Genomic DNA, 288,358 nt, shown 5'->3' with positions numbered 1-288,358 from the left:
ATTCTTTTAATTGCATAAACGTGTTGCAGACTTTTCTTAAGTGAAACGGTAAAATTTACGAGCACATTCCTCTCGATAGCTAGGCATATAAAAAATTGAGAGAATATGAAAAAATCGAGGATTTAAAAGGTCATAAATCGAGTAACAAGTCATGACATGACATGATCTCAGGCGTCAGGTACTCGAGCATATCCGTTCTAGAAGATATCAGCACACTCAGCAATCAGTTCTCCAATCGCTAGAATGGTGCCAATACAGCTTCTTAATGTCTAGGTAAAATTAATGTTTTGCTTTACCCTTCAAAAAAAATGAAGTGCACTGACAACTCTTTCCCTTTCTAATACCTAGCCTGCTTGTTAGATGGATCGTATGATATGCTTACCTGAAAAGCTAAAAATGGCTAAAAGATAAGTCAGGGAAGGCTATAAAAATTCTTAAAACTGTTTTTTTATTCAATAACTAAAGTTTTACTATCAGTTACTCATCCAGTCTCCATGTCTCATTCTCCTCCTCCTCCTCCTTTTTCATCCACATCCTCCTCTTGAAGGCTAGCTTCTCTATAGCCGTATCCCGTGGTACCGCGAATGTATAATTTTAGTCAAACATCTTTTTATCACTTTAACTAATTCGCTCGTAGAAAGGTAAATGATTTCTTGAATGAAAGTCTAGAGAGGGTCCATAGAAGGAGAGAATAGTGGGAGGGTCTAGGATTGGTTCTGAATGGTCAAATAGTACCCTCTAAGGACATACTATAAGTGAGGAGCTGTAAGGCCTAATAAATTGGTGAACCTGACCTGGGTATAGTAACAGCTAGGACTTAATAAGTTGCCCTATCAAAATATTAATATTCCTGAAATTGATGTTAAATTGTTATTCTCCCCAATAGGGGAGACTATTAAAACTATACCCTTTCATTAGAGGATATTTTGTTATCCGCTGCATAGGTTTAGTTAAAGCCATGCAAAGTTATAATTCCATGCTCGATGGAAAGTTAATTCCTTGCACGATATCAGCAACTTATCACAATAGCTATCTACAATTTAACTAACGAGAAAAGGGGGGATTGCGGTAGCCACCTAGCGGCAATTACTGGTACTATCAATTAAATTGAACTAGTTCACCCGTGTGTGTAATTACGTAATATTAAAATACCATTAGCGCGAAAGAAGATTAAGGAAGGCAGTCACCTAGCGGTGACTACTGGAACTAGCAATTAACTCAACCTAGTTTATCTGTGTAGCAGAGTCGGAAATAGTTAGGCTACGTAAGGTAACTAACCATCGACTTCGAAGGGTGAAAAAACCTTCCCTCAACTAGGGCCCCGTAGGATAACTAACCAACGGTACCATAGGGTGAAAAATACCCCCTCCCTAACCAAACCCGGTCCCACTATAAGACCTTCCAACTGTGACATAGGGTGAAAAATACCCCCTACCTAACCAAACTCGGTCCCACTATAAGACCTTCCAACTGTGACATAGGGTGAAAAATACCCCCACCCTCCCTAACCAAACTCGATCCCACTATAAGACCCTTTCCTTCCTCATCCCCACCACTACCATACTAAGAGAGTCTTATCCCCACCCATCCCCCTTCCACACCACAAAACAGCTTCCCCCACTCCCTGTCATCGGAACCGCATAGCTGCTCTACTAATACCACAAACTTGTAAAATATGCTCAGTTAAAATCTTAACCTAATTATCATGTAATTTGTTTCTAGATCTTAATGTTTTATTGCAAAATAGTCAAGAATATTCAATACGAATTTAAATCTTAAAATATGACACTTGCTAATACATAAAAAGCATTTAAGAACGAAGCAATTTTTCGCGGTAATATAATCTTGTTACATTTCACACACGTTCCTTTTTAGCATTAGGGTTTTGGTAAGATAGCTGAAAGAATATTGGCTTTGGAAGAGGTATTAAACTCAGTTGAACGAGTAGAAGAACAGGTTGTTTTTAACAAATAATTAAATTTCAGAAAAGATTATTACCAGGACCTGCAAATAATAATCAATACTCCAATCAGTACATTTGAGGGCTATAGTGATAATAGGGTAGATTATTTCGAACAAAATATCCCATCTTTTCTAGAACTGGAGCCGTTATATTTTATATACAGATTGATTAGTTTGGCAATCTGCAAGTTCTCACATTACCTTTGGAAATGTAAGCCTAATATATATACAATTTTACTAATAAATAAATATTATTACATAGATAAAATTAGTTACAATTTATTTTTTAATAGAAAACACAAACTTTACATAAGATAATGCTCATTATTGCATTTTTTATTTCATTGCTATCCACAAATGGATAAACTTATACTCGAAATACTTTAATATTGTAATTAACATCTATTATTTATTTGATTTTTATTTTTATGACACTAACTTTGAAGGAAGTTAGCCACAAAACAAAATATTTTTTATTTTGTATCATTTTCTTAGTACTGTATCTCCAATAAAATATTATTTTAATATAATTATATATTTTATATAATTATATGGTACAATGTCATAACACCCATAATTTTTTTTTGTGCGCATTCAATCTACACATTTTTATGAAAGTGGTGTAGAAATATTTTGAGTTGGTAGTACTGCTCTGTCGTCGGAAAGTAACGTTATTCATGGTACTACAGACAGACAAAAATATAGTGTAAGGTGAAAGTGACAGCTCGAACATAAATTTTTAGGAATGGGTTATGTTATTTAAAAAGTTTCTTTCCGTTGGTTTTTTTTTAATTGAAGTAGTTAATACCTCAATGAAGCAGTTGATATAAGTGAAAAGTTATAAGTTAAAGTCTTTTGAGCTGTAATATGTTTTGACAATGACGTTTTCAAAATTGAAGTCTTCTTGATATCTTCAGATAAGTTTAAACTATTTAACAGCTACTAGTTAATTTATTTACTTGTAATATAAAAACAAGATTCTTTGTCAGTATATTTTGTATTATTTTTAGGTTAATGTTGAATAAAATAAGGTGTTATTATTGTCAGGTACATTTAATAGAAGAGTAATCGCAAATGTGCCACTTCTCAGCGATGAAGCAATGGGGAATATGATGGTAATCTCACCTAATTATATTGAATAGAGATTAGCCTTTATTTTATGTATTTAGTCTTCACTCCTACAAATCATCATGTAAGTAACTGTTTGCTAAACTATTTTCTAACATTATCTGTTATGTCTTCATATTTTATCAAATACGCGTTGAAGTCTGGCTTCAGCAAATATTTATTTTCTGTTTATAATTCATATGCATTATTGAATATAAATATCAACCTGGTAGCAGATCTTAAGGCTTTAGTTAATAAGCATCCATCCGCTATCAAAATATTTTTTAATGATTAATATAAGTAATATTATGCTTTAATTAATTTTCGTTTTAAGCCATATAGAATTTATTATATAATGGTAAGCAGATATGTCTTAAAATTTTACTTTGTTAACAAAGCTAAGCTCATGTAATGTTTACAGGCTAATAACGATCTAGTTGACTCAACGCGAAATACAGGAAAGTAGTTTATATATCGTACTACTTTATTAATGAAGTTCTGCGGTGCTAGCAATAAAAGTAAGTCTAACAAATATTTAATTTATTCATCAGAATGTTTCTGAACTTATAATAAAAGTAATTATTGCGTTACACTGGAAATATTATGAATGTGCCAACTTTAAGGTACCTTACTCATGATTGTAATATATTTTGTGATATATTATGCAAAATTTGTTAAGTAAGTAGAAAGTCCTTGTGGAAACCAAATCGTTCAATCTCTTTAGTTATTATTTTATTGTTAAATTAACTCCTTTACATATACAAGCGAATATATATATATATATATATATATATATATATATATATATATATTTTGAGCTACCTATGCTTTTATTTGACACTGCATTCTTTTGGTATCTATATAAAAATTAAAAAGTTAAAAATATATTCATTACTTTCATTAAAAAATATAATATGCGATTTACATTGATGACATTACATATTTTGTTGTTTACAATGTTTTATTAACTTTATTAATATACCATACTTCTCTTATAACAGTAAATATGCAAAAATGCTTAAAGAATAACCATTTATTTTTAAAATGCTAATCATAATATGATAGTAGTTCTATATTTTGTTAACATATTGGCTTTGAAGATTTTAGATTCATTATTGTGTTAAAAATGGAATATTTTTTTTATTCTATATATTCTTACAGCTAATCTACAGACATTTTTGAAGTACTATTTTAAAAAACATTTTATGAGATTTAAATGAAATCTCGTAAAACATTAATTAAAACTTATTTTTGGCATAGTATGGGTCTTTTTAAAAAAACTCTTTATTGCCTAAGCATTTTACATATTTCTATTTCTAACTAACAGAAAAAAAGTTTACTGAGTTTATCACTTTTGATATTATTATTATATTTTGTTTCTCTTTCTCGTTGCCATGGCAGCATTGCAAATAATTTTAATTTCTCGCATGTCAATTAAGACAATGTTAAAAATGTTTAAAATTAGGAAAGGTTTAGATTCAATTTATAGTGATGGTTTTAAATATCACATTAAAGATTCATATAAGAAGAAAAATGGAATTATAACAACGTAATAAATATTTTTATTTAATTAGCTTCATGAATTTAATCTTCTAATTAACCATAATTGCTCTTATCATTCTATAGTTAGCTCATAATTTAATTTTTCAGTTATTTAAAATGCACTGAAAGTACCTGTAATGGAAGCGCGAAGTTTATTAACACGAAAGATAATTTTCATCCCATACGAGCGCACAATCATGTTCAACATACTAATATTAAAGAAGAAGCTGTGTTTAGACAAGAAACGTACAATTTATCAAGATTACATCCAGATTTAACGTGCAAGCAAATTTATGATAAGTCTTCATTAATGTATGATACTTTATTTTTCATTTTTAATGTTTTCATAATTTTAATTCAATTCCAAAAGTAATTATTCATAGCAAAGTTTTATATTTTTATGAAAATCGTAATAATTTATTAACGCATAATATTAGAAATTAAATAACAATAGCTTAATTAAACTGATAAAAAATTGAATAAAAAGGTAAAGTAATTAGGCATTCAATACCAAACAATTTTTATTTAAAAAAAAAAAAAATTGTTAAGATTCATATATATATAAGTAGTAGCTTTAAACAAAGAGTCATTCATTATCTGAAATTTTGTTTCAGAAATCACGAAGAATCGCAAACCTTGCCATTCAAAAAACTGGAACGTTCCATTAAAAGGTGGAAAGATTCCACAAATTTAATAGTGCCGAAAACTATGGCACAATGCGAAGCTTTAGACTCGAATGCATGGAAACGTTTCTTAAAATTTGACGTTGGAAAAAACCAACATACTTTGAAGCATTTCGTTTCTCTTGATGATCAACATAAATTTGTTATATTTTATGATACCATTTTATGCAAAAAAATGATGAAAACCTCAATATTACATGTGGATGGTACTTTTGAAACAATTCCCAAATTGGACGATGCTTATCAATTAATAATCTTTATGGGTTATTATAAAACTAAGGTAAAATTAAAAGTATACTTTTCTTATGGTTTCTATTTTATGAGACGGCATAAATGAAAAAATATAAGTTCGTTAGCGTTACATTTTTAAAACTCATTCCAGCAGCTCTTTTACCAACGATATATAGTCCGGTGCAGCAAACGCTAGTGAAACGGGTATCTTTGCCATTTTTCATGCCTATATAGCACATATAAGGAAACGTAAACGTTTGCACGTTCCTGAAAGATCTCTGATATATGACAACTATAATTTTATATATTAGAGATGTTTCAAAGATGTACAAGTGACTGCAATTTTCTTAGATGTGCTATGTGGATGGCGCTCATCTGCTTTTTCTCTTTTGCTACAACCGGCAGGCACACTGATCACACACATATATAAGTATGTCTGGCTTTAATGAAGATGAGAATTCCAAGCCACCACCAATATGGGAGTATCTTAAAAATAATGTTATGAAAGTGGTAAGGGTATTTGGCTAGCTAGATTTTGCCGCAATTGATTATATAACGTGAAAGTTGCACAAGTTTCCAATCATTATTATATTGATTTACATCGGATCATAACCCAAATCTCGGAAAGATTTCTAACTTTACCTGTTTACTAGAGTCACAAATAGGGATTCTCTATTAGCGACTATAGTAAGCAACCAAAAGTATCAAATCATTTAAAATCCTGCCATATAGTTTGAATAAACTTGAAAAGTTAACAAACTAGATATATGTTGTGGAGCATTGCATAATAAATTATGTTTTCAATCTGTAAATAAGAAATAATTGGAAACTTATGTTACTTACATTTTTTAAGTTAGGAAAAAACGCTTTTAAAATTTCACGAGAAGCAATTCTCTCAGAATCCCTTTAACTACCTACTCGTAAAACCCCATCGTATTAAGATTTACAATAGTTGGAATTAAGAGAAATCAGTATAACGACGTTACAAAGCGAAATTTGCGCCAAACGAAACAGTCTCATTTCTTAACTGATTTTCATGTTTGTGGAATTTTGAGCTCGCAGGAAGATTATCTAGTGATCTACGTTGGCAGATTTAAAAAAAAAACGAAATGTGGAAAATCAGTCAACGAAGATCACTAGATAATCTTCTTACGTTTTCAAAAGGTCCAGAAACGTGAACATCGGTCAAGAAATGAGGCCGTTTCGTTTGGCGTAAATTTCGCTCTGTAATGTCCATATACGGATTCCCCTTATGTTCTTGATTCTAAGATCCTATATCTTCTTATTTTACTTTTCTACTATTTATATAATTGCACTAAAACTATAATAAAAAATCTTAGCTGTATAATGAAACTATATTTTAATTTGTATCTTAACAATCTCTGATAGACAATCACAATCGATTCAGTAATAGCAATTTTATAGAATTTACAAACCTTGTTGCTCCTATTAATAAGAATGTAAAAATTTTCTATTTACTATGATTATAATATTTACAAGGTACGTTTTCTTTTTATAGGCAGTACCGTTTATTTGGGCATTGACTGAAAATAAAACACAAAGCTTATATGAAAAATTATTTGAATTTATCAAATTAAAAGTTGCGAAAAGTTTAAAACCTACTATTATTGTCTGCGACTTTGAGAAAGGTTTACAAAATTCGCTGAAAGCTACTTTTCCAGAAGTAAATATAAAAGGATGTTATTTCCATTATGTCCACGTATGTATCTGTATCTTAATATCTACTTTTCCTTACTATATTAATTATCTATTTATTACACGAGATTTCTTGTTAACTTATGCAAAAGACAAGAAAGTCTATATAGACCGAATCAATTTAAGAATGAAATAGAAAGTTCATAAGGATTAAAAATTATATAATTTTACACTTCCTACAAGTATATGAGTATATATTTATTGTTTTTTTCTGTATGTTTTGAGTCTTCGCTTGGACAGTCTGAGAAATAGTAGGAATTTTCGATCGAAGTAGGAATTTGTAAATCCTTAAAAATTTTTCAAATAATAGCTAAATAAAGGGAATGTTTCAGATCTTTTTAAAAAATCTGTCGCTATATATTAATTTATCCGTTTGGTCTTAATTAACCAAAAACTTTTGTATAATAACAAAAGTGCATTTTTTATTTAATTCTTATTATTCACATACTGATAAAAAATTATACGTTTATAACATTTTATTAACCTTTACATGGTACACACGAGTCAAAATTATCCCAACATTAATTTAATTGTTATTAATATTACGTATAACTATCTCTTCGTTCGGAAATTTTTAAAAGTATTATAATTTCAACTCTACTTAAAAATCTTTTCTATTCTGAATTTAACATTTTGAAGAGCTCTTTAATATCTATTCAATTAGTTCAACTTAGTAATTATTCTTCCATGATCATTTATTTTGTCGGGGTCTACCAGAGCGAGCTTCAGTATGCCACCTATATTTTACTCAGATAGTGTACCACTTAAGGGTTAATCATTGTATATATTTGCTTAAATTATCTAAATTCTCATCCTCTTATAATGTTGCTCTTCTGAGATCTATATTAAAATAATAACTCCTCGCTTGAAACCAGTATATCCCATACTCCCTTGAATCGAATTACTTTTATAAAGCAGTCGTACATTTGGAGAAAACAGTTACCACTAAAATTATACTAATGAGGCACAGGTGTTTATAATTTTAATAATGATAAATTCTCTCGAATAACGGATGGGTTTTTTTTGGAAATAATCAATTTTTCAAAGCGTATGTGTTCTGTGTCAAAATAACGACTGTAAATCGTGACCTTTATTATTTATTAAACGAAACCTTAAAGCATGATCTTCCAATGACATTTCGTCCTCAGTCTCTTGAAAAACGTTCGTTTCTTTATTTATCCTTTAAGGTGTGCTTCGTCAAAAATAGGCCAGTTGAACTAACTCGCAATCAAGTGAGAAATTTTAAAAAGCCTTTTCCATAAGAGTTGTGTGACTTTAAATGGGACACAAAATACTATCATTGGTTTGAATTTACACTTAAATTGAAGATCATATGGAGCTTAATATAAGTTTTTTCAATCGAACTCTTAATTGATATTGCCTATTCTTGTAACTTTTCCCAAGAGTTTCTTAAGACCTTCTTATCATTTTTTATTATATTCAGTTATTTACGAGATATTCCGGTTTGATTTTATATACAGGAGTGGGTTTGTTTAAAATAGTATGCGTGACCGCTGCGCATACATACGCTCAATCGCTCACTTACGTATATAATGTCTTGGAAAACTCTGGAGATAAGCTATAAGATTATGCAATATAAGTATGATGTTTCATTTGCAAAATTCAAGACTGTTTTTACGGCACCTTTAAATTGGGTGTCAAAATCAAATGTACACAAGATACTACCTGGTGTTCACCTCAAAGTCACACAACTCTTATTAAAAACGTTTTTCTATTTCCTCACATGGTTGCGAGTTATTCAGATTTCCTATTTTAGATGAGACACCTTTCATTGTTTCAAATTTGCATAAAGAGTATATATAGTATATATATATATATATATACACACATGAACGACGGAGTTAACCCCCTCACAGGTATAACTTAGGACCTACATTACTTTTTCTTAAACCGCTCTAATAGTAGTTCTATGTGAAAAATATTACATTAAACATTTGTATTAATATATTTTATTTCTGCAATTACCACAAACACTATAAAATTGTTAAAGTATGTATGTTTTCATTAAGTGACTATCATCATAACTTTGTAACATGTAAATAATAAATAATTTTATATTTTCTATTTTCAGTATTAAACAATTTTTTTGTATATTCTTCTTCTTCTTCATATAGCATATACAGTACGTATAATGTTTCACTTGCATTTAGAAAACAATGTATTTAAAAACAAAATATGTAAAAAACTTTTAAAAATTATTTTTAAAGATTTATCAAGTATTTTTTTCAGTTCTACTTTGGGCGGAATGTCGAATGACAGTCGGTTTGAGTTTTTTAAAATAGAGCTCCTTATTTTTATTGCATATTCTTCTAATTTATATCATTCTTTCTGAAACTCCCTTTCTATTTCTTTATTTCATGCAGTTGTTTACAAGATATTTTAGTTTGAAATTGTTTGTAGGTGTGTGTATTACAGAAGTAGTGTGCTTCATCGCTACGCGTACAGGCGCATAGTCGTTCATCTGCAGAATTTAAATAAAAATATCTGCTTGTAATCGACGACATGAAATGTACAAATGAAAACAGGATTTTAAACTAATCTTGGAATAAGCGCCCAATAATGTGTAACAAAGAGTACGGAGTATGGAAATGTCTTGTTGTATGATCTACAATACGTATAACTTAATATTAAACTGATGAGAAAACTACATTATAGATTTTTAAAAATATTTTCACTATAAAAAGCATTGTTTGCAAAATGTTCGTAACTTTTTAGACGCTCTGTATAATTCGAAAGATGCAAATCTTTAAAATGTTATATTTGTGATATAGTTATTAGTGAATTGGTGCCCTTATTTTTTTAGTTCTTATAAAAAATATATTAATATTACAGGGTGTTAGAAAAAGGGCTAAAAGATTACATATTTTTCGAAAATTTAAAGATTTTAATACCGTTAAGAAGTCAAAAATAACTTTGTATATGCAAAAATTATACAACATTCCTCTTATGCCTGCTAATTTTATTAATCTTTCATTTAATATACTTGCAAAAGAAATTGAAGATGATAATGAAATAGCAGCAGATTTAAGGCCTTTATTAAATTATATGAGGAAATATTGGATTCGTAAAATAAATCCACAGGTTTTATCTGCCTATAATTCTAAAGTGAGAACAAATAACGTGATAGAACGTTATCACAGATATTTAAAAGAAGTCATGGGTCGTCATCCACCTTTCTGTAGATTTATTTGTAAGTATGTTTTAAAAAATGATATACATTCATTAATTTTTAATCTTTGAATTACGATGCAATAAGGAAAATATTTATTTTCTTCGTTTTTACACAAATTTAAATAAAGATTTATAATAAGGAACAACAATAATTATACACCGCCTGGGCTACCTAAGCATTTTCCTAAGATAAATATTTCCCATAATACAGGGAAATTGAAACGACCTGTAATTTAGAATAATAAAATTTAATTAGTTAGGTTCAAACTTAAAAAGAAAACAACCAATTTAAAAGATCGGAACATAAAATCATATACAAAGCCTGAATTTAAAACGATTTATAGCACGTATGCAAGAGGACATTGATCTCTAAATTAATCAAAGAATGCCCTCTCCCATATAAAGCTTTTTATTTTTGAAAATCTTGTTTATTTGCATTTAGAAAGATTTCTTATGTGTATGCACTTTAAGGCATGAAATTAACGGCTTCTGTATATTATTATTCAACTGCTGACTTTTATGTAAATTTAGAACCTTTTACAAGTAGCTTGATAGAAAGTCTTTAACAACATTCTATGATATGATGGAACTAAATTCAAAGATTGAATGTATTTTAATTTTATAATATATTTAAAGAAAATCAATTTAAAACGAAACTAAATATATTGGCATAATGATACTCAATCTAATTAATGTATTGCGCGCAAAAGTTTAATAACCGTCAAAACAATATCAAAATTTTTAAATGTTTTCAATCCTTCTTTGTACTAATTTGATTATTGGATTTAGTCCTACTCTCGTAAATATTTTTTCAACGCTTTTGGTCTGTATATCTTAAGGTTTTACGTCCCCCTATTTTTTACTCTGTCTATAGAATGAAAAAATTAAAAAACAAAAATACTGAGGTGACAAACCTTTTATTTCTTATTTTAATCATAAAAGGATTAACGAATACATATTTCTACATAATTTGTATTAAATTAATACAGCAACTTAATAAGAAAATAGTTTATTTTAGTCAGGACACAAACATTCCAGATTTACAGAAAAAAGGTTTAACGCCCGCGGCAAACTATACTGAATTTAAAGCTGGTTTACTTCTTAGATTTGTTAGGACCAACAATATTTTTACATTTACTTCACAGCTGAATAGTTATTGGTCTTCACAAATCTAGCGAGCAATCTGGCACGAAGTTCAGTATGGTGTGCTGTGAGCTTAAGACAGTTTTCTAGATTTCTATGTACTAACATAGGTTTTGTACTCAATGTCTCAATTATTACTAATAAGTTCGCAGTTATGTCACACATACTCCAATATTATTATAGAAAGCTATCAAATCACAATATATTCATACATGTAAAAATTGTCTATTTCAGCTAAATTGATGTACATAATAAGAATAATATTTATACAAGTAATTAATAGCCGAGGGCAAATTTTGAAATTTGTAAATAACAAAAACTTAAAGCTAAATAAATGGCTTAAAGTAAATTGGAAAAAATTAAGGAGTTCCAATCTATCAAATGGAAATAAAGAAATATCCACTTTTTTAACTCGTGCAGCATTTAATAACGAAACATGCATGAAGAAAATAAATAAAATTATAAATAATAAAGGTAATAATATAAAAAAAGTACTATATTATTATATTAAGCTACTGGTAGATAATAAACCAATGAAACAGTACAAGGGTATAAATGTATTTAATTTAATTACAAAGTAGAATAACCCTTTGTCTTTAAACCGGTCTTCTGTGTATGGGGTAAAATAAGTAAATAATTAATTTTCTACTAAATTGCTTCATTTATTTCATAACATGAGAAAATGTATCCTTCAAATATTTATTTATGATTGATACGCGAATTACACGACTCCGAACATTACAGTAAAATCTGTTCTAAATTTCTCGAGATTACTGACAGAGTTAAGATAGACGAGCACGAAAGATAGATTTACAGACTAACATTGCCGAAAAAAAGTTTAAACACGAGAAGTTAATATTTTTATTCTATTTCAGAACACTTGATGCAAATGGACTACGGAAACATAGTCAAATTATATAAAGATTGGTGATTTATATGAAAATAATAGCACACAACAATATACAATTCATGTTAATTTTCGTTATAACTAACTTATAATACAAAAATAAAATAAATTAATAATAATAAAAATATCTTAAAAATCAATTTATTTGAAAAGATAAGTATAATCGATGCATGACATAAAATTGAGAAAAGTTACAAAAAGTTTTCAGCGTATTTAAAAAATTGTAAATAATGAACCTACAGTAAAATAAATATTTCTCTTGAGCTGGAAAAACAATTAATATTGACATAAAACTTTACAAAATTCTAACTAGAGCAATTTTGATAATCAATGTAGCTGCGGAGTAAAATTTATTATCAGCTTATATAGAAAACATTAATTCTTGTTTTCTAATAATAATATGTATAAGCTGACATTTCAAATAACATAACCCATTCCTAAAAATTTATGTTCGAGCTGTCACTTTCACCTTACACTATATTTTTGTCTGTCTGTAGTACCATGAATAACGTCACTTTCCGACGGCAGAGCAGTACTACCAACTCAAAATATTTCTACACCACTTTCATAAAAATGTGTAGATTGGATGCGCACAAAAAAAAAATTATGGGTGTTATGACATTGTACCAATTATATTTCTTAACGAACAAATTAAATATAAAAGTAATTTTATATAGATTTTCTTATAATTGTACCCAATATTACTATAGATATTATAGATTTCCATTAGCGAAAAAATAAGTGTTCAAATTTTATTTTTTTTAATGGTATTATTAAACCATGCTTTTATATGTATTGCGGTTCTACGTTTGTTAAATGTTTTTCTGTTGTTCTCTAAAAGTTTTTCGCATTCTTGAACAGAAGGAAGAGTATTTTGAACTCTGTGGGATTTAAATGCATGTAATACTAACTGTTTCTCATCCTCGATCCACCGTACACGTTAACAGACTAATGCAAATAATAGAAAACGAAGTTATTACAATAAAGAATGCTGAAATCTGAATTATATCATGACAATTTTTTAATAATTTTTATTATTTCTAATGTAGGTACCTACGTTTTCTTTTACTTTTATCATTTTCATGGGAATAAACATCATTTTCTTCATCAGTGCTTATGCTGCTTTGCTCAAAGTCGTCATCAACTAAATATATTATATTTATTAGTGGTAACTATAAATAATTAAAGAACGAAAATTAATTTTTAAACAACGCGACAACAAAGCTTTTGGCATTATTTTTCGTATCTCTTGTAACGAAAATCCCCGTTACGAATACGAGATACCGAATACAAAGTATAAAAGCTACCGAACAATGGATATTATTAATCCCTACGTTACCGACTAGTGAGATAGGCTCACGAGTGGATTATAGCTAACGTCAAGGACAGACCCTGTTGACAGGCAGAGGCCCGGATGAAAAGACCGGCGCTCCAGTAAACGATGTCCAGGTTTCCCTGAGAAGTAAGGCAGGGCCTTGCCAAACAACCCAGGCAACCTGAGATAAGGAGAAGCAGCCTCGGGGTGTCCTAAAAAGAATGACCGTGTCTATAAGTCCCCACGAGGAGGGGAGATAGAACATCGAATCTGGCTTGAACGCTGGTTACGCGCTTCAAGCAGGCTGCGCGAATGTCGTACGCAAACTGCCATAACAGGCAGTCGGAACACGACCGTGGGACTGTGCTGATGTTTCCGTGCGTGCTGGTGTGCACGTGACGTAGCACTCAGCAGCAATTGGTCCGTTCGCGTACGTGAAGTGTGTGCTCTAGGACAGCCTGCACGTACGTCACGACTGGATACCGGCCAATGCATAGTGGGTTGTGCAGGGGCATAGTTACTAGTTAGCCCGTTGGAATGTATCCCGGTGCCCTCCGTAATCCCATAAGGTTGCGCTATGGCTGGACGGGCCGTGAACATTGCCTCCATGGTGGTCCGCTCCTGGCAAGCTCTATGCTTTGGCAAATGATACCGCATGTTTCCGCACTCCTCACCACCACCTGTGTGTGGGTGGTGAGGGATAGATATATGCTCCTCAGCAGATAGGTCTGCGAGGCTCGGACTTCCATAAGGAACCACCCCCCCCCCCTCTCTCCACGAACTAGCATTCTGAGAAACCCTGGCTACCGCTACCGTCTAAATGCATGGCCGCAGGGCCGTATAAGATGCATAGAGAATGGGGTTGAAAGACTCCAATGATACCGTAGGGTTTTTGGCCACCCAACTGACCAACTGGCGCCCTGATACCGATAAATAAGGACGGGCGAAGGTAATGAGAAAACCCGTAGTGTGAGTAGCCCCTCACACTGACGGGAATAACGTTACACTCTTTTCTCTTTGTTTTACGTAAAATCTTAGTTTTTTCTCCTTTATTATTTTCCTGCTTAATCAAACCAGACGCTGAAAATGATATAGAAAAAACAAAATGTTTTAATGAACAATAAGTTGATTTAATTAATAAAATTAAATAATTATATAATTAATCTTTACTTTATAAAATGTTTTTGGTTTAATATTTGGCTTTTAAAATCTCCTTACCTTTTCTCTTACGTGATACCTGTTTATTTCCACCCAATTTTTCTTTTTCCATAGAGCTTCGTACCACTTCATGAGAGCTTATCCTCTCTTGTTGACAGTCATCAATCGCTGAAATATAATTTAATGGTGATAAACTATAAAAGTAATATAATTTTCATTTATATACAGGGTTTGCTATTTTAAACCCCGCAGAGTGTAAATTAAAGATTATGTGTATCTCCGTAAGTATTAGAGATATCAAAACTTTGTGTTATACCTTTCTGAAACATTTTACTATAATCCCATTCAAAAAAATCTACAACAATTTCGGATATCTCTAATAGTAACGGAAATTTACGGCTTCTTACATATATGTACTGTGGTTTTATAACTTGCATACCCTGTGTAAATAATTGACAAAAATATGTATATTTTATTCAAACGCATAAATTTAATTAAAACATTTTATTCTAAATACCTGATACTTCGAGTGTAGAAGTTTCTGATGTGTCCTCCCAAATATTTGTTACTGCAGAAGAATTATCTTTTCCTTGTACTGACTCTAACAGCTGCGACATGTGTATAATTTCTCTTGTTGCCAAAGGTTGACGATAAATCTCCTTATGGATTTTCAGCGCATGACCTAGATAATTGGTCAAGTTTGAAACTTCCTCTTCTTTTAACTGTTTATTCGCAGCCCATGTTGCTATTTGTTTGCATAGTATTGTACCCCTTAATGTGTCTGGAGCATGGGCTCCACATTCAAGAGAAACTTTTCTTAGTATATCACAGGCAACTATTCGCCTATGAGATCTATTTTGATCTATTTGAGGAAGAGCAAAAAGATAATTATTAGTCTTACAAATAAGTGCTTCGTTCCTGTAACTGACCAATAGCTCTATATTTTCAACAAGTTCCATGGTAAGTAAATCGGTTACAGTACGATTAAGTTTTCCACGAATAGTGAATCTTCGGTAAATAGCCATAGCTTCTTTACATTTATGAGAAAGTGCATTATATTTTGTAGAAATTTCTTCAATATTAACTCCTTCAAGAGTATAAAAATCATTTAATTTAATTTTTGAAATTTCACCTTGACGACGGCTGTAAATAATAGCAGCTTTATAATGCAAGCTTCACTGAGTGTTATCCAGTCGTCGTATGAATACTTTTTTTTTAAGTTTGTAAAAGAAATCAATCGCTTCTTATGCAAATATTGCTGTAATTTATTAATATCAGTATTTGTCGGTAAATGAATTTTCTTTTGCCTTTAATTTGTAGCTTGTGCTTCAACCGCCTGTTTATTAATATTTTGAAAGTTCTGTACAACCAATTTTATAAATTTTTTTGTTCTGGTTTAGTTTTCTTTTTCCTCTCTTTCTATATACAAAGACTCCAGAAGGAGACCTATTTGTTTCAACATGGTGCCCACATGTAAGATATTCGTAGGGTTATGATACGTTTCATTATCAGCATCATAACCTGCCACTACTTTTACAGATTCATAACAATAGGAGAAATATTTTGGTCTGTATAAAGAACAAAATTCTGAAATCTCATTGCATTTCTCTTTAACAATATTCAAAAATCTTCCTAAAAGCCTTAACTTTGAACGAATCATAGACGGTTTTGAAATGAATACTTTTCTGTTCAATTATTGGCAAATAATATTAATAGCTCATCGTATCGTATTACATCCTTAACACTCTCATCGTGCATATAAGGTATAATATCCCTTCTAACTTTTTTGTTAGCGCTGGAGTGGATTTTTCAATCAACCATTCGACTTAAAATTCTGACGGATCTTTCTCTTTTCATAAAATTTACTGTACATTCGGCAAAATGGTGTCGGATATTGGAACGCATGTAAACACCCTTAGAGCTGGCATATGTTGTGTAATCATTTGGGCGTTTAAATATATTTTTATTTGGTAATCGGCAGACAATAAGTTCTCCACTGTTTACAGAAGGACTGACATTATGCTTATAATCTCCTTTTTTGCGTAACTCAGCAAAGAGTTTTTTCAGTTTAGGATTACTCTTTGGTAATTTGTTAATTTCAATCACTTCAGTTTCGGTTTTATGACAAGTCTCTAAGTGACGAGCAATTTTAATATATAGTTTGTTACAAAAAAAAACAGCAGTGCTTTTTTTTCCTCTCTCCACAATTTTTAATAAACTATCGTCAGGTGCGTTTGTAACCACATTATTCCAAATTCCGTTTACATGAAATTTTGTACCAGTCTGTATATCAATGTGTTCTTCATTATTTGAATTTGATCAAGAGACACGGTAGTGTCTCGACGGCAAGTACATAAATGTAGGTATAGACGTATCTATACCGCCGTCGAGGCACTACTGCATCTTATACAGCAAGTTTGGCCGTCTCAATTTGTCGCGGACTCCAGCGTTTAGTTCGTTTATTGCTGATCCGTATACACTAGATCCATCTCTCGCGACTTTTCGTAGTTATTCGTCACGTGATAGGAGCGGGGGGAGGGGACTTGGACGACAGGAGTGGAGGGATCGAGACATTCCATCTTGGATCTTCTTAGGGATCGAAACTAAAATTTTCTATTATAGCGATACTTCGTTTGAAATATATAGACCATTCAAAATACTATTGTTTTATTCTTGATTGATATTGTGTAAGTGAATTTATATTGTGAATTAAATATCCGAAGAATCCATCGAAAGTGAAGGATCGATTCAACAAATTCGATTGTAAAGGGTTTCCCACCGTGTTCGTGGGTTTTCTCCCTCAAATTGCTAAAGGTCAGTAAAGGGTTTTTGTCTACCTCGTTCGTAGAATTTTCCCTATATCTATAAAGTTTAATAAAGAAGATTCACGTTCACAAACAAATTCTGTTAAGCTATATGTTAATTTCAATCCTGATCCACGATACATCCATTCTCGATATCCTGAATCTGCAAAGTATCTCAAGTTTAACCCAAAGTAATTATAGAAGTAACACAATTTTTAAATCGATTTTTCTCCGTGAATAATACACTGTCATGATTCAAGTAAAGCTTTTCTTAAAATAGTTTTGAACAAGCTTTCATTTTAGCCCATGAACATCAAAATCGATTCACGCAATCCAGAGATATCATACTCAGTTAGCTATATATATATATCGAAAATTAAGATTCTTCTCGTTCGTCATATTCTCCAGCCAGAATGTATGTCTCGGGATGAAGTTGGCCGTTAAGAGGAAAATGACGTCATTTTTTCTCAGCGTTGCCAACCGGTTAAACTCAACGACAAAACCAGTGTTGTGAACTATCAAATAAAATCGATGTAATCGATATAATTAATCCGGCGACTACTGTTAACTGTCAATTGTAATGTGAGGTTATTTATATTTAATACAGTGAGGTTAATCATTGCTATGTTAGTGAATGTGTTAAATTTTCAAAATGACAAATGAATTCGAATAATAATGACATAAGGTGTCGACAAATATTAGATAAGTATAACAGTAGTGCAGCAATGCGGTTCCGATGACAGGGAGTGGGGGTAGCTGTTTTGTGGTGTGGAAGGGGGATGGGTGGGGATAAGACTCTCTTAGTATGGTAGTGATGGGAATGAGGAAGGAAAGGGTCTTATAGTGGGATCGAGTTTGGTTAGAGAGGGAGGGGGTATTTTTCACCCTATGTCACAATTCGAAGGTCTTATAGTGGGACCGAGTTTGATTAGGGAGGGGTATTTTTCACCCTATGTCACAGTTGGAAGGTCTTGTAGTGGGACCGAGTTTGGTTAGGGAGGGGGTATTTTTCACCCTATGGTACCGTTGGTTAGTTATCCTACAGGCACCCTAGTTGAGGGAAGGTTTTTTCACCCTTCGAAGCCGATGGTTAATTACCTTACGTAGCCTAACTATTTTCGACTCTGCTACACAGATAAACTAGCTTGAGTTAATTGCTAGTTGCAGTAGTCACCGCTAGGTGACTGCCTTCCTTTATCTTCTTTCGCGCTAATGGTATTTTAATATTACGTAATTACACACACGGGTGAACTAGATCAATTTAATTGATAGTACCAGTAATTGCCGCTAGGTGGCTACCGCAATCTCCCCTTTTCTCGTTAGTTAAATTGTAGATAGCTATTGTGATAAGTTGCTGATATCGTGCAAGGAATTAACTTTCCATCGAGCATGGAATTATAACTTTGCATGGTTTTAACTAAACCTATGCAGCGGATTACAAAATATCCTTTAAATAAAAAGGATACAATTTTAATAGTCTCCCCTATTGGGGAAAATAACAATTTTACATCAATTTCAGAAATATTAACATTTTTGCTAGGACAACTTATTTAGTCCTAGCTCTTACTACAACCCAGGTCAGGTTCACCCTTTGCATAGAGGCTCTCCATTGTATTAATATTTTAATAGGATAACTTATTAAGTCCTAGCTCTTACTAAACCTAGGTATCTTATAAAAGAGATTGTGCAGTTTCAAGATTTTCTCAGTTCAACGTGCTACTTCACTATGTCGATAAATAAATTCGGATCTGGTTTCAATACAGGTAAAGTGAGAAATTATTCCCATAATATTGACAATGATACGTTAAAGTTTGAGAAAAAAAGGAATGCATTTAATGCTAAGAAGAAAATAATTTCAAACTTAGAATGTGATGTTACTGATGAGACAAGTGCTGTGAATATGGCTGCTCTGTTACGTAATTCGATGACTGTACGTGATAGCTTAATGAGGGAATTGTTTGAATACAGTGAAAAGCTAACTCACTATTACCTAAAATGTAACCGCCTTGAGGAAAAAGTTACAATTCTGTTGAAAAAATCTGATGAAATTGATGAAAAAATTAATGATATTAGTGAAAGAATTAATCAATTGAATGATAAAGTCGATTATATTGAAAATAAATTGTATCGAAAAGTTGAGGCATTACGGAAAGATATGTATGGTAGATTGACAATTGTTGCAAATTATATCTCTAATGAGCACCAAAAAGAGGAAATCACGACTGCCAATGAGAAGAAAAGAGAAAATGATTGGAATTATGCTCTAAAGAAACTTATGTTACCGCCAGTGATTGATGAGCTAGTGTAAACATAATACGTAGTGGAATAGTCATTGGAAGTGAGGAGAAGAAACAATTGGTAGAAGAGTTGTATGTGCCTGCCAGATGGAATTTATTTATATATATACATAAATTTATACAAATATATAAAATGATTTTTTTTTTTTACAATTAAACTTATAATTAAACATATATACATAAAATTTATATATAAATGATAGAGAAACTTATATATATTTTATTCAATCATCTGAAACAGAGAAATTCAGTTAATATTTTACAAATTGCAAGCTTAACTCATGATACTTACATCTATTTGTTGCTGTACCCATCGTGCGAAAACGTTAACTTCTTGATACACACAATGTATCGGCTTCTTTTCACGATCGGTATACAATTTTCATGTAATTTACATGGAGTCTGATCAGGTTGAATGTGACGTATTAAATTGTCGAATTTCGGCCAGCCGAAATTTTCTAAGTTAGCATTTGGGATATCCAGATAATTTAATAAATCCCGTTCTATGTGCCCGCCTTTATACGCAATGATTGGATATTCACATTCATATACACTATTATTAACAAATTTGTATACATCCTCCTGGGTAATCTTCTCATATCCCGTGTTGCCATATCTAATTCCATGCACATTTTTGAAAACATAACTGACACTTTTTCTGTTTGAAATACTCAGACTTCTAAATGAATCACGGATGCGAAATGCTGCATAATATGTTTTCCCAGAAATTAAATTTTTAATTGCAATTTCCTTATAAATAAATTTCTTATTCACCATAACCCCATCAATATCAATGATATGGGTGATATATAGAAGATTAACCATTTTAAGTCGTATACTTGTAAAAGTGAAGAATAAAGTTATACTAAACTGTTTTCAACGGAGTACACGTTAAAGCAATACTGATGCCTGTCCTACGATTTCTTCGAGCTTTTAAGCACTGTTAAGGAGGTGTCAACAATTTTTTTAATCTACGGCAGGAAGATGCCTATACTACTCTTAGAAGAACGAAAACGTCATTGGCTCTAAGAGAGAATATTTTCTGCCCTATGCTACATGTAGTGGGCGGTAATTCTAAGATGCTTTAAGGGTTGACAAAACTTTTGTCCTACGGTGGAAAAATGACTGACCTGCCACTCTTGGAAGAACGGAAACGTCATTGGTCCTCAAGAAAATATTTATGACCTATGCTACGTATAGTGGGAGATAGTAGGAGGGATGAAGAACAATTAGCTTGAAGAGAGGGAGAAATTTTCATGAAACATGCATATTTAAATAGAATGATTTTAGTATAAAAAACATAGGCATAATGGCACCATCGTTCGTTGATTTTCAAGGATTCCGTTTGACGGATAAGTCATTTATAATCAAAGAATTTGCTGTTATACAAGAACAAAAAGTGTTACATATTTTATTTTCACCACCCTATTCATATTCGTGGATAAGTGAAGAGGAGCGAAAGCGGACAGAGTAAGTATATGAAAAAGAAAAAATATATATTATTTTTGTTTAATATAATGTTTTTTTTAGCTGGTTCTTTCTAAATTAGCACGGCTTAAATTGGACGGATGGCTACTCACCCTACTATAAATATAAAGATATTATAAGGAAGTATATCTATGATGATGAGGATGAGATTTTTGTGAAAGGAATTGAAAATACAAATTGGTTAAGAGATATTTGTGATTTAGAAATAACGAATGTAGATAATTTTATGTGGGGGGATTTTGATTTAGAAGTTAGCTTGCATAATTCAAATCTTCCAGCATGTTTGAATCATGAAGGTGTATGTGCCTTAAAAAATGTCTATTATATGAAATATATGTATGAGCAAAAATCTGGAATATATGTATAACTGAAAAACGCTTGCATCTATTTTCTAACATGTCATTACCTGTCCTCAATGTTCTCTTACCCCCTAAAGTGTTTCAGAGATCCTTTATCTGAAGAGAGCTCAGTTTCCCATCCACTTTTCCTCAGTTCCTAATTAGTCTTCTCGAAGAAAAGAACAAAAGATGTCTCTAGGAAATAGAGTTTTGAAAACGCAAGAAGAATATCGCGAGTGGATACGCGAGTGTCGTGAATATATTCATAAACTCAGAATCTCTAATCGCAACGCACCTATAGGCACGCTGCAGAAAATTTTTGCAGAAATTGCACAAATACAGTGTCTTCTACTTAGAGCAGCTAAGGATAAAAGTTATTGTTTGAATCATGCTCTCAAGAATCCTGACTTAGGAAATCAGCATAATTATCATGAGTGGGTACGCAAGTGTCGTGATTATATTCGAAGTTTAAGAGATGCTAATACATCTGCAGCTCCCGATACAGTACAAAAAAATCTGGCTGAAATAACCACTTTCCAACTTCTACTTCTGCATGCGGCAAAAAATATGAAATCAATTGGAGTGAGAAAGCTTATTTGGAAAGATCTCGAGTCTTCATTTAAATCTCGAATATGTAGCGGAATGGTTGTAAATTATAATTATATAGAACCACGTGATTTTCTAACAGGTGCAAAATACAGTACAGAATTGTCTAATATCAATATTCTCTAAAGATTTATCAATGTATCTATAAGCATGCATAAATGACTTTAGAACATTGTCTTCTTCCAAATGAAAAAGTACATTTCAAATTGAAGAACAATTTAAAATACATTGTATAACTGCATTAGCATAAGAAGAAATGTTATCATTTTGCTTTATCCCTCTTACATTCCAATCATTACCAAGTACTTCATCCATTTGTTCAATTTGACATTTCAATATTCCTTTCGATAAAGCCCACACTCTATCAGGAAATTTTCGATTTCGTATTTTTGAAATATTTATGGGTGCAAGATCTGGCCTATACTCTTTTCGTAATCGATTATATTCTAGTATAGCTGCTTCACTTGCTTTTATAGAAGCTGGATCATAGTTAATAATATGCAAACCTTCTAATGAAGTTACTCGTGAAAGAGCAACATAGGTTTGACCACAAGTAAATATTGAATTACCAACATCAACAATTGCATTTTTCAAACTTAAACCTTGACTTTTATGAATTGTCATACCGTAACTAAGGCTTATAGGAAACTGCTATCGTATTACGTATACTCTGTCCATTATTTCAAACTTTGCACTTAAACGTTCTATTGTATGTTCAACTCCATCAGATAAACGCACATTAATTGATTCCACATCTTTTTGATTATTGTCAATAGATCTTTTTACTGATACAACAGTAGCCATCGTACCATTAACAAGACCCAGGCTAACATCAATATTTCTTCTAATCATTATTTTAGCACCAATTTTAACTGTTATAACCCTTGCTAATCCAGCAGTTCTTGTGCTATCCTCATCCGTTTCATCGTTTTGTATTAATACTTGTTCAGTTTTTTTCCTTAAATATGAAGGACAATCTACGGAGTCCTTTGCAATAAGTTTTATTTCCTCAGAGGAAATATCTTTAAGCATTGTTGTATTTAGAAAATCACATTTTTCACAAGTAGCGAATAGACATACTGCATCAGTCGGTAATTGTGATATATAATCGCACAGCTCATATATTCTAACATTATAATCTGAATCATTTAATTTTATCATTCTTGATGCTAAAATTGCTGTGTCTTTATCAAGCACTATCCCTACACGAATTCTTGATAAAACATCTTTGTAGGAGAGGTCTCCCTTTTGTCTCATATTGATTCTCAACTCGTCATAAGTGAATAAAGCTGCCCATAGATCAGCTGTACCTATAGCTCCTATATGGTTTAATATCTTATCGTTTGACAATTTAATAAATGCAGGATCCTCATGAACAGGTGGAAGTTGCAATAGATCACCAAATAATAAAATATGTTTGTTACCAAACCATCCATCTTCGCAATCCTCTGTATTAAAAATTGCCGTTAATCTAAGATGTATATACATGAATATAATATTGGATATCATTGAGACTTCATCAATAATTATCAAAGTAACATTTTTCAATTCATTCCGAACAATTTTAAGAACTTGATCGGATAGATCCGAATATTTTGCAGTATGTCCATGCTCAACTGGTAATTGAAATAATCGATGAATCGTGAGACCATCAATATTGAAGGCAGCTATTCCAGTTGGAGCTGTAACGGCTGTATCTTTTCCTAATACTTGTTTGGTCCAACATCTTATAGTTTTTATAAGGAAACTTTTTCCAGTACCACCCTCACCACTGACGTACAGTCGAAGTATATTATTTTTTGACGTGAGGGCTTCAGTTACCTTATCAAATACTCGTTTTTGATCAGCATTCAGTTCTGATATCATTTGTGTAATATTAATGCTTTCATTTTGCTTATTTTCAAACTTCTTGGAAATCTTTCAAAGCACACATTGCTTCCACTGGTACGCATTCTATTTCATTTGATTCACATGCTTCTTCTTTTTTATCATCTTTCTCTATTTGTTGAGCAACTAATTGTTTTATATGATCCAAACCTTTTTGAATATCTTCAATACGCTCATGATACTCAAGTGCTTTGGTAAGCTTGGATTGTAAGGATAAAAATGCTTCTGCATATGTATCACGCCTATTCTTTAATTCACTAATATCTCTCCAATGTTTAAACAGTAATAGCAATGCATAGTAATACTTTTCAAGCTGGGTATGAACATTGTAATTAAAATGATTAATCAGTGCGGGTCGAGATCGTCTTTTTACAAATAATGATTTTCCAATTGGATAATATTCAGCTGTATCTCTTTTCGGTTCATATTTTATGATATCGTACCATTGAGCGAAATCATAAAGACACATAGATTCTAATTGTTTTGGCCTTATGGGATAATAATTATCGATTAAGGAAGGACAAAATATTTCGGTTGAATCATCATCTAAAGATTCAATTTCTTTACGTGTTTTAAGTTTCCTACTTCTAATTATATTTACATCGAGCCACTTGATAGTGGTATTTGGGTCCGTAAAATATAGTGGGATGCCTAAAAGGCTATCCGCAGCTTCAAGAGCTCCACATTCTCTGTGATTTAACATACGCATCCCAATATTTCACAGATTACTACGTAAGCTTTTCGTGGAATTAACAACATCAAATAAATCTGTAAAATTACTTTTCTCAGATTTTGACACATACTTGGTTGCATACCAAGTTAAAAGTGTAGATTTTTCTCCAACAAACTGAATGTCAATGTTTCCTTCCCAAGCTGTAAGAATAGCGGGATTATAATAATTGATAATAATTTCTTTTCCAGATCGTGGGAGGTCATACAATCTTTTTTTTGTATTCAATTTTTTCCTGCTAGAAATGGATATAGCAACATCCCTCATTTTTAAACTATTTGTTACAGGTCGTGAAAAACCAAATCTGCAAACTTTATTATGACTTGATTTATTTTTCTTATATCGTAAGCAATAATTGTTGTGCGTATGTCTTTGATGAGTATTTACACGTCTATACAATTCTGGAGAAACTGTTTTTAAAGGTAGGGGAAAGGGAGGCAAGATGGGACACTTAAAGAAATTTAGTGTTTGTAAACAAATTATTAAATTTTTTAATAAATTGAAATATATTTTCTTGCCAATTATATATGCTGAGACATTATATAAATTAACATAAAAAAAAAAAATTATCATATGAGAAAATTTGAATTTAAAAAATGATAATTTTGGTCCATTTTGTCTTTACATAAAGGTAAAATGGTACACCATCGAGAAACAATAAACCATTGTAAATAATTACTATTTAATGCACTTTTTACATTTAAATACACTATCAATATTTTCGCTTACACCAGCACAAGAACAGTGCGCCCATTGACAGCACATTTGACACTGTATCCAACCTTCTGTGGATTTGGAATATAATTTATTACTTCTTAAACTTAATGATCCAGAGCAAACTTTTTCAATAGCACATTTTAAATCTTGCTTTAACCAATTCTGTCTATCCGTCTTTCTTTTATATTTGCTTACCATCTAAGAAAATTAAATAATATTCTTTAATAAGAAATAACATATATCCTAAACATTAAATGAATCAGAAGGCAGAACAGTCCGTATGATCCATTTTGCCATATCCGTTTTGCCTTTTAAGTAATGCTCTCCAAAATTATATTCTATCTCTCTATGCTACATAAAAATAATTATATAAACTATGACATATGTTTTGTAGCTAATATATAATTGTATCATACCATTCACTTAATTATTTATTTATGATTTACTAAAAAAGTATAGACCATTTAGATTGTGGAAAATTAGATTAAACTATATAAGAACTAATTTACCGTATTATATTCAATGAAAATGTCCTTCGGCTTATGTTTATTCTCTGTCCGGTGCTACTTACTCACTAAACTCTTATTGTATTAAACGCTAATATATATTGAATATAAACATAGAAGTTATAACATTGAACCGTTCTGCCTGCTATGTCCGTTTTACCTCCCTTTCCCCTAATCTACATGTTATATATTTTAAAATAAAAGCTGAAACTTCTTGATTCGTAGATTTACCAATAATTGGAGCATCTTTTATCCAAATTAAGCAATGAATATGTTGTGTACCTCTTCCTTGATATTCACGTCGTATAAAGTAGTGAGTTACTTCTCCAATTGGATTATCTGGTGACGTGATAAATTTAATCATAGCATCAAATTTATTTTTTATAAATCTCGACACTGATACAGGATCAGAAGCAATTAGCTCATTTGCCGACATTTTTTCTGCCCTAGGATTATTTACATGACGGAGATATTCTGTCACATCCGTCCAGAGCCATTCACTAGGGCTAAGAGTGAGAAACCAAGTTGCAGGTCCGTAATGAAATATCATACATCTTAACATATTTCTAGGAATACTCCAATATTGCGCAGTGTTTCGTAATCTAGCAAATATAGTATTTAAATTTGTTTCAAGCTGCTCTTTATTCAATTTTTCTAAATAAGTAGCAGCTGTATATTTTTCACGGGGATTAGTAACATACATTTTATGAAAAATACCAGCATTTAATTGTCTTATATTGTTATCATGCAACAAGTAAAATAAATATTGTATATTTAGTCTAAATTGTGGATGTTTGGACATCAATCTCGAATTTATAAATTCAAAATTAGTTAATCGAACAGATCGATTTTCATGTTGACCATTTATACCATATGGATAAAGATCAGGAAAGCATTTCACATCCAAATCATGACTTCGACTATCTAGTGGACAATCTTGTACTTTCAACATTTGGTACAAAGTAGTAGATGTTTCATTGTTTCTCTTTTCGTACATAGGATAAATTGTGAATTGTTCATAATACGAAGCAGACTGCAACATTTTTGTTAACAGAGCCGGATTCTGGTTTTTATTTTCATTATTTTTATCTGGAAATTCATCTGAATCATCTAGATTATCTGGATTATCTAAATTTTTATAATACTTTAAATCATGAGACGAAAATTTGTCTGGATCGTCTGGATCATCAGGATCATCACAGTTATCGCTTTTAATTTGAAATTCGGTATCCTGTAAATCAGGAGTTGATAGCAATTTTCGAGGAGATTCTGGAATAATTATTTCCTCATATATTGGATTATTGTCTTTTAACCATAATGAGGCATTCCAAACCTTTTTTATATAAACCAAATTTTCCCATACTACTTTTGATTTGGTTGGAATTCCCCGTACCATAATATATAATTCGTGGTTTAAATTAATTGGATTTTTGGACGGACAAATTTTCTTTAAAGTTTCTTCAGTAGGCAGAAGTAAGTGAAACGTTCTACCTTTAACTTTTGGCACTATATGCTTAAATGGTAGCTTTTTATTCGCTACTGTTCCCATTTTGACAACTGTCTGAAATGCCTTTGCTCTTTGAATAAGTAATCGCTCATAATCATTTAAAAATTCGATTTCCTCAGGTACTTGGCGTACATCCAATTTGTTTAAGATACAAGTAGGGGGCATTATATTTTGTTTAAATTTTGTAGTACAATATATACAAATAAAACAGTTTTCATTTTTTTTTATATTTTATGTGATCCAATAAATTACTCCAAAATTTAGCGGAGTGATTTTTTTCAATAATTTAATCATTTTTCCCTGTTTCTCGAAACAAAGTTTTTCACAAGAAATACAGGGTAATTTAGGTAAATCCATAAATTTTTTTGTGAAAGCTTTAAAGGCTAATTGGTATATTGATTGTATGTCATCTTCAATCAAACATATTTCAGGAATACCTTGTTTATAAATATCAAGTGCATTTTTTGAGCTTCTTCCCCTATTTCATTAAGCTTAACGACAACATTTTTGTCGAAAGCATCATCTATTCGACGTATATTTTTATCCATATTCATTAAATCATAAATTAATCGTTTTATATATCTTATTTCAATGAAATGTGATGATAATATTTCAATGATAAGAAATTTAGATTTACAATTATTATAATCTATATAACAAATGTGTGGATGACCCAATTTTCCACCTTGTTCTTGATATTCATCTGTATTAAGCATTTGCGCATCTTATTGAAAAACTGACGTACATTTCTTAATGTACAGTTTAACAAATCTTGATAAAATCCTTTTAGAATATTAAACATCTTAAGATCTCTTATCTTACGTAAGGAACTGCACTCCCATATTTTTTTATTTTTATTTTTCTCATTTATTCCTATAAGTGGTAAAATATTCATAGCTTTACCGTCAATATTGATAACAATAGGATTTTTATCACTGTAAGGCAGATAAGCAGTTTCATAGAAATATGGTTCTGAAGAAGGAATATGCCTTGACTTACCACATAAGGCAATAGGAATATTTTCGACACTCTCATTCTCTTTTAATTCATTATATCGCGTTATTGATATTTCTGCTTTCTGCTTAGCTTGTTTTAAAACTTTCTGCATATGAGTAATATGAGTTTTCCTAATATACATACACCATTTGACTATACGCTGAGCCTGTAGTCTACATTCGGTTATTGACGGTATGCCGACATCTTTGGTAATATTTACAATATATTTTTCGACATTTTGTTTCATTTTAATGGTATTATTAGCAACAATAATATTTTTGTATTTAGAAACAATATTTGTAGCTGTATTTATATTTAATTTTGAATTAAATTGATCTTCCAATGATTTTCGCTTTTTTATAAAATCGAGTATGGCTTGTCTGTTTCTTTTATAATAATCTTTCTTTTTCGAAAGTATCTTATTCTTATATTTATGATAATATGTTTTGTGCTTAATCTTTTTTTCTGTAGAGTCTAACATGGCTTTTTTCTTTTTCTCACGATAACGTCTCTTTTTTAACAGTATTTTGTCCTTATGATTTTCATAATAACTTTTATGTTTTTTCGTTCTTTTTATTTTATGAATTGAATCATCAGAACTTTTATCGCTTACTTGCTCCTTGGAACGTTTTAACTGAATATTCTTTTTATTTGTATTTCTTATATTATCTGTCTTGTAATTTTGAGAGACATTAATTGCTGATACGTCAACCGACAATATATTATTCGATTTAAATTGTTTCTTATTAGATGTTTCTTGTTCTGTAAGATCTAGTATATTTTGTTTATTTTTGTGACAGCGATCTTTCTTTTTCAATAGTATTTCATCCTTATGTTTTTCATAATAATTTTTATTTTTTTTCATTCTTTTTATTTTAGGCGTCGAATCGTCAGAACTTTTATCGCTTATTTTCTCCTTTGGACGTTTTAATTGAATATTCGATTGATTTGTATTTTGCATATTTTCTTGGCTGTAATAAGCAGAGACAATAATTGCTGATGCATCAACCGATAATATATTATCTGATTTAAATTGATTTTTATCAGATTTTTCTTGCTGTGTGGAATCTAATATGAATTGTTTATTTGTCTTATAACGATTTTTTTTTTCGACAGTATTTTATCCTTATGTTTTTCGTAATAGACTTTATTTATATTTCTTTCTTTAGAAATTGATTCATTGAAAGTTTTATCACTTTCTTTATCCTTTGAATTATTTACCTGAATTGTTGAATCGTTAATAATTATAGCTCTCTTTGTTGGTAATACAGTATCATTATTGCTTTGGGTTCTTATTAATGCCTTTTTTGGATCTGCTAAATTTTGAACTTTTTGCAGTTGCTCAAAAGAAATAATATTAATTTTGTCATCGGGGCGTATAATAATTGGAAAATGTTACAGTTGATTTGTTTCAAATATATGAATCAAATGTTGACGCATAAATTTATGATCATACAATATCTGATCAGGTTCTTTTCCATATAAAAGCGATATAGCAAAGGCAATTGCAAATACTCCACAATTATTAGAGTTAGGCTGGTATTGCACTAACGGAAATTGAACCTTGTTTTTATAAAAATTATAAAATGGAAATAATTTTTCCAAAAATATTTTATGATGTTCATGTAGCTGTTTATAATTTAATGAATCATAAATAAAAATATCTTTACCATTATAAAATGAACATACCCAATTTCCATCTATATTTGTATTTAATTTTTGTGAACTATGAAGTATTTGAATATGTTTATTACCCAAAGATACCGGTTCTATTGTGCCGGGTAGCTGTATTCTCCACGTATTACGTGGCTTGTAATTAGAGCAAGCTTCTAAAAGCAATGCAAAATAATCCATATGTCCATCTGTCAACCATTCTCTTCTCCGAATAATATCAATCTCGTGAGAGGATAATTGGTGCAATGCCATTTTTCTATAATAAATAGAAAAAAATATGAAGGCCTTCAAACAACTACCGGAAGGAAGTGATATAATAGTGGGAACTGCCGTGGGTAGCGCTCAAATGAAATTCTGTTTTTTCAGAGCAGCTAATAATCTGGTCAATGCTGCTTTCAATGAGTATATAATACTTAAAATAGCAAAAAAAATACTTTTTTGGATAGGATGGGGGAATAGGAAATAGACCCAAATGCTTTCCTTAGGTAATCTGAAAAAAAGTATATATTTAACTCAGGGAAATTAAATACATTTAAAATTTTTGTAAATTATTTTTATTAAATATTTTTATATACAATTGATTTATATTATTTGTACTAAAATAATATTCCAACTAATAAAATTTTATTTTAATAACCACAAACTATTCGCAGTTTTAACGATAAAATTAGTGTAATGAAGAATATTAATGTTAAACAAAAAATTTGTTCTTTGTTATACTTAATTTCTGTTTTATTTGTATAAACATGGTATTCTAACTAATGAATTTCCTGATTTATAAGTTGAAAGAAAGAAAAAACCTAGCAAAAGTAGGACTCGAAATTTATACAAAACGTAATTAATGATCGGCATATATGGCGTCCGTCGATGCATTTAGAAACGGCCTTTTAGAGCACCTTACTATCAGTAACTCAAGACGGGAAAGAATGAGTTAGCATACATTTTTTATTTATAACTTTTTATTTTATTAGTCTAAAATGTATGCTAACTCACGCTTTCCATCTTAAGTACAGTTGAGCCCAATAATCTGGCGTCGTGGCGAGGGGAAGTTAGAATCACATGGGCGAGGAGATTTCTAGGGAGTTTGTCTGTAGCTGTCAAATGGCGCGATTAACCCTCAATTTTGTATCATCAACAAAAATAATATTTTCGGAAAACGATTGCGGAAAAGAGGAAAGGATTTTAATAAATAACAGAGAAGACAAATTATATCAGATGGGTATAAATTAATAAAAAAAAATGAAAATTATTGTGAATTTTTAAGAAAATATACTTTGTGGTTATTTTATTTCTGTTACAGGCAATATCCTATTCTTCATGAGTTTAAATCACAGGAAAGAAATACTTAAAGACCAATGAATGAAAAAGGACTGATTTATAAAGCATTTCTGTGTGGCCCAGTCATTTCTATATTTGTGACATAATGTTGTAATAACGAATGTGTCAGCGATTACTGTGTATACAAAAAAATTTTATTACAAAATAATAATAATGTATGATAATGTTTTTATTCCTATTATTATAAATTAAAGCTAGTTCAATTAAAATTTATTATTTTAATTTTTTCCTTAACCACACATAAATTCTATACGTACATTGTAATTACATACTCTTGTAGAATCTATCTTTAAGCTATCCTAACAAAATTGTAACTATTTTGAATCTACATGTCATAACTATTTGCTTCAATGATTTTTATTATTCAATGTGAGACAAATTGCGGAGAGGTTCTGCAAATTTCTTATGAGTCTATCACAGCCTTCGACATATTACCTTGTATGATATTTATATGGCTCCTTTGCACTATTTTCTTCTAGTCTATAACATAACAATAATTTTATTATCATTTTTAAATACACGCAGATAAGATGATTATGCTGATATGTAATTAATTTTATAAATATTGGAATGATTGTTAAACCATTGTCTTATTATATTTGAAAAATGGGCATTTGAATGATGCTATTTAAATTGGGCCTCTCTGCTGTGAGATATGCTCTCATAATACTTAGATAGATAAAGTTCCTTAAAAGTTATGTGTATAATACTGAGTTCATCTTATTTTTTAGCTTCAAGTAGTTTTCCAACAACGTGTTTGAATATACATTTTGAATATAGAATACTCTTCTTTCCTTACTCTTATTATAATGTTGTCAGGATTGATAGAAAGATATGTAAATCATCTGAATATGATAGGCTATAAACATGGCGACTGGATAAATTAAGTTTTTGGGATAGATAAGTTTCATGAACAAATAAGAATAATAAAATAAGTATTGCATATTGGGAATTGATATCCAAATATGTAGCTGGAAAATATAATTTGAAGATGAAAACAAGATGAACTCAGCAGTACATATGAACGTATTGGTCGACAATATCGTCTCAAATGGAAGGGAAAGATATCATGTGGATGAGGTGCGAAACATATTTAGGTACAATAAGTCCAGTGTCCATTCTTCAAATTTAATACAGTAATAGTTTACCAATCATCCTAATTATTATAAAAACAATTAGACAGCACAATAAGCATATCTGAGCATATTTGAAAATATCTAGAGAATTATTGGTATATGTGTTGAAAACTAGAAGGAACAATCAAGGCAAATAAATGTCATACGAGATGTGGAAACATGTGACTGATCAATAAGAAATTAGCAGAACCTCTATGCAATTTGTCTTACATTGATCGAATAATAAAAATCATTGCAACAAACAATTATGCTCTACAAATATTAAATTATGGTAATTTTATTAGTAATTTAAAGAATATATGACTAATATGAGAATATGCAATTACGTACTATGTGTATATAGAATTTGGATTAAGGAAAGAAATATAAATAATAGGTTAATTGAACTAGTTTTAATTTATAAAAGTAGCAATCAAAACATTATCGTATATCATTACTAATTTACAATAAAACTTGGTTGTATATACACCAATCGCTTACACATTCACTGTTATCAAGAGACACGGTAGTGTCTCGACGGCAAGTACATAAAAGTAGGTATAGACGGTAGTGATGCTCAAACTATATCGATACATCGATATATCGATATTTTTTCTTCGATATTTAGATATATTGTATCAATCTTTAGGTGTTCGATATGTTGGTGTATCGATACTGTGCGTAGCAATATTTCGCGGTAATTTTAATGGAGCTACTACTTAAAGTTAACCTTTCATTTCAGCATTATTAGCATTTTCTGTTATCATTTTATGATTGTATTATATTATATAATAACGCATATTCAATTTTTTATATATTATTCGCTTAATCTAAATAAGGTATAATACAAATATAATTCATGGAATTATTCATAAAAATACTAATATCCATTCCACAGTAATTTATTTTATTTTCATTAATTTTTCAGCAACCTTAAGATACATAAAATTTCGAATCTTTTGAAGTACCAGCTAATTCCTCTCATCAGTACGCAATTTTCCCATGTTTCCTACCATTATCACTTAATATTTATGTTAAATTTATTTTTTATTTGGTATAACTCTTATCATAAACAATGTACTTTTACAGTGCCACCGAAGAGCTTTGTATGGAAACACTTCATTAAAACCCCCACGGGAGGCAAATGCAAAATCTGTAATATGGATGTGAAAGGAAATAGTAATACGACTAATATGAAGTTTCATTTAAAAAGAGCCCATGCGGATTTAAATCTGTTGTTGGTGGATGGCGTGGATGCAGGTTTGACTTCTAATAAAACCAATGTATTACCAGGAAATATAAGAATGGTTTGTATTTACCGTATATTTTATATCTTATAATTTGCAATTGTATTCTATTTACTAGATTATTTTACTGTAGCCTAGAAGTGATAGTTGTGAGGAAGCCTGTGATGATCCCAATTACATTACTGATGAGGTAAATTTAACTAGATCTTTATCATCTTCGTCATTGGAAAGTGTAATTGTAAGTAAGCAGCCAAGGATTGATTATACTTTACTCAAGCAGAACTCTTATCAAGGTAAAATTGAAGTGGTAAAATCTTTAAACATGTAATTTAAATGTATGTTAAATATAAGAAACTTTTATTTGAAGCTGGCGGTCAAAAGGCAACACAGATAACAAATTGTTTGGTATATATGATTGCCAAAGACAACATGCCTTATCAGACTGTAGAGAAGATCGGATTTCAAACATTTGTTAAGACTCTATGTCCTTTATACAATATTCCTAGCAGGGCCACTATAACTAGACTTATTGAAGAGAAATACTTAAAACTATCAGAATCAATAAAACTGCAGTTGCATAAAACGGAAAATCTTTCGCTCACCACAGACATTTGGACGGATACATTAAATGTGAAAAGCTTTTTGGGATTAACATGCCATTATATTCATAATGATAAGCATAAATCAGTAGCTCTGGGAGTTACTGAATTAAATGATGCTCATACTTCTGATAACATACGAATTTGGCTATTAAGTGTGATAGATGAGTGGAAAATTTGTCTTAGTAGCATTGTTACGATTGTCTCAGATAATGGAGCAAATATTAAAAAAGCAATAAGAGATGGATTTGGAGCTAAGAAGCAACTTTCCTGTTTTGCTCACACGATAAATTTAATACCATCAAAAGTATTAGAAGATGGCCAGATAAACTACGTGTACAAAAAAGTGAAATCCATTATTACTTATATTAAGAAGTCAGTTATTGCTATGGATTCTTTACGCGCCATATCGAATTTAAAACTTATTCAGTCTGTTGACACCCGTTGGAATTCGGCTCACGATATGCTCGAAAAATTTGTAGAGCTATCTGATAAAATTGGAACAATACTATTAAAATTTCCTGCTGCTCCAAGTATGATCCACGCAAAAGAATTACAAACTTTAATAGAATTTATTGAACTCTTAAAGCCTTTTAAAGAAGCAACAAAAATTATATCAGGCGAATATTACCTAACAGCCAGTAAGGTCATACCAATTATTAGCACATTGCGAATAGCAATAAATAAATTAGAGCCTGCAACCGAAGAAGGGAATGAAATGAAACAACAGCTGCTAGAACAATTTTATTTCAGATTTAAAAATTTAGAAGAAGAAACTATTTTAGCATTTTGTACAGTTTTAGATCCTAGATTTAAACTAATTCATTTTACAGATGCAAAAGCTCGCTTCAATATCCAAAGCCAGTTAGAAACAGCTTTAAATAATGCAGTTTCAATTGCGGAAAATGATGAAACTTCTCCCACACCTCAGTTTAACAATAATAACTTCTGGGCCTATCATGAAACCTTGGTACACGAAATAAAATCAAAGGAGCCGAAAAATAAGTTAAATCAGATTTCAGATGAAATAAGGTTTTATCTTAATCAGCCACCTAGTCCAATGGATGCATGCCCAATAGATTATTGGAAGAATGACAATTCAATCTTAAATAAATTGGGTAGGAAATATTTAAGTGTAGTAGCATCTTCAGTTCCATGCGAAAGGCTATTTTCTAAGGCTGGAAGGATAGTTACCGAGAGCAGAAACCGTTTAAGCAGCGATCATTTGCAGCAACTATTGTTTTTGGGCTCTTTGTCTTTAGAAGATTGGATGCTATAACTCAAGAGGTGGGTATTTACTTTTAGTTTATATACTTACTTTATTTTGATAACAGCGATACTTATCATATACTATTTTCAGTTAAATAATCATACAAGGAGATGTAGAAGAAACACATATGCCACTACCACCTGGGCTACAAAAACTCTTATTATCAAACCAACTAGGAGATTACGGGTATCAACCTACAGTCTACAACATAATTCTTCACTACGTAGGAGTATATTTTTTGACGAGACAATGTAGAATCAAAGTTTTTAGGTTTATAGGTATCAAAGGCTATGTTAGTAAAATTAGTTCAGTCAGAAAAGATTAATGTACTATTAACTCAATTTACAATGGTTTACTTTGTGATATCTTTTGTATATGAAATATTAGCATGTTAGCATTCTTTTTAACCCGTTTCGTACGAAAACGCCAGTCTCGGTACACTCGTCTTTAAGAGATTGTAGGAAATGTTATAGCCATCAGAAAAAATTCAGGCATATATGATTTTATAGTTTGAAATTTGCCCTTTCTGATGGTAAAATCTAAATTGTCATAAAATATAGTTAACCATGAGAAAACTTTGTTTAAATGCAAAAAAACCATGATTTTTTCACTCTTTTTTTTTCATCGAGTTTTTGAAGATTTTTCTTTTGACCAATCGACTTGGAACCTTTTTAACCGGTGACATAAATGTACGAGGAAAAAGAATACATAATTCAACATTCGATTTTTTATTTCGGTATTCTCGTAATGGCGTCCAAACCGCAAAATTTTGGTCAATAGTTCATGAATTTTTTACACGAAAATTACGAACTTATCGGCAAAGTACCAAGAGGGAAAAAGTTCTTAAAATCATTAAAAAAATATATTAGAATTTTTTCGGCAAGTTTCGTTTAAATTTTTTTATTTACAAAGAGCAAAATTTTTGCAAAATCAAAAAATCGCTCAAAACGCTTCAAAAAAATCTACGGTTAACAGACGATTTAATAAGAAAATAATAAGAATAAGATGTTTTCAAAATTGGTAAGAGAATAAATGAGAATTTTTTTTGAAGCGTTTTAAGCGATTTTTCGATTTTGCAAAAATTTTGCTCTTTGTAAATAAAAAAATTTAAACGAAACCTGCTGAAAAAAATTCTAATATATTTTTTAAATAATTTTAAGAACTTTTTCCCTCTTGGTACTTTGCCGATAAGTTCGTAATTTTCGTGTAAAAAATTCATGAACTATTGACCAAAATTTTGCGGTTTGGACGCCATTACGAGAATACCGAAACAAAAAATCGAATGTTGAATTATGTATTCTTTTTCCTCGTACATTTATGCCACCGGTTAAAAAGGTTCCAAGTCGATTGGTCAAAAGAAAAATCTTCAAAAACTCGATGAAAAAAAAAGAGTGAAAAAATCATGGTTTTTTTTGCATTTAAACAAAGTTTTCTCATGGTTAACTATATTTTATGACAATTTAGATTTTACCATCAGAAAGGGCAAGTTTGAAACTATAAAATCATATATGTCTGAATTTTTTCTGATGGCTATAACATTTCCTACAATCTCTTAAAGACGAGTGTACCGAGTCTGGCGTTTTCGTACGAAACGGGTTAATATAAAATATATATAATTTAATGTTATCCAGTTTAAATATATGTAATTTCTTACATAGTGCAAATAAACAAAAAAAAAATGTTAAACTAAACTTTAGTTATGTAACATAAAATTCAAATCCCACCAGCGAACATTTTATTATTTTAAAAAGTAATTTGTTAATTAATTATTAAGTATATTAAAAATACAAACAACTTTACTTATTTATAATGAGCTAGCAATTACTTTTAAAAATAAAAAAAAATCTATGGTAGGATGCGATCCCTCGACCTCAAGATTATCAGCTTAAGCCTTTACAACTTAACCCATACTACGATACACAGATGCAATTATCTAAGAAGTTATATTTAAGTTGTTGCAAGGTTGGGGTTTTAAAATTAAATTAACGTTGAGAAGTAACAATTTATTTATTTATTAAATTGCTTATTTTATTTAATTTAACAATTTTGTAATATTATCGTAAACATACATATGTATATTGATAAAAATCAATTTACCAATAAATTTTTGTATCGATAAGATAAGTTTTCAATACGTCTGTCCTATCACAGTAAGCGAACGTACTGCAGATTGCACAAGATTAACATAGATATTTGCAATTATATGATGATGTTTACTAGGAATTAGTTGAAAATAAACGCTACAATTTATATACCTGTAAGAACGTGTTTACTTGTGTGTCAACGCTTAGCGCAACGAGCAAGAGTCTAGGCTTCAAATCGCGGGGCCCGAGTTAGACTCCCGTTATAGAAACTATTTTTTTTTTTAATGGTAAATAATCAGTTGATTTGAAAGCTTAAATCAACTTTAATCTTTACTATTAATGACAATTAAAATAAACAATTAAACTAAAGATCAATTTTAAAGAGCACTTGTTATTCAGAAGTAAACTTTATTTAAGGCATTTGTAAGTTAGTCGTACATAGGGATTAAAATTTGTGTTTCCTTTTATGCTTTTTAACACTCCTCCTAGCATAATAATCAAATAATTATTTAATTTTATTTCTAACTTTCAAAAACATGTTTAAGTTTGGCGCCCTCTCTTTTCTGTAAGACCTAACCTTCTTTGACTCTTTCTCTGAATAGTACGATATCGATACTTGATATTTGTCATATCGATACAACGAGTTCGATATCTTTATTGCATCGATAATTTATGTTATGATACGTATCGATACGAAATATCGATACAATTGGAAAATTTTGACATCACTAGATAGACGTGTCTATACCGCCGTCGAGGCACTACTGTATCTTATACAGCAAGTTTGGCTGTCTCAATTTTTAAATAGATTTCTCTCCGTAAATGGAACACTGTCATGATTTCAGTAAAACTTTTCTTGAAATGGTTTGGAACAAGCTTTTATTTGAGCCCATAAACATCAAAATTGGTTCACGCAATCCAGAGATCTCATAATCTGTTAGCTATATATATAACGAATTTAATTTCTTTCTGTCATCTTCTTCTCCAGCCAGAATGTATGTCTCGGGCTGAAGTTAATCGCTAAAGAAAATGACGTAATTTTTACAAACGCGACGTCTAAATAATCGATATAATCGATAACTAATATGGCGACTACTGTTAGCTGTCAATTGAATGTCAATTGAATTGTAAGGTTTACCGGTATAACCTTAATATTTTTATAAAAATGAATTGGCTGTAATGATAGTGTAATAACGTAATATAATCAAAACTACGGATAATTTAAGGGAAAAACATGAAGGAGCCAGCAAGATTATCAGTTAAGTCACATTGTATTCAAAAATATGTATAAAATTTAATGTTCGGTGGTACTTTGTGGGATTTTTTTTATTGCAGGTTATATAAAATATTCCTTATATGTATATTCCTTGTATGCAGCTCTGATTTGAAGTCTTACCAATGCCAAATGCTCTAACAATTCTTGGAAATATCCTGTTATTGAAGAATGTAGATTGAGGAAGATTGTAAATGAAACAGAGAAGGATGAGGTTGTTACGTTCACTCATAATCAAGACACATGGTATTGTCTCAACAGCAATTAACATAAACGTTTTTAAGTAAAGTAAGTGCATTGTAAAAAAAGTTTGTTTTATTAAAACAAAGTTATATATAAGGCACTATTTCATAGTTTGCAGTATGATGCCAAACCAGTGCCAAATAATATATCAAATCTTGGAAATACCCTGTTATTGGAGGATGCAGATTAAGGAAGATTTTAAATAAAACAAATAATGTAACAATTCTTGGAAATACCCTGTTATTGGAGAATGCAGATAAAGGAAGATTGTAAATGAAACAAATATCATATATGCGTACAAATATTTCAGACTAAATTATAGTAATGCTTGTTTGGAAAATATGAAGCATTCCGATGAACCTTCATTTACGTAGAGTACCAGTTGACTAGTGTTTGGATTTAAGCTAATTATACAATAATAGATGTTTACAAAAGACGCAAAGACACCCAAATATTACAGATCTTTAGTCTCAGGGAAGTTAAGTCACCAAGCACTAAAGAAAATGGAGATGGAGCAACATCAAATACTGGTAAGTAACTGAGATGCTTCATGTTTCTTCAAAAACTTATTTTCTTTGAAGATTGAGATTGTTAAATGATGAATTTGATTTTAGGTTTACTCGTAGTGTCATCATTTATTATTTTACAGTCACTGTGCAAGTGTATTATAGCAAATAGTAATACTTGTGCTTTGACTTAAATACATTTGGTACAATTGAATTAAATATCCTAGGAGGAAGGTTCGCATACATACTGGCTATTGGAGTTGAATCAACAATTGTGCTTTTCACTCCTGCATTCTGGTACTTGAAACAGGCAAAGATGAAAGCATTGAAAGATTGGCAAAGTAAGAATAAGCCAATATTCAGAAAAACGTCATCCATTGCACAGCCTTAATTTAAGGATGAGACTCATTGGATGAAATTCTGTAAAATTGAGTTAATAACTGTTGATTGTTTTCCTCTGTTACCTATACTAGTATTCTGCGCCAAAGGTAGTATACTGCAGGTCATTGGTATGGATGAAAAAATGAACGTTTATTCTCAATTGAAGCAAAGTCCAAAAATTAATGGTTTCCACTCCATATTTTGTAGCACCAGAAATCCGACCAGTTTTAAAAGTGCGTAGAAATTTGCGAAATGAACATCTGAGGACTCTGGCACAGGAAATGTTATAAGGACGACTCGCCAATGTATCTCCCATGCCACCTTTGTCAAGAGTTAGCAGCATAAATCTAACAATGATTGGTGTTAAAAAGAAACGTGGTATACAAAACGACAATGTCAGCTTTGATTATATGTTTAATTGTAGCTTATTCAAAGCTTTGCCAATTGGTTTTCCAGCCTTGCCCCAATATCATCTCAAGCAGTTGATGAAACTAGTGAAGTCTAGCAAGGTCAGATGGTGGTGGAAAGTCAAATGTCGGAAAGCAAATAAGATGCTTCATGTACCTTCAAATATTTATTTTCTTTGAGGAATTATAATTCTTAAATGATGAATTTGATTTCAGGCTTACTCATAGTGTTATCATTTAGTATTTTACAGTCACTGTGCAAGTGTATTATAGCAAACAGTAATACTTGTGCTTTGACTTAAATACTTTTGGTACAATTCAATTTAAAATCCAATGAGGACTTTTCGCACACATACTGACTATTGGAGTTGGATCAAAGATTATGCTTTTCGCTCCTGTATTCTGAGACTTGAAACAGGCAAATATAAAAAGTATTGAAAGATTGGCAAAGTAAGAATAAGCCAATTTTCAGAAAAACGTCGTCCATTGCTCAGCCACAATTTAAGTATGATTTTTATTGGATGAAATGATATAAAATCCAGTTAATAGCTGCTGATTGTTTTTCTCCATTACCTATGCAAGTATTCAAGACGAGAGGCAGTATACTGGTCATTGGTATGGATGAAAAAATGCACGTTTATTCTCAATGGAAAAAAAATCAGTCTAAAAATTAGTTGTTTCGACTGCATTTTGCAGCACCAGAAATCAGACCAGTTTCAAGTGTATAGAAATTTACGAAACGAAAATTTGAGGACTTTGGCACAGGAAATGTTATAAGGACGACTTGCCAATGTATCTCCCATGTCACCTTTGTCAAGTGTTAGCAGCATAAAGGTGACAATGATTGGTGCTAAAAAGGAACGGCGTATGCAAAACGACAATGCCAACTTCGATTATATGCTTCATTGTATCTTATTTGATGCTTTACGAATTGCTTTTCCAGTCTTGCCCCTGTATCACCTGAAGCAGCTGAGGGAGTTACTGAAGTTTGGCAAAGTTAGATGTTGGTAAAAAGTCAAATGTTGATAAACAGAAAATGTAAATTAATTAAAATATATACATTTTATTTCATTATTTTTATATGTTGAAAGTATGTTTATTGATTATGAAAAATTCCAGTCTTGCCCCTGTATCACCTGAAGCAGCTGAGGGAGTTACTGAAGTTTGGCAAAGTTAGATGTTGGTAACAAGTCAAATGTTCATAAACAGAAAATGTAAATTAATTAAAATATATACATTTTATTTCATTATTTTTATATGTTGAAAGTATGTTTATTGATTATGAAAAATTTAATCATACTTTTATTATGGTGAAACTGAAAACATTAAAAAATTAGCCTGAGCATTAATTATAAAGTTCATTTATGCAAAATACATTACAAATATCAATAAAATCAATGTGTTGACTGCGATATTTTTTCAATATAAATATATATATTTTTATTAGTTAAGCTCTGCTGTTTCAAAAAATGAGAAGGGTGGAAATTTTCTTTAAAATCTGTAGAAATTAAAAGAATAATTTAATTTTTTAAATATTATACTCTTACAAAACGTTATGAAATCCCACAAAAAACAGACTTCGCCTGTAAAAAAAGGCGGCAAGTACATAAACCATCTAGCATAAATGATATAGTAAAATTATCTAATTAAAAAAAGTAGTGAAATCCAAATATTAGGCAAGTATATTTTTTCACCTTAGCAAAAGTTAAATTTTCGAAAAAAAAAGGAACAAAAAAGTTACTTGCCGGGCCCGTAATATCCATGCACAGTGAGAAATAGAATCATATGTGGATCGGCTAACTTCACTCTGTATTTTAACATGACATTTGCTATACTACGCTATAGCTGAATCTCACACACGATTCAATTTCCCACTGTGCATGGACATTACGGGCCCGGCAAGTAACTTTTTTGTTCCTTTTTTTTGAAAATTTAACTTTTGCTAAGGTGAAAAAATATACTTGCCTAATATTTGGATTTCACTACTTTTTTTAATTAGATAATTTTACTATATTATTTATGCTAGATGGTTTATGTACTTGCCGCCTTTTTTTACAGGCGAAGTCTGTTTTTTGTGGGATAACATTATGTCTCAATTATTGAAATGACTGGGCTACACAGAAATGCTTTATAATTTAATGCTTTTTCATTTATTGATCTATAAGTACTTTTTTCCTTCATTGAAATTCATCAGAAAGAGGATTTCACCTGTAACAAAAATAAAATAATCAAAAAGTATATTTCCTTAAAAATTTACAATAATTTTCATGTTTTGTTATTAATTAATACACATCTGATATGTTTTTTCTTCTCTGTTATTTACTAAAATCCTTTCTTCTTTTCCGCAATCGTTTTCCGAAAATATTATTCTTGTTTACAATTCAAAAATGAAGGTTAACCGCGCCATTTGACAGCTAAGGACAAACTCCATTTTGCTACAGTTAAAATTCCCTAGATAAGGAGTCCTTAATCTAAGGAGCTCCTTAAGGACCGACTATGAATACGGTCGTAAGACTGAAGTTACCCCACTCACACTCCTTCACATTGTATATATTTTCTACGTTGCAAATTTTTCTCAACCAATCATATTTCTCCCGTCCTTTCGCGAAAATCCAATCCTCCTCCTTCTCCTCGTATGACGTTACATACTTTCTTATTACATCTTTATACTTGTAATAAGGTGAATGATCGTCGGTCCAATTGAATCCATGGCGATTAAAATAAAGCCAACTTTAAAAAAATAAAAATTATATACAGAACATTATATTTTTTATCGTTTAAAAAAATACTTACTCATTCTGTTCTCTCTCGAGATCGCTGAACCAAGCCTCCTGAAATGGTGGTGAAAATACATTGTGATACCCTTCATTATCACGCAACACCGCAAATTCTTTGACTATAAAACTTTTGTCGGTCAATACAAAACCTTGAAAATCAACGAATGTCGGTGTCATTATCGTCAGTCGCTAAATGCAATACTGAACGATCTTTTTTTTTGTCGCATTTAAGAAATTTCTTTTCCCCCTCCATCACGGGGAAAGATATGCTAAACATATAAAAATTCAATGTTTTTTTCCCCATTGTAATTGTTACCTATAGTTTAATCACAGTATAATACAATAGGAAAAAAATATCTTACGGAGATTATGCAGAGGGTATATCTTTCTTTGATTAGGAAAGAATGGACTCCTTATCAAATGTAACTTTATATTTTAAAGAAACGATAAAAATTCTTCCTCTCTAAGGAGATTGCTTGGGAGCTTCATTTCAGTTTTTTTCTTCGTCGAGAATAGCGTGAGCGCAACAATGCATAGAATAACTCACATAATGGATATAGAAGGTTTCTTAGTTTATAAGAAAGAACTTAAATATAAAGATATAGCTATAATTGATTTAAAAAGTAACCAAATTTCTTACGCGTCTTTTCGTTTGCGTGACACTATTAACAATCTTAGTGAGAAAGACAAAAAAACTGTGTGGTATTTGCTCAATATGGTGCATGGTATAAAATACAGTGATACGGGATTCGAGAAATACGAGCAGGAGGATGTTGAAGATTTTATTAGAAATTGCTTAACCTGCGAGAATCCCGTAGTAGCTTACAAGGGAGGGAATATTGAAAAAAATATATTGAATAGGATGAATGTGGAAAATATAAATTTAGAAGTGTATGGTTGTCCTAAGTTTAAGGATTTAATTAAATTATATGATGTTGAAAAAACACCGTGTAATTTACACGTTCGAGAGACGAACTTGGACAATGAACGTATCCACTGTCCATACGAGGAGGTGCCAGTTTTTGCCAAGTGGATAAAAGCAAATATGTGATTCTTTCAAACTCATAGGGGGAAAAAACTATTTAGAAAAATAAAGAGGAGAACACAAGTCCTCAAATCTTCATTCAATCTTATACCGTCGTCGGTACTGCACACAGGAAAAAAATGAGCTGCGAAAAGTGTAAATTAATCATGATTCAAGAGGATATTGTTCCTCTTTCACCCACTCTTCCAAGGAATTGACAGAGGAATACGTCAATCGTTACTTCGAAGAGTATGAACGAAAACTGCATCATTATTTGCATAAAAACTGTAAGTATTTATTTTTTAAATTTTCGTAATTATTGTTTGTTTGTTTTTTTTTTTTTTTTAAATAATGTGAAGAAAGACGAAGAGAAACAGACTGAGGAAAAAGATATTGAGTCAAAGGAGACGAAGAAGGAAGAAGATAAAGAGGATCAAAAAATAAAGGAGAAGGAAGAGGAGAAAAAAGTAGAGGAGCAAGAATGTAAGTATTTATTTTATCTTTTTTTACCTTTTCATAATTATTACCCGTTTGTATTTTTAAAATAAAGTGAAGAAAGACGAAGAGAAACAGACTGGGGAAGATATTGAGTCAAAGTAAACGAAGAAGTTAGAGGAGAAAATGTAGTGGAAAAGGAGGAGGACGAGGAGGAAAAAGATATTGCGTCAAAGCAGACTAAGAGAGAAGAAGAGGAACCACCACATTTCTTTTTCTTTTACTATTAAATTATTTTATCAAATAAATGGAAAAAATATCATTGTAAATTAACCTTTACTATTTCTTTTATCAAATAAATTGAAAAATATCATTGTAAATATACCTTTTACTAATTCATCTGGAGTTAACGGAAAGAAACCTAATACGTATTGAGAAATGGATATAAACTTCTCTCCGCATTGATAATGAGATGTAAACTTCATCTGAAGTGGAGAGAGAGAAAGCTAATATGTATTGATAAAGAGATGTAAACTTCATCTCAAGTGTAAAGAGAGAGAGAGAGAGAGAGAGAAGATTGGAATACGCAGAGGAGAGCACTCTTCACTTCAGTTTTCAGTGGGACATCATGAGCTCCTCAAGGCTAATAAATTTACCGGAGAAGAAAGTGACGTTAAAAGATTTAGAAAAGTATAATAAACCAGTGGCAATAGTGAGGCCATTTCGGTATAATGAAGAGCATCAGCATCAGCAGCAGCAGCAGCAGGCAGTGCGAAGAGGGTATCGCTTGATACCTGAACAGCAGCAGCAGCCACTGCGACTACCAAATTCGCTGCCCGTAGCCCTGCAGATGCTGCCTGCAACGGACCAACCTGCAGCGGAGCAATCTGCAGGGGAGCAACCTGCAGTCTCGCGTAGGCAGCAATTGTTATTACGTTTACGTAATATGCAGCCTATGTGAGCTTGTGGGTTGTGTGACAGACAGTCACCACCAAATCGGTAAAAGTTAATAAAAGTCAAAGACTAATAAAAAAATAATAAATATAAATAATAAATATAAATCATTTTTCTTTTTAATTATAGATGCTGTTGCTGTTTTTATTGGGAAGTCATCTGGAATGACCTGAAATATGCAGTCTACTCCATTGAAGTATACTCTCGTAACTCCTAACGTTTGGGACTTGTCTTGCGCAGAAAAGGCGACAAAGAGTTTGTTAAGTGGCTGGGATTCGATACGACGTACAGTTCCTGGTGCCTATATATATATATATATTAAACAAATCATCTGGAAGTCATATATTTAAATTTAAGAAGGATATTATAATAATAATGTAGGGTATATGTATAATAATTTTATTAATTTCGTTTGTTAACAAATTAATGCTATTTTCGTGTATCTTTCTACGCTAAAATAAAAATATTTTCTTAAATTATAAAATTATCTAATGTAGATCTGTTTTACCCTATTCGAAGCTCTGCCATGTTGTTTCGCATCAGTTTCGATAGATGGCGCGAGGGCATAATCATCTGGAAGCTAAACGATGGGATCGAAGCGCCGCCTACCGGCAAGGATTGCTTCGGGACACGGCTGACGGCATGAGCAATCTCCCGTTTCATCTCTGGTTTAGTTATTCCTCCTATAGGATCTGCCATTACCAACCGTAAAACTAGAAGTCCAAAATCCTTTTAGGAAAATTGTCGCCGTCCCTAAAATATATTTAACTATATAGGGTGCTTTCCAGTTAAGGTAACTAGCAACACTGTGTTACACTGTGGAACACTATCGAACACAGAGTGCTTTCCTTTTATTTGTGTCGTAGACACTGTAACGAAGTTCCCCGTTACGTATACGAGATACCGAATAAAGAACATAAAAGCTACCGAACAGTGGATATTATTAATCCCTACGTTACCGACTCGTGAGATAGGCTCACGAGTGGATTATAGCTAACGTCAAGGATAGACCCCGTTGACAGGCAGAGGCCCGGATGAAAAGACCGGCGCTCCAGTAAACGATGTCCAGGTTGTCCTGAGAAGTAAGGCAGGGCCATGCCAAACAACCCAGGCAACCTGAGATAAGGAGAAGCGGCCTCGGGGAGTCCTAAAACAATGACAGTGTCTATAAGTCCCCACGAGGAGGGGAAATAGAACATCGAGTCTGGCTTGAACGCTGGTTACGCGCGTCAAGCAGGCTGCGCGAATGTCGTGCGCAGACTGCCATAGCAGGCAGTCGGAACGCGACCATGGGACTGTGCTGATGTGCCCGTGCGTGCTGGTGAGCGCGTGACGCGGCACTCAGACATCCATGGGTCGGTTCGCGTACGTGAGGCGTGTGCTATAGGCCAGCCTGCACGTACGTCACGACTGGATACCGGCCAATGCATAGTGGGTTGTGCAGGGGCGTAGTTAGCCCGTTGGAATGTGTCCCGGTGCCCTCCGTAATCCCATAGGCTTGCGCTATGGCTGGACGGGCCGTGAACATTGCCTCCGTGGTGGTCCGCTCCTGGCAAAACGCTATGCTTTGGCAATTGATACCGCATGTTCCCGCACTCCTCACCACCACCTGTGTGTGGGTGGTGAGGGAGAAATGTATGCCCCTCAGCAGGCAGGTCTGCGAGGCTCGGACTTCCGTAAGGGACCCTCCCCTCTCTCCACGACCTAGCATACTGAGCGACCCTGGCTACCGCTACCGTCCATATGCATGGCCGCAGGGCCGTATAAGATGCATAGAGAATGGGGTCGAAGGACCCAATTGATAACGTAGGGTTGTTGGCCATCCAACTGACCAACTGGCGCCCTGATACCGATAGAAAAGGACGGGCGAAGGTAATGGGAAAACCCGTAGTGTGAGTGGCCCCTCGCACTGACGGGAATAACGTTACAACACAAATGAACACAGTCAAACTCAAGAAAAAGCTTAGTTGGACTGTGTCACACAGTGTGTAAGCAAGTCATACCACTTTAAAATCCAAAAAATTTTTATAGAAACTAGAAGGTTAGAAAAAAGTTGGTAGTATCAAACCTGTTAACTTTGAGTTTGAAGTCTGGCCGTCGGTAATATAAGGACGAAACGACGATTGAGGTAAGGAGAAGTAGAGCTTAATTAAATAAAATTTATTTAAAGCGCTATTTTAAAACAAAAAAAGAATTAAGACGATCTTGCCAAATTATCGTTGCAGCATTACGTCATAATAAGGTTATAATTGGAATTAACAGAAGGAAATTCAATGAAGAATATTTATATTTTTGCTTATTTCTTTTTTTGTAATTTTAATAATGATTCTTACCTTATATTTATTTTATACAGGCCAATTAAACATGAATAATTCAGAAGAATTAGAAAATTTAATACAGAAACCATACTGTTGTTATAGCAAACAGCATTTTGATAGCTTTGACTGCATACCAATGCATGATTGCTTTTTTGGAAAAGATGTTTTTATGAACAAAGTTGGTGAATTATATACTACCGAAGAAATGGAAAATAATGTACAAAAACCTGTGAAAGGAAGTAAGTTTACATTAATTTTATTAATTTCATGAATTTGATTAATAAAAGCAAATATTATTAACTATTTTAGATGCAGTCTGGATAAAAAATGCAACTTTAGCACTGCTGGCGTCATACGAAGCTAATATGAATGATTTGGATCACTCTAAAAAAAGAGGACAATTGTGGTCAAAAATAGCAATTGATCTTGTTCAATTAGGCTATGAGGTTTTGTATAAAATATAAAAATGTTTTTCAATTTAAATGAATAACTAATCATATAATTTCTTCTTTTTATTTAAAATATTATATAGTTTTCAAAAGATCAGGTGAGATGGAAGTTCAATGCATTAATGAAAACATACAAAGAATGCATTGATAATAATAGCCGATCAGGCAATGCACCGAAATACTGTATGTTCTTCGAAGAGATGGATCAGATTTTTGGACCTAAAAATAGGGCATCCTCAAATAAAACATTTTCTTCAAATCTTAAAAGTAGTAAGCAGCTACCTTGTATCAAAAGAAATGTGAGTTTAGGCAGCGAAGATGAAAATAGAGGTATGGTATATGCTCATATTGCTGTTAGTATTGATTTTAAAATTATATATAAATATATGTTTTATAATATTGTTAAAATACAAATACGACATATGAAATTTATATTTTGTTTAGTAGATGAACCTGATGAAATTAATTCTGGTTGTTCGAATACAAGTTTGTCAATAAGCAATACATTATTAGAGAAATCAAGAATGTGTAACATTACTACTATTAATGAAATATATAGTACTTCATCCGCTACTAAAAAAGAAGAATCTATTTCAAAAAGTTTGCCTCGTGGACATAATATACCTAAAGGAACTGGATCAAATATCGCAAAGAAAAAATTACACCTACAAAATGAGTGGTTAAATTACTTAAAACGGGCAGAAGAAAGAATGACTGAGAATAAAAAACAGCATGAAGAACTTTTAAGCAGGAAGGATGAAGGAATGCAAATAAAAAAACAGTACATTGAATTGAAAAAAAGAGTAATTGAATTTAAAGAAAAACATGAAAAAAGAAAGCTTCAAGAAAAAAATGGAAGACATAAAGATTTGGTAGAACTTGAAACTAAAAAGTGCAGATTGTTGTCAAGTTTCCTTTTATCGCAAGATGAAATGAACAAGGATTTAAAATAAGTGCTAGAGGATGGAGAAACCGATTGAAATGGAGTAACTTTTCCTAAAAACTTTAGTTACTTAAATAAGGCTGACTAAAAGTAAATCCTAGATATTTAAAAGTGATTACTATTTGGTTTAAATTCAGACTGATTAAGTTTAAGCATTAACATTAACATAAACTGTGTAATATTTTCATAAATGTAAGTATGTATACACCTTTAATGCTTTATATTTTATATCGATGAGATATGTTAAAATATTTTATATATAGATTTAAAAATATATTTTGTTAAGTGATAAGTAGTTATATAGGTTATGTCTGTTGCTGTTCGCTTATAAAATTTACTTCTTTGTTTTACTACGGATGCTGAATGTTAAAGTTGGATGAATTAAGTATATGATAAAGAAAGCTTATTAAAAATAAAGGAAAGTAAATACTAACATATTATATATAAACATTTTTATTTACTCTTTTGTTCAGATGAAAATAAACTTTCACAAAAACATTTAAAGTATAAAATTACATTTTATTGCGCAAACAATTCTCGAAATAAGTTCTCTCGACGACCGCATCGATTATTTTCATTTGTTGCACCGGCTTCGGCTGAAGCATTGTCCTCATTATAATTTATTTCAATATTGTTTAAGTCTTCATTGCTTGAAATGCAAATATTATGTAATACACAGGCAGCTATAGTTATATCTGTAACAAAATCAATGTCACTGTATTCACTAAAGAATTTTAATCGTCTAAAGCGTCCTTTTAAATATCCGAATGCTCGCTCCACTACCATACGCGTCGAAGATAACATATAGTTAAATTCTTGTTGATGCTGGGACAAGTGACCATTGTCTTTGAATGGGGGAACTAACCAGGATAAAGAAGGGTATGCTGCATCTCCAATAATAAATGTTTCATTTGGAAACAATAAAGATGTACTTTCTTCTGCTACATTGTATAAATTAGATCTTCTTAAGACCCGGGCGTCATGCAAAGTTTCTGCCTCTCCACAGTAAACGTATATAAACTTCATATCTGCGTCAACCACAGCCATTAAATTTATAGAAAAAAATTTTTTTCTATTACAATATTCATTACACCTTTCTTGTGGTCTTTTTATGGCTATGTATGTTGAGTCTATAGCTCCTATGACCTTCGGTATGCCTCTTTTTTGTTGAAAATTGTCAGAAATATGTGCTATTAGTTCATTTGTCTTAGGCCATGAAATTATCTCATTAGATTTTTCTACTAAAAACTTTGCAACGCGACGAACAACCCGGAATACAGATGAAATGGATATATTGAATCTATCTGCAAGTGTTCTCAGGGGTTCTGTGTTAGATATAAACCATAAAAATAGTAGGAAACTCAGTTTTGCAGAAATGTATTTTGGTCCAAATGAGTATGATGGAATTATATTAGAAGATTCCAAATCACCTGTAATAAAGATAATATTAACCTTATAACATTGTAAATATATATTTTGTTTGGTTTTATATGTATTGTTTACATTAGTAATAACCAATTCATGATTTTTCTTACTTATTATTTGCTGTACTATAGTGCGAGATAATCTAAAGTGTTTTTTGAACTCATTTTCAGTATAATTCTCTATTATATGAAGGTAACATTCAATGTGATTTCGTCTCTCAACCTCTATTAAAATTCGATACAAAGGAAATAAAATTTTCATTTCCTCTTCATTTTCATCTTCACAACTTATGTAGGTAGTATCACTTGATATACCCAGAGACGTATTATTGCTACTAGTATCTGAACTTGCTGATGTATCAAGCGTAGGCTTCAATAAGATTTTGAGTATATCCCTGTTATCCATTATTTTATAATAATCTGTAAAATTGTTGTATCAGTGAAATTACATTTTACAAAATTTATATGCTTATGGTTTAAATGCTTATTGACATTTATACTTAATGAAATTATTTTTCGATCATTTGTAAATCTTATTAAAATATAAAATATACCGATGCTATAAAAATCATTTTCTTCTTATCGTTTTTGGGATTCACCGCATAATAAAGAGAGTAAAAGCAGACGGGTAAAAGCCATTTATTACACAAACCAACATGCTACACTCTACAGTCTGCTGCAGCATCCATTGTACATAACACAATTGAGTTCAAAAATTAGTTCCAGTTAGCTGTGCGACTTGTGTGTGGTTGTGTCTCATAGTGTTACACAGTGTGTATATAGTTTTCAGAGGGTAACTGGAAAGCAGCCATAATCATTATAATAATCGTCCATAGTGTCAACGGTTCTACTTGCGGCCGTATTAATAGTCGGTCCTTAACGGGATCCCTCAAGCCCTCTGTAGCCAATATTACGGAACGAAAAACGAGGGAGAATTGTCCAGCGCTATTTTTCAACCGATTTCACTGTTTTTGGGCTTGTTGGAATCGTTAGGACTCGCACTTTGTCATAAATAAAGCCGTATTTTCCAAAAAACGTAAAAAAATAGAATTGTTTAAAAATTCGCATTAATATTATTTAAACGCAAAACAAATCGAAAAATCGGGCTTCTTTATGACGAGGTGCCAGACCTAACGATTCTAACAAGCCCAAAAACATTGAAATCGGTTGAGAAATAGAGCCGTACCATTGTCCCGCGTTTCTGAGGTGGATGAAAAGCAAAAATTTTTAGGAAGAAAGCTAGGCTTCCACCCCTCTCGCGGCTCACGCTAACGTGTTCCCCCACTCCAGCATCGAAACTTACTGCGAAACTTTCCTCATATTTACGCTATTCCCCTATCTGTAGCTATACACATATAAATACCGCTAAAATAATGTTGAGAACATTTCATTTCGCCAATATAATGAAATTGCTAAAAATGCAATTCTCATTTTGAAATAAAATTGTAGAAAAGGAGATTTCGTAATGCTTGAAATATAGGGCATACGGCGAAACGCGGGACAATGGTACAGTTGTATTTTTCAACAGAATTTGATGAGACTAGTAATAATTAAAGCCATTCTTCATGTAGATTGTCCTAAAGATCTCGCATTTTCGATAAAGCTTATAGTTTTTCAGCTATGAACGTTTAAAGTTGCACGACGCACAAATACATATTTCTTCTCTCGCGTAGATCAGCTGTTGCGCACGTCCATCTTCAATCGTTCATAACTGGAAAACTATAGGCTTTATCGAAAATGCAAGCTCTTTAAGACAATCTACATGAAGAATGGCTTTAGTTATGACTAGTCTCATCAAATTCTATTGGGAAATACGCCTGTACCATTGTCCCGCGTTTTGCCGTAATTTCACGTCTTCAAGCGTCACTGACTCGTTCATTCTGCAATTTATTTCGGAACAAATAAAGGTACGATTGCACATTGAAAAATTACATTAGAAGTTCTCGATAATGTACATGCTGCTATGAGTATTTCTTAATCTTATAAAGCTTGTCGTAGAAGGTGCAATGCAATAAATTTAGAAGGGCAATTTCGCGATTGAAAATAAGACTTACGTACATACATGGTAAACGCTATGTGTGTTTGTTTACAGTACACTCCACGAGTCACTAACACAGTCGCACCCGTATGTATGTATGTAGACCTACTATGCTGATTTACATACACTGGACAAGGCAACAAGCTGTAGAGGTGAGAGGGGAAGCCAACTTTATTTACTCCGAATACGCAACTTGTTACATTTTGCATTATAATGACCAAAAGAAGCGTTGCAAAATTATGAAACTATTATAAAAGCGTCTCCCCCTTTCACGCTCTATTCAATGATGCAACCCAAGTTGTTGGTGCATTTTTACTTTGCTCGGAATAAATAGCAGAATGAACGCGTCAGTGACGCTTGAAGACCTGCAATTACGGCAAAACGCGGGACAATGGTACAGGCGTATTTCTCAATAGAATTTGATGAAACTAGTCATAACTAAAGGCGTTCTTCATGTAGATTGTCCTAAAGAGCTTGCATTTTCGATAAAGCCTATAGTTTTCCAGTTATGAACTATTGAAGATGGACGTGCGCAACAGCTGATCTACGCGAGAGAAGAAATATGTATTTGTGCGTCGTGCAAATTTAAACGTTCATACCTGAAAAACTATAAGCTTTATCGAAAATGCGAGCTCTTTAGGACAATCTACATGAAGAATGGCTTTAATTATTACTAGTCTCATCAAATTCTGTTGAAAAATACGACTGTACCATTGTCCCGCGTTTCGCCGTATGCCCTATATTTCAAGCATTACGAAACCTCCTTTTCTACAATTTTATTTCAAAATGAGAATTGCATTTTTAGCAATTTCATTATATCGGCAAAATGAAATGTTCTCAACATTATTTTAGCGGTATTTATATGTGTATAGCTACAGATAGGGGAATAGCGTAAATATGAGGAAAGTTTCGCAGTAAGTTTCGATGCTGGAGTGGGGGAACACGTTAGCGTGAGCCGCGAGAGGGGTGGAAGCCTAGCTTTCTTCCTAAAAATTTTTGGTTTTCGTCCACCTCAAAAACGCGGGACAATGGTACGCCTCTATTTCTCAACCGATTTCAATGTTTTTAGGCTTGTTGGAATCGTTAGGTCTGGCACCTCGTCATAAAGAAGCCCGATTTTTCGATTTGTTTTGCGTTTAAATATTATTAATGCGAATTTTTAAACAATTTTATTTTTTTACGTTTTTTGGAAAATACGGCTTTATTTATGACAAAGTGCGAGTCCTAACGATTCCAACAAGCCCAAAAACATTGAAATCGGTTGAAAAATAGCGCTGGACAATTTTCCCTCGTTTTTCGTTCCGTAATGTTGGCTACAGAGGGCTTGAGGGATCCCGTTAAGGAGCTCCTTAGATTAAGGGCCGTTGTAAAGTGGAAAGCAGCATTCCCAACAAAAAAAAAATAAACCTGAAAAAGGTCAATTTGAGTTGGCAGCTCTGCGAAGTAGCTACGCTGCAAGTTCTGCTTGCTGATTACGGCTGATTTGTGCGATTAAGTAGTAAAAGATTTAGGTAAACACAAATTTGACAGATCAGCTCGGGGGTTATATTCAAATCTGTGTCAGATAAGTAAAAATTGATCATTATTTATAATACGCACTAAAACGCGATGCTTTGTGAATAATATCATTTGTTACAGGTACTTTAATTAAATTTGGTTGGTGCGCAAAGTTAATTTTAGGAGTATATGTAAAGAAAAATTGGTTGGCTAGCAGATTAGATACATGTAGAAATCTTGCTAAATTATTTTGTCCTAAACTAGTAAGTCCTACTGCTGTATTGCAGTTGGTGGAAAAAAGGCAATCCTTGCCTAGCTTATAATACACAAACCATCTTAGGCTCAGTTATTGAATTTACCAGATTGAGGAAAAAGGATGAGTCGGTAAGGTTCTGTTTGGTTTGTTTTTATTAAAATTATGAAAAGATGTTTCTTTAAATATTCAATTATTTTAGACAAAACTTACCAACATAATTCACAATATAGGTGGATGTATAACAAAATAGATAGAAGCTTAAATAACAAATCTTATTGCCAATTGTCTTGGCTGAGACAAGCACAGAAAAATCTGAATGCAGTAGGCAGAACTTAATGGAACTTTTAATAAAACTAGTATGAAGATTGGCTCGTATGCATTATTATTAATTTGTAAGTAAAACTTGGAAATTGGATGTATGTAGAACCATTTTTGTTAATTTTTAATGGATTAATTTGATTCTAAATTTTCACATGTAAATAATATTTCTTGAATGTACTAATAATCATATTCAAATATAATATATAAAATATCTCACTGCACAAGTCTCATATATAACTATATATTGGCAGTGTTAATGATAAAATGTTTTATAATAGAAAGCCTTAGAAATGCAGGTATAGTCACTTATTGCAAATTTCTCTGATATAAATTCAGTAATTCAATCAGGTGCTTTCCACCGAGAATTGGTTCTATTCGTTGTGTGCATTTTGAAAAGTTATATATGCTGCTATTTAACGTCTAAAAATATGCTAGTTTTTTTATTAGTATAAAAATGTTATTTCATTTATTTATTAATTAACAAAATGCTTTATTTAATAAAAGTTTATTGTAGATAAAAACTTTACAGTAATAACATACTATATAAATTTTAATTAAAATAAAAAGTAATTTGTTAGTTATTAATTGTAAAAGCGTGCTTTTTTAACATATATATGTATCATTAAAAACAAATAAAAGACTTGTTTAATAAACAGCTAATGAAAACTTAGAAAAAATATATAGTTACTAATTTCAGTAGAAAATGAAATTATTTATTTTATAATCTGAAAAAAATACATCTATTACTACATTTATGGATATATGAATACATGTATGTCCACTCTTATAATTACCTCTCTTTTCTCAGTCTTTTTAATTTTTCCTTCGATACTTCTATTTGCAGTAAGGTTTGCTGTTTTTGAATTTCTAATAATTTTATTTTTTTTTCCTCTTTTTCTATTTTTTTTATCAAATATAAATTATATAAGTCTTTAGATGGACTACCATCAGAACCTGCATTTTCCATAATTTGACGGAGGGGCAAACTTTTTATATTTTTTAATATGGCGGGCCCATCTCCACTACCCCAAGAGGATATATTACCATTATCTATAAATGTCTATAATTAAAAACACGCAGATATTAATATATCATGACGGTAACTGACAATAAATATATATAGAAACATTCATACTGTAAAAATATCCTGTGGATCATCCACTCTCTCCTCTTGTAAAGCTTGTTCCCTTAATATTTCGCCTACATTGGATATTGATGTTGTGGGTAAAATATCACTATCATTATTTTTCGGCCAAATTACACCCACAGCTGACTTCCCTATGAGGCAAGCAATTTTTTCTAAGAAAGGGTCATTTGCGGGCGCTTCTGACTTTCCACCGCCTAAATAGAAAACAAAACATTTTTGTGAATGAAATATATATTATTAGCAATAAAGATAAATATATATATATACCTGTTTTATACAGTTCATTTCTTGTAACTGCTTTATATCTTCTAGCTTGCAGCTTCATATTATTCCAAGTGGATTTAGGGCATATCTTCTCCCATTGTCCACCTATCTTTTCTTTAAGTTCGGCCCGAATTTTTTCCCAGGCCTTTTCTTTCTGGCCTACTGTATTACCATTCGTTTTTTTGTTTTCAATTATATGAAAATACTTTTCAATAATAAATAAAAATTTTTCCTTATTTTCAATTGAGTTATTCATCTAAGGAAAAAAAAATGTTTATGAATATATAGATAAAAAACATAATAATACAGTATTTGAAGTTACATTATTAAAGAAACATGATAATTAAATAGCAAATCATAATTTATTATTCTGATAAACTTGTTACGCAATTTATACTTACTTTATACAAATAAGTCTAGCTGATTCAGAAAACTACTAAAGGATAAAGGACGATCGGGACGATCAAAACACCGGCAATCACGTTATTGGTTGAAATAAAGCAGACGATACACTTTTACTCTTCGTACCAATAAATTCGACGCCTGTTGTCAACATTGTTATCCTTTGTTATACAGCCCATACAATGTCATTCAGTGCTAATGCAGTAATGTGCAACGAGTAGGCTTACAGTTCTTCTCTTCATTTTGTTCTGTTTCTGTAGATTAAATTGTATTTAAAATAAAGTGAAAGCATTATAGTTTCTATATCAACATTTAGAAGTAAGAGTAAATCAAGTTGTAGCTAAAATATATAACTAATCTTTAGAAATGGATGTATATAGAGAATCTGTAACCAGTGAACGTAATTGTTTACAGCGGAGATGCAATTATTTTGAATTACTCAACGAAAAACAGTTTAAATGTCGTTTTCGACTAAATAAATTACAATTTCAAGAAGTTTTGCAGCAGATTGAACCTATCCTCTCGAAGAGAAAACTGTACGTAATACAAAATATAAAGAGCTTATTTGTTAGGGGAGTATATCTTTTATTCTCAATATATAACGTGAAATTAATAATTTTCAGGAAAAATAATATTTTACCGGTTTTGCAGCTATTAATAGCTTTGAGATTTTACGCGACAGGATGTTTCCTTCAAGTAGTAGGTGATTTTGGTGGCGTTAGCACGAAATCTGCACAATTAATAGTGCATACAGTATCATCTGCAATCGCCAATTTATTTCATAAATATATTTCATTACCGAAAACTGACGAAGAAATTATGCAAACTACTAAAGATAATTTTTTGGTCTCAGGAATGATAAGAGTGATAGGTGCGATTGATTGTGTGCATATACGTATAAGATCATACGGTAATAAGTTTTTAACATAGATATAAAGCATTTTTTTACTGAAAAACTTTGCAGTTGATTAGTCTGAAAAATGAATTTGTAGAAAATGAATTGAAATAAAAAAAAGTTCTATGACGTTGAAGGATACATGAGATGATACCTATCTTTAAATTGTCTTTGGATAATAATTTTGAAAAACACATGAAAATCATCCTCATTTTTTAAACGGAATATCCTATATCTCTTTTTAAATATTCTTATAGTTTATTTCAAGGGCTTTCTAAAATGCTACGCGCGATTTTATCATTTCGTGCAGTAGCTTTTTACATATTTCAAATTGACATAGGATATGTGGAGTGACTGAAGTAATATGTGTGATGTATGTACACATGCTACACATACACAAACATGTCGCTACTGCATCTACGTATACATGAATATCGAAATAGCTAATGAATGATTGTATAAACTGATAAGATTGTAGCACTTTCTGAAGTCCTTATTCGGAGAATGTAAAAGAATTCGTACAAATTAATACATAGGGTATTCAATTAAAATAATGAAGGTGAAGTTCATGTCTTCAATAAGTGACCATCCACGGCGCAATTAGAATTATACTATTCGATTTTCTCCTCCATTTCATAAATCTTTAATTTTTTTCTTTAATATATGTTCCAATTCATTTATTTACAAAATAATCAATTGAAATGTTTATCGTAAACATTTGATTTATTAATTTGTATATATATATATATATATATATATATAGATAGGCAATTATTTGTTCCATCTTGATTATCTCTGTGTAGCTTAAAGTCAAATCAAAATGCTGCGAGGCAATATGTTACAGAGATTAGAAAGGGACGTATTTAGTATAGATATAGCATTTAAAATATTTGGTACATCCTGTATAATGTTAATAATAGATATAATAAAACATCATTTGTGATTTAATAACCTACTTATATTCTCTGCAGGAGGTGAGGACGCAGAGGTGTGGAGAAACCGTAAAGGCTTCTTTAGTATTAACGTGCAATGCGTGGTAAATAGCCATCTAGAAATAATGGATCTTGTCGTAAGATGGCCGGGATCTGCACATGACTCGACCATATTCTCTCACAGCAGATTAAAACATAGATTCGACCACTTTGAATGTGAAAATGGTCTTTTATTGGGAGATCGCGGCTACCGCAATGAGCGGTATTTAATGACCCCACTTGCTAACCCGAATACAACGGCAGAAGTCCTTTTTAATGAAGCGCACATTAGGACTCGTTGTATGGTAATATATATATATATATATATATAAGGTCTATTATAAATACCAAAAATTAATTTGTATCAAACTATATATAAACGAAAAATATATTTAATAATAATCTTGATTTAAAATTACAAATAGGCGTGAGTTTGGCTGATAATGTGCACAATCACACGTGTGCGTATCCCAGTAAATGCAAATGTACATACATATAAGAATATTTATACAATATATAATATTTTGTAAATATCTCATAATAATAATATTCTATAAACTTTTTGTTCTTACTGAGTATAAACACATATATGCTACAATAGTTATTCATTTATACTAATATTTTCAAATCAAATCATATATTAATTGATTTATATTCAATTAATAAAATGATAAATGAATATACAGGTTTCATCAGATAAAATGATCCAAATTATGGATATTAATTTTTTTAACTTCATAAATATACAAATGTCAATTTTCAATGTGTACATTTGAAATAAACATCTGCCTGTATATATGCTGCTATTTAATGTTACAGGTGGAGAGGTGCTTTGGCATTTGGGGGCGTATGTTCGCTGTTCTCACCATTGGATCACGCTTTCAAACACCAGAGCGAACAATTAATGTCATTTTGGCTACTGCTGTATTGTATAATATTACAAGGCGGGACAAAAAAGTAACAAAAAATGGTATGCAGAATTATCTGCAAATACCAGAGGTGTTTTCACCGGCCACAGAAGATGACCGCCAATATTTAATTCATAATTATTTTGAAAGGTTGGTACAAGGTTCATCCTTTCTATAGACTTTAATTTTTTGAAGTAATAGAATATATTGATCACACACTAAGATATTAATAAATCATTTTGACATTTATCATAATTAATTTTCTTATCCATAATATATTATTAAATAAAATAGTGTAATGGTTTAAAACACATTTCAAATGATATTTTTTTCAGATTATGGCAACTACAAAATATTTGAATCTCTGCCCCCAAGTATAATTAAAACCAGCAATTTAATTACTTCAACAATATATGAACACAATTTTAACTACAATAGATTTATGTTTTAAGAGACGTATGATATAAGTTACATTCTATTTATTTAACTCTTGTAACTGTAAATATTCCTTTAATTTAAAATTAAAAATATTATGAAGAAAGTTTCTAGAGTTATATAACTATTATTTTATATATAAATAACTACAATAATCATATCACAATTATTTAACAGTTTATTATGGCACGGAAATTGTTCCTTTCTGTAGCTATACTCCATTAGCACAAAAATGATTTTCAAACTATTTGAATTACACCAATTTGAAGACACGAAAGATCATTCTGTACTGACTTTGATTCAACAGTTTACACACAAGTTTTAAAGATTACCTGTGTAATTAGCCATGTGTGTAATACTTGCATTGGTATGATTTTGCATTTCTACAGTTTGGACAAAGCAAAAGAAGAATAAGTGGAATATAAACGAAGTTTGTATGTTTATATACATCCTTGGATGAAGGATAAATGCATCCAAAGTAGTATCTATAAAAATGAATATTTCTCATAAATCATTGTATATATTGTAATACTATGTTACATACGTATTAATCAAATATACTTATTGAAAACAGATGCGCGAACAAAAGAAATCAAATTCTTTCCTCACATCTTTGAGAGCTACTTCTTAAGGCATTGTAACAATAACAGCACTTGCTTTGCCAGCACATCTCATATACCTTAAGCTGGAATCACACGATGCTGGATCCGTGCTGGATCGGCTTGCTAGTTTCTGTACTGGCTGGCCAGCTAGAATTGAAGCTTGAAATTACGTCATTGCTGTTTACATTGCTAGTTAGTGTGCTTGATTTACATGATAGATTTCTTGCTATATTCTGTGCTGGCCCAAGAATCTAGAAGACAGAAAATTGCTACAATCATATTCAAAATCCGCAATCCAATAATTTAAAGGGTGTTGAGGCTTATTATAGGCTCCTGAGGCTGTTCATATTAGTATTTCTTTGGGATAAAAGTATTCTTTTGTTATTAGTAAGTACAATTTTATTCAATTTGATTAATATAGGATGCTGTATCATTTTGAAAATAAATCCTAAAGTTATTTAATAAATAATTTTTTTAATGAAATTAGATTTTAGATAACCTATAACAGTTTAGCTTTTTAAGTTTAAGTATAGTTTTTATACTTTTAACACTAAAATGTTTTCATTTATAGATATTATAAACAATATATAGTTGTTTAATGTTAAGGAAAGAAAAAACATAAAGCAGCATGGTGAATAAGTCAAAAGGAAAAAAATGGGAAAACGCGCAAGTTTTATCATTAATTGAAGCGTACAAAGAGGAACCATGTTTGTACGCAGTGACCAGCCCTAACTATCACAACAAGCATTTGAGGTCTGAAGCATTAAAAAGAATATGTGCTACTGTAGGAACTATAAGACCTGGAACAACAGAAACTGAATGCAGTATGAAATTCCATAACTTAAGGACGCAATTCCATATTGAAAATAATAAACTAAAGAATTCAATGAAGTCTGGAGTCGGTACTGAAGACGTATGTTTATGAATATATTACTATTATTATCACTTAACTTTAAATACACCATTATGTTTATGGATGTGGCATTTAAGACACACCAGAACATACAGATGCAAAATGATTTATATATCTTTAATTATAAGAGCTATTCAATTTTTGCATATGACCTTTTTGAAGTAAATAACAAGATGCTTCGAAAAGATCCTATACACAATTTGAATATCATTTACAGCTAAAAAGGTACAGGGATTTTGCATCTAGGTTCTGGGTTGTCTCAAGTGCCACACCCTGTATATTTACCGATATTTGCAGATATATCATCCAACATTATGGTATTTTAACGATATTAGATACTTAGAAGAATTTTATACGTCTCGAAAAAGCAGAAACTCTATAGAGAAGAATTCAGTAAATGTTACAAATAAGCAGGTAAATTATAAAAACTTTGTTAGTTAAAATGTCAAAAATTTATATATCAATACTCTTGCTCGAAAAGTTCAAATTATTTTGTATTTGTATTTTATTAGTTTTTTTGTTTTCATTAGAATAATCAATGTGTGGACTTTACACAACCATTACAAACTGAGGTGCCAGAAGAATATATGCACGAAGAATGGTTAGAAGCAGAATTTGTAGATGATCCTGTAATCATTGATCCTCAATCGTCTTCAACTGAATTAGATATTATTAATCCGTCAACCAGAAAGGAACATTCTGTGTCCATTGATAATTCTTCTCAATCATCAAGCAGCACCTCATTTCCTCATAGCCCAACATTGTCTGTTTCGTCGGAAGTCAGCTGTAGAACAAGAAAAAGGAAGAAAAAAGTAATTGAGACCTCAGAAATCGATTATACACAGGCTTTAGAGACAATAGCTGAATCGTTAAAAGCCCCTGTATTGATTAAATCAGCAGATACACTTAAAAGTAATGATTCCTGTTCGGTAGATCCTGTAGATTCATGTTTTCAATTTTTGGGAGCAATGCTGAAAACCTTTAAGAACATAAAATTGAAATTTGAGGTTATGAATAAATTAATTCAAACTGTGATGAATTCAAAGACTGAAGATGATTAAAAATAAGTTTTGTTTATTTCTTTTCTTAATATATGATAACTGTTTGCTCAATTACAGCTTAACACTTTTATATAATGTTATTACTTCATTTAATTTTATAAAAATTTAAAAGATGCATATATAATACAATATGATACTCTTATTAAAATCTGTGTTATAAATTAAATTAACCATTTCCATTCGTTATAGCATTGTATTGCCATGGAACTGCGCCAATCGTGTTAAAATATGTGGTAAATTTATCTCTTACATCTCTTGCTTCACCAGACGAATGATTTCCCCCTTGTCTACCAAGACTAATTAATATGCTGTTTAAAATTTCACAATTTTCCTGTCTGCAGTTTAAAGGCACATATGACTCTACCTTTTCCTCAATAAGTAAATTGTGTAGTAAAACACATGCATAACTTATTATCTCTACCTTTTCTACGGAAAGTAGAATTGGATTTAAAAGTATTCCGAATCTATTTACCAAAATACCAAAAGCATTTTCTACTACTCTTCTCGCTCTGCTTAGCCTATAATTAAAAATACGTTTCTCTGGAGATAAATTAGATTCAGGATATGGTTTCATTAAGTTTACATGTAAACCGAATGCATTATCAGCGACTATTACATAAGGTAACTTCATGTTAAAACCGGGCAATTTTTTTTCCTCTGGTAATTGTAAGGAATTATTTCTGAGCTTTAGCCCTAATGGACTTTGGCGAAACACTGATGAGTCGTGAAGACGACCATTTTTACCAATGTCTGCAAATATGAATTTATAACTCGCATCTACTAGTCCTAACAGTACAATGCTGTTTGTTCCTTTATAATTTCTATATCTCGAACCTTCGAAACGTGGAGGGCGGAAAGAAATATGTTTCCCATCTAAAGCACCTATACATAGAGGGAACTGCCATAAACTTTGAAATTTATCACTTATTACTTTCCAATCATCAGGTTGCTGTGGGAATGGTATCACCTTATTTTCCAGTACTTTTATTATTGCATTCAGCGTATCAGGAATAAGTTTTGACAGGGTATTGGGAGCTATTCTCGTGGAGAATGCAAGATCTTGGTAAGTGCTACCGGTTGCTAAAAATCGGAGGGTAACTCCTAAGCGCATTCGTGGAGAAATAGCCTGTCTCATTACGGTATCTTGTTTACAAATTAACGGAGTTATTTGAGTTAATAACCGTTCCATAGCTTCTTCTCCCATACGTATGTAATTTTGAAAAGCTTGTGGATCTTCCGGACTAAAATAAATTTATAAATGATAAAAACACTTATAATAAATAATAAAAGAAATAACTTTCAGATGCTGAACAAACCTGAGCTCTTTAAATAACATTGTAAGCACTCCATTGCCACTATTTCTTTTTTGTAACCAATGTCGACTCCATAAACGTCGCCTATTTTTATTTCGTTTTAATTTTTTAAGAATGAGTAAAATCAGATTTACGCATAAATTTCGACGTCTTGCTAAAATAGTATATATTTCCATATTTGAATAGAAAATGAGATAAAAACAGTGGTGGATATTCAGATGGCAGAAAGTCACTTTTCATCGACGCAGCAGCCAGCATATTTGCCATCAGATCAGTGTGCCCGTGTGAAGTCAAACTACCAACATAGCCAGCAAGACTTTCAGCTTGTTCATGAGCACGGCAACCAACAATAGATCAAGCAAGAGATTCAGCAAGGAATCCAGCATCGTGTGATTCCAGCTTTACTGTTGACAGGTGTTCATCTGATGTACTAAGAAGTGTATGCAATATATCAAACAATTTTAATAGCACCAATCAACTTCTGACAAAAATGTATACTTAACAGTGTATTTTTTTAGGATCATTCCAAATAACTGCAGCTCTTGAATTCTCAAGCACAAAGTCAATTGACATCAAGGATAAATTATCTTGCTATATAAACACAAGAGAGCAAATGTTTATTTTGTTGAAGATGTCGAACATCACCAACTGGCCTTCAGTTTCACTTCTCTTTATTCGTATATATGTCATAACTTGTTTAATATTGCATATAGATAATTTTAAGACACTGTCATCTGGATTACTCTACAATATATATTTCAAAATGCCTAAAAATCAAATTAATCCATTAAAAATTAACAAAAATGGTTCTACATACATCCAATTTCCAAGTTTTACTTACAAATTAATAATAATGCATACGAGCCAATCTTCATACTAGTTTTATTAAAAGTTCCATTAAGTTCTGCCTACTGCATTCAGATTTTTCTGTGCTTGTCTCAGCCAAGACAATTGGCAATAAGATTTGTTATTTAAGCTTCTATCTATTTTGTTATACATCCACCTATATTGTGAATTATGTTGGTAAGTTTTGTCTAAAATAATTGAATATTTAAAGAAACATCTTTTCATAATTTTAATAAAAACAAACCAAACAGAACCTTACCGACTCATCCTTTTTCCTCAATCTGGTAAATTCAATAACTGAGCCTAAGATGGTTTGTGTATTATAAGCTAGGCAAGGATTGCCTTTTTTCCACCAACTGCAATACAGCAGTAGGACTTACTAGTTTAGGACAAAATAATTTAGCAAGATTTCTACATGTATCTAATCTGCTAGCCAACCAATTTTTCTTTACATATACTCCTAAAATTAACTTTGCGCACCAACCAAATTTAATTAAAGTACCTGTAACAAATGATATTATTCACAAAGCATCGCGTTTTAGTGCGTATTATAAATAATGATCAATTTTTACTTATCTGACACAGATTTGAATATAACCCCCGAGCTGATCTGTCAAATTTGTGTTTACCTAAATCTTTTACTACTTAATCGCACAAATCAGCCGTAATCAGCAAGCAGAACTTGCAGCGTAGCTACTTCGCAGAGCTGCCAACTCAAATTGACCTTTTTCAGGTTTTTTTTTTTTGTTGGGAATGCTGCTTTCCACTTTACAACGGCCCTAAGGGTCAATTCGACCAAGTAGGCTTAACTTAAGTCTGACTTAACTAGTGGTACCAACGTGTGCAAAAATATAATATTTTTGAAGATATAAGTTGGCAACCATGGATTTTTAATTTTACTATTATCTTCACACTATTTGTGTATTTTTTAGAAGAGCGTTTGGCGGTTTACTTAAATTTTTGAAGAATTGTAAGTCAATTTTGAATATACCATACAAAATTATGTTTCTATTTTACATTTAATGTATTGTTAATACGTATTATAGTTTTCAGATATGGATAATCAATATTCAATAAGGAATGGTAAATATACAAATGATAAAAACATTACAATTAAGGTTACACATGTTTAAATTCCATTAACCTTATTTTCACCATATTTTCTGCTTTTAATTTTATAGAGGATATTATAGAATGGTTGCTTAGAGATGAAAGAAATGAAAATGAACAAAGAATTAACGGTCGAATAGAGTACCGAAGACCAAGAATCATCCAGCAAAGGATGAATTGGTTTAAGCTTTATGATGATACAAATTTTAGAAGAAGGTTCCATTTATCAAAAGATAATTTTATTATGATATTACAAAAAATCGAACAAAGATTAATTCATGGAACAGACAGGTGAATTAAAAGTTTTATAAGATTAAACATTAACAGGAGTAGCTTTTAATTTATTTTATGTAGCTGTAATGATATTATGTATATGTAAGTTTTATTATAAAATTTGTATCTTTTCAGAAATTATGCGATACCACCAGTTATTCAACTTCTTGTGGTTCTACGTTTTTACGCCACTGGTTCATTTTTCCTTTCTGTAGCTGACTACTGTGGAATTAGCGAAACTAGCGCACAGTTATTTGTCCACAAAGTATCAGAAGCAATTGCTTCTTTAAGTACAGAATTTATTAAATTCCCATCTAATTCTGATGAAATTTCTAAAATTCAACAAGGCAATTTTAACATTTCTGGGTTTATTCGCGTAATAGGTGCCATTGATTGTTTTCACGTTCGAATTAAATCTTTTGGTAAAAGAAATACTATTGTTTCTATAAATAATTATATACTTATATAATATAGGAGTAATATTAAACTAAACAGAATGTCTTTATTTTAATTTTAGGTGGAGAAAATAGCGAATTATTTCGTAACAGAAAAGGATACTTTTCAATAAATGTACAGGCAATTGTGAACTCGAGACTAGAATTCATAGATTTGGTTGCTCGTTGGCCCGGATCAACGCATGATTCTACCATATTCGACAATTCCAGAATTAAAGCGCAGTTTGAAAATAATATGTTTGGGAATGGATTATTATTAGGTGATTCCGGTTACCCTTGTTTGCCGTACTTATTAACACCGCTACAAAATCCGCAAAGGCCAGCGGAAGTTTTATATAATGAAGCACTTATATGGACACGTTGTATGGTTGAAAGATGCTTTGGAATATTTCAAAGAAGTTTCCCAGTACTGTCAATAGGATCACGTTTCCGAACACCGCAGAAAACGTTAACATTAATAATGGCTTGTGCCGTTTTACATAATGTATCCAGATTATCAGCAACAGTAGAGAATTATAATTCCGAGAGATATAATAATCTTATCAGAGACCTAGAGGAAAATCTACACACAAACGAGCGAACATATTTAATTGAAAATTATTTTCGAAAGTAAATACCATTCTCTTCTTTATTTTTCAGAATTCATGTATAATTAATTCGATTATTTAAAGTATTAAGCAAATTCTACATTAAATAATGTATCTTTCTTTCAGGCTTTTATAGAGATCCTGCATATAGATATAAAATTGTTAAATATAGGGTGTAATTTGGTCAATCTCATTGTTTTTGTATGCTTAACTGGGGATTTTAACAAAAAAAACAATATTAGTGGCCATCTTAAAAACAAATTTAGCTTTCTTCGGTTTACAAACATTTTATTTTTAATTTAAAAATTATTAATAATGTTTACTACATTCTGATACGACAGTAATGTAGTAATTAGTTTACTTTCATATCAGTCTTATTTATTAAACTTTGGAAATGTATTTAACATGAATAGACTTTAAGGTACATACATGCAGCTTTATATAACTATATAGATATTCTTTTTATAAAGTCTAACAATTTAAACTAAATAACAATTTTATTTAGAAATTATAATTTAATAATTTTTAAATTATTAAATATTATGACTAGTAAATTTATAACTTTCCGTTCTTAAATACAACATAGGCTTCATATTATAAACATTGTACTTGAAGTATATTATCAATACAAATTCAAAAATGATAAAACTAAATCAAAACATTATCACAAGTATCATCACATTTTTATATGAGAGGCAATATATCTTGAAAACATATACTGGATCTTAATTGCTTTTCTTTAATTGCTTTTCTAAAATTTCTACCTGTAAGATTTCTTTTCTTAGTTGCGTTTCAAGAATTTTTTTATCCAATTTTTCCTTTTCAATAAAGTGCTTCTTCATTAAATTTACTAGCTCCAATTTGCTTTTCATTAAAACTGTATATACATCCTGGTCATGATTTTGATGTTTCTTCTGTGAGCATACATTAGGAGCATTTGTTTTTTCTGTTGATTTATTAGCAGCAATATTTTTGGCCAATGGTTCACTTAATGGTGTTTGCAGCATTTCAGCATTCCAATGATCCCATCTTCTCACTTCTTCATTTTCAACCAAGTGCTGTAGATAATAAAAAATAGTTGTCTGTTATTGCAAATTAAAATATAAACAAAGTGCTTATATTGTTTTCTCATTTGTCAATAAAAAATCAATAAGACAAGGTGGCAAAATTTATAGGGTCTCTTTTACTAAACACTTTAATGAAGGAATTTATTTTAACTGTACATAAGTGAGTTACACAATTGATATTTAGGTTAAATAAGAAAGATAAAATTGATACTATATTTATTTTAATAGCTGAATAAAATCTGTAGTAAACTATACACAATAAAGAACTCACACTTATATGATTTCAATAAGTAGCATTTATGAGACTACTCCGAGTGAGCTGAGAAATTGTTTTTAATTATCATTCAATCTTTACTTCTAATCCTATTCTACATATTACTATTTAGAATGTCTTTCAATTTACCTCAAATACAGGATCAGGGTCATCTGGGTCATTATTTTCCTCATTTTCAGAGAATACATTATTTGGTGTGCTTTGACCATAATAGAAATCAGAGTCAAAAGGATTTATTAAACCATCGATAGATAATCCTATTATTTCATGTACCTTTTCCATCAATACATCCGGCTTCCTATTATAAGCTCCACCACCTAAAAATAGCTCACAGTTGGATAACATTAGTTAACTAATTAATTATAAAAAAGGCATGAGTACAACAATCACTTCTATTAACTCATTACCAGTCATATATGTGTTCCTTTTTAAATCTGCAAATTTTTTTCTGGCGGTAGCTTTTAGATTCTTCCATAACTTCTTTAACTTCTCTTGCGTTTCAATTTTGCAAGTTATTAAACTAAATTCTTTCTCAACTTCATTCCATGCCTTTCCTTTATCACTTAGTCCAAATTTATCCGTAGTTTTATTTTCTATAATGTTAGAATATTTTTTAATAATTTCTGTAAAGGCTATCTTTTCATCAGCGGTATAATTGGCATTTCTTACTGAATATGGATTAGTCATATCTAAAAACTATAATAAGAATCTATAATATATATAATATAAAATGGACATATAATTGTGTACAATATATTCAAAATTGACTTACAATTCTTCTAAAATTATTATAAAATTCAAAAATTTATGCCCACCGCAAACGCTCTTCTAAAAAATACACAAATGGTGTGAAGATAATAGTAAAATTAAAAATCCATGGTTGCCACCCTATATCTTCAAAAATATTAAAATCTTGCACACGTTGGTACCACTAGTTTAAGTTAACGGGATCCCTCACGCCTACTTTATCGACAGTTCAAGTCAATAAACAATTCGTTTAATAAAAGTCAAATGCGAAGCAAATTGAACAATCGGGCGTTTGTTGGACAATGTGCCAGTCCTAACGAGTCAAACAAACTTAAAAAGACTCAAATTAGTTGAAAAATAACGTTGTACCATTGTGCCGCGTTCTTGAAGAGAGGTTACTTTTGGTTATTTCCACTTCAAGAACGCGGGACAGTGGTATAGCGTTATTCTTCATCCGATTTGAGTTTTTTTAAGCTCGATTGACTCGCTAGAATTGGCACCTTGTCATAAAGAAGCCCGTTTTTGCAATTTGCTTCGCATTTTACTTTTATTAAACGAATTGTTTATTGAGTTGTACTGTCGGTAAAGCACGCGTGAGGGATCCCGTTAAGCCTACTTGGTCGAATTGACCCTAAGGACTCCTTATCTAGGGAATTTTAACTGTAGCAAAATGGAGTTAGTCCTTAGCTGTCAAATGGCGCGGTTAACCTTAATTTTTAATTGTAAACAAGAATAATATTTTCGGAAAACGATTGCGGAAAAGAAGAAAGGATTTTAGAAAATAACAGAGAAGAAAAAACATCAGATGAGTATTAATTAATAACAAAACATGAAAATTATTGTAAATTTTTAAGGAAATATACTTTTTGATTATTTTATTTTTGTTACAGATGAAATCCTGTTTCTGATGAGTTTCAATGAAGGAAAAAAGTACTTATAGATCAATAAATGAAAAGCATTAAATTATAAAGCATTTCTGTGTAGCCCAGTCATTTCAATAATTTAGACATAATGTTATAACAGTGAATGTGTAAACGATTGGTGTATATACAATCAAGTTTTATTGTAAATTGGTAATCATGTACGATAATGTTTTGATTGCTACTTTTATAAATTAGAACTAGTTCAATTAACCTATCATTTATATTTCTTTCCTTAATCCAAATTCTATATACACATAGTACGTAATTACATATTCTCATATTAGTCAGATATTCTTTAATTTACTAATAAAATTACCATAATTTTATATTTGTAGAGCATAACTGTTTGTTGCAATGATTTTTATTATTCGATCAATGTAAGACAAATTGCAAAGGGTTTCTGCAAATGGTTAATTGATCCACCACATCTTTCCACACATCTTGTATGACATCTATTTTCCTTGTTAATCCCTTTTTCAAGTTTTCAACATATACCAATCTTTTTGTGCTATTTTTATATACACACTTGGATATGGCTATTCTATTAACTAACTGATTTTATAAATATTAAGATGATTGGTAAACCATTGTTCTGTTAAATTTGAAAAATGGACACTTGAATATTGTGCTTATAATGTTTGGCACCTCTTCCATAGGATATCTTCTTTTTACATTTGAGAGGATGTTGTTCTCCAGTACATTTAAATGTACTGCTGAATGCTTCTTGTTTTTAGCTTCAAATAATTATCCAACTTCACATTTGGATATCCATCCTCAATATATGATACATATTTTGTTACTTCTATTTGTATGTGAAATTCATTTGTTCTAAAATCTTAATTTATCTTTTTACTAGATATATATTATATCATTTTCAAAGAATTGATATGTCTTTCTATCAATCCTAACAACATCATAATAGATGTAATGAAATAAGTATTCTATATTCAAAATGGATATCTATGCGTGTAGTGGGAAAACTATTTGAAGCTAAAAACAAGATGAACTCAGCAGTATACAAATACCTTTTAAAGAACTTTATTTTCACAAGTATTATGAGAACATATCTCGCAGAAAAGATGCCAAATTTTAATAGTATCATTCAAATGTCCATTTTACAAATTAAAGAAGATAATGGTTTAACAATCATTTCAACTATTATAAAAATAATTGAAGATCAGCAGTATTATCAGATCTGTGTATATGTATAAATGATTAGAAAATTAATGTTATATGTTATAGACTAGAAGAAAATAGTGCAACGGAGCCAAATAAATGTCACACAAGATGTGGAAGGATGTGGTGGATCAATAAAACATTAGCAGAAACCCTATGCAACTTGTCTTACATTGATCGAATAATAAAAATCATTGCAAGAAACAGTTATGCCCTATAAATATAAAATTGTAGTAATTTTGTTAGTAATTTAAAGAATATATGACTAATATGAGAATATGCAATTACGTACTATGTGTATATAGAATTTGGAATAAGGGAAGAAATATAAATAATAGGTTACTTGAACTAGTTTTAATTTATAAAAGTAGCAATCAAAACATTATCGTACATCATTACTAATTTACAATAAAACTTGGTTGTATATACACCAATCGCTTACACATTCACTGTTATAACATTATGTCACAATTATTGAAATGACTGGACTACACAGAAATGCTTTATAATTTAATGCTTTTTCATTTATTGATCTGTAAGTACTTTTTTCCTTAATTGAAACTCATCAGGAACAGAATTTCACCTGTAACAAAAATAAAATAATCACAAAGTATATTTCCTTAAAAATTTACAATAATTTTTATGTTTTGATATTAATTAATACTCATCTGATATGTTTTTTCTTCTCTGTTATTTACTAAAATCCTTTCTTCTATTCCGCAATCGTTTTCCGAAAATATTATTCTTGTTTACAATTAAAAATTAAGGTTAACCGCGCCATTTGACAGCTAAGGACAAACTCCATTTTGCTACAGTTAAAATTCCCTAGATATGGAGTCCTTAATCTAAGGAGCTCCTTAACGGGATCCCTTACGCCTTCTTTATCGACAGTTCAAGTCAATAAACAATTCGTTTAATAAAAGTAAAATGCGAAGCAAATTGCAAAAACGGGCTTCTTTATGACAAGGTGCCAATTCTAACGAGTCAATCGAGCTTAAAAAAACTCAAATCGGATAAAGAATAACGCTGTACCACTGTCCCGCGTTCTTGAAGTGGAAATAAGCAAAAGTAACCTCTCTTCAAGAATACGGCACAATGGTACAGCGTTATTTTTCAACTAATTTGAGTGTTTTTAAGTTCGTTTAACTCGTTAGGACTGGCACATTGTCCAACAAATGCCCGATTGTTCAATTAGCTTCGCATTTGACTTTTATTAAACGAATTGTTTATTGACTTGAACTGTCGATAAAAGTTGAGTTCGGAATTAAACTCTTTTCACTCCGACGGAGCTTTCCCTAGAATTCCCTATTCACTCCGTCTAGTAATTCTGTGTCCGGGAGCAAGTTAGAGAGTGAATAGGGAATATGGAAGAGCTGTGATAGCTAATTGCTATTCTATCCCCACTTCTAAAAGGAAAATAGGGGTAAGGATAAATAAGAAATATTGGCACTAATTGGGAGCCAAGGTTGCCAAGTCCGCCATCTTGAATAGTACTACGCTCTATAGTAAGTGAATTTTGATATAAGGAATGCAGACTGCACAAAGTATACTGCCAGCGGAAATACGTTAGTAGCCATCTTAAATGCAGAACGTAATATATCAAAAATTATATATATTATATTCACAGCCTGTCACCGTGAACGGCGTGAACGAAGACAAATGTTAGTATACGGAAAAATAAAGTGTAATAAAGAAATAAGGAGTAGTGACAGCTTTGATCTATCTGACAGCTGAAGTACTTATGGTATAAGTGAATAAATAAAATAAAAATGCTTTTCCTAAATTGATTTTTAATTTTGATAAAATGGTCAAATGTAGCCATTAATTAATTATATTTAGTAATAAATATACAGAAAATGCGTTTTATTATAACAAATGAGTTGAGGTAAAATAAACTCAATGTTTTTATATTAATCTGTTAACAAATGCATTTTTTTATTTATTATTGAGTCCAATAAATTAATGGTTATTAAAAAAAATTCCTTGTAATGAAAAAAAAAATGAAAAAATTTTAAACTTCACCAAGACTCGAACACGAGCCCACCGCATGACAAACGGCAACCTTACCGCTTGCGCTACAGCGCTCACTTGATGTACTAAGAGCAAAGCAGCCTTTTAAAGACTGACTACAATTCTTTCACTAACTCGTCATAAACGATCAAGAATTAGCTGCAATAATAAATACATTTATCTCCACAGCATTATTGCACTAAATTTATTATGTTTTTAATTTGAAGCATACATTTTACATGAAGATACGATACTTTAAGGGTGTTCATGCAATACTCTAAATACAAAACTATTCATATGCTCGTTTATCATAGTTATTCGACTACATATAACAAATATTATAATATTACTTAATTAATTTATGATAGTTGAGCATATGAATAGTTTTGTATATAGAGTACTGAATGGTTACCCTTAAATTATCATATCTTCATGCAAAATGTATGCCTCAAATTAAAAACAATAAATTTAGTACAATAATGCTATGTACATAAATGTATTTCTTATTACAGCTAATTCTTGATCATTTATGACGAATTAATAAAAGAATTGTAGTCAGTCTTTAAAAAGCCTGTTTTGCTCTTGGTACATCAAGTGAGCGCTGTAGCGCAAGCGGTAAGGTTGCCGTTTATCATGCGGTGGGCTTGTGTTCGAGTCTTGGTGAAGATTAAAATTTTTTCATTTTTTTTTTCATTACTAGGAACTTTTTTTTTAATAACCATTAACTTATTGGACTCAATAATAAATAAAAAAAGTGCATTTGTTAACAGATTAATATAAAAACATTGAGTTTATTTTACCTCAACTCATTTGTTATAATAAAACGCATTTTTTGTATTTATTACCAAATCTAATTAATTAATGGCTACATTTGACCATTTTATAAAATTTAAAAATCAATTTAGGAAAAGCATTTTTATTTTATTCATTCACTTATACCATAAGTACTTCAGCTGTCAGATAGATCAAAGCTGTCACTACTCCTTATTTCTTTATTACACTTTATTTTTCCGTATACTAACATTTGTCTTCGTTCACGCCGTTCACGGTGACAGGCTGAGAATATACTATATATAATTTTTGATATATTACGTTCTGCATTTAAGATGGCTACTAACGTATTTCCGCTGGCAGTATACTTTGTGCAGTCTGCATTCCTTATATCAAAATTCAGTTACTATAGAGCGTAGTACTATTCAAGATGGCGGACTTGGCAACCTGTCAGGCTGTCAGTTGTCACCGACAATCATCGCTGGGACAGAATCCCCAGCACAGAAATAGGCCGTGTTCCGTTATTGACTGTGAGTACTGAAAATCTATAGTTTATGTCACGCAAACTATAGATTACTAGTACTCAATAACGGAACAAGGCCATAGAGAATCGATGAAGGCCAGTGTACAATATACATACACTATTGCTCAATAATCTTGCGTCAGGCGAGGGGCAGTGGGGATAAGAGAGGCAAGGGGTTATCTAGGGAATTCTAGTGGACACCGTCAAATTTTTGATCGGCTATCCCTTTGACGCAAAAGAGCTGTCAAAAGCTAAATTAACCTGTATTTTGAAGAAATACAGAAACATAAATATTTTTAAAAAACAAATAAGAAGAAAGAAAGAAAGGATTTTAATAAATATATAAAGAAAAAATATCAGATGAGTATTAGTTAATAGGAAATGTTAAAGTAATTGTTAATTATTAAGAAAATATACTTTGTGGTTTTTTTATTTCTGTTACAGGTTAAATGCTGTTTCTGATGAGCTTAAATTACAGAAAAGAAATATATATAGACCAATAAATAAAAAAGGACTAATTTATGAAGCATTTCTGTGTGGACCAGTCATTTCAATAATTATGATGTAATGTTCTAATAGTGAATGTGTAAGCGTTTGGTGTATATACACAAAGAAATTTTATTATAAATTAATAATTATATATAATAATGTGTTGATTCTTATTACTATAAATTAAAGCTAGTTCAATTAAAATATTCTTTTTCTTTCCTCCTTATCTGAATTCTATACATACATAGTAATTACATATTCTCGTAGAATCTATTCTTTAAACTAATTAAATTGTAACTATTTGGAATGTGCAAGTCATAACTATTTGCTTCAATGATATTTATTATTCATTGTAAGAGAAATTGCATAGAGCCTCTGCAAATTTCTTATTAATATGTCACATCCTTCTACATATTATCTTTTATGACATTTATATGCCTCCTTTGCACTATTTTCTTCTAGTCTATAACATATAAAAATAATTTTACAATCATTAATTATTATACGCAGATCTGATGATTCTGCTGATCTCTAATTAATTTTATAAATATTGAAATCATTGATAAACCATTGTCTAGTTAAATTTGAAAAATAGGCATTTGAATGATGTTATTTAAATTTGGTATCTCTTTTGTGAGATATGTTTTCATAGTACTTGGGAAGATAAAGTTCTTTAGAAGGTATGTGTATACTAATGAGTTCATTTTGCTTTCAGCTTCAAATAGTTTTTCAACTACGTGTTTGGATATACATTTTGAATATAGAATATATTTATTTTGTTACTCCTATTATAATGTTGACAGAATTGGTAGTAAGATATATCAATCATCTGAAAATAATAGAATATATATATGGCGACTAGATAAATTAAGGATTTAAGACAGATAATTCTCAACAACAAATAGGAGTAACAAAATAAGTATTGTATATTAGGAATGGATATCCAAATATGTAGTTGGAAAATTATTTGAAGCTGAAAACAAGATTAACTCAGCAGTATACATGAATGTATTGGAGGACAATATCCTGTCAAATGTAAAGAAAAGATATCATGTAGACGAAGTACCAAACATTATATTTAAGTACAATAAATTAAGTGAAGTGTCTAGATTCTTCAAATTTAATAGAGCAATAGCTTACCTATCATCCTCACATTGATAGAATCAATTAGACAGCAGAATAAGCATACTTCAGCGTATTTGAAAATATCTAGAGAAATATTGGTATATGTTGAAAACTAGAAGAAGAAGGAACAATCAAGGCAAATAAATGTCACACAAGATGTGAAAGAATGTGACAGATCAATAAGAAATTTGAAGAGTCTCTATGCAATTTGTCTCGCATTGAATAATACAAATAATTGAAGCAAATAGTTATGACTTGCACATTTCAAATAGTTGCAATTTAATTAGTTTAAAGGATAGATTCTATGAGAATATCTAATTACTATGTATGTATAGAATTTGGATAAGGAAGAAAGAGAACGAGTATTTTAATTGAACTAGCTTTAATTTATAGTAATAGGAATCAACACATTATTATATATAATTATTAATTTATAATAGAATTTCTTTGTGTATATACACCAAACGCTTTCACAATCACTATTATAACATAATTAAACCATAATTATTGAAATAACTGGTCCACACAGAAATGCTTCATAAATTAGTCCTTTTTTATTCATTGGTCTATATATATTTCTTTGCTGTAATTTAAACTCATCAGAAACAGCATTTAACCTGTAACAGAAATAAAAAAACCACAAAGTATATTTTCTTAATAATTTATAATTACTTTAACATTTCCTATTAACTAATACTCATCTGATATTTTTTCTTTATATATTTATTAAAATCCTTTCTTTCTTTCTTCTTATTTGTTTTTTAAAAATATTTATGTTTCTGTATTTCTTCAAAATACAGGTTAATTTAGCTTTTGACAGCTCTTTTGCGTCAAAGGGATAGCCGATCAAAAATTTGACGGTGTCCACTAGAATTCCCTAGATAACCCCTTGCCTCTCTTATCCCCACTGCCCCTCGCCTGACGCAAGATTATTGAGCAATAGTGTACATAACCAAAGTAGCAAACAACCTTAAATCACATTTTAGATACGTGAATTTAAAGTTACGAAATGCCGCAAGGCAGGAGAAAAGCACCATTCAGTGGTAAAGCAAAAAAGCAACAAATGCAGGCTAAGAAACATAGAAAGGATCAATTTCTAAAAGGTTTTATTATTATTTGTTTTATAACATTTCTTAAGTTTATGAATAATAGCTTTCTTTGATAGGAAATCACAGCAGGATGGATGAGAATGGTGATGAGTCTAGTAATATAAGCAATGTGGCATTTGAAAGAAGTGTACAAAGAATTAATAAACAGCCAAAAGATAATTTCAGTAAGAGTAAGTATGTTTTGCAGTTTTATCAAGAAACAAAGGAGGAATTAATGGAGCGAAAAGAAGAAGCCAGAAAGGCTTTAAAGCCAATACCATTAGAGCAACAAGAAGTTTCCGATAATTACTTTCCACCTGAAATAGATATGCCTAAAAGGCCCCCATGGGATTTTACTATGTCTAAAGAACAATTAGATATAAGAGAGCAAAGATATTTTGCTGTAAGTAATTTTAAAAAATTGATTTCCTTAAGTGTAGTAGCTGAAGTTTTTATTTTTTATAGAAATACTTAAAGAATTTTGAAAATTTTAAAGGACTTAACTATTTTGAGTTAAATTTAGAAACTTGGAGACAATTGTGGAGAGTTCTTGAAATGTCTGATGTGCTATTGATCATTGTGGATATTAGATATTCTGTTTTAATGTTTCCTCCATATCTTTATTACTATATAACACATGAGCTGCAGAAGGACATGATTCTAATCTTAAACAAAATAGATTTGGTACCTTCAGCATTAGTAGTAGCCTGGAAAGACTATTTTTGTGTTAAGTATCCTAAGGTGCATATTTTAATGTTCACATCTTATCCAACATATAATTTACATGGAAATATGGGGGAATTAGAAGAGCTTAAATTGAGACGAAGGAAAGGAAAATTGAAAATGGCTGCAGAGGGAGCACAAAAATTATTGCAGGCATGTAAAAATATTGTTGGAGATAATGTGGACTTAAATTCTTGGCATGAAAAGATTCAAAATGAAATGAGTTCAGAATATGACATGGATGAGATTGAGAGAAAGGATAATATTAAAATGGAAAAGGAAGATACTACTTTTTTTAAACATGAGAAATATAAGAATGGAATTTTAACAATTGGGTGTATTGGTACACCCAATGTAGGAAAATCTTCACTAATAAATGCTTTAATGGGTAATTATGTCTTCATAAGTTATAAAATATAAATTAAACATATATTATGATAAATCTTTCTTTAAAAGGAAAAAAAGTGGTTAGTGTATCTCGAACACCAGGGCATACAAAACATTTCCAAACAATTTTTCTTACAAAGACTGTATGTCTTTGTGATTGTCCAGGACTTGTATTCCCTTCAACAGTCCCAAAACAATTTCAGATATTAATGGGATCCTTTCCAATTGCCCAAGTCAAAGAACCATATACAACTGTAAAATTTTTAGCAGAGAGGATAGATCTTATTAATTTATTGAAGATACAGCATCAAGATAATGATGATACTTGGTCAGCTATAGATATTTGTAATGGTTGGGCAGCCAAAAAGAATTTTATGACAGCCAGAACTGCCAGATTAGATACTTACAGAGCAGCTAACTCACTATTAAGAATGGCTTTAGAAGGAAAAATCTGCATATACGTTTACCCTCCACAATGGAGTATTTATATAGAGAAATGGCAACAACATCCTGATGTGGAAACAGTTAAATGGATTCAAGGAGGTAATAAGAATGACAAAGAAAATTTACAAGGACTTTATTCTACTTCAGAAGATGAAGAAGAGATAATGGAAGCTGGAGCTATAACGGTTTCAAAAGAAGAATCTAGTACTTCAGATTGTTCAAGCGAGGATTCTGATTTATCAACATTTTCTAATAAATTTAATGCATTATCCACAGAAACTTAACCAATATTAATATAAACTGAAGAGATAGTGCTTTAAACTTATTCATTGATTGATTATTTATTTCATTTTAGATATACTTAGTTTGTTTTTTTTTCAATGCAATGTGATTTATTTAATTATTACAAAATTGTGTGAACTGAAAATAGAAAAAGAGGGTAGTGCGAAAATTTGTTTTTCAGGCAACTGTTCTTTACCTATTATTAATCAAGTCTAATAAACACAAGAATCAGGAAAAAAAATTTAATTTTTAAATTTCCCTAAGTTTCAAATTTTATACCGGACTTTCAGATTAAGTTGTACTTACAATTGATTTGTGTTTAATTTTTGCTTGTATGTATGATACCTGATTTTTTTCGAAATAAATACTAGGTTTTTTTCAAACGTCGGTATATAGACAGGGTTGCGAATAATGCATCACTTTGTGAATTGTATTATGTTATTCATTATCCATTATTTTGAATGAATAATGCAGCTCAGTAGCCAGTGTTCCAAACCTAGTAACATTCTACGTATAGTTTCTATAGAAAACAGCGGGAAGGTGAAAGTGTTTGCCATTGGCTGCATTCAACGAACTCAACAGTTAAACGAGCGATCAGTGATTCCCTTATCTAATTGGCCTCAAATAAAAGTTTAACCAATCAAATAATAGAATCACTGATCGCTCACACAACTGTGGAGTCCGTTGAACGCAGCCAATTGCTATCATCACTTATTGGTTATGTATATCATTTGAAAAAATTAATCTGTCTTACAATTTATAAAAATGTCAGCAAAAATCTACCAACTGGAAATATAAGAAGATGACAATAATTTCGTTTATAAATTTTTAGTAACAAAAGATATTTACGATTTAGCATTTAGTGGTAAAAAAATAAAATAAAATTAATAATTTTCTTACCATTAAGTTATACTTTTTCTTTTTGGTTTACAGATCCTGCATATGCTAACGGCCGTATTCATAGTCGGTCCTTAACGGGATCCCTCATGCCTACTTTACCGACAGTGCAAGTCAATAAACAATTAAGTTAATATAATTCAAATGCGAAGCAAATTGAACAATCGGGCATTTGTAGGATAATGTGCCAGTCCTATAACGAGTCAAACGAACTTAAAAACACTCAAATTAGTTGAAAAATAACGCTGTACCATTGTGCCGCGTTCTTGAAGAGAGGTTACTTTTGGTTATTTCCACTTCAAGAACGCGGGACAGTGGTACAGCGTCATTCTTCATCCGATTTGAGTTTTTTTAAGCTGGATTGATTCGTTAGAATTGGCACCTTGTCATAAAGAAGCGCGTTTTTGCAATTTGTTTCGCATTTTACTTTTATTAAACGAATTGTTTATTGACTTGTACTGTCGGTAAAGCACGCGTGCGGGATCCCTCACGCCTACTTTAGTTGAGTTCGGAATTAAACTCTTTTCACTCCGACGGAGCTTTCCCTAGAATTCCCTATTCACTCCGTCTAGTAATTCTGTGTCCGGGAGCAAGTTAGAGAGTGAATAGGGAATATGGAAGAGCTGTGATAGCTAATTGCTATTCTATCCCCACTTCTAAAAGGAAAATAGGGGTAAGGATAAATAAGAAATATTGGCACTAATTGGGAGCTCCGTCTGACTAGTTTAAGCGGGAAAGAAGCAAAATTGACAAGTGTTGGTTTCATTATTTTGGAATTAAATTTCAAACGTTTGTTTATATAAATCTAAGGGCCTGATAAAGTAAGTGAAATAAAATTTAAAATAATACAATATCGTGTATAGTTAAAAAATTAATCTTTTATTTCTTTTTAACAGTTGTTATGAATAATGAATTTAGTTCGTGTAGACTCTACCAATTTTAATTTAATTTATTTTGATAAAATAAAAATGGATGTCCTACTGCAAGAAAAAAGTAGTGAGTAGTTTATAAAATTATATTAAAAATATATGGAGGGATAAAGTTGCTACTGGAATTTTTCATTTTTGCTGTACTACTAAATTATTGCAATTAATTGAAAGAAGACAGTTATCAAAATAAATTAAATTAAAATTGGTAGAGTCTACACGAACTATATTCATTATTCATAACAACTGTTAAAAAGAAATAAAAGATTAATTTTTTAACTATACACGATATTGTATTATTTTAAATTTTATTTCACTTACTTTATCAGGCCCTTAGATTTATATAAACAAACGTTTGAAATTTAATTCCAAAATAATGAAACCAACATTTGTCAATTTTGCTTCTTTCCCGCTTAAACTAGTCAGACGGAGCTCCCAATCAGTGCCAATATTTCTTATTTATCCTTACCCCTATTTTCCTTTTAGAAGTGGGGATAGAATAGCAATTAGCTATCACAGCTCTTCCATATTCCCTATTCACTCTCTAACTTGCTCCCGGACACAGAATTACTAGACGGAGTGAATAGGGAATTCTAGGGAAAGCTCCGTCGGAGTGAAAAGAGTTTAATTCCGAACTCAACTATTCAAGATGGCGGACTTGGCAACCTTGGCTGTAGCGCAGGCGGTAAGGTTGCCGTTTATCATGCGGTGGGCTCGTGTTCGAGCTTGGTGAAGATTAAAATTTTTTCATTTTTTGTTTCATTACAAAGAATTTTTTTTTTAATAACCGTTAACTTATTGGACTCAATAATAAATAAAAAAATGCATTTGTTAACAAATTAATATAAAAACATTGAGTTTATTTTACATCAACTCATTTGTTATAATAAAACGCATTTTTTGTATTTATTACTAAATATAATTAATTAATGGCTACATTTGACCATTTTATCAAAATTAAAAATCAATTTAGGAAAAGCATTTTTATTTTATTTATTCACTTATACCATAAGTACATCAGCTGTCAGATAGATCAAAGCTGTCACTACTCCTTATTTCTTTATTACACTTTATTTTTCTGTATACTAACATTTGTCTTCGTTCACGCCGTTCACGGTGACAGGCTGTGAATATAATGGACGTTTACGTTCATGATCCGATCCAGATCACGATCCAACCTAGCCGCAGGAATGCAACGTCGGAAAAAAAAATACTAGATGGATCAGAGGCTTCCGCGTGAGCTCGATCCGATCCGATCAGGAGATTCAGAGGGTTGGTGATCAGACTGATCAGACAGATTTGGCTCCTGCATTGGGGTATTACTGACGTACCAACAGCGAGCGGCATTGGTGTAATTGAAGTGACAATAACTATTATCCAAAATAATTTTAATTTAAAAAAATATAAAAAAGATAAGCTAATATTATAGAAAGCAATTATATTTAAAATGACATAAGCTTTCGGCATATTTCTGAAAATTCTTTTATATGGATATTGTACAAAGTGATAGAATTAATATTGATTTTTTTCTTTAGATTTATGAAATAGAATAATGAATAGAAGTTGACAATATAGCATGGGTATATTAATGCTATAGAATAAATAATATCTGAAAATATTTGTTTCTTTAATTACTATTTATATGTAACACATACCAGATCCATGTAAAAGTGTAGATTCTACTTGTTATAATAATAACTTAATTCTACATATATTGTAACGTTGCGTTCTCGCAACGTTACTATAGCTGCCATCTAGCGCTTTGCTAATCTCAAGCGCTAGATAGGCGGGTCGCGTACGAACTAGGGAGTTATCAACCGATAAGTATTGATCTAGGATCGATAACTTGTCGGCTCCCTAGTGCCGCGCGATGGGTGTAGCGGGGCAGCGGCGGGACAGGCGCAGGGCCTTACCTGCTTCCGCGGACTGCCCCGACACACGTAGTTTGGATGTCAAAGGTGACACTGATAGTGCCTCATAGTGCCCCGCCGCCGATATAGTGCGACCCCACCGACAGCCGCCACACAAAGCAGAAAAAATAAGAAGGTGCAGCGACTGCCAGGGAGCCGCGAACCCATATCGGACGACGGGACTCCCTAGCCCTTCGGGCCAGCCACCAAGGGCGAGAGCGATAGAAGGAGAGAGAGAGAGAGAGAGAGAGAGAGAGAGAGACGAGAGGAGAGCGAGATAGAGAGAGAGAGAGAGAAAAGAAGAGAGCCAGCCCTAGAAAGCTGAAGTAAGGGTGATTATTCGTTTTGTATCATAGTCCTGTGACGTCCCGGGGTGTGCTAGGGCTTTAGGGCTCGTAGCACCGAACGGTTTTATAGGGAACCGCTGGCCCGGCTCACCTGTCAAGGGTAAGCGGGCAACTTAGCGGAGTGGTCATTCCGTCGGACCTGTACATCGCGTCAGTGTGTGTGGAAGCGCGACTTAGTAAAAGTGTTCGCGATTACATCGACTCCGCGTGAGTTTGACCGTTGACAGGGACGTTCCCTTCAGTCATTTCAAGGCCGCGGACTTAGTATCATTATTGTGAGGACTCGCGACCTTAGGCTTACGGAAGTAAACACTCCGGGTCGTTGTTGTGTTTAAGTACGCGGGAACGGAGTGAGTGCGAATAACCGTCGCGGAACGCGCACGTGCGGAAAGAGGGACTTATCCGCGTAGCGCCGAGTAGTAGTTGACCTAGGGATCCGCCGGTGGCGCGCGAGTACCGCGCGACTCGGTTGGGCCCAGCGTTGCCAAGTGTAGTGTAATTACACCCACTACGTAGTGTCCATATCCTATAGCGTAGTGTCCTTTCGGACACTACGCTATAAGATGTGTAGCCTTTGGGATACTACGCTATAAGATATGTAGCATTTGAGATACTACGCTATAGGATGTGCAGTATTTCGGATACTACGCTATAAGATGTGTAGTACGACACTATGAGCGTTTCCGTTTTACAATCGGATTGAATGCGAATTGATTTAGCCGCAGGGGTGCAAACGAGACGAAAGATCCGATGAAAAGTTCCCTAGATTCTAATCCAAACCTTCCGATAACCATAATCGGATTTCGGATTCAGATTGAGGAAATGGTGGGGGGAGCTAGATTTGAATTTAGCTATTGAAAATTTATCGTGTTTTTAAATCAGAGCGGTGAGTAGTAATAATAGACATTCACTAAACGTAAGATGATAATAAATTTTTAATAAAGTTAGAATATGCGAGTAATAGCATAATTAAATAAGTGTAAAATTAACTAAATAAAAATTATAATATTTAGCTAAGAAAAATAAGACCTAAGTCGAATTTTCTATAATATCAGCACTAATATTATTTACTTCTTTTTAGATGGATCTGGCCAATAACCTTTCAAATATGGAGAGCATAAATTTTCAGCATTTTCATTGGAATATAAGTGCTACAAAACTCCTTTTACACGAAATAAGTGAGAAGAAATACATACTAAGTGAAAAAAATTGCTACCAAAAGCGTTTATGGCTAAGTATAGCTGAGAAATTAAAAAGCCACGGCTACAAAGTGAATTTTGAGCAATGCTGTACAAAGTGGAAAAATCTTAAACAAAAGTTTAAATATATTAAAGAAAAAAAAAGCCAAACAGGAGAGGGTAATAAAACATGGTTCTTTTATGAAACCATGCAAGGTTTATTGGAGCATTCACCAGAGATATCGCCAATTGCATTAGCTTCTAGTACTAGTGGATATAATTGTCAATTAAATAAAACTGATTCAAGAGATATAGGATGTTTACGTTCAGTGATCTGATCCGGGTTAGGGTTTACTACAGTCGCAGTAATACAACTTTCGAAAAAAACCCTAGATTAACCCGGATTTGGTGAGGAGGCTTCCGCGTGTGGATCTGATCGGGTCTGGGTTAAAGGGGTTAAGGTAGGACGTATTCCGACGTGATTGAAGTGTCAAAAACGGACAAGTGACCAATAGCAATAGGTTTTACCAACAAGTTAAAGGATTTCCATTTATTTGAACACTGCTTGCCATTAACTAAATATCCTTTTTTACCTAATTCTGCAGCAATTACCTCCCATAATTTTTTTTGACCAATATTTTTATTTTGTATTATATTTTTATTTTTCCTTATATGTTCCAACAACAATTTTGTGCTTCCAATTGTCCAGGAATATTTATTCAGATCTGTCAAAAAAAAGAAAGTATTAATTAAAATATTTCCTTTTAATAAAGTCTAATGAAATTAAGATTTAATAATTAATGCAAATACACTTTTTTCACTCCAATGTTTTGGGTTGTGCAGGAATTTAAAGTATAATTAATAAAACTGAATACTTTACTATTTTAGTATTCTGTACTACATTTAAACTTTACATACCTACATATCTATTGTGAGCGTAGTATTGATCCATCTTTATTTCTGAAAAAATTTAGTAATTAATTGCAAATATACAGAAAATTTATTGCCATTTAAATACAATAAAAATAAGATTAAGGTTATCATTTTAAATATAATTTAATTCTTCTTAATTTTTTATTTTTACCTGATGAAATTAAAAAACTACGTGATAAAATGTTAATAATAAAAGTTTATAACTAAGTTTACCTTTATTTGCTTATTGAAATTTTACCAATGCGGTTTTGAATTTCGATCGCGTCTGAGTACGTCCTACCTTAATCCCCTTTAACCCGGATCCGATCAGATCCATTCGCGGAAGCCTCCTCACTAGACTCGGATCCATCTAGAGTTTTTTCGAAAGTTGCAGCTCTGAAACTGGGTCTAACCCTAACCCGCATCAGATCACTGAACGTAAGCATCCATAATTGCAGAGATCATTGATTGTGAAGTGAGCCCTAGTAACACTATACCAAGTAAATGTCATTGCCAGTCCAAAAATATAGAACGTAGTGTGCGAAAAAGGCGATCAACAAATAATCAATCCTTATTAGAGAAAATTTATGCACAAAGGGAGAAATATCATATAGAAAACATGAGGATTAAGAAAGAAGTGTTATCGCTTTATAAAAAAAGTGCTGTAAGTAAGAACATCAACATAAATAATCAACCTTTTCATTGATAATGGTTATTTTTTTAAATAATTTTTGTTTTATATATTTTATTGCTCTTTAGAAAACAATAGAAGCTGAAGCCAATGAAGAAAAGTGAAACATTAAACATTTGGTTGAATATGAAATTAAGCGTTATAAAGTTTTAAAATTTTATTTACAAATATGGACATGTTTAAACTATTGTAAATATTTGTTTAGTCGTTACTGTGTATATTAATAGTTTACATGATGAAAGTTTCATAATTAGATTTATAATTAAGTGTTGCTTACTACAGATTACGTTTATTCCATAAATGATTTTATTATATTACAAAGATTAAAATAAATGTTTTAGTACTAAATGCATATACGGAAACCATTATTTCAACGCTAAAGCATAGATTGAAAACAAAGTATTCGATTTTTGCGTAAGACCTTTTCAAAGCCTTTTATCATTATTGGTATCCTTAATTGTTAGAGTAGGTAAAGATAAACATTTTCTTACATATATGTTTCGGAGTATCTTAAGTGAATATTGTTATCATATTTTTTTCAACCATTCAATTAATATAATGCTTAAACAATGATAAACTGGTTCTAGATATTACCAATAGGACCTGCAGGCATAAATTTAGAAACACACTTCCTAAAAACATGAAAGTTTCAACAAAACCATAAATTAACTTAAACTTTAACGATGAGTAATGCTAATAATAGTTAATAGTACTTAAAATGTAAGATAAGTTCTGCATTATACTCTGATTGTTATAATATATAACATTATTTTTATTAACCCTTTGCTAGTGCTCGAAGAATCAAAAGTAGAATAAGAAGATGATAGTAAATGAGATTTAAGAATCAATTTATCAAATTAGCAATTATCTCTCTTTTCTCCACTGCGTCTGAAAAAATATTATGTACTTCATTATGCAAGTCTCCATTATTATTTAAATCTACATCAAATGGATCATCCTCGTGATCAATGCATATATTATGTAAAATACAGCTAGCTAAAATTAGTAGTGGAATCATGTCGCTATTGTACATATACACGAAATGTAATTTTCTAAATCGACCTTTTAATACTCCAAAAGTCCTTTCGATAATTATCCTCGTTTTTGATAATTTTCTGTTATAGTTCATTTGTATTTGGTTTAAGTGCCCATTATCTTTATACGGAGTTAACAAATATGTCGATAATGGGTAAGCCGAATCACCAATTATGTGTGTATTTTGTGGAAAATATAGACCCACATTCCTATCAATTAATTGTTTGATTTCACTACGATTCCACACGCGACTATCGTGCACACTTCCACAAAATCCAGCAAAGACATCAATGAATTTCATTCGATGGTTACAAATACCTTGCAGCACCATAGAATAAAAACCTTTTCTATTAATGTAACTATTTGGATTATCACTTGGAGCACTGATTGGAATATGACATCCATCTATTGCCCCAACTACTCCAGGAAAATTATCAATTGCCATGAATTTATATTGATTCCGAAAAATTTGCTGCTGTTCTGGCCATTTAATATATTCTTTAACATGGTTTTGTAAAACAAAAGCCACATTAAAAACGCAATCCCATAGCGTGGCTTTGCTTACACCAAACCGGTCAGCAACAGATCTGCATTACAGAAAAATACAGGTAACCCTACTATATATTTGTAGACTTTCTTTATGTTTAAGAAAATAATTAATATGATGATAGCATTGTATCATTTATTAATTTACCTATAAACCTCTTGATTCCCCAAAACCCAGAGAGTCATTGCGAGTTGTTTATCAGGATTTACTTTAGGGTGTCCAGTCCTGCTTACTATACATAGCCCAATTTTCTCCAAAACAGTTTCAAAAGTGGTTCTGAATAAACGAAAGTGAGACTTGAAATCTATACAAATATATAGTAACATTTTAGTTATACAATACAATTTTAAATATATTTTAAATATAATTAAAGGAAAATTTTATTCCGATATCACCTGTTAACGAATAGTTTAATGCTATGTTGGTATAAAATTCCTCAATCCGTAAATGATTTTCCCTGTCATATGTCATAATGTCTTCAATAACTTCTTCGTCATCATCAAATATTGTAGTCCATGTGTGTAAATGATCCATGCTCTAAAATAAGTATTTAAATGTTATGTAAAAAAATATAATTTTAAATAATACTTCTTAATCATTAAGAATTGTTTTTATACATCTGTAATTAAACTTAGTAAATGGTTACGGCCTCTAAAAGCATACTTCACTAAAAGTAAGTTGAAAATCAATTTTTTGGTAATTGGTTCTGTTAAGAATTAATTTTTTTCTAGATCAATATTTTTACTCAAAGAATGAATTGTGTGTCAAATATTCAGAATAAATTTTATGATAAATTTCTAAATATTATAGGATATACATTATGCTATTACGTATATTCTCACTATTAGAAATTTATTATCATTTTACGTTTAGTGAATGTCTATTATTTCTACTCACCGCTTTAATTTAAAAACACGACAAATTTTCAATAGCTGAATTCAAATCTAGCTACCCCCACCAATTCCTCAATCTGAATCCGAAATCCGATTATGGTTATCGGAAGGTTTGGATTAGAGTCTAGGGAACTTTTCGTCAGATCTTTCGTCTCGTTTGCACCCCTGCGGCTAAATCAATTCGCATCCAATCCGATTGCAAAACGGAAACGCTCTATAATTTCTGTTAGTATATTAGTTTTCTATAGTGTAGTAATAGTCTTACGAACAATACTTCGTAATACTTCTATCTTCCTCGTGTATTTTGACAGTTTATCTAGAATTGTTTGTTATTATTGAACTTTGTAAAGAATATTGAAGTGAAAATTGTTCTGATAATGCATTTATATGCATATATAATTACCTAGTAAATTGAAAATTAAATAAATTTTTAAATATCGTGTTGGTCATTATTAAATAAATAATTTTATTCTTTTATTTTATCCCGAGGATGAATGATCCCTTATAATAATGTTGTAAAAAGTTTATCCTTTTTATAATTTTTAAGAATTTTAAAAAGTATGAAAATTTATTACTCTTGTATAATAAATAGTTGTTTTTCTTGTTTATATGAATTTTATTGAAATTAAATGTCTTTATTTATGTGAAAATGATCGTTGTGGAGATTATAAATTTATGTAAATGTCAACTGAGTTCTTTTTCCTGTAAATTATTATTAAGGGGTGATACTCCTGTAAAACGTTGTTTTTTAAAGAATTTTTATTACAAGAAGAGTAAAATATTTATTGATTCGCCGTAAAGTGCATGTTAATTAATATTAAAGTTAAACGTTGCTGATTCACCCAATGCTGATGCCAATGAATAATCCATCGTTATGGATATTTACAACTCCGCATAAAGAAATTCTATAAGTAATTTGTAAAAACAAACCTAAGTTCAGCATAGAATTAGTGGGCTCCGGAACGATTTATTTACATAATAATTGTTTGTTAACAGCTACTGATTTTATGTTGGAAACAGTACAAACCTATAAAATAAGCAAGTGAAGGAATTATATTCCAAGCCATAAATTTTCTCTTAATACAATTGATCCCAAAAACAGCATAAATGCAGCGGACACCAACAAGATACCTCGATTCCACACTATACTAAGTAAACTCAACGAACAGATAATACCCTCAGCGCCCAGCTCAAGGACCTCGAGAAGGACCTAGATAAAAAGGTCAAGGGAGAGGTCACTACCTGTTTCCTATCAATTTATTTTATACTATTCAACATTGTAAAATAACTCTACGAGGACAGAATAAATTTAGTTGTACCAATGTGATTGAATTTGCTTATCGCAGTGTAAACCCATAACAATATAGTGAAATTTAACAAAAAAAAGCCTAAAAATTAAAATTTGAGGTTGTTTTGAACAGAAATGTCGTTTTTTTTATAAACAAAAGGAGAAAAAATTTATTTATAATGGTTTTTTTAATGAAGTTTGAGGTATACTTTGCTTATTGCTGAGGCCAATAAGTTAAAAAATGTATTTGCAAAATTTCCAGTAAATTGGACAAATAATTTTTTATTTGCATTTCACGACGCGAAAAATTAAACGTTTTGAGAAAAACGCGTTTAAAGTTTTTGGACTTAAAAGTTCTGTTTACTAACACTTTTATGAATTTCATCCTTATCAAAGTTTAATCTGTTTGCCGTACATGTACATATATGTATTGAATAATATTCAAATAGCAAATTATGTATAAAGCTTATTAGGCCAAACAAGGCATAAGACAAAACTGCGAACTCGTTTTCTTATTTCATCTCATATATGCATTTTGAGAGTATAGCTTCGATAGATTTGTAAAGATTCTTAAATTATTTTTTTTCACTTGAAACTTTGGGAATATATTCTTCACATGTTAAAGAATCTTTTTACGATAAAAAATTGTTAACAAACAATTTGTAAATTACTCTTCCACCTTAATAATAGTCATACTTCTTTAAATAAAGTATCTATATATACAGGAATAACGAAAAGTGTGGAATGTTACATGCTGCCTCACTCTCCAGTATCACCATATATGAGCTAGACGAAATAAAAAATAAAGCAATGATATTTGAATATCAGGTAGACATTGAACTTAACTTATTGATATAACTATATTAAAACATAGATTTTAAATAGAATATACATTGGAGTAAACATTCCTATCCTGGGTGCAAAGAGAGCATCCCTATACCTTCTCTACCTGAATTATCGCTTATAGAGCAATAAACCAAGAACTATCTATACAATTTACCCTTTTCAGACATCTTTTTTTACATACGAGGAAATCCATCTGCGGTGCAAATAAGCCACCCGGGAGTTTCTCTTTTTTTATGACTATCTACGAAAACCCATCCTGCGATGCAAACATCCTGCTATCGCCAACTTTGTTTTTGGGAAAAATCTTCCTGTGACGTAAAAGAAGTACTTCCCGTCCAGAAAAAATATCCTTAGCCTTCCCTACTCGGTGTACCAAAAATTTCCTCAGCAAAGGAACAACATTCGCTAAACTGAAGATCTGATTGGTCCACAGGGTGGACGATGGACCCCTTCATTTTCTTCTCAAGGAGGGATAATTCATTAAAAGCCCTCGTTAGCCATTAGGCAATGTCTTTTTGTCTGTTTCGTCTTTGATCTTGTTTTTTAAGTTTTTGCTCTAAGCATATCAGCGAAAATCGATAATTATTTTAAATTAATTTCTTCATTTACTGATTTCTTTGGTGAAGTTTAGTGTAATTGTGTGAAAACATTTCTAAAAATAGTAAAAGTGATAAATAAAGCAAAATATAAGCTTTAAATTAAACTACATCATTCAACTACCATCTTCATTCCAATTACGTTTAGTGACACAGACGGTATCTCGAATATACAAATCATCAATAATAAAAATCTCTTTGTAATCCAAAGAAATACGGTTTATGGTTTAATCCCCAGATTAAAACGAGCTGTAGCGGTAAAGCAAAGTATCGTAAAACCGTCCTTTGTTCGAATTAAATAAGTGTTCGATTAGTGGATTATCAATAACATCTGTGAAATACATTTGAAGCATATATCAGTAAAATAGGGGTAAGTTTGTTACATAAAATCTCTCTTCGTCGCTTCTACTAACATTCTTTAATTTTTAAATTTGTAACAATTTCGTTGATATTTCTTTAAAGTATTTTGATAATGGAAGCTGAGCAAGAATTTTCAGTAAATGCCCTGTCTGAAAGCAGGGGTCAAACGTATTGAAAGATTTGGGAAACGGATCCTGCTTTGAAAGATTGGCTTCAGCCTCACGCTTCCAACAAGAAAGCATTATGCTCTATGTGCGAATCTTCCATTTCGGCGCACTATCATACATTACGAAAACACACTCGAAGTAAGAAACATTTGGATTTGATGAGGCGTACAAGTAGCACAAATAGTTTGGACACCGTGGAAACTGCTTTAGAAATTCAAAAAAAATTAACAAGAATTGAATTAATTTTGACAGGATTCTTTGCAGAACATAACATAGCGTATCGTATAGTAGATCATCTAATACCTCTATTAAAACATTGTTTTCAGGATGTAGATGTTTGCAAAATGTTACGTTTGGGAAGAACAAAATTAACCGCGATGACAGGTGTAATAGCATCTTCGTATAATAATAAATTATGTATTACTTTACAAAAACGCAAATTCAGTATAATGACAGACGAAAGTACAGACGTCTCCAATGTTAAAGTAATTTGCATTATTGTTAGATTTTTCGATGCAGAAATACAACGTATTCGTTGCGCCTTATGGGATTTAATTGAAATTTATAGAGATGAAGATAGCAATGAAACAGCAGAAAATTTATATAACAATATTATTAATTCATTCACTGTTTGCAACATTCCTTTAGAAAATATAACCGGATTTGGTTGAGATGGATGCAATAGTATGATGGGTTCACATAATTCAGTAGCGTCTAGATTTAGAAATGATTGTCCTAATATTACTATTTTGAAGTGCATATGTCATACTGCACATTGATGTGCGAATTATGCTTGTAAAACATTATCACGTGAATGTGAAGATTTAGGGCGCAATATTTATAATTTTTTTAAACTTAGTAGTAAGCGGCAACACCAATTTAAGGAATTTCACATTTTGTTGGATGCTGAAGTGCATAAAATGTTATATAGTGCTCAAACGCGATGGCTTTCATTAAAAGCAGTTGTAGGTCGAATTTTAGAGCAATGGGAGCCTCTTCAAATGTATTTCACACAGTTGTGGGAAGAACAGCATTTACCAGCAGCAGAGATAATTTACTCATCCATAACTCATCCATTCGTGAAATGTTATTATTTGTTCTTAAAATGGGTATTACCAAAATTTACAAAATTTAATTGACTATTTCAGTCTGAAAAAGTTATTATTCCATTACTTTACAATCAAGCAGCAGCATTATTTAAAGATATTCTAATTTGTTATATGGACAATAGCTATGTTCTCAGCACGAATGTGAAGGACATAGATCCTGATAACGAGCTTCATTTTCTACCAATAAATGAAATTTATTTAGGTTTAAAGGTAAATACCGAATTGCAGAAACCCGAGATAATACAACAAGCGGAACATGTACAGAATTTTCGTCTGAATACGTTTAATTTTTTAAAAGAAGCAAGCAAAGAGTTATAAAAACGTTTTGATTTTAATGATTTACGTTTGAGAGATTTGGAATGTTTTATTCCTCACAAATCTATTGATCCCCAATTTCATGTAACGGTACCAACATTAACTTCTATTTTTGAAATGTTTCCTCGTAATTTAGATTCTTCCTGTTTCACCAGGCAATCAGTAGATGATGAATGGCGTCTACTACCTTTCGCACAGCTACCACTCGACATTACAAATGAAAAGTTAATAGATGTTTTTTGGGTTAAATTATTAAATTATGATGATATTATGGACCTACAAAAGTACACGAATTTATCTCAATTTGTTTTAAACTTGCTTTGCTTACCTCATTCAAACGCTGAGTGCGAACGACTTTTTAGTAAAGTTAATTTAACGAAAACGAAAAACAGGAACAAAATGAAGACAACTACATTAAAAAATAATTTGACTGCGTGGGAATGTGTTAAGAATAGTGGTACTTGTAAATTATTTGAACCATCCGCAGATATGATAGATCATTGCAATCAAAGCATGTACATTTTAATACATCAAATACAGATAATGAAAATGAAGGTGTTTCCGATGAAGATTCAGAATACTTTATGCTGATGTAACGCCCGTTTCTCAAAATTGCGTAATTTACTGATATTACAATTATTATCTTAAATTTAAAAAGAATATATAAATTTGTAACTTAATCTATAGTTTTTATTTGAATCTTCGATATTTGAAAATTCTTTAAATTTGTAAAAAAGTTATATGCTTTTAAATAAATAATGTTTATTCTTACAATGTTTTTCTTCATCTCATTTTCATTGCATAAAAATAATATTTTATTTATAAATATATAAAAACAAATAGCTAGATTTCATACAAAAATTATTAATATTATGAAGCACTGTTGAAAATTTAATCAAGATCGGTTGAATAATTTTTAAATGAGAGCTTATGTTACTTCCTAAACTTTGAAAAACTATACATCATATTATTATTTTATTGAGTTTCTGTTATATGCATCATCATATTAATGACGAAAATAGCAGCTAATACAGCCAACGAAGCTAGCGAAGACGCCAAAGACCGATCCTGTTAAAATGGAATTTCAGCTTATCAAAGTCTTAACAAAGATAAATTTTTCTCGATTGAAACTTCCATAAAAGACATTACTCTTCATCCTAAGTAATTAATAATATGATTTTATGTGTACTCAGTTAATTGGCATACGATTTTCGGCACAAATCATCAGTTTTGCAGGTACGGTAATCGAAATCTTTTAATTTGCAAGTGACTTTTCATGATTGGTCAACGTCCTTCCAAATTGACCAATCATATTTAGTCATTCATTCTCGAACGCATCTTAGGTATACTTCCAGTTGAAACTACAGTTTGTAGTCTAGACACTTGCTATACCACGTAGAGTAGTATATTTTGTTCTCGTCACTTACTATGCAGCGTAGTGTAATTCAAAATGGCGGACTTGGCAACGCTGGTTGGGCCGCCGCGGACGCCGACTAGTGGCTCGAGCGCGACGCTAGCTAGTACGTCATCGGGACTTCAGCCGCGTTCACACCACTTAGGCCGCGTCCACCCGTAGGACCTAGCGTAACTCACCAAGACCGTGTACCGCGAAACGGAGATTGTATTGAGCATTTCTTTTATAATAAAGAGAATTTAACCGAGATTAGCGAGTTATTGTATTAACACCCCATCCCCAATAGTCGCGTACGAGGGTTAGAACCCCCTCTGTATACATAAATATTCGGGTATTAATAAAAGTACTTCGAAGGCGCCCGGGTCTTGTAGGAAGTCGCCTATTGGGACGTGAACGCGATCGGTGAGGGATCACTCCTCCCTCCCCTTCTATACTATTCCCACGGATAGCCAGTAGCGTCACAATATGTTTAATGTATGATAAAAAAATAAATAGCATTTATAATACTTGAAACGATAGTATAAGCTTTGCTAATACTATGTGTCAAATAAAAAATTACCCACTTTATACATTTTAGTAATAATTACAAATTTATTATTATTTGGAAAGCTTATAAAATTTCTTTCTGAAGTCATATTTGAGCAGTGTCTCCTCTTCACAATTGCCTTATCAAGAATAAGTATAATTAGTGGAATCAATTGTTCAAGGCATATTATACATGTAAAGGGAATACGCCTGAGGTAAAACCTTTTACGAAGACATAATAGTACATTTTCTTATTTCTGGTAGCTCATATAGCCATATCACCTCTTCGTAAAAGGTTTTACCCCATGCGTAGTCCTTTACATGTGTAATATGCCTTCAACAATTCGTTTCACTAATTATGCTTATTCTTGATAAGGTACTTGTGAAGAGGAGACACTGCTCAAATATGACTTCAGAAAGAAATATTATAAGCTTTCCAAATAATGAAAAATTTTAAATTATTACTAAAATGTATAAAGTGGGTAATTTTTTATTTGACACATAGTATTAGCAAAGTCTATACTGTCGTTTCAAGTATTATAAATGCAATTTATTTTTTTATCATACGTTAAACACATATATATACAATTAAGTTATTATAACAAGTAAAATCTACACTTTTACATGGATCTGATATGTGTTACATATAAATAGTAATTAAAAAAACAAATATTTTCAAATATTATTTATTCTATATCATTAATATACCTATGCTATATTGTCAACTTCTATTCATTATTCTATTTCATAAATCTAAAGAAAAAAATCAATATTAATTCTATCACTTTGTACAATATCTATATCAAAGAATTTTCAAAAATATGCGTTAAGCTTATGTCATTTTAAATATAATTGCTTTCTATAATATCAGCTTATCTTTTTTATATATTTTTAAATTAAATTTATTTTGGATAATAGTTATTGTCACTTCAATTACACCAATGCCGCTCGCTGTTGGTACGTCAGTAATACCCCAATGCAGGAGCCAAATCTGTCTGATCTGTCTGATCACCAACCCTCTGAATCTCCTGATCGGATCGGATCGTGCTCACGCGGAAGCCTCTGATCCATCTAGTAATTTTTTTTCCGACGTTGCATTCCTGCAGTTAGGTTGGATCGTGATCTGGATCGGAACATGAACGTAAACGTCCATTTATATAATTTTTGATATATTACGTTCTGCATTTAAGATGGCTACTGATGTATTTCCGCTGGCAGTATACTTTGTGCAGTCTGCATTCCTTATATCAAAATTCACTTACTATAGAGCGTAGTACTATTCAAGATGGCGGACTTGGCAACCTTGCTTTGGACTGCTTTGGACCACTTTGGACCAGCTGTCTACTACGCGAGTTGTTGAACTTCTTAATAAGTTTATTGGCTTGACAATTCTTCACATTTTTGTGCATATTTCACAATTTTTTATTGGTTGTCCAGATTGTCCTACAAATATCTAGAGTGACACGACTGACACCAACTGACACCGTGTAAACCAGGATAAACCATGCTTCAATTTGTTAATCGTAAATAATAGCCAACAATTGGTAAAACACTGAAAAATGGTCTCTATTATAAAAAACCAGCTACTGAAACATTTGTCAAGGTATGAATTTTTTTAATGATCGAATGTAAGAAACGAGAACTAAGTATGTCATTGAAAAATGAACCGTTCCTGTATTAAACAAAAAAATTGTATAATTTGTATCTTTCATAATAAAATTTGACTGTATGTGATTTTAGTAGAAACTACTTTTGAAATCTTTATCAAATTTTTAAAAACCATTGTCTCAACTGATCACTTTTCTACAATTCTCTTTTATCCTTTTACAGTTGTAATCATTGTTAAATGTGGTACTAATTACAATATTGACAAATAGTTTGAGTTATTTTCCATAACAGAATAGACGCTCGTTTCTGTTAAATCTTATCTTTGTTTTTTTGATGCGCAGTAAAGTACTGCCTACTTTCTATTTTTATACAAATCTTTACGACATATGTTTGTTTTTTTAGATTTACAAAGAATCTGTCAGCTGATAAAATTAATTTAAGTACATTCAAAGGTGAAGGTGAATTAACAAATTTAGAACTCAATGAGATAGTTTTAACAGATTTAATGGAACTGCCATCATGGTTAAGGTTGACAAGTGCTTGGTGCAACAAGGTTACATTTCGTATACAATGGACAAAGCTGAAAAGTGTCCCAATATTTTTAGTAAGGATTCCTTTATACTTAAGATTTATAAAAAATTCTCTGATACAAATTTATCATGTAGATAATATTACACTTTGTATTTTAACAGAGTTTGGATGAAGTCCATATAGAAGTTGAAACATGTGAAGATTTGAGAAGCATGTCTTCCTCTCAAGGTTTATCTTCTTATACAGGTCCTGGCAAGTACTCTTTTATACATAAGGTTATAGATGGGATAACAGTTACTGTAAACACAGTGTCAATCACATTCAAAAGCCCAGCTTTTGTAGCTTCAGTTCAGGTATTTATTAAATTTAAAATCCTTTAAATAATAACTAATAATTATTTCAATAATTTCAATCATATACTTTGTTTATACAGATAAACCGTATTGTAGTAGCATCAAAATCACCATCATGGCAACGCTGTGATTTAAGGACAACTAGAATAAAAGATCCAGACCGAGGACAGTTACTTATTTTTAAAGAATTAGAATGGCAGACTGTTAGGATAGAAGCACAAAGTACTAAAGACAAGGATCTTACTCCATTAAGATTGCTTACAAATCAAGCTCATTGTCGAATAACCATAAAAAAAAGATTATCAGGTATGTAAGATTTAAATATAAGAGTAAAATAAAAATGATTTCAACTTCTTATTATAATTACAGACTGTTTTGTAATGGGTTCAAAACTTGTTCTAATTTTGGATGATCTTTTATGGGTCTTGACAGACTCTCAGTTAAAAGCTGCATTACATTTTCTAGATTCATTAGGTGGATTAATTGAGAAAGCAACCATTTTAGAAAGAATGACAAAAGCTGCAAGAAAACTTGAGGTTTATGCTCAAAATATACATAATTTTATTTTTGATATAATGATATTAAAAATTATAATTATAATTTACACCTCACACATTAGGTTTTACCAGAATATCAAGCCCAGATTTCACAACAAACTAGAGGAAAAACTCAATATCAAAGTACAATCTCCAAATGGTTTTCAAGATATGATGTGGTAGAAACTTCTTATCATTTCCTTTGTCAAAGAATAGATTTACACTTGTGTGATGATGCTGGAAGTAAGGCAAAATAATTATTATATTTATCAGCGAACAGTTAAATGACTAATGTTGTAATTAATTTAATTTAACAGTTGGACGATCACTGCATCCCGAACTTAAAGATGGAGGAGCATTACAAATTTCGCTTGTTAAATTCCAAATAGATTATTATCCTTATCATTTGGCAATGGCTGATAGAAAACATTGGGCAAAATATAAGGAAAACGCTACTCCCCACAATCAATGGCTTCAACAATCATTGAGCTCTTTTAGAAGTCAGTTCATGGATTTAATTGATTCTGGGAGATCTCAGCATTCTCCACTAACAAGAACTCAAGCACATTCTCCTAGTAAATAATCACTATTGTAGTTTAATATAACCTTTTATAAGTAATATTTTCTTAATTTTATTTTTTAATATATTCAAAGGTAATAATACAAAAGGCTTTGGAGAAAATCTAGACAAAAATGGACAAATACAGAACTCCAATACAGGAACAACTGATCCCAAAAAATCTCAAACTCCCAGTGGAAATCTTGTAAAAACTTATGTTCTTGAACAGCTGGCAAAATTGATGATAACCTGCATTATAATTAGAATCAATGATTTCACTCTTTATAAAGTTACGACAACATCTCGAAATCCAATACCTAAAGAATTCATTACATCTTCAACTACATTTCCAGGTAATTTAATTACCTATTGTAATTAGCCAATTGTATGTTGTGCTGTATGTTTTAAGTCTATTAAAAATTTGAATTGACAATTACATATAGGTCAAACAAGGAAGAAGCATACTCCAGGTATAATAAAAATATCTTGTAGTGTGCTTGTGCGGTATTATCAACATTCCTTTATAATTCTTGGTCCTTCATGATAGTATTTTTTAATTTATGTGTAGAGCTATTGCAAAAAGACTGTACCAAGAAATATATAAGTTTGTATTACCCAGATTGTTATTGCGCATATGTTACCATTGCCAATTACACATTGTTATAGCTTATGTTTACCTAAAATCATTCATGTTAGAAATAAAATACTGAATAGTGCACGTATAAATATCTTGCTAGGGACAAGTTTTTAATTATTTTATTTATGTTTAGGTGACAGAGATCATCTCCATGCTGAATTTACCTATTATTATTATCCTGGGGATATTAAATTTCCATGTAAGAGATTGTCCATACTTTTTTAATTCATTTAAATTTTATTGGTCTAATAATTATATTTATGTTCAGTACCTCCACCAAAATTCTATGTGCAACTAAATCCAGTTCAGATCAATTTTGATCTTTGCTCATGTTTGTGGTTCAATTCTTTTGCACTGAATCTTCATCAATCTTTTGCCAAGAAGAGTAGAGATATGAGCCAAATGATGTATTTTGATGTTAAAATAGAAGCCATTCTACCGAGAGTTAGTGGAAACCAAATTGAAAATTTTTTACATATATTTAATTACACATTTCGATTAATTGACGATTTTTAGGTGGTATTTGAATGTCAGCAAGAATATCCTAATCAGAAGGACAGACCCAAGTCTTTGCATCTTCAGACATCTAGAGCTTCTATCACAAATGTCAGATCGATTGAACAATCTACCAGAGCTGATCTGGCCAAATGCTTAAATGCTTTACAAATGGGAGAAATGTTTTTTGGAGCTGAGTTTCCCAGCAATCCTAATGATTATAATGTTGTTACTGATAAATTTTTACAACACTGTTCAGGTATATGTTTTAATAATTAGTTGTCATGTTTTGTAAACTAACATAACTAATTTTTCTACTTATATTTTGAGGTACCGATAACATTCGATCCATTCCTCCTAATTTTAGTAGCAATTCAGTGAATGAATTGACTCGACAATTAAATCGGGAACTTCTTTGGACAGAAGCAAAAGATGTTTGGTGTTGCAATTTCGAACCTGTATGGGGTGATTTTTATGGTGCGCGAGCAGTTGGACAAAATCGTCCGGTACCATTCTTTGACGCTTTTCCATTAACTTTATGGTGTCACATAAATTTGAACACAAGGAATGAGGACATCGTGAAGACGGCGGATATTCATGGCCTTGCCCATATAAGCAATTTAGTTAGTGTACAAATAAATCACTATCAATTCTTGTTTCTACTTCGATTATCAGAAGTTATTTCCGAATTGGCAACCTATTTGTCGATTGACTCAAACAAGATACTAAAGGTTGATTCGGGCGGTTCATTAGTGATTGGAGCATTAATACCACAAGTCGAAGTAACATTTGTAATGCCATCGCTAACCCCTGGAAAAGAGAATTCAAGTGGAGATTTGGAGTCTGTCGTACCTGATACTTCTAGCATAGTTGACGACTTCGCTGGAGCTTCAATGATTTGGCAAAGTAGTACTTGTAGCGCTAGAACAGATTTTGGCACAAAGAGAGCGGTTACCAGTGCGGAAATATTGACACCTCAGAGTGCCGAATGGACCATCATGTCAGAATTCTCTCATGTGGTTACTACTAGCCAGCCAGTTGTAACTTTTAAACAAAATGGACTAAATCAACATGAACAGAGCAGGCCTGTACATTTTGGTATGCGTGAAAAGACGCAGAGTTTAGATGAAGAAAATATTTTAAGGTTCACCAGTGATACTGCAACTAAACAGAGCAAGACTGATAGCAGCTCTAATGCACCTTTTATCCCAAACAACTTTAATGTTGGCTTATCTTCCATGAAGAAAGGCTTTAGTAATTTGATGACATCTATTGATTCTGCTTTGAAAGCATCCCCCGAAGATGGAAGTAGCGACACAATTTCTGTGAGAAGCGATATTAGCTCGGACAGTGAGAATTATCTCTTAGGAAGCTTACAAGATCAAGAAAAGATAGATTCTATTTTTAGTGTCGATAACTCGATGAAGATAACAGCTGTGGAAGAAGCTAGTGAGGTAATCGAAGAAACTCCAGACACGCAAAGTGAAAAATCTTCTGATAGCGTTTGTAGGAGAAAAGATATAGTGAGCTTTGATCTGTTTAAAGAATTAATGAAGGGGTAAGATCACTCCAGAATTTAAGAAATTAAATGATATTTGTACATTTCTTGAAGAAAAGCCAAATGTGATATCGGACTAAATAAAACAGTACTCTGCTATAAAGAGTCTGTTTTAACAGAGCCCGCTATTAGTGGTACTCTGCGAAATCGAATCGTTCCGAAATGTCAAACGAAATTAAATAGGTCTAAGTCAGCTGGTGGACAAGATTTTTACTCGTTGCGTGGCTTACCTGCTATATCACCGAGTCCGAAACAATAAACAGAGGGCAATAAACCGACCGAAAATGACTAACCTTTATATACCTGTACTCAAATGATTAATCAAAAATTCTAATTTTAATATTATCAATTAAACATGATTAAAACTTTTATCAATACATTGCTTTTATTTTTAAGATGAGAACGAGCCCAAACACGAGGCTAATCGGACGATTATTTCTGTATTAGATTTATCTTACAGTTCTCAAATTATATAATTCTAATAAAACTTTTCTGTTGAGTAATTTAGATAAGAATTTAAAGTGTTTATACATATCTTTTAATTATATATTTAAATGAAAAAAATATTTATTCATCATTTAATAATATTTTTGTACATAATTTATTTTTCGTTCTTAAAGGTTGAAAGATTCCTACTTTCTTAGACATCGTATTAACTTTGATAATTGTTAATCGATCCTTTCTGCTATTTTGTTTCATATATATTTCAATTTACTAAGTAACAGATATGCAACATAAAATAGTTTCATTAGAATTTAATAAAATATGAACTACAGAATACACCTAATACAGTAATAATCGTCCGATTAGCCTCATGTTTAGCCTCATGTTTAGCCTCATTCTCATCTTAAAAATAAAAGCAATGCATTGATAAGTGTGTTAATAATGTTTAATTAATAATATTAAAATTAGAATTTTTGATTGATCATTCGAGTACACGTATATAAGGGTTAGTCATTTTCGGTCGGTTTATTGCCCTCTGTTTATTGTTTCGGACTCGGTTGTATAGCAGGTAAGCCGCGCAACGAGGAAAAATCTTGTCCACCAGCTAACTTAGGCCTATTTAACTTCGTTTGACATTTCGGAACGATTCGATTTCCCAGAGTGTACTAACGCTTCTGTACATACGAAATTATCTCAAATTTGTACGCAGTAGCGCTGGTTACGCTAATAACATGCTCGATGAACATACTTAAATTATTCTAGGGCGTTCAATTTAGGGATACGCTAGACAAATTTAAATAGTTGAGGGAATTATAAGAAATAATTATGTCCTTATAAAAGTTTTAGATTTCGCATCGATGAAATGTTTATTAAGGATTAAGCATTGCTTAGTTTCCGAGGCATTTTATTAGTTAAATGTAGCATACTTTTCAACCAATAGAAAGAATCGGATCAAAGAATTTTTAATCCTTAATAACTTTTAAATAAAAGTTAAATCTAATAATTTTTTATAAATTATTTCTTCTAAAACTCACTTTTCTATTTATATTTTACAGCCTGGTAGTTTTAGATTTGTAAACTAGTATTTGAATTTTAGTTGAACAACTTTTCAAAAACTCTTTTTTAAAAAATTTGGGAAAATAGGCATTCTTGTTATATTAACTTGAAATTGATTGGTTCGATATTACCAGAGTTGGATGGTTACTAATGTTGGAAAATGTGGCTGTAGAAAAACGTTTAAAGTTGGTTCTTTATTCAATATAAAAAAGTAATGTTTAATATACCTTCACAAGCAGAAATACAACATCCAACTAAAAAGATAATTTGGCAAAGGTATCATGTCACAATTTTTTTACCACTTTATTTAAAAGATTTAACCCTCGGTTAAAAGAAATCCTTTATTTTCGTTATCTCCTGAAAGTTTTTTGATGTCAAATGTGTTATATCACGTGTGAGATATGCACATAGTATTTACTGCTTAAAATGGCCTAGAGTTTGTACGTAGAAAAACGTTTTTAAACGTGTAACAAATATTAAAGTTATATTTTGCCAAGAACCTCTCTTAATTGAAATAGTAAGAAGATATTTTGAAAAGAAAAGATTCCATGCATACATTTAATATATCTTACAGGTATAGAGAGAATCATTTTTTTGTATGTTTTTATGCTTTGGAGCATTTAAGGTGGCTACGTCGTTCTGTATCTACTGCAATAGCCCAACATGTCTTAAATGCAAAATAAACAAAGGTTTCGCATATAATTGAATAAATACTGATGAAACACCAAATAATAATCTAAGCACAATATAAAATAAGTTATTTCACGTTTATTTTATATTCGGATACTATTTTATTATCTGAACTTTTTTACATTCTTTCTAACTTTAATTTTTCCCATAAAAAAGTTTAATTTTTCATTCGATTTAATTTTTAGAGTAGCCATTTTAATCGTTAAAATATATTTAACAAATTCACCAATCCTAATTGTTATTATCTACGGACATCTACAAAAAACAAGGATTATCTTTTCGCATTTCACTCATCACAATTTTATTATAAACAGAAAAAAGTAGATTTGGAAGTCCATTAAACATTATTTTAAGAAATCGAATTGGCGAATAAGTAGAGTATATTTTAATGATTAAATTAATTCTACAAAAAATAAAAAGCAAATGAAAAATAAAAAAATTCTATGGAAAAAATTGAGTTTAAAAAGATGAAAAAATGCAAGCAATAAAATGGCATCCGAAGCAAAGATAAACATGAAATATTAATTTCTTACATTGTGCTTAGACTCTCATTTTGCATTTCAACATTATTTATTCAAAAATATATCAAATCTTCGTTTATTTAATATTTATATCATATCTGACTAATACAGTAGATACAGCGCGACGAAGCTACCTTAAGCGGTGTACCCTGTATATTATGCAAAACATTAATGATGCTTTACAGAAATTTTGAAAATATGACATTAATACCTTTATCTATTTATATATTCAATTCAGGCTTGTGCGTTCGCATTGTCATGCTACAATACACATTTTAAGCCGGAATACAGGCAAATGGATATTTGAAAATACTGGAGTGTTGTTATCCCTTCAATTAAATAATCTCTAAAGATTAAATATTTACTGTATTTTATTTATATAGATTTCTACGATAACATTTAAATTATCCAAAGTAGAATTCATTCAGCAATCATCAGGATATGCGTCGTCTATTAAAATTCAAATTTCTACTGTAGGAAACGAAGAATGTTCATCCATTCCATGGGATGAATTTCAAGTAAGTAAAGTTTCATGTTTTCATGAATCATCTGCTATATATTCAAACAATTTTGCTCTTTCAAATATAATTAATTTAGCAATACTATCACAGATTCATAAAATTGTTTGGTATAAAGGATTGTTTTGCTGAAACTTTTTGAAAGTGAATTTATGGATTAAAATTTTTTGTAATTTTTCCTTACTTTTTTTTTAAAGCTAAAGTTTGGAAAAATATATTTGCACCGATGATGATTATTTTCTTTTATTGCAGCCAAATTGTACAAATAGGCAACGTTTTATAATATTTCTGTATAAAGTTTAAAACGATAGTTAAACGAATTTATTTCGCTGCATACATGTACAAAGGCTGAATGAAATAAAAAATTATTTATAAAATTGTAAAATACTTTGGAATGACGATAAAGCCATGCTTGCCAGTCTACTCATATCGAAGGATCAACCGGATCAGAGATAAAAAGAAACCGATCAAATTCTTCATAGTTTTGTATTATAACATCTCTATTAGCTATAAGGAAGAAATCTTTCGTTTTATTAATTTTTTTGTTTCATAAATATTAAGCCCCAAATTTTTTCGTTTACAGTATAAAGCAAGATAAGGATAAAAACGTCATTATGATATATCACAATCATAACTTTCTAGTTAACGAGAAGGCGTATACCGATATTACAGAGCGGTTCCACCTAAAATTTTTATTTTCAAAATAAAAGGGTATTTCAAAACAGATTTCAATTTTTGCAACGGCTTTTGAGTCCTCAGAGAACCATCATTTAAATAAAAGAAAGTATTTCTCCGTTAAAATACAAATAAAAATATTAGAAACAAAATAATTGTTATATTATAATAATAAAAACGTAATTGCGAAAACGGGCTTCTTTATTCAAAAGAGTCTCCTTCAACAATTGTAAATAGTCCAAAAACACTTCGATTCATTCTGAAATAAAGCCAAACTTTGAGAATTAGTAATTTGTATAAAATTCCATACCGTAACAATGAGACTAAACATGAAAAGTTATTCTATTTTCTACAAACTAGATAGCTCTAGTGGAATACCATAAGTGTAACGGAGAGAGAGATAGAGAGAGATAGAGATAGATAGAGATAGAGATAGAGAGAGAGAGAGAGAGAGAGAGAGAGAGAGAGAGAGAGAGAGAGTAACAAAAATGTGCATTCAAACAATTTACAATCTTTGAAGGAGACTCTTTTAAATAAAGAAGCCCGTTTTCGCAATTACGTCTTTATTATTATAATATAACAATTATTTTGTTTCTAATATTTTTATTTGTATTTTAACGGAGAAATACTTTCTTTTATTTAAATGATGGTTCTCTGAGGACTCAAAAGCTGTTGCAAAAATTGAAATCTGTTTTGAAAAACTCTTTTATTTTTAAAACTAAGATTTCAGATGGAAACGCTCTGTAATATCGGTATTGACCTTGCTCTTAAGACATTAATTTACAAAAATCTTCAAAAATCTACTTTTAGGGCCGCGTTTATAAACCGAATTAAGCTCGAATTTCGGCTGAATAATTAACTGGTTACACAACCCTAGCCCTCGAAAATATAGGTAAGAAAATAAAAATTTTATTCGATGCAGTTATTAAATACAGTGTATGTCTCAAAACTGATAGTTAATCCTTTAACGTTTAAATTTATACATTTTATACATCATTTCCAGCGCTATAGGGAAGCAAGAAATGGCAGTAGGAAAAAGTCCTCCACTAACATTTACTATGTATTTTGAACTGCTCTTTCTAATCATGTACTGTAAATTATTCGCAAATGCCATGCAAAAAAATACGAGGCTCTTTATACCGAAAAACACGGAAAATCACCTCTTTCTTATATTAACCATTCTTCTTCACGCTGAAAAACTTTAAAATTGACATTGACAGATATAAAATTTATGGCAAGGATATTCAAGCTTTCGACATTGACAGGTATAAAACTCATGGCAAGGATATTCAAGCTTTCAGATTAAATGTTTCCCACCGCCTAAAAATTCAAGATGGCTCTTCAAAAATATCAACGAAAGCGTTGAATGTTTTCCACAACAATTTCCATATAAAAATTATTCAAATACGCATTATATGTATTATGAAATACGTGAATATTACATTACATATATTGAAAAGCTATGTAGTACAAAAATATTGTGTAATTTTAAAATTACGACATGCTGGAGACTGCAAAGTCACCATATATGACTCAGATTTGAATCTTTTTCCTATTTCACTATGAAATCAGGCTATTGAAAGCATTGTGTTTTTGGTCGGCTAAATGACGTAATTTTTTCATCAAATATTGTTGCAATATTTACGTGTCTCTTAATTTGTATAATGGGTTTTTGAACAATTTTAATAACGTAATTTTTGTGCAAAACATTTGTTGACACATTCGACGCCATATTTGATGCCCCATCCTGAATTTTCTGTCGGGGAAATAATTTAGTTTCAAAGCTTGAATATCTTTGCCGCGATTTTTATGCCTCACAATGCTAACCTTAAAGCTTTGCAGCGTCAAAAAAAATGTTTCAATACAAAAAAGAGGCGATTCTCATGTTTTTCGGTGTAAAAAGGCTCATGTTTTTTTTGCTTGGAATTTGCGGGTTACGGTTGGAAAGAGAAGTTGAAAATACATAGGATATGATACCGGAGAAATTTTTTCTACTGTAATTTCTTACTTTCATTTAGCGCTAAATATTATGCATAAAATGTATACATTTGAGCGTTAAAGGGTGAAGTCGGAAGCCTTTGATAAAAGGGCCAATTTTGTGAAGAAAACTGAACTATTTTTTAATATTTGTCAATATTTTTTGAATTATATAAATAGGTATACAGGGGTTTTCTCTCATGGCGAATGTAGGATTCGATTTTATTGACTATAGCACTTTCTAGTATCACATTTATTGATATCTTATAAAGCGCCAAATTTCTATCATTCTGGTTCAGTAATATTCATTGTGTATTATAGGTATCATTTTCACTTTATTAAGCACGATCGAAGCACTGAATATTAAATTAAACAAATTATAAAATATTGAAGTGCTATATACACAGTCCAGTGACATGAAGTCAGCTACTGTACTCCGCTGTTAAAGAAAAACTCTGTTTAGACAGCGGGTCTGAATAAGTTGTTATGCTGTTCAGTAAATATTAATAATATTAGAAAAACAATTGTTTAAGAGGTTTATTTACAGAATCAGCCCTTTTAACTTAACGTTACTGGCTTGAGTACGACATCGGAGAGACCATGTATACATATATAAAAATTTCGTATATTAAATATATATGCATTAAGTTTTTATGGAAAATTAAAAACAAGCAATAAAAAGCATTTTTAGAATGTATATTAAAAAGCTGATGGTGCATATCTCAAGATTTCTTTGACCAAGTTAAAGAACATTTACATCACATATTCTCTTTATGAGATTATTTAAGATGTATGTATAGGATTTTTGATTGAATACTGCGTCCTCTTTTGTTAAAAATGATTAAAATTTGAAAATGTTTTCTCAAACAGCTGTCATTATTACAAGTTTTTAACTCCGTTATGCTACATCTTAGATAATCGTACAAAGAATATATGATTTAAATTTCATAAACATCGGCTAAGTTGGTCTTGTGCTATCGATAGTACATACAACACCATTTATAAGAATTTCCAAGAAAGAATCCTACTGATGGCTCGTACGTCTGCTATTTTTAAACGTTTTATACTGGTTTTTTTAAACTGTTAAAAAAATTCAATTTATGTATAAAATAAAATTGTTTATAACATACAGATTGATTCTCTAACGGCGGCATGTAGGAGATTCGTGTTAGTTGATTGTAGCACTCGGAATGATGAAATCCGAGAAAGCTGATTCGTTAGTATTGTGTAGTGTCAACTTATAAAATAGGTCATTACCAATAGTTGGCTACGAAAAATCAGACCCATCCGCCATTTTGGTGTGTAAAGTTTTTACATGCTAATCGCAGCAGAAAGAGGTGTAAAATGGAGAAATGTCAAAAAGGTAAGGTCACTAAAGTAAAAATTGAAAATAATGAAGGGAAAGTATGAAAATTCATACTTTCCCTTCATTATTTTCAATTTTTACTTTAGTGACCTTACCTTTTTGACATTTCTCCATTTTAGACCTCTTTCTGCTGCGATTAGCATGTAAAAACTTTACACACCAAAATGGCGGATGGGTCTGATTTTTCGTAGTCAACTATTGGTAATGACCTATTTTATAAGTTGATACCACACAATACTAACGAATCAGCCTTCTCCGATCTCATTATTCCGAGTGCTACAATTAACTAACACAAATCTCTCTTATATGCCGCCGTTAGAGGATCACCCTGTACCCATACTTAATGGAGCTACGTCAAATAATACATTTGTTTTCTTACCTATTTCTGAAGTCCAGGACAGTGTTAATTGTTAATGGGATACTTTAAGAGAATGAATTGAACATCAAAAAAGCACTTCCAAATTATCTTCTACAATTTTTGGAAATTTGACTATTTTTATAGAGACCAAATTGATTCGTATTGGCCTGCTTAATTGACGTAAAGGCTTATTTTTTGGATTAAACAAAAATCGGTAATTAATAATTATATTTTATTTCCCATCAATAACCTCGAAAAAGGGGGCCTTTACAACGCTGTTCTAAACATCAAGAAGTAATTTGAGACCAAGAAGAAACAAATATTCCCATAAATGCATATTTTTGGGAAAAAACCATAATAGCACAACAAAGAGAAATTTGCATCAAATTTCTAAAATTATAGAAGATAATTTGGAAGTGCTTTTCCGACGCTCAATGCATCCCATGAATGTAGGACCTCACCTCTACGGCCATAAAGCCAAAGCTAACATTGCGATTTTTGGTTAAAAATGAATATATTGATTGAGAAACGAATTTGTGCAAGTTATATAGCATACAATTTTAAATATTATGCAGAGTGTATCAGCAATGATGCTTTTAATTTTAACCACATATTTTTGAGCATAAACTAATTCGAAAAGTCATGTACAATTAATACCGTAAAAGCATCATTGCTGAGATAAATCAATTTTAAACTGATAAATCAGGGCTTCGATTCAACGGAAAATTTACTTTACTCTCACTTTCGTTGACACTTCCCTTTCGATAAACAAAAGAAGCTCGTACTTCACCGTTCCATATTGCCACACGCACACATGTGAAACTATACCAATTGTAAACATTACCTCCTGACGTCCTAAATACCTAATCCAGGCGCTGTATGATATTTATTTTCTGCCTATTTTTTAAAAAATCCTCGAAAACGCCCATTTACTTAAAAATTTTGTGCATGGATAATGATACGCCGTTATTTGTAGATTAATTTTCAAGTCGTTTTATCTTTTCGATGATACGACATATGAACTGCTCCAAGGTAGTGAAAAAATAAGTATTATATTTAAAAAGCGATTATAAGAATTTTTTTAAAATCCTACCGTTTTATCAGATAGATCAGTTTGCTGTGTATGATTGGAAGATTAAAATGAATCTAAAATAGATTTTCAAGTAAAGCCACAGTCTTCACTGGAAATTTCAACCTCAGTGAAGAGTTTAAGAGATTCCTTTAAGAATAAATAAACCTTTTTTTATTTTATGAAAGGACAATCCACGAAATTAAGAATAATTTTTTCTTCATGCCGTAGATTGTTCATAGTTTTTGCCTTTTTGCCTAATACTTTTTACATAGTGTCTGCCTAAATGGACTTACCAGTAACACTAGCCAATTGCTAAACTGGATTCTCGTTTATAGTGACTAGAAGTTGATATGGTCACCAAAATGAAATATTTTACAATTCATCAAACAAATTGTAATAAACTAAAGTGTAAAACATAAGTATTTACTAACTTATCTGAAATCTTCTCTTACCTAAGAGCGTGCAAAGACTATGAATAATAATCTACAGCATTAACAAAAAATTATTCTTAATTTCTTATCTTGTCCTTTCATAAAATGAAAAAAGGCTTATTTATTTTTAAAGGGATCCTTCGGTCTCTCCATTTATTACGTCAAAATTTCGAGACAAAACTATGGCTTTACTTGAAAAACAATTTTTGAGTCAGTTTGTTCCTCCAATGATGCAGCAAACTGCTCTATCTGATAAAACGGTAAGATTTTTAAAAAATTTCTTATAATCGCTTTTTTAATATAATACTTATTTTTTGACTATTTTGGAGCAGTTCATATGTCGCATCATCGAAAAGATAAAACGACTTGAAAATTAATCTACAAATAACAGCGTATCATTACCCACACACAAAATTTTTAAGTAAATTGGCGTGTTCGAGGATCTTTTTAAAAATAGGCAGAAAATAAATATCATACAGCGCCTGGATTAGGTATTTAGGACGTCAGGAGGTAATGTTTATAATTGGTATAGTTTCACATGTGTGCGTGTGGCAATTGGGAACTGACAGATTGGAATATGACATCTGGTGGTAGAAATCAGAACTATTTTAAGCATGCTATTAATGGTATTATTGATACCTATTACTGATTATTAGATTTGATTAATATTATAAAAAATAAGAAATTATGGAAGTAGGAATTATTTTAGCACGTGAGAAATAAAAAACTAGGCTGTATTGTGCAGTAAACATGTGCTAAAGTAATTCCACGAAGGATTTAACCTTTACACACCATTCTTTTCCTAAAGCTGGCCATCATTTGGTTACCATTACTAATTTTTTTGTCTCAGATTATCACCCACCCATGATATTATTTCAATTAAGTTTAAATACATTTTTAAACATACGTCTATATGTATTTCTTTATTATAATGCATGCTTCTTTCCGCCATATTTGCCCCCTCTCTTCTCCCATGTCAGATCCCAATACGGAACGGTGAACTACGAGCTTCTTTTGTTTATCGAAAGGGAAGTGTCAACGAAAGTGAGAGTAAAGTAATTTTTCCGTTGAATTAAAGCCCTGATTTATCAGTTTAATATTTATTTATCTCAATAATAATGCTTTTACGGATGTTATAGTATAGGACTTTTCTACTTAGTTTATCTTCAAGAATGTGTTTTTTAAATTAAAAATATCATTGCTAATACACCCGTATAACATTGCTTTCCAGTCCTTTTGTATAATAAAATAGCAACTCATGGGTCAATCATGAGATTGCTTTTTGTGCGCGCCAGACGATCTACATTATTGCATTACGACTAAAAGAAACTTTTCATTCGAGTTACTTGCAATTGAAGCCGAGTATTCTCTGCAACATTTCGGCAGCATAGATTATGGAACCAAGATATTTTTACCTAAGTGTATTTTCGCACAAGGGTATTATGACCCAAAAGGATTTTGTCCCGAAAAATAACTATGTTCAGATCACTGAACACCGAGATTATAATGTTACCGATGATTATCCACAATTGTTAGTTCTAACTAGCCACTAAGTAGATAGTGCAGTTCGCATGAATGGAGTATGTAACTATTGGGTACGGCATTAATAGTCCTGATTATTTCGCAAAGTATGCATTTTAGGGAAAAATGTGTTTATTGATCTTTTAAAAAGTAGTTTTACAAATCTATTAGATGGTATCAATAAATTAACCTTAAAACGAGTTTGCAAAATCATATAAAGGGAACATTAAATTTTTCAAATGAGAGCGCTCATTGTTTATTACACATTCCTAAAGCTTATTTCAAGAAGCTTTTTAAATTACTATTTGCGTTCATAATTTCTTGAAACCATCGACCAGACATTTGGATACGAAATTTGAATAAAGCAAACGAATATCTATATATAAGTAATTATATGTACGAACGGGTATCGCGTATACCATACTTATTGAAACACACATCTACACACACTATTCCATATTGAAATATCTCGTGAAACAGCAAATTAATTTGTACATTCTCGTAGTGTACTAAAAAGCTCTTTATCTTTAACATTTTTTCTTATAAGAAAGTTAAAAAATTGATTAAAGAGGCAAAACTTTTTAGTACACTACGAGAATGTACTAATTAATTTGCTGTCTCTCGAGATATTTCAATATGCAATAGCGCGTGTAGATGTGTTTCAATAAGTATGGTATACTCGATACCTGGTCGTACATATACTAAATTATAGGTTTTCGCTTATTTTATTCAAATTTCGTATCCAAATATCTCGTCGATGGCTTCGTGAAATTATGAACGCAAATAATAATTTAAAAAGCTTTTTAATATAAGCTTTAGGAATGTGTAATAAACAAAGGGCGCTCTCATTTGAAAAATTTAATGTTCCCTTTATATGATTTTGCAAACTCGTTTTAAGGTTAATTTAATGATACCATCTGATAGATTTGTAAAATTAATTTTAAAAGATCAATAAACACATTTTTTTCCTAAAATACATACTTTGCGAAATAATCAGGACTATTATTGCCGTACCCAATAGTTACATATTCCATTCATGTGAACTGCACTATTTGCCTAGCACCTAGTTACAACTAACAGAATTGCGAGTAGTCGTCGGTAACATTGACGGGAAGGTCTACACCGACATTACAGAACGGTTCCACCTCAAATATTAGTTTTCAAATAACAGCGTTGTTTATGGACCGATTTTCAAATTTGCGGTAGTTTTGTATCCGGTAAAATAGCAGCTTTGGGATAAAATAAAGAAATATTGAAAAATAACACAAAAAAATATATATGAAGACTAATTAATAGATATTAAAATTTAATTAAACAATAATTTAAAGATTTCGCTGCTTTATCCCAAAGGCGTTACTTTGCTGATTCCAAAAAGCACGCAAAATCGAAAATCGGTTCACAAATAACGCTGTAGTTTGAAAACTAGTAGTTTAGATTCAAATTTGTCCAAAGAGACGTAATGTCGGTAAAACAGAACACTTTTTCCAATATTATTTTTAGCCAAAAGAGGGCACTGTAAATTCACAATTTTGTAAAGAAAAGCATTCAAAACAAAATACGGCTTCCTAGATTTATTATTACATACACTATTTAACAATGCTGAAACTGATGCTTCACAAGGAGAGCGATGCCTCGTTCATTACACATAAAGCTAAAACCACAACAAAGACGCTCGGACTGATGATTTAGATGCAAAAAAATGGATGAATCTATCAGAGCGACGTTTGTAAAAGGATAAACGTACTGATTTCTGCTTCTTATTTTTCTAGCAAAAAAACTCAAATACATTCAACGATGTAAGAAAATATAATGATAAAGATCAAAGTATAGATGCTGTTGTATAGATATTAACCTATAACATTTTTTGCGAGTTTTCAATGCTCAACTGAAGACAGAAATAGTACACCGCATGCCATATTACGTCTGCCCTTCTGCAGTCAACGCTCTTTTCGATTAAAACATTTTTTGCAGCAAAACTATTAGTCCGATCGAGATCATCTTTATTTTAGCTGAAAATATGGTTACCTGGCAACCTCTCATATTTTTTTCATATTTTTCTCATCAAAAATGAGCCGGTACTATCGAAATTAGAGCAACGTTGTTTTGCCCCACCCCGCTTTCCCCTCCTACAAACGTGTACGGGCAGCGCGAAGCTGAGCTTCTTGGCTATTTTGCTTGGTATGAGGTAAGGGGAATGCTCCGTTCGCTACCGGGCGAGACGGATGGAGACGCGAGGGGAATGCAAGTTTCGGAAAACGAATTTTCGTGCTACGGGCTTATCTTTAAAGGAAAAAAGCTGAAAATATTAGACATGTTCCTCTTTAGATCGGACTATGGGATAAAAAAAAGGTTTTTTCGATCCGATCAATTGTTTGGCTGCAAAAAATGTTTTAATCCAAAACTTGCATTCCCCTTACCTCATACCGCGCAATAGCCTAGAAGCTCAGCTTCACGCTGTCCGTATACGCTTGTTGGAGGGGAAAGCGGGGTGGGGCAAAACAACGTTGCTCTAATTTCGATAGTACCGGCTCATTTTTGATGAGAAAAATATGAGAGGTTCCCAGATAACCATACTTTCAGCTAAAATAAAGATGATCTCGATCGGACTAATAGTTTTGCTGCAAAAAATGTTTTAATCGAAAAGAGCGTTGACTGCAGAAGAGCAGACGTAATATGGCATGCGGTGTACTCTTTCTGTCTTCAGTTGAGCATTGAAAACTCGCAAAAAATGTTATAGGTTAATATCTATACAACAGCATCTATACTTTGATCTTTATCATTATATTTTCTTATATCGTTGAATGTATTTGAGTTTTTTTGCTAGAAAAATAGGAAGCAGAAATCAGTACGTTTATCCTTTTCCAAACGTCGCTCTGATAGATTCATCCATTTTTTGCATCTAAATTATTAGTCCGAGCGTTTTTGTTGTGGTTTTAGTTCAATGTGTAATGAACGAGGCATCGCTTTCCTTGTGAAGCATCAGTTTCATCATTCTTAAATAATGTACAGGGTCTTTTCCTAACAGCGGAGCATAGGAGATTCGTGTTAGTTGACTATAGCACTCGGAATGATGGAATCTGAGAGCGCTGATTTGTCAATATTGCGTAGTACCAACATATAATAGGCCGTTACCAATAGTTGGATACGAAAAATGAGATTCATCCGCCATTTTGGTGTGGAGAAATGTTTACATGCTGATCGTAGCAGAAAGAAGTGTAAAATGGAAAAATGTCAAATGTTGTCGTTACTAAAGTAAAAATTGAATACTTTGAATGAAAATGAAGAATATTCGTACTTTTCATTCATTATTTTCAATTTTTACTTTAGTAACCTTACCATTTGACATTTCTCCATTTTACACCTCTTTCTGCTAGGATTAGCATGTAAACATTTCTCCACACCAATATGGCGGATGAATCTCATTTTTTGTATCCAACTATTGGTAACGGCTTATTATCTGTTGGTACTACGTAATAATGACCAATCAGCGCTCTCAGATTCGATCATTCCGAGTGCTATAGTCAACTAACACGAATCTCCTATGCTCCGCTGTTAGGAAAAGACCCTGTATGTAATAATAATTCTAGGAAGCCGTATTTTGTTTTGAATGCTTTTCTTTACAAAATTGTGAATTTACAGTGCCCTCTTTTGGGTAAAAATAATATTGGAACAAGTGTTCTGTTTTACCGACATTACGTCTCTTTGGACAAATTTGAATCTAAATGACTAGTTTTCAAACTACAACGTTATTTGTGAACCGATTTTCGATTTTGCGGCCATTTTGGAATCAGCAAAGTAAAGCCTTTGGGATAAAACAGCGAAATCTTTAAATTATTGTTTAATTAAATTTTAATATCTATTAATTAGTATTCATATATTCTTTTTTTTTGTTATTTTTATATATATTTCTTTATTTTATCCCAAAGCTGCTATTTTACCCAATACAAAACTACCGCAAATTTGAAAATCGGTCCATAAACAACGCTGTTATTTGAAAACTAAGATTTGAGGTGGAACCGCTCTGTAATGTCGGTGTAGACCTTCCCGTTAAGGGTGAGGTTCACCAAGCCCGGCTTGGGGCTATTTGGATTAAACTCGTACAGCTCATGTAACGGAAACTATACTACTTTAGCCCAAAAGTATACCATATTAGCCCGGCTAGCCCTCAAGCCGGACTTGGTGAACCTAACCCTAAAGGCCCGAATTTATAAACGAAACTTAAGCTTAGCACGGTCTTAGCTAAGGTCAGTTGTCTCGCTTTAACCTTCAATAGAGTGCTAAGCTCGGTCTTCATCTTAAGTAATTTCTAAGCTAAAATTCGAGCGTGTTTAGTTTATAAATTCGAGCCATAATCTCGGCGTTTAGTGATCTGAACATAGCTGTTTTTCGGGTAAAAATCTTTTTGGGTTATAATAGGTGCTTTCCTTTTACATCAAAACTCAGTTAAATCTCAGTTATACGACTCACTTGAGTACAGTTTATGTTACTTAAATTGTATACAAATGAGTCGATCAGACTTACTTTAGGAGTAAAAGGAAAGCAACTAATATCCTTGTGCCAAAAATATATTTGTTGGGCAAAAATACCTTGTTTGTGCTATATCCCTACTACTAATATTTTCTATTAGGTGTTATAAAATAGAATGCGACACTACCGAACAAATCATAAACTAATAGTAATGGGAGATCGGATGATATATTTTGTATTTTCATTTTTTTACAATTTCTAAAATTATAAAATATTCCAGAAAAATGTAAAGAATGAAGTTTTTAACTCACAATCGATAATCGATAGTTACGAGAAAATGTTGTGTAAGTCTAGGCTCTTCTGATTTGATATTTAAAATATTTATTATATGCATCATCCGACCAGCCATATTTGATTCTCGACACTAGCGCCACTCTTGACATAGTGGTACTTTTCATTGCCAATTTTGTAACGTGAGGATTTTTAACAATATTTATTTCCCTTGAAATGGCGATAGTTTGAATAGAAAAAAAGTATTGATTTGACTATAAAAAGTTGTCTTTTATTGAGAATTCAAAGAAAAGTAGAAAATATTTCTAAAAGCCCTTATATCACACGGTAGAGAATGTTGCCGAAAATGCTCAGTGTTAAAATTTCAAGTAAATCGAGCGAAAACTTTTTGAGTTGTAATGCAGCAATTTAGACCGTCTTGTAAAAAGCATTCTCATGATTGACTCACGTCACGATTCGCCATTTTATTGTTCAATTAGAATGAAGAACAATGTTATGCAATATGACCTACAAATCCGTTTTTCAATCAATCTATCCATTTTAAGCCAAAACAGTAGTATATTCGCGTAATGTTTTGGAAAGCTTTGAGATGGGTTAAATATACTAAATATTTAATAACAAAAACATAGGTTTTTTCCTGTTTTTAAAATGGAAGGCAACTTCTGTAAGATCTTCAGTACTCTGCTCTAGGTTAATCTAGAGATATCGTCCTGTAGATTTATAAAGATACTATTTAGATGTACACGTTAAACATTTGTTTTGAAAAAACTCGACTGTCTCAAAATTTACCGAACCTTATATATTTTGTAATATATTTAGATACTTCGTTCGATGTTATTTCTGTGTTAAATTTTGTGGGCAAAATAATTTTGATCAACTTTCGAAAAAAAGTTGTCGAAGATATTTGTATAATTATGACAAGTAGAGGTAACTTAGTGAGAGTAGTAAGATAACAATTTGAGAGAAATGATTTCTAATAATTATGCTAACCGAGATTTGATAGTACACAATTTAAAAGTTTTGAGAGTATTTTTATTTTTCTCTCTGGTTAGAACCTTTAAATACTTCTATGACTGATCTTCATGATTATATATTATACAAATTATTTTATGAATAATAAGAGTAAAATATCTTATTCTCAGAATTACTATTTAAAGTGGCATATGAAGAGTATGCGAATGACATTCTACGTCATACTACTTTTTGTTGAAATATTATTTATATCATATAAATTATTATAACTAACTATTAATGTATATTCATTCAAATATTTGTCTCTTAACTTTTTTTGCATGCCTCTCCTGCGTCTCTCCTTCTCTTGTGAATGTTTTTATGTGGCACTTGTGGCAGGTCAAGAGAAAGGTATTGGCTAAACATTCATAACTCTACTTATTTTAGAAGACCTTGGAAATGCATGGTACTACTCGTAACGCTTACTTTCAGAATTCAATTATTTTTTTTTTGTACTTTGCTTTTTTATTTTATTGGAGAAAAAGAGGAAAGAGGAAAAGAATAACAGATTTAATATTGCTTTATTCAATATCCAGCTTTTTGCTCTAGCTATTGCATCCTGCTTGGTTTATATGCTTCCATTGTGATTTTAAAACTTATCAAATGAGCTTTAAATCTAATAATCTAGTTAGTGGTTATAACAATAAAAATTATGTGTAGTGATTTTAGATATATATTTAGAACTTTACTATTATCCATTTAATTTATTGATCAATTGGTAAAATGACCTGCCCTTTTCCTGCAGATTGTTTTCACTGGTAAGAAATAATCCATGAAGGAAAGTGCTTCTGAATTTTCTGTTATAAAAATACTTTTATATAAATATATTAGCCCCGCGTAGCTGCTCTATTTTACTTGCAAATTATTAATACAAGTGATTTTTATTTTGATAGAATAAATTCAGTTCTCGCTCAAGAGGATGGCTGGAGTTGCCTTCGGATTCTGATTGCAGATCTCGAATAAAGCTTCGCTTAGATCATGGGCTGAAGAATAAGGAAATTTCTCGTCGTCTTTCCGAAGCCAGCCAAAATGCAAACGGTGGTAACAAAGAAAGCAAACGATCGTCCTTCGATCACGACATTGACCTTAGCGATAAGAAAGGTGTCTTAAATTTGTACGAAGATAACTTTGAAGCAAAAGTGGTGGACGTTGACATGTCATTGACAATGAGCTCTGTATCTGGACTTATTGATTTGGTGGAGGATGAAATTGTACCAAAGCCCATACCTTTGAAGGTAAATTTATTTAGCATGGATCTTATAACGCTTCAGTGATTTATTTTAAATTGTCCTGTGCTTCTTTGCCATCATTGCCTATTACAGATAAATCTAGAAAACATATCGTTACGATTGATCGAAGATCGTCCGCCAACCAATATAACTTCGCCAGGTCCCACACCTATAGACTTGTGCATTTCCACGCTAAAAATTATACGAGACGCTGATGGCGTTTGTCATATTAAACCATATGGTAAGTATAATATTTTATGTCCAAATGCTCTAAGCTATATTTTTTTATTTTTTTACCACTTGTAATCATTTAATAGTTTTTGCTTTGTGGACAAATATTGACAAATGACTAAATAACCATTTGAATAAAGAGTAGCCACGCGTTGTAGGGGAAATTAATTTTTTTTTATACAGCTCTTTAGCACAAGTGGCAGTATTTTTATAAGTAATTTATTTTCTACGTCGTTCAACTGTCCCGTCAATTCAGAAGGCATTTCTAATGTGAGCATATGTGCACTTAATTAGAAAATTAGAGTTAGATTTTCTGGTTTCGACAGAAATTCATAAACGATAATTGAAATGTTCAGTTTGCACATAGATGTGCATGAGTGACATAAGAAATCAATTTTATTTGTCTTATTTTTCTACTTGATCCATTGATAAATCTGAAACTACTATTCCTTGTATTCATATAATTAATTGTTTTACCCTAATATACTGAATTCTTTTAAACATACGTAACGTGTACAGACATGGGATTTTTAGACATACTTTAACATACAATTTGAAAATGGTCATATGACCGAATATCATGAATTTATACAGTAATTTTATTCGATGAATATCAAATTGAAATTGTTACACCACCCTGGAACTCGAAAATATAGGTAAAAGAAACAATCGTTTTGTATGATGCAATTATTAAATAATTGTAATAATTTCTATTTTATACATGCAAATTAGAAACATTCGCAATTTTTTTTACTCTACATCCCACTTGTCTAATTTTTTACTTTTATTTCTAAAATGATATTCTTGCAACGTCAAGCTTGTAAAATTTTTTTAGAGATTGCGCAACGATCATTTGGGTTTTTCATAAGATTATCACAGAGAATTTTTCTTTTAAGTGGTTGTGGTATATATCAAACAATTTTCCACAGAATATATTCTGTTGCAAGCTGGCAAATAGCTAATTACACATTTGTTTAGAATATCTCATTATTCATTTTCAGCAAAAAGCAGCATAGTATAGTCAACGTAATGATTTTACATGATTTTCGATGCTTTAGAATTACCATATTAAAAAAAACTAAGATAACTTAAAATAAAAATATCTCTTAAGGGGATGCATTGAGCGACTCAAACCCTTATTCAAGTTTATCATCCAAACTGTTAGGAATGTGTACTTTTTTGTAGAGATTAAATTTATTCTTTTGACTGTACTGAACCGCGCTAAAAACTCGGTTTCTCAAAATTATAAAAAAAAATTTCATAAAAATTATAAATACTTGTAATTTTGTTGGTCATAACAATATTCAAAATTAAGCCTTGTAGCGCGCTAAAGAAAAGTTCTATGACTAATTTGAAACCAAGAAGAAACAAATATACCTAAAAATATGGAAGATTTTTTTGTAAATTAGCTATTGAAAGACAAGTTTTACACTGTTTTACCGACGGAGAAGTTTCACAGTGCGTTAGACAAGGACAGGCCTATTACTATTAGCTCTCTCGCTTTAGAAGGGATACCCACTCTCTTCCCACCATTCCCCGCTAAACAAACCAACTCTCCTACACACAGCAAGATAGCTGGCTAACGCTGCCTGTCGGTGTGATTCCGTAGCGCAATGCAAGAATAAATCATTATTTCTAAGTTCTAGGGTTAGGTTTTCAAAAAACCGACCTTTTACCGCCCTTCCATATCATTTCAAGAGGCTACAGTAAAATTTTCAAAGTATTTTGTCATCTACAAGTCTCAAAAAACTTGAATTAGTTGACGAAAGCGTGACTCGTAGCAGCCGACGGTGATCGCTAAGTTGTGTAGCGCATCAGCGTCGGCTGCTACGAGTCACGCTTTCGTCGACTAATTCCAGTTTTTTGAGACTTGTAGATGACAAAATACTTTGAAAATTTTACTGTAGCCTCTTGAAATGATATGGAAGGGCGGTAAAAGGTCGGTTTTGTTAAAACCTAACCCTAAAACTTAGAAATAATGATTTATTCTTGCATTGCGCTACGGAATCACACCGACAGGCAGCGTTAGCCAGCTATCTTGCTGTGTATAGGAGAGTTGGTTTGTTTAGCGGGGAATGGTGGGAAGACAGTGGGTACCCCTTCTAAAGCGAGAGAGCTAATAATAATAGGCCTGTCCTTGTCTAACGCACTGTGAAACTTCTCCGTCGGTAAAACAGTGTAAAACTTGTCTTTCAATAGCTAATTTAGTTTTTCAAAAAAATCTTCCACATTTGTAGGTATGTTTGTTTCTTCTTGGTTTCAAATTACTCATAGAACTTTTCTTTAGCGCGCTACAAGGCCTAATTTTGAATGTTGTTATGACCAACAAAATTACAAGTTTTTATAATTTTTATGAAATTTTTTTATATAATTTTAAGAAACCGAGTTTGTAGCGCGCTTCAGTACAGTCAACAGAGTAAATTTAATCTTTACAAAAAACTTTATATTCCTAATAGTTTGGAAGATAAACTTGAATGAGTGTTTGAGTCGCTCAATGCATCCCCTTAATCTGTTTTCATTTTAAGTTTTTGTTTAATTTTTTTTTTAATATAATAATTTAAGCACGAAAAATAATGTAAATTCATTACATTGACTATATCGTGTTGCTTTTTGCTAAAAATGAATAATGTGAGATATTATAAACAAATGTGTAATTGAACTATCTACCAACTTGCATCAGAACATACAGTGTACACAATTATTTGATATACCAAAACCTAATTAATCAAAAATTGTCTGTGTTAATCTTATGGGAAAACCTAATAGTCTTTGCGTGACCTTTAAAAAAACCGTATATAACCTCTACTTTACGAGAAAATCATTTTAAAGATAAATGTAATATTTTAAGCAAGTAAAAGGTCAATTTTAAAAAAAAAATTAAGACGATCTAGCGAACATTAAACTTTTATGAAAAATTTAAAAAAAACGAATAAACAAAATTTTTGAATGGTAGGAATATAAGCCTTCGAGTAATTAATATTTTAGAAGTAATGGTGTATAAGATATTTCAAGAATTACTAAACCCTTATTTTTATGAAATTTAAATCATATATTCTTTATAACATTATTATCTCGGACTCAGAATAGGATTGTTTTTATTAGATGCTTCACTCATTTTTGACAAATTATTAAAACACAAGATTTTTATATGATTTAAAGCCCCTTTTTCATAAACACACGGATGTCATTTTTGTCTTAATACTTAACCCATTAAGGCCTACGGAGACACTTTATTCACCACTTTTTCAAAGCTTTTTAAACGGTATAGATTTGGGTCTAAAAATTTTTTCGACACATGAAATTTATAGATTTTGAATCGCTCTTTCCAATGGTTATATAAAAAAGTAGATAAGGTTATATTTTTTAATACTCAAAATTGAGGTTTACGTGTGAAAAACACAAAGAACATTTTTTTGTTTCACTTCAATTTTCATCTACTTTCCTTTGTGCAATTAGCTCTTAAAATCCCCGAAAAAAGTATCCTCGGTATCTTAATTGTAAAATAACGTATTGAAAAATTTAAGTATATGTTTTGGATGATCCAAAATGGCATCCGAAATGAAAAATTATACCTAAAAACTGTCGGGTGCTTTAACTAAAAAACTAATAGCTCTAGGAAAAAATATGCAAAAATTTAAAGTTCTTAAAAATCATTAGAGCGAATACGTTGAATTTTTTTAGACGTTTTTAAATTTTTCCTAATATCGATTTTTTTAAAAATTTCTAAAAATTTTCTAAAAATTTCACAAAAATACTAACAAGATTATCATTTTCTTTTATGAATTCTAAGAATTTTTCATTAATAACAACTTTTTCTAAACGTTAATATTGTTGAGTAAAAAAAAGTGTAAAATGAAAATTTTTACTTTTTAAAATTTATTAACTCGAGAATATTAGCTTTTAAGAAAATTTATTATCTATAAATAATATTTAGAATTAATTAAAGGAAACAATAGAATTTTGTCAGAAATTTTGTGAAATTTTTAGAAATTTAACAAAATAATCGGTATTAGGAAATATTTAAAAATGTCTTAAAAAAATTCAACGTATTCGCTCTAATGATTTTTAAGAACTTTAAATTTTGGCGTATTTTTTCCTAGAGCTATTAGTTTTTTAGTTAAAGCACCCAAAAGTTTCTAGGTACAATTTTTCATTTCGGATGCCATTTTGGATCATCCAAAACATATACTTAAATTTTTCAATACGTTATTTTACAATTAAGATACCGAGGATACTTTTTTCTGGGATTTTAAGAGCTAATTGCACAAAGGAAAGCAGATGAAAATTGAAGTGAAACAAAAAAATGTTTTTTGTGTTTTTCACACGTAAACCTCAATTTTGAGTATTAAAAAATATAACCTTATCTACTTTTTTATATAACCATTAGAAAGAGCGATTAAAAATCTATAAATTTCACGCGTCGAAAAAATTTTCAGACCCAAATCTATACCATCTAAAAAGCTTTGAAAAAATGGTGAATAAAGTGTCTCCGTGGGCTTTAATGGGTTAAATGGCGCATTTGGGTAAAAGTGTCTCCAACATTAATTTACGTTTTACCTTTATCATTCATAATATCTTCTGTTTCGGGATTTTATGCAAGTATTTAAAATTCAACTTTGATCTAAAAAACTATTCCACGCCCAATTTTCAATTTTCAAGAGCACTCGAGAATTTTTCTCAGTTAATTCAAGTTAGTATTTCTTCTTTGACTATGACTTACTTTCCTCAGGGCCTACGATGATCCTAGTGTTTCACCAACGTTTTACTCAGATAGTATACGTACAACGTAAGGATTAAATCCTTTTTGATATATCTTACATAATCTTACAAAAATATATGATGTAAGTTTCGCCAATATTGCTTCAGTGGATCCTCAAATATCTGTTACACTATCGCAGGAAGGATTTCTAAATATGGCCCTACTGATGGCTCGTATCCCTACTATTTTTAATTATTTTTGAAATTGCAATGCATATGTGTAAAATACAAAATTTTTGTATATTTTAATTGTTACCTGAAACAGAATATTTACTTTCTACCTGCGTTTCTTAGCAACAGGGTGGTGTAACCCTTTAAATAATTTTAAATAGTTTATTATTTAAAAATAAAAGAAAAACAAATTAAAGGTTATACTTTTGAGTAGTTTTACATTAAATGTTTTATATGAAACAAAAACTTGCAAATTTTAGAAATATTTGTAAATTACTATATATTACCATGAAATAAATATTTGCAGTAACCGTGGACCCTCGTGAATTCGTAATAGCAGAGCCACAAAGCACTCTTAGAGATCCTAAGGAGCCAGAGAGTGACCTGGAATTGAATGCTTTAAGACAATCCAACAAGCAATTAAAAATAGAAAACGAGGAGCTTCGAAGAAGGCTTGGAAATTTTGAGAGACTATCCGAGGAAAATTTGAAATTATTGCGGCATAAGGAAGAATGGGACAGGTTGAAAACGAGCTTGAATGCTGCCAAGGAAGACATTTCCATCTTGGTGGACGAGAAAAAAGCTTTGCAGCAAATAATTGCAGAGATGCAAAATCAAATATCGGAGAATGAGGCTGGAAGTAGTAGCAGAGCATCCTGGTCAATGAAAAGATAGCACACTGGTTGCTTTGACTGCTCCAAATGTTGCAGCTCCCATAAATCCTAATAGTTTAAAAACACAAACCCATATTTTTTCTTCGCTTAAAGCATAATAGCAAACTGTGTTCCTCATTTTTTATATGAGTAATTGTGCCACTGCAATTCAATATTTTAATTATTATTTTTTTCTTGGTAGATATCTCGTAATGATCTGTGACGAATTTAATATATAAAATTCTGAATTATAAATTTGATTCGTGTTTTAGTCTCTATAATTTCAATAGTTTATTCGTCGAGTTGTGCTAGAAACTGCCGTGTAGATCTTTTATAAATTAACACGTGACGTACTGATAAACTTTATAGAGAAAGTACACGTGTACCTTTGTGAAAAAGTATAGTTTCCTACTATAATATATAATTGAGTATAGTTGAGGCGATAAATAGTTGCAATATTAATCTATAACATTTAGCATTTTCATTGTTCAGATAGATCTAAATAACAAATATAATACACAGTTGCTATAGAAGCATTAAGAAATATTATTCTAAATTGTGTATACGCAACAACGTATTGATTTGTTGGTGGTATCTCGAATGGGGCTTCGTATTGCCAAATATTCTATTTTCGTCGGGTGCGTGATATACACAGCCATGACTATATTGTCGGCTGAAAGATTCGCATTATCCCCAAATTGTCATAATCCATATGTCAAAATATACTATTATATATTTCCTTAAGCAGAGTTCAATATATTTGTAATTGTTAATTACAAAAGAATATGATGGTTGACAATGTTTTTCCAAGTTTTGTGTGTTTTAAAATAATAGAAAGCTTAGAGCTGCAGGGGGTACTGTATTGCACTATTTTTAAAGCCGTGAGCGCTGATATTGTTTAAAGTATCTTTAGATTTTTGCTACCATCTGGCGAATATACACGACTCGAGAGAGGTGGAATTGAACACTATTTGTATAAAATTAATGCATATGTATATTGGATTGCGCTAATGTAATTTTTTTATTGAAAAAATGAATTTTATATTAGCATTTAGTGTGCACATAGGGTGACTGTGTCTCCAAAATTATTTAGTGAAATCACACTTGTTTCAATCGACTTTTAGTCAATGCGCATTTTTCAATAACAGATTTGTTTAATCTCATTTGACTTTAAGTTGAATAAATTTATCATGAAAAACTTTTCTAATATTTTCTCAAAAAACATACAATTACGAATATATTGTTAGATGAAAAAGTCGTGTGGGCTCAATTGACCCTGTGTGCACCAAATGATTCGCGTCAGAGGTATTCGCAGTAAGGGTTAAATATAATTTATATTTGCTAATTCAATGCACTCTAGTACTATGTAGCATCAATTGTTTGTAGCTATTTTTTTGATTCTACACATATAATATGTAGTCTGCAAAAAGAAAGTAATTAATGAAATTTATAGAGGTGTTTACGTTAATTCGACTCAGGGCATAAACGTAAAAATACGTTTATCTCAATAACTATAAGGAATATCAATTTAACGCATGTGACATTTTCTAATCTTCTTAGTGTTTAAATCCATTAAGGAATTATGCTAAAAATGAATATTTCTTCTAATTAGAGAAACAAATAAATTTTTACTTTTCAGCTCTAGGTAAAATTAAATTTAACACCTTTTATATGTAGTTTTCACTGTCTCTATTTCAGGTTATTCGTTTTATTAGGTAAAAGTTACTAATTATCGACTCATAATATAGGTTGTTTGCTGTAAATGGAACAGGACAAAAATTGATTGGTAATATACAGTGCTTCCTAAAAGTTATACTAACTAAATATCTCTGAAAAATAATTTACTTTAGAAACATTCTAGAGTACTTACTTTTTCTTCTCAAAAAATCTACCTAAAGGAGGTATCAACTTGACCTCGAGCATAGCATTGAAGGTTACAGGAAGGTCAACAGTTCTTTTTTTTAATAAAAGCCTCTTTTTTATTACGTTTTTTTATAGTTTATTTCACAAAAGCTTTTAAAAAACTGTCAATTTATCATTTCATTCAATTGTTCCTTACATATATCATTTTCAAATTATATATGGTTTATGTATTTGGCTTAAGTATAGTACGAGAACGCTATGAATAACATTCATAGTCGGTTACTTATTTATGATTTCAAAACGAAATATCTAGTGAATGACTGGTTAAAACAACAAGCTTCTTATTAATAAGAAAAATGTTGATCTTCTTATGACACCTTCAATATTATGCTCAAGGCCAAGCCCACACCGCTTGATACATTTCTTTTAGAAAAAAAAAATAAAGTACTGTACAATTTTTTTCTAAAGTCAATTCAACATATTTAGGTGGTCTAGGCCTTTTGAGAAGTATTGAAATATAACTTTCATAACATGATAAAAATGATCAATCTGATAGATATATTTCAAATAATCCTGTACGAAGTTACACCTAATTTCTTCATGTTTTAAGGAGGTTCAGGGATTTTATGTAAACTATACTAATCAGAGATGCTTTAATGAAAAGCAACAAAATTCTATTATATAATTGAATATTTAACAATGAAATATTCAATAACAAGATTAAATTAATAGAAAACAAAATATTTCATTAATATATTGGTGCACAATGTAATGACCTCGACTTTTTTGTCTTTTTTTGTAACCAGTTTTTGCTACTAGAAAGATGTTTTCGATTAATTGTGAAAATCAAGAAACTATTTTAATTGTACGAGTATACTGCATAAGTTTACTGTTACAAAATTTTCTTTATTTTCAAATATATATATATATGTATATGTCTATATTTTGATAATCAATTATTCAAAATACTAAAGAAGTTAACTTTTATTTCATTCTCTCTCTTGGAAATTAATTGTATAATTGAAAATAGAAAACTTATGGAGTATACTTACACAATTAACCTTTGGAGAGCCGGGATTTAAGGTGACATATGATCCTTAGAAAATGGATTAAAAAAATACTTGATACCATGGGTTGATTGCATTGAAAAGCCGATTAACAATTGAGCCAATATATATATTAGCTTTCCGGACCTCTGCAGGTTAAAATGACAACAAAAAAATTAAAATTAATCTAAACATATAAGTTTTTAGCGATGAAATTTGAATGTAAAAAAGACGAAAAATCTAATTCATCAAATTACTTTGGATGCCAATATACCAATACATTTTTTTATTCTATTGATTATGATCTATTTTTGAATGTTTAATTCTTAAATACTGAATTATATCAGAGATTATTGTTTCTTTCAATTTTAAATAATGTCCAACTAGTAAAGTCTACGCGAGAGTTTATACGAAACTCCTGTGAACCTTATTAATGATCCCATTGTAGATGCTGTAGATAAATCGGATTGAAATTAGACGTAAATCAAAAATCTTTATTTTTCAACAAAATTTTTATTAATTTATTATCTATATAAATATTATGTACATTGTAGCATATTAAAAATGACTATTTTTATTTTAACAAAATCAATTCCAGTTCTAAAAATGGATTGCTGGCCAGTCCGTGATATTATAAATGCCTGCTAAATTTTTCTAGAGATTTATAAACTCATTTTGTTAGAACATATATTTTATTTTGATAATAGGATGTTAAATTAATTTATATATAGCAATATACATAAAACAATATAACGCTTCTATTCAGCCTTAGAAATGGGTACATTCACTTTGAACATATCAAATAGCCCTTATTTCGCAGACTTTGCTTAGAATTAACTCAATTTATGGGAGTAAAATATATGTATAAAATTTGCATAATCATATGATAATTAAACTATAAAACAATTTTCGAAAGTGCATTATGTGGAGCAGTTTAAATATTGACACAGTGATATTATAATAATTAAAATATCTTCCCATTTTATTATATTGTAATATAATGTATTAATTTGTGCTTTTAATATGAATTTTTCCATTTTTTTCTATTTGGTTACTGATATTATAAGTTTTGTTTATGAAAAAAGGTTGTGACTGATTTATCATTAAACATTGTAATTGTTATAAGTTTTTAATGAGTTAATTTTTCTTTTCCTTTTTGTAAAAATATTTTAAACAATGTTGTACTAATTGTAGGGACTTTTTTTATAAGCATCAGTGGCAATGTAATTGTATGGCAAATGCAGACATTTCGTAGATCGAATTTTTACATTAAAGACAGCTGTATATAATTGTGTTGTCTTAATGGTTCAATCAGCCATAATCTACGAAATGTATTGGAATTTATATGTTGCTAAACTATTACAAATTTATCTGTAATATTTATGAAAATATTCCTATATTATAAATCCCAAAATTATGTGGAGGAGATCGATTATTGTTATAAATTACATATTGTAAACAAGAAAATCACTATTATACCTATATAAGCATATGTAATTTCAGCTTGATTTATACAGTGTGTTGTTGTCAGACTGTTACAACCATTAAGAAATATAAAAGCACACTTACATTGAGCATATGTGTTTTTACTTCCATAAAGTTCAGAAAACATTAAAAAAAATATGTTACAATCAATTTCATCACAAAATATGTTAGAAACACCAATAGAAATATTCAACAATGATGTTCAATTATCAGAATAAATATTTTATGATATATGCGATTCTATAAGTCCATTGACTTAAGAGATGTTAAGAGATGAAACAATAAATGAAAACTATTTCATTGTTGTATTTTTTAAACAGATTTCTACATATAACCCTTGCAACTATATAAGTTATATATTAAAGGATATTCCACAGATCTTTGCACATATGTACATTGAATTTTCTCATACTTGAATTTTGTAAAAAAAAGTAAACATGTCATTAATAACATTTAATTTGTAAACATACCGACTATAGGTCTGTTTTCGTTGCCTATATTTTTTATACACTTTCTACAGTTTATCATATTTCTGTCTTCATTCATCCTTTGCACTTAACGGGATCCCTCACGCCTACTTTATCGACAGTTCAAGTCAATAAACAATTAGTTTAATAAAATTCAAATGCGAAGCAAATTGAACAATCGGGCGTTTGTTGGACAAGGTGCCAATTCTAACGAGTCAATCGAGCTTAAAAAAACTCAAATCGGATGAAGAATAACGCTGTACCACTGTCCCGCGTTCTTGAAGTGGAAATAACCAAAAGTAACCTCTCTTCAAGAACGCGGCACAATGGTACAGCGTTATTTTTCAACTAATTTGAGTGTTTTTAAGTTCGTTTGACTCGTTAGGACTGGCACATTGTCCAACAAACACCCGATTGTTCAATTTGCTTCGCATTTGAATTTTATTAAACTAATTGCTTATTGACTTTAACTATCGATAAAGTAGGCGTGAGGGATCCCATTAAACGAATTGTTTATTGACTTGTACTGTCGATAAAGTAGGCGTGAGGGATCCCGTTAAACGAATTGTTTATTAACTTGTACTGTCGGTAAAGCACGCGTGAGGGATCCCGTTAAGTGGGAACCGTAAATAGTAAATCAAATGTAAAAAGTATAGGCAAAAAGACAGACATATCCGGATTCACTGGCCCGGGCGTCCCGGGCGGGCACACGGGGCAGTGCGGACTGGTGCGGAACTGCGGACTGCCGACTGCTGAGTGCCGACTGCCGGGCACAGGCCAAAGGGGTCAAAGAAAGGTGCGCGATTTTTAAACAACTTACTCATTTATGGAAATATATATTTGCAGATTCTATTTAAGTATTCTGTCATTCTGAAAACTTCTTTCTCTTTACATATGTAACTCCATGTTTAAATTTAAATAATTAATTTTCTGTTAATATGATCAAACTATTATTGTTGGTACATCAGAACATTTAATTGAAAGCAATTAATTGTAATTATAACTGCATTAGGTATGTTCGGTAAAATCACGAATCATCGTATTAATAAAGTTAAATTGATCGAATAGCAACCAGCAAGAGATATCCTGTGCTATCCTGCAGTCTTGTTTCAACTTTCGATACACAATTTCGACAAACTCCAATATATAAATTAAATAAGTTAAGTAAATTAGACAAACGGATAAAAATAAAACAGCAAGATTGCTGAAATTCTTATTTTGATAAAAATGCAATGAGGCATTAAACCTAAATGCCCGAAAGTTATCTTGAAAACTGTGAGACAAATAAAAAACGAGCAATGTGAGTAACATGAATATAAGGATAATATGAGTGGCCGAAAGTGATGGATCATTATCAAATGGTAAAAACCAGGAATCATTTTTCATCTATTCCTGTTTGTGATCTTCGAATATTCTTTAATCTTTTATTTAATTTTACCAACTGATAAGATCGATCATTTTAAAACCCTTTCAATTTCAAATGCTAATGCATAACCTGCTTTAACCTACAAATGATTCATTAATTCTTATCACACTTCAAAATTATCCACATAGAATTATAGCGAAGCTTCAAACTGTTTTTTTAATGCAATTTATTCGAATATTGAATATTGCTTAACCTAATTAAGTTGATAAAAGGCAATCTTTTTAATATGCGTATATTATTAAAACGCTCGATTTAAAGAATCATATTTTTAGGCCGCAAAAAGTGTTTCACAAAAATAGAACATGCTTCCAACATTCCCAGTGATATAGATATGAAAAATTAAAACAAAAATGGTTAGTGTAATTTATATGTTACTTTCTGTACATATTTATCTGTTCGTTTCATTTTACACCTATCCCTCAAAGCATTTTGTATAAATTGTTTCTGTGAAAAGTATTATACACATTTACTATGTACCACTATAATCTGTTTCAAATTTAATTTAGGCAAGCTGGTCAAAAAAACGACGAGTTGGAGAAATGGTCGATTTAGCATCAAAAAAGTCAATTGATATCTGGAAAAATATGTTCTGTTGGGGAAGTACGGTACATGGTGAGCTGGGATTGGGAGGAATCGAGGCAGAAAATATTTTTTTGCCTCGTGAAGTAGACTTTATACATGCAACTGAAGTTGTACAAAGTAAAGATAAAGAATTTTTATATTACAACCTGTTTGCAAATTATGTCTGAAAAAAAATAATATATGTTTCTTTAAAAAGTTGCATGTGGAGAGAATTACACTGTAGTTATAACTCAAAATGGACAAGTATATTCTTGTGGTAATAACGATTATGGTCAGCTTGGACATGATAAATCTACAAAGAGACTGCGTAAGTATTGTTAAAAAATTTATTTTAAGAAATCTTAATTAATGCAACATAATTTCTTCTGCAGAATTAATTCCTGGCTTAGATGCATTCGTATTTAGAAAAGTAGCTTGTGGTTCGTCCCATACATTAGCCGTGAATGAATGGGGTCAACTTTTTACATGGGGTTCGAATGGAGAAGGACAATTAGGTAATTAGTAATACATAATCTTATTAATAACTGTTAGTTTTTGTATTTTTGTTTTAAACTGCAGGTTTAAATTCAAGCATTGCATTTGAGCGTTCTCCACGTATGGTAAAAGCTGTAGGCACTAGTGTAATTGTACAAATAGCATGTGGATTTCAACATACTCTTGCCTTAACTAATAATGGAGAATTATATGCATGGGGTTCAAACTCTGAAGGACAGCTAGGGTTAGGTGGCAGCAATAAAAAGGAACTAAAACCTAAATTAGTTTATAGCTTAGCAGCAGTTCCTATTGCATTTATAGCTTGTGGAGGATATCATAGTATAGTAGTCACAAAATCAGGTAAACATCCTTGAAATTACAAATATTCCAATTTTAAATAAATCATTTCTTTACATTAAATTGTTACATTTTACTTGCTTAGGTGCAGTATTTGGATGGGGGAAAAATAATTTTGGGCAATTGGGATTAAATGACAATCAAAAAAGAGCTTTACCATGTCAGTTAAGAACTTTAAGAAATGCCAAAGTTAGTTATGTAGCATGTGGAGAAGAATTTTCTGTATTTTTGACCATGGTAATTATCTTGTTAATCTTAATGTGTATAAACACTGACCACAATCCAATTACTTACTAGGATGGTGGTGTATTTACTTGTGGAGCAGGAATGTATGGACAGTTAGGACATGGAAATAAAAATAATGAAATTTTACCACGACAAGTAATGGAACTTATGGGTAGTACCGTTACACAGGTAGGAAAATTAATAATTGAACCATATTAAATCAATAATTACAGCATGAAAATTAATTGTCACATATTTACAGATATCATGTGGAAGGAGGCACACATTGGCACTAGTTTCATCTCGCGGAAGAATTTATGCATGGGGATTGGGAGGAGCGGGACAATTAGGAAATGATATGACAAGAAGCGTAACAACACCTCAAGTCGTCCTAGGACCTTGGGTATCAGCTAATAGCTTACCTATAGTTGATCGTGATCAATTAGATATTATTGTTAAACACATTTTCTCTGGAGGGGATCACTGTTTCGCTACTGTCATGCATCGAAGCGTAAGCTTCATTTATTTAATTTTATAATATATCATTAACATAGAATGATAAGAAATTATATTTTACAGGAAAACATAGACCCTGATGATTGCAGAATATTGCCGACATCTTCGCAAATTCTTTCAATAAATAAAGAAGAAGTAGCAACTTGCCAAAGAGTTCCGTTTGGCTCATCAGTGGATCATGAACTTATGACATATTTAGAAACTGTATTTAGAAGTCAAGCTTGTCTAAATGCATCGTTTTTAAGCAATAATGACAGTCATTTTGGTTGTTCAAGTAAAAATCATGGTATCGATCTTGAACAGGCCGCAAAACTTTTTGGAATTATATCTGAATTGGACAATGTGACGATTCAAGAATTGGTACGGGAATATCGTAAATCATTTCTCCTTACATCATGGAATATAAAATTTCATTCTGCAGATATCTACCTGTATAGTGGAAAATTTAATACCATCCCTTGTTCAATCACCACCAGACGTTGAATCGTTAAGGGTGTACTTAACGTTACCTTTATATCATGGCTTTGCAAATCCACTAAATTATAATTCCATACATAAGCCCTTTTGCAAAGCTGTATTAGGCTTGAAACCAGAAGCTCTTAAAGTTATTAGTAGGTGGTGGGGGCAAACACCATCAAGCTATTTTGAAAGATTAATAAGAATCAATAAATCTGTAGCTGTTCATTTTATAAAACAAATTAAAGAGAAGGTAATTTATTGATAATTTCTATTTTCCTACACAAACAATCAAACACAAATTTTATGTACATTTTAGGAGGTATGGGATTCGACTCTTCAAATAATATTAGATATGCTACGATTACTAAATAAATTAAATCATACAATCAATGGAAATATTAAAGTACCTTATGAAACCTTTCACATAACAGAGCTAATGGACTGTGTAGACATTAAAGCTGATTATTTTAAATGGTTGACTGAAAAAGAGCACTTTACTGTATGTATTTGTTCGACATAAATTAAACATGATTATTATATTTAAAAAACATTCTTTACTTTCCAGCACAAGATGTATTTTTGCGATTATCCGTTTATATTTAACACTCACGTGAAGACAACCTTATTGGAGACAGATCAAGCTATTCAAGTAAGATTAATGCTCAATTTAACTATACAGAATGATTTTTTAAAAAGTATCCGCTCTAAGCAAATTGAGGATAATAATAAGTATGGAATTGTTCAAAAAACATCCTAAAATAGAATCATGAATTTAGAAGTAATAGTACTTACCTTTTGACTTTTTAACTGGAAAATACAATTTTTTATTAAATTTTCCTGTAGTCTAACTCAAAAACTTTATAAAATTGTATAAATTTATCATTTCAAACAGTAGTTTATTGGATATTTAAATTGGAAAGTATTTTCATAGTGGTTGTGCATACCACTTCAGCAAAATCACATTTATACAAGGTATATCAGCGATGATGCTTTTAATTTTAACAACATTCGTGAGCATAAGCTATGTCAAAAAGCCATGTTCCATTAATACCGTAAAAGCATCATTGCTGAGATAAATCAATTTTAAACTGATAAATCAGGGTTTCGATTCAACGGAAAAATGCCTTTACTGTTATTTTCGTTGACACTTCCCTTTCGATAACAATACAAGTTCGTACTTCTCCAGCGTACCGAATTGCTACACGCACACATGAAACTATACCAATTATAAATGTTACCTCGTAACGTCCTACATTCCTGATCCAGGTGCTGTGTGAAATTTATTTTCTGCCTATTTTTAAAAGGATCTTCGAAAGCGCCTATTCAGGGGAATCTGTATATCGACATTACAGAGCGAAATCTTGCGCCAAACGAAACGGCCTCATTTCTTAACCGATTTTAACGTTTATTCACCTTTTTGAAAACGCCAGAAGATTATCTAGCGATCTTCGTTGGCCGATTTTTCAAAAAATGAAAAACTAAAAAAAAAGTGAAATTTAAAAAATCGGCCAACGAAGATCGGTAGATAATCTTTTGGCGTTTCCAAAAAGGTGCATAAACGTTAAAATCGGTTAAGAAATGAGGCCGTTTCGTTTGGCGCAAGATTTCGCTCTGTAATGTTGATATATAGATTCTCCTTAAGTTGAAAATTCTAGGCAATAATACGGCTTTATTTGTATATTAATTTCAAAAGCCGTTTGATCTTTTCGGTGATGTGCCGTATGAACTATTTTCTAATAAGGTAGTCAAAAAATAAGTATTATATTAAAAAAGCGATTATAAGAAATTTTTTGAAAATCTTACCGCTTTATCAGATAAAGCAGTTTGCTGTGCATGATTGGAAGATTAAATTGAATCTAAAATAGATTTTCAAGTAAAGCCATAGTCTTCTCTGGAAATTTTCACCTAAATGGAAAGCTTGGGGGATTTGTTTAATACTTTTTTTAGTGAAAAAGTGGAATTTCAAGATAAAACTCGGGTTCTCAAAGTGTTTGGGCTAAGATAATAAAAATAGTGTGAATCTTGTTTATTTTTTTCAACCATACTATGATGTAGCCTATTAAATGCTGAATGCAACAGTATGAATCTCTTAAAGGACCACGATTTTCTTAATGTATTTTTCTTAAGTAATTAAATAAATTTACATGTTTCATTAATTAAAAACAAAAATTAAGGAGATCGTGAATCCTCATAAAGTCAATACAACTGTATTCAAAAAAATTTCATGGTCTTTAACCGGTTAACTGGCTAAGCATTTTCTACTATTCATGCCACAACTGGTAGCGTAACAAATTTATAAAATGCAACAAGATTTGGTGTATAGGTGTTTTTCATATCGTTAAATCGATTGGCATGGTGATTTTTCAAATTTAACACTTTCAAGAGGGTGAAAAATAGAGGTCGGTTTCAATGTTTTGATTCCTTAAAAATGTTTATTCAATTATTTTTAACTGATTTGTAAGGACGTTTAATTGACTAATAATAATTATTTCTTCATAATTTGTATTCCTGTAGTATTAGATTCAGGGATTTAAAATTGATTTTCTTCATTTTAAGTCATAAAAATTCAATTCACAAATAGGGTGTTTTCATGTCTTATTGACTATTTGTCAAACATTTGGAGTAGGCCATTTTTAATACGCTGTATTGAATTTTGTTAATCTTTTATTAAATTTGGATTCAGCATCTTCAAAAACTATAGTATACCAAGTTTGGTTTAAATCCTGTGAAAATTTGCAAATTTATCATTATTTGTACATATACAATACAAAACAGACTTGGCAAAGAATTTTTTTGTATATGTATATATGATATATAGCCATTTAATTGGTTAAGACTATATAGCTAACAAAAATTTAATTTCCTGCTATTTAAAAAACAGCCCAAACCTTGAACACGCGAATTTTTTGCTGAAATACCATCTTTTTACAAAAAAAAATACATTAAGGCAGTCGCGATATACCTTTCTAAAATCGTATTGTTGTATTGTGCATTTAATAGGCTACAAATTAGTATGGTTAAACAAATTTTTTTAATTTCCTATTACATAATTATTCATGTTAATTATCGACGGAGGTTTCTATTGATTATTTTCAAAAAGAGTTATAAAAGTTAATATTTTTAATGCAAATTATATCGGTTTATTATTTTATAAATAACGTAAACCTCAAATTTACTAAAATTACGAAAAAAATTAATTTTTAGTGGCATAAAACGTTCGTAACGGTTCTCAATAGACGTCGATAACTGTAGGCTGAAAGTACAGGCTAACTTTCGCCTCATATAGAAGGTTATAACAATGATTTGATCTTGAAAGATCATTTAAAGATTATATCAGAGTTATTTAGAAATTTTTTTAAACGGAATCCCCTACTTTTTGTATATTTTAGTAGCTTGCCTCAAGAACTTTCCTAAACACTCTATCTTAATTTATCAGTTCATCCAGTCGCTCATAAAATATTTCAATTTGCATTTGTACGTAAGATTTGCCAGTATTGACTAGCACCCTTGAATGGGGTTATCTGAATCTGTTCTGGGAATATTTTTCTTCAGCCATTTTTTCCGCAAAAATGGATTTTGCCATGTGTGTAGCGTAAGATGACGCATTTGATCGTATCGCTCAACAGGTAATGCCAACTACTTTATGTCAGTGCAATTATGAAAAAATAACAGGTAATTACTGAATAATTTCAGTTTAAAACTACCAAGTAATCTTTCATTGTTAATTCATTATTTCTCCCTTGCTTCTCTGATGCTTTTTATCAATTATAGGGATTAATTTAAGTGTCTTTAATAGTAGCCGTAGGAACCTAGCTCCTTCATTACGGATGTCACACATATTTCTGGTCTTCACGTTTTTAGCACACACTCCTTTACTTTTCCTACTATGACATGAATTTGATTAGTGTGTACTTATAATTATAAGATGTGCCTGAAACTGGTAATGAAGTAATTTACGAACGCAACTTACAACGTCAAACATTCGTTCACAAACTAAAATTAATATTAACTGCTCTGCTCAACCAATCAAGCATTTTATTGATTTTTTATTACACGTGCATAGAAAGTGTCTCTTTCGGGCACGGTTTTCCGGGCCGAAAGTTACTCTTTTCAGACTAGTCTCTGCCGTGCATGCGCATTATAGATTTACTTCACTCTTTCGTCCCTTGGGAGATTTTATAATTACTTTCCACCCTAGGGCTGAAAATATCAGCTAAGTTCACATTGTAAAGTTCGATTTTTCATATTAATCAAAATAATCGAATTTCTGAGAGTATCAAGCATAGAAAGGATAAGACGCCTTTTCTTATAGCTGTTTCTATAGTTACAATTATAATACGACGTCGTTTTTTCTGTGACTTTAATTTGTGACCTTAAATCATTTATGTGCTTGATTTCGAATTTAACAATACCAGAATTATCAAAATGTGTGAAAATGAAGAGTTAATCTCTCAATAGAAAATATTGATGAAAAAGCTGCAAATATTATATAAAATTGATTACCTAAAAAATCAAGTGAAAGATACAACAGTGCATATAATGAATTTATAAGATGGTTAAACCTACACAAAGCGAAAGAAATCTCTGAGAGTACGATGTTAGTTTACTTCTCTGAAATTTCTGAAAAATTTAAATCTTCCACTTTGTGGCCTCAGTACTCAATCTTAAAAAGTACAATCCTATTAAATCAAAATATAGATATTAGTCAATATAAGAAACTAATATCTTATATTAAACGCCAAGCTGTAGGGTATAAATGTAAAAAAGCGAATATATTATCAACGCAGCATATTCAAAAATTTTTAACAGAAGCTCCTGATGTTACATAGTTAGCTACAAAGGTATTTATGTATAATTATATATTTTTAATTAATAAAATAAAAGTAAGGTAAATTTAATAAATATCAGTAGTAATAAGAACTTTGTATTACAGACCGCCTTAATATTTGGTGTATGTGGTGCATGCCGTGGGTGTGAACTTACAACTGTAACTACAAATGACATAAAAGAACATGATAATATTTTTGTGGTTAATATACCTATAACTAAAAATAACAAGCCTAGAAAATTTGTAATAGAAGGAAATTTCTATAATATTGTAAAAAAATACATGGCTCTTCGACCGAAAGGAATAGAAACTTCAAGATTCTTCCTTAATTACCAGCATGGTAAATGTACATAGCAGTCCATTGGAAAAAACATTATCTTCAATGCCTAAACAAATTGCCAAGTAAATACCTCATACAATAAATTTTTTTTATTAAAGCTTCGTGATATATTTTGCTTACAAAGATTGTTTTAGTTTCTTACAATTTGAAGATCCAGAAACATATACTGGGCATACCTTTCGCAGAACATCAGCAACAGTACTTGCAGATGCTGGTGCGAATATTACAATCATAAAAAGACATGGAGGTTGGAGATCCGACTCAGTAGCAGAGGGTTACATAGAAGAATCAATTGCGAATAAAAGAAAAATTGGTGAAATAATAAACAAATCCATAAACATAAAATCATTAGAAAATAAAGAGAATACAGATTTAACATTATCAATGAACAATAAAAGAATTAAATCCGAAACATGTACAGTAATAAGTAACATTGATAATAAACTAAATAAGAAAATTGTTGAAAATAAAAAAGATGTTACAGATAAATCAATTTTTATAACAATTAACAATTCGAATAACTGTTCAATAACATTTCAATAGCTTAAATAAAAATAATATTCTCTTAACTGATTTTATGTATAAAAAATATTTCAATTGTTTCATTTTAAATAATTTATAAAATATAATGTGAAATGTTAAATTTTGATTTATAAAATATAAAATAGTTATCTTTCATTTAAAATATGTTTGTTATTTCATATGGGGGCTCCGCACCCATACCCCTGGCGGGGGCTCTGCCCCCCCCCCCCCGCGCCCCGGCGGGGGCTCTGCCCCCCCCCCCCCCCGCGCCCCGGCGGGGGCTTTGCCCCCTGCACCCCCGATTATATACTCTGTTGTACTTTCCCTGTTGAATCAAGTGTCGCGATATTCTTTGAATACTAAAATTGTAGCAGCTTACGACTTGACGAAAGTGAAGTAATATATCATAATATGCAATAAAATGTCAAATGATCTATTATAATTCTTTCTTTATATGCATGTAGTCGATGCACTTGTAATAAAAAGTATCGTGTGTTACTCGGGACAAAAGTTGCCGTTTGGACTCGTGTGATGGCAGCACTCGCTTCGCTCGTGCCGCCAACTTCACACTCATCTGCAAACGGCAACTTTCGTCCCTTGTAACACAATGTACTAATCAATTAACTAAAAGCTCACGGTTCCTTTTGTTGATAAAGCAACAATGAAAAGTAAAATTACAGAAAAACAAAATTTTATATTTTATTTTCATTTGAAAGAAAAAGCCTTGAAAATTCTAGTAAATCAATTCATTGATTAAAAATTTGAATATATTTATTAAATAGTTTTTTCTTATTAGTGAACAAATATGTGTCGTAGGTGTTTGGATTCTAAAAAAAAGCATTTAGGTTATCATTAATTATAGGTTCAGTTTGTGACATTAAGTGTACTAAAAAATGTTCATTTTTTATTCATATTAACGGGATCCCTCAAGCCTTCTGTAGCCAACATTACGGAACGAAAAACGAGGGAGAAATGTCCAGCGCTATTTTTCAACCGATTTCAATGTTTTTGGGCTTATTGGAATCGTTAGGACTCGCCTTTCGTCATAAATAAAGCCGTATTTTCTAAAAAATGTAAAAAAATAAAATTGTTTAAAAATTCGCATTAATAATATTTAAACGCAAAACAAATCGAAAAATCAGGCTTCTTTATGACGAGGTGCCAGACCTAACGATTCCAACAAGCCCAAAAACATTGAAATCGGTTGAGAAATAGAGCCGTACCATTGTCCCGCGTTTCTGAGGTGGACGAAAACCAAAAATTTTTAGGAAGGCAGCTAGGCTTCCGCCCCTCTCGCGGCTCACGCTAACGTGTTCCCCCACTCCAGCATCGAAACTTACTGCGAAACTTTCCTCATATTTACGCTATTCCCCTATCTGTAGCTATACACATATAAATACCGCTAAAATAATGTTGAGAACATTTCATTTCGCCGATATAATGAAATTGCTAAAAATGCAATTATCATTTTGAAATAAAATTGTAGAAAAGGAGATTTCGTAATGCTTGAAATATAGGGCATACGGCGAAACGCGGGACAATGGTACAGTCGTATTTTTCAAAAGAATTTGATGAGACTAGTAATAATTAAAGCCATTCTTCATGTAGATTGTCCTAAAGAACTCGCATTTTCGATAAAGCTTATAGTTTTCCAGTTATGAGAGATTGAAGATGGACGTGCGCAACAGCTGATCTACGCGAGAGAAGAAATATGTATTTGTGCGTCGTGCAACTTCAAACGTTCATAGCTGAAAAACTATAAGCTTTATCGAAAATGCGAGTTCTTTAGGACAATCTACATGAAGAATGGCTTTAATTATTACTAGTCTCATCAAATTCTTTTGAAAAATACGACTGTACCATTGTCCCGCGTTTCGCCGTATGCCCTATATTTCAAGCATTACGAAATCTCCTTTTCTACAATTTTATTTCAAAATGATAATTGCATTTTTAGCAATTTCATTATATCGGCGAAATGAAATGTTCTCAACATTATTTTAGCGGTATTTATATGTGTATAGCTACAGATAGGGGAATAGCGTAAATATGAGGAAAGTTTCGCAGTAAGTTTCGATGCTGGAGTGGGGGAACACGTTAGCGTGAGCCGCGAGAGGGGCGGAAGCCTAGCTTCCTTCCTAAAAATTTTTGGTTTTCGTCCACCTCAGAAACGCGGGACAATGGTACGGCTCTATTTCTTAACCGATTTCAATGTTTTTGGGCTTGTTGGAATCGTTAGGTCTGGCACCTCGTCATAAAGAAGCCCGATTTTTCGATTTGTTTTGCGATTAAATATTATTAATGCGAATTTTTAAACAATTTTATTTTTTTTTTCATTTTTTGGGAAATAAGGCTTTTTTATGACAAGGTGCGAGTCCTAACGGTTCCAACAAGCCCAAAATTATTAAAATTTGTCGAAAAATAACGCTGGACAATTCTCCCTCGTTTTTCGTTCCGTAATGTTGGCTACAGAGGGCTTGAGGGATCCCGTTAAGAAAGTTAACATAATGCGTAGGAGAGTGTTTGGAAATATGAATTTTTTTATGAACGTAATGAGTGATATTTTTACGTATTCTACTATTACAAGCACTAAAACTAATTCCTATACTTTAAAAAGCATCAAAAGGGAACAAGGAAGGCCGCCTAAGCTAGCTCTCAATTATTATTTGCTGACTTTAAAGTAAAGTTATTGAAGGAGTATCTATCATTTTTTCATACTGATGATGACACTGATGGTCGACGCCATCTGCCAAGTGTGACGTCAAAAACACATCATTTTACGCTACGCACTTAGAAAATGAAGAAATCTGAAGAAGGGGGTCTGGTCCAATAGAGCTTATTCTTTCATATGTTGTTTAGGTAGTTACAGCAGTTTATTTATCGTTATCTAATTCTTTCTACATATATTGGTACATCTTAAAAATGAAAACCTGCATGAAAAAATATATTAAAATACAAGAAGAATGGAAATTCCGAACCTTCTATGGGTAAAATTGCCGAATTGCTTCTCCCCCTTCAAAATCAATAAAATATCTATATATATGTTTATTATCGAGCATAGAACATGGATATAACTGTAAAAAGTGTCTCTCTTCATCAATTCGAGAGATATGTCAAATTAAAGTTGGTGCAATTTTGAGGTTAGATAGGTGCAATTTTTAAGGTTTTTTCACGCATAGATTCACACATACACACATGCAGACACATTCACACATGCACTCGTATTTACTTTGTATGCTGTAATGTTTAAATATCAAGTGATATAGAATAATACTTATTTCATGTAGAGAATTATCATCACGTTCAACAGCAATGTTTGCTGTAATGTTTAAAAAATAATATTAACAAATTAAAGTTTAGAAGGATACAACTTGGCAATTCATTTGAAAAATTCAGGAATACGTTTTGAGGTAAAATTGCCGAATTGCTTCTCCCCCAAAAATTTAATAAAATTGTACGCTAGTGTATTCAATAAATGAATCTCGATACTTCTCGAGTTATTAATCAATATTATTTATTTTGAAAGCATTAAAGCAAACAAAGTGTATGTGAGTGCATTTGTGTGCACATGTGTGAAAATACATTAAAAATTGCAGTTGTTTAACCTCCAAATTGCACCAACTTTAATGTGGCATATCTGGCTAACCGATGAAGAGCAATACTTTTTTACAAGTATATCCATGTTCTTTGTTCGATAATAAAACGTATTCAAATTTTATTGATTTTTAGGGGGAGAAGCAATTCGGCAAATTTACCCCTTCTGTGTCTTCTGCTATGTTTTTCATAAAACTGATAAAATTATGGTCAAATATAGTAACGTTATATGTATATTTGGGAATGCCGCAGAAAACCTTCAAAGAAGTTCAAATGAGTTCAGTATTTAAACGTTTTCAAGGCTATTAGCGTTTAAACGTAGAGTCTTATTTAAAGAAATCGAAATTTTTTTCTAGAAAAATTATATTTATAAAGATAGAAATTTTCACTCTCTATAGGTATATAATGTTCACCAAAAGCGCTGGAATAGTCAATAACGTTGCAAGCTGATGAACTGCTCGAAAAATATTTCAAATATAAAATATATATTACTTAAAAAAGTCTCTTATATAGAACAAATTTAAACAACTTTCTTAAATGCAAAATGAATATATTATGTAACTGGCTCCTGTAGTTTTCTTTTAGCTGATGCCCTCTCTGTCTGCCTCTTGTAGCTTTTCATCAGTCTCCCCACCACTTTCTCCTCCAATCCACCAATAGCAAATCCATGGCTCATTGATTGCCCAAAGATGTCTGGCGAATAATTTGACTGATTTTTTCACAATTGGATGGCTATATTAGTTTGACCCTGGAAGCTGTACGGAAGGTCATTTGAAGGTCACCTTTGGTGCTCTATGTATTCTATATGGGAGCTTTCTCCTCACCGCTGTACTCGGCGCTCGAAGCGTCAACATGAACGCATCCTTATAGATAGAACCCCCTAATTTTTATTGCAAATTCTTATAACAAATCTCAAGGACTTTTCAAACTCGTATACTTATCTTCAATTTTATCCACCCTTTTACAAGATATTGTGAATTTAAAATCTATATGAACCTTTTAGGTAAGATGGTGAGTTTCCTTGAAGTAATGTTGAAGTGGTCTAGTCAATTAGATTTTAAGGATATTCTAGAGGAATCTTAAAATGTTAAGATAATTTAGAAAATATCATACTTTTAGTTTATTGAAGTAATCTGCCAAGTTTTAAATCGATTCACTAAAACGTTTAAAAGTTGTAGTGATATAAAGTTCGCATATTTTAACACTTGTAGTTATTGCAAATTCCTAAAATCAAACTTTTTAAAAGCACAGTAAAAAGTTAATAGAAATCCAATTTTTCTTTATTGATAATAAAATCTATCTATTTTATTTTCATGTAATTTTTATTAGCTTTTAATACATAATTAAAGAGAAATTAAGTATATTGGGATCTGACATAGTTGAAGCGCTCCAAGCGGTAAAAAATGAAAGCAGAGGAAGCTCGGGTTTTACATTGATTCTTATGGATATCTTTCAATAAATTGCAATTTATTATTGAAAACCTTAAAACTTTTGAATTTGGAAGAAAAGTTTGTACAGATATTTTCCATCGAAATCATTATATCCCTCCTGTAATTTCAATAGACATTTAGACACTTAGGCTTTCATGCGCCATATTCGTTTTTTTATTTATCTATATATATAGACTCCGCCCACGTGTCAGATCCCAATAGTGATGGAAGACATCGTAGTTTGCACTTGCATCGCTTTACTCTTTCAGAAACGTAGCAATTGTTATTTGTCAGCACTGCTAGCTGTATAGTGTATCTATGTAGCCACGTTTTTTATTAGTAGTAATATGGCCTTGCAATAACAAAATTATACCTTTTTAAGAAAGTGTGTGCAATAAATAACGCTTTCTGAAGTATTATTTATGATTTTGTATGAGTACTTTTCATTATTGACCATTAAATTGAATCACTACATATTTTTTTTTAAAGATTATACCTATTCAAGAGGGGTCGAAAGAACCGATATTTTTGGAGATTTTTCCTAACCAAAGAGAGTTTTTAATTTATTTACTTGAATTTTTTGTTGCTTAAAATAGAACTATATTAGATTCTAAAAACATTTTCTATTTATAAAAATATTAATAATTAGGTCTGTTTCAACTGATCTTTAAGTTCTCTTCGAAACCAAAGTATTTTGCTGTGCACACCACAACTCAAGACTGGATTATCTGAAACAAAAAAATCGAAAAGATTTCGTTAATATAATAGACTATCTAACAATTAATTATAGAAATAAGAAAAATATTAATTTTTAATAAAATAGCGGTTTCTAAAAAAAAAATCGATTTCGCATCAAAATTTCGGCCTTTAATTATTGAGAATGTGAAAACAAAATCCAAAAAAGTAAATCCTTTAATCAATGACTAAAAAATATATTCAGAAACACTATGTAAAATATTCAGAGCAATCGATGAATCCGTTTTTGAGATATCGTGTGCACTGACTTTAAAAACATGATTTTTAAAGAAACTCGTTCAGAATTTAAAAAACGTACGAATATTAAAAATTATTTTTGCGTAACTTACGCCAAGTCATCTATTCCGGATCCATACAATCACTCCTCCATTCTTGCTGCAGCTTCGAAGACTTCGATTTAGCGTTGTCTCCGAGCCATTCTGCTCTTTTATGTTACTTTCCGCGCAGTATGGTCAGATACAATGACGCACTCTCATCCTCTTTTTGGACATATTCATGTGCATTCGCTCCGACGGATACTCCCATTGCATATACATATATATAGTATAGTATTAACGAAGTACCCTTGTTAACCCTTTTGGTGTCGGAGGCTGATATATCGGCTCTAGCTGCACTTGCGAATAGTGTTAGAGCCGATATATCGACCCGCGCCTTTTAGCGCTTTACTATTCGCTCCGGGAGAACTCTATCTCAAAATAAATTTGTAATACGTTATAAATGATGTAATTTCATTACGAGAGAAATATACTGCTTTTTGAATCACGCAAATGTCGTGTATCGCGTTTGGTTTTTATGAGCATTTTCCCGAACCCTAGAAAAACTCTGAAAATCGACCGGCAATTTTCGCATAGGCACCTCTTTTCCGCGCGGCACTAAAAGAGTTAAATATACCTACAGATATGTTAGCAGCAGTGATCGCATATTTCCACCCAAAGTAACTTTTCACACATACAGCCGCCGTATCCGTGTGAAGTGACAACGTTCGTCCCATCACACGGATACGGCGGCTTGTATATGTGAATAGTTACTCTGGGTGGAAATATGCGATCATTGGTTAGCAGCCATTTTTACAATTTTTGAACCGCAGAGGACGATTTTCGATGTAACTTTTCAAAGAGCTTATCATAACTGTTCTTATTATTTTGATTAAATCCACCGACCCATCTTTCCAATATTTTTTCGTTGCTATATAAGGTCCGTGTAAATTTGACGAATAGCCTCAAAAACCTCCTTAGGTAACGGCTCATAATCGTGATGAAAGTCCGACAATTCATCCGTAGCTACTGCTCGCTTCCAAGAGCAGCAAGAGTCCAGGCCGATTAGGCATTTCTAGTGTTGAAGATTTTTGTCAGTCGAGCAGTAATGATGAAACGTAGCCTATATAGCCTCAGACATTTTTTCAACAGAATCTTAGTTTTTTCTTATTACCAAGCCGTAACTAACTGTAAGTTTATCAATTATTTTGACAGTGAGCTTGCCTTTGCCACCAAGAGTTTGTTTCTTAACTTCCTTTCCACCTTTGATGAAGGTTTCTACAAATGTTTTGACAACTTCTCGATGTCGCGTAATCATTCTCTTTCGTACATCCCCAATGCACTCTTTTTCACAAATTCTTAGAGACCCATATGGTGCAGCTTGTTAGGGCTACGGCACACAAAAAAACTTAAGCAAAACTTAAGCAATAAGATGAAAACGAACTAATAACAGTTGAAAATTTCGGCAATGGCTAAACTGTGATTGGTTCGTTTTCACCTTATTGCTTAAGTTTTTTTGTGTGTTATGGTTTAAATAACTCCGTGAAATATTTGGAGTCACAGTCACCGATATCATTTTTAAAAATAATTCCAAATTTGTCCACTGAACGCTTAAACAACTCAGTTACGTTTTCGACATCCATTTTTTCGGAAAAACCTGGAGGATTTGCTGAACAAGAGAGTTTCTTTAGGGCTTTTATACCAATCCTGATAATCTTCAGTGTGCATTGTTTGATTTCAAACTTCACATTCTCCGCGATAGGCACTTTGCACACAAATATTTAAGATTTTCTTGGTTCAATATCCAATCAATGATGCCACGCCGTATAAAGAGGAATATCCTTGCTTTTTCCGTGTTCTATTGTCAGATACAGTGAATTCTGTAGAACGAGCTGTGTCTTGATTCGTAGATGTTAAATTTTTCTCTTGAGTACGAACAGTGTCTGGATGTTTGTCAATGACTGTTTGTACACAACTATGTAAATTTTGTATATGATCGTGCAATATGTACTCTGACTGAAAAATACGGGCATGTCCTTTAGACCACAGAACTGTTTTGCACTTTTCAGTCCTAATCCGAGTACTCTCGTAATAAATATAAAACTTCTACTTTTCTTATAAGAGTGCCCGATAAACGGGCTAGTTTTAAGGGGAATCTGTATATCGACATTACAGAGCAAAATCTTGCGCCAAACGAAACGGCCTCATTTCTTAACCGATTTTAACGTTTATGCCCCTTTTTGGAAACGCCAGAAGATTATCTAGCGATCTTCGTTGGCCGATTTTTCAAAAAATGAAAAACTAAAAAAAAAGTGAAATTTAAAAAATTGGCCAACGAAGATGGCTAGATAATCTTTTGGCGTTTCCAAAAAGGTTGCATAAACGTTAAAATCGGTTAAGAAATGAGACCGTTTCGTTTGGCGCAAGATTTCGCTCTGTAATGTCGATATACAGATTCCTCTTAACGGTACACCTTACGCACTTGTCGTACAACAAAATAATTTTAAAACCAAGACCACGCACGGATGTAGTTTGAAACTTCATTTTTCCGCCACAAACTTTGCATTTTACTTATTCAGAAATTGCTGCGAACACTGTAATAAAGTTTAAAATTCGATATTCTATCGTTGCATCCCTAGGCACAAATATATGCTCTTGTATTTGTATTTCTTTGTAGAAGTAATGAAACCAATTTGGTTTGTCTCAAATGTTTTTGGATTAAAAACATTTTTTCTTGTTTTGTTTCTGCCTTTATGCACACTTCTGGACCGTCGCTTTTCCCTACTTATTTTCATTTTTATTTGAAAAAAAAATTGAAAATGTACATTGGGAAAAATTTTTCATGGATTTTGACCCCATTAACAGTTATTCGTGATATCAATAAACTAAATTTATGTATATTATAAATAATTCGAATTATTCATAATATAGGGGAGAGTGGGGCAAAATTATGCCCCTTAGGAAAAATCCATCCCAGTGACGCTATTATCGATTTTAACATAGCAAAAATTTTATGTAACGAAGATCACATATTCCTATACTTTTCTGCGTGGTCGCGATAATTAAATTGTTAAAGATGTTTTGTACTAATCAATTTAAAGTAAACCTTACAAAAGGATCATTTTACCCTCACCCGTGGGATAAAATGATCCCATGTCGAATAATTTAAAATAATGAATTTATATTTATAGATACGATAGACAAAAGCTATAATACTTTCAATAAAAAAGTAGAAAAGCATATTTTAGTGCTAACATTCTGAATGTTATAAAAAGAAAACATGTTATTCAAGTATAATCGCTTAAACCGCGAATAGCGTGAAAAAAGTACACTGGATCCAATCTTCTCCATAAGCCTCGTTTTTAAACCGTTTGCTGTATGTAAAATTTATTCGTTATCATCATCGTTACTACTTTTTGAGCACCGGCTGCTTCTTACCAATGAATCCACTATGGGATCGTTTTGCCCCAAATGCGCTGTGCATCTTTCATCGAATCTTAAAATTTTACCAAAGCCGATTTTAAATTAATTTTAAGAGGAAATCAAAGTTCATACTTATTATGATTTACCCAATTTTGCGATTTGAAAAGTATCCCCATATTTATTTCCTATATGATTAAAATATCGCTTATCTTACAGAAAAATGATGAAAAACACATAAATGCCGGTAACAATTTTTTACGTATTAAAAATAGACATTACTATATTATATTGTGTATATAAAAGTTTATATTTTAATATTGATTAATTTTTAAACGAATAGTATCAATAGTTTCCATAAAACCCTCAAGGATCATTTTGCCTCACTCTCCCCTACATTAATTTAGTTTATTGATATCGCGAATAACTGTTAATGGGGTCAAAATCCATGAACAATTTTTCTGGGTGTATCAGAAAGTGTATAAAGGAGCACGCGGGTATCGTGTTTGGATTACCTACTTGTACTGATTCTATTGTGCAATATTTGTCAAATGGGGAATGAAAACCATTGAATTTAGCTCGCAGGCATAAGCCGAAGACTATAATATACACGGTCACACAATGTGTAGGGTTACAATAGCAATTTTAATAAAAGGAGCAATGTTCAGATAAATAGCTGCCATACCGGTCTAAGTTCCAACTACTTTCAAACGCGTCGAGACGTCTTTATAAATATGCCTGTAACACCGAAAGCAGTAGTCGAATCACTTGAAATTTAGTGTGTACACTTTTGAACTAATGTACATTATGAAAATAAAAAAATTCAATGTTTTCAAAATCCTGGCTAAATATTGTTAGAATTCTTTGCGATGAGAAGAGAATATATGTTTGTCCGATTGGCGGCACTGTTGGGCGATGCCAGTGCCGTGAGCGGAATTTTGTTTTAACACGTCTCTGGGCAGGACTGCCTCTAACTCAGTTGATGTTAGTTACGACGCTATTGTAGGAAAGTACGGAGAAGAATCAAAAGCTTATGCTCGTTAATAAATCTTTTATTAATCTAGTCCTAAGTGTTATTTGTCCCAGGGACTACGAAAATTTAACAGGTGCAATCACTTAAAAGATTTAAATACTCGCACAGTGGCGCCGGTTATAATTCGAACTAGTTCTATATAGGATTGACGTAACAATCTATGAAAGAAAAACCTGCGAATTCGGCGCGTTTTAAAAAATATTTAAAAGAAACCGTTATACTACTCTGCGCTAGTAATAGCCGGTACTCCCCTATTTAATTAAAAAAATGGTCATTTGTTGTTGAATTTGGCAAAATTTACAAGAAATATGGTATATGACGTGTACTTTGAAAGAACATATAAATAGTTAATAACGTTATTATTTAATTATTTTTTTATTTATTATTTTGCTATTTTTCAATATTTAATGTTTAAAATATTCATAGTACTTCTAAAAATATTTATTAGCATTACTTTTAGTTTTTGATGTGAAACAATTTTAAACACTATTATAAAATATTCTCAATTATCAATGATAATTAATTAAATTAAATCTATTTATATTTTAATAAAAGGATAAGTACTTTTTTAATTAATGAATGAGGGCTTATGGTATCATAGATATTTCGTAACAAATATTTATTTTATCTTAAATTTATATTTTATACAATTATGATCAATAATATTCTCTTTACGGATCTTTGGGAGCAAATGGTGAGATTTTGTATCCGAAATATACTTTTTACCGGAGGACCGCATTAAAATTCCATCATTGAAGAAAACAAAAACAGCATGATGTGGGAACGATTGCCTATAACCCACAAATCTTATGGACAATCTTTTAGAACTCATAGAAATAGATAACGATCCCCATATAAGAGCACAAGTTTTGTGTTTTAGGCATTATTAGTGCAAAATCGATTGTAGGTACTACTTATTCAGAGACACGGTAGTGTCTCGACGGCAAGAACATATCACCGATCGCTACCGTGTGACTTATACAACAAGTTTGGCCGTTTCAATTTTCAAACCGATTTATCTTCTATATTATTACTACCATTTTACAATGTGAAAGTACTGTTTAAAAAAATACGGATGAATGGAAAGTTTATTATATATCGATTTATGATTTGGGTATTGAACGTTTTGAACGCGGAAAATACTTGTTTTATAGACAAAAGAATTCATAGAGCAGCGTTGTGATCTTCCGCAGAAAGTTTTCAAAAATATTATTCATATTCGAAGATAATTTTTGCCAGAATCTAAAAATTATTAGAAGAAAGTTTCAAGAAAGAAAGACATACTTTAAGGTTTTATTAGGAATTACTATTTGAAGATTTAGAATTTCAAACAGAAGATTTGGAGAAAATTTAGACCATCAACTTCAACAAAACGTGGCAGGTCGTGTAAAAGTTTAGTAAAATCAACCTGAGAAATATAAAGACGAAAGGCCGTCAAACTTTTTCCTGATTCTAGTTTTAACCATATTCATCAGTCTTATATTCAACGACTACGATCTATAGATGAAAAAGTGGAAAGTGAAATTGTTCAGAAAATATGCTTAACTTCTGATGTTATGAAAAAGCATATTCTTGAGAAGTTGATTGGTGATCAGAATTCCAATAATTATTAATCCTAATTCATTTCGAAAACGATCTTGCACGTTGTAAGGATGACTGAGGATTTTAATAACTTTTAGAACTTCGTGTTTGATATAGCTCCTTGGTTACACTTATTTCTCATAACCCTTATTTAGTTACATTTAAAACTGCTACATTTACCGTAGTAGTTTCCCGACGACAACGCCGAATACAATTATACAGTACTATACCGCACAACGCGCAAGCATGTTCAAACCGATTCAAATGCAAGCATTGCTCAGACCGACGCCATTACCGACGAATCAAAATGGAAGAGAACAAGTCCTTAACAGGTGCGGCTTATATATAATCATCAACGCATGCGCTTATATCCATCTTCCCTAGAAGCTATAGTAAGACGATATAGGGATACTAAACTGTAGTGAATCTGCCTATAGTTCTTACAAGACTATTGTGAATTTTACTATAGGTTCTTACACACGTACTTGCTTCTTTTTAGTGTTTTTTTCTAGCTTCGTATCTGTTGTATTTGCAGTCTACTTTTTAAAAGATAAATTATATAAAATGTATAAAATTAACTCTATAAACTGAATCTATGCTTGTAATGCCGAGAGGCCAAATTTGTGTAAGATTCTTCGTTTTCCATTTTATCTCTAACACGACTTAAATGATTCATTTCAGTAGGTTTTTCAAAGCATACATTGCATATGACATTTAATGATGTATTTGTTAATAGTTTTACTGTTTTTTAATCTATCATTGTTAAAAAGAGCTCGTGCTTAACGGATAACTGTTTTCCATTCTTAGAAATCTAAGTATACATAAGTGAAGATATTTCATCTTGGATATTATTAGCGACCAGGTTTTTTTCTCCAGTGCTTCTTTTAATAATTCAATTAAAGTAGGCTGGCACAATCTTACAGAAGAAGTTGAAGGGTCCTGCCAAATGACAGTTTCGATTTCATCATATATAATTTTAAGCGGAACTAAAGATGCTATAAATAAGTAATTGACCGATAAGATTTTGCTTTGGTCTGTTTTGTTTATATTTACTTTGCCCTGACGAGCCATCATATCTCCATTATTATATGTATAGGATGTATTGTAACAAATTTCTTTCATCGACATAATCAATCATAAATGTTGTTTTACATATTATTCAAAAGTGAATGTATAGTTACTTTTGCATTAATGTCTGTAACCACGATTTCATTCGGATAACATCGTTTTTTAGCATTAAGTAGTGATTGTTAGGTAGGTAATAAGTAATTATTTTCTTGATTAAGAAATTTTTGTAAGTATTGGTAATGATTTTTGGTGAGTCTAAATCAATGTATAAACTTAAGTCATTTCAACTGTCATTAGATTATAATTGACAAACCCCGCCAAAACAGTAATAATAGTAATGATGGAAATATTGCAGCAAGATGTTTTAAGCACTATACATGTGTATTTCACAAATTAACGGAGTTGATGAAGATCTAATAAGACGTTTGTATATTATATTGCATATTATGTCAAGTAATCAAAAAATTAATCCTACAAAATTGAGGAAATATGCAATTTAGACAACAGAATTATATGTTACTAAATACCCATCGTACTATAGGTCTGTTCTCGTTGGCCTACACTTTTAACACTTTCTACACTTTCCGTATTTCTGTCTTTGTCCATTGTATAAGTTGATACCCTAAAAAGTGCACAAAGTGTAAAAAGTGTAGACAACGAGAACAGACCTTATCAAGAGACACGGTAGTGTCTCGACGGCAAGTACAATGACCGGCAGAAATGGCGTCCCTTGATGCGTTTAGGAACCGCATTTTAGGATCCTTCACTGTATACTCTATTCTGCTAGGCGGAGATAGGGGAATGGAACGCGATAACTATAGTAGTTAGTTTATCTCGCTCTAAATGCGTGAGTGCGAGAGAGAGAGCTTTATACGGCATAGCAGGGCAAGCCAGGCGTCCCGAGGCTTATTTCTATCTGTGCCATTGCCTATGGCTATCTCTCTCGCTCGGTAAGAATCATTCGTCCGTCCTTGTTTAGGTCAGTTCTACGCCAATGGATACTCTCTAAAGAAGATTTTCTCAGGCGACACCATTGAAGACTGCGATTACAGCGGGGATTTTAAAATACTGTGCACCTGTCACTGTCAAACGTCAGTATGAAAGATTATTGTCGCTTACAGCGTTTGGTGCAATTAACATTATAAGTCTGGATTATTATGTGATATTCTGTAATTAACATATATATATACATATGTTAATTTACTTTTAATTTTTTAAACCAGTAAGTTATTGGCATTATAGAAGAAACTCATTTAAATATAAGAATATACTGGTTTCCACTTATGTAACTTTTCTTGTAAATATAACATAATTTTAATTAATAAAATTCACTCGTTTATTAATCAGACTAAGAGTTATTTCTTTTAAATTTTAACATGTATAGAATAATATCCTAAAAGCGCACACTTAACTAATTATTATTAGAGAAATATTTTTATAATCGTTACACATTGATAATAATATATCTCAATATCCTTCAGTTTAAAATATCATTTACATTGAAGAAATCTTGATCAATGGTCATGAAGAGTTCGTGGCTCAGTGGCTAGGTCGCTTGCCTCGAAGATTAGTTAGAGCGCTTTTGTCGGTGGTTCGAATCCCGCGGGAGATATTTTTTTTTTCGTTTTAAAAGCATTACTATCTTTTCTTTTTGTTAATTATTTGGAAGCATTGCTACTGCTTCCAAACATATTTTGAAAAGTTTATTTTGCCCTGAAAAGGGCAGTTAGTCAGACACGGCTTCTATAATGCCAATAACTTATTGGTTTAAAAAATTAAAAGTAAATTAACATATGTATATATATATGTGCATTACAGAATATCACATAATAATCCAGACTTATAATGTTAATTGCACCAAACGCTGTAAGCGACAATAATCTTTCATACTGACGTTTGACAGTGACAGGTGCACAGTATTTTAAAATCCCCGCTGTAATCGCAGTCTTCAATGGTGTCGCCTGAGAAAATCTTCTTTAGAGAGTATCCATTGGCGTAGAACTGACCTAAACAAGGACGGACGAATGATTCTTACCGAGTGATAGAGATAGCCATAGGCAATGGCACAGATAGAAATAAGCCTCGGGACGCCTGGCTTGCCCTGCTATGCCGTATAAAGCTCTCTCTCTCGCACTCACGCATTTAGAGCGAGATAAACTAACTACTATAGTTATCGCGTTCCATTCCCCTATCTCCGCCTAGCAGAATAGAGTATACAGTGAAGGATCCTAAAATGCGGTTCCTAAACGCATCAAGGGACGCCATTTCTGCCGGTCATTGTACATATAAAAATAGATAATGACATGTCTATACCGCCGAGCACTACCGTTAACTTATACAGTAGGTTTGGCCGCCTCATTTTTCAAACCGATTTATTTCCGTGAATGATCCACTGTCATGATTTAAGTAAAGCTTTCCTTAAACTAGTTTGGAACAAGCTTTCATTTAAGACCATGAACATTAAAAACGGATCATGCAATCCAGAGATCTCATACTGAGTTAGCTATATATATATCGAAAATTGAGATTCTTCTCCTTCATAATCTTCTTCTTCTTCTTCTCCAGCCAGAGTGTATGTCTCGGGCTGAAGTTGGCTGCTTAACATAGGTTTAGTGACGTCAGTAGACGTAAACGTAAATATAGTTGCACCAGAGATGAAACGGGAGATTGCTCATGCGAGGTCCCGAGGCAATCCCTACCGGTAGGCGGCGCTGGTGTTGGCAAACGCGTGTCTCAGGTCCATCTAACCCCTAACGCCATCTATCGGAAGAGACCACGAAGCACGAGCGTTAAGCTTAGAATAGGGTAAAACATATATGCATTGTTGCCAGAAAGCGGAATAAAGAGAGAGCGGAGATATTTTCTCGGACCTCTCTGTCTTTCTCGCTGTTAGCTTCTAGCAGAAGAGTCGAGGCAAAATCTTTCCGTTTCGCTTTGCCGAAAATCTACCAATATTCGATGTCATTTATATTTGCAGGCCAATGCCTTTATACATGATTTTTTCAGCATATTTATTTATCAGCATTGACTTATTTAAATCAATAATAAATTAAGGAAATGCGTATTTGATATATAATAATTATTTTAACTATAATTTCATCGTTATATTTCGCTTATTTCCGTAAAATCTGCATTTCTTTAGTTTATTATTGATTATTGTAAGTCAATGGCAATTTAAAAAAATTTAATCTTAAAAAAAAAAGAAAAGTACCGATCAGGAATCGAACCCGGACCCACGAATCGCCACGCGATTACCTTACCGCCTAGACCACGAGGCTTCTTCAGTGCACCGTAAACAGATAGTCTTTTTAAGGGCTTGAAATCTTCTTTTAAACCATATAAATAAACGAGCAACCGACAGCTTTATTCATTATTATTCTATCATAATGGTACACAAATTAAAGAATAATTATATAATGTAGATTTTCAAAAGCTTTTCCAATAACCAAGAACGGAAACTGCGAGCGTTGATTATTTATCTTCATTCTTGGCTATTGGAAAAGCTTTTGAAAACTATTCAAAATATAATTATTCCTTCATTTGTGTACCATTATGACAGAATAATAATGAATAAAGCTGTCGGTTGCTCGTTCATTTATATGGTTCAATAGAAGATTTCAAGCCCTTAAAAAGACTATCTGTTTACGGTGCACTGAAGAAGCCTCGTGGTCTAGGCGGTAAGGTAATCGCGTGGCGATTCGTGGGTCCGGGTTCGATTCCTGATCGGTACTTTTCTTTTTTTTTTAAGATTAAATTTTTTTAAATTGCCATTGACTTACAATAATCAATAATAAACTAAAGAAATGCAGATTTTACGGAAATAAGCGAAATATAACGATGAAATTATAGTTAAAATAATTATTATATATCAAATACGCATTTCCTTAATTTATTATTGATTTAAATAAGTCAATGCTGATAAATAAATATGCTGAAAAAATCATGTATAAAGGCATTGGCCTGCAAATATAAATGACATCGAATATTGGTAGATTTTCGGCAAAGCGAAACGGAAAGATTTTGCCTCGACTCTTCTGCTAGAAGCTAACAGCGAGAAAGACAGAGAGGTCCGAGAAAATATCTCCGCTCTCTCTTTATTCCGCTTTCTGGCAACAATGCATATATGTTTTACCCTATTCTAAGCTTAACGCTCGTGCTTCGTGGTCTCTTCCGATAGATGGCGTTAAGGGTTAGATGGTGTGGCGAGTCACTGACTATACCACTGGCACACAATATACTGTGGCGACCCACTGACTATACCACTGGCACACAATATACACCTTCTCAGATGCGACACCTGTGGCAAGTGGTTTAATCCAGAAATCCGTTCCTTAGTTTTATTGAATTTTTGAATATCGAACAATTGTCTATACATTTTATATGCTTAATTAGATTAATAAAATTGTATCGCGTATCTCGCTCTCTTCCTGTTTGGTCTTTGACCAGTGTGGATCCTGCGAGTGCGCGCCTATCAAAAACCAACTTGTTTTTTGGAAATAAACCAAGAGAAAACCAGCGGCAGAAAATATATGTTAATTGTCTCTTTTAAACCTCATCCTTGCAATTTGGGAGTATTAAGGAGCTACAAATTGGTGACCCCGACGTGATCTCGGCGGATTTAAGCTGAGATATTAAATCAAGCTCCGGTGCCACGGTGTGCACGTGTTTCATCTAAAATGCCGCTTCAACGCTCCCCGACAGTAATCTCCAATGGGGCAGCCAGATTGATTGACGATTCACAAAATGCTACAGATGAAGCGAATGAAGGAGAAACTACTGCACATGGAGCCAACGATGACCAGGAACAAATATCTGAAAAAGATCAGCTCACGCACATGAGGGAGGATCTAATCTTTGCCGTCCGTCGGCCGCAGTTGCCTCCTTTCATGAAGGATCGACCAGACATTTGGTTCATTCTCATTGAATCGGAGTTTAAGGCGAGCCGTATGAAGAGCGATGATGCAAAATTCAGCGCAGCACTACGTGCACTTGATCCAGAAACACTCCAGCAGATCACCGATGTAATCTACCTGCCACCTGAAAAAAATAAGTATGAACATTTGAAGAAAACGGTAGTTCAACGACTCTCTGACTCCCGCCAGAAGCAAATCCAAAAGCTGCTTAATGAACTGGTTCTGGGAGATAACCCATTAACGCCCAAAACGGCAAGAATCAAAGGTTTATTTTGCGATCAGATTTGAAGTGCTAAATCTTGTTGCACATATCGCAAAATACCTTTACTTATGTTTTCGAGGTCGCTCTACAAGATGGTATAATTTAAATTATGATTTGGTTGCGTGAAAAAAAGATATAGTGACTTTTTCCTCAAAAAGTGCTAAAAATTTTGCGACAAAAATTTTAAAAGTTAAATTTTCTACTAAAATTTGATGTTCCTCTTCATTAAAAATGGGCACAAGCTGGCACAAACATTCCAAAGTTTCAAAATATCGTCCGTAGGAAATGAAAAATTCTTGATGGTCGAAGCAAAATGGCGGCAAACACGATTTTTTGTTACAAAATTTCACAAGCTTTTTTCTCATCAATTACGAACTTTATTGAAAATTTCCCAACGATAAAAATGTCTTATAATTAATTGAAGAATATTCTAAAATTTTTTCAAATTTTTTATAAACAATTTTTTAAATTTCAGTCTCGTAATATTAGGAAAAATAAAACATTGTTTATAAAAAATTTGAAAAAAATTTAGAATATTCTTCAGTTAATTATAAGACATTTTTATCCTTGGGAAATTTTCAATAAAGTTAATAGTTTTTTAGAAAAAATGAATTTCATATTAATAAGGTGAACAGACTTCTCTTATAAGAGCTGCACAATACTTAAAGCTTTAAAAAGATTCACTGACGGTATGCAAAAATTTTTGCGCTTACTTTTTTTGATTGAAGTGAAATCTATCATCAACGGTCTACTACAAGTTTTTCTTCATTCTTTATTATATTTCTTTTTTTATATCAATTATTTTTCTTACATCACATGTACCGTTTTATATAGTCTTTATCTAAAGTTTTTATATTCTTAAATATTTGATAATTGAAAAATGTCGAAGAGAAAGCGACAAGTTCGAATGTCAGAAATTGAATCTGATGATGATAGTTCACATGAAGAATCTAGTCAAATAATTTTGATTCCCGATCCTAATTATTCTGGCGATAATGATTCTGGTTCAGACGATGAAAATTATAATGATTTTCCTTGTACGTCATATAAAAAAGTATACCAGGGTTATTCTGCAAATTTAACTAAATTAGAAGCAGAACATGAGTATAACTGGGTTGACGGTGAAAACAATTGTAAAGATCAAATTGAAAATGAGACACTGTTATCTGACAGCCAGAAAAAAATGATTGTGCAAAGTACACCAGTTCAATTATTCGAATCCTTTTTTTCTGATGAAATCAAAAATTATATTAGTGCAGCAACAAAGGAAAATAATTTTGAACTTTCTCGATCTGATTTAGATATATTTATAGGAATTTTAATTTTTTCATGCTTTAACAAAAGAAAATCACAACGCGACGTTTGGTCAACTGATCCCTTTTTGTCTGCTAACGTCGTTTCGTCAGTAATGTCTCGTAATCGATTCGAAAGTATGAAAGCTCATATAAAATATTCTAAAGCATCAGACAATAATCCAAATGATAAAGGATGGCGAGTACGTTCTTTGATAAACTTATTCCAAAAAAACATTCTTCAATTTGGATATTTCCAAACTGCAATGTCAATTGATGAAATGATGATAAAATCATATGCCAAAACGAGCTTGAAACAATTTATTAGAGGAAAACCAATAAGATTTGGATTAAAAATGTGGGGACTGTGTACTAGTAATGGTTATCTCTTAGGTTGGGATTTGTACTGTGGTAAGAATCAAATAGAAACGAATGTGCTGATGAAATGTGCATTAGGTAGCAGAGTAGTAATGAATTTACTAAAAGATTTCCTTCATAATACAACTCCTCGAAAGATAAATCTTTACCATGTCTATTTTGATAATTATTTCACAAATTTTGATTTGATTTTACACTTACGAAATATAGGATTACGAGCCACAGGTACTATTAGGAATGATAGAGTTAAAATTAAAAACGAAATATGTAAGAAGGCAGAGAGAGGAACATTTGCTGTTAAAAATGACAAAAATAGTCAAATAAATTACATCACTGTAATGGATTCAAAGCCGGTGTCCATAGCATCTACGGCGGCAGGTGGAAATCCAACTCTTCCAATAAAGCGTTATAGTTCTAAAGAACATGAAAAGAAAGAAATCCAATTTCCACACGCTTTTCATATTTATAACAAATATATGGGAGGAGTTGATACTCATGATGCTCACTGTAACAATTTATTGCCCAGCATCAGAAATAAAAAATGGACATGGGTAGTTTTTACACGTTTGATTCAGGCATCTATTACGAACTCGGTTGTTATATATAATACTGCTAGTACCGGGAATAAAAAGTCTACAAAAGAGTTTGCGTTAGATATTGCTAAGCATTATTTAGCAAATCGAGAAAAAGAAATTACACAAACTCATGTATCCAAACGTGTAGAAAAGCAGAGCAAATGCTCATCATGTCCCATAAAAACATACAAATTCTGTAAAGGATGCAACGCATATGTTTGCAAAACATGCTTTCCTAACAAACATTAAGAAAGAGTATTGAAAATAGGAAAAATGTGGGTATAAGATAAGTAACCTACTAAATATCAATGACTTGTGACCCTAAAAAATGCTAAAATATTCCAATTTCAGCTTGTAAACGAGATTAATATTTTTTTCTAAAAAACTATTAACTTTATTAAAAATTTCCCAAGGATAAAAATGTCTTATAATTAATTGAAGAATATTCTAAATTTTTTTCAAATTTTTTATAAACAATTTTTTATTTTTCCTAATATTACGAGACTGAAATTTAAAAAATTGTTTATAAAAAATTTGAAAAAATTTTAGAATATTCTTCAATTAATTATAAGACATTTTTATCGTTGGGAAATTTTCAATAAAGTTCGTAATTGATGAGAAAAAAGCTTGTGAAATTTTGTAACAAAAAATCGTGTTTACCGCCATTTTGCTTCAACCATCAAGAATTTTTCATTTCCTACGGACGATATTTTGAAACTTTGGAATGTTTGTGCCAACTTGTGCCCATTTTTAATGAAGAGGAACATCAAATTTTAGTAGAAAATTTAACTTTTAAAATTTTTGTCGCAAAATTTTTAGCACTTTTTGAGGAAAAAGTCACTATATCTTTTTTTCACGCAACCAAATCATAATTTAAATTATACCATCTTGTAGAGCGACCTCGAAAACATAAGTAAAGGTATTTTGCGATATGTGCAACAAGATTTAGCACTTTAAATCTGATCGCAAAGTAAACCTTTGATTCTTGCCGTTTTGGGCGTTAATGGGATAAGAAGCCATCTCAACTTCTACGGGAGATGAGAGACTTAGCTGCTGGAGGCATTACAGAGGACATGCTCCATACTCTTTGGACAAACAGGCTTCCTGGACAATTGAAGCCATTGCTCATCGCCTCTGAATCGTTGAACTTGAATGCTCTAGCCGAAGTGGCAGATCGCATGATGGAGATCACCAGTAATTCATCTTACATCATGTCTACAAGCCCAACGGTAAATAGCATTGATCCTACAACCTCCGCTATAAACAGACTTGAGAAAAGAATGGAGGAATTTGAAAAAGTGCTAACGCACTGCTTAACGCAGTTAACGGGACTCATCACGAGAACGTCTCAACAGATAAACCAAAGTCGAGGTCGGTCAAGATCTAGGACACCTGAAAACAAGACAATCTGTTATTTCCACAGAAAGTTTGGCCAAGCTGCTAGGAAGTGGACCATTCCATGCTCATACTCATCAAAAAGTGCGGGAAACTGAATGGGCTGTGGCCGATACAGGCGGTCGGTAACAGTCGACAATCTCTGAGTTATCGACCTCATTTGGCATCGGTAACTTCGGAGCTCCGCCTTCACATTTATGATGTCAAAACAAATCAGAAGTTTCTAATTGATTCTGGTTCAGTAGTGTCAATCATTCCGAAGCCGACAGGGACTCACAAGTTGAAAAAGGGCAATCTGACACTATATGCTGCAAACAAAACTCCAATTAACACATATGGAGATAAACATCTGATTATAGACTTGAATCTGAGAAGAAAGTTTGCATGGCCATTTATTATTTCAGATGTACAAGAGGCCATCATAGGAGCTGACTTCCTTAAGAATTTTGGTCTACTCATTGACCTCAAGAATCGGCAGCTCATCGACTCTGTCACAGGTCTATGAACAAAGGGAACTCTGCGTCAAGTGCAATGCTGCAGTGTGACTACAATTGCATCAGATTCTTCACATGCTGAAATATTAAAAGAGTTCATCCATATCACGAAACCTCAAGTGTTTCCGAGCAGTAAAATTCAAAACTACTCTCACCGCATTCTCACACAAGGACCACCTGTCACTGAGAAATCTCGAAAACTGGCTGGGGAGAAGGCGCAGGCAGCCAAATTGGAAATTCAACGTCTCCTTGAGACAGGAATTTGTCGCCCCTCAAGCAGTCCTTGGGCGAGTCCAATTCACCTAGTTAAAAAGAAAGATAACTCATGGAGATTGTGCGGTGATTATCGCAAGTTAAACGACGTGACAGTTCCTGACAAATACCACCTCTGGTTCAAGATCTTTTTACTAGACTACATGGGAACAAAGTGTTTTCAACCATAGACCTTGAAAAGGCTTACCATCAAATACCTGTTTACGAAGAGGACATACAGAAGACAGCCATCACCACACCATGGGGACTGTTCGAGTATCTTACAATGCCATTCGGATTGAAGAATGCAACTCAGACGTTCCAACGTTACATTGACTCGGTACTGAGAGACCTGGATTACACTTTTGCATATGTTGATGACATCCTTGTATTCTCTAAGTCGCAAGAAGAGCACAATAAACACTTAAAGCAACTCTTCAAGAGACTTGAAGAAGCAAGTCTGCAAATCAATGCCAGCAAGTGCATCTTTGGAAAACCTGAAGTTCAATTTTTAGGTTATAAAATAACTAGTGAAGGGTACTCACCTGCTACAGAAAAGGCTGAAAGGATTCTCAACTATCCTAGGCCCACCACAGTTCAAGAACTAAGAAGATTCCTTGGCATGGTCAACTATTATAGATCCTGCATTCCAAACGCTGCTGCTCATCAAGTTTCTCTAAACGAATACCTCAAGGGATCTGTAAAAAATGATAAAACAAAGATCATTTGGACCACCACATCTGAGCAAGCTTTCGAAGATACTAAGAAAATTTTGTTCAATGCTACACAAAACTCGTATCTGTCAAACAATGCACCACTTATAGTTGTAGCAGATGCTTCTACCACTGCAATCGGGGCTAGCCTGGAACAGAAGATTAACGAAGAGCACCAACCAGTAGCCTTCTTTTCACGCAAACTTAGTGACACTGAGAAGAGATATAGCACCTATGATCGAGAATTGTTGGCTATCTTTGCAGCTGTAAAGCACTTCGCACATTATCTGCAATGCAGAGAGGTCACAATCAAAACTGATCACAAGCCACTCACTTATGCCTTCAAACAGAAATTGTCTAAAGCATCAGAAAGGCAACTCCGTCAACTTGATTATATCTCACAATTCACTACTGACATAACCTATATTAAAGGTAAAGAAAACGTCACAGCTGATGCACTATCACGAATTAACTCAATCGAAATGCCAACAATTCTTGATGCTCAAACCATTCTGGAAGAACAGCAGATTGATTCTCAGCTTACAGATCTCATCTCTCAGCCAACCTCCATTCATCTACAAGAAATCACAGTGAAACCAAATATTAAAATCTACTGTGACATTACGCATGGAGTTGTAAGACCGTATTTACCACAAAGTCTGAGGAAGAAGGCATTTGATATAGTTCATAACCTCTCACACCCCAGTCGCAGAGTCACTTCACAACAGCTCAGAGAGAAGTTTGTTTGGCCTGGAATTAAAAAGGATGCAATTAGATGGGCAAAAGAATGCATGTACTGTCAAAAATGTAAAGTCCAACGGCACAATCGAGTGAAACCAAATCATATAGAGATACCGGAATCAAGATTCAATCACGTTCACCTGGACATAATCTTCATGAAAGAGGTGGATGGTTTCAAGTACTGCCTAACCATGATTGATCGGTTCACCAGATGGCCTGTTGTAGTTCCTCTCAAAGATATGTCAGCTGAAACAATCACATCAGCATTCTTTGATCATTGGATTGCAAGTTTTGGAACACCACTAACCATAACCACGGACCAAGGCAGTCAATTCGAATCTGCTCTTTTTGGTGCACTCTCAAACTTCATAGGAGCCTCAAGAAACAGGACCACGACGTATCATCCCCAATCCAATGGCATTTTGGAACGCTTCCACAGGACACTCAAAGCAGCACTGATGTGTTCACCGAAACCATGGCCAATCATCCTGTCAACAGTATTACTTGGACTTCGCACAAGCCTAAAAGAAGACATCTGGTCAACCCCAGCAGAATTGGTGTATGGTACAAACCTCAGAATTCCTGGTGAGTTTTTTGTTACAGAAGACCTACCATCAGATCCAAGAATCTTCATAGAAAAACATAGGGAACTGATGAGGGCACTACGACCCACTGCTACTGCTCATCACAATAAGGCAAGGGTTTTCATCCTGAAAGATCTGCTGACTTGTACCCATGTCTTCATCAGATGTGACCACACCAAAGCACCACTGGAAGCACCTTACATGGGACCCTATAAAGTGACACAGAGAATTACTGATAGGGTCTACCAAGTGGAAGTTGAGGGGAAACAACAAAACGTATCCGTGGAACGTTTAAAACCAGCTTACATGTGCAAAGTAGACCAACCAATGAATGAAGACGTACAACCACAGCAAACCACGACAGCTACAGCACAGCCGCAATCAAATTCTACAACAGATATCACAACGGACACAAAACCTACACCCACGTACCAATGGACTTCAACTATGGATAAACCTCAAAAAACTTATCCAGTCAAGAGGAACATAACCTTTACAAATTAACAGGTTACTCAGGGGGGAGTACTGTGGCGAGTCACTGACTATACCACTGGCATACAATATACACCTTCTCAGATGCGACACCTGTGGCAAGTGGTTTAATCCAGAAATCCGTTCCTTAGTTTTATTGAATTTTTGAATATCGAACAATTGTCTATACATTTTATATGCTTAATTAGATTAATAAAATTGTATCGCGTATCTCGCTCTCTTCCTGTTTGGTCTTTGACCAGTGTGGATCCTGCGAGTGCGCGCCTATCAAAAACCAACTTGTTTTTTGGAAATAAACCAAGAGAAAACCAGCGGCAGAAAATATATGTTAATTGTCTCTTTTAAACCTCATCCTTGCAATTTGGGAGTATTAAGGAGCTACAATGGACCTGAGACACGCGTTTGCCAACACCAGCGCCGCCTACCGGTAGGGATTGCCTCGGGACCTCGCATGAGCAATCTCCCGTTTCATCTCTGGTTGCACACAATCGTCAACAGTGTGTCTGTGTGTATCTCCTAGATATATGTTTTACTTCGTTTATTACGGTAAATCAGGTTAAGCTGCAAGATTGACAGTATTAACCTTAAAACAATTTGAACCTAATTATGAAATAAATAAATGAAAAAAAATGATTAGGCTGTTCTTATTTAAATTTGATGAGGTTATACTCATTAAAAGGATTTTTAATTACATAAAGGAATCAACAGATTAGATAAGTATAAAAATGAATTTTATGATATAAAATGTAATATATTTTCTGGTACTTTGTGTGATTTTATTGCAGATTAAATAGTGATGTGTTTATTATCTGACTGCTAAGGGTCGAGCTGTGTGGAGTGAAAGATTAAAACATAATATACACCGTGTCTCTTGATTGCTGAGGATGAAACTACGTGGATTGAGTTGCTGAGGATAGAGCTGACTGGACGAAGTAAGATTAATATTTATATATTTTTAACACTGCCAAGAAGAAGTATACTGTCAACATTTATGTGCATCAGTGATTATTCAGAGTATATATAAATTGCAAGAAATTGTTAAGGTATTTGAAAACCATATGCTAAGCTTCCAAGTATTGAAATCATTAACAAAATACATATTTAACTGTTTCTTTTCTTTAAATTGATGTGGATTTCAACTGTCCGATAGGTTATCATACTGGAGGTGAATAGAGTTGACTGGATGAATTAAGATTAATATTTATATACTTTCAACACTGTGCCAAGGAGAAGTATACTTTCAACATTTATGTGCATCGGTGATTATCAAGAGTATATTAATTGCAAGAAATTATTAAAGTATTTGAAAACCATATGCTAAACTTCCGGGTATTGAAATCATTAACAAAATACATTTTTAGTTGTTTTTTCTCTTTAAACTCATGTGGGTTTCAACTGTCCGATAGGTTATACCTTTGTCAAGAATTAGCAGCATAAATGTAACAGTAATTGGTGCTAAAAAGAAATGTGGTATACAAAACAACAATGTCAGCTTTAATTATATGCTTGATTGTAGTTTATTTAAAGCTTTGCGAATTGCTTGTCCAGTCATGCCCCTGTATCACCCCAAGCAGCTGATGGAGTTACTGAAGTTTCGCAAAGTCAGATGTTGGTAAAAAGTCAAATGTTGATTAACAAATGGAATGATTCATGTTTCTTTAAAATATTATTTTCTTTGAAGAATTGTGATTTTTAAATGATGAATTTGATTTTAGGTTTACTCAGATGTTATCATTTAGTATTTTACAGTCACTGTGCAAGTGTATTATAGCAAATAGTAATACTTGTGCTTTGACTTAAACACATTTGATACAATTGAATTAAAAATCCAAGGAGGAAGGTTCGCACACATACTGACTATTGGAGTTGAATCAACAATTGGGCTTTTCACTCCTGCATTCTGGTACTAGAAATAGGCAAAGATGCAAGCATTGAAAGATTGGCAAAGTAAGAATAAGCCAATATTCAGAAAAACGTCATCCATTGCTCAGCCATAATTTAAGGATGAGACTCATTGGATGAAATTCTGTAAAATTGAGTTAATAACTATTGATTGTTTTCCTCTGTTACCTATGCTAGTATTCTAGGCCAAAGGCAGTGTACTGGTCATTGGTATGGATGAAAAAATGCACGTTTATTCTCAATTGAAACTCAGTCCAAAAATTAATGGTTTCCACTCCATTTTGCAGCACCAGAAATCCGACCAGTTTCAACAGTGTTTGAAATTAGCGAAACGAACATTTGAGGACTCTGGCACAGGAAATGTTATAAGGACGACTCGCCAATGTATCTCCTATATCACCTTTGTCAAGAATTAGCAGCATAAATGTGATAGTAATTGGTGCTAAAAAGAAACGTGGTATGCAAAACGACATTTTCTGCTTTGAATATATGCTTGATTGTAGCTTATTCAAAGCTTTGCGAATTGCTTGTCCAATCTTGCCCCAGTATCAACTCAAGTAGTTGATGAAACTAGTGAAGTCTGGCAAGGTCAGATGGTGGTAAAAGTCAAATGTTGATAAACAGATAATGTAAATTAATTAAAACATACATTTTACTTAATTATTTTTATATGTTGAAAGTATGTTTATTGATTATGAAAAATTTAATCAAACTTTTATTATAGTGAAACTGAAAACATTAAAAAAGTAGCCGGGGCATTAATTAGGAAGTTCATTTATGCAGAATGCATTACAAATATCAATAAATTCAATGTGTTGACTGTGATATTTTTTCAATATTAATATATATTATTTTATTAGTTAAGCGCTGCTGTTTCAAAAAATGAGAAGTGTGGAAACTTTCTTTAAATCCTATAGAAAAATTAAAAGAATTATTTAATTTTTTAAATATTATACTCTTACAAAACGTTATGAAATCTCACAAAAAACAGACTTCGCCTGTAAAAAAAGGCGGCAAGTACATAAACCATTTAGCATAAGTAATATAGTAAAATTATTCAATTAAAAAACTAGTGAAATCCAAATATTAGGCAAGTGTATTTTTTCACCTTAGCAAAAGTTAAATTTTTGAAAAAAAAGGAACAACAAAGTTACTTGCCGGGCCCGTAATGTCCATGCACAGTGAGAAATAGAATCGTCTGTGGTTCGGCTAACTTCACTCTGTATTTTAACATGAAATTTGCTGTACTACGCTATAGCTGAATGTCACACACGATTCAATTTCCCACTGTGCATGGACATTACGGGCCCGGCAAGTAACTTTGTTGTTCCTTTTTTTTTTTCAAAAATTTAACTTTTGCTAAGGTGAAAAAATACACTTGCCTAATATTTAGATTTCACTACTTTTTTTAATTGAATAATTTTACTATATTATTTATGCTAAATGGTTTATGTACTTGCCGCCTTTTTTTACAGGCGAAGTCTGTTTTTTCTGGGATATGTCTTCTTCTGTTCATAAAATCCTTATCCAGGGTGAAATATCATTTGGTGTAATTATTTATAAATATTTGAACAATTATTTGAAGATGCTCAAGAATTAAGAAACAGACTAAAAACTTTAGATTACAACTTGCAAGATAATGCTCCAGGTCATCCACAAATAAGGACGTACTTCATATACTTTACTATATACATACAGGTGCATACAGGGTCTTTTCCTAACAGAGGAGCATAGGAGATTCGTGTTAGTTGACTATAGCACTCAGAATGATGGAATCTGAGAGCGCTGATTGGTCAATATTGCGTAGTACTAACATATAATAGGCCATTACCAATAGTTGGATACGAAAATTGAGATTCATCCGCCATTTTGGTGTGGAGAAATGTTTACATGCTGATCGTAGCAGAAAGAGGTATAAAATTGAAAAATGTCAAATGTTGTCGTTACTAAAGTAAAAATTGAATGCTTTGAATGAAAATGAAGAATATTCGTATTTTCCATTCATTATTTTCAATTTTTACTTTAGTAACCTTACCATTTGACATTTCTCCATTTTACACCTCTTTCTGCTAGGATTAGCATTTAAACATTTCTCAACACCAATATGACGGATGAATCTCATTTTTTGTATCCAACTATTAGTAACGGCTTATTATCTGTTGGTACTACGTAATATTGACCAATCAGCGCTCTCAGATTCGATCAATCCGAGTGCTATAGTCAACTAACACGAGTCTCCTATACTCTGCTGTTAGGAAAAGACCCTGTACATCACATCTTTAAATTTCTAGCATTTGAAATTTTTACACATCAGAAACGATTGATTTTAATCAAGATGTGATAGATTTATTGGATTAATTAAATATTTGCAAAAACATTATGCAAACTCTAATAATAAATTATGAATAAAAGATAATGTTAATGAATAAATAAATAAATAATTATAATAATTAACGTAAGATTGTAAAATCTTATGTAAAAAAACAGTAAGTTCCTATAGGTTTTCCATAGTTCAAAGAGACTTACTTTTTGTTGAAAGTATAATTGGATATACTTTCATTAATTTTTTTTAATAATTGAGGATATTGTGTATCCTACAAAAAACAAGCTTCGCTTATAAAAAAAGGGCGGCAAGTACATAAGTCGTCTCTAGCTTGATTAATACAGTAATATAAAATATTTTAATTAAAAAAAATAGTGAAATCCAACTGTTAGGCAAGTATAAATTTTTACCATGGCGAAAATTGAAATTTGGAAAAAAGTAAATATAGTAACACAAAAATTACTTGCCGGGCCCGTTGTATGTAATTGTATTAAATATAGCCGCATTTTTGACTTACGAGAAGCAACACTTATATTGCAAGATAGCAACTTACACATGAATATTACGGGCCCGGCAAGTAATTTTTGTGTTACTATATTTACTTTTTTCCAAATTTCAATTTTCGCCATGGTAAAAATTTATACTTGCTTAACAGTTGGATTTCATTATTTTTTTTTTAATTAAAATATTTTATATTACTGTATTAATCATGCTAGAGACGACTTATGTACTTGCCGCCTTTTTTTACAAACGAAGCTTGTTTTTTGTGGGATCTTATAACGTTATGTAAGAATATAGAAATTAAATCTAAACAATTGTTTTAACTAATTCAATCTAACAAAACATTTTCCAATGTTCTCATCATTCCATAATGTAAAGCTTCAATTCAAGATATTAATTTATTAAACTATTGAATAAAATACAAAATATTGCAATGATGGATTCTTATCATAATTACACTTTTAGAGGCTTTAAACATAGTATTCAATGACTGTTGAATTATATTTCCAACATTTTATACCCAAAATCACCTTAAAGCTCTTCGCTTTCAAAAGTTTGCTTCTAAATTTACCTCTAAATCCACTTTTTTCTTATAGGTGTTACTCTCACTATCAATTTTTTATTATGGCTTTTTCTCTGGTAAACTATTGCCATTTATATATTCTTTTGATTAATATAAACTGTAAAATATATACCAGTTAATACAATGGAAGCTTATTTTTTCTAGGTATACTGCTTTCAGTTTCCTGAATTTACACAATGTATACTCTATTACATGTGAAATATTGAAATCATGAAATCTCTTCATATTTACACATCTAAATGATTTTATTATAAATTTCATCAACTATATGATTTCTAAATCCATAATTGTATGTCTGAAATCACCTGCAAGCCCTTCAATCTCAAGAATTTTCTTATGACTTGACTCATTTTTCCACTTTTTTCTTAGCTGTCACTCTCAATCTAAACTTTGCATTATGGCATTTTCTCCAGCACACTACTGCTATTTATATTTTCCTTTCATTAATATAAACTAGGAAATACACTAAATAGTGCAATGGAAGCCTCTCTTTTTAGATGTACAGCTTTCAGCTTCCTAAATTTATTCACTGTATATTCTATCGCATGGAAGATATTAAACTGATGACTTCTTTTCATTGTTAATTTCGGGATGATGTTATCATTGTATTTATTATTTAATTGACTTATGTATTTCAAAGAATTTATGCCCAAAATCACCTACAAGCCTTTAATTATCAAGAATTGGCTTCCAATTTTTTTAATTTCTCCACCTTTTCCTTAGGGTTAACTTTCAACGTTAACTTTGCATTATGGCTCTTTTTATGGCAAACTGGTATCATGCATTTCTGACTTCTTTTATTTAATATTACAGTTCAAGCCTGCACAATGACATAATAAACACATTATTATAATTCAATCTGAAATAAAATCTCACTAAGTACCAAAAAATATATTACATACTATATTATAAAATTCAATGTTATACTTATAAAAAATTAAATTTGAATAATTGTTTTGAAGATAATAATAATTTTTTCTACCCTGAATTGGGAAGCGTAGATAAATATTTGGATTTAATACCTTTTTGAATTATAATTGAATATTATTTAACGATTAGCAAATATTTATCTAGTTTTCTTTAATAGTAGTAATAAGAAAGTTTTATTGTCTCCTGGAAAATTGTTTTTATATATGATATAACCTATCAGAGAGTTAAACTCCACATCAGTTTAAAATAAAAAAAAGTTAAACATGCATTTTGTTAATGATTTCAATACCTGGAAGTATAGCATATCATTTCAGATATCTTAACAATTTCTTGCAACTAATAAGTTCCTGATAATCACCAATGCACATAAATATTGAAAGTATACGCTAAGTAAGCAACGCTGAAAGCGCCGTCTGGTGGATGCTTTTTTAAATCATGGGATCTAGCAGAAGTTGGCAGACGTCTTCGAAATGGATTCCGTAGCACATGCTACGTTTTTAACTAACAGACATAAATTTTTAATTCGTCGTTGCTGTGTAGTGAAATGCTTGAATACAGAGAAAAAGAATCCCGAGCTTCAATTTTACAGATTTCCTGGCAAATCTTATGAAAAAGAACGGAAGTTGAATTGGATTCGTGCTGTGCGACGCGAAAGTGTAACGTAAGAATGGTTTTGTTTACCTTCGAAATGAATTAAATTATATGCAAACCCTAATACAATATTGTTAATTTGTAATCATTTATATCAAAGTAAAGATTGTATTGTATCCAATACAATATGTCTTATATATAACTTGTTTTAAAATAAAATTAATAAGTACTTGTAGGTAGTACTTAGATTCAATAAAAAAATTATATTTTTTATAATAAAACGGTTAAAAATCTTTGAAACACATATTGTACACTTTTATTACTAATACATACATATTTTTAGAAATAAATATAAACTTTGGGAACCAAGCGAATGCAGCAGGATCTGTAGTGCTCATTTCGAAAATGGAGAAAAATCTAATGATCCTAGGAAACTTTCTTATAACCCAACAATATTTCCAAAAGTGTATGGAAAACAGCCAATTGATGAAGCAAGACGAGCAAGATTTGAAACTCGAAATCAAAGAAAAGTTGAAGAAAGTATTGCAGTGGGAAATAGTGAAAATTATCAAGTGAATTATGAAACCTCTACTTATGATAATATTACAGATAAACTTAATGATAGTGTGTGATCATTTAAAAATATATTAATTGTAACATATGTTTGATGTGGTTGTGATACGTGACATAATGTGTACACTTGAATTTTAGATACTATGGGTAAATTATATGATAACATGGATGTTCAAACAGATCCAGATTTCAATATTGTCGATACAGAAAATGTAACAGTTTTATTTTGTTCTTCATATAACAATGAAGTATCGACACAAACTACAATTACAAGATGTAGTAAACCTCCTGCTAATAAAAGTATTATTATGAATGAACAAGACTTGCAAAAAGTATTGAGTGAAGTGGAACAGAATTTCCAAAATAAAGCTGATAAAAGGTGTGGTCCGGATTTAGAGACACAAATATATTTTGGTGGCTTTTCAACAATTGAGTCTGATGAAGCCATGAAATCCGTTGGTGGTGTTTCTCTGTTATTATTTAACATTTTGCTGCAGTTTATTGTACCAGGTCAAGAAGGTCAACCACACTTTTACAGGAAACTATCTAGAGAAAATCGCTTACTTCTTTTTCTCATGAAATTGAAACTTGGAATAAGCATTTCATCATTGAGTCATATATTTCAAGTGAAAAGACAAACAGTGTCAAAAATATTTTTTAGTGTATTAGATCCTCTAATTGTAAATACTAAAGGTTGGTTGTTTTGGCCCTCAAGAGAAGCTATCAAAGAGACTATGCCTATTACTTTTAAAAACTATCCCAATTGTCGAGCCATTATTGATTGCACAGAAATTGCTTGTGACACACCTCCAAAAGTGGAGCAACGAATACTAATGTATTCAAATTATAAAGGTGGCTTTACTATAAAATTTTTAATAGCTATAAGTCCATCAGGGCTGATTATATTTGTTTCGAAAGGATATGGTGGACGAGCTACAGATAGTTTTGTAACCAACGATTCAAGATTTTTGAATCTTTTAGAGCCGGGGGATGAGGTGATGGCTGATAAGGGTTTCCCACGAATAAAAAGTGATTTTTTATAAAGACAGTGCACTCTTGTAATGCCACCGTTCGCATTAGAACCTCAATTTACTCGAGAAGAGGTGTTTGAAGGTTACACAATAGCATCTGTACGCATACATATTGAGCGGGCTATTGGGATCTGACCAACTCCAAAGCGCCTCTAGTGGCCATTAGTTAAACTATTTCTTTCCTGAAAAGTCAATTGGAGTTACAACTTACAGGCGTTACAGCTCACGCGTAATTTCACATTCGCATTGATAAAAATGGAAAAGGTAATTGGAGTGTTAGGGGCTCAATTTTCTCCCCGATTAACAAAAAGTCGCGATCACTGCAGCGTAATGGGCTGCAAATCAAATGCTGCAAAGCATCCAACTATTAGATTTCATTCCTTTCCGAAGCCCGGTAAACATTATATTCAAAAAATAAATATGTTTGGACAAATTGAAAAAGTTGACTTGTTCAACGAATGGAAAAGACTTTTGAAATTGGATCCGTTAAAGTGGAAAACAAAAACTCTTGTTTGTTCTTTGCACTTTGATCGTGAAGACTATTTGTTGCCAGAATTGCCTGTAAAACATAGGCATTTGTTGCGGACAGCCGTCCCAAAATATACTTTACCTGAGAATGAGATGGATAGAAAAGCTGCTGAAAGAAAGAAAAAGTTAGCAGAAATTAGTTTATTAAGATGTGAAAGAAGAAGAATTCGAGAGGTTTTTAATTGCAAAAGAAAAGTGAACGAGAAACTAAATAATAGAGCTAAGAAAGTCAAATGCGGCGAGAGTCAAATAGAAACTGAAGAGTATGAGGGAATTCAAGATGGAAAAGAAAATGATGTCAGGATGGAAGAAAATGAACGAAGAATAAGTATAGAACCAATGAATGAATTTGGAGAAGCCCAAAGACAGCCGGAATATCGTGATTTCGATACTCAAGTCACTAGCGGTGATCTTTTTACTTCACCGTCTTCTGTATGGGATTTAATTAAAACTGAGAAGGATCTAAAGTCATTAACCGGGATTGAAAATTTTGAAATCTTTCAGTTACTTGTAAAATTAATTAATCAATATTTTAGCACAAAACATTCTGTTATTGATATGAGAGAAAGAGTTGCACTTACTTTTATAATGTTTAAACATAATTTGTCTTACGCAGTTTTAGGCGCTTTGTGTAAATTAGTTGATGGTAGTTATATTCGCCGGTTAATTTTATGTACGATTGATCAACTGTATGCTGTTTTAAAAGACTTGATTTATTTCCCAACTAGAGAAGAAATTTCTAAAAACATGCCAAAATGTTTTGAGGGATTTGAAAATACTAGAGTTGTTTTAGATTCCACGGAAATACCAATAGAATGTCCTAAAAACTTGTGTTGTCGTAAAATAACGTACTCAACTTACAAAGGGCATTATACAATAAAATTTATGACTGGAGTTTCTCCTGCTGGAAATATTATCTACAAATCCAAACCTTATGGAGGGAAGGATTCAGATAAAGCAAGTTTTGAGCAATGTGACATCATTAAAAATCTTCAAAAGGGAGACTCAGTTATGGTAGATAAGGGTTTTAAAATTGATAAGATTTGTTTAGAAAATGGAATTAGATTGACGAGGCCTCCATTTTTAGGTACTAACAAAAAATTAAATAAACAGGAAGCATCATTAAACGCGAAGATCGCAAAAGCACGAGTTCACGTAGAACGATCCAACGCTCGATTGAAAATGTTCAAGATTTTAAGAGATAAATTCCCAAAAGGATTGTTGTCAAGAGGGAATCAAGTTTTTACTATTATTTGTGTCATTGTTAATTTAGGATCACCAATATTAAAGGATGACAAATTTATGCGATAAATGTAATGCGCAAAAGATAATTCCACATTTATATTTCGTGTATATGCTACATAATTGTTTACATATTAATTTTCATAATTTTTTAATTAAAAACGTTACATTATAAGCTATTTATAAATACTTAAATATTTTTTATTCAAAATATAACATTATAAACTTTTTATAAATATGTATAAACAACTTTTTTTTCCTTTAAACCTAAGCCTCATTTTTACATGCTTCCTCTTTCATTTCCTCATCTACGTTATTCATATATTGTATTTCCTCACTACAAACGTAATGTAACATTCTTGTAAAATATACATGCTTTAAAATTTGTAATACATTTTTCACAAAATTAATATCAATTTGAACGGTAATAAGAAGATAAGTAAAATCAAAAGAAGCGAAAATTACAAATACTGTTGTTTTTAAATTTAATAATTACATTCCTAGTTGAATTTGATAGTAATAAGTGTGGTTTACTTTTAATGTAAAATTATTCAAAGCATCTCGACTTAAATACTTTAAATCATTCAAAATGTGATTAATGTTCGATGTCTTTCCATTGAAAGGACACTTTATTTCAAGTAAAGCTTCAGGCTTGTTATTACGAAAAATTATGCCATCCGGGGAATATCCTAACCATTTGTTTTTCTCGCTAATAACAAGGCCACATTCAAAAATTTCAACGTTAGTATCTTCTGCATATTTCTTCCTAGCAACTGGTTCCTGTTCAAGTCCATGCATTACATATTTATTTGATAGTGGAACAGGGAAAAAGCAACTCTTTGCTTTTTTCTCCCAGTTAGTAAATTTTTTCTTCTTATTAGTTTCATACGTAAAAAGTTAATGGCACCTTAAACCAGTTACTCGAAACTGTCGTTCTTTCTTCCATTCGTCACGAAAACAGAATGTTCTTCTACAAAGTTCAATAGAGTTGGCGGATAATTTACTGTAAAATGTGTTACAGCACTCTTGTAAATTCGTTATTGGAACATTTGATAATTCTTCTAAAAGTATTGACTGCGATTGATTCTCAAAAATAGCAAGAAATTTGTTTACATCTACTGTTTCAGAGACTTGTTTTTGATGTGGTTGAGAACTTCTTCTTCCAAGCCTGTATATAAATTTGATTCAAAAAACTGTATTTTAAATTTATATTTTCTACGTTTCGTTCTTTATTCTTTTTATATAAGATGTATACATTATTAGTTTAGTAGATTTTAAAGTTACAATGTACTACCTTTTTCATTAAACACAAAAAGTAAAGTTACACTAAATAGAGTTTAAACAATATTTTTTTAAAAATATTAAACAATTGATTTTAGAGAAAGATTTGTAAAAATATGAAATGTATGTTATGTTGTCAATTAATTAGAAATTATGAAGTGTGTATAAAAAAGGAATGTAAAAATAGTACCATTGTAAATTAATTGATTTAAATAGCTATAAATAGATTTAAGTTTTTGAAGTCGATTTGAAATTTAAAAATACAAGAAAATGTTAAAAATATTAAAAATCTATGTATCAATACTTGTGTAATGAGAAAGCTGATGATGATAGCTTTACAAATTCTTTTTCAATCTCATCCTTCTGTTGCTGACTTAAAATTATCTTATTTTTAACCATTTCAAAACAACCGTGATCTTCAAGGGGTGCAGCTTTGTATATTTCAATGGCTTTAGAATGAGATGCTTTCCATGTACAAGGTTCATCTGTCGAGGATATTGGTTCCAATTCTTCAATGTCAAACCTTTAAATAATTACAAATAAAAAAAATAATTCATTTATCATTAATAATTATGTATTATACATTATTACTGTTATCACTTCATTTTCAAGAATTAATATTTAAACTTATTGTATTGAGAAGTAAACTAACCTCGTACACGCAAGTAAGAGAGCAACAATATGCTTGCAAGTTTCGCTTTCTCCTGCTTTGCAGCTGCATTTTGCTTCAGAAATAGATCCATTATCTTTTATAATCACATTTATAATGTGAGGAGAGTCTAATCCAGACATTTGAATGCAAAATCCTTTAACATGAAACTCTGTGCATGTAGTTTGAGGTACCAATCCATATTTGTATAGTTGCTTTGCTGCAAGCAGCTTTTCTCCGTAAACAAAATTTCTTGTAGAAGGAGCTGCATTTGCAAACCGGCATACTTCTTAGGTTGTATAAGAAACATTTCATACACTATACTCTGTTAGTGTTTATTCAAACTGGTATTGCACTACACGTGGTATCTTTCAGTTTTGCGCCGGCCATATTGGTTTTGACGCCATGACAGTTCAGATCCCAATACAGAGAGTGAAAATATTAAAAATTTTAAAACAAATTAATGTTGAACTTTTTAATAGAATAGATGATATAATGTTTATAATTTGTATATTAGCTAACAATAAGGAACCGTTGATAAAAAAAAAGTAAATTTGTATACATTAAATAGCTAAATCCACTTTTAATTTTGTATATACAAAAAGAAATAATTATTAAAGCCATATACTATTTATTGTGTTGAAACATTGTTAAAAGCGTCAAGTGTTGGCAAAAGTCTAATGAAATAAGTGTAATAAAATAATTCAATTTTCGGAATTGCATGCATTAAAATGTCTTCATCTCTGTGCACAAATATATGTACATAATCTTGGTTTGAAAAAACAACAAAGTGGCATAACGTGATACCCAAAATATACATTGCAACTTGTACTTGAGTATAATATTTGTGGGATTCTTTCAATTTTATATTTCCATTTTCAAAAATAAGGTATGGAACTTTACTAATGTTTTTTTCGAAATTTATGATTTTAGAATCTTGGCATGAGCTTGGGCATTTAATTTCGAGTAACTCCAAATTACCATTATTTTTGATAATTCCATCCGAGCTGCATGCTAGGAATGATTGTTTTAACGAAACTACTAATCTGACATGGTAAATTTTACATCCGGTTTTCTTTTCAAAACATGTAGCAGCAATTGGTTCCATTTTAATTCTATAAATCATATCAGCTGTAACTTTGCCTTGATATTTTTTATTAATAAACCTAATGGCTAACTTTTCAAAATTATCTTTCCGTGTTTTTATTTCATGTGCTTTTGAGCTACACGTAATTCTTAGCTGTCGTTCTTTGAACCAGGACGATGATTCAGATTGTCCGACTGAATTGATGCATATTTCCATCCATTTTTCCTTATCCAGTGTAATGACCGAATACTGCGCTAAATATTCTGTGGGGCATTTTGTTTTCTTTAATTTCAATCTTATATCAGAACATTTTGAGATTTGATAGCTATTATATTCTTCGAACAAACTATTTTGTAATTTATATAATTTTTCTAGTAATTCTTTTAATTCCTGTAACTTTACAAAACTTTTTCTTTCATTTTCTTGTCTTTCAAATTCAAACTTCATTTCAGCCTTTAGCATTTCTGTTAATGGACAGTCATTACTCATATGAAGATCAATTAACTTGGGAACATTTCGATTAATAGTTATTAACGTTGATTTTTTATTCATAAAAAGTGTTTTTATTGAACATACTTTTTGGTATTTTTCCAGCTGTTTTGCCGACGGTTTGTTCCAAATCATAGGCTCATTAGTTTTAGAATAAGCATTTTCTATATTTAAAAATATGCAAACCGCTGCCGCATGCTTACAATAACCCATTCCTCCTTTACAATTGCATTTTGTATCTGCAATCGATCTATCTGCCTTTAGCTGGGAATATATATAAATTTGTGTTTGTATAAATAACATTATACTTTGTTTCGAAGTTGAAAATATATTTCTTGTTGCTTCAATTAGTATTTTTTCTTTTTTTCTAGTGAATCAACTATATATACTTACTGCAATTTTAACTCTATAAAAGTTTTCATTATTTTTCGTGCTAGTTGCTCCAGGAGTTTCTCGCAAAACTACACCAGAAATCATGCGATTATTATTTTCATCTATCGCCTCTTCTACTTCACTTACATGGAAGCTTTCTACTAATTTTTTTCCTTTCGATAAACTCTATGCTCGAAATATACTAGTGTTTACTAATTGAAATCCAGTTTTAATAATTAAAACCATTTTCCCTGATAAAAACACATGTCAGTCTCAAAAATATCTTAATTTAAGGGGTTAGGCCACTCTAGAGCGGGAAAATATTTACATATTTTGGTTCTTTTTTTTTGACAAAAAAATGAAACAATTCGAAATTTTAAAAACGGCACTTTATTACTACATTAATGAACTATAACACATAATTTTTTCAAAGGAAAAAAACGAAAAATAACGACATTACAGCACTTCTTCGCTGACGTGTTTTGGTTGTAGAGGTACACGGGCGGAAACGCAGTGCGTACAATTATTGACCTAGAACAAAAACTAAAATATTTTTCGATTATATATAAGACGATCTAGAGAACTACGTAGGATTTTTTTAAAATATTGATTTTTGAAAAAGTTGTGCATGTTTGAGGAAAAAATCGGAAAATTGGATGAAAAAATGATTAATAATTGCTTGTAACTTAAAAACTATGCATCATATCGAAAAAATTCTACGTAGTTCTCTAAATAATATAGTTTCGAATATACAGTCAAATTTTTAAGTCGATTGGTAAAGATTTGTTCGAGTTCTGTTTCCGCCCATTTTAAAAAATGTAGTTCCGAGAAAAACACATTTAAAGTTTTAAATATATAATTACAAAATCTATATTTACCTTCACTCGGCGATGCCTGCTCCATATAATTGACCTTCCTCATTTATGTTTTGGTCTTGGGCTGTCTTTCTGATGGTTTTAAGCTACTGCGGGCCTCTTTTGCAGATCGAGACCGCGAACGTTCCGCTAGCTTCATGCGGTGAGCGTCTATTTCTATGCACATATTGTAGCTATTTTGACCGATTTTCATTCCCATAGTGAGAATCATATGTAGGATTGATGCAAAGCCATTATTGTAGACACAAACAGCAATATTTGTTGCTATATCTAATATGATTTTACCGCTGGAAATTGACTTTGGAGCCAACGCCCACACCGTTGAATTGAAGCTTTCGTTTCTGTTTTGTGTATAGCCCCCAATGCAACGTGTAAGCAGATTATCATTACTGAGTTCCTCGTACACTGGCTTGATGGCTTCGTATACATCAACAGACATAGCTGGCTTATGTTCGTAACTTCCTAGGTTATTTGTAGCACTTGCTTTTTGCCATGAGCACCACGAGTCTTTCCCAATGGGACACCTATCGTGTTTTGGATTTTCATTTGTAGACAATTTATGATCCAGCGTAGCCTAAATAGCGCTTCTCATCTTATCTACTGAATCTGAATTTCGGCGAATGGCTAATCCATAATAAATTGAAAGTTCGTCAATTAGTCTGCCTGTTAATTTTCCCTTTCCCCCAAGGCCTTTGGTTTTTTTTTCACGGCACGAAGACGAGTACCCATTCTTTTCTGCATATGGTCTATGCATTCTTTCTTGTTTACAATAAAATCTTCGTAAGATTGAGAATCTGTAATTCCTTTGAAAGTTTTTGAATCGCCATCGCCAATATAATTGGCATATTTAACATTATGTAAATTGACAGACCGCTGGAACATTTCGATAACACCATCTACTTCCATTTTGCCAGCAGATCCCTCGTGATTGACAAGGCATTCACTAACATGATTTCCTATCCATTCTTTGTATTCTTCTGTCTCTTCTTTTTTCTGCCAATGTTCACATGACTTACAATATTTTGATTTTACAACGTAATCAATAACTTTGCCGGTGTGCCATCCAATAAGAGTAACTAAACCATATAATGACGAAAATCCTCGTTTTCTCCATGTACCGTCACCTGATACTGTGAGTCCATTTGGTTCTTCTGTCTTCGTTAAAGATTCCTTTTCTTCTTTCGCTGCTCTCGATATACTTATCTGGCAAACAACGTCTGTTGCACTAGAAATACTCCGAATAACGTTATCATAAAACGAATGAAATACTGGACGGGGTAATTCCATGAATGCACAAAATTTTATGATACCATGCAAACCAATGCCAAGCAGTCGCATAGCAAAAATAATTCTTCGATTAACTTCATAACCTTTGTTAATGAAGGGGCAACTAGGGATTTCCTTCTTCTCGCATGTCTCACAAGTTATGACTACTTTGAATCCTAATCCTCGGATGCCATTTTCTGTAAATTTTACTTCGGATTTGCACACTTTACAAACAACGAAGTTAGAAATTGTAGAAAAAACTGCTATAAAGTTTATGATTCGGTATCCAAAAGCACTATCTACTTCTATATCGTAAAAATCATCTGACATCTTTAATTTCCTTGCCGATATACTAGGCTCCGACTCGATTGGCGTATCTAACTCATGGCGATTAAATGGTCGTTTTCGCGATATTTTTGGTCTTTTATTACTTCCGCTTGCACCTCTCACTCCTTTCTTATGAGAATACACTCGACTAGTCATTGCAAAAATAATGAAAATACACAAATAAACCAAGAAAATATTGATTAGCAAATAGGCACACTCTGTATAACTGTTACTACGCAATTACTGCTCTCATGTCCGAAAGCAGTTTGGAAAGAATATTATTATACAAATTCTACCAATCATAGAAGATGTTGTCGACCTTCCTATATTGTGCTACTATATATATTTATCTTCTCTACATCTCATCAACCAGACGACACAAAGCGTATAAGAGGTGATTTACCAGCCGGCCGAAACACAATGCGGCAGAAATAAAATTTTAAGCACTTAGGCTTATTTTTCAAAAATTATTTTTTGGGAAAATATTTTTAAGACCTTAAACTATATTTTAAGGGAAAAAACAAAAAATCGATTTTTTCAAAATTCTAGAGTGGCCTAACCCCTTAAAAAGGCATGTTTGTACGAGTTAACAATAAACGGTTGAGTGAGCACGATCCCAAAATTTAAAAAAGAAGCCGATAGATGGCACTGTTGTTTCGCACAAGAGATATTTACCTAGCGTATACTTCTCCTTTGCATAGTGTTGAAAATATGTAAATATTAATCTTACTTTATCCAGTCAGCTCTATCCTCAATAATGAAAATAGAAATCTTCTATTTTAATTTATCTGAAAAAGAAATTTCACAAAGTACCACAAAGCAAATAACCTCCTGTATTCCAAAATATTATGTTTTACTTATCTAATAATTATCGACTCCTTACGTCATTATTATTCGAATTTATTTATCATTTTAAAAATTAAAAACATTCACTAACATAACAATGAACAACCTCACTGTATTAAATATACATAACCTTACATTACAATTGACAGTTAAAAAGTCACCGGATTAGTTATATCGATTACATCGATTTTATTTGATAGTTCACAATCATGATTTTGTCGTTGAGTTTAACCGGTTAGCAGCGCTGAGAAAAAATGACGTCATTTTCCTCTTAGCGGCCAACTTCAGCCTGAGATATATATACATTCTGACTGGAGAAGATTATGAAGAAGAATCTTAATTTTCGATATATATATAGCTAACTGAGTATGATATCTCTGGATTGCGTGAATCGATTTTGATGTTCATGGGCTCAAATGAAAGCTTGTTCAAAACTATTTTCAGAAAAGCTTTACTTGAATCATGACAATGGATTATTTACGGAGATACTTCGGTTTGAAAGTTGGGACGGCCGAACTAGCTGTATAAGAGAAGTAGTGCTCGACGGCGGTGTAGACATGTCTTTATCTACTTTTGTATGTACTTCCCGTCGAGACACTACCGTGTCTCTTGATGATATTAAACAATTTTAAATATCGGAAACCACAAATAATTTTATATAATGAATATTCTCATAACTATGATAAAAAATTTAAAAATTGAACTTCGAAAAATCATAAATTAATAAGTAAATGATGATGTGATTAATTTATTAATATATTTATTCAAAGTACAGATCCCATTCAATATTTCCTAAATATGTTATCAAATTTCATGAACAAACAACTGATTTATTGATTTTTTAGCAAAACTAGGTACATTCGTCCTATTGAAGACCGGCACGATTGTTTAGTATTTTTTTATTTTTATAATTAAATCACTTTTATACTAATTATCGGGTTAAACTTTGATAAACCTTACCTTAGTTACTTTCACGAAATAAAGCACTTCGTAAGTGCTGAGTAAAATATACAGCATAATAAGTCACTTTCATTGAATTTGGTTAAATTCATCTAAAAGTAATGATTGCTCCAACGCCTAAAAATAGGCTTCCGATCCTTGAAGGGTTAATATAACTCAAACTTGTTTTATTGTTTTCCTACACGTCTTTTAACTTTTGAGGTGAAAGTTGGCAAGCCTATCGTTGAGTCCGGCGAGTTGTTATGCAGAGCTGCGACAAGTAACGATGGCATCTACTTTCCTTGGCTCGGCACTTACGATCTATTCTTACAATATCTCTTAAACGCATGGATTAAATTAAAATTTTCAATAGGGTTTTGGAATGTCCTTGAGATAAGCTACAAGAATAGACGATAAAGTATAGAGGATTCCATTTAAAAAACTGAACATGAACTTTGTATAATTTTACGTCGTATTCCTTTCAAGATTAAACTAATATAGCCGTCTGATAGACCTTTCTAAGCACTGTACTTTTTATTTAAAATAATTGGTGAAAGCTCAACAGTTTCCGTGATTGTTAGAAGTTCTGGAGGTTTAGCAAACACTCTAGAAAAATATAACATTGAGAAGTGGACTGGTGGCCGAAACTGCGCGAATTCTAGAACCCGTAAAAATCGTCTGCAATGCAAAATGAAGGAAGATTTCTTCATAATATCGATATAGTATGAGGTTAAAGCTTGAACAAAAAATTAAAAATGTCACCTAAAAGACGAAATTTGATGTAAACAAACTTGGTTTTCCTTTTCATTAACTTTTTATTATAACAATAATTTCTAAGAGGTTCAGCGTCATAGAAATTTTATTAGCTCTCATTTAGTACCAAAAAAACTAAATTGGATGAAAATTCGATGTTAGAATTCACTCTAAGTGGAAACATATAGTTTTTGATAAAATCGTGTTTAAAATTTTCTGGCACACGTATCATTATAGGTTTTACTTGCTTGGAATGCACCATTTGTAATTATATATGATGATTGAATCTGATGCTGTAACTTTGGAAACGTATTCTTCGCATTTACATGACTAATTTTAAACAACAAAAATGAATTTTTCAAATATACTGCACTAGATTCCTACCCTTTTAATAAGAGAAAAATTTCCTATTTTGGAAAAAGTGGCTGAGAATGTATAAGTATAGAATAGATTCATTAATCCCCCCCCCTTCACAATGAAATCACGCGAATATCGACACACCTTATATACACTTTTACTTGGTTAAAATAATGTGCACAATCGTAATATTCTCCCGCGTGTATTCGTTGTCGGAAACCTTTGATTTTATATTTAACTAACTAATGAACACCTGGGAGAAATGATAAAAATAAATTTATAAAGCGTTGTGGAAAGCTCTAGTAATAAACAACAATAAAATGCGCGCGATAATAAATACGAGCTACATTGAAAGAACTCAATGTGACCTTGTCGTGTCCTTGAAAGGACCATTCAAAGTGAAAGCAATGAGAGACGAGCCTTGCACTTCTTGTTAGAGCAAAAATCTTTCATTAATCGTCATTTTCAATAGATACTTTAAGTCAACATTAAAAATGGAACAACTTGTACTATATTGAATATTTAACCTTTTGAATACCGGGGAACGTGATGGCACTCCCCTCCATGCTTATGCGAAAAATCCCGGGAACTTATAACGTTCCTTTGAAATGTTTTTCAATAAACTGCAAAAATAAAGTTTTGCACAGTTTAAGTACTCTGAAATACTAGCAAATACGCAAATAATATGTTAGATACAATATTTAAAAGAATACTTCCAAAATGACTTTGTTAGGATGCGTTTCCTACATTATTGCATAAATGAATGAAAATCGACGGTATTTTACCCATATGTATGGAAAAAATCTCCGGTATTCAAAGGTGTTATAAAATTACTTGCAATTTTTTAAATTTGTATTGTTCTTTTGTTTTTTTTTAGATGCAATTGGCTATGAACGAAGCAGCGACGCGTGCCATTACTCAAATGTTGTTCAATCCTTTTCCCGCGAACAACATGGATTCGCAGCTCCGTTTTCTAACGTTAAACGTTTCCCGAAAAAATCTTGTGCAAGATACATTAAACGAACTTGCTAGGTATAATTCTAGTGATTATAAAAAACCATTAAAAGTAAAATTTCACGGTGAAGAGGCAGAAGATGCGGGTGGCGTGAGGAAAGAGTTCTTTATGCTTTTGTTAAAAGAAATTCTTGATCCAAAGTACGGAATGTTCAAACAGTATGATGAAACCCGAACGATTTGGTTTAGCGAAGACTCCTTTGAGAACGAAGTCATGTATTTGCTGATTGGCTTGCTGTGCGGACTTGTTATATACAACTTTGTTATAATCGACTTACCATTTCCAATGGCACTTTATAAAAAACTATTGAGAGAACCTGTAGGATTAAGCGACATTAAAGATCTATCTCCGGATCTTGCGAAAAACCTGCAAAGCGTGCTGGATTACGAAGAGTCAAATGTGGAAGAAATATTTTGCTTAAACTTTGAGGTGGTTCGAGAAGCTTTTGGCGAGAAGAAAACCCACGAGTTGATTCCTGGAGGAAAAAACGTTGCTGTTACTTTGGAGAACAAGAAGCAATTTGTTGACCTGTACGTGGATTACATCCTGAACAAATCGGTCGAATCCCAATTTCAGGCCTTTTACAAAGGGTTCCATAAAGTTTGCGGTGGAAGGGTCCTCGAGCTCTTTCATAGCCATGAGCTGATGGCAGTTATTGTGGGCAATGAGGGTTACGACTGGGAAGAACTTGAAAAGAATGCTTCTTACAAACAAGGATACACAAAGGATGATCCTACAATCGTTTCATTTTGGCAAGTTTTCCATGAGCTCTCGTTGGAAGAGAAGAAGAAATTTCTACTATTTTTAACTGGAAGTGATAGGATTCCTATACAGGGCATGGAGGCAATTAAAGTAAGGCATACAGATATCTTTACTGAGAAGCCAAGCGAATGAATCAACCATGTTCTTTTTTCAGATTACCATACAGCCAATGTCTGATGAACGCTTTTTGCCGGTTGCTCACACATGTTTTAATCTCCTAGACTTACCACGTTATCAAACACGCGAAAGACTACGGTACAAATTATTACAAGCTATTCAACAAACCCAAGGATTTTCATTGGTGTAAAATTTTATTGAAAAAAAGCAAGAAAATTCCTAGCAAATATCTCATTCACGTATATGCTGTAGAATTCGAATATAAAATATAAAGTACGTAAAACTAATAACGATTACGATTATTCCAAATTTGATTGCTCCGATGGTAGTTATGCTCAGATGAATATACAAATTTAAATGTACAAATAAAAATTGTATAGTAACTTGTATGGAGAAAAACAGGTGACACTGATTGATTAAAATATTTTTGTATTGTTGCTAATGGACCAATAGTATATAAATATTGTTTGTCTAACCAACTTCTATTTCTTTATTATTTATCGTTTGATCAAATATCAATTAATTTTGTAAAACGCTTGAAAATAGTCTTTTTAATTTAAATCATGCAAATGCTGCACGCATAAATCGCTTCATTAAACTTAAGAAAAGCTATATAACATAGGCTAGATTATACTCTTTACGAGGACGAAAAGTGAGAACACGTTAAGATGATTTGGATATGAATCAATAAGTTAGAAAAAGTAGTGACTGTTGAATAAGCGTCGCATTTGTATATTAGGCAGAGCATACTAATTAAAATTATTAAATATAGTAACTTTATTGTTCATGGCACAGAAGAGTTTAGAATAGCTTTAAAATAAAAGATCATGTGTCTGTGTAAGTGTGTGTCTACTAACGCCGAATACACCTTCGAAGAGAATAATTTGCAACTAAGAAAATGGCTTTTTGTCGCAAAGAAAGTTTATTCATTGTTATTTTCGTATGTATTTTGATTAGCAAGACGGGGTGTTTACGGATTAAAGTTAATTCACCGAGATACTATTTGTTATAAAAAGTTTGGAATGAGCATATGATAATATATTATTGTTTTGGAAGATTTGAGGTAGAATAAATATTTAAGGGAATAAATATAATTATTACTACAAGTTCTTTTAGAATTTATTTTATTGACATCCACTTATCGGTATCAATTATTATTCACATGATTGAAAAGTTAATTGACAGATCGGATAATTTATTAAAAAATAAACGATTTGCACGAAATTTTATATTTTGTACATTTGTAAATCGTAAGCGCGTTTATTATTCGATTTTCGTTTAGTATTTTGCACTGCCTCGTTAATAACATTTCTCCGGGCACTTGTATTAGAAACTACTGTAATAAAAAAGCTTGTTAGTTGGCTGAAAAATTTCAAATATAATTGTCTCGCAGCTGCCAACTTGGATGCTTCCCAAGACAGTTCAGAAATCCACCATCAGTCTCACTAATAAATAAAATTATCCTCAATGATTTTTTTTTCTTCATTCAAGAAATAATTATCTTGGCAGGCCGACAAGACTCAGTTATCACTAAAATTCGGTTAAAAGAACCATTTGCAGATAGTTTGGCCAGCTCTTAACTTTAAAGTACAATATCAAGGTACTTGTACATTCACAGAGATAAAGCAGCTTCAAGTGCGGTTGAGGTACTTTAAAGAAAAATGATCTGCGATTGGTTGGATGGAAAATGGCATATTCATATGGATGAATTATGCTTGTTTAGACTGGGTGCTCGATACTTGATAGTTAGAATATAGGCGAGTAACGGGAGCACACCATTTGTTTATTTAGCCAGACTAATGATGGTAAGCAGGGGTAAAGTATTGAGTGCCCGGAGGTGCTTTATAACCGGGATACGTGCTATTCAAGGCATGTTGGGCAAAGAATCCGCTGTAATCCTTGTTAACCCTGCGAGGCCTGAAGACTGGTCCTTTTGCAAGCTCCAATCTTGCCCTGTTCTCTGCATCAGTTTGGGCTTTCACTGATGCTGGTGGCCACTTCATGTCTCCCCTCATGTTTCCACTTACTGGAGCTTTTGTCGCTGCTGGCTGTGCTTGGTAAACTGGAGCCGGTATCTGAAAGCATTAATAAAATAAATATACGATAATAAAATAACGAACCAAAGTCTCACTTGTACAATTATAGCTTTTCAACAGAATTGTTTAGTTACCCTTAGTACTAAAAACATATGATGTGTCTGGTCAAAATGTATCAGTCGAAGAATCAAATAAAAATGTAAAAAATTTAGGTAAAATTACAATGACAGTCCTGGATAACTTTGTGATATCAATAACTATCATTTAAAATTTTCGTAGGCTTACAAATGAAAATTGTAATAGTTCTCATTGCGAAATTATTGTTAAATTATAAAATATAAATTTACAACGTTGTCATGGATAACAAAGTTGTTCACGACTATCGTTGTACTTTTACACTAATTTTTTACAGTGTAGAGAAATAGATTTTAAGGAAAGATCTATAAAAACCTTTTATATTTAGCTCTTATGAAAATATTTATTAATGATTAAAGATTGTTAAATCCCAAAGGTTTCTAATAGCTGAAAAATATGGCAATCCCGTTCCATAGATAGCACGAGCATCACCACCGGAAGAAAACTTGACTAATGGGCCAAAAAAGCGAGACAAATATTAGTGATTTTTTTACATAAGTCCTAACAGAAAACTAGCTATGTCATGGTAGGAAAAAGAGCCTATAGATGAATTTCGTTATTTTTTCTTTACTCGAAAATAATTTTTATTTTAGTTTGTCATAAATAATCATATAAAAAAAAATTTCTTGTTTTTGCTTATAAAATTAAAATGAAGGAAGCAATCTTAATGCTTTAAGAAGAGACGATTTTTAAAGAATAAAAGTACGTGGAAAATGAGACGTCGAACGATCCTAACGGATAATTAGCAACCCCGAAATTCCTGGATATCTGGAAAATTGAGTGTACTTTCAAAAATTCATCAATCCACCGATTTTAAATTTACAGGTCTGCGAAATTTAGCGAACAAGGAGTTACTTATTCGCGATCACCAGCGACGCTGCTGCCGCCTGTAAGAACTAATGGAATAGGGATATATTATATGATGACATATGGAAATCTTTCGTATTTGTGCTTGTATTATAGCACATTTTTCATAATATGATAATAACCCACAATAAATAATACACTTAGCATTTAATATTACACTTATCCTTCTATTTAAGGTCTTTTGAAATTTTGTATTATTCCTATTGCTTCCGTCATATTGCAGCGCTGTGCTGCCATCTGAATTTGCTTGAGATCGCGAATAAGTATTTTATTCGTGCAAAACACCAGCGCTGCTTAATTGTTAATTTTGTTAGAATCTTAATTTAAAATTTTAGTGCAGTTTTTTTTAGCGGGCCTGTAGATGTAACTGTAAGGCCAACTATAATTTTGAAAAAGGATTCGAATAATTAGCGTCGTGTTGTATAAAATGTATATTCTGACTTTTCAAAAAAATATTTTAACTCTTTTAGTACCAAAGAGCGCCGTCGCGCTGCTCTCGCTAGTTGTGAAAAACGCCAGCGTCACGATAGCGCTCCTTTTAACAGTTCACTTTTGGCGCTCGCAGGCGATAGCCGTGTTACCGTGTTCATACTTTTATTCATTATATTGCATTCTAACTATCTTCGAACGTATATTTTTTTTAGTGGCATTTTTAGCATATATTAGTAAAATATGTATGGCACCAAAAGGGTTAAAGCACGAGAAAAGCTCCTGTATATATTTTTATTATTTTCTTAATGGTTACGATCTATCAACTGTGCACTATTGATGTCCATTTTGTATCGATACATCAATATTTTTTATATGTTTGCGAATGCCTATACTATAAATTCTTGAAGAGATACGCGTCATTTTGTATCCATGCTCTGGGACGTCTTACGCAAAACACCCAGTATATGTGTGTATTAGGGTGGCCATAAAAAAATTAATTTTTTTCCGGTGCTTTTATTTAGTTAAGAATGATGAAAAAATAGGAACCAAATTTTTTTAGATTTTTTTGAAACCGTTAAATGGTGCCGATATCGTTTTTAAAGTTAAAAACCCGTTGTTCTTCCACTTTTTCGAAGTTAGATGACAACCAAAATTCCAATAGGTTTTTAATTTGTCAAAAATGATGAAAAATAAAGATCTTCGAGTTTGTAGAATTCTTTAAAGACGTTAAATTATGCCAATATCGGTTTTAAAATGAAAAATTTAAATTTTTTGAAAACGATTTAACGAAATTATAAATTAATATTGTGCTTTGAAAAGTTCTTCAGTTAAGTTACAAGAAAATATAATAAAAAATACATTAATCCATTTCGAAACTTTAAGATAACCTTGATCTGATCTTCATGGTACATACTATTTAAGGCTAAATAAACAATAACAGGTAATAAATCTGTATTTCTGTCCTTTAATTATTTTCTGAACAATATTTTTCAAAAATTCTTAGTTTTCTATATATAGACAATAATTAAAGGGTACAAACAGATTTATTACCTGTTATTGTTTATTTAGTCTTAACGGGATCCCTCAATCGTGCTTTACCACCAGTATGTACTGTCGGTAGAGCACGCGTGAGTGATCCCGATAAGTAGTATGTACCATGAAGATCAGATCAAGGTTATCTTAAAGCTTTGTGAAATGGATTAATGTATTTTTTTTTTAATTTTCTTGTAACTTAACTGAAGAACTTTTCAAAGCACAATATTAATTCATAATTTCGTTAAATCGTTTTCAATAAATCTAAATTTTTAATTTTAAAACCGATATAGGCATAATTTAACGTTTTCAAAGAATTCTACAAACTCGAAGATCTCTTTTTTTCATCATTTTTGACAAATTAAAAACCTATTGGAATTTTGGTTTTCATCTAATCTCGAAAAAGTGGAAGAACATCGGGTTTTTAACTTTAAAAACGATATCGGCACCTTTTAACGGCTTAAATAAAATCTAAAAAAATTTGGTTCCTTTTTTTTCATCATTCTTAACTAAATAAAAGCACCGGAAAAAAATTTTATTTTTTTATGGCCACCCTAATGTACATTTGTTCTGCTTCATACTCTTGTCTCTCACACATTCAAACATTCACATGAAGTATATATGTATATTATTTGGGAAGGTCGCAGGGCATGGTTTATTGTGCTAACATAAGTATTAGTTTGCTTCCTACAAAGGAAAACTAAATTTTGTATAATATTTGTTCAAATATTTTCAGTGAGTATAGTGAGAACACTTGTGCAAACAAATATTAAGAAATGTTATCTTTTCATCAGACGTAATTCATACATCATCTATTAAAGAAAGAATAATAGAAATAAAACAATTTGCCAAAATTGTTAAAGTTTCGAAATCCTCTGATGTATGTTTCAATGAGCCAGAAATTTTGATAATTTTTTGAATCATGTATTCTTACACCAGATTAGTTATAAGAATACATGATAAAAAAAAATATATGAAAAATAATTCTAGCTCATTGAAACAAGGGTTCTTCTGTTGGAAAACGCCTGATTTTAAGCAAAGTGTCGTCTTCAGTCTTAGAAGATTGATAAAAAAGCCGCGTATCTTTTTAAAACTATTGTCATCGTATTCTGAAGCTAATTTGCTAGAAGAATACATAATTAAAAAAATTTTTAAATTTCCTTCTTTTTGAAAAAACTTAGTTGATCTTTAATAATATAAAATTGAATACTGGATGATCAAGGTCATTTATCGTTATACAAATTATATTAGTTTTCAATTTATAAGAAGCTATAAAAATATGTATTTCAAAGTTTATATTAACTTATTTCATAGGTAATATTCATAATGGTAATTCTATGTTATACCGTGTGTCCATGTGTTACACGGAGTGACACTGATTGCCAACTTCAGCCTTACCTGAAGTTTAATTGTTACTCAAAGTACTATTTTGTACAAAAAAACCTTGATTTCAACGCTTTTGCATTAATTGGTTTTGTATCAATATTTGGTTCTACGACTAATCGAATATACTTTAAATTTCAATCCTTTTGAATAATAGAAAATTTATTAATAAGTGCAATAACTGCTTCACCATAATTACAAATATTCTTATATGCACAACTAAAAATTTTGATAAAATATTGAATTGGGCCGAAACATTTTTGATTTTTGCAAATATATGAATAAATAGGGGAATCTCTTTTTAACGATTTATCGTATTCTTTTGAACAGTATGTATATTTATTTTTCTTAAACCGGAAGAACTTATGAAACGATTTGTCTTTGGTTATTATTCTAATGTTATTCAAAGCAATTTTATCTAACTTTTTATATTATATGAGTTTCTTATTCCAACCATAAAAATGTTTTCTGTTATTTTATTCAATTTTAGTCTATACTTAGTTTATTTTAGTGATTCGTTAAAACTGTACACACCAGAATTTTAGTTTAAATTTTTGTTTAAGAACATAAATAATCTGAAATAATTCAATAAACTATTACATATTTGTAACTGTAATTGCTTGTTTCCATGAATAAACCTTTTTAATTTTCCGTTAATATCTTCCATGGAAAACAAGAACTTACCTATAATGGGCCAATATCAATAGCGTATTGAAGCAGGTGTAGTAAGGAATGCATGTTGCATATCATATATTGAATACCATATAAATTTTAAAAATTAGAAACAAATTTGTTAATAGATAATGGTGCAGCATTAATATTTTTTCTGGTAACAGTCTTTGGAAGAATAATGATATCCTTAAAATCCCTAATTTAAAATGATTAAAAACTTCTGAACTACATTTATTTTCTAAAATAGGCAAGGAATAATAAAAAAAGCACATAATTAATTCGCGAATGCTTCCCAGTATTATAAATACTTTGATATTGACTGAGGAGTTTTATGTAAGAAATCTGGTGGTTTATTATTGTTTAATGTTTCATCTACGTCAGTCAAGTGATGTGAAATTGAAAAATTTTTACCTGGAAATTTTGAGTCGAACCAAAACATTAATAAACTCCTTACTACACCTTCAAAAACGCAATGCGTTATATCTATTACAGCAGTTTTAATGAATTTGTAAGCTATTGTTGAGATAATTATGATTCATTTTACTTTAAATACTGCCAATGTTGAAATACTCGCTAATTTAGCATGCTTTAAAATATCATTTTCATTCCTTTCCATAAATTTGTTGTATAGATAAATATGAATATTATTAAGGCGTCGTCCCCTTGTAAGGCATTTGTGACAGCAAAATTTCCCGTTACATTGCTTCATATTAAGGAACAATGCCTTAGCAGGTAAGTCACAAATACCACTTAGAACTATACCTCTTATTGTTACTTAAAAATTTGGATTTAATGTAACTAAAATACCTTTATACATAGATTTTATATTATTATAGGCTGATTTTAGAAACATATTTGAAATGGGCTTTTTTTCACCCAACCATAACCCTGCTAATAATAAACTTTGTGGTTTATAACGATTCTTATAATTTAATTCATTTATAATAAATAAAAAGGGCCTTACAGAAAATTTTGACGAATGAAAGGACGAGATTCCATCAGTATACTAGGTTAAAGAAATATTCAATTCATTACTGAGAATTTTGTTCGACGAATTCAATTCTTTATATATTTCACTGTCATAAATATCGGATTGTATATAATTATTTCTTGAAAATCTACACTTCAAATTTTCTACTAATTGTGTCTGGGAATATAATGCTTTTATTTAACCCGCCAATAGGTGCGTATTTTTGTTTTACGTAAATAAGTAGTGATGCTCATGAGACTAGCGAGACGGGACTTTTGAAAAGTCTTGTCTTGCCTCGACAGTTAAATACGAAGGCTCGTCTTGAGTCTCGTCTCGCGTGTGTCAATCTCGTCTCATCTCACTTCTCGTGTAACTCTCGCTAGTTGAATTATCTAAATCTGATTGAGAATAAATGTCTTTCAATAAAGGATATCGGATTATTTGGGTTATATGTATTAAAATATATTTATTTCAAACAATGCTCTGTACAATCATAAACAAAAAGTAATAATATAGACTAAATAATTATAAACAACATAAAATTTTAATATGAAAATCCTTATTTTTAAATATTCATTGTTCACTGTTGCAAATTTGTTTATTTTTCACCCAATCGTTCAGGCATAATACCTAAATATCGTGCACATTCATTATTTAGGCCATTTCGGTGTTTTTTATAATCAGCGCCGCGCGTGAAAACAATTTTTCCGCTGGAACGGATGTGGCGGGTATACTTACAAAATATTTTGCCCTTAAGCTTAAAACAGGAAATTCGGAAGAATTAATTTTCCACCATTGCAGAATTTCAATGTTCTTAACGCATCTAGGGAACGAATAATATTTTTTAAGTTCCTGTTTCCATTCGTCCTCAGCAGATGTTTGATTCGTTGCGTAAAACGCGTCAAAATCGATTATAAAATCTGATTTTCATATAAGTTGAAGGTCATGTTTCTCCATTTCTGTTTTTTTTTAACTGCGATTCTTCTGATAGACCGAAGTAGGTTTTGCACATATCTTCAAATTTTTTAACAGAAGATGTTTTTAATTCTTGGCCCCATTTTGTCATCTCAAAGGTTTCTATTCTGTGTCGAGGATCAAGAATTAAAACTGCAGCATAGACCCAATTAGTTTTTCTGTAGTGTTTTAAAATCTTATCTCTCGCAGCTTGAAACGCTATGATGAGGAGCTCATCAACAGTAGTTCTATTGGCTTTTCTGTCCCATTCGAAAATTTGTGGTTCTAATTTGTCTATTGACAAATTGATACACACGATCACCATAGGTAAGGTGACATATTTTTCTCCTCCAAGCTTTTCTGACAATATTTGAAAATTTGTTAACATTTTATGGACTTCTTCTAACATTGTTCACTCTTCGTTATTAAGAGTATACGGCCTTAAGTCGGTAATATTTTGGCACAATATGTGAAGCCCATGCCTGCATTTGATAGCTGTTTGCAACATAACATTGCTAGAGTTCCAGCGTGTTGGCACATTCAAGACAGATGTCATATGATGTGGATCAACAGTCGCCTCACACGCACTTCGGAACTTAATCAAAAGTTGCTCTGACCTTTTGATTTTCGAAACAATGGAGCGTATTTTACTTATCGCATTAGAGCTGTCTTCAATCTCATTTTTTAAATTATCTTCCTCTGACTCATTGTCAGTATCAGTTAATTCTTCATCTCCTTCACAATTAAGCTTTAATAATTTTAACAAATCTTGTATAGCTAAGTTTATGATATGACCAAAATACCAAAAATGGCAATTTTCTATATTTAGTTCCGGTATTAATATTCCAAGCTCTCTAATGAAGGCTGTATTCGCTGCGGGATTATCCATGGTTATTCCCTGTATTTTGCAGGTTAAATCTGTTTCTTTTAAACATTTAAAAAAAGTCATGGCAATATCTTTGCCAGTATGTTTTCCATAAGACGGGACAAAATCAAAAGTGATGGATTGTAGCACCCAATCGTCATCAATAAAATGTACCGTTATGCCGTAATACGATTTGCCACTGATAGATGTCCATCCATCTATCGTAAATGATAATTTTGATGAATTTTCTTTTAGCATTTTAACCATTTGTGTTTGTAGGTACTCAAATTGTGCTACGGCTAATCGTTTTAATTTAGCACCTTTTGGAAAATCTCCAGATATTTGTTTACAAAATTGCTGCGTCTCCTCATCATTAAAAAAAAATGGCAGATATTTATGTGCCATCCAATCAACGATGGCCGTGTTTTAATTAAATTTAGACTTAATTGATGAAGCCTAAAATGCAGGGTAATATGATAACGTTAATGAAATTTTGTAATTGAAAACAAATGGAAAAAATCAAATTGTCTAATGAGAGATTAGATTCAGGTTATAATATATTTTGAAAATATCAGTGAAGTTCAATTGCTCGTGTTAATATTTAAAGATGACTAATTTCAATTCCCCATGATGCAGAATTGGTGTGTTGTACGAGGAAGGAAAAAATAACTATTAAAGGAATATTACACATATGCTATGTTAGATATTGAGAGTAAATTAGTGGATAATATTAAATATTATTCATGAATGGAAACTTATGTTAATATAACGGCACTTGCGTGACGTTACAGCGATTTGCAACTGCGAAAAGATTGAATTTAATCTAAAAATACCAATTTTCAACAATTAACACGAGCAAATTAAATTTACGAATTTTTCTTCGGCCATGACTATTTTTTTGCAACTAACATCGCGAGTATCCTTTGTTAGTGATATGCACTCATTTATTTACACTCTGTACGCAAACATGAAGTATATAATGTGACGAAATATAATGTTCGTCACTTATATGTATTTCATCTTTTCAGTTAGTCCGGTAAACGGGAGGGGGAACATCACCTGCCGGGCTTAGCGACAATCACGCGTATTAATCTTAATCGCGGTCGATGATAAAATAGATCCGCGCATGCGCAGAATACATTGTCTCGCGTGCCATAATTGCCGGACGACACTCACATTTTTGGGCCCTACGTAGCCGGTTGTGGGCCGTAGTTGTGTCTTGTTGAGTCGTTAAGGGTACCCCCCTGTTTAGTATTTTCTATTTCTTCTCTACTTGTAATAGTGCGCCATAGCGATTTCACTGAAAGGATTCCCTGGTTATTAAGGAAAAAGGTGTAGCATGGTAAATGGACCCGATACAGGAAGCATGGAAGGAAAGCAGAACTTGGGAAGGACCGTCTAGCACGTGGTAGTCCTTAAAAAGGCCCCTGCATGGATCCCCATTTTGTCTGAATATATAGTTGATTCCAGGTAAAGCTGACCTTGAACTTGCGAAGTCAGGCTTCCTTAATCTTATACTCCTCTTTCCTTGAGTTTCGTCCGGTATTATTACTCGCATGATTTTTCTTATATTTGTATTGAGCGTATATCAGGTATTTTGTAATTAATTAATTTGGATATTGCTCCTTTTTATTAATTGTTACGTTTTCGGGAGCGGTTTAAGAGCAGTGGGCTAATGGACGGGTCGCGAATCGCGTAGGGATTCCCTGTATTCTAGGAATACGTTGTAGGACGGGGTGTAGTCCCTCGTCGGAGAAAGGCGATCCAGAGCCTTCTCGAAGTTTTCCCGACGCGAGCCCGTTCGAATATCCTTGCCCTAGCCGTTTCCCCGTTATTTTAAGTAAAATTTACAAAGCGTCTTGGTTCACGCATGAGACGAGTCTCAAGCCGGTCAGCCGCGGAGGGTCATATTAACGGATTTAGCAAGCTGGCGCCCAACACCTTGTAAACGGTTTATTGTACTTGATCTCCTTTTCATTATAAATAACAAGTTTATATAATTAACTATTATCATTTTAATACAACGTAGGGAATACCCTATTGTAACTATGAGAACGTTTGCTGATCCGTAATAATTAAAGTAAAGCTGTATTTTTAGAAACTAATCATTCGCTTATTTGATTACCCGGCCAATAACTCCCTCCGTGTGCCTTGTGCGTCGGTTCTGGTCACTGCCTATCCCCTGGCAAACCAAGGCCCATAAGTGATACTTTTCGTTTTTAGGTAATAACCTTAGTGAAAGCACTTATTTGGCCAGGCCGCGAAATACGACGTTACAATAAATAGTATCTACTCTTACCTCTTTTAAACTAAACATTTTATCAATTGTAAATCCAGAAGTATTTGCAATTAAATTTACTTCATCTGGAAATAATTCCATATATGCTTTGGGATGTTTACTTTTCAAATCTTTCTTTACTCCATTCGTATTGCCACTTGTCATTTTAATCATCACAGGCTTTATGCATAACTTGCAAGAGGCTAATCTATTTTGTTTATCGCCTGTAAACTCTGCCAAATCAATTTTATAAAAAGCATCGAATTTGCTTTTATGCTGCATTGCAACATTTTCTTCACTTTCAAATTCCTCTAATTCACTCAGCTTTCTTTTCTGTCCACTCATTTTGATTGTAATTTCAGAATACTTCTAAACTTTGGTAGACTACTGAACAGACTGACTTTCGCGCTTGTACTGACTTATCTAAGTCCTTTCTAGGGGAGTTTGTTGTTGGTTAATATACAAACACTAAAGCCCAGTTTATTATAGACTGTTAAACGTAACAAATCCCCCCGTCTTCCTCATTATGGGCGGCAGTGTTCCTTTGGTCGTAAAGATCAGACTATTGCTACCATAGAAATTGTCGGTAAACATCTTTAAGGGTGCGATTTCGCGGCGTATCAATACTCGCGCCGCGTCAACAGAGGGTTGTAAATGTGACACGATGTGACTATCGGCCGCGTCATGTCCTACTCGAAAGCCTAAAACCTGCGAGACTTGAGCACAAACACGAGACGGGACCAAGAAAAGTCTCATCACATCTCGCGCAAAATGTTATTGTTCTCGTATTGAGTTTTGTCTCAAAAATGAGACAAGACGCTGCGAGACTCTCGAAAGCGAGACTGTCGTGAGCATCACTATAGTAGGCGCGTTGGGTTCCTTGGACTCCCCATTTGTTTCTCGTTACTTGACGTAAAATATTTACAAATTCAAATTCATTTTTCAATAAATATCATCTATGCGATGTTCCCTTTGGTATATAATAGCTATTGCATTTCTTTAAGTTATTTTTATTAATTAAATGCTAATACTTGTAAGTGATTACACCAATTTTTCGCTTAGTTACCGATAGATTTCTATTCTTGGAGTGCTTTGGACACCCCGCGCGTCCATTGACGGGTTAAGATAAACAGAGGACTTGAAGAAAATGCAATATTTCATCATTTCGGCCACATTCAAGACGATTCTCATCTTCCGATGTACATTTCAAATGTTTCGCAATAATAGAGTTTTGATTGTATTACCAGATTTAATAAATTTTTGAAGTTTCTGCACACTGTTAAAACAAATTTTTTTTATACAATATAGGTCTATTAGTTTCAAAATATCCGAAAGCAACGAATTTATAATATTGTGCCACATAGTCATGCTTATTATAGCGCAAGCACTCTCTCTTTTTTTAAGCGGGGCGTCAATAAATAAGGGAGGATCGTTGTTATCATTAAGAGGTTAAGGGACTTTAGCATCGCGAAATAAATCACTTATTTTACGACTTTTTTCACATATAGTGACACTTTTCATGAAAATAAAACAGAGTACATTAATAATAAGGCTGTAATGAGTATATGTGAAATTTTTCACAACAAAAAAGTCATATGGATAAGTACACCAGCTGATTTCATAGATAACCTTTCCAAAAAAGGTTGCTGGCGGTGAGCAGCTTAACTCAGTAATGGATCATCTGAAGATAAGATTTAAAATTAATATGAAAAGTAAAGTCTTGTCTGAGGTCTCTGATAAAAGGTTTTTTTATTCCTTTTACTACTTTTTGTTTTATTAAGAAAAGACAAATAATTTTGAGCAAAAATGAATTTTCAAGTTTAAAGGTCTGCCATTTTGTTTCTAATATTTATATTTTCAAATCCTTCGATCACGGACCCCAGACAAGACTCTACTTTTCATATTGGTTTTAAGTTTTATCTTCAGATGATCCATTACTGAGTTATGCTGCTCAACGCCACCAACCTTTTTCTGAAAGGTCATCCGTGAAACTGGCTGATGTACTTACCCATATCTATAACTTTTTTGGTATGACAAAATTTATATATACTTATTAAAGCGTTTTTATTAATTTACTGTTTTATTTTCATTAAAAGTGTCACCAAATGTAAAAAAAAATGGTGAAATAAGTGATTTATTTCGCGATGCTAAAGTCTCCTAATCCCTTTAAAAATTTCATCCGGATTATCGTTTTCCTCGCTTTCATAAAACTCCAGTTTTGCATAGAAGACTTCTTCATTTAAGCATTCATTTATATTATAAAACAAAATGAATATGTATGTATCAATTTAGCACGTCATTTACTGGAAACATGGTTTATATGGTGTATGGAGTAACCTAGTATCCAAAAAATGTACACCTACAAATAGAAAAAGTTAAATATTTAGATCTTCGCAACACTTGTGTGTATAGGTGGGCTTATACCGATGTCGTATAAGGATCCATCTATATTCATGATGTGACAGTAGAGTTTTACGATTATGTGTAAGAAACACAAAAGAATCATTTTTCAAATAAAAAGACAAATTATTCCCTTAAATACATCCCCCATAATTACACAGCATTTAACGCGATCTTCTAGCTTGCTGAAGGCCTTTTACTATTTGCCAACCGGAAGCATATTTAATTTCCGTGTCGTCGCCGTCTTAACCCTTTCGCTACTACGGGTGACTATAGTCACCTGCCACAAAACGCCGCATGGACACGGCGGGTGGCTATAGTCACTCAGCAGAAAAGTTGCATTTCTTACAGAAATGAAATAAGAAATCAAGGTAGAACCTATCAACTCCATTTTTTCAGTTCGCAAACAATTGTAAGCGTTAGTAATGTTAAAAAGTCCTTTTTGAGACAAACGTCTTGGCTCCGAATGTTCAAGGCTCAGTACGGTGCTTCGTTCCAAGCAAGGCACTTCGCGTCGAGGACCGCCGTAGCAAAAGGGTTAATTTGCTTCACAACACTATAACAGCTTAGAAAAAGTGATCATTTTGTGCCAAAACCAGAAGTGATTCTCGATCAATAAAGAGAGCACGGGGACGATGCAAAAGGCTATCAGTATGGGCTGAAGCATGCTTCATTATAAGACCTTAATTTTCATACTGTTGGCCTGTTACGATACCACTACATTTAACCACCCTCTTCTTCCCTTGGTTTTGTTCAATCTAATCACTTTTTTTTTTACAAAATTATAGATTAAGTTGAAAGGAAGGCACTACTATGGTGATATATCATGTAAATTCTGGTGGTCATGACACACGTGAGTTAAACATGTTTCAGGTTGCCGAGTTTCAAAAAGCTGTTAACAAGCTAGAATATATTACCTGGAGTTGTATATAATTACAAGAGATGTGTTTAGAGAAATGATTTGTTGTTTTGCCTAACGGTAACATCTTTCATATGTTTTACATATAGTCTTATAATTTTCCTATCTTATCATGTAGACACGTCGCAAAGATCTGAATTTATTTTCTTTTTTACCTAAGGATGATTGTTTCTGCAAGCGTGTTACACCACACACCATTTAAAGCCACCCTTAAGGAGAATCTGTATATCGACATTATAGAGCGAAATCTTGCGCCAAACGAAACGGCCTCATTTCTTAACCGATTTTAACGTTTATGCACCTTTTTGGAAACGCCAAAAGATTATCTAGCTACCTTCGTTGGCCGATTTTTTAAATTTCACTTTTTAAAAAATTTTTTTTTAGTTTTTCATTTTTTGAAAAATGGACCAACGAAGATCGCTATATAATCTTTTGGCGCTTCCAAAAAGGTTCTTAAACGTTAAAATCTGTTAAGAAATGAGGCCGTTTCGTTTGGCACAAGATTTCGCTCTGTAATGTCGATATACAGATTCCCCTTAAAGATATAATTCTAGAAAAAAAAATGAATTAATTGTATATATTTAAGGTGCTAGTTGATTATGAAGCTGAAACTGGCGGCCAAAAGTAGCGGCCAGTCGACGACGCTCAGCGAAACTTTTGTCAGGGACTGTATCATTCTTAAATCTTCAAAATTAATACATATGCTAAACGCAAAGAGTAGTCAGGCGGAAATTTGTACACGCATTCCTCATAATATATGCAATACAATAGGACTATGAAGATTTTGGGGCAGCGCTTCCTATTTTGTTCAAAAAATAAAAGCCTCCCAATCTTGCAAAATACGTGGAAGCCAAACGCAAAAAGTTGTCAGGCTGAAAATTTGTATGTATCTTCTTTATAATATAAGTAAAACAATAGTTCTGTGAAGATTTTGGGGCAGCGTTTCCTATTTTGGTTAAAAATATGATATGAATACAGGATAGATAGGTGTTTAGATAGCAGGGGAGATGAGTTGTGTGTGTGTGTGTGTTTGAAAGGGATGATAATACGAAATATGCTAATGTTGAAACAAAGAAGAAGCATCGAAAGATTTATATTTGTTTTTAAATATTGCAATTTTGAATTTTATTTTATGGATATAAAACAAATATGAAAAGGTCATTTGAAAAATATATTGTTCTGATTATAAAGACGGAAAATATAATAGTTATACAATTAAAAAATAAAATCTGTTCTTCCCATTTAACATTGTCAATATACATTTTTATGTTAATAACAAAGAAAACTTTTATATAAAATATATATATTTTAACAATTAATACATGTCTCTTAATTATTTCTAGTTTTATTGTATGGCTCTATTTGGGCTATTATAATGGCCATAGCTGATAAGCAGTATTGTTGAGTACTCATTTGCATTGGCGCAGTTCGCTTAATTTTAATGTTTATGCGATCTTTCTTATTACAAATTTTAGAAATGTCTCCAATTTTAAGTAACTGTATTCTTTTTCTATTTTCATCTAAATAAAATACACCAATTATACAAAAATAAATTATAATAAGGGGATACACCCCAATAAACCAAACAAGTAAGCTAAAAAAAAAGGGGAGAAACTTAAACATAAAATTAAACTTAAGAAAAAATTAAAAACAAAATTAAAAACAAAATTAAACTAAAATTAAAACTAAAAATCTATATCCAAAAACACCACAAACACGATCCTCAATGGCATCCCCTCTCCACCAGGAACTCACAGGAGGGGCAAACTACGTAATCGACACCTACTCGACGTAACTTCCCGACACAGGAATGATTGTGCTCAGCATGATACACCTTGGTATTTCAGAGATCATGACTTCCAAGTAGGGTAATTTGGTACCCACATTTCAGCCTGACTACTCTTTGCGTTTGGCTACCACGTATTTTGCAAGATTGGGAGGCTTTTATTTTTTAAACGAAATAGGAATCGCTGCCCCAAAATCTTCATAGTCCTATTGTTTTGCACATATTATAAAGAAGATATATACTAATTTTCAGCCTGAAAACTTTTTGCGTTTGGCTGCCATGTATTTTGCAAGATTGAGAGGCATTTATTTTTTAAACAAAATAGGAAGCGCTGCCCCGAAATCTTCATAGTCCTATTGTGTTGCATATATTATGAGGAAGGTATATACTAATTTTCAACCTCACTACTCTTTGCGTTTGGCTTCCACGTATTTTGCAAGATTGGGAGGCTTTTATTTTTTAAATAAAATAGGAAGCGCTGCCCCAAAATTTTCATAGTCGTATTGTATTGCATATATTATGAGGAATGCGTGTACAAATTTTCAGCCTGACTACTCTTTGCGTTTAGCATATGTATTAATTTTGAAGATTTAAGAATGATACAGTCCCTGACAAAAGTTTCGCTGAGCGTCGTCGACTGGCCGCTACTTCTAACTGCCAGTTTCAGCTCAATCAATTAATTGAAATGAATAAAAATTTTAATAGAAAATTAATATTTAACCATCCAAAAAGTAACTTACAAATGTTAATTTTTGGTAACACATCTTTGTGAAAGAATGAAAACTGAAATAAAATAAGGAATATTTATATACAAGTACTTTTATCATTTATCGTCATATCCTCACCACTATTTATTGTTTCCTCTGAATTATTATCAGGCTTAATATCATTGTTTTCCATTAAAATATAGTTTTCATTCAATTGATTATTTATATATTTTGTATAATTAAAATTGCTCTCATCCAAATGATCGCCTATTGTGGGATTTTCTTGTATCATACTCAGATGGGTATCCGACTCATCACTGCACATATTATAACACTTACTAACTATTTATTTAAATAACCTTGAGCTGGTAACATTATACTTAATACGGAAAAATTTTATATCTAAAATGAATAAAAATTTTGTTTCTGTTTTTTATCAATTTTCCATATTCTATTTCAACTATAGTCTGAATAAACATTGAAATATAATTGGCGCTTCGGCACGATAATTATTATTGAACTTTGGTATAGTTTGATCGACAGCTATCAGATTGGTTTGATACAATTAGTGTAATACGACGTCTGTTTATTTTGATACAAAATAAAATTCGTAATAGAAACAGACGCAAGCGCAATCTCTTGCAAATAAATCATATCAAAGGTTTAATTTCTCCTTCCTTTGATCGTCAACTTTTCCAGTCGTTTAAAGTCCTATGTTGACAAAGAAAGAGTGTGACAGGGTAAATACTCTACTTGAAAATTTAAAATGTTTGCCTTAATTCAGTGGACAGTTACAAAAAAAGTGAGTGTCATCGACACTGAAAACAGGTTTGCAGAAAAGAAGATCACTTTCGTTAAATATAGGCGAGGACATTATATGTCGAAAATATTAAACATAAGTGGTTAGTATTTAATCTTTATTATATCCTTGAATGATTTATTGACTTTGTTTACCTAATGTTTATTAGTGCATTGTGAGTTAATTAGTTACTCAAAGAATCCTCAAAACAATGAGAGGTAGTACACTGTACTCATAATTTTTTACGATTAAGGGGCTACATTAAACGTCGAAAAAGTACTTCAAAATTATCTTTTCCAATTTTAGAAATTTGAATACTTTCATAGGGACCAATTTAGCTCGTATCGATCTGCTTAATTGACGTAAAAGCTTATTTTTCGAATTAGATAAAAAAAAATCAGATATTAATAATTATATTTTATTTACCATCAATAATTTTGAAAAAGCGAGCCTTTACGATGCAGCGTCAAACTTCAACGAATAATTTGAGATCAAGAAAAAGCAAATATTCCCATGAATATAGAAGATTGTTTGGAAATACTATAATAGTGCCACAAAAAATTTTTCAAATTTGTCCTTGTTGCGCTATTATAGTATTTCCAAAAAATCTTTCACATTTAGGGGAATATTTGTTCTTCTTGATCTCAAATTACTCGTTGAAGTTTTGCGCAGCGTCGTGAAGGCTCGCGTGATTAATACCAATATTACAGTATGCTCACGAGAAAATTCTAAAGTAAAAAAATTAGCCAAAAAAATACAAACCCAACGAAATTACATTCATCATGAAATTAGACGAGACTACCATCGGTATACGTTGACGATTTGATTTAAGCAACTAAAAATTTGTCAAAATATCTTCTTGCAAGCTTAATTTAACAATCGCATAAAATTAATATTACCTGGGAGATTGGTGCCACTGGCCTAAGGGTGATCGTCGATGGAGGAGCCTCAAAATTAGCAGCAAAGGGATAGCCCTGGGGTCGGTCGTATGCTTCCTGGGAGTGTTGCTGGAAATGAAGAAGAAAGAAATAAAACTTTTTTTGATCCACTCAAGGACAAAATAAGACAAAAAAATAAACATTTAGCGAAGGATAAACATTGCCGAAATTGTCCAGAAGCAAGTGGGGGAAGAAACCGAATCTGGAATGAAATATCGGTTTTCTTAACAAACAAAGAGCGAAGTTCGTCGTCCAAAGTGATCCTGCAGCGATGTTGGCGATACAAATGGCGGGAGGGGAGGGAAGGTTAGTTCCTAGAAGAACGAAGGCATGGATGCGATGGTGGTGGGGGGTTACCCGAAACCCACGATCAGGCACCATCGACGCGGTGGAGGGGACTCTTACCTCCGAGAGATGGCGCTGCACTTCGGTTAAAGTGGGGGATTGCTGAATGATGGACGGAGATGTAGATTGCTGAGGCGTCCAAGACAGAGGGCGCTGATGCTGTTGAGCGGAAAGCGAGGTTGCCGCTACTGGAGTTACGGCGGGTTCCCAGACTCTCGGTTGATCAGCCGCGATCGTGAATTGTTGCTCGGTGGCCGCAGACTGTGGAGGAATCCAGGAAGGGGCAATCGTTGGTGTTTCTTGCTGGGAGCCCCAAGAGGTTTGCGAGGTTAACGACGGCGTTTGCTGGCCTGTCCAGGAGGCAGGTCGTGGTTGGAACTGCGAGGGTTGACGAAGAGTCACTCCTCGGGGGCTCGCCGAACGCACGGACCCTGTTTGCTGCTGCTGGATTGGCGAAACGTTCGACGCTGGGCTGCTCGCGTACGACGCTACCTGACTCGTGCCACGCGTCTTCCGGGACAAACAGACATTTTCTATCTTCATCTATCCTTCCCATCATCGGTGCAAGTGCGACGAGGAAAAGATAGATTTGCTACTTTTCTTCTTTTTTTCTTCTCTATCGAACCCTTAACCTCCTTCCCTCCCTGCTTTCTCAAAATGAAACGCTGGTCTCGCTAAAATTCTGTTCCTCTCTGCTCTTCCTCTTTTATTTTAATTCAGTTTTTTTTCTCGTTTTGTTCAATTTGAAAATTGTACCATTAGCAAAATAGGAAGAGCAGAGTGTTTTTAATGAGACTAGAATTTTATTCTGGATGAAAAGCAGGAAAATTTGGAAAGAGATTTTTTTATGTATAGTAATGATTATATATTATATATGCTAATATATATGTCCACCGGGCACACCAAACGTGCAAGCAAAGGACGCAACAACATAGAGCATATTCGAGCATATCATTAAAATATTCTATATTATACATTAACCTTTAGGCTGCCGCCGACTTTTTATCTCAATATGAATTTGTATTTATGGAAATTTGTTACTTTATAATAACAGGTTCGTCGCGCGCACTTTCCGAATATACACTTTAAAGATTCAAAATTACTACTACTTTTTTCAGATATTAGGTTAAAGCAAGGAGAGTTGGTCCGGTAGGAGAGACAGACCAATAGTCATAACTTATAAAAGATGTCAACACTAGAGTTGTCAGGTTAAACGCAGTTATATTCAAGCGTGACTATGCAAGATTACAAAATAGATTATTAGTTTGAATCATTTTTAATAAATAACTTGGATTCTTTATTTTACATCTTCTTGAAAATTTTTTCGAGGTTATTTCCAATCAAGTTTTTTGAATAGTTCATTAAGTAACAAAAAAGTTTTATATGTTATTAAGTCAATAAAATATTGATCTTTACCGGTAATTTCAGTTATTGCAATATGTACTGATTTGTTTATCCTTGCTTTAGAGGATAGTTGGACCAGTGGTGTAAAGGAGAGATATGGATTTACGTTTTTATATTTCAACAAATGTCTAATACCTATTGTCGTAAGGCTAATGCAAAACCAAAAGGTACTTAAACAGCGAATAACTTGTAGTTAGCAATTATTGCTGTTACATTAGGCGATATGGGTATAAATGAAGCAGCTATAAGTTTCAGTATATCTAAAACCATTTTGAAAAGAAAAATGAAACAAAAATATTAGAATGACTCGGTCTATATTCTATGCTTGGATTCAAAGCCGAAGAAACACTTGCAAATCATATAAAGAAACTCTAAAAAGCTAAGGTGGTCCAACTATTCTCCAATGGGGAGGCTAGTTGAACTATTGCAATGTTTGCGTTTTTTTTTAGTTATCAAGTTAGATTTCATCATAAATGTTATCTGTAGATTATAGTAAATATATTTCGTTATATTTTTGCTTTTTATATATTTAAATTGCCAAATAAAAAATTTATAGCCAGTTTTCTAAAAGGTGGTCTAACTCTTCTCGCTTTACCCTATAGTAAACTTTTCAATTTGCTCCAAATCAATTTAATATGCTTTTATAAGATCTAGGAGAACAATACCCTTTATCCATAAATAATCCACCCTCATTCATCTTCTCATTCTTAATCTATCATCCTACCAACTCTTAAAAAAAAGAAAAACCGGAATCTAAACGCTTATTATTATTACTATTCTAATGTTAAATTAACTCTTTGAAGCATACATTTTTTTATTAAACGATACTAGTTGAAATAAGTGTGTTACTTGGCGGTTTTTGGAGTTGCTGACGATTGCGAAGGTGAAGATAAATTTCGATATTTCAAAATGTACAATACAATCTAGCCTGACTTAATATTGAATATCAGTTGCAGATACGTTTTAATTTTAATGTGAATGCCATACTTTGAACGTTGAAGACTGCGATTAGATTCATAATGAGCGCTCAAAAAAGGCGTCGAGTAAGAAATTGCAATCTAATCTAATTATTTTTAAAATTTCATCTGTCTGTTTACATTGTGCATATTTATTTAATACTGTATGGATTCGTAATCAAAGACCACCAAAATCTGTAGTATAGCGGAGGTCAAGACGGTCGAGATTAAAACTAACACAGGGACAAGTTGTATCGCTATTTATCTCTTAATAGGAGAAAAAATGTTTATGTATCTTAACCTGCACATTGTGACATTGACAAGCGGTACGGACAGCTCTCGCATCATTATTCCCTGAATTCGTGTGCGGAGTGATTGTCCAATTCAAGAAACAGAAGGATTAACTCAAATTTAAACGACTATTATTACTTTTTAGTATATTTGCTAATAAAATGAGCTCTTAACTAGTTTAAAAATTTAATATTCATAACACGTGAGATGAAAGTACAGCTTTTCATACCTGTTTTGTGAAATGAAAATGAGGTTTTGTTGATTAACGAGAGAAAAATAAGCCTAGCAAGGTGAAAGTAGTTGCAGAGGGAGTGAACGTTGATCATTTTCATTCAGCTGAAACTTACATGAAAACTGTGCTTCCTCTCATTTGATATGAAAAGTATTGTGTTGATCACTGTTTCTCTTGGTTAGTAATGTGCTATGATCTAAATAATTATATAGTCCTCAAAAAGTTCCATTGAAAGGTATATTTTTTTCAGCAAAATATCTTTTACAATTGAACAAATATGAAGTTCTCTGTAATGACAAAACATACTCTTTAAATCCTGCCCTTTAGAAGTCAAGCTTACTAAATAAAAAATAAATTAATAAAATAAACAATAATTTTATTTTATTCTGTGTAGAAAGTAAGAGATTTTACCAAAGACAAAAAGGATTTAACGCCATGGTGCAAAGCTCAACATATAATTTGGGACCAAAAAAAGCTAATATTCTTAAAATTATAAAATATAATTTGCAATAACTAATTCAGTTATATACGAACTAACATTTGGACAGTTTTATTAACACGGAGGTTTGGTCACATTTTAGACAAAGTCAAATGTTTAGCATTCCCGATTTAGTAGAGGCTACACTGTCTCCCCATTACTGTTAATTACAGTACACCGTCAAATCCTGTTAGCTAAAGTCTCAGTCGGTATCAGATTGCAGTATATCCGCTCTCATCCATCATTTTCGAAATCAAAAAAGAATTATTTGTCCTGAACATAACGGATAAGTCAACGGTTTTACTATAATCTATTACAGACTGAGACTTTACCTAGCAGGACTTGTGATAGTGTACCGCAATCGATAGTGCTGGGAAGACAACGTAACCCCTGCTAAATCAAGAGTGCTAATTACCTGACTTTACCTAAAATGCGGCCCAATCTCTGCGTTGATAATACAGATTCAAATGTTACTTCGTATGCAGGATGTAACAGCAATGATGCATATACATCTAGGAGCCAGAGGGATTCCGTACCCAATTAGAGCTCCATGGCTGCAATCAACGTTTATCTACGTATTTTGACCTCCTAAATCCAAGAATTTTGATTGTAAGCACCGAAAAGTGGTAAGTTTAGTTGTTATTAAAAAATTAAATGTTTAAATGACTGTAACACATTCGTTACTATAGATAGAAGCATTTTTAATGTATTAGAAGATGCAGTTTTACAAAAAAAAAACTATATGCTTTTTAAATTTTCAAAAATATTAATTTAAGCCAAAGTTATCGCAGCATGAAACTTGGTAGGGATCTTCTAGATAGCATGCCGAAGAATAATAAGTGTCAAATTTTTGGTACTCTCTCTTCAAAAAATTGTTACAAATTGTTTAAGGGAGAAATGGTCAATTTTCAGTTTCAAAGTAACAGATGCTATCTAGAAAATCCCTGCCAAGTTTCATGCCGAGATTCGCGTATCTTCAATAGCAGCTGCCAATTTGAAATTGAAAATTGACAATTTTCGCTATTAGAGAATTAGTAACAATTTTTTGGGGAGAGGATACAAAAAATTTGATACATATTATTCTTTGGCATGCTATCTAGAAGATCCCTACCAAGTTTAATGCCGAGATTCGAGTATTCTTTATAGCAGATGATCCGGGACCCCTCTATCGATTTCGACCTGGATTTGAGCGCGTGGCTGCTAGCTCTGGCTGCTACTTTCAGCTTCGTTTATAGGGAGCGATTCAATATACGAATCGAATTGGTTTGCACATAAATCTATGACATTTCTAGAAGACAAATATAAGCCTCGGAAGAGATTGAGTGTAAGTTGGAAAATCAATACTTATTGTGTAGAAATGAAATAATGCAAATTTATACTAATACTTGTGTCTATTACAATGTACAATGAGTTTGAAAATAATGATAATACGCGTTTAAGCGTAATTATTCTACCATGGTACTTTGCTGGTAGTATAAAAATAATCGGAATAATCGTTCCCTTATATTTCCGCTCTGCTCTATGCCTTTTGAGGTACATTTTCAAACTTATAAAAGAAGTCATCATTATCAGTGGCCCAATTCCCTGGTACCAATTCTTCGTCCACTTTATTGTGATCAATTTAATTTTGTGGGCTATAAATATTTTTCGAACTTCTACTTTGTCTTAAAAAATTGTGAAGACTATTGTAGCCATTAAAATCTTGTTGCTTTTGGCAGTTATATGATCATAGGTTTATGTAAACATGAAAAACGCTGGAAAGAATGCCAAAAGTATTTTCGACAACTCTACGTGCCCTGCCCAAACGATAATTAAATAAGTGTTCAGGGGATCCTTGCTCATGAAAACATAAATAAGGTTTCATTAAATTTTCCATTAAGCGCGAATACTGTATCGCATAAAAAAATATACCGTGTCTGTACATTTATTCCGGAAAGATTTGTTGGATAAGGTAAATTTAAAGTTCCATTTCACATGTGTCTATATAATTCGTAGTTATTAAATATGCCACCATTGCAAATATGCCTTTGACAGCTTATATCAACAAATATAAAGTTATAATTCGCATGTACAACAGCCATCAACACGATACTCAATTGTGATTTATAATTTAAAAATTTGCATCCACTATTTATTGGAGCTTGTAATAAAATATGTTCTCCATCTACTGTGCCAGCACAGTTAGGAAAATTCCAGTATTATTAAAATCTAATGCAATCTTATACCATTCTTCCACATTTGATGGAACCTTTAAAATAATAATTTTAATATAAAGTGCTGTATTACATTTAAAATGAGTAGTAACTAATTGGAACTTCAGCTACAATCTACTTGGTTTATACTACACGATATATCAATTGATTCTAATCACGTATTTTAAAGTGTATATACTATATAGTTTGGCTATATAATGTTTTGTCAAGAGACACGGTAGTGTCGCGACAGCAAGTACATATAAAAGTAGATAATGACATGTCTATACCGCCGAGCACTACCGTGTAACTTATACAGCAAGTTTAGCCGTCCCAATTTTCAAACCGATTTATTTCTATGAATGATCAATTGTCATGATTTAAGTAAAGCTTTACTTAAAATGGTTTTGAAAAACCTTTCATTTGAGCCCGTAAACATTAAAATCGGTTCACGCAATCCAGAGATCTCATACTCTATTAGCTATATACAGGGTGATTCTCTAACGGCGGGACATAGGAGATTGGTGTTAGTTGATTATAGCACCCGGAATGATGAAATCCAAGAACCCTGATTGGTCAATATCGTATTGTGCCAACTTAAAATAGGCCATTACCAATAGTTTGATACAAAAACTGAGACCCATCCGCCACTTTGGTGTAAAAGTGTTTACACACTTTTCGTAAATAGAAGCAGAAGGAAATGAATGAGCTGTCAAAAGTAGTGATTCCGATTAATTTGTGATAAGTGTAACTTTGGCAAATAAAAGTGATGATTGTAATAAAAAGAGGAGATAGGGAAGAACTTGGTTTTCATAAAATTTGTTATTTAATGTATTAACCATGACTGACTCAATGATAACTTAAATATGTTTTTCTTTGATGGAAATGGATAACATCTGATAGGTCATTGTGTCTACTGGTATAACAAGAACTTTGAGTTTGTTGTTACAAAAATACACTTGATTATTAAAGAAGATGGAAACGCTGTAATGTAAGGCTTTGACTGAACTTATTGAGTCAGTCATGGTTAATACATTAAATAACAAATTTTATGAAAACCAAGTTCTTCCCTATCTCCTCTTTTTATTATAATCATCACTTTTATTTGCCAAAGTTACATTTATCACAAATTAATCCGAATCATCACTACTTTTGACAGCTCATTCATTTCCTTCTGCATCTATTTACGAAAAGTGTGTAAACACTTTTACACCAAAATGGTGGATAGGTCTCATTTTTTGTATCAAACTATTGGTAATCGCCTATTTTAAGTTGGCACTATACGATATTGACCAATCAGGGTTCTTGGATTTCATCATTCCGGGTGCTATAATCAACTAACACCAATCTCCTATGTCCCGCCGTTAGAGAATCACCCTGTATATGCCGAAGTTGAAATTCATCTCCCTTCTTTCTTCCCGAGTTCTGGATGTCCCAGGCTGATTCTGTACGTCTCGGGCTGCAGTTGGCCGCTGAGGAAAGTGACGTCATTTTCACATCCCTTCCAACAAACTATACTCAACGACGAAACTATAGTTGTGAGCTTGCAAATAAATGGATGTAATCGATATAACTAATCCCACGACTTGTTAACTGTCAATCAGAGTTTCCAAGTGTAGTACTTTCGGTACTACCGTAGTACCAAAAAGCGACATATCCTATAGCGTAGTACTATTTTAGGTACTACGCTATAGTCGCTGCTGATACTATTGGTCGGCGGAAATACGTCAGAGGGTAGAGACTGTAGAGGGGCCGCAATATAGATATTTCTAATTACTACATGAAAAATGGCAGCACATAATATGTCAAAATACATAATGCATGGTCCGTGAGCCAAAACAAATGTTAGGTATTATTGTACCATACCACAATAAAGTATTGTAAAGAAATAAAGAGTAAGTGACAGCTTTGATCTATCTGACAGCTGATGTACTTATAGTATAAGTGAATAAAGAAAATAAAAATGCTTTTCTTAAATTGATTTTTAATTTTTATAAAATGGTCAAATGTAGCCATTAATTAATTAGATTTGGTAATAAATACAAAAAATGCGTTTTATTATAACAAATGAGTTAAGGTAAAATAAACTCAATGTTTTTATATTAATCTGTTAACAAATGCATTTTTTTATTTATTATTGAGTCCAATAAGTTAATGGTTATTAAAAAAAAAATTCCTTGTAATGAAAAAAAAAATGAAAAAATTTTAAACTTCATCAAAATTTGAATCCGAGCCCACCGAATGACAAACCGCAACCTTACCACCTGCGCTACAGCGCTCACTTGATGTACGAAGAGCAAAACAGCCTTTTAAAAACTGACTACAATTCTTTCATTAATTCGTCATAAATGATGAAGAATTAGCTGTAATAATAAATACATTTACCTACATAGCATTATTGTACTAAATTTATTGTTTTTAATTTGAAGCATACATTTTGCATGAAGATATGATAATTTAAGGGTAACCATTCAGTACTCTAAATACATTAAACTATTCATATGCTCATCTATCATAAATTATACCATTACACGTGTAACATATATTATAATATTATTTAATTAATTTATGACAATGGAGCATATGAACAGCTTAATGTATTTAGAGTACTGAATGATTACCCTAAAACCATCGTATCTGCATGCAAAATGTATGCTTCAAATTAAAAACATAATAAATTTAGTGCAATAATGCTGTGTATATAAATGTATTTATTATTACAGCCAATTGTTGATCGTTTATGACGAGTTAATGAAAGAATAGTATTCAGTCTTTAAAAGGCTGTTTTGCTCTTGCTATAGCAAGCGAGCGCTGTAGCGCAGGCGGTAAGGTTTCCGTTTGACATACGGTGGGCACGGGTGCAAGTCTTGGTGAAGTTTAAAATTTTTTCATTTTTTTTTTCATTACAAGGAATTTTTTTTTTAATAACCATTAACTTATTGGACTCAATAATAAATAAAAAAATGCATTTGTTAACAGATTAATATAAAAACATTGAGTTTATTTTACCTCAACTCATTTGTTATAATAAAACGCATTTTTTGTATTTATTAACAAATCTAATTAATTAATGGCTACATTTGACCATTTTATAAAAATTAAAAATCAATTTAGGAAAAGCATTTTTATTTTATTTATTCACTTATACCATAAGTACCTCAGCTGTCAGATAGATCAAAGCTGTCACTACTCCTTATTTCTTTATTACACTTTATTTTTCCGTATACTAACATTTGTCTTCGTTCACGCCGTTCACGGTGACAGGCTGTGAATATAATATATATAATTTTTGATATATTAGTTGAGTTCGGAATTAAACTCTTTTCACTCCGACGGAGCTTTCCCTAGAATTCCCTATTCACTCCGTCTAGTAATTCTGTGTCCGGGAGCAAGTTAGAGAGTGAATAGGGAATATGGAAGAGCTGTGATAGCTAATTGCTATTCTATCCCCACTTCTAAAAGGAAAATTGGGGTAAGGATAAATAAGAAATATTGGCACTAATTGGGAGCTCCGTCTGACTAGTTTAAGCAGGAAAGAAGCAAAATTGACAAATGTTGGTTTCATTATTTTGGAATTAAATTTCAAACGTTTGTTTATATAAATCTAAGGGCCTGATAAAGTAAGTGAAATAAAATTTAAAATAATACAATATCGTGTATAGTTAAAAAATTAATCTTTTATTTCTTTTTAACAGTTGTTATGAATAATGAATTTAGTTCGTGTAGACTCTACCAATTTTAATTTAATTTATTTTGATGAAATAAAAATGGATGTCCTACTGCAAGAAAAAAGTAGTGAGTAGTTTATAAAATTATATTAAAAATATATGGAGGGATAAAGTTGCTACTGGAATTTTTCATTTTTGCTGTACTACTAAATTATTGCAATTAATCGAAAGAAGACAGTTATCAAAATAAATTAAATTAAAATTGGTAGAGTCTACACGAACTATATTCATTATTCATAACAACTGTTAAAAAGAAATAAAAGATTAATTTTTTAACTATACACGATATTGTATTATTTTAAATTTTTTTTCACTTACTTTATCAGGCCCTTAGATTTATATAAACAAACGTTTGAAATTTAATTCCAAAATAATGAAACCAACATTTGTCAATTTTGCTTCTTTCCCGCTTAAACTAGTCAGACGGAGCTCCCAATTAGTGCCAATATTTCTTATTTATCCTTACCCCTATTTTCCTTTTAGAAGTGGGGATAGAATAGCAATTAGCTATCACAGCTCTTCCATATTCCCTATTCACTCTCTAACTTGCTCCCGGACACATAATTACTAGACGGAGTGAATAGGGAATTCTAGGGAAAGCTCCGTCGGAGTGAAAAGAGTTTAATTCCGAACTCAACTATTGTAACGTCTCTTTCCTCTGGGAGCATATACTATGGCAACTAGCCGGATCCCAATAAAATAGTGGGGGGAACTAAGTCATGCGCCTTAGTTCAACGCGCACCCCCCATTCCGAGGGTTAGAGAGTCCAGCTCTAGGTTAAGAAAACGTAGCAATTAAGTTTTTGCATTCATTCATTTTAATTACTTCTTCAAACCCAAGCACACCAGTGCTCCAAAATCGATTTATTCTATTTTCTGTTCGAACTACTTAGTATTACACATTTTATTCAGTTTAATTTGTAGTTTGTTTTATAATAATTATTCTATTCTTCGCTATCGAAGTGCAACCAGTGTTTTCATTTCTTCCCCGATTTCACCCTTATCATCAAGGAAGCCAAGCCTCAACGGAATACAGGTATAAATCTCCGAATTTTCATTAATACAAATTATCGAATCGCGACTGGTCCCGGGCAAACTAGTCAAACGTATAGTCCCCGAAACGGTAAATCTACGAACAGTACGGTTTTGTATAGTAAATTCAATCCTCGTGAACCAAGACGTTACACGTTCTGCATTTAAGATGGCGACTGACGTATTTCCGCTGGCAGTATACTTTGTGCAGTCTGCAATTCTGCATTCCTTATATCAAAATTCACTTACTATAGAGCGTAGTACTATTCAAGATGGCGGACTTGGCAACGCTGCTGTCAATAGTAATGTAAGGTTATGTATATTTAATGCAGTGAGAATGTTCATTATTATGTTAGTGAATGAGTTTAATTTTTAAAATGACAAATATATTCGAATAATAATGACATAAGGAGTTGACAATTATTAGATAAGTATAACATTATATTTTATAATACAGGATGTTAGTATACTTTGTGGTAATTTGTGAAATTTCTTTTTCAGATAAATTAAGATAGAACATTTCTATTTTCATTGCTGAGGATAGTAGAGCTGACTGGATGAAATAAGATTAATATTTACATATTTTCAACACTGAGCCAAGGAGAAGTATACTTTCAACATTTATGTGCATCAGTGATTATCAGGAGCATATTAATTGCAAGAAATTGTTAAGGTATTTGAAAATCATATGCTAAAATTCCAGGTGTTGAAATCATGAACAAAATGCACGTTTAACTGTTTTTTCTTTAAACTGATGTGGAATTTAACTGTCCGATAAGTTATATCATATATACAAATAATTATCCAGGAGACAATAAAACTTTCTTATTACTACGATTAAAGAAAAGTAGATGAATATTTGCTAATCGTTACTTAATATTCAATTATAATATAAAAAAAGTATTAAAACCAAATATTTATCTACGCTTCCCTAATCAGAGTAGAAAGAAATTATTAATATCTGCAAAAAAATTATTTAATTTCTTATAAGTATAACATTGAGTTTTATAATATAATATGTAATATATTTTTTGGAACTTAGTGAGATTTTATTTCAGATTGAATTATAATAACGTGTTTATTGTGCAGGCTTGAGTTGTAATATTAAATATAAGAAATCAGAAATGATATCAGTTTGCCATAGTAAGAGCCTTAATGCAAAGTTAATGGTGAGAGTTAAATCTAAGGAAAAGGTGGAGAAATTAACAAATTTGGAGGCCAATTCTTGATAATGAAAGGCTTGCAGGTGATATTGGGCATAAACTTTTTGAAATATATAAGTCAATTAAATAGTAAGTATAATGAAAACATCATCTAGAAGTGAAACAATGAAATAAAGTCATCATTTTAATATTTTCCATGCGATACATAATACAGTGAATAAATTTGGGAAAATGAAAGCAGTATATCTAAAATAGAGGCTTCCATTGCATTAATTTGTGTATTTTCTAGTTTATATTGATGAAAAGAAAATACAAATGGCACTAGTTTGCTTGAAAAAGAGCCCTGATTCATAGTTGATATTGCGAGTAACAGTTCAGAAAAACGTGGAAAAATGAGTCAATTCATAAGAAAATCCTTGAGAGGGAAGGATTTGCTGGTGATTTTGGGCATACAATTTTGGATTTAGAACTCATATAGTTGATGAAAATTATAATAAAATCTTGTAGATTTGTAAATATGAAAGGAATTCATTATTTCAATATTTCACATGTAATAGAGCATACAGTGTGTAAATTCAGGAAACTGAAAGCAGTACACTTAAAAAACATAGGCTTCCATTGTATTAACTGGTATATATTTTACAGTTTATATTAATCAAAAGAATAAATAAACGGCACTAGTTTAGCAGAGAAAGAGCCAAAATGAAAGTTGATAGTGAGAGTAACACCTAAGAAAAAGGTAAATTTAGAGATAAATTTAGAAGCATATTCTTGAAAGCGAAAGGCTTTAAGGTGATTTTGGGTATAAAATGTTGGAAATAAAATTCAAACAGTTATTGTGAATACTATGTTAAAAGCCTTTAAAAGTGTAACTATGATAAGAATTCATCATTGTAATATTTTGTATTTTATTTAATAGAATAATAAATTAATATTTTGAATTGAAACTTTACATTATGGAACGATGAGAATGTTGGAAAATGTTTTGTTAGATTGAATTAGTTAAAATAATTGATTAGTTTGAACTCCTATATTCTTAAAAAACGTTATAAGATCCCACAAAAAAAATTCGCTTGTAAAGAAAGAACGGCAAGTACATAAGTCGTATCTAGCATAATTAATATAGTAATATAAAATATTTTAATTAAAAAAAATAGTGAAATCAAAATGCTAGGCAAGTATAAATTTTTGTTACCATGATGAAAGTTAAAATTTGGAAAAAGGAAAATAGTAATACAAAAATTTTACTTGCCGGGCCCGTAATATTCATGTGTAAGTCGCTATCTTGCAATTTAAGCGTTGCTTCTCATAAGTTAAAAATATGGCTATTTAATACGATTGCATACAATGGGCCACCGGCAAGTATAATTTTTGTGTTACTATTTTCCTTTTTCCAAATTTTAACTTTCATCATGGTAACAAAAATTTATACTTGCCTAACATTTTGATTTCACTATTTTTTTTAATTAAAATATTTTATATATTACTATATTAATTATGCTAGATACGACTTATGTACTTGCCGTTCTTTCTTTACAAGCGAAGCTTATTTTTTGTAGGATTCCTTTTACAGAATTTAGAATGCGGGGATAAAGAAATGGAGGATGTTATTGAAAATGTAACAACTGACGACGAAAATATAGAAGGATTTGCGACGCCCATAAAAGGAACACCCTCTCTACCGAAAAAAAAACTTTTAAATCGCCACTAACATAAAGAGCAAAATGCAAAATATTAAATAAAGATTTTAGAATAGCAAAAGCATTTGGGTATTTAAATCAAGCAGTTAGTCGTCCTGAGAAGGAAAAAGATGAATCCGTAGCGTTTGCCGATTTTATAACCCAAAAAATATGCTCCTTTGATGGACGCCTTTGAGCTTATGCTCAACACAAAATCCACGATTTATTATTTGACATAAGAATGCCATTTTATAATTCTCTATAAGAATTTATCGATTCAAGAACATAAGAAGCTCAAACTTATACTTTTCCACATCAGTTTACATCTACAAGTTATCAAACATTATTTCCTGCACAAATAAATTTTCCACATATTTTGTAGCTTATACCACAATATAATTAGCCTTCAGCAGTTACTAATTATACCTGATCACCAACTCGTTCTCCAAGCGAATATTCTTCTTCTTGTTCTAGTACAAGCGCATACATTTCTCAATTTTCTCATGTAGATTCAGAAATTTAAAAAGTGTATTGGCAAATTTAATACAAAATAAATTTTGTCTGTATTACTTAATTTTTTATAAGACCATAAATACCACAATACTTTTATAATTTTTTAACGAAATCCATCAATACTCAATTACTTCTAGTATTGTTTCCAATATTATTGCTTGGAAATTTTAAATAGATACTGTAAGCTGGTGAATAAAACTTCACTTTTGAGAAACCTTAAAATTGCTGTTAATCTATTATTAGGCATGATTGCCTTTCAGAAAGTTGTATCTTTTTTACATATTTTATCCTTTGAGCTTAGAAGATAATTAAAATCTTTTGATATTCTCACAAAATTTTGAAATTTGCACCGATTCTCGTCCACTGCCAAATGCTTTCTCATAAGGGTAGCTACTTTATCAATCTTTTTTCACTTTCCGAATAAAGTTTTGATTGCCAAAGCGTTTTGTTTTATTTTTAATAAACTGTATATTATATAAAAACTTCAACAAGCTATTAACTCATCACTGCTTGATGACATTACGATTAAATATGACAAGCTGAAATTTAAAAATGGCTGATAATTGAATCAATTTAAACACACGCTTGCCTCGTTTGAATTTAAGATTGGAACCGGATCAGAATCCAGGCAAGCCTTAGTTTGTCTCAGTGCGAGATACTAATTATTCATCCCCAGGCTAAGGCGAGGCGTTTGATTCGGTCTTGGCTTGCCTTATTCACGTTCGTGCTCAAGTGTGTATCCAGCTTAATAAGATAGTTAAAAAAATAAGTATTATATTAAAAAAGCAATTATAAGAATTTTTTTTCGATGTTTGAAAATCTTACTGTATTATTAGATAGAGCAGTTTGTTGCATCACTGGAAAAGCAAAATGACTTGAAAATAGGTTTTCAAGTGTTGCCATAGTTTTCTCTGGAAATTTCGATCTAAGAACTTGAGGTCGTTTAAGAATAAATAAGCTTTCTTCCATTCTATGAAAGTACAAACCAAAAAATTAAGAATAATTTTTCTTTATGTCGTAAATTATCTTCACTTATTGCCTAATACATTTTGCGTAATGTTCGCCTAAATAGACTTGCCATTAAAACTAGCCAATCACTAGACAAATTCTAGTTTCTAGTAACTAGAATATGGCATGATCCTAAATTAAATATTTACCAATTCATCAAAGAAATTGTAATAAAATGAAGAGAAAATCATTAGTATTTACGTACTTATAAGAGTTTGCAAAAACTATAAATAATTTATGGCATTAACAAAAAATTATGTTTAATTTTTAAGTTTACACTTTCATGGAATGGAATAAAGCTTACTTACTCTTAACGGGATCTCTCACACGTGTTTTACCGACAGTACAAGTCAATAAACAATTAGTTTATTAAAATTCAAATGCGAAGCAAATTGAGCAAACGGTCGTCCTTAGAACAACTTGTCAGTTCTAACGAGTCTAACGAGCTTAAAAAAACTCAAATTGGATGAAGAATAACGCTGTACCACTGTCCCGCGATTTTGAAGTGAAATTAACCAGAAGTGACCTCTCTTCAAGAACGCGGGGCAATGGTACAGACTTATTTTTCATCCAATTTGAGTATTTTTAAGCTCGTTTGATTCGTAGGACTGGCACCTTGTCCTAAAGACGTCCGTTTGTTCAATTTGCTTCGCATTTAAATTGTATTAAACTAATTATTTATTGACTTGTACTGTCGATAAAGTAGGCATGAGGGATCTCGTTAAGGTAAATGTTTTAATAACACGTTTGGCACATTGAATAATATAAACATAACTTTTTATCCACAAAATTCTACAATTTTAATGAAGAAAATATTGAAAAAATTACATATTTTTCTTTCAAATTTAAAAAAAATGTAAAAATTCACATTTTTATATTTTTTAAATAGCTTAATCGTAAAGAGCGGACTTAAAAACGCTTAACGGAATTCTTTAAACATACTTTAGATAAAGATTTCCCAACTAGATTACAGTATTACTTCAAGATCGATTTTCAACTCATTATACTGTTTTATATGTATACACGATAGGAAATGCTTCTTCCGGTAAATCAGTCAAATTTTGTAAAAACCAAAAAAGGCAATTTAATTTTTTTTTCAAAATGTGAGGTTCTTATTAGGCAAAGCAGCTCGTGACGTCACTGTAATAGTATAATGAGTTTGATATTTGTTGTCAACAATGCGACATATTTAACAACCGATTTCTCAAATTCATCATATCATTTCACTGAATTCGCAAGCTATCCCTTCTAGTAAAATAGTCACAATTTTTTTAAATATCGTTTTCCTTAATCTGAGTCACTTATCAGAAAGAACAGTTTGTCAAAACAATATAATGAGTTGATAGTCGGTCTTCAAACAATGTCCTAGTCTTGTCCGGAAATTTACATCTAAAAGATGCTTGAGGGATCCCGTTGTTGCGTGCTGGAATTTAATTTATTTATTTTACAAAATATTACAATTTAGGTATGGCTAATATATAGAGTTAATAAGCGTTGAGTACGTTATGGCGCGCACGCAACAATTCAAAGGCACGGCACCATGCAATGCATACGCACCGTACTTTATATTTAAAGCGCCAAGAAATATTTGTACTCAAATTTATCTCGAGCGCATGGGAACCTTCTGCTATTGATTCTGCACTGAGCTGACATTAGTATCTGGCACTGTAAAGGAAAAAGAAATACACAGAAGAACTTATTTATTTCTACATGTATATTTCGATGTAGATAGGACGAAGACGACGGTGACACCACTCTCTCTCTCTCTCTCTCTCTCTCTTATTTATTCTAATATTTATACAGGGTGTCCCACGAACGATGGCCATGACAAAACCATCGAGTAGGGTATGAAGTTCTAAGTAAAAAAGTTTTAAAAATTTTTTTCCTAGCACTTTTGGTTAAAAAGTTATTTGCAATTAAAGATTATCGATGACTGTAGCCTTTCTTAAAAAGGAAGATTGTTTTGATCGCATTGTAAGACCAGAAATGCTAAGATTCTGTGAATTAAAATACTAAGAAAAAAACAAAGCCAAACATCCACTTGAGACTATTGTAATGGTGTGTTTATGTTTTGATTGTTTTTATGGCGCTCGCACTCAAAACTTCCGATCGGCCTTCAACCACTCCAATAAGTTCAAGTGGATGTTTGGCATTGTGTTTTTCTTAGTATTCTAATTCACAGAATCTCTTAGCATTTTTGGCCTTAAAATGCGACCAAAACAATCTTCCTCTTTAAGAAAGGCTACTTTAATCGATAATCTTTAATTGCAAATAACTTTTTAACCAAGGGTGCTAGGAAAAAAGTTTTTACAACTTTTTTACTTAGATTTTGGTCCCCTACCCGATGGTATTGGTAAGGCCATCGTTCGTGGGATACCCTGTATACATATTTGTAATTCTAATTATTCAAGAGATCTATCAGGGAGAGACCCTCTTCGGACACCACAGTATAAGAGAACTTGACTCACTTGAGAATATCGAGATAGCACCTTACGCGACTTGCACCTCTGATTTATTTCGTGATTCGCCCTAACGCAGGTCGTCAGCACCTTAACCCCGGTTTTCTCAATTCCTCGGAAGATGCACTTTCCGCGCACACAAACACCCAGCGCACAGGCGACTTTCGGGGAGCAGTGCGTTTTCTTTACAAGATCGAAGGAAAGGAGAGCAAAAATTAGGTGTGGGTCTTATCCCTTTGAAACTCGAGATTATTGTTCGGTATGAAACTTTCCGCACGGAAGTTATATAGAGAGTATCAATATTCGCAGGTGTGTCGATCACCCTGGGCCTTAGTTTTTCGATGGTGGGGAAAACTTCTACATCGCCTCTTCCCCATCCCTCATGACGTCAGTAGTTCTTTTACACAGATTTATCTCGTGCTTTGTTTACGAGATAAACCGTGCTCAAGTACTCGGTGTTTTGGAGACGTTGTGACGTCACTACAACTATGTGTAATAACGGTGTGAACCATCCGCCACACACTCCACACTCACTCAGAGCAGTAGGAATAGATCCACAATATATACAAATATATATTAACGACTCTAGGAAGCGGGAGCGGCGACAGATGACATTGCAGTTCTCATATTGAGCCTCTTTCTTATTGCGGATTCTAGGACGCAACACCGTTATCAAAAATAAAAAAAATAGTATTGAACGATCAAAATAACAAAAATTACAATAATGACGAAGTAGAATATTACTGTCTAATCTGCTGCGTCATTTTCTGAAAGCAAGCTAGGCAAAAAATGAATATTGTGTCTAATTCTCAATGACTATAGGCACATGAAAACTGTATTGAAATTGATCACACAAAGTTTAAATGTCAAAATTTGTATGCACAATCATCGACTAATTAGTCATTTTTCTACTGTTTAAAACAAAAAATATTAAATAATCCTTTGTTATTCAAAGAATTATATAAATTTATAAAAATATTATATTATCCTATTTCCTGTAGCTTTCATTAAATAAATATTTATCATTCTCTAATATTTTTTGTTTGTGAAATAACTTGCCCCAGTTTTGTTTCATTTTGCCACGACATATGGACAAAATAACAGGTACTAATTTTTAAAAAACGTCTCCTATCGATTTAACGAAAAACAGCTTTTCAAATTCCTCACTCATTCTTGACAGTTCAATAGCTGTGCGCGTAAACTCAAATAAAAAACTACAAACATAGTTATTATACCGGGGGTGTGCACAATTCAACTTTCCAACTAAATACTTTGATACCCAATGGATTAAAAAAAATGTTTCAACCAAAAATTTTGTGACTTAGAGGGGAGCATCAGACAGTACCATTGGTTTGACCTTGATATATTATTTGAAGGTCATATGAAGATCACCTTTACCTTTTCAAATAGAACACCCTACATATTTTTACATATTCTTGTAGCTTATCTCAAGAGCTTTCCAAAACACTCTGTGAATATGTCATTTCACCAAACTATTCACTAGATATTTTCATTTGAAATTGTAAGTAAGTGTGATCTTAGTTGGGAGGTTGGAAATTGTTTTGGGATGTTCATGCCAACCTGGATTTTATAGTGGGAATCGTCAGATGACAGCATCCTCAAAATGACTCTGATGTCTCTAATAAAAGTCATGTCGGAAAGTTTTTTTTTGTTGCAAAAATAATTACAAAATTAACAATTCTCTTTTTTTCTTAAATAACTCTTTTTTTATTAATCTAACAGGAAAGATTATTTTTTCCAAACTTGCTCAGATTTAAACTTCCAACATGATATAGTTACATTGGAAAATGTGAAATTAATTGTTTCCTTGTAAAAAATTATACGAAATATCAAGAAACTTGAAAAATTTATATACTCACTAAATAAGTACAAAAAATGCATTATTATTATTAATGAGACTTCACTGGAGAATGCTTTGTGTTATTATAATATATTATTCTACGCTCATTTTCTCATATCTCAAAATTGCAGCCTACTGCAAAATTAAATGTGTTTCCCTAAATTTCAAGTAGATGCGAATTTGGCAGTTTTTAAAATAAATGTATGAAGCCAACTGGAATCGACAAATTTTGACATACTAAGTAAATGCTGCAAAGGAAATTTGTTTAATTTAAAATTTACAGCATTTTTAACTGCAAAAATGCATTGCTGTAGAATTTGTATTCTAGTCAATTTTACATATGAATAACCATGACAAAATATATTGAAAAGTGCGTAAAAAAACATGCATTCAAAAAAAAATCACGATTGGACCAATAGAAGCTCAAGTCCAAAATGTTTACTTAAAAAATGATTATGTCAAAATTACTGGTTATTTTTAATTGAAAGTTAGTACAATTATAGTTGACATAATATTCTAATAGCGGAATTTTTGCTGACATCATTTAAGAGGATCCACAATTGATACAGAGCTTAAATTGAAAAAATATAAAATATAGGGAATAAAAAATTTTCTTATTTAAAAGAATATTTAGTTTATTGTGCATAATGGTGCTAAAACCCTGGTTTCTTTTGGAAATAAAAAAAAAAAATAATTTTTTTCATATAAGAGCTCAGAATTAATTAGTCCAGAATGCCTTCCAAATTTATAAGAGTATTTCCTATACATATATTGGTATGCAATTACTTGTTGATGTTTGTTCGAGGACTTCGAGGGCGCTATAGTCTATCTTTTTCAAAATTATTTAAAATGAAAAAAATATTGTTTAAAATTTTGTTTTGTTTTTTTTATTACGAATTACGAAAAACTGACTCTGTAGCACCCTTAAACACAGAATAGAGGAAATTTACTCCTTATTAAAAAAATTATATCTTCAATGGTTTAGAAGATTTTCTTGATTGAAATTATTGCTCGGTCATGGATCCCCTTAACGGGAATCCATATACCGACCTTACAGAGCAAAACTTTTATCAAACGTACCTCCGTCATTTCTCAACGGATTTAAATGTTTAGGCACCTTTTTGAAAACGACAGAAGATCTAGACGCCTATATTGGTCGAATTTTAAAATTTAACTATTGTTTTCAGTTTTTCATTTTTTCAAAATTCGAGCAACATAGGCCTCTAGATCTCCTTCTGGCGTATTCAAAAAGGTTTCTAAACATTAAAATCCGTTGAGAAATGACGGAGTTACGTTTGACAAAAATTTTGCTCTGTAATGTCGGTATATGGATTCCCCTTAAAGGGTTAAACTACTGTAGAAGTTAAAAATGAAACGCGTTCTTTGGTATTTTATTTTTTATGGAAGGAAGAAGAATAAAGTAATACTAAGTACATATGTTATTAGGTATAAATTGAAATATAATATAAAAAATTTTCATTGAAAAGTAGTAAAAAATAGTGGCACCAGAGCTATTCTTCTGAAATATTGACTTTTTCCACGGCACGCAGCATAACTTCAACAATTTTAAATATTTTCTTTTGAAATTTTAATCACATTTTTAAAACAACATTTCGAAGAGAAATAACTAGGGAAATTTCGATTGGTCAATTTAAACATTTTTTATAAACAAATAATTACCATTTATTTGGGTTAAAAATTGAAAGTCTTCCTTTAAATAAACGCCAATGATACAAAAATGAATAGTATTAAAATTCCCTACGTACTTCTCTTCGAAATGTTGTTTTAAAGATCTGATTTAAGTTTCGAAAGAAAATATTTAAAATTGTTGAAGTTAAAATGCTGCGTGCCGTGGAAAAAGTCAATATTTCAGAAGAATAGTTCTGGCGCCACTATTTTGCAATATTTTTCAATGAAATTTTGTTATACTATATTTCAATTTATACCTAATAAAATATATACTTAGTATTTTTTTATTTTTCTTCCTTCCATAAAATGTTAAAGATCGCGTTTCATTTTTAACTTCTACAGTGGTCTAACCCCTTAATAGCTTGGTCCTTGTAAAAACATTTATAAATGCAGCCTAAATTACGCCCGAGTTGCTCCTCAAGTTTATATCGGAATAACTGCTAATTCAATCAATTAAAAACTTTGGGATACATAAAAACTACTGTTTTTTTTTGTAATTTTATGTTTATTAAAAATTTAGGTTTTTATTACTTTGTGTTATCATTTTTAATTCTAAACTTAACCCCCTTCCCTCCACCAATTGAATCTAAAAATGGCTTTGACAGTTTCCGTACCAATTCCAAAAAATCAAATTGATAACATTGGGTGTTTGCACCTGCATGCTTCAAAGAGTTAAGGATTATGATTCCTCAATCATCCTTGAGAGGTTTCACATATAATTCTATTATTACATCTTACGACTATTCTCAGTCCATTCAGATCCTGTATTAATCGCTGGCGAGGTAAAACACCAAATTACAATCCAAAGTCCGAAAAAGGACTGTCACAGGAGGCAGCGTAAAGGTTAAACTTAAAGAGACTCCTATACGTAATAGTGGACGACAATAATGCATAAACAACAAATACAATATAATTAACAGAAGAGAAGGGAAAAGTAGCAAATTAATTGTTCACATCAATGTTTATCGAGTGTTACCTTCGCTTGAACTGGGCTTTGCTCAACAAAGTCGTAGTCCTGATCTTCCGGTGGCGGAGGCCAAGCAACTCGTTTCAAGTCTGTAAAATAAATATTTTCAAAGTAGAATGAAGAATAAGTAGAAAAATCAATGAAAATTGGAACAAGTTCAATTGCACATGGTTAACTTTTAGAAAGCCAGTGTGACCGAACGTGTGGTCAGATGTAAGCTTGAAATTTGTATAATTAGGGGAGAGAGTGGGGTAATTGTGGCCTTGATAATTTTGGTATGACAGAGAGGGAGGTCATATTTTGGTCTCGTTCAGTCTAGTCACAGCACGAGTCATAATCAATACTGGACAAACGTTAATATTGAAATTTCGCACATTCAGTTGAAGTTAAACACACTTTTGTGTTTTCATTCTTTTTAATGTAATTTTTTTAGAACTTTATGTAATTGTATCCTGTAGCTTCGTAGTTATCTCATTATTGACAATATAGAGGTAGGTTCTCTACAAACTAAATAAGGATTTTTAACATATTGAAAACTTTCGATTTGATTTCGTATCCATAAATATAAAACGAAGCAGTATATTTTTACTGTTTGGTGTAATTACGACCACTTTCAGTGGGGTAATTAGGAACGTTCCCATTTACCCCATGAGAACATATTTGTTAAACAGGGAGTCAGAAATCTGAAATGTTTTGAAAGTAAAATAAATAAAAGATAGAAAAAGGGGGGGAGGGGGAAGAAGTAAATTTTAAAGAAAACAAAATTCAAAAAAGCAACAAGAAAAATGAATACTTTTGCATTTACTGCTAGGAAAAGTACGAAAACCCCTCTGTTGGAGATTGAATATTGTGCTATAGTTGGAAGTTGCAACTTATGGGCACACGAAAATTGTAGCAGCAGCGAAACCACATCTAGAGGCTATATATGTGATTTTTGTAAGTAACTAATATCTATAAATGTCAATTTACACGATTGTCATATTTACCCCACATCTGTCGGGAAATTGCGAACACCAAGGACTTGCAATTATGATAAAAATTTATATTTGTTTTCACGTAATACCAAAGTTTGATTTATATGGTATAGAGGACTAACTAACGTATCATTTAATACACGAAAGATAATTATAACTTGTATATTTATCGATTTATTTAATTTTTCGCTTAAAGGGCCACACAGTTACCCTACTTTCCCCTAAATCTATGTTTATAGTCCAGTGAAGTAAGCTGAGATGCCTTATCATTTGGGATATGAGAGCTAGAGGGCTGGTAAAAATTTTGATCAGTCTGAAATTTAACCGGAAATGATAAAAAAATAAACTATGCATTCTTTGGGCGAACATCGAGTTTCTTCGAAGATGAAAAATAAAAATGAGTCGGAGAAGGTCGAAAATGCAGTATTTATCATGAGACCTTGACTTATAACTCGAAAATTTTATGCGTAACGAAGAAAATTCACTGTAAAAGTTATAAGTTTCTGATTACATTTATAATAAGATAATAGATATGTTTAAATTTTTTAAATACAAAAGTTGCAACTTTTATTGACAAGTGTATAAAATATGTTCGAAATCACTGTGTATGTGTGTGTTATTTTTCATAATAAGGTTTAAGGTACATAATGTTAATGAATGTTTTAAAAAATTTAAGGAATATTTAATTTAATCATTAATAACAAAGATGTAAAATTTGATAAATATCAACAAAATATTTTTTGCAAAATCTAATTGTTAATTAAATTTGTCCTCAAAAACAGACTAATTTTGCAGTTGAAATAAACTTTAAATGGTTTACTCGATATCTTTTCCAATTTTTCTCTATATTCTAGAATATTTAAATATTAATTTAAATCTACATCGTTTTATCTTTTTTATTAAATATTAATAAATAAAGGCAGAGAGAGAGAGAGAGGGGAAATCTTTCTTGTGCAACATTTCTTTTTTTTAACTTATTAATCAAGTTTATAACTTCACAAAAAATTAACTTTTCGGCATTCTGCAAGAAGCATCATGGGATATATTTATAATGCAAAGAATTTGGTGTAATTTTCATTGCATTTGAAGTTTCATTTTGGAACTTATTTAGTTCTAAACTCTGAATACAATAAATACATAACTATTAATGATACGCGAATAACTAACGTCGCTCTATTTCTCTTTTATAATTTGTTGACAATTAATGTGTATATTAATGTAATCCTACCTGAAGCATTTTTTATTAAAAATTTTTATTGTAATGTAAGTAGTAAAACAGAAGAAACCGGTGCGAGTTGGCGCAAGAGTTATAGTTGGGAAATCCAAATGCAATAAATCAATCCTAGTTTCTATTATACTTAGAGACGTGATTGTTTTTAATCTGTCAGTCAGGTATTAGAAAAATTCACCGAGTCATTTTTATTTTCCTAATTACTAAGAGAAGAGTTGTTGTGAAATGTTGACAAACTTATTTGTTTTGTTTTAATAATTGAATAATATGTAGTTTCAAAATATTACCTTTAAAATATAACATCAAAATTCTCATTGACTATAGACTTATAGAAACTTTTATAGCTGTATGTAATGTGTTAGAGTACTACCAGCTAAATGCATTACTTTTTCTGTTTATGGAAACTTTAGACCAATTTGTCATAAAACGACGTTTTGAAAATTAGCCTAACACAATTCAAATAGTACTCAATCAATTTTGATATTTTTTTTAAAAACAATAAAACTCCCTTTAAAATAAAGCTACTCGTTTCGAAAATGTTTATACGAATTGCTGTTTAATATAACGGTTTAAAAGTAAAGCAAACAGGACGAAAATTGCAAAAAAAAGAGAGAGAGAATGTTTTGTTTTCAGACAAAGCTATACACTTCGTACCAATTAAAAATGCTCGTGCGAGCACAACATAATATTTTGGTTATACGACACTTATGTTTCTGCAGTATTTTTATTTCAAAAAGTGGAAGTATTGTTAGAAAAAGCCATAATTCAACAAAAGAGCGTATCAGGTATATGTTTATTTAACACGGAAAAAATGGTAAAAAATGATTATTTTATCATAACACTACACGACGTTCGCTCTTAAATATACATTTTACATAATATTTGTCTGCTTATTTTATTCAATATTAGCCTGTTTTACAACAAATTAGCAGACATGAAAATGCAACAATAAAATTATCTTCATATATCTTAATTGTTACTTCCATCTGATCACGATTAGAGCAGATCTAACTTTTAATCAGGGCACTTTATTTAAAAGTTACAAATTTAGTTGTTATTAATATAATGACAAACTTGATGCCATAAAGATAATTTGTTTTTAAACTAACTTCCTCGGTGCAACTATAAAATGTTGAAGTATTTATTCATCGAATAAGTAAACAATTGCAAATAATAGGACAGGACAAATGGCTCAGGATGTTCAAAGGTGGGCCACGTTGGGCCAATTAATATGACAAACTGAGTACTATAAAGAAAACTGTAAAATAAATAAAAAAATATATATACCCTAAGACAATATTAAATAATAACTATATAAACATTGTTAACTAATACAATGTATAATTTATATAAATAGTGCGCTTTTAGAATGTGCTCAGTTTTGACAGCGATTACATCGTATCCACTCTAAAATAAACAGATAATTATGAAAATGATATGTTTTGGGTAATATATAATTTTCCGATGAACACGAGGCGAGTTGGAACACGGAACCAGAGTTGCCAGAAATTACTCTTTTAAAGCCAAAACACAAACATGTTTCCTATATATACGATGTATATACAATATATATATACATATATACACGTGATACGTAATTGTTTTCTTCAAATTAGCTGTAAAGGAGCAATTTCTGGCAACTCTGGTTGGAACACGCATCTCGACATATATCTCAGCTTATACCCAACACATTTAGTTGTACATATTTGTGTCTGTAATTTAAGAATGAAAGAAAATTATATAACTAATAATTATTCGTAATTTATTAAATATTACACGAATTTCAGTGACTTTTTTTATATGTTCCAACCTATATACAAATTTGTTGTCTAGATTAAAGTAGAATAGAATAAAACAATTTTACTCAATTCCTGTATATACAGGGTGTTCAAAAATTTCCGGACCCCCCCCCCCCCCTCCCTCATAACTTAAGAATGAAAAGTTTCTGGAAATAATACATTAAACAAAAACTGTAAGGTTCAACAAATTCTATGTAGCGGTACTAGAAATTTGACCTTGAATAACCTCATGGAGAAGACGCGAAGGTTCCCATGAGTTTTTTAAATGGTAACCCTAATTTTTCATGGCATATTCTTGTAGCTTATCTAAAGAATTTTTCAAAAGATTATATTAATATACTATTTCAACTAACCGACCACTAGATATTACGACTTGAAATTATAAGTAGAAGAACGACTGTGCATTTGTATACATAGCACACACACAGACAGAGTCTCTCACGTACATTACATTCATCAAACCAATACCTATATGGAATTTCAAATCGAAATATCTATTGTGAACCACTAAATAAAATTATTAATAAATATACTGTTTTGGAAATCTCTTGAGATACGCTACAAAAATATGCTATAAAAGTAGAGTTGCCATTTAAAAACCCATGATAACCTTCACATCTTCTCCACGAGGTTATAAAAGGTCAAATATATAGTACTGCCACATAGAATTTCTTAAACCCTACAATTTTCTTCCGTAGTATTTCCTTTAAAAACCTTTCATTCTCAATTTGTGTAGAAGCCCGATACTTTTTGAACACCCTGTATATAATATTAAAAATGCTTGTACTTCTTTTTAAGCGATTTAAGAAGACTAAGCTCTATTATGTGAGTTTAATCAGACCAATAATAGCTTCAATTACCTAAAATAACATGTTTATGTATCTATCTACATTTATAAGGAAAACAGTGTCCTAACTTAATCAGAGAAACCCAACTAGCCCCGCTTTACTTGAATACAATGTCTGCTTTACTTGTAGATAAAAGCTATTTTAAACTCACTAGTTTGGTCTGAAATTATTTTCAAACATTAATATTATAGTCAAACGTGATCCTTGTAGAAACTACGTTTTAAATGGATATATATTGGCTACATAGATTTAATATAATAAGTAAAACGCAGTTCTTTATTAATTTTCTGCCAAGGCGTGTATCTAAATATTGAATTGAATTTTTTCATCTTCTTTAACATTAATATTTTTAGGATATAATTAAAATTTGTTAGAAATAAAATAGCTTTTCTAATATTAGGGGGGGGGGGGCAGTCGACCAGTGGCAAGTTTTTTCAATAAAAGTTCTATTGCAGTAATTAGTACAACTTTAAATTTTCTAGAATAAAAAAACGATTTACTTAATATTTTATAAGTTACTTTAACGAGAATCCGTATACCGACATTACAGGGCGAAAACTATTTCGCATGCAGCGTTGTCATTTGTTGGCGGATTTGCACTTTGTGGGCTTTTTGGAAACGTAAGAACATTATCTAGAGAAGTACGTTGGCGGATTTTGCGATTTAATTGTTGTTTCTCAACAATGTTAATATATTTATTTAAACAAAAATTTTTTTTCATTTTTTGTTAATTTTCCTAACGTAACTTAGTAGATAAGCTTCTGGCATTTCCAAAAACCTGTAATAACTTTACAATCCGCCAACAAATGACAAAGCTGTATGCGAAATAGTTTTCGTCCTTTAATGTTGGTATACGGATTCCCGTTAATACTTAATCAAAGGAATACGTTAAATTACTATCTTTACAAAATGTCCATGTTGAAAACACGACAGTTTTTTTTTCACAAACAAATATTAAATTCTTTTTCATATTAAACTTATAAAATTGATTGAAAAAATATCGATTTATTAAATACTAATTAACTAATAAAAAAAGTGATTAATGTTTAAGAATGATTAGGTAAGTTGTCATCAAAGTATTTTGATCACTGTTTTGAGATCAGTATTTTTAGCCTAATGCATTTAAAATTTAAAAAATAAATTGCATATTATTAATGTAGGCTTTTTTCAATCTACATTGAATCATTTAATACAGAACTATACAAAAAATCTTCCATTAAATTTGCAGCCTCCATAAATCTAACTTGGCACTGTGTAGGTTTTAAGTTTATATCTGAATTACATAGTATAGATGAATATATTACCACACAGTGGAACAATATTCTTTATTTTAAAAAATAAAGGACCTATTTATGGATTTTCACAATGTCCACTGAAAAAGTTAATCAATTTTAATAAACACAATTTTATAAACCTTAGAAATGGTTTTTGAGCACGATTATCGTCAATTTCTTACTTTTTTAAAAATTAACTGATCGAACTTAGTTGAACGTTCAATATATAAGATTTATGGAGAAGATAAAAGATATGCGACATGATAAGCTAAAATTTTCTTTATAACAAAATTATCCGTCATCCGACATACTTATGCTCTTACATTTTGAAAAGTTAAAGCTCGTGCAAGCTTTTCAAATTTTCTAAGGTCAAATTGAAAATATATATATCATTTTTTAAATTTTTAACAATTTTAAATTATTATTAAATCTATCTAAGAATATGCACAAAGATTTTAACTGCTAGATTCCTTTTTAAAAAAGGATTTTATTTGTAGATAATATAATGGATTTTAAAAGTCTGGCCAGTTAATTATTAGAAAATGAAGAATTTAATGATGATTATGCTTAAGAAACCATTTGTAACGTGTGAAGTGTGATGTATTATAACATTTTCTTAAAACTAATTGAGACATTCGTTGGACGCTCTTAAAATGCATAAGCACGTTTTTAATTTGATAAATATCAAATATTATTTCACTTATGTAATGGCATCTTTATTTGAACTATATAACCCTCATTTAAAAGTAGTTTCTACAAGGTTCATTTGGAATTATGTTAGCATTTGAAAATATTTAACAACCATACGTATGATCAGCTAAAAGCTCGTTTTACTGGCAAAGTAAACTGGACGTTAATCGTAATCAGCTAGATTATGTAGCCAGATTTATGAAGATATTCTTATTGTTCTATATATTCCTGCCTCTTATTTATTAATAATGTAAAACAGGTTAATTATATATTATAATTTTAAAAAAACTTCATATATGTATAATATTAATTTTTTTAAATAAAATGGATCTAGAATAAACATATATTCAATATAAAATTTTAAAGAAAATTAATTTAAATATTAATAGAAATTTCATAAGCCCCATATCCTCCACTTGCATTAATATATGAATAATGTTTCATATACTCTTGGGGTAGCAACTTTGATAAACTTCGTATATAGCATTCAATACTAGCCAAGTGTAGCAACGAGCATCTAGTTTAAAATACTAGATCAATATCATCATGAAGACAAATTGTATATTAGCTGAGTAAACAAATATTTAGTCCGCTAATGCAAGGTGGCCCAGCCATTCTAGATTTGGCTCCCGACAAAGTGAAAAATTTAATAAGACATAATACATACGGCATGTATATATAAAATAATGTATACTAAATGTGCAGAATTGAATGATATACATGTAATATTTACTATGTGGAGATTAACGTTTTAACATGTATATATATATATTATATACATAATATTCAAAACGAACATTTTTAATATATTAAAGATCCGTTAAAGTATAAATTGTGTATATTCAATGAATACTATTGAGTTTCATGTGTTGGTAAACAATGTTTATAATTTAGAATAGTCATTGAAAATTAAATTTTCAGTGGCACTTGATAAAATTTTAGTATTTGATTAGAAATTACACAGGCTTAACAAATGTTTCGCGTAATAATTAATGGTAGGAGACAGTGGCCCATTACCTTCAAACTACAATTTTTTAGAAATTCTCAAATTTTTTCAAAATAATTGATTAAATATGCATTTTTCTGAAAACGCTAACGCGCGGGATAATTTCTTTAGAGAATTAAATATTACATAAAAAAGGTTTTTTAAATTTTCATCGTAGATCATAATCATTGAGATAATCTAAAAGAATACAGTAAATGAAATCGAAAAAACCAAATTAAACTATAAAATTGCTAAGAATAAAACTTTAAATCTGTCATGTTTCTTTACTTTTGGTGTTATAAAATAACTCCTCGACATTCAGCCTACCGTGCTACATTTACATTTTTATAAATAGAAAAAGTAAAAATTTGAGAAAAATGGTTTTTACCGTAAGCAACAAATAATATGGTTTAAAATATATCTTTACAAATATGCGTTTTTTGAAAAAAAAAATGCATAGAACCTTTCTTATACGCAAGATTGAATTCTCTAGAGACAAGATTTCATATGTCTTTCCGGAAAAATGCATATTTAACCAGCTATCTTAGAAAAACTTGAAAATGCCTGAAAGGACGCATAATGAGGGCGCAAGGTCAGGCAGGATGTTATCCCAATTCTTAGCAAAAAGATTAAAGCTTGTATAATTATTCATAAAATGCTAGCGTTTTATAGGATGTCGGTGAAAATTTAATTTTTATATAACGACCACCTTAACATTTCTGCTCTGTGCATTCCAATAGAAATATAATGTTCCAAGTGAGAATATATGATAGTGCATATGCATATTATCAGCACTGCTTTCAGTCATTTTTTTCATTCTTAATGAAATTTTTCGTACACCTATACATGAGTCAATCTAGCTTTAAAATGATTGCATGTGTATGCATGAAGTGATTATATGAAGTAGAATTGAAAAAAGAAAAATTTTGTTCATGGTTTCTAACGTATCAGTAAAGACTATCGTGTATCGTTTTTATGTTTTAGTTTATAATATAACTGGGAATATTTTCGGATATTTAACAGAGAGGCCTTCTTGAATTTGTGCGTCAATAGAAAGTTCTGAGTCACGTTGATGTATTTAGATTTTGTCCACGGGCATTGTTCGATCAGTCGTATTAATTTAGAATCACAGTCTCGCTATACTATATAATTTTTTGGCAAAGCAAGGCATTTCGCAACAACTATTCACGAAGGACGATTACTATTCGAATTATTTCGATTAATTTAGAGCATTCGAAACTTTTCTGTCATCTCGGTCGCGTTTTTTCAACAAGGGCCAAATTTTTCCTCAAGCAAAATTCATAAAAATTCATGAAAATTCAAAATTCAATGTCAAAGTAATTATCCTTCATTAATCGTTAAATCTTAATAATACTACTTATTCGTTTATTTTTGAAAAATGAATAAACTACTGCCAAAAGGTTGGACAGATATATTTACACGATAATCGGCAAAGAATTCTTCGAATCACCGTGTCCTTGTCATATTCTTAGAATCTGTAAGATCAAAAAGATAGCCTTGCCACGATCGTGAAATATTTTACATTCTAATATAGGATTTCAATTCTTATAAAATCGTTATTTGATTTTTCAACCGGAAGTTCTCTGTCTGCAATTTTTTACACGTCCTAACAACCTTCTTCGACGAAGTCATTATGCAGTTTCACTAAGTGTAAAATCTATAAAAAAAATAATAATAATAGTATAAGAAAGATTTTGTCAGTTATTTAAGTACAATTGTCTGACGTACCGATAAATTTTGTATTTGGTAAAACGCCACTCGACGGAAGCAAAAGGCGACTTTGCCAAAAGGAACACTCGTATACAACTAAGGTTTTTCAGCGGTCACCTGCACTTTTCATTAACGCTGCATTAACGTAAGGATTTAGAGCTTTTCTCGGTTCCTTCGGTGAATAGTGGGGGTACTTGCAAAGCCTAGGGGCTTGCGCACTAAATCCCTCCAAAATCTTCAGCCTCCATCTAGCTCCCAATCCCAGTGTTCGAGCAGTTTTAATCGATTTCTTCGGCGACTCTCGTCTCATTATTACACATCTACATATATATTTAATGTTATTTTTGAGAAAGCAGCAACTATAAAACAATTAAAAATTATTTCTTAAAAGTTAGTAACAACAAGAAGGAATTTTCAAGGAAAAATTTAATCGTATAAGAAAAAGAGAGGCTTCGTTAGTTTAACTTACAGCGTTAGTGTAGTTTAAGCCTGCTTCGACCTTTTTCATTAGTGGATTAGTTCTGCATCTCATTAGTTTCCATGCTGTCTTTTGTGATCTGAACAAAAATTTTAAAAGCGTACATTAATAAATCTTGCTAGGCCTAAGAACCTTCTTCTGTCTTTCAAAAGCTTTTAAATTGCCGGAAGTTAGAATTTCTCCAACGACGAGAGATGTACAGAGAGTGTGTTAGGGAGAAAAGTTATCTCTCTTTATCAAAACAGATTACGTGCCAAAATAAACAGATTGCTCGATCCAATTTACTCGAATCTCGAGAGCCAGCGATTTTAAGTTGTTCAATCGAGCATTTGTGCTTCCGCAGAAATTAGGAGATACATGTTCCACTCATTTAAAAGTAATTAATCACTATCATTGATCAAAGTGGTCGATAGAGAATTTTTCTCAATTAAAAATAAACGGTAAGCCAAGACAAATTTCTTGGTAATCACTGATAAGGTTATCTTGCTAGTTCATCAATGAAACGAATCATGAAAAATGATCTGATAATCTTCCTCGATATTAGTTATTGAGATATATTAAAGATCCAGAGTGTGTCCAAGTGTGCAAGAGCACGATTGACGTCATTCGAGTAGATTCGTGTTGTAAACCAGCAAATTATTGTCTTCCCCACTTGATCCAGCGCCAAGTTCGTTCGGTAACACACAAATCTCCCCCTCCCCCGCACAGGAGTTACACCCCTCTGCTGTAAATCGTTCCTCCGACAAACAAGTGCGTATAGATCCTCTTAAATTTTCGAATTATGAATCATTCGAGTCGCTGAAACTGCTCGAACGTTACTTTCCAGAAACTTGGTCTTTGACAGACTGCGACGACAGGTATAGCAATAAACAATTTGCAGATTGTACAGATTGTGTGGCTCCTGTACACAACACAAGTGTTTTTCTAAGTTTGTCATCGGAAAATTTCAAAAATCCCATAGAAAAATATTTTATTGTTAATAAGGTTAGTCCAGCTTCCAACTGCTCAAATATTGTTCTCCAGAAACTTGGTCTTTGAGAGATTGTGACGACAGGTGTAGCAATAAACAGCTTTCGTGGCTCGTATACACAATGCAAGTGTCTTTTTGAATTTATCATCGGAAAAGCTACAAATCTCTATAGAAAAATTCTAAAATCCTATAAAAAAAAAAAAATATTGTTAATGAGGTTAGTCGAGTTTCCAGCTGCTCAAATATCGCTTTCCAAAAGCTTAGTCTTTGAATAGCTATGACGACAGGTGTAGCAATAAAAAACTCGCAGATTGTACAGGCTGCGTGTATCGTAAATACAATACAAGTGTCTTTTTAAATTTAACGTCGGAAAAATTCCAAACTCCCATAGAAAAATATGTTATTTTTAATGAGGTTAGTCGAGCTTCTTCGAATGGTGTAAGCCTGAGAAAAACATGAAGCAAAAAGTTCAGAGATCCACTTTTTATTTTGACGATATATATATATATATATATGTATATGCGACCGAGAGAGGTCCAGCAGATTGTAAAGCGATGACTTACTAGGTTGGCCACCGCGCTGTCTCGCTTCCTCTTCTTCGAGCATCCGAAGTACCGTGCTGTTCTGCAGGTTTGCCGGTTTAGCCAATTGGTTGAAATCGATCCTGAACAGAGGTATTGAGACAGATTTTTACAATTAGCATTCAAAAGTATAAAAATAAAAGGAGGATTGGTTGGCAAGATTCTTGAGACAGCTTCTTGGAAACGTAAGGGAGAAATGTCCTTTCTTCGTTTTAGTCGTGTACTGTTTACAATATCTAAACTTTTTCAAACTTTCGTTTAACGAACAATGAATTGTATGAAGAGAAAGTACATAAAAAAGGTTAGATTTACGGCTAAAACGATGAAAATATTGATTAATTTAAGGCAATTCGTGGAACGATTAATTATCATTCTTATTTTTATAGGTTAGAATTTGGAACGTTGGTGTTCGGTTCGAGTGAGGTGTGATGAAAGGAGGGGGAGGGGGTAGTTCCCGGGAAGTGGCAAACTAGGAAGCTGTTGATGGGATCGGTGGGTGATCTTGACCTTGTTCGCGCGATCATATTGCACCGTCAGGACGCGGACGCGTATATCGAAGTAGCTCGAGTACGGTTTGTCGCGAAACTAAGTCAAGAACGAAGCGGGATAGTGAACGGTAAAGAGATTGTTGGCGCTTTTGCGCAACTGCCACGACCTGAGGCTTATTTTCGTGCCTACCCCCGTCGCCTCGTGATTCGGCCCTCTGAAAATAACAAACAGATCCACACTCCACAAGTCTGGTGATTCACCGTGGCTGCAATGGGGCAAGCAGTAGCCAGTATAACTAGCACTCTCTCTCCCTCTCTCTCCGTACAGTTGAGCCCAATAATCTTGCGTCAGGCGAGGGGAAGTAGGAATCAGAGAGGGGCGAGGGGATTTCTAGGGAGTTTGTCCGTAGCTGTCAAATGGCGCGATTAACCCTCAATTTTGGATCGTAAACAAAAATAATATTTTCTTAAAACGATTGCGGAAAAGAAAGAAGGATTTTAATACATAACAGAGAAGAAAAAATATATTAGATGAGTATAAAATAATAACAAAATATGAAAATTATTGTGAATATTTAAGGAAATATACTTTGTGGTTATTTTATTTCTGTTACAGGCTAAATCCTATTCTTCATGAATTTAAATTGCAGGAAAGAAATACTTAAAGACCAATGAATGAAAAAGGACTGATTTATAAAGCTGCGGGTACACGGCGCGTCCACTCCACACGTTTCACGCGCCGTGTATCCGCACCTTAAAGCATTTCTGTGTGGCCCAGTCATTTCAATAATTGTGACATAATGTTATAATAGTGAAAGTGTAAGCGATTGCTGTGTATACAAAGAAATTTTATTACAAAATAATAATAATGTATGATAATGTTTTCATTCCTATTATTATAAATTAAAGCCAGTTCAATTAAAATTAATTATTTTAATTTCTTCCTTAATCACACACAGATTCTATATGTACATAGTAATTACATATTCTTGTAGAACCTATCTTTAAGCTACTCTAACTTAATTGCAACTATTTTAAATCTGCAGGCCATAACTATTTACTTCAATGATTTTTATTGTTCAATGTTTGACAAATTGTATAAATTCTCTGTTAATTTCTTATTGATCCGTCACATATGCTTCCACATCTCGTATCACATTTATTTGCCGTGAATGTTCCTTCTTCTTCTGGTTTTTAACGCATATACCAATAATTCTCTGGATATTTTTAAATATGCTCAGATATGCTTATTCTACTGTCTAATTTTTTCTATAATAATTAAGATGATTGGTAAACTATTGCTGTATTAAATTTGAAGAATGGACAGTGGACTTATGTACTTAAATATGTTTGGCACCTCATCCACATGATATCTTTTCCTTCCATTTGAGAGGATATTGTCGACCAATACGTTTATATATACTGCTGAGTTCATCTTGTTTTCAGCTTCAAAATATATTTTCCAGCTACATATTTAGATATCCATTCCCAATATGCAATACTTATTTTATTATTCCTATTTGTTCATGAGACTTATCTGTCCTAAAACCTTAATTTATCCAGTCGTCATATGTATATCCTATCATTTTCAGATGATTGACAAATCTTTCTATCAATCCTGACAGCATTATAATAAGAGTAAGGAAATCAGAGTATTCTATATTCAAAATGTATATTCAAACACGTAGCTGAAAAACTACTTGAAGCTAAAAAATAAGATGAACTCAGTATTATACACATAACTTTAAGGAACTTTATCTATCCAAGTATTATGAGAACATATCTCACAGAAAAGAGGCCTAATTTAAATAGCATCATTCAAATGCCCATTTTTCAAATTAAATAAGACAATGGTTTAACAATCATTCCAATATTTATGAAATTAATTACAAATCAGCATAATCATCTTATCTTTGCGTGTATTTAAAAATGATAATAAAATTATTGCTATATGTTTTATACTAGAAGAAAATAGTGCAAAGGAGGCATATAAATATCATATAAGGTAATATGTTCAAGGATGTGACAGACTAATAAGAAATTTGCAGAAACTCTACGTAATTTGTCTCACATTCAATAATAAAAATCATTGAAGCAAATCAAGAGACACGGTAGTGTCTCGACGGCAAGTACGTATAAAAGTAGATAATGACATGTATATACGGTCGTCGAGGCACTACTCTCTTATACAGCAAGTTTGGCTGTCCTAATTTTCAAACCGATTTTTCTTTGTGAGTAATCCATTATCATGATTTAATAATTATGACATGCAGATATAAAATAATTACAATTTAGTTATAGTAACTTAAAAATAGGTTCTACAAGAATATGTAATTACTCTGTACGGATAGAATCTGTGTGTGGTTAAGGAAGAAATAAAAATAATTAATTTTAATCGAACTAGCTTTAACTTATAATAATAGGAATCAAAACATTATCATACAATTATTATTATTTTGTAATAAAATTTCTTTGTATACACAGCAATCGCTTACACTTTCACTATTATAACATTATGTCACAATTATTGAAATGATTGGGCCACACTGAAATGCTTTATAAATCAGTCCTTTTTCATTCATTGGTCTTTCTTTCCTGCGATTTAAACTCATGAAGAATAGGATTTAGCCTGTAACAGAAATAAAATAACCACAAAGTATATTTCCTTACAAATTCACAATAATTTTCATATTTTGTTATTAATTTATACTCATCTAATATATTTTTTCTTCTCTGTTATGTATTAAAATCCTTCTTTCTTTTCCGCAATCGTTTTAAGAAAATATTATTTTTGTTTACGATCCAAAATTGAGGGTTAATCGCGCCATTTGACAGCTACGGACAAACTCCCTAGAAATCCCTTCCCCTCGCCTGACGTAAGATTATTGGGCTCAACTGTACTATATTTATTTCGAATCAAGAGAGACGGTAGTGTCTCGAAGGCAAGTACATATAAAAGTACCGCCGACGCTACCGTGTAACTTATACAGCAAGTTTGGCCGTCCCAATTTTCAAACCGATTTATTTCCGTGAATGATCCATTGTCATGATTTAACTAAAGCTTTCCCTAAACTGGTTTTGAACAAGCTTTCATTTGAGACCATAAGCATCAAAATTGGTTCACGCAATCCAGAGATCTCATAATCTGTTAGCTATATATATAACGAAAAATTTAATTTCTTTCCATCATCATCTTCTTCTTCTTCTCCTTCTTCTTCTTCTCCAGCCAAAATGTATATCTCGGGCTGAAGTTAACCGCTAAAGAAAATGACGTCAATTTTTCTCAGTGTTGCCAACCGGTTGTACTCAACGACAAAACCAGTGTTGTGAACTATCAAATAAAATCGATGTAATCGATATAATTAATCCGGCAACTACTGTTAACTGTCAATTGTAATGTGAGGTTATTTATATTTAATACAGTGAGGTTAATTATAGCTATGTTAGTGAATGTGTTAAATTTTCGAAATGACAAATAAATTCGAATAATAATGACATAAGGAGTCGACAATTATTAGATAAATATAACATTATATTTTACAATACAGGATGTTAATATACTTTGTGGTACTTTGTGAAATTTCTTTTTCAGATAAATTGAGATAGAACATTTCTATTTTCATTGCTGAGGATACTAGAGCTGACTGGATGAAATAAGATTAATATTTACATATTTTCAACACTGAGCCAAGGAGAAGTATACTTTCAACATTTAGTATCGGTGATTATGAGAAGCATATTAATTAAATGAAATTTTTAAGATATTTGATAAACATATCCTAAACATCCAGGTATGGAAATCATTAACATAATTCATGTTTAACTTTTTCTTTTCTTTAAACTATGTGGACTTCAACTGCCCGATAGGTTATATCACATATAAGAATAGTTTTCCATGAGACAATAACAGTTTCTATTTATTATATATACAAACAATTTTCCAGGAGACAATAAAACTTTCTTATTACTACGATTAAAGAAAAGTAGATGAATATTTTCTAATCGTAATGTAATATTTAATTATAATATAAAAAAGTATTAAAATCAAATATTTATCTACGCTTCCCTAATCAAAATACAAAGATATTATTATTATCTCCAAAAAAATTATTCAAATTTAATTTTTTATAAGAATAATATTGAATTTTATAATATAATATGTAATATATTTTTTGGTACTTAGTGAGATTTTATTTCAAATTGAATTACAATAACGTGTTTATTGTGTCATTGTGCAGGCTTGAGCTGCAATATTTAATAGAAGAAGTCAGAAATGATACCAGTTTACCATAGAAAGAGCCATAATGAAAAGTTAATGTTGAGAGTTAAACCTAAGGAAAAGGTGGAGAAATTACAAAATTTGGAAGCCCATTTTTAATAGTGAAAAGCTTGCAGGTAATTATGCTACATCGTCCTGTCCTCTAGATCACTTGTAATAGTGCTAGCTGCTTGATCCGTCACAGTATTTCAAAGCTCCCGCGTTAGAAGAATCCAAAGCTTTTTCCCCACCTCCAGGGGGCCCCCTGTTTCTCAGAGGGCGCACCCGTTCCTTCTCTGCTTCATTATGCTTTCCTGTGCGATCCGTTACAGACGTACGAGATGTGTGAACAGTAAAAATAGTTTCATTTAGCAATGAGTGATAATTCTAGTGGAAAACCAAGGAAAAGAAGAAAGAGAAGCTCATCGGAAGATTCGTTTCTAGAGAAATTACATCAACTGGAAGACGAATATAAAGGAAGAAAGGCTAGAAAAATCTCAGAACGACAAGATGGACGCCGTACAAGAGCCAGCGAATATTCTGAGCGAGAGAATGGCGAGCGTATCGCTGATCGAACCAGATCCAGACGAACGTCACATTCTGTTCGGAAAAAACCTCGGGAAACGAGAAAAAGGCTTGGTAAAGAGGGTGGCGAGCGTATTCCGAGAGAAACGTCACGTCCTAACCTGCCTCTAACTCAAACGTTCGAGAAACTACTCGCCCAACAATGGTGGACAGAGAGCGCTATCGTATGGAAGCGTCCCATTCCAAAAACGTAGCACAGCAATCGTGGAATAGTGAATCACATTCCGAAAGTGGAAAAGAAAATGATATCCACTATACACCAGAATCATCATCAATGCGATCAACATCCTCGGATGATGAACCGCCGAAAAAGAGGTAATAATTGAGCTAGACGAAGCAACTCTCGAACTGTTAGGTGATGATCCAACCAAAGACAGAAAAATAGGTCCGGATATCCACGCGGCCGTTGCTGAGCGGTGGCAAAAAATCTTGAAAGGAGGCTTACCTAAAGAGCTGAAAAAAGACTTACAAGAAAAATACCCGACTATAGGTAATTGTCAGCTTACAAGAGCCCCAAAATTAAACCCGGAAATAAAATCGGCCTTATCGTCAATCGGAATAAAGAAGGATTCGTACCAGGTCCAAGCCCAAAACCAACTAGGAACGGGCATTAATGCAATAGGGGCAGCATTAACAGAGGTATTAACGGCAGAACAAAGTAAGGACTTAACAATAGATACTTCAAAATTCATAGAGAAGCTAGGCGACGCTGGGAGAATTCTTTCTGACCTACACTATGGAATGTCAAAAACGAGAAAGTCGTTCATTATTCCGGGGCTAAACCCAATAATAAAACATATCGCAGACGAAAGTGTAGTCGATACTATGTTATTTGGGGAAAACTTAGCGGAAAAGCTAAAAGCCGCTAAGACGATGGAAAGATCGTCTAAAGACCTGGAGAAAAAGAAGAAAAACTCCAGTATGGAATGGCGTAACGATTATCGTAGCTACCAAGGGTCAAATTCAAGGTCAGGCGACTATCGCCATCAGACTTCGAAGTTAAACTGGAAGCGTCCCTCCGGAGTGAGTCGCCGGGATACTCAACGGAAGGGACAAATATCGAAAAATTCCCGAGACAAGGACACGAAGAAGGATTAAGAGAGATAAGAATCGCAGGCAGAATTCGCCATTTCTTAGCGGAATGGAAAACTCTAACGAAGGACCAATGTATCTTAAATTACATAAAGGGTTACGTTATCCCATTCGTGAAAAAACCATGCTCGCGAAATATAAGTATACAGACAAAACTATCTAACGAAGAATCGGAGGCATGCAAAAACGAAATCCAAAAACTGATTAGCAAAGGCGCAATATCGCAATGTAGAGAGGCTGGAAATCAGTTTGTATCCTCGTATTTCCTAACAGTTAAGCCCAACGGTGACAGGCGATTTATCGTAAACTTAAAAAGACTGAACAAATTTATCGACCCACCCCACTTTAAAATGGAAGATATAAAAACTGTCATAAGGCTGATAGACAGACATAGTTATATGGCAATAATTGATTTGAAGGACGCGTACTTCTCAATACCAGTAGAGGAAACTAGTAGGAAATATCTAAGATTTAGATTTAGAAAAAAGTTATACGAATTTAACTGTATGCCCTTTGGGTTATCAACAGCGCCATATACATTCACAAAACTTATGAAACCAGTTATCGAGAACTTAAGATCGAAAGGGTTTGTATTTGTAGTTTATCTGGACGATTTTTTATTACTCGGCGGAACAAAACGAGAGTGCGAGCAGAACGTTAAGGAAACTAAACAATTATTAGAAAAACTGGGTATGCTCTTGAACTTAGAAAAATGCAGGTTGCAACCAGAGAAATAGGCAAAATTCTTGGGATTCATCGTTGACTCAGAGAATCTGTGTATACACCTACCGGAGTATAAAAGATTAAGAATATACGACCTCACAATAAAATTCATTACATTAAAAAACTGTACAATCAGAAAATTCGCAGAATACATCGGAATATTAGTTGCGGCCTGTCCAGCAGTTAGATTAGGAATGTTATATATTAAAAGCTTAGAGAGGGAGAAATTTATAGCGTTAACAAAGTCTAAGGGAAATTATGACGAAAAAATGACTATCTCGGACAACCTATTGCCGGACCTGAACTGGTGGGGAAAGAACATCCTGACGTGCATCAATCCAATAAGAGTTGACAATTTTTCTATGGAAATCTTCAGTGACGCTTCCCTTACAGGATGGGGAGCAGTATGTGGTAAGGAAAAAGCTCACGGTTTCTGGAGTTTCCAAGAGAGGAAGGAACATATTAATATGTTGGAACTAATCGCGGTTTTCCATGGACTGAAGTGCTTTGCCAAAGATAAGCTTGGGCACGACATACTGTTGCGGGTGGATAACACGACCGCAATATCGTACATAAATAAAATGGGTAGTATCCAATACCTAGAGCTATCGACACTCGCAAAAAAGATTTGGCAATGGTGTGAAGCTCGGCAAATATGGATATTTGCATCGTATATCAAATCAAAGGACAATAAAGAAGCGGATGAACAATCCAGACTCACGCAGCCGGAAACTGAATGGGAATTAGGAAGCTGGACCTTTAAAGAAATAGAGAATAATTTTGGAAACTTTGACATAGATCTCTTTGCTTCAAACACAAACTCTAAATGCAAAAAATTCATATCTTGGCGTAGGGACCCAGAAGCAAGGGCAATTGATGCCTTTACAGTACAGTGGGGAGGTTTTTTCTTTTATGCCTTTCCTCCCTTCGCGATAATCTTGCGGGTAATTCGAAAAATAATCACGGACCAAGCAGAGGGAGTACTAGTTGTTCCCTTCTGGCCCACACAACCGTGGTATCCGCTATTTAAAAAATTATTAGTAGCAAAACCGTTACAATTTCGTCCGAATCATGAACTATTAATTAACAATTACAGGGAACGTCACCCGCTAAGGAGATCCCTTTCCCTGGTTGCAGGGAGGTTATCCGGCAAGCATTCGAACTGAGGAAGGTCCCCCCAGATTCGATTCCAGTAATAATAGCGTCACTGTCAGATGGGACAATAAAACAATACCAAAAACCGCTAAGACTTTGGTGGGAATTTTGTCAAGAGATAAATACCTCCCCTTTCGTTCCCATAGTCAAGGAAATCCTAAGATTCCTGACCAGAGAATTGACAAAGATAAAAACAGTGGGCACGCTAAATTCTTATAGATCAGCACTATCGCTAATCGTAGGTAATGAAATAGGGCTAGATCCAACCATAAGAAGATTCTTTAGAGGGGTAGCCATGCTGCGACCCCAAACCGCGAAATACGACGAAATTTGGGACCCTGAAATGGTACTGAAGCACCTGCGAACTTTGTGGCCTCATGAGGAGATTTCGTTCGAATGCTTAACGAAAAAACTGGCGACACTACTTGCCTTGATCACGGCCCAAAGAGTCCAAACGTTGGCAAAGATCAAATTGAGCAATATCCAGATAACCGAATCGGGGATACGTATAAAAATTCCAGATAGGATTAAAACATCACGGCAAGGAAGACCCCAGCCATTACTAGAAATACCTTTCTTTAAAGACCAACCACGCTTATGCGCCGCTTCTGTATTGTCCAGATATATAGAGGAAACGAAGTTAAAAAGGCCAAAAGACGAGGAAAATTTATTAATAACCTACAGAAAGCCTTACAAAGCTGCGAAAACACAAACAATTCGGAGATGGATAAAGGAAGTTTTAAAAAGCAGCGGTATAGACGTCAATACCTTCGGCTCTCACAGTACCAGGCACGCGGTAACGTCGGCTGCGTTCAAAAGAAACGTAGACATCGAAACCATCCGAAAAACGGCGGGCTGGACATCGAAATCAAAGGTGTTTGCGCGCTTTTATAATAGGCCTTTGATCGAAAAACCGAGTTTCGCTAAGGCGATCATTTCACATTAAGTTTTCTATTGATATCTGAGCTATGTTCAAAACCTCATTTATATACGGAATTATTCGTAAATGGGTAACATTAGGTTGCACCTATGTAAAATACCTAAATAGGTACCAAAAACTGTAACATCTAGTTAAGGAAAAAGAATAAAACAAATTGCATTCAGCTTTAAATAACTACAAGTGATCTAGAGGACAGGACGATGTAGCATAATTGTACGATTAAACGAACTTACCTAGTGAAGTTCAATCGTAATTATGCGAGTCGTCCTGTCCGAATAGATCACTCCCACCCAATATAACCCATCCCGATCTATTCCGTCGTGCATGCAATTTGTTTACGCTTTGAAATATAATGAAGCAGAGAAGGAACGGGTGCGCCCTCTGAGAAACAGGGGACCCCCTGGAGATGGGGAAAATGCTTTGGATTCTTCTAACGCGGGAGCTTTGAAATACTGTGACGGATCAAGCAGCTAGCACTACTACAAGTGATCTAGAGGACAGGACGATGTAGCATAATTACGATTGAACTTCACTAGGTAAGTTCGTTTAATCGTACAATTTTGGGCATAAACTCTTTGAAATATATAAGTCAATTAAATAATAAATATAATGATAACATCATCTATATATAGAAATGAAACCATGAAAAGAAGTCATCATTTTAATATTTTCCATGCAATAGAATACACAGTGAATAATATTGCGAAACTGAAAACAGTATATCCACAAAAGAGAGGCTTCTATTGCATTAATTTGTGTATTTTCTAGTTTATATTAATGAAAAGAAAACACAAATGGCACTATATAGTTTGCTTGAAAAAGAACCCTGGTTCATAGTTGATATTGGAAGTAACAGTTAAGAAAAAGGTAAAAAAAGGAATCAATTTCTAAGCAAATTCTTGAAAGTGAAGGACTTGTAGGTAATTTCATGCATATAATTTTAGAAATATAAATCAAATAGTTAATGAATATTATAATAAGATCATGTAAATGTGTAAAGATGATAATAAATTCATGATTTCAATCATTTACATGTGATGGGGCATACAATGAACACATTTAGGAAACTGAAAGATATACATCTAAGAAGAGAGGCTTCCATTTCATTAATTGGTGTATTTCCCAGGTTATATTAATGAATATAAAATATAAATGGCACTAGTATGCTGCAGAAAATGCCATAATTCAAAGTTGATGTTGAGGGTAACAGCTAAGAAAATTATGCATAAATATGAGTTAATTTATAAGAAAATCCTTGAGAGTGAAGTGCTTGCAAGTGATTTTGGGCATACAACTTTGGAATTAGAAATCACATAGTTGATGAAAGTTATAATAAAATCATGTAGATGTGTAAATATGAAAGTAATTCATGATTTCAATATTTCACATGTAATAGAGTATACGGTGTGTAACATCAAGAAACTGAAAGCAGTATACCTAAAAAACATAGGATTCCATTGCATTAACTGGTATATATATTAGTTTATATTAATGAAAAGAATATATAAATGTCACTTGTTTACCAGAGAAAGAGCCATAATGCAAATGTGATAGTGAGAGTAACAACTAAGAAAAAGGTGGATTTAAAGGTAAATTTAGAAACAAATTTTTGAAAGCGAAAGGTTTTAAGGTGATTTTGGGTATAAGATGTTGAAAATATAATTCAAACAGTCATTGTATCCTATGTTAAATGCCTCTAAAAGTGTAATTATGATAAGAACTTATCATTGTAATATTTTGTGTATTTTATTTAATAGTTTAATAAATTAATATCTCGAATTGAAGCTTTACATTATGGAACGATGAGAACATTGGAAAATGTTTTGTTAGATTGAATTAGTTAAAACAATGTTTTAGTTTTAATTCCTATATTCTTACAAAACGTTATAAGATCCGACAAAAAACAAGCTTCGCCTGTAAAAAAAGGACGGCAAGTACATAAGTCGTATCTAGCATGATTAATATATAGTAATATAAAATATTTTAATTAAAACAAATAGTGAAATCCAAATGTTGGGCAAGTATAAATTTTTACCATGGCGAAAATTGAAATTTGGAAAAAAGTAAATAGTAATACAAAAATTACTTGCCAGGCCCGAAATATGCATGTGTAAGTCGCTATCTTGCAATATAAGCGTTGCTTCTCGTAAGTTAAAAATGTGGCTATTTAATACGATTGCATACATCGGGCCCGGCAAGTAATTTTTGTATTACTATTTACTTTTTTCCAAATTTCAATTTTCGCCATGGTAAAAATTTATACTTGCCCAACATTTGAATTTCACTATTTGTTTTAATTAAAATATTTTATATTACTATATATTAATCATGCTAGATACGACCTATGTACTTGCCGTCCTTTTTTTACATGCGAAGCTTGTTTTTTGTGGGTATCGATTTCCACTGATGATCGACGCAGCGACAAATCGATCCTGGCTCCCTCTCTGTGCCGATTGATGTACCTGTCTCAAAAATCCCCACTTCTCAAACTACTTGTAATTTTTTAGAATATACAGGGTCGGTCAGATAATTCGTAAAAAGAGGCGGGGTTTCCTTGCTTGAAGTCCCGTAGTCAGGGCTAAGCCTGTGATTGGCCGTGGGGAGAGAGAAACAAAGAGCAGCGCTAATAACGTTGCTTCTTTGCCATTTCTAGTAAGCTCTATTTTTGAAACGTAGATTGGCAAAATTCATTGGTTGCTAGAGAGAGAAAGGCTTATAGAAGCGAGTGAGAGGCAGCCATCAGCTAATTCATTTTGTCAATTTGCATTTCAAAGAGAAAATACTATGAGTGACAGAGTGGCAACGTGAGTCTCGTTGCTCTCCCCCCCCCCCCCCTCTGCGACCAATCACTCGCTTAGTCTCCCACTACAGGGCTTCAAGTGAGCGTTTACTCTTCTCACAAATTATCTGACAGCCCCTGTATATACAGGGACTGTCAGATAAAATGACCCAAACCATGAATACAAAATGCTGTTTTAAGTTTGTAATAAAAAGAAATAGTAAATTTTGCTATAAGACCTTACTGCATACAAATCAAAAGACACTTCAATAAGGTCTTGTATTAAAAATTGCTATCTCTTCTAGTTACGAAGTTAAACAGCATTTTATGTCCATAGTTTCGGTTACTTAATCAGATGGATCCTATATAATAAAGCGTTAATAACGCACTTCCATGGAGAATGGGTTTCCTAAGATCACCCGAGTTAATAATCTATTTGAATTTTTTAAGTATCCTTGCAGTAACTTTTAAATAAATAAAGATTTAAGTGGATCTGTCCCAAGCCAGGATTTTCACGCTGGATGACGAGCATCGTTTCATTAATTGAAAGAAATGTGTGTGAGAAACGAGAGGTTGCTGTTTGCTGAATAATCAGCTGAGTTCAGAAGATAGTTAATCAATAAATAGACAGTATAGCATAGTAAGATTAAAATTATGGTCGACGGTAAATATTTATTCTACCATAATTACTTAAATTAATTAAATAATAATGTTATTATTTTGACTCACTCACAGTTTACACTTGATTAAAAGTTCTTAGTTCTTCCGGCTTTCTTCTTCCTACTTTCTACTTCTTTTAAGGTAATATACATATGCTGCAAGCATACGGTACCAAACAGACAATTTTTAAATGTAAATATAAATTAAAGCCAGTTATCTCATTGATTAAATAAAATTATGAAATATTTAAATCAGTTTGCACTTAATAGAAAGTAATTTTTATCACTGAAATATTAGCTCCTATAATAATTTTAAAACCTATATTTTACTTTTACTCTGTTTACTGTTATTTAGTAACACCATTTGTTATTTTTCACTAGATTTTGATTTTAGAAAAGCCATTTTAAACATTGCACAATATCCTCTATCAATTCAGTAACTAGAAGTTTCTAGATTGTTTGCAAGAAAAAATACAGAAGAGAACAAAATTAATTTATTTCATCTAATTCCATTTTCTAATTGAACAAAATTTCATTTAAAAGCTGAGTTACTATATTTTTGGGAAAATCTAGTTAGCATCGGTGAAACGTTCGAAAGTTCAAAGCTAGCAACTTAAAATACTGAAGTCAAAAAAGCAATTACCTCTCATTCCAGCTAAATAGTTACTCCATTTAAAAACAGTAAATTTTCACATAATTTGTCTAGCCTTTCTTCAGATTATCTGTATTTTGAGCTCCATAACATAAAAATTGCTTTCTTCATTCCAGGTGTTTAGGTTTTCAGCTTTGTAGTTTCAAACGTTTCATAAATCTTTAGCAAATAGGTAGAGGAAATTGTATTGATTAAAATAATTTCTCTAAAATAAAAATTCAACTAAGAAAAAAAAAATTAATGATACTAATCAATAATAAACAGAGTAAAAGTAAAATATAGATTATAAAATTACCATAGGAGTTAATATTTTAGTCAAAGATATCATTTTCTATTGCATTTAAACTGATTTTTATTTTTATTTGAAATTTAAAGACTGACTGACTAGAACGGTATGAATTTAGTATGTATAATACCTTAATTTCTCCACATGCATTGGTTTTTTCCTTTACGATAATTCTTTACTTATCCTGTACTTTGAGACTTTTTAAACACATATTCGCTACAATAGTCACTATTCGTCATTTGACTACTATATATATATATATATATACTGCAACAGAAAACTATTTTAACCTTACCACAGTCATAACACAACTATATTTTCGTACACATAATTAATTGGCAAAAATTGCTTTCTGTGTGATATAAAGTAATTGCAAAAATGGGCGACAACAAAAAATCTATATATGCGTGTAAAGAGCCCAAAGATTAACTAAATATCTGCTTGTGTTCACCCGGGTACTAGTAATTATTTTAAAAATAGTTTTGTATATTTTATCATCATGATAAAGAAAAAATAGTTTTATAGGTGTAGTGTAATGGTGATACACTACTAATTGTGTTCATTATGACAAACATGTGTCTGAAGACTTTTAAACTGTAGAATCAATTTAGAGTTATCACTTATTTATATATCTACTGCACTAGTCAGACGTGTCTTAGATTTGAAATAAACGAATTCCTGTTTTAATTGAATTATTAATGCTAAAATATAAAATATTATAGTCCAAACCCAATGTATAACAAAAATTTTAACTTTTATATTTGCGTCGTATACCAATTTCTTGTCTGTATTTATTCATTCACTTTTAGAATTTGGATTTTTTTTTGTTGAAAAAATTGTATTTTTCGTTCCATTATAATTTTTTACTACTCATTTTAATCGTTAATATATACTCTATAAATTCACTGTGTCGATTTTTAAATCAGTTTACAGAAAAGTATAAAATATTAATTTGTTCAATTTAATTAATAACTATGTGTTTTAAAAAACAGACTTGTAATTACACTGATGATTATTTAAAAAATATCAAAACAGTAAATTTGTAAAGTACATATTAACGTTTAAGTTGGCTTGTCAAAAATTATAATAGAACAAAAAATACAATTTTTTCGAAAGAAAGCATAAGTTCTCAAAGGAAATGAACAATACGTAGGTAATAAACAAAACTACTATGCAAATGCAAATGCAAAAGAGAGTCATTTTATATTTTACATTGTGTTTTAAATATTATCTGATACTTCAGCATTGCTAATTCAATCATTAAGCTAGATCTTATTTATTACAAATTTAAAACGTGTCTGACTAGTACATTAGATATCTACTGTACCAACTGCCTAATAAGGAAGGAAATCCATATAAAGCGTCTGCTTTATGAATTGCATTTTCAGAAATTACCGGAGAGATTAATCTATAATTTTCCATAATTATCGTCATGTATGATGATAGTAAAGTCAAATTTCTTTGTTATTAAAATTTTGATTTTTTAAAATTAATGGCCGCTGAAAATAGGTAGGGGACAGTGGGGTAATTGCAACCTCAGTAATTTTGGTATGACAAAGATGTCATATTTTTGTCTCGTTTAATTTAGTCACAGTACGAGTCATACTTACAGTACTGAACAAATCACAACCCTTTCGTGACGTGCTATTTTCCTATTAAGTATGCCCGCATAAGACGGGCAGTTTTCGAGGTTTGCGAAATTGTACGGTATTCGTCGGTTTAGCATACATTTACGAGAAAAGTACGGTAATCGGTGTCTCTACAAGAATATTGTACTAAATTAAAAATATAAATTTGGTAATTATATAACGGTCTTCGACTATTTGTCACATTTTTTTATCACAGGAATATACGGCCTTCGGCGCGAAAAGGTTAATAGTGAGATTTCGTACACACGTACCGTCGAAATTAAACACAATTTTGTTTTCATTCCTTTTCATGTAATTTTTTTAGAACTTTATCTGATTGTATCCTGTAGCCCCGTAGTTATCTCATTGACAAAATAGAGGTAGGCTCTCTACAAACTAAATAAGGATTTAACATATTGAAAACTTTTGATTTGATTTTATACCTTAAATATAAAATGAAGCAATATATTTTTACTGTCTGAGATAATTACGAGCACTTTCAGTGGGGCAATTACGACCGTTCGCATTTACCCCATGAGAACATATTTGTTAAACAGGGAGTCAGGAATCTGAAATGTTTTGAAAGTAAAATAAATAAAAGACAGAAACGGAGAAGAAGTAAATTTTAAAGAAAACAAAATTAAAAAAAAAACAACAAGAAAAATGAATACTTTTGCATTTACTGCTAGGAAAAGTACGAAAACCCCCCTGTTGGAGATTGAATATTGTGCTATAGTTGGAAGTTGCAACTTATGGGCACACGAAAATTGTAGCAGCAGCGAAACCACATCTAGAGGCTATATATGTCATTTTTGTAAGAAACTAATATCTATAAATGTCAATTTACACGATTGTCATATTTACCCCACATCTGTCGGGAAATTGCGAACACCAAGGACTTGCAATTATGATAAAAATTTATATTTGTTTTCACGTAATACCAAAGTTTGATTTATATGGTATAGAGGACTAACTAACGTATCATTTAATACACGAAAGATAATTATAACTTGTATATTTATCGATTTATTTAATTTTTCGCTTAAGGTGGTTCGAGCGCCAATGAAAATTTTTTAGAATTATTTAAAATTTTAAAGAAAGGTTATTTAGGCATAGAAGAATAATCTACTAAAATTGGGAATGATGTTACCGATGATATAAGTAAGAAATAATTATTTGAAATTGGCATTTTTAACGTGTAGCCTAATGGGCGATCAACACATTTTGAAGAAATTTATGATGTTCCGTATTGCAATGACTGCACAAAGCAATAACAAATTGTAGTAATATATTTTAAATTCAAAGCAATTTTTAATCACCGAAAATATGTATAATATTACCGATAATAATCTCCTATCATTACTCGTGAAAAATATTAAATCTCGTACGTATATCTATATTCTGCATGGAAATGTGGCAACTACTCAAATCATATGCGTATTTTTTGTAATATAATTGTTTCAAAAAGATTAATAAAAATGAATAAAAATAACACTATAATTATTTATTTTTTACAAATTGATTTTCTATCATAACCAGAATAAGTAAAGTACTACTTTCAATTTTGTAACTACTTAAAACTCTATTTGACTAGAGTCGCGCTCGAACCACCTTAAGTGGTCGCAATTACCCCATTTTCTCCTATTCGAAAAAAAAACACTGCGCAATTTGGAGGCAAATAAAATTTCTCTCTCATCTACAGCAAAAAATACCGAGAAAATTTATTTATGTAAATATGCTTTGCACAAGGCTAAAGGAAGTTTCATATTATGAAATTTGCAAAAAATTTAATGTTTAGGTATAAAAGTAAGGCTATAGTTTCTTTATAAAGTATAGTTTATATCTTTTCTATATAAGTAAAAATATATATTAGATAGCTTTATGCGTAGGTCAATAAATTAAGAAAGATTCCTCTGAACTTTCAGCGAAATCGGTTAAGCAGTTTTTGAGTTATCGTACACAGCGTGCAAATTTTAATATTTTGAGAAAAACGTGTTTAAAGTTTTGAACAACAATATAATTAAACGGTTGATAATTATATTAATAGATTGTAAGTTTAGAAGAATTTTGAATTTTATTGCAAAATTTGGATAGCATAATTTCAACACATATCAATAAATTATTTAAGAATACAAAAAAATTTAAATTTTTTCTCGATGTTTATGTATTCTCTCCCTAAAAAGAATTAAATGGAAGGAAGAGGAATGCTAAAAAGGTGATAAACTTCGAATCAATGTAAGTCTAATAATAGTGTTTGTTCAAAAAATCGTTCAATTTCGTTGGATCGCAATCGACAAATATCTCGTAGTTAGAAAAGAAAAGAACGATGCGCGCGCGCACGATCTGCGTTAGAAAATGAAGTTAAGGGGGTATCCTGCTTTAGAACGTTCAAAAAATCGATTTTTTTTATTGCTTAAATCTATTCCTTATATGTATAAGAACATATATCCGAAGTTATAGAGTCGGATTCGCCGTATTTCCGAAGATACAGCACTAAACGCAGCGGGGCATCGAGCAAGTGCCAGTGCTCGGTCAGACTGAAACGCGCGAGCTCCTATCCCCTCTTCATCGTCTTGCATCCTTCAAACATTCTGCTCGATTGATTGACGAAAAAGTGGAGGAACATATTCGTCCAATCTACGAAGAACTTTCGAATGACGATCTCATGACGCGATGCTTAGGTGGACACACGCAAAATTCGAACGAATCGTTCAACTCCACTGTCTGGCGCATAACTCCGAAACATCTCAATTCTGGTCAAAAAATCGTAGAAATTGCTGCGTATATGGCTGCAAGAATGTTCAATGAAGGATATTCAGCAGTTCTGCATACCATGCAATTACTCAATTTGAAAATTGGCCAGCAATGTAAAATGTTTGCGGATAATGTCGACATACAACGGATTGAACGAGAAAGACGACGTTCGTCTCTTTCCAGTAAGGAAACTCGTACGGTCCGTAGACTTGAACAACTTCAACAAAATGAGTTCCATGAGGAAGCTGAAGGTCTATTGTATGGCGCAGGAATAGCTGATTAGCGAATTATTGCCGTAAGTAGTCGAAAATTAACATTTTTCCAGTTCATAAACTTCAAAGCGCTTTTTCTCGAGTTTTCGTTTTTCCACTTTTTCTAAACTGGCGGGCGTGTTTGCAAAATCATAAATAAGTTATCGTAACGTTCCGAAGTTTTTTAGCTTCAGTTTTATCTACTCTTCTATATGAACCAAAAAGGTTTTTGGAAACAAATTTCTAAAAGACTTTTTCAGCACATTGAAGAGATTTTTTTTCTCGTAAAAAGCACTTTTTGCTTCCAATTCGGAAAAAATTTCAAATTTCATAATTTCTTCGGATTTTTCTTGGTTCAAATAGAAAATACATGTATGAAAATGAAATATTTTTTTGGCTTTCTGTTTCAGATCAAAATTAAGAGCTCTATCACTCCCGCCAATAGAAGACTCGGATTACGGATTGCCCAACAAATGTGTCTAATAATCGGCTGCATTTTGATATTTTTCTTTAAAAAAATTTTTTTATAATGTTCAATTATATACTAAAATATTCCTGAAAGTTTGCTGGAGTTGGTTATTTTTTTCTATCTTAAAAAATTCCCTAAAAAATGGTTTTTTAGACCTTCCAAAGCAGGATACCCCCTTAAATATCGCTGCGTGACGCAGCAAGCAATCCAGAGGTGTCGCTAAAAATTAAACAAATCCAACTTTATCTAAGATCACTAGCAAAGAATGACGCGTGAAATGGCACCTTGCGTCGAAAGTGAGCTAAAATAATAATATTATTATAAAGGGTGGGGGAAAATTCTCGGAACCTCTAACTATTTCAAAAATTAAATTTTGTAAAAACAAATTTCTTAAGAATAATTCATAGCACATTTAAAAATCTACCGGATGGCTATATAGGTTTGACCTTGGGAAGCATTTTGAAGGGCGAATGAAAGTCAGGCCTATTTTTTTTTTTTTTTTTTAGTAAAAATCCATATTTTTTAGTGCAAATTCTTATCATTTGTTTCAAAAGCTGTCAAAACTCCTATGCTGATTTTTAATTTCATTCACGAGTTTACGAGACATTTTCATTTGTAATTGGAGATAATTCTAGGTTTGCCTGAAGCAGTATGTGTGACCATTACACGTTTACACGCTTAGTTGCTCGAATCTACTTATAATTTCAGTTGGCAATATTTAGTGAACTGCTGGTGCAAATGATAAATTAATATATCATTTTAGAAAGGTTTTGAAAAAAGCAACAAGAATATGTAATAAAAAATATAGACTTCAGTTTCAAAAAATCAAGATAACCTTTCTATATCCTTTAGGACGTTTCCCAAGGTCAAATCAATATAGTTACCCAATAAATTTTTAAATGTACTATGAATTATTTTTAAGGACATTTTATCTAAACTATTTAGTTTTCGAAATACTTAGTTCTGAGACTTTTTCTCCACCTTCTTTGTATAATTGGATGTATAGTAATTACAAAAGAATATTTATCGTTGATCATGCTTATAACCGTAGCAAGATCAAACCAATATAGACATCCGATAAATTTTTAAATGTACTGTGAATTATTTTTAAGGAAACATTATTTAAATATTTAGTTTTCAAAATATTCAGGAGTTCCTGGACTTTTTCCCTACCTTGTAAAGTTAGTTGTAATAACTATAAAAATATATTTATCGTCGATCATGATTATAACCGTAGTAAGTTTTTTCTCTATTAATTGATTGTATTTAGTAGAAAAGCAGCTATAAAATTGTTACTAAAATAATAAGATATTTCAATGGAAGTATCCAATCGATCCTCGGTAGTCTCAGTCGATAAGTAAACTACGCATGTGAATGGTTCATCAGTTAACGGGAATCCGTATACCGACATTAAAGAGCGAAAACTATTTCACATGCAGCGTCGTCATTTGTTAGCGGACTGTAAAGTTATTTCAGGTTTTTGGAAATGCCAGAAGCTTATCTACTAAGTTATGTTAGGAAAATTAACAAAAAATGAAAAAAAATTTTTGTTTAAATAATTATATTAACATTATTCAGAAACAACAATTAAATCGCAAAATCCCCCAACGTACTTCACTAGATAATGTTCTTACGTTTCCAAAAAGTCCACAAAAATGCAAATCCGTCAAGAAATGACGATGCTGCATGCGAAATAAATAATGGAAGAATTTCGTGTTCAGGAAGTCGCTGACACAAAATTCTTCCATTATTTATTTCGCATGCAGCATCGTCATTTCTTGACGGATTTGCATTTTTGTGGACTTTTTGGAAACGTAAGAACATTATCTAGTGAAGTACGTTGGGGGATTTTGCGATTTAATTGTTGTTTCTGAATAATGTTAATATAATTATTTAAACAAAATTTTTTTTTCATTTTTTGTTAATTTTCCTAACATAACTTAGTAGATAAACTTCTGGCATTTTCAAAAACCTGAAATAACTTTACAATCCGCTAACAAATGACGACGCTGCATGTGAAATAGTTTTCGCTCTGTAATGTCGGTATACGGATTCCCGTTAAAATTGGCCAATCATAAACGTATCTTACTTATTGGCTGAAACCACCGAGTGCCGGCTGGATGCAACCAACAAGTAAGACGATGCTCAATATCTGGCGCCAAAATACTGGCTTCTGATAGGTCCACTTATATCCTTATTTATTTAAAAGTTACTAGCGGTATTTAAAAACTTAAAACGGATTCTTAATTTAGGTGATCTCAGTAATCCTCCTCATGCAGATATGTAGTTAATGTTATAGTAGTTTTGTATATTAGGACGGTCGTTTAAAAATAATTTTTTGACGAAATCTTATAAAATACTAGTATTTTATGAGAAATTAGAGCAGTTAAAATTTTAGGACGAAAAAATAAGAAAAAGACGTGCTTCAATGTAATCAAACTGCAGTTTTTTAGGGATTTTAAACCGTTAGAAGATAATTGATCAGATATTTGATTTTGTAAAAATATATGTAGGACCTTGACTCCTGTGAATTAAATTATACATAATAAAGATTTCATAAATTTTTTCATAGATCTCATATTTATTCAACTGATCTTTGGAGTAAATTAATTTGAAAAAATGAAATTAAAACTAAAGGTATCACATTTAAAAATTGATACCAATCATGGTTCTTCAGTTTTGGCTTACTCAGTAACTTTCCAACATACAAGCTACCTTAGAGTATACAAGTATTTGTAGGAATAAAAAGTTTAAAAAATTAAGAAAAAAGTATTTAACTTTGATCAAATATATAATTATTTCCTTTGAAATGTTTACAAATGCTCGTTGTATTTAAAAAATGCAGTATAGAACCTTTTATAAATAAAATTTAATCTACTAAAAGATCAATATATATATATATATATGTTTTCAAGAAATGGCACGTTTAAGAAGTAACTTTGGAAAACTTGTGAAAATTCCTTGAAAAAATACAATTTGATAAGACTGAGGTCGCGTTCGTATGATTTTTTTATCCTGCAATTTTAAGCTGTCCATTATCCCTCGCGTTTAGCTTAAGTATTACTAGTTGGCACGAAACACTACCGAGTATCATAATTTCTCTCAGATTCTAAGAGTCACACTTTTGCCGCCAATTCCATTTCTCACCCGACTGCTCCATTGGCCAAAACTTGAGTCTGCCTGTCCAAAGCTTCCTGAATGGCTTGTGGAGAATACAAATTGATGGGAGAGTTGAATTGTTTGTTGACCATCCTCGGTTTTTGCACAGACATCTTTTTTTGCTTCTTACGAAGTTCTATTCTTGTGGATTACTGCAATGAGGAAAAGAAAATATTTGTATATAAGTTGATGGAAATCTGTTAATGGTAATTGGAGAGTGAAGAAATACGATGAAAACAATTTAATAAGAATTTCGATAAAGTTTGGTTATGTGTACGTAATGCTAAAAGAGCGTAGCTGGATTATTTCATAGGTTAGATGGTTCGATGAAATTCCCAATGGCCATTGAAATGTTTGGTTATCCGATACATAAGCGGTCGTATACAGTTCGCCAAGTGTTATTCCGGAATTCGTGCCAACAAGTGGAGAATCTTAAGTCAACTTTAAAGTTTTCTCGCCCTCTTTTATCTTTAGGGCCTCCGCACACAGTTTCCGTAGCTACATTACGTTACGTTAAGGCAACTACAATAATAGTTGCAAAAATTCTTTATAAATATAAAAATATCACCTCAGACCTGTTTATTACAAGCATCCTGCCTCAAAAAACTTAACTTTAGCAATCTTTTGTGTGCGCTAAGCTAAGATTAAGTTTAATCCTGCCTTAACGTAACGTAATGTAGCTACGGAAACGGTGTGCGGAGGCCCTTATACTTAACCTGTACTTAAGCTTGTACCTAACCCTGTACCAAACCCTGTACCTAACCTATACTTACACTACTATACTAGTTTATTATAGCAAGGGTTCGTTCTTCACGTATTCCTCTTTTTTCAAGATAGCTTCCTTTTACAATATAATCTATTCGTTCATTCTCCTCGAATACCCCAAGAAAATATACCGATGCGTTCTGTCAACATGATTTTGTTGTTTATATAGCCGAGAATTAGCCGGATGACGCGACGCAGCGTTGGAAGAACGAGGTAAATCGCTTGTGTGTTTATCTGCTCTTGGTGCGAAAGATTTGACGAGATCGGAGATCGGAGAAAATAGCCGGCATGACGGTGAAATTTTCTTGTGAAAAAATGGGGTTTTCAGTCAAGCGTTTATTGCTGGACGATCTGTGTTGGTTGGTGGGCCACGCTAGTTATTTCTGTTACCAGAGTGAAATTCCTACTGTTACAAATTTATCTACATCATAGGCAAATTCTGAAGCGCCCAGTATTGGATTACACCGAGCAATTGGTATACACACGCGTGCGCACCCACACCCTCACACATACACCAAATTCACGTAACAATTCATTCTTACTGCAATCTGATGAAGAGTATCGCATTCTATTTTTACCAATAAAGCGAGATAAACGTATCGAGGACTGTCGACAAAAATAGAACCCCTCGTAGCCATCAGGATATTTCTCACAATTTCAGTCGACGTAATAATAAATCCATCGGGGACCGTTGGGAACCACGAGCCAAGAGCCGACAAATAAAATCACACTGATAGAACAAATTCGATCGGTCTTAAATAGCGTCGATATAATTCTGTCCATCGCGTCTATACATATATAATAATGTTGAGCTCGGTGCCAGTGGGTACAAAGGTAAATCTTGTTATAGTTTTTGTTAAGATACCCAATTGTTTCACTTCTAATTGGCAGTTAATTTGCACAAATGTGGCACGATTAGGGATTCACTGTCAATTTATAATTTGCATTTTTGCAACAGTTTTTCGCCTCTAACAAATTGTCGAACGAAATATGCAGTAATACTTTACATCACCAATGTTTCCTGGGACCAATTTTAAAATGTTATTCCGATAAATTTGCGAGTACCCATAAAAGATGTCACCACTTTCATTGTAAACAAAAAGACGCGTTGATTTCGATACACTGTAATTGCACGAAAATAATCACTGGAATACTCTCATCAAAGATATTAATCGAACAGATAGATGTTTAATAAATAAATATGGCATAAAAAGATAAGATTTATTGAAGAAAACGGTAAAAGGTGAAATGTGCTAAAAATCACTTTACAGAATGTACAAGCCAAGTGCATTCCTTCCTGGGGAGTGTACTAAAATATCCATTCCATCTATATAGTACAGAGTGAATCTTTTTTTTTTATAGATCTAAACTTTATTAATCTAATCCAGTGGAGCTTCCTGTGGTTTCTGAGTAGAAAGAATTAAAGTAACAGTTAAGTATTTAGCATTAACTGAAACAATTAAAAGAAATCATTATTCGTATAAAAAATATGGCTTTTTTGCTTATTTTAAAATTTAAATCAAACAAAATATGACCACTATGGATGATTTGACAGCAAACTAATTAAACTAGGTCTTCCTTTGATTTGAACTAAAAATTAATAAAAAATCTATATTAGTAACTTGAGACGATTCCCACATGATTAGAGAAAAGAAGTTTGTTTATATGGTGGTTGAGTTTTATACCATCAAAAGGAATAGGAGAAGCGCGTGGCCGTAAACTGTAAGATGGCCTACCTTCGCGTGTAAAACGGGATCAACTAAGCGTTCCTTGAGGGGCGAAACACACTGGACTTGTCGGACAAGCGAAAGCATGAAAAAGCATCAACGAATTCCACCCCCGCAGTCCCGGCAGTCTCGAACACCACCACTCAGCTCAGCGTCGCCGGTCGCATACGTTTTCTCTTCCGCGCGCATCAGCTATTTCTAATCTCTTCCTGGCAAGGCAACTGCCGTTTCTATCTCGACTTCCTCGCTCGTAGCTTCTCCAAAAATTCCAAGACCTCGCGTTACGCCAAGAATACCAAAAATTGCCACTTTTCACTTTTCACTTCATCGACAAACAATATATTTAGCAACTTGATACTCTTGGAACAGCTATAATTATATTATCAAAACTCTAATTAGAATTGCACAGCACCCACAGTACTGTGTTAATTTTTTAATCATAAATATACTTGTACGTATACTAAGTAAATATAACGCGGTTTACTAATATTTAAAATATAATTTAAAGAGCCTTTTGAGAAATCTACTATTTATCGTATCATGCAATAATCGATAATGCTCTATATTGATTTTTTACAGAACAATTGCAGCAAACTGCAATGTTAAAAGTACGAATCATTATTGGTAATAATAATATTAATTTGCGATTCAAGATTTACCGATATACGAAATCGAGGTTCACTCTAAGTCACTCTGAGCGACCGCTGGCGAGATAGAAAAAGCGGTTTATCAATTATTATTATCGGAAGAAAAAGTAAAGCGGCCGTTTTATACATATAGCGATAATTTGGTAATTTTCCCTTGGTAGGTAGGTACCAGATAGCCTGTAAAATATAAAATCCATATCAGTTACCGGCCTTACCGACTCCATGTTGTCTGTAGTCTGTAATATATAATTTTGCCGAGGGAATCTCTCTCTCAGACCTCTCACCTCGGTTCAGTCAGTTCAGTCAGTTCCCATAGTTCCCAGCAGCAGTTCCCTTCCCAGAGTTCCCAGACGCGCGCGCGACCTACACTTCCCAACCAACCGTTTAGCCAGTGCCTCCACAAGTCTACAAAATGGCGGCTGAGTACGCAGTGGCGGGCAATAGCGGGTTATAGAGTTATAGTGTTATAGATGGCAGCGCCGTTTTAGTGGCTTTAGTTTGCATCTCGGGAGATTGGACGCCGCCGCCATTATAGATCCCGTTGTGAGTGACCGAGTCCACTTTTTTAATTTTTTTCGATATTCCACGCTTTTCACGGAGTAAAAAACCTTGCAGTTCCTCGAAGGGAAGAGCTCCTTTGTTAAGCTATGAAGACGTACAGCAGGAAAAAGGGGGAAAGCCCCAGCAACGTGATAATTCACGTGAACGAGCTGTGCCGACTGTGCCTGGCGAAGGAAGAGGACATGGTGCTGATTTACGAAGACGAAACAATTCCGTTGCCACTTAGAATCATGGCCTGTCTAAATCTCGAAGTAAGTTCTTCCGACAAAAACTCAACGTGTAACGATAGCCGTTTTAACCTTCCATCCAGAGCCAAATTCTTCAATTTGTTCAAACATAGGAATCTAGTTTATCTCTTCTTGCCCTACCAGCTACAAAGTACATCTCGATAAATATCTCATCGAAAAGCTTCTCGTAATCCTTGAATTTTTCATTGATCTACCTCTTGTCGAACCTGATTGTAAAGGAGATCATCCGGTTTGACGTATGTTAATGCTTTAGCCTGGAAAATCAAGTATTATTGGTACATAGGAATCTAGCTTATCTCTTTTCCCACCCAGGAATCGCTCGCGTTCAATTAGAGGTCCAGTTTGTGTACTTGTGTTCTCATGCACAGTAAGATTGTATCGGTATGAGTTTGCACTGCGCAAAGCAACTACCAGCCTTACCGAGTTATCGGCTTTGCTTTCACTCACCTTCCCTCTTATTGCAGGGATCTAGAATCAACCTCCGGACAAATCGTTTACCGATGAATTTAGAAATCTGTAGTACGGCCACTATATGTATAATACTTCTTGCAGGAATCTAGAATCAGAATCAGTTGTTTACCGATGAATTTCCCCGTAAATCTATCCAATAGTTTTCTTGCTACGTCACTTTCATCCCTTGAATAGCGCCTCGCGGCTCTTTACAAATCGTTCGCTGATAATCTTCCGTCACTCTTCATCAGCTGTTATGATTCTTATCAGTCTGGAATCTTCTGCCTCAAAATTGATTTATTTCATTCCCTTTTTAGGTCTATGAGGAAGATGGCCTACCAAATATGATCTGTCACCCTTGCAAATACCAGCTGGAGAAGTCTTATCAATTTAAAAAGAAGTGCGAAGCAGCAGATACGAAGTTAAGAAAGCATATGAAGTTGATTCAGCAGTTGACTGGGGAAGGTGCGCAGACTGAGAACCAGGAAATTAATTCCGATGAGTCTAAGGAGCCATCGAGCAGTGGAAAATCCAAACAGGTTAAGCAACTATTGGCTGACTTGGTGTCTTCTAAAGGAGACAGCAGTCAAAATGTAGGGGATCCTATAGAAGTAACAGAAGAGGAGCTAGTTGGTGGTTACATTTTGGGTAAATTAGTCATTTTTATTCTAAAAAAATTAAATCAATCATTGTTCCAGATACTAAATGAATTACTTTATTATTTAGGAATGGCCTCTGAAAATCCAGATATGGAAGAAGCATTGTCCGAAGATCCTGTAAATATAACGCTAGTCCCAGCAGAAGAACGTACAGCAAAAGCTCGTTGTACAATAAGAACAACAAGAATTAAGCAAGAGCAGGAGTCTGATGATGAGGCTGAAGAGGTACAGAGAGCAATTGCCAATGCAGATCATAAGAATGTATACATGATGGAGTTGACTAGTAACAGTAACCCTCAAGGAGAATCACTGAAGCTGCAGCCGATAAATCAAGTAATCCTAAATCCCAGCGAAGAGTTGAAAGTTTTTCAATGCGATAAGTGTCCAAAAGCTTTTACACGAAGAATAATGCTGAAGAGTCACCAGTCCGTTCATTCCACTCAAAGAGGATTTACATGCCAAGCCTGTGAGAAATGGTTCCCAACGAGGTCAGCATTGATTCGGCACGAGCGTACTCACACAGGTTAGTACTGATTAATTGAATTATATTTATCATCTATAATTTGTTAATTAACAATACAATCGATTTTCAGGGGAAAAACCTTTTGGTTGTAATATCTGTCACCGAGCATTTGCCCAGAAAGAGATTCTCCTTCGTCATTTGATGACTCACTCTGGCCAGAAGCCATTCCAATGTCAGCACTGTGAAAAGAGTTTCACTCAAAGAGAAGCTCTAAAAGTTCACATGCGTAGACATCAAAAATTGGACCCAAACAACATTCAGCTTCATCATTGTCAACTTTGCCCTAAAGCTTTCTGTCATGCTTCTGGTCTCAGCAGGCATTTGGTTACACACACTGGCAGAACCTATAAATGCGTTGAATGTGAAAAGTCATTCACTGATAAAAGTTCACTCCTTAGGCATAGTCGAATTCATGCACCTAAACAGATCATGACAAATTAAAAATGATTGGTTTAAAAAAAAACTTCCTGGACTTTAGGTATGTAATGTATATTTTAAATACCAAGAGACTTATCACTTGAATATGAATAATCATTTCTGGCTAAAAAGAATATTGATTGAAAAACATCGATTGGAGGTTTTTTTTTGGCACTGGTTATCAATTGACTCCATGATTTATTAATAAGATCATATTTTAGTTTTCGTATTTTCAACATTTGTGTAAGTTATCGATCTTCATCTAATCATGTATTCAGGAGTAAAAGAGTTTAGTTGTAGAATTAACTATAATTCACACAGCATTGTATTGTAAATTCTTCAATCATTACGACGCCGAAGATATATTTTTATTGAATTCGAATTGAAAATGTCTAAGATATACATTGGACTTATTTGTCATTAAGTGTTTATAGAAGGATATGTAAAATTTTTTATACAAATATGTGGTGTATTTAGCCAAGAACACGTATATTTCCTATGTGAATTTGGAAAATGACTATTGTCTTACACTGATTCAGACTTATTTCAAGCATTAAAGGATTCTTTTGCTAGAGTTCTTAATTATAATTTAAAGCAATAATGTATTATGTATGTAAGGTAATTACATGTATATAACTATATATATATATACATATATATATATATATGAATTGCACAACAGTAACAAACTGTACTTTCTGGCCCAATTGGTTCATCTCCCTGAGAGATTCTTATAGGAATCTAATTTAAATGAATTCGAAAATAAATTTTTAAGATTTATTATTTTATTAAAAAATTTCTTTTATTATGATTTTTGTATACGATTTTATGTGCACCTTTACATTTCCAGTCTGCAACAAATTGTACATCAATCCAACAAAAAATATTCTACAATCAATTATTCTAGTTTAAAAGTAATGAATGCTATAACATTTTGATAGCAGATAGAAAAGGTGAAGTAATTATCGAACTCTGCCACACAATTCGTGCTGAGTTCTCGTTTGTGAAAATAATCATGCATTCCTTCGTAGAACACATCTGAAAGCTTACACGGTGTTTTTTTAAATATATTGACATACCTCCGGAACTAATAGATTCATACGACGATGATAAAAGGACCATGATTTAATTTTTAACGCTGCTAGTTCACATCGAACTAATTAAATGATAATTTAAAACGAAGAAATGCACAATAGCCATAACACGCTTCATAAATAATTTGTTCCTTTTTAAAAGTGGTTTTTCGGTATCTTGAATACGCGCACAATGATCGGTATTTCTTGGTATTCGATTGTAATTCATGCTATCGTAATAAATAAACATACATAAAAGTATGATTTGAATAGTAATAGACTGGACTTCTATTCTACAGTTTTCAGGGTTAAAAATCGAACTTAGAGCTTTCACGTACGTGTGCGAACTACTAAATTGCTAAAAACCCATAGACAGCTGTCCCATTGATGGAAGGCGCGATACAACACTGTCAAATTTTTAGTTTCCTTGCTCTTCTCTCATTAAGCACCAATAAACTTCAGTTTACAGTTTATCGAAACGTTCGTTCATTTTGGCAAAATATTCCATTTTTTCAGTTGTAAAGCTCCTCTTCTTTACTTCATTCGCAATTAATTAATTTCGATGACTTTGCTTCAATTTTCATTAACAAATTATTCTCATCCTTTCCTCTACTGGTTTATTTTTCACGCAAGGGGTCATTCATCAAAACAGTTGGTAAACGAGTAGTAGTTCAAAGTTCCTCATAGATCTCTTCCAAAGAACTTAATAGTTATACGCACACATTTAATTTCATATTTCGCCTATGAAAAATTTTTTCCATTTTGGTATTAGCTTTGGGAGAAAGAAGAACCAGTGTCCACGCCTGCGTGTCGAATTTGTACTGCGTCGGTTTTCTGTCTCTACACACACATCCTGCGTTTCTGTACATGCTTCTTATCAGGGTTTTCTAGTTCTCGATGGATTACCATAAGTTTCGTGTTGAGGAAGAGAAGTGTAACTATATCCACGCCTTCATTCGTGAAATAGCCAAATTTTGTGATTCACCACCAGTCTTCTCTCGTCTGACATAGAAATAATGATAATGACGCATAAATAGGGCTGCCAGGATATCTTTTTTTAAGAGAACATCACTTCTCTTTTTTCATATAAAAGTGTTCACAATTTTTTTTGTGAAGTATTTTTTGGAGCAATTAGTTTTCATAAACTAATTTTACTAAATTAGTAAATTTTGAAGTTTCTCAATAGTACAGTCCGATTAAAAAAAAATAATTATAAAAAATACTTAAGTTTTGGGTTTCAATTTTTTTTCAGAATGGTATATCCTATAAGGAGTGAAAATGTATAAAATTCTAACTCCATGGGGGTGAGCTAACGGCAGGGGGTTGAAAAGGGTGTAACCGAGAATATCTAGGCTTCTCTGGGTTATATAGAACCTATATTTTTTTTTTATTTTACACAAAAAAATATTCTCTAAAATTTGTATTACACAATATTTTTTTGTAACGGATTAGGTTAAAAAGTTATTATAAAAAAGTGGTAAAAATCTAGAAAAATTAATATTTTCAATTTAATATTTCTAATCCGGTTATTTTAATCGAAAATCAGTTGAAATATTTTTTGCAGAACATTTACTTTACTATAGTTCAGGCTAAATAAAATTAAATGTAACCTTAGGTAGAGGGCGCCAAAGTTGATCATTATAAATAATTAATTTTGCTAAATGAGTAAAATACGTATTTTTACTATTCTTTATATGTAAGAATTGATTGAGTTCCTTATTTTATTTATTTATTTCAAAAATGCTTTAAAAATCAAACTTTTCTACACTACCTTGGAGATGGATTTGGAGACACATTTTTAGTTTAACATCGCAAAAAGACATATTCCACGGTACTGCATACTGATTTAGCAATGAGAACAATTATAATACGTCTTTCATTTATAGTTTAAATAGTTGAAGATACTTGCGAATATTTTGCAGTTACCTAGAATATGGATAAGGAACAAAATATATTCGGCTCTGAAGTCGATGGTTTTCTTCCAGAAACCGGAAATGATAACAAAATAATATGAGTCTCCAGATGATATACCTATATTCCTGGATCATCTTCAAAACACTACGAATAATTTAGATTTTTAATGGAAAACGCATTGTAATTGTCTCGATACTAACTCATTAAACAATGCCGTGAAATATATATATTGGAGACCAGAATCAATTGTAACACGTGTCAATTGAAACATTCAAATTTGTTGCTCCATCCGTTCATAAAACTTAAAATCGTTCCAATACATTTCTTCAATATTACAAGACGCTGTAGTTACAATAGTTTAGAGCTGCCAACTAAGTCACTGTATTTATAGAAATGAGAAAATAAAATTTGGTATCTCTTTTCTAAGTATTTAACTTTTTCTTTAATCTGGAATTGTTTAGTTACTATTGTGCAAGTAGTAAAATTAAAAAAATGGCTGCAATCGTCATTTTTTGAGTAAATTTTCCAATGCCGAGCGTTTTTAAAATATAAAATTATGTTGAAAAAATGTTAGTATACAGTATTTTTGAACGTATGGCTTCAATTGTAACAAGAAAATCAGTGTGTCATTTGTTCTTTGTTAATTGAATAGGATAATGGTAAATTTTTCTATCGCATCAATAATGACTCACTGCATATTGCAATAAGTATCGTTTTGATAAATTAAATATTCAAATTTTAAAAGAAATGAAATTATTTTGTGTAAAAAGAGTATAATTTTTATAAAACAGTGGATCTCTGTTATTTTGTAAATTTACAAGTGAATTTCATTTCTTAATGTTGACCTTTAGATAACATATTCGGTTTACTGAAACACTTTCAACTACTTTTTATACATGCACTATGGTAATCATGGGTATGTTATAATTGAAACCTACGTGGTATTATATTGATCGTTTGCGTATGAATGAATTAAAATATCACTTCAATAAAATGAATTCGCGTTCTAAATGTATGCAGTAAGTATCATTATCTTTTTGAGATGTTTTAGGATCGTTGGAAAAACATAAAGCTCGCATTTCGTTACAATTGATTCCAGCATTACTTGTTTTCTGAAAATACCACGTTAAAGAAAATGCGCCACCAACTCTACCTCCAAGATAGGTGTGGAAAAGAGTTTGTTCTTTAAAGCATTTGGAAATAAATAAAAAAATAAAAAATGCAATAAATGTTTGCACGTAAAGAATAGTAAAGATGCGTATCTTACTCATTCAGTAAAATTAGTTATTTATAATGATAAAAAACGGCACCCTCTCTCTAAAGTTATATTTAATGAAAATAAAATTCCATTTAGCCAGAATTGTAGTAAATTGAATGCTCTACAAAATATATTTAAACTTTTTTTGATCAAAATAAGCAGATTAGATATATTAAATTAAACAAGTTAACTTTTTCACATTTTTACACTTTTTAACCGAATCCGTTATAAAAAATATTGCCCAATAAAAGTTTTAGATGATATTTTTCTGAGTAAAATAAATAAGGAATATACGTTCTACGAACGATAGGAGCCGAGATATTCTAGGTTACCCTCTTTTCACCCCCGTCGTTAGCTCATCCCCTAGGAATTTGAATTTTGTAAATTTTCACTCCTTATATTATACCATCCTTATAAAAAATTAAAACAAAACTTAAGTATTTTTATAATTATTTCCTGAATTTTAGCCGAATTTAACTGAACTATATGGAAATAATTTATGTTCAGTACATTCATGCAAGTTTTGTTTAATAAATGCGTTTATTTCAATTATTTCCGCAATATTCTCTTTTTTTATTTAAATTGTTCTCTTTATACATTCAGAATTTCTGGCAACCCTATGCATAAATACCATTCGGATACCATTCGCAGACTTCATTTTATACAGTTTTGTCATGAAATTCACTAACTTGTGATACAAAGTTCAAGACGAGAAAGTGAAGAACAACGTTGTCCAGCCTTATAGAATCTTGATTGATGAATTCTTTGCGAATAACATCTATAGATACTCACGGAAAAGCCATTAACGGCTATCGAGAGCCATCGACCATCATCGATAGCCATCGTCAGCCACGAAAAATCACGAACTTGTCTTTTTTTTGCTGTCACTATGTTCGTCAACAATTACCTAAGATGATCCTTCGTGATATTTATATCATTAACATTCATGAGACAAGATATTTTATGCTACGTCGAAGATTCCTGGCGTGGCACAAAACATGATTCTCCCCACTAAAATGCAGGCAAAAGAAACGTCTATAAGGGTGGGAGCACATGGCTTTCATTTAGCTAAATGGCTACTTGACGAGTTTAACGCAGAGGTAGGAAAATCTCGAGCATTCTTCGCGAGACATTGTATGGTTAGAGAAATACAGTTGAAAGACGTTTAAAGTAAGAAACGACAAGTGGTTTTAAGGCCAATCCTCTCATCAATCAAGAACTAGAGACTTCGGTTGTTCCCATGTAAATCCATCCCTGCCAAAATGACCATATGTGCTGGTCTGCTGATAGATGGGATTACGAAGATTCAGTTCCCTTTAAAAGAAAAATGAAGATTAATAATTTCGCAGCTCTTATTACATTTGAATAGATAGCTTATAACCAACTGTGCACTTTGAAAAGGGTTAAGCAATGTTCAAATGATACTCACTTGACGATTTTTCCAGGCCGTAGGTCGAAGTTCTTGTTCACTATATCTAAGAGTTCATTCTGAGATAACTTGGAAGTACCGTAATCAAAGACCGTAATTGAGAGTGGTTCTGCAACGCCAATGGCATAGGAAACCTAAGAAACACGATTCAGACGATTAATTATTATAATTACATAGTTGTTATTTCCTAATAAATGCAGATACATTTTTATATGATTATTCTCAGTACTTTGTTTACATCATGACAATCAAGAGTAGCAAATACTTAAATAAACATCATTGAATAATCCTTGTATGAACGTAATTTCAAAGATATTTGTTTCATTTTTTCTATACCTGTACGAGGCAGCGTCTGCAAAGACCGGCCTTTACGAGAGATTTTGCCACCCATCTTGCTGCATAGGCAGCCGATCTGTCAACTTTTGTGAAATCCTTTCCAGAAAATGCACCACCACCATGTGCTCCCCATCCTCCATATGTATCTACAATTATTTTACGGCCTGTAAGGCCTGCGTCGCTCTAAATAAACATAAATTCAATAAATTTAATCAATGTCATCAATGAAAACGTTTTTACAAGTCAATTGATAACTTGTATAAGATTCATAAAAGCACCTGTGGCCCGCCAATAATAAATACTCCGCAAGGGTTTACGTGAAAAACTGTTCTGTCATCCAGGTATCGTGCTGGGATTACTTCTTTGATTACTTTCTCCATAACAGTTTTCCGCAACTCATCTAAACCGACTTTTTCACTGTGCTGAACTGAAACGACTACTGTGTGGACCCTCATTGGAACGCAGGCTCCACGATCCATTACGTATTCGCATGTTACCTATATTAAAAATTAATATAAATGTACTTGTTGAGATATTTTTGAAATGAATTATCTTGATTTATTTAAAGCTTGTAAGGACCACTCTCAGAAAGTTGTTAACATCATGGCACTCAAGAGTAGCAAATACTTAAAAAAAAAACATCACTGAATAGTCCTTTGCATGAATTAAATTTGTTTAATGTGACTGTTATTAAATATAAATGAAGAAAAAGAACGAACCTGTGTTTTTGAATCTGGCCTTGCCCACCACAGTTCGCCACTTCGTCTAAGCTCTGCAATCTTCTGGTTTAATTTGTGTGCAAGCACAACCGTCAGTGGCATGCATTCATCTGTTTCGTCTGTTGCATATCCAAACATCAGGCCCTGATGGAAGAATTTGAGTTATTCCAGCTAAAAGTTATATTACCTTGATTTTTGTGAGTTTCTCTTTTAACAAGGTTAAACATAAATTAATTGGAAAACAAAATCAATGTTATACATCCTGATGATAACAAATAGTCATATCAGGTTTTCCATACAAAGTAGAGAAACAATATTTGTTACATAAATTGGAGAATTAGTCTTTTCAATTAAAACAAACCTTTAAGGAAAGTAAAATAAAATAAAGCATGCAATAGGGGTGCAACACAGAGCAGAACAGCAGCTTATAATGGACTTTGGGTTTCTTGGCATTATACTAACAGAAATTATTACTTTCATAACAAAAATAATGACTATTAAATAAAATACACTAATTACAGTATGTTTGATACAAAATGATCCTATGGTGCTGAATAGCGAAGTGCGTCTTTATGTTCAGATTTGTAAAATGTTTGCAATGAGAATGATAGAGCTGGTAAAACAGAGAGAAAGAAAAATACAAAAGTTGTAAGATGATACAACCGAGTAATTTGTAAGAAGAACGTTAACGAAATTCCAATCACCATCTATATGTCAATAGAAATTAAAAGGTGCTAGTTTAAGGAAAACTGGTCTATGAATTGTCGATTTGTAAAGTGAAGTAAAATTAAAAGTGCACAGAGTTCACTACCAAGATTACAGTGCAAGTTGGCATTTCATTAAATTAGAAGAGAATATTTACAAAAGAAATAACAGAATGAGAGATGCAGGAAGCACCGGGCAGAACGTTATTTACAGAGAACTAAAGTGACTCCTAAAATAGCACATTCTGCAAGAAGAACTACAAAGTGAGATGAATGAAATGTTAATTGACCTGGTCTCCTGCTCCCACTTCTTCGTCACTACGATTCTCATGAACTCCCGCAGCAATATTTGGTGATTGAGCGTCTAACGCCAGGAGAACGTTGCACAGCTTGTAGTCAAAACCTGTAGAAATGCATAGATATAAGATCAAAATATTCACCATAGTTTTGAGAAAACTCTATTCCAATGGAAGGAAAGTCTATCCTGAGAATTCCACAGTTTTTATTATCCATCCTCCGATGAGATTCGATTATGTGCTCCTTTTCTAATTACATGAACGTACATGATTTTGATAATGAGAAAACATGTTTCAACATTTATGAGACAGTCCATTAGAAAAAATATATGAATATTAGTGACAACACTATGTTAAACATTTTGTGTTATTATTGTTATGAAAATGTTTTCACTAACATGTAATCGTAAAGTTTTTGTTGTATATACAATAGAAGATTGCTGCATCGATAAGCTTAAAACATGCAACACAATTTTATCTTCGCAAACACTCTCATATATTACAGTTAACGAACACCTGTAAATATAATTTGATGTCAAGATTTGAAATAAGAACTGGGAAGTTGATTGATACAAATTATTTTTGGCTGCTCTGCGGCACGGGCTCAGAATGGGTTATGTACCTGATCACCTGCACCCACGTCCTTCTCTTCCCTGTCCATATGTACACCATCAGCGATATTTGGAGATTGCTGTTCGATCGCCACCAAAAGGTTCAACGTACGCCAATCGAATCCTGCCACGACCATTATACGCTTACATTATATACTCTCTTCCATTCCCTTACACATATAGTTTTCCAAAAGGCTATCACAGCAGGATTATTAAATTTCATGGCGATCGAGTCATGGACTTACAGCAAGTCCAGATTAAAATTGTACCACTTTTATTTCATTATTATTAGGAGTCATTTGTTTAAAGATCATGGTACTTGTGGTCCTTGTGCCACGATTCGATCGTATACTCATCTAATATCTTAAAAACCACATCTAACAGGTGCTAATTAAATAACATTCATAGAAGACTGGAGGCATGCAATTACTTTCTAAATATAGTTATTTGATAGTTTTTACATTAAAGTGCCAAGAGAAAGCAGAAAGTATTATAAGCTTTGAACAAATTACCTTTAGACGAATCATCATAGCCAATATGATTTACTGTGTCTCTGACAATCTTTTGATAGTCAACCACAGCTTTAGATGTTATTTCACCGCAGAGAAGAATCATCCCAGTTTTTGTAACAGTTTCTACAAGATCAGGAATCAGTGTTACTTTAATTGTTTGACAAATTAGTTTAAAGCTAATAGAAAAGTTGAAATCAATGAGAATAAAGAGATTTAGTGATAAAAATGCATTTATACCGCAAGCTACTTTGGCATCCGGGTCTTGTCTCAAATGTGCATCCAGGATAGCATCACTGATTTGATCGCACATTTTATCTGCAAAAAGAAGACAGAATTAACGAGAGGCAATAATTATCCGAATGAATAAACATATTTTACAAAATAAAAATACCAATCAATTTGTAGAGCATTGTAGGTTATACCGATAAGCTTATGGATTGTAAAAGGACAAAATAACAAAAAAAAAGGCTCAATTATCAGAAAAATTAACATTTCATTGCAGATAATGAACTTATCTTAAAGACAAGGCTGACATTGAAAATATAGTACATAATTGCTCTTATGTAACAAAATAGATTAAAAAGGGGTTTGTAAATTTGTCAAGCCCAGTATTTAATTTGTTGAATTTGTCATATTAGTAAAAGAAGTTGTAGAATAAACAATGACAAATGTTAAAAATCAACGCTTGAGCGGACAAGGAAAAAATTTCTAAGATCAAGTTTCATGAATGAAAAACGAGAAATAATAATTGCAAAGGGATTTCATAAGAATGTCACAAGGAAGTTAGTGAAAGCGAGTTACATAGTGAAATAAAGGTAGAAAAAAAAGTAGTCAGTAACGAAAGGCAATCTACGATAAACGAGATTTTTCAAACACGATTGGACAAAGAGGGGAGGAAAGGGGTATAGAAATAAAAGATGCATGAAATCTGCATGAAAATTATGAAAGATCTCGGTGAAAATATGAATGGAAAATTTAAGATTTTTAAGTCAATCCATTGGGGGCCATGCGACTAGAGAGTTTTGGCTTGGAATAAACAAGAAACGGAATGTTTCATGGAAGATTGTTTGGTGAGCACATGGCGATAGGCTTTTCGCTATGAATCATCCTATCCACATAACGCGGTTAACTTCACGGCGGTGGCCGCGTGCTAATAGCTAGCGCAGGCCAAGAAAACTCGGCCAGCAAGACGAGCGTCGAACACGACAACGTAACACAGTCTTTCATCCCCTAAAACCGTGGAGGGGTAAGAGGAGAGGCGAAAAATTCACATGAAACAGAGAATGAAAGGACAGAAGAAACATTGGCAAAGCGAGTAAAGAGGCTGACAAACTTACGGGTAACAATGGCATGCATTGTTAGGTGAAAATTCAGGAGGGAAAGGGCGAAAAGGCGGTTGTGTGTTAAGCGAGTGAGGGAGAAACGAGGCAAATTGTTTTTGGTGGCAAACGGAATCGGACATTGGTGGGGGAAAGGAGAAAAGAGTCGGTCGAATCGAACGTGAAAAACGCGCTGGATAGCGAGCCACGCGGTCCGACCGGTGGAAAATGGGGGAAAAGTTTTGAGAAAGGTGAGACTTAGGGAGGTAGCTAATGGAAAATCCCAAAGGGCTTGAACCGTTAAATGGTTTTTACCTGGGTGGCCCTCACCGACGGACTCCGAGGTGAAGAGGAAACTTGTGTTTTGCTGAAGCTCCGGCGGCGTGTGGCCGTTCGCGTATCCGTTCATGTGGTGTGCGGTTTCTGGCATTTTCACGTTCCAATACTCTTAAACTAATCGACGAATAATCCTCTTCTCGGTTGCTCAACGGCTTGCTCCTCACCAGCTTTCGCAGCTTCCAAGTGTTAGCAAGGAGTTTTCTGTCGGCAATTTCAGATCCTCGATGGTTTCTCGGTGATTCGGTGCTGGCTGCAAGCACGACCGGACACACTTTAAGAAGCTTCCAGGACCCGAGGGCCGAGAGCGAATGCCAGCCCACTGCCCAGGCAAGCGACTGCGAGCGAATCACCTACAGTCACTACAGTGCGGGAAGCAAAAGAGGCTCCCCACTCAGCTACGCCTGCTATTTATAACCTCGGTAGCCACGATTGGCTATTCTCGGTTGTTCTCGAGTCACGTGACCCCTCTCTTACCGGAGACCTTACTTTAGGCGCGTTATACGAATAACTTCTGAGAAATTTCACTACTTGTACTTCAACTATTCGGCATACATCTGCATACAAAAACTTTGACTATTCTTGGAATTTTTTTATACCAATAAATCCCTAAATCGTATAACTTGCAATCGATCCAAACGAGACGTTTAAAAACTCACAGAAAAACTCCACTTGTTTAATAGTCCAAGCAAAACGAACGTTCTGCAAAAAAACAAAAAAACGTTTTCCTTTGTACAATTGATCAAAGCGGCAAGTAAATAAAAAATTGTTATAATTTATCTCTCGATTGAAAATGTCCATTGATAATTAAGTAAACTCTTCAAATATTACGCGTAACGTAAACAGCTATCGTCGAAAAAGTGCTGCTTTAAAGAAAGCGAGATTCGAGGCGATCCGTCAAAAATTGACAGCTGAATGAAATTTTCATTAAATCCTCATAATACATATTGGGGAGGCTAATACAAATTTTCAACAGGGTCGATGTGTGTTTGCACGGGCAAATATATAATTCTGTAATAATATATATATGTATACTGTACGAAACGAGTGGTAGGCCGTCAGTAAAGCTATTTCCACGGAATTTGTTGGTATTTATTTGCACGTTGGCAAATGAAAATATGGGGTAAATAATGAAACATAGCATCGAGCTTTGACTCTCCTTATAAGTTTCCCTTAATTTCGAATCGATTGGACCAATTACGAGGAAAAATCTGTCTTTTTTAGGATTTCTCGTTGAATAATAATAATCGGAGGCGCGCGTTACTTCGAGTCATCCCCAATGTTATTACTTTATCAACAAAAACATCATCGCGCAAGACGCGCGTGACTTCGGGGAATAGGATGAGAAAAAAGGAACACATTTCTAAATAATTGTCGAATAATCCGTTATTACTTTACGACTGACTTCTGAGAAAGCATCGACAATATAAACAAAAATTCCTGCCTACTGTTACAGCATAGAAAATATTTTACTCAATCCGCAATCGCTTTTTTATCTTTTCTTCGAATACCGGCCCTTAATAAAGCATTCTTCTTCTATTACTGTAAATAATCTGTTTAGCGAACAATTGATTTATCTTTGTATATCGAGTTATTTGTCAAGATTGGAATTACCAATTGTTAATTTGGACGATTTAGCTTGTGCTAGATGGATCAAATTTTTTTAGTACGTTTATACTGTAGTATATGTATATATATACATATACCCGCGTGGTTTGTATTATGAGTGCACGCGCGTCTACGGTAGTGTCGCTTTTTCTTCTCGAGTATCATTTTATACCACTATCAACTTCGGTGTAAGAGCGAGAGACACGTGTGTTATCATAAAAATTAGTTTTCAAGCCAAAGATATTTTCTACAAGTTCATTGAACTAGAAAATATGTGTCATATTCGAATGGACGTGATCATTTAGGAATAAATCAATGTTTCATCAATGATATTTATCAACGACAGAGAAAAATAGTAGAGTCAGGGTGCAGTCTACGTAAAGCTAAACAATCGGAGACGCGCTGTAAGCAGTGCTTTTTTTCTCTACCTGTATTTCGTTGGAACAATAATAGGAATGTAAACATTTGGAAATAACCTTGAAAACAAGTTTATTATATTATTTAGAAGAGCAGAGAAAGAAAAAGAGAGTAGATTCCACAGAAAAATATCTCATAAAATTGATCGTTCTGGTCGTTGATTAAAAAGTTTTCGTGTAAAAAATGTTTTATTTCTCTGGCATTCTATTGGTCAACGGTTCGTTTCAGCGACATCTCGCGAATAACGTGCAGAATGATTGTTCGACCAAAGAAAAACCTCGAATTAAATAATTTTTTTGATAAATCTAGGGTAATTATAAAATCGTTACAAATGTTTTCTTCGTCATATTTCGCATTTCCTTTGTTTACATTTTTTCGATTGGAAACTCTGGATCGTGGCTTTATAACCTCTAAAAGCTTTAAGGTATTTCGACCTGATTTTCAACTAAATCGGGAAACACGAATTATCGAACGATGTTTCATGCTGGTGCAATTTCCGCCGAAGATTCGCGATATGTAGTAGCAATATCGATCGTGATTTTGCAAATTTTACGAGTATTCCTAGAAGATTCATTGATAAAGAGCGAACATGGATATAGTTACGTCAGATTTACCGAGTCATCGTGATGCTCTCCACGAGACATTATGCGTGCATGATAAATTTCTAAAAAGCTGACGAAAGAAGCTGTGAATTTTTCAGAAAGGAAAAAATCTTTTTTTAAACAAAATCGGAGACAAAGGTCAAGAGTGTTCGGCAACGAAACGTGAGATAAGGTCGACAAAAATTCCATTCGAACAAATGCACGAAACAGAAATATTTCAACAGTTTGACGCAATTTGAAAGAGGGAGAGATAGCGATACGTATATATGTGTATATAAACACATATATAGCACATTAAAAAGAATTTTGAATAAATTGAAAATAACTATATATATATACTTATGTAAGTTGACCTTTAAAAATGACGAGTGCGTCCTTTTGTTGATTTTGATAAGAAATTGCAAGCGTTCGAAGAAAATTGTTCTCCTATTGTACACTATCGCGGTGTTGACTTTAATTATCATCGTTATATATGTATTTGTAGTTATTGTTGTAGGGTAAAACTATAATTGGCTTACATCAACAGCAATATTTTCCATCGACCAAAACTGGCTTAATTTTTGTTTATTTTTTTTATCATAATTCTAATAATGTAGAGACTATGTATTGTTTATTGTTTAATATTTCTTTCCCTTCCATTTTCTTTTTTTTTTCTTTGCAAGACTTTTTCATTAATTATTAAAAATATTTTTATAAATGCAGCTTCCAAAGGCAAAATCCTACCGAGATCCCCTTAACCCTTTTCACTCGTATGTCACACTGTGGAGGTTACAATACTAATTTACTTTGATAAAATAAATCTAGTGCAAAGGGTTAAAACGAGCAAAAAAATGAATTGTTTAAATCACCTTATCAATACAGTATCGAATGTTGCCTATACAAACCATTATCGTTTATCTCTGAGAACCCGAATGAATTAGGCTTCGTGGTGGTCAGCTCGATAAGAAACCATATTCTCATTATCCAGTACCTAATATTTTTGTTGAACGCAGTGGGAGAAAAAATAGGCGAGTATAATATATATATATATAAGTTGACCGAAACATTGAACCACATCGATTAATCGACGTAACTTTTAAACAACAATTGACACGATTATAATGCAGGGCACGAGTGAAGAAATGGGTGATAAAATTTGATATTGGTAATCGCGTGTCAAAGTAACAAAAATATTTTCTTAATGGCGAAGTATGAAAACACAATTAAGGCAAGAAATCTGATTCGTTGTTACACGCTGTTCCGATTCGTGCACAGAAATTTGTCTTTATCGAATGCTATTATTGAAGCTGGTTACGACACGATTCAGCGAGTGCAACTGCTTCGTAACGTTGTAAGAGTGGAATGTCCATGTAGATGCGATAGATAAGGATGGATAAATGGGTAAGAATGACGAAGGAAAAAGCTAAAGGATTGGTAAGAGTTATATATGTATATATATATGAATATTTCTCAGATATATATATATATATAGTCCATTCATAGCATTTTAGTGTAGAAGGGGGGGGGGGGGGGTTGTTAAGGGATTGAGGAGAGAAGGAAATCTGGTCAATAATAATAACACTGTGTATAATAAGTGTGTGTGAGTAATAGCTAATAATAATTATAATAATAAGAATAAGAAAATATGAGAGAAAATTTTTATATAGTGTATAATATACAATGTATAAGTATGTAAAGGGGGGGGGATAAAGAAGATTAAGCAAGAACGAAAGCCTGGAGTTACAACAATAATAACACTACGATAGTCGTAGGCGCATAAAAGCGCTAGTTGGAGCAACAATAAGAAGAACAATAAGAAGAAGAAAAATGTGAGAGAATTGCGTGTACATATAGTGTAGAGGTTCAGTAACCTCTGACACTGGCTCGTGTGCCTGGAAGAGAGTCGAGCGAGAGCACCGAACCTCGGCTGGTATGGCGAAAGAGAGCGTCGGGTGAGGAGGAAGAGGAGATTTTGCTTAAGAAAGAAGCGAGGGGAGGCACCGTTAACCTTGACCCGCGAGAGAATCAGCGTCCTTCTCCGACTTGATCATTCCTCCCAGCTCCGACCCCACTCTTTTGCCTCCCTTTTTATCTCTCCCACTGGCCACACAGCCACCCTAGAATCTTGCAAGAGTACGCGGATCGATCTGCACACGAGCGCACCAGCTCTGCTAGAAATAGAAGCTCGAGTGCTACGTACGTACAGCTGCATTCAACGATCCTCACCCAACTTCGCTGCGCACCAATCGGTTCCGAGAGACGCACGGACCGTCTTCTAAGAATCATAACAATTTATGTATACACTGTATTTCATATTTTTCACCTTTGCGAACGTTAATGTTCGTGGAATATCAAGAGGTTTTTGTTTTAATCGTCAGAATTCGATTATTGCATAGGACAATTGTTAAATTCGGGTTCTTCCGGATTTCCGATTTTCATACTCATGCAACTTCACTGCGCACCAATCGGTTACGAGATACAGAGAATATCTCCTTAGGAGTCATAACAATTTATGTATACACTATATATATATATATATATAAATGTATTTGATATTTTTGACGTTTGCAAACGTTAATGTTCGTGGAATACAAAGAGGTTTCTATTCTCATCACTACATTCGATTATTCTTATAGAAAATTATTAAACTCGGTTTCTTCCGGACTCCCGATTATCATCCTCATCCAACTTCACTGCGCACGAATCGGTTACGAGATACACAGACTATCTTCCCACGAATCACAATAATTTATTAACACTGTATTTGATATTTTCGACGTTTGCAAACGTTAATATTCGCGGAATATCAAGAGCTTCTCATTCTCACCATCAGAATTCGATAATTCCCATGGACAATTATTAAACTAAGATTCTTCCGGACTCCCGATCATCACTGACGATCGGTTTTGCGCTTGACCTTTGCACGGACGTACGACCTCTGCACGTGACCACACGCAAATCATAAATGACCTTTCTTGGGGGATTTCTTTTTTCCACATGAAATGTTGACAGATTTCTGATCGAGTCGTTCCGGATCCCATATGATCCTATTCGGGGTTTGGACATCGTTACCCGGAGACGCATGCACCAGTGCACACGCAAGCGTCCTTTTCGTCTAGAGTTTGGAAAAGAATGGATTTGCGGGTGTCGTATAAGCGGGGTTTAAAGTTATTTCCTCGCGTATATTGGCTGTAGGGCAAAGTACGAAGGGCCGACGCTTCTATCGATTTTCCTCTCTCATTCTTATTACATCCTTTCTCTGCCCTACTTAGCTCATTTTATCCAGAAATCAATCTGGCCTTATGTGCAACTTTTCTCATTGACCGAATTTCTGCGCGTATCAAACAAACTTCTTGTTTACTCTTTGTGTAACGTGTAATAGTGTGTATAGCGACCTACGTAATCTATGTTGGCTTTAACAAAATTGAATATTTTTTTTTTTAATTAATATTCCATTTTTTTACACTGAAATAATATTTAGGGAGTGGGAGTTGTAATTATCAATTAAATATCTATGTATGTGTACTTATATATATATATATATAGTTAATAAAAAAATTGTATAAATAAATATTTAATAAAATTGATAATTTTTTTGTAAAAAACAACAATAAATTACCTGCTGATTCGTCTATTTTGCACCAAAGCTTGAATTACGAGCATTCGAAAAGAGTTTTGTCAATTGACGTAATCCTTGCACGATACACCACGCGTAGACTGTAATCCTAAGCAAAATCATTGAAAGAGAACTCGAAGAAAAATTTCTGTTAAGCTTGCATTCGTGACGTATCGTTCGTTTAACGCCAATGGCACGATATATATTTCAATTTCAGCTGAGGATAGTAATTAAATACGAACCGTCTCGCGAAATGATTATGCGCTAGTTCGCAGCGAGTTGGCATTTGATGCCAACGCTGAACGATTGCAATTTTAGCTTAACACGTGCTACGTAATTTATCTCATCTCACGTATACTCTGACATTTCGCAGCGATAATTAATTTATCTCGCGTAAGCCCGAGCTGCGATCGAGTCAGTCGAACGTCATAAATATTGCTACAAGTTTCCCGATCAGCCCAGCTCGATCGAATCAATAAGACAAACGAATCGCGTTTCTTGGGTTCAGTAGATAATAGCATTAATAGCTCCACACACACACACACTCTGCGCCCTCCTCTTCCTCTCTGAAATCAACTGTGGATCTCACCAGTGCTGCGTTTCGATCTTTAAGGTTAACATTATTCGTGGATAAATTTATTTTCAATCCTATTTGCTGAAGGTTTGTTACGTTACATTTTTTTATATCAATAAAAATATTAGTAGTAAAATCCGACGATAGTCAGACATGGGAGTGCAAATTGGAGGGATTCGTACGAGTGTCGACATCTGCTGCCAGACGTGTTATTTTTTGAGAGAGTAAGTGGTTTGTGCCCTGTAGATAAGTGCTCGGTGGGTAAAGAAGTTTTGATTCTTCGGCATCTTTGATTTTTCGATGAAATATTCGATTGATGACATAGTGCTTTATTATTATTGTTATTATGTAATTGTTAAATCAGTTTTTTGAGGTTATACAGGATGTACCGATAGAGTCCATTCGAATACTAATGTCAACTCACACTTGTATTTGAAATTATAATACATGTAGAGATGGTTCAACATTTTTTGTACTTTTGGCTATATTAAAAATTAAATACGATGGACAAAAATGATTAAACTTGGGTTTTTAGTATTTTAAAAGAAACTATTATATATAAGGTCATTGACTTAATCTTGGGTGGAACGTTGAAGGTCGTGCAAAGGTCACTTTAAAATTTTTCTACAGAACGAAAGTTTTTTCGTTATATATTCTTATAGGTCATCTCAAGAGCTCTCCAGAACACTATAAAAAAGCATTATGTTACTCAGTCGTTTACTAGATATGTTGATTTGAAATTACATATTAGTGTGGGTTGGTGTGGAGTAGTGTGTGTGTGACCGTTACGCACATACACTTACTCGATCACCTACTTATAATTTCAAATCGAAATATATCTGGTGAGAACGACTGTAGGATAAAATGGTACATGAAATAAAGTGTTTTCAAAAGCTTTTCAGATAAATTACAAGAATATATACATATATATATATATATATATATATACACTACCGGTCAAAAGTTTAAGACCACTTGAGAAATTTGACTGAAAAACAGTTACTTCTTTAAAAAAATGCGCATAGCTTGTTAATAAAGAAAGATAATAGAAAATTCGAAACACCATTGGAAAGGTGATGAAATTCTCCATACGATGGAATTAGATTCATTTCCTAGAAGCTTATAATTACAGAATTGCAATGAAATAAAAATGCTGCTAAATTAAAAAAATTTAATTTTTCGTTATGTCAATTCAACCTGTTGCAGCGCTTGTAATAATTATGCTAACTATGTGAAACTTTGGTGACATAAAGCTCAAAGTTTTAGCTTTAATTTGAGCCATCACACGTAACGATATTCATCGTATTTCCTTATTTTCATAACGTTTTTCTGAGTAATGTCGAGAAAAATTTTTGACCAAAAAACAACTGCCCAAGCATTTAAGACAATTTCAGATCGAAGAATCCGTCGGTATTAACGACTTATTCCATATTGCACTTTTATTCAATTAACACAAAGCACTATTCAATTTTAAATTAAATCAACAAATGTAGAGTAATAATTAACCAAATCTATTTTATTAATTCGAAGATTTACAATTATCACATTTCTTTTAATTGAATAAAAGTGCAATATGGAATAAGTAGAATAAGTCGTTAATACCGACGGATTCTTCGATCTGAAATTGTCTTAAATGCTTGGGCAGTTGTTTTTCGGTCAAAAATTTTTCTCGACATTACTCAGAAAAACATTATGAAAATCAGGGAATACGATGAATATCGTTACGTGTGATGGCTCAAATTAAAGATAAAACTTTGTGTTTTATGTCACCAAAGTATCACACACTGTTACCATAATTATTGCAAGCGCTGCAACAGGTTGAATTGACATAACGAAAAATTAAATTTTTTTAATTTAGCAGCATTTTTATTTCATTGCAATTCTGTAATTATAAGCTTCTAGGAAATGAATCTAATTCCATCGTATGGAGAATTTCATCACCTTTCCAATGGTGTTTCGAATTTTCTATTATCTTTCTTCATTAACAAGCTATGCGCGTTTTTTTAAAGAAGTAACTGTTTTTCAGTCAAATTTCTCAAGTGGTCTTAAACTTTTGACCGGTAGTGTATACATATAATGAAAAATATATCGTTCCATTTAAAACTCTCACGATGACCTTCGTATGACCTTCATCGATACTATATCCAAAATTAAGCAAATGGTCCTTCCTGATATGGTTTTTTTAAAGTACTGAAATTTATTTTTGACATAACAAGGGATACAAAGACGTTTTCAACATTCTGTGTAAATTTTTTTCTTAGGATTATTTAAAATAAAAACTGTAAGATTTTAATAAAATATCATGACAACAAATTTATCTTTTATTATTACTACAAAAATATGTGAATTCTTTTACGTCCATGCTCTAGTGTGTTTTCATTGGTATATCTTGTAATATCTTTTGTATTTTTTCCTTACCAAAAAACTATGATATTTTTAACATTCATTGGCCAAGAATGGTGTGTGCCTGTAAGCATAAAATAAGTTGATTAATAAATTAACTATATGATAATTAAAATTAAGATGAACCAACATCGAGGATAATGGGAAGAAAGAGAAGCCAACAAATTAATCACATATTTTTTATCAATCTCATCATTTGAACGAGAGTATGGTGAAGCCATTAAGATGGAAGCAGAAATTTTCGTTAACTCTGAAATTTAAAGATACACCAAATAAATTGTCAAATTAATTATTAAGAAAATAAATGACTATCAGCTAAAATCAAAATTTTCTTCAACTCCTTAAAATGATACACACATGTACATATACGTACACATTTACACAATTAGATTTTCCTAATTTATTGCTAGTTTATGCGAATTATATAATTGATTTAATCAACATTTAACATTCACAATCAAATATTTACTCGGTGCTAAAAGTTGCTTCCATTTAATTACAAAGTATACACGTTTTTTTTACTAATATTAGCTAATATTTGTTCCTCCATGTACAATCCAAGCGAGACTCTCATTGCTGAATATTATTGGTGTGCAAATAATAAATAATAACATGTTGCAATAGTTGCATTGCGGAAAAAGACACGTGCGACTTTTTGCAATAACATTAATTACTCTATTTGAGAATACGTTCGCTGCAACAATGTGATTTCCTGGATCGGACGACACGCGCAATTTGTATCTTAAAAAAAAGCACAAGTCACACGACTGCAAAACCGTTGACAAAATCTCATAATTAGGTTATGTACAATATGCATGAAAGAAAGGAATAACGAAACGTAATGCGTGGCAGAAAACTGGAAGAAATTAATTATCGATAATTATTAACAAAAGACAGGGGTAAACGTAATTCGGTTTTAGTGTTAATTTCCAGTTTGACCCAGATGCAAGTCCTTGGCGCATATTTCCCACCTATTCCTACAGTGCCTTATAAGTGATTTGAGATTTTTGCAATGGTTTAAATTGGTCCAAGGACGCGCTAATGTAAAACCATCATAATCCAAAGGTCCACACAAATGCCAACCGAGTGTGAAACGTGTCTGCACAGTTTTTTTCATTTTTCCTTATATATTTTATTCGAGTTTTAAGCAGTGGAGAATATAATAATTTATTTACATGGTAAAAGTTTTTGGTGAAATTGTAACGATAATCGTGCATGGGCGACGTTGTAATCTTATCTTACACGTGGTGTTTGTAATTTTTTTTTAAGAACTGTGCAAAAAAATAGGTTAAATTATTAAGCTGGGGAAAATCAATTTTAAATGAAAGTATAAGGAATAATTAATTTGTGTAGTCATATTAAAATAATATTATTAAATTTTTGCTAATTAACATGTTTAGATTAAGTAAAATATGTGCGTGATATATGACTGTGTAAACCAAACATTTATTAGTGTGAAGGTAAACATAAAAATGTAAACAGTAAATATACCTAAGGAAAAATCAACACATAGTTCAGATAACCTTATAGCAGGTTAATAACAAATATAATAAAGTTTTATAAAAATTTATACACCTTAAAACTAATTATATTATTATCCTTTTC

The 288,358-nt window shown here is 32.1% G+C and overlaps 16 protein-coding genes, 1 long non-coding RNA gene and 1 pseudogene across 30 annotated transcripts; 9 read left to right on the top strand and 9 right to left on the bottom strand.

The window, feature by feature from the left end:
- Positions 1-23,140: 23,140 nt before the first annotated feature.
- On the bottom strand, positions 23,141-24,355 carry LOC136777288 (uncharacterized). Its single transcript, XM_066733455.1, has one exon. The coding sequence runs from the start codon at positions 24,353-24,355 to the stop codon at positions 23,141-23,143; it is 1,215 nt and encodes a 404-aa protein (XP_066589552.1).
- Positions 24,356-28,252: 3,897 nt separating this feature from the next.
- Positions 28,253-30,758, bottom strand: LOC136777287 (reticulocyte-binding protein homolog 1-like). Its single transcript, XM_066733454.1, has 4 exons — positions 30,522-30,758; positions 30,054-30,173; positions 28,596-29,889; positions 28,253-28,539 (listed from the first exon to the last, which is right to left on the bottom strand). Exons 1-4 carry the CDS (start codon positions 30,756-30,758, stop codon positions 28,253-28,255), a joined length of 1,938 nt encoding a protein of 645 aa, XP_066589551.1.
- Positions 30,759-34,119: 3,361 nt separating this feature from the next.
- LOC136777286 (E3 SUMO-protein ligase ZBED1-like) lies at positions 34,120-35,836 on the top strand. Its single transcript, XM_066733453.1, has 4 exons — positions 34,120-34,266; positions 34,340-34,499; positions 34,574-35,775; positions 35,828-35,836. Exons 1-4 carry the CDS (start codon positions 34,120-34,122, stop codon positions 35,834-35,836), a joined length of 1,518 nt encoding a protein of 505 aa, XP_066589550.1.
- A 14,552-nt stretch (positions 35,837-50,388) lies between these two features.
- Positions 50,389-51,699, bottom strand: LOC136777284 (putative nuclease HARBI1). The gene is made up of 2 exons (XM_066733452.1): positions 51,405-51,699; positions 50,389-51,299 (listed from the first exon to the last, which is right to left on the bottom strand). The coding sequence occupies exons 1-2, from the start codon at positions 51,697-51,699 to the stop codon at positions 50,389-50,391; spliced, it is 1,206 nt and encodes a 401-aa protein (XP_066589549.1).
- Positions 51,700-61,657: 9,958 nt separating this feature from the next.
- Positions 61,658-63,003, top strand: LOC136777283 (uncharacterized). The gene is made up of 3 exons (XM_066733451.1): positions 61,658-61,942; positions 62,240-62,356; positions 62,473-63,003. Exons 1-3 carry the CDS (start codon positions 61,658-61,660, stop codon positions 63,001-63,003), a joined length of 933 nt encoding a protein of 310 aa, XP_066589548.1.
- A 166-nt stretch (positions 63,004-63,169) lies between these two features.
- LOC136777282 (uncharacterized) lies at positions 63,170-64,492 on the bottom strand. The gene is made up of 2 exons (XM_066733450.1): positions 64,320-64,492; positions 63,170-64,244 (listed from the first exon to the last, which is right to left on the bottom strand). Exons 1-2 carry the CDS (start codon positions 64,490-64,492, stop codon positions 63,170-63,172), a joined length of 1,248 nt encoding a protein of 415 aa, XP_066589547.1.
- A 3,756-nt stretch (positions 64,493-68,248) lies between these two features.
- Positions 68,249-69,615, bottom strand: LOC136777281 (myb/SANT-like DNA-binding domain-containing protein 3). Its single transcript, XM_066733449.1, has 3 exons — positions 69,336-69,615; positions 69,058-69,245; positions 68,249-68,645 (listed from the first exon to the last, which is right to left on the bottom strand). The coding sequence occupies exons 1-3, from the start codon at positions 69,613-69,615 to the stop codon at positions 68,313-68,315; spliced, it is 801 nt and encodes a 266-aa protein (XP_066589546.1). The 3' UTR covers positions 68,249-68,312.
- A 5,656-nt stretch (positions 69,616-75,271) lies between these two features.
- On the top strand, positions 75,272-79,857 carry Ns4 (Nucleostemin 4). Of its 3 annotated transcripts, XM_066733617.1 has the most exons (5): positions 77,688-77,795; positions 77,858-77,884; positions 77,989-78,183; positions 78,246-78,891; positions 78,960-79,857. In XM_066733617.1, exons 2-5 carry the CDS (start codon positions 77,876-77,878, stop codon positions 79,616-79,618), a joined length of 1,509 nt encoding a protein of 502 aa, XP_066589714.1. In that variant the 5' UTR covers positions 77,688-77,795; positions 77,858-77,875; the 3' UTR covers positions 79,619-79,857. The 3 variants fall into 3 exon arrangements, with proteins under 3 accessions (XP_066589712.1, XP_066589714.1, XP_066589713.1); XM_066733615.1 differs by having other exon boundaries at positions 75,272-77,795; positions 77,858-78,183; XM_066733616.1 differs by having other exon boundaries at positions 77,845-78,183.
- A 7,464-nt stretch (positions 79,858-87,321) lies between these two features.
- Positions 87,322-88,720, bottom strand: LOC136777280 (putative nuclease HARBI1). The gene is made up of 4 exons (XM_066733448.1): positions 88,706-88,720; positions 88,455-88,596; positions 88,207-88,363; positions 87,322-88,099 (listed from the first exon to the last, which is right to left on the bottom strand). The coding sequence occupies exons 1-4, from the start codon at positions 88,718-88,720 to the stop codon at positions 87,322-87,324; spliced, it is 1,092 nt and encodes a 363-aa protein (XP_066589545.1).
- An 8,151-nt stretch (positions 88,721-96,871) lies between these two features.
- On the top strand, positions 96,872-130,405 carry LOC136777782 (bridge-like lipid transfer protein family member 3B). 9 transcript variants are annotated; one of them, XM_066734359.1, is made up of 18 exons: positions 96,872-97,175; positions 97,583-97,632; positions 97,709-97,784; positions 97,873-98,064; positions 98,145-98,370; positions 98,434-98,600; positions 98,684-98,843; positions 98,918-99,175; positions 99,255-99,512; positions 99,603-99,629; positions 99,930-99,995; positions 100,065-100,240; positions 100,313-100,550; positions 100,622-101,814; positions 104,944-105,078; positions 119,141-119,482; positions 119,570-119,717; positions 124,944-130,405. In XM_066734359.1, exons 4-18 carry the CDS (start codon positions 97,924-97,926, stop codon positions 125,309-125,311), a joined length of 3,903 nt encoding a protein of 1,300 aa, XP_066590456.1. In that variant the 5' UTR covers positions 96,872-97,175; positions 97,583-97,632; positions 97,709-97,784; positions 97,873-97,923; the 3' UTR covers positions 125,312-130,405. The 9 variants fall into 9 exon arrangements, with proteins under 9 accessions (XP_066590456.1, XP_066590454.1, XP_066590452.1 ...); XM_066734357.1 differs by adding an exon at positions 118,587-118,598 and having other exon boundaries at positions 97,583-97,784; XM_066734356.1 differs by having other exon boundaries at positions 96,878-96,924; positions 97,010-97,175; positions 97,583-97,784.
- A 134-nt stretch (positions 130,406-130,539) lies between these two features.
- Herc4 (HECT and RLD domain containing E3 ubiquitin ligase 4) lies at positions 130,540-187,548 on the top strand. The gene is made up of 16 exons (XM_066734365.1): positions 130,540-130,946; positions 131,163-131,450; positions 131,849-131,929; positions 132,083-132,275; positions 132,355-132,465; positions 132,530-132,652; positions 132,717-132,992; positions 133,075-133,226; positions 133,287-133,403; positions 133,477-133,725; positions 133,794-134,090; positions 134,152-134,439; positions 134,506-134,688; positions 134,755-134,838; positions 185,426-186,415; positions 186,480-187,548. Exons 3-16 carry the CDS (start codon positions 131,927-131,929, stop codon positions 186,630-186,632), a joined length of 3,219 nt encoding a protein of 1,072 aa, XP_066590462.1. The 5' UTR covers positions 130,540-130,946; positions 131,163-131,450; positions 131,849-131,926; the 3' UTR covers positions 186,633-187,548.
- LOC136777787 (uncharacterized) lies at positions 137,900-139,927 on the top strand. Its single transcript, XR_010823306.1, has 3 exons — positions 137,900-139,030; positions 139,123-139,419; positions 139,492-139,927. It is a non-coding gene; the product is annotated as an uncharacterized lncRNA (long non-coding RNA).
- Positions 180,107-180,984, bottom strand: LOC136777632 (uncharacterized; annotated as a pseudogene).
- A 1-nt stretch (position 187,549) lies between the features above and the next one.
- Positions 187,550-264,606, bottom strand: LOC136777786 (uncharacterized). 3 transcript variants are annotated; one of them, XM_066734371.1, is made up of 9 exons: positions 264,474-264,606; positions 264,202-264,366; positions 263,501-263,911; positions 261,039-261,202; positions 239,155-239,255; positions 227,621-227,700; positions 206,021-206,470; positions 205,577-205,684; positions 187,550-188,517 (listed from the first exon to the last, which is right to left on the bottom strand). In XM_066734371.1, exons 4-9 carry the CDS (start codon positions 261,161-261,163, stop codon positions 188,239-188,241), a joined length of 1,143 nt encoding a protein of 380 aa, XP_066590468.1. In that variant the 5' UTR covers positions 261,164-261,202; positions 263,501-263,911; positions 264,202-264,366; positions 264,474-264,606; the 3' UTR covers positions 187,550-188,238. The 3 variants fall into 3 exon arrangements, with proteins under 3 accessions (XP_066590468.1, XP_066590466.1, XP_066590469.1); XM_066734369.1 differs by having other exon boundaries at positions 263,552-263,911; XM_066734372.1 differs by lacking the exons at positions 261,039-261,202; positions 263,501-263,911; positions 264,202-264,366; positions 264,474-264,606 and adding an exon at positions 239,680-239,819.
- Positions 244,293-245,601, top strand: LOC136777631 (uncharacterized). The gene is made up of 2 exons (XM_066734070.1): positions 244,293-244,557; positions 244,859-245,601. Exons 1-2 carry the CDS (start codon positions 244,293-244,295, stop codon positions 245,599-245,601), a joined length of 1,008 nt encoding a protein of 335 aa, XP_066590167.1.
- LOC136777630 (uncharacterized) lies at positions 245,946-257,454 on the top strand. Its single transcript, XM_066734069.1, has 4 exons — positions 245,946-246,285; positions 246,466-247,205; positions 247,415-248,347; positions 256,921-257,454. The coding sequence occupies exons 1-4, from the start codon at positions 245,946-245,948 to the stop codon at positions 257,452-257,454; spliced, it is 2,547 nt and encodes an 848-aa protein (XP_066590166.1).
- On the top strand, positions 264,597-271,279 carry LOC136777784 (zinc finger protein 189-like). The gene is made up of 5 exons (XM_066734366.1): positions 264,597-264,732; positions 264,805-265,001; positions 265,766-266,096; positions 266,175-266,630; positions 266,701-271,279. The coding sequence occupies exons 2-5, from the start codon at positions 264,837-264,839 to the stop codon at positions 267,069-267,071; spliced, it is 1,323 nt and encodes a 440-aa protein (XP_066590463.1). The 5' UTR covers positions 264,597-264,732; positions 264,805-264,836; the 3' UTR covers positions 267,072-271,279.
- Positions 271,280-272,287: 1,008 nt separating this feature from the next.
- Sam-S (S-adenosylmethionine Synthetase) lies at positions 272,288-277,941 on the bottom strand. 2 transcript variants are annotated; one of them, XM_066734368.1, is made up of 9 exons: positions 277,534-277,941; positions 276,137-276,214; positions 275,900-276,022; positions 275,399-275,511; positions 273,777-273,920; positions 273,336-273,554; positions 273,058-273,240; positions 272,722-272,855; positions 272,288-272,606 (listed from the first exon to the last, which is right to left on the bottom strand). In XM_066734368.1, exons 1-9 carry the CDS (start codon positions 277,646-277,648, stop codon positions 272,501-272,503), a joined length of 1,215 nt encoding a protein of 404 aa, XP_066590465.1. In that variant the 5' UTR covers positions 277,649-277,941; the 3' UTR covers positions 272,288-272,500. The 2 variants fall into 2 exon arrangements, with proteins under 2 accessions (XP_066590465.1, XP_066590464.1); XM_066734367.1 differs by lacking the exon at positions 275,399-275,511 and adding an exon at positions 274,771-274,883 and having other exon boundaries at positions 277,534-277,940.
- Positions 277,942-288,358: the final 10,417 nt, after the last annotated feature.

The sequence above is a fragment of the Prorops nasuta genome, unplaced genomic scaffold (genome assembly GCF_024137725.1).
Source record: "Prorops nasuta isolate Cenicafe-Biocafe unplaced genomic scaffold, Cenicafe_Pnas_1.2 PNAS00011, whole genome shotgun sequence".
In the NCBI taxonomy this organism is placed as follows: domain Eukaryota; kingdom Metazoa; phylum Arthropoda; class Insecta; order Hymenoptera; family Bethylidae; genus Prorops; species Prorops nasuta.
This window is presented reverse-complemented; position numbering and strand designations above follow the sequence as displayed.

Bases quoted from the DNA above. Each gene is read 5' to 3' on its own strand.
- LOC136777288 (XM_066733455.1), bottom strand. From the start codon at position 24,355: ATGATATCAGAACTGAATGCTGATCAAAAACGAGTATTTGATAAGGTA.
- LOC136777287 (XM_066733454.1), bottom strand. From the start codon at position 30,758: ATGGCATTGCACCAATTATCCTCTCACGAGATTGATATTATTCGGAGA. The intron at 29,890-30,053 runs GTAAATAATTCA...GATTCCACACAG, and splicing joins TTAACGATTCAACAATTCAG to CAAGAAAAATCTGATAAAAA. The intron at 28,540-28,595 runs GTACATTAAGAA...TGCTTAATACAG, and splicing joins TTATCAAGATTTGTTAAACT to ATGAATATCAAGAACAAGGT.
- LOC136777286 (XM_066733453.1), top strand. From the start codon at position 34,120: ATGGATGTGAAAGGAAATAGTAATACGACTAATATGAAGTTTCATTTA. The intron at 34,267-34,339 runs GTTTGTATTTAC...ATTTTACTGTAG, and splicing joins TACCAGGAAATATAAGAATG to CCTAGAAGTGATAGTTGTGA. The intron at 34,500-34,573 runs GTAAAATTGAAG...TTTTATTTGAAG, and splicing joins CAAGCAGAACTCTTATCAAG to CTGGCGGTCAAAAGGCAACA.
- LOC136777284 (XM_066733452.1), bottom strand. From the start codon at position 51,699: ATGGATAACAGGGATATACTCAAAATCTTATTGAAGCCTACGCTTGAT. The intron at 51,300-51,404 runs GTAAGAAAAATC...TCTTTATTACAG, and splicing joins TATAGTACAGCAAATAATAA to GTGATTTGGAATCTTCTAAT.
- LOC136777283 (XM_066733451.1), top strand. From the start codon at position 61,658: ATGGTGAATAAGTCAAAAGGAAAAAAATGGGAAAACGCGCAAGTTTTA. The intron at 61,943-62,239 runs GTATGTTTATGA...CGATATTTGCAG, and splicing joins CTGGAGTCGGTACTGAAGAC to ATATATCATCCAACATTATG. The intron at 62,357-62,472 runs GTAAATTATAAA...TGTTTTCATTAG, and splicing joins TAAATGTTACAAATAAGCAG to AATAATCAATGTGTGGACTT.
- LOC136777282 (XM_066733450.1), bottom strand. From the start codon at position 64,492: ATGGAAATATATACTATTTTAGCAAGACGTCGAAATTTATGCGTAAAT. The intron at 64,245-64,319 runs GTTTGTTCAGCA...AATTTATTTTAG, and splicing joins ATGTTATTTAAAGAGCTCAG to TCCGGAAGATCCACAAGCTT.
- LOC136777281 (XM_066733449.1), bottom strand. From the start codon at position 69,615: ATGACTAATCCATATTCAGTAAGAAATGCCAATTATACCGCTGATGAA. The intron at 69,246-69,335 runs GTAATGAGTTAA...AGCTATTTTTAG, and splicing joins AAGGAACACATATATGACTG to GTGGTGGAGCTTATAATAGG. The intron at 68,646-69,057 runs GTAAATTGAAAG...TATTATCTACAG, and splicing joins ACCCTGATCCTGTATTTGAG to CACTTGGTTGAAAATGAAGA.
- Ns4 (XM_066733615.1), top strand. From the start codon at position 77,702: ATGCCGCAAGGCAGGAGAAAAGCACCATTCAGTGGTAAAGCAAAAAAG. The intron at 77,796-77,857 runs GTTTTATTATTA...TTTCTTTGATAG, and splicing joins AAAGGATCAATTTCTAAAAG to GAAATCACAGCAGGATGGAT. The intron at 78,892-78,959 runs GTAATTATGTCT...TTTCTTTAAAAG, and splicing joins ACTAATAAATGCTTTAATGG to GAAAAAAAGTGGTTAGTGTA.
- LOC136777280 (XM_066733448.1), bottom strand. The intron at 88,364-88,454 runs GTGATATCGGAA...ATATTTGTATAG, and splicing joins ATTAAACTATTCGTTAACAG to ATTTCAAGTCTCACTTTCGT. The intron at 88,100-88,206 runs GTAAATTAATAA...TCTGTAATGCAG, and splicing joins GGGAATCAAGAGGTTTATAG to ATCTGTTGCTGACCGGTTTG.
- LOC136777782 (XM_066734357.1), top strand. From the start codon at position 97,132: ATGGTCTCTATTATAAAAAACCAGCTACTGAAACATTTGTCAAG. The intron at 99,996-100,064 runs GTAAGAGATTGT...ATTTATGTTCAG, and splicing joins TGGGGATATTAAATTTCCAT to TACCTCCACCAAAATTCTAT. The intron at 100,551-100,621 runs GTATATGTTTTA...TTATATTTTGAG, and splicing joins ATTTTTACAACACTGTTCAG to GTACCGATAACATTCGATCC.
- Herc4 (XM_066734365.1), top strand. The intron at 133,726-133,793 runs GTAAGCTTCATT...TATATTTTACAG, and splicing joins CTACTGTCATGCATCGAAGC to GAAAACATAGACCCTGATGA. The intron at 134,839-185,425 runs GTAAGATTAATG...GTTTTTTTTTAG, and splicing joins AGACAGATCAAGCTATTCAA to ATGCAATTGGCTATGAACGA.
- LOC136777631 (XM_066734070.1), top strand. From the start codon at position 244,293: ATGAGTGATAATTCTAGTGGAAAACCAAGGAAAAGAAGAAAGAGAAGC. The intron at 244,558-244,858 runs GTAAAGAGGGTG...TCGAACTGTTAG, and splicing joins GGAAACGAGAAAAAGGCTTG to GTGATGATCCAACCAAAGAC.
- LOC136777630 (XM_066734069.1), top strand. From the start codon at position 245,946: ATGGAAGATATAAAAACTGTCATAAGGCTGATAGACAGACATAGTTAT. The intron at 246,286-246,465 runs GTATGCTCTTGA...GAAAATTCGCAG, and splicing joins ACAATTATTAGAAAAACTGG to AATACATCGGAATATTAGTT. The intron at 248,348-256,920 runs GTGTTTGCGCGC...CACTAAACGCAG, and splicing joins GCTGGACATCGAAATCAAAG to CGGGGCATCGAGCAAGTGCC.
- LOC136777786 (XM_066734371.1), bottom strand. From the start codon at position 261,163: ATGTCTGTGCAAAAACCGAGGATGGTCAACAAACAATTCAACTCTCCC. The intron at 239,256-261,038 runs GTGAGAAATGGA...ACCTCTGTTCAG, and splicing joins TTGGCCAATGGAGCAGTCGG to GATCGATTTCAACCAATTGG. The intron at 227,701-239,154 runs GTAAGTCATCGC...TTTATTTTACAG, and splicing joins ACAGCGCGGTGGCCAACCTA to ACTTGAAACGAGTTGCTTGG.
- LOC136777784 (XM_066734366.1), top strand. From the start codon at position 264,837: ATGAAGACGTACAGCAGGAAAAAGGGGGAAAGCCCCAGCAACGTGATA. The intron at 265,002-265,765 runs GTAAGTTCTTCC...TTCCCTTTTTAG, and splicing joins TGGCCTGTCTAAATCTCGAA to GTCTATGAGGAAGATGGCCT. The intron at 266,097-266,174 runs GTAAATTAGTCA...TTTATTATTTAG, and splicing joins AGTTGGTGGTTACATTTTGG to GAATGGCCTCTGAAAATCCA.
- Sam-S (XM_066734368.1), bottom strand. From the start codon at position 277,648: ATGCCAGAAACCGCACACCACATGAACGGATACGCGAACGGCCACACG. The intron at 276,215-277,533 runs GTAAAAACCATT...TTCTTTTTGCAG, and splicing joins CGTCGGTGAGGGCCACCCAG to ATAAAATGTGCGATCAAATC. The intron at 275,512-275,899 runs GTAATTTGTTCA...TGGTCGTGGCAG, and splicing joins CTATGATGATTCGTCTAAAG to GATTCGATTGGCGTACGTTG.